The 213,318-nt window shown below is 36.9% G+C and overlaps 7 protein-coding genes and 1 long non-coding RNA gene across 29 annotated transcripts; 4 read left to right on the top strand and 4 right to left on the bottom strand.

The window, feature by feature from the left end:
- Nucleotides 1–10,840: 10,840 nt before the first annotated feature.
- Nucleotides 10,841–18,474, bottom strand: LOC148113541 (uncharacterized). The gene has a single exon (XM_087895412.1). It carries the CDS (start codon nucleotides 18,459–18,461, stop codon nucleotides 14,370–14,372), a length of 4,092 nt encoding a protein of 1,363 aa, XP_087751538.1. The 5' UTR covers nucleotides 18,462–18,474; the 3' UTR covers nucleotides 10,841–14,369.
- Nucleotides 18,475–21,078: 2,604 nt separating this feature from the next.
- Nucleotides 21,079–23,298, top strand: LOC117666474 (uncharacterized). The gene is made up of 2 exons (XR_004591808.2): nucleotides 21,079–21,227; nucleotides 23,109–23,298. It is a non-coding gene; the product is annotated as an uncharacterized LOC117666474 (long non-coding RNA).
- On the bottom strand, nucleotides 21,813–43,193 carry ADPRHL1 (ADP-ribosylhydrolase like 1). 2 transcript variants are annotated; one of them, XM_034419072.2, is made up of 8 exons: nucleotides 42,610–43,190; nucleotides 37,368–37,532; nucleotides 32,063–32,188; nucleotides 28,178–28,318; nucleotides 25,892–26,019; nucleotides 25,061–25,193; nucleotides 24,060–24,213; nucleotides 21,813–22,981 (listed from the first exon to the last, which is right to left on the bottom strand). In XM_034419072.2, exons 1-8 carry the CDS (start codon nucleotides 42,824–42,826, stop codon nucleotides 22,975–22,977), a joined length of 1,071 nt encoding a protein of 356 aa, XP_034274963.1. In that variant the 5' UTR covers nucleotides 42,827–43,190; the 3' UTR covers nucleotides 21,813–22,974. The 2 variants fall into 2 exon arrangements, with proteins under 2 accessions (XP_034274963.1, XP_034274966.1); XM_034419075.3 differs by lacking the exon at nucleotides 21,813–22,981 and having other exon boundaries at nucleotides 23,295–24,213; nucleotides 42,610–43,193.
- Nucleotides 43,194–47,080: 3,887 nt separating this feature from the next.
- Nucleotides 47,081–70,624, bottom strand: DCUN1D2 (defective in cullin neddylation 1 domain containing 2). 4 transcript variants are annotated; one of them, XM_034419112.3, is made up of 8 exons: nucleotides 70,491–70,624; nucleotides 68,254–68,470; nucleotides 61,558–61,726; nucleotides 56,328–56,458; nucleotides 52,707–52,778; nucleotides 49,510–49,592; nucleotides 48,941–49,037; nucleotides 47,081–47,603 (listed from the first exon to the last, which is right to left on the bottom strand). In XM_034419112.3, exons 1-8 carry the CDS (start codon nucleotides 70,491–70,493, stop codon nucleotides 47,524–47,526), a joined length of 852 nt encoding a protein of 283 aa, XP_034275003.1. In that variant the 5' UTR covers nucleotides 70,494–70,624; the 3' UTR covers nucleotides 47,081–47,523. The 4 variants fall into 4 exon arrangements, with proteins under 4 accessions (XP_034275003.1, XP_034275008.1, XP_034275017.1 ...); XM_034419117.3 differs by lacking the exon at nucleotides 70,491–70,624 and adding an exon at nucleotides 69,728–70,232; XM_034419126.3 differs by lacking the exon at nucleotides 52,707–52,778.
- Nucleotides 70,625–70,790: 166 nt separating this feature from the next.
- On the top strand, nucleotides 70,791–92,686 carry SLC9D1 (solute carrier family 9 member D1). Of its 5 annotated transcripts, XM_060686601.2 has the most exons (14): nucleotides 71,692–71,949; nucleotides 72,271–72,508; nucleotides 74,801–75,629; nucleotides 76,314–76,493; nucleotides 77,251–77,442; nucleotides 79,450–79,578; nucleotides 80,982–81,074; nucleotides 82,576–82,762; nucleotides 84,313–84,430; nucleotides 86,144–86,339; nucleotides 87,159–87,309; nucleotides 88,042–88,121; nucleotides 89,393–89,542; nucleotides 91,990–92,686. In XM_060686601.2, the coding sequence occupies exons 3-14, from the start codon at nucleotides 75,108–75,110 to the stop codon at nucleotides 92,101–92,103; spliced, it is 2,112 nt and encodes a 703-aa protein (XP_060542584.1). In that variant the 5' UTR covers nucleotides 71,692–71,949; nucleotides 72,271–72,508; nucleotides 74,801–75,107; the 3' UTR covers nucleotides 92,104–92,686. The 5 variants fall into 5 exon arrangements, with proteins under 5 accessions (XP_034275041.1, XP_034275034.1, XP_087751527.1 ...); XM_034419150.3 differs by lacking the exons at nucleotides 71,692–71,949; nucleotides 72,271–72,508 and adding an exon at nucleotides 70,791–71,641; XM_034419143.3 differs by lacking the exon at nucleotides 72,271–72,508 and having other exon boundaries at nucleotides 71,625–71,949.
- Nucleotides 92,687–94,606: 1,920 nt separating this feature from the next.
- TFDP1 (transcription factor Dp-1) lies at nucleotides 94,607–119,406 on the top strand. 14 transcript variants are annotated; one of them, XM_034419194.3, is made up of 12 exons: nucleotides 94,607–94,918; nucleotides 96,856–96,938; nucleotides 104,237–104,303; nucleotides 106,470–106,567; nucleotides 108,364–108,485; nucleotides 108,925–109,090; nucleotides 109,313–109,459; nucleotides 114,260–114,328; nucleotides 114,886–115,037; nucleotides 115,467–115,633; nucleotides 116,479–116,560; nucleotides 118,139–119,406. In XM_034419194.3, the coding sequence occupies exons 2-12, from the start codon at nucleotides 96,927–96,929 to the stop codon at nucleotides 118,287–118,289; spliced, it is 1,233 nt and encodes a 410-aa protein (XP_034275085.1). In that variant the 5' UTR covers nucleotides 94,607–94,918; nucleotides 96,856–96,926; the 3' UTR covers nucleotides 118,290–119,406. The 14 variants fall into 14 exon arrangements, with proteins under 14 accessions (XP_034275085.1, XP_087751532.1, XP_034275063.1 ...); XM_087895406.1 differs by having other exon boundaries at nucleotides 94,652–94,918; nucleotides 109,316–109,459; XM_034419172.2 differs by having other exon boundaries at nucleotides 94,917–95,057.
- A 2,314-nt stretch (nucleotides 119,407–121,720) lies between these two features.
- ATP4B (ATPase H+/K+ transporting subunit beta) lies at nucleotides 121,721–127,069 on the bottom strand. Its single transcript, XM_034419234.2, has 7 exons — nucleotides 126,958–127,069; nucleotides 125,577–125,705; nucleotides 124,726–124,839; nucleotides 122,944–123,143; nucleotides 122,503–122,559; nucleotides 121,974–122,060; nucleotides 121,721–121,882 (listed from the first exon to the last, which is right to left on the bottom strand). The coding sequence occupies exons 1-7, from the start codon at nucleotides 127,067–127,069 to the stop codon at nucleotides 121,721–121,723; spliced, it is 861 nt and encodes a 286-aa protein (XP_034275125.1).
- Nucleotides 127,070–159,553: 32,484 nt separating this feature from the next.
- On the top strand, nucleotides 159,554–208,804 carry TMEM255B (transmembrane protein 255B). The gene is made up of 9 exons (XM_034420457.3): nucleotides 159,554–159,950; nucleotides 169,683–169,825; nucleotides 173,107–173,169; nucleotides 176,973–177,062; nucleotides 194,041–194,121; nucleotides 197,836–197,921; nucleotides 203,861–204,020; nucleotides 206,342–206,485; nucleotides 207,407–208,804. The coding sequence occupies exons 1-9, from the start codon at nucleotides 159,662–159,664 to the stop codon at nucleotides 207,572–207,574; spliced, it is 1,224 nt and encodes a 407-aa protein (XP_034276348.2). The 5' UTR covers nucleotides 159,554–159,661; the 3' UTR covers nucleotides 207,575–208,804.
- The last annotated feature ends 4,514 nt before the right edge of the window (nucleotides 208,805–213,318 follow it).

The raw sequence follows: 213,318 nt of genomic DNA, 5'->3' as shown, positions 1-213,318 counted from the left end.
GCTGGCCTTCTTGGTTGCCATGCTATGCTCATTCTGTTCTTGATTATTGTTTTTCTCTTGCTTGGTGTTTTAAAATTTTCTTAGCTTCCCAGAGTCAAATATGTGAGATAGGCAGCCATATAAATTGATTTAAACAAATAACAGGGTTTATTTAGAATAACAGGATTTTTTTTTTGTTTGTTACTGAAATACAAAATGGATTTTTTAGAAAAAGTAAAGGTAAAGATTTCCCTTGTACGTATGTGCTAGTTGTTCCCAACTCTAGGGGGCGGTGCTCATCTCCGTTTCAAAGCCGAAGAGCCACTGCTGTCCTAAGACATCTCCATGGTCATGTGGCTGGCATGACTAAACCCCAAAGGCGCACGGAATGCTGTTACCTTCCCACCAAAGGTCCCTATTTTTCTACTTGCATTTTTTACGCGCTTTCAAACTGCTATGTTGGCAGAAGCTAAGACAAGTAACAGGAGCTCACCCTGTTACAATGGCACTAGGGATTCGAACCGCTGAACTGCCGAACTTTCGATTGACAAGCTTAGCGTCTTAGCCACTGAGCCATCGCATACCTTTTTTAGAAAAAGTACATGGGTATCATTTCCTTTGTCAAAGAATGTCAGTTACAAAAACTTGGCTGTTACAGATTTCTAATTTCTTTTCTTTCTTTTTTTTGTAAGAATCTCAGCTTGATGTAATTGTGAATGTAAATAAAAACTATCTTTCAAATCATGTGCTTTTAAAACTCCTTGCTTCTCAGAAGAAAATTTGATCTGGAACAAACCTTAATAAAGTTGGTAGAAGTTACTTTCAATAAATATGCACAGTATAGCATATTGGATAACTTTGAAAGAAAGTTTGAACACAGTCCTATGGGTTCAGAAATAAATTTATTTGTGAGTAAAATGCAGGCTTAAAAACTTCACAAAGATAGATACAAAAGAATAGACCAAAACCAGGAGGAGTCAAAAGCACAAATAAGAACATAGATTACAGTTGTGACAACTTTGATAAGATGTATATTGAATTTTTGTTTACCTGTTCTGTATGTTTTGTTGTTACTTATTCTGTTTTGTTTGTATTTTAAATAAATAAATTTTTTTTAAAAAACTTCACTGTGTAAGTAAGGTATTATTATATAGGTTTTCATCATTTAGCAACTGTCTCATTTAGTGATTCTTTGTAGTAATAATGGTGGTTAAAAAAAAAAGCAACTTTACAACCAGTCCTCACATTTACAACCTTTGCAGGTCTGTAAAGCAAAGGAAAGTTCTGAAATAAGATCATAAACACGATTGTGGTTTCACTTATTGTTTGCTTTGTTTAACAATCAAGTTTCTCCAGCATTCTGTTTGCCTAGACAAAATGAACATCTTGAGAAGGCAGGTAAAATATGTAAGTGGGCTGGAACAACTGCGATGGAAAAGGATTTGCCTCTTAGAAATTACTCTCCAACAAATAAATATAATACACACCATAACATTGAAAACAATTTAAAAATATATGATTTTAGAAATAGGATGATTTTCCTTTCTTTAACCTTATATGTGTTACTTATGCTGTTTTCTTATGCCTATAAAATAGTTGAGTACATTAAAAGCTGAGAAACACTTTGGTGTAGTTGTTAAAAGTATCAAGGAAGAAATCAAGGACTGTGAGTTTCAGTTCTGCCTTAAACACAAACCCAGCTTGATGACTTTGTCCCTGTCTCCCTAAGCCAGGGATTTTCAAACTTGGCAACTTTAATTCTGGGATTTCAATTCCCAGAATTCCCCAACTAGCCAGCACTGCTCTAAGCACTAAGAAGAAAACAGTAGCAAACCACTTCTGTTGCCAAAAACTTGAGGAACATGTCCAGACAGTCAGTAGCAGTGAAAAATTTGAAGACGCCTACGCATGCAACATAAAAGCATGAAAATATGAGGTAGGAGAGAAATACAGAGTTCGCAATGATAGTAAGAGATTCTTGTCAAATAACAATACACAATAAACTCCTGTGGATATAAGCCTTATACAAGTAATTTCTCGCTTACCAACTGCCTTGTTTAGTGACTGTTCAAAATTACAATAGTTGCAAGCCATCCTCACATTTATGGCCATTGCAGCATCCTGCTATCCTATAATCACTGTTCAGGTGATTCATAACCAATGCACATTTATGATCATTGCAGCATCTCGCAGTCGCATGGTTACCATTTGTGATCTTCACAACTGCTTTCCAACAAGCAGAGCTAATGGAGAATGTGGAAGAGAAATTGCATTGTGTTGCAGAGGAAGAAAGATGCTTTTGAGCAGGGGTGTTGCAACATGGCCCCCCAAGGTCAAACAACCCTGATGTGGCCCTCAATGAAATCCCTGCTTTTGAGAGTCCAGTGCTTGTATTTACATGTTTTAATCTATAAGTAGCACAGTTAATCACCAGCTATCTTTTAAATTAGTTAATTACCAGAATGTCTCTTCAGTGTTTAGTCATATCCTTTCTGTGATATTGTATATATGTACAGTAAGAATCTAGTTGCATTTAATTCCTGATGAGAAATTTTAGCTTTTACTCCTGCAATGCGACAAGTAACCCATGTATTATGGCACTAAGTCTCATCATTAAAAACGAAACCGGGCATAAAAATTCAAAGTAAACAAAACAAAGTCTACTTTGTGGCCTCCCTCAGCAGAATGGAGGTGGACAAAACTCTACTCATTTCGATTTTACTGGATCCTGAAAGTGATAGTATTATAGCTTTTATACCATATTATTCCCTAGCTTCCATATTGTTTTATGTGTATATGTTAGATGTAAAAGAGTTGTCTTGATTGCAGTAGGACAAAGTCTAACGAATATATATAAAATATATATTATGATGTTACATTATGCACTCATTGTATGATTTCAATAATTATCTGTCCATTTATTGATACTGTCTTTAAAAAAAAATACAAATAGTTCTCACTTAATAATAACAATTGGGACCTGAATTTCCATCACTAAGTGATGCAGTCATAAAGGGTAACATCACATGAATGTACCATTTGGCAACAGAAGTTCCAGCACTTCTGGTTGTTGACATTAAATGAATCACCATGGGTTCACTAAGCAAAGACATCATATGATCAACATTTGTAACTGCTTGCAGACTTCCCCATTGACTGCTTGTAGGAACTTGGGAAAGAAGATTGCAAATGGTGATTGTGTGATCACACGGGATAGCTGTAAGTGCAATGGTTGTTAAGCAAGAAACATCTTTATTTACCTGCTTTAAATACAAATTAGAAATTAGAAAACAAAGAAAAGAAAGTGCAATCAATAAAAAGTCCTCCAAAATCTTTCCCAGCTTAATACTGCAAAATGCTTGTTTACAATTTTTTAAATATACACTTAGCTTGGGAATTTTTAATTTATCAACTTTTTTTTTCATAACCTTTTCAGATGAGGTACCATATAGAAAATACAGAAGACAACAAATAAGAACATTCAAATGGCGTTTGACTAGGCTATACATACAAAGTGCAAATTGAGTGGAACTAGTGAGCATATATAGTGATTGCAGCTCAATAAATTATTTTTGTATTGCACTTTGGAGGCCATGAAGTTAGACCCTGCATTAGAACTGCATTGCTCTGTTGTTATTCATGATCTTTAGGCTCTTGCAACAGCAACTAACACACTGGTTAATCCAGTTGAGCAGCAGCAAACACTTGAGCTGCTTGAGGGAAGATTGCATCCTGGTTATCAGGATGTACAAAGGAGGTACAAGGTACACACAGGAACATCTAATTTGTAGGGAGTCAGCTTATAGAGATGCTTGAGCTGTTTATATTCCTTTACTTAATCTCTTGCTGTTTTGTATTCCTGCATACTTGCTGTGTGTGATGCACTTTTGTGATATTTATCACTTCCATGTATGTGCCTTGAAGCATTCCATTCAGGATTGTACTGTGAACTTTTGTTCTTCTTGTTTTCTTTGTTTTCTTTTAAGTTTAGAGTTGAACATTAAAAGTAACTCTGCTGAATCAGGCTAAAACATAACTCAGTCCCGTATTCCAGTTCTCACAGGGGCTAGTCAGGTCCGTCTGGGGTGCCTGCAAAGAAGTGGAGACATTTCCTGCCACTTACCTACCCCCACCACTGTTTCCCAGCAACTGGTATTTGGATCCCTGCTGCTGCCCTCAGTCTGAAGGTAAAATGGAGTCTTTGAGACAGACAAGCCTCGATAGACCACCCTCCAGGAATTTATCCAAGGTTAGATGTTTTTATCCACTCTACAGGTATATTACTGATGAAATCAATATTGCATGACCAATATCAAAGACAATAATAATGTAACTGAAATTAAAGAGTGGAAATGAATGGTCACAGATGGCAAACTTGGGGATTAAACAAAAATAAATAAATACAAGAGAATAAAAAGAATGTCATCCAGTATATCTAAAGAGTGCCAGGATAGAGTAGAATGGCATACATTTTAAAATTTATTTTTATGTATTAACTTATATTTAGAAACTGCCCATCTCCCTCATTGACTACATTGATCTTGTGTACCTTGGATCCAGAACAATTTCTTCCCTTTTATTGTTTGATTTTAAAGGGACAATCTCCTAATATTATGGGTCAGTGGTGCAGTAATGAGCCATTTTGATGTAACAGTTAAGGGTCTATGATCCAGGAGACGGTGAGTTCTAGTCCTCCCTTAGACACAAAAGCTAAATGGGTGACTTTGGGCCAGTCGCTCTCCCTCAGCCCAACCCACCTCACAGAGTTGTTGTTGGGAAAATAAGAGGAGGCAAATGTATTATGTATTTTTTTCTGCCTTGGGTAATTATAAAGTAATAAAGGCAGGATAAAAATCAAATGCATACATAAATGATTCTGATTTTATGGAGGGTTCAAATCAAGGAATACACATTTCTGAATTCTGCCATTCCACATCCTGTAGGATTACAGCTTGTATCTAATGTGCTGTGTAGTCATCATACCTTTCCCCACATTGCTCTTATCCAAGCATGGTAATTACTACTCTGATTGCCTGATCTCCAAGAAAATGTGGCTCCCGTTTGAGAACTAGAAGGCTGACTTTTTAATAACAAAAGAAAGGGAAGGTGTTTGTGCCATTGCCAATCGGTTGGAAAGAGAAGTTGTGTTGGGAAAACACAGCTATGTATAAATTGCAGCAATATGTGAAGCGTGGGAAAAACGTAAAACTTTATTCATCAAGTGGGGACGTCTGTGAACTCAATTGTGATGGGTCAGCACTAGACAAAAGGTTAGGTGAGCATGTCCTATATATTCCCCTAAGATAATTATGTGTACTACTTATTTCATTGGCATTGCTGTCCTGAATTATCCTTGGTCCAATGACTGACTTTTACCTTTACTCGTTCAACAGTTTCTTTTGTTGCAGCCAAAGCCAAGACATTGACCTTAGGACTCATGAGAATCTTGGGATCCTTCAAGAATAGATCTGAGTACAGATAGTCCTTGATTTATGACATAAATAAACCCAGATTTCCATCATAAGTTGAAAGAAGCACCCATCTGACTGAATTTACAATCATTTTTGTGACAATCGTTAAGTGAATGCTGCAATCATTAAGAGAGTTAATGAATTCATATGGTCATTTTTTGCAGGAAATTGGCCAAAAAGGCCAGATTCTGGCATAAAACGTGTTACGTGATTGTGAAGGCTCCAACTAGCTGTAAAGATAAACCACATGCCAAGCACCCAAAATGTGGTCTTGTGACCATGGGACGTTGCCACTGTTGGAACTCTGGTACTGGAACTCATGAGTACCTTTTGGGGATATGTCATAGTTTCAACCTTTCTTCATCATTCAATAATACCTTGCAAGAAATGCTTCTGTATGTTGGCCCAGTGGGTTGCCTAGTATTAATGTATAGATTATATATTGTTTATTTCTTTCGAGCCAATGAATTATGCTGCTTTTCAAAAAAATCTCTTTTCTATAAGAAGCTCAGGACAACATCTACCAGTATAGTACTTCTTCATTTGATCATTGTGGCAGCTTTTCAAAGTGTTAGATTAAATAAAAGCCATCAGGTCAGACTCAACAGCCTTCGGGGTGTGTGGGTATGTTATGATTCAGTACAGTATGGGTTGAAATTTAATATAGTATTCACTGTAATACACTATAATATTTATATATTTACAAAGATACACAGGTTCTCAGCCTCATTATGGTCACATTCATATGAGTAATTAGATGCACATGACTATGTTCCGTTCACTGTATGCCTCAGCAACATGAGATGCACAGACATAGCAGGACATCCTTTCTGCTTATACAAATCAATTCCATTTGACTTTTTGTTTGTTTCTCATCTAGAATTTCTCACTAAGATTGTTTTCCCCAAACACAACCAATTTGACTTTACATTCTTACAGGATATCTGATAGGAAGTAATAGGAGTACAGGTAGTCCTTGACTTACAGCCCAAAATTTCTGTTGCAAAGCAAGACAATTGTTAAGTGAGTTTTGCCCCATTTTACAATCTTTCCACAGTGAATCACTGTAGTTATTAAGTTAGTAACACAGTTGCTCAGTGAATCTTGCTTCTCCATTGACTTTGCTTGTCAGAAAGTTGCAAACGATGGCCCCATGATTCTGGGACACTGCAACCGTCATAAATACGAACCCAAGCATCTGAATTTTGATAACATGACCATGGGGATGCTGCAATCTTTGTAAAAACACTTTTACAGTGCCATTGTAGTTTTGAATGGTCACTAAACAAACTCTTGTAAGTCGAGGGTTACCTGTAGAGTAGATACTTGTAGATGAATTTTTTTGCAAAATGGAAAATGTGCCATCTAAAGGCATAAAGTGGCACTGCAAGGCCCTCTCAAGTCAAATAATACTACCAGTAGTAGAGCATTAATTCTTCTCATTGATTCTCAAATCGAACAAGTTTATTGAGGCATATAGATAAAGAAACATTCAGATGAATTGGTTTGGGTTTCAACTGGAGGCATCCATAATAGTTTCTGTGGAATAGAAATGTTACACCCGAATACTAAAAAAACCAGGGTGTTTTCAGTGCAGAAACTGTCATGGGATGAAACTGTATGTAGTACATGGACAACATTCTTAATAGAATATGGTAATTTGATAAAGAACAATTACCTAGAGTGATGATGAGTTTCCTCTTTGCTGGAATTTGCCAATCAATAAAGTGTATGTATGTATGTGCATATAGATATATGCATAATATGTAACCTTTATCAACCTTTGTATAATCTTTTGTGGGGGTTTTTTTACACTTTAGCTCACTTTCTGACAGTTCAAGGTAGTTAAGGAAAATCTTAAAAGGTAAAAATACAACCATAAATGAAAAGGCAAAGCAAGTATCAAGCAAAGCAAGTATAAAAACCACATTAAAAACCTGTTCATATTCTCTTCTATGGTACATATTCTTCCAAATCATAAAATGGATACCATGGGGAAATATAGGCAGTTTCAAATTGTTCATATTGGTGACTTCTGGAGCTTCTATTTATCTTTATCCAACACACATTTCTAGTCAAACATTGGGCTATAGCTGCTCACCATTTTTATTTGTTAAAAATAATTTTCTTAACAGCATTCATAAAGTAAGCCTTATGCTGGAGCCTGTGGTTTTCCTTTGCAGCATGCCATCTTTCAATTTCTTGTGTGTGTTTGAATGTATGTATGTATAGAGTAAAATATCCTTGAACTCGGTAAGCATCAAGAGAGGAATCTCAAACCAATGGACACACCCATGTATCTCTTCAGGATTTTAGTCACGCTTTGTATTTTGAGGATTGCAGTTTGGCAGTGAACTCCATTCTGATAGTTGATTGTCTAGGGAATACCTGCTGATAGATTAATTTTTTGTGTATAAGATATGTACGAGCTCTGGTGGCACAGTAGTTAGAATGCAGTATTGCAAGCTAACTCCGCCCACAGCCTGGAATTCAATCCTGATTTCAAGGTTGATTCAGCCTTCCGTCCTTCCGAGATCAGTAAAATGTGGACCAAGATTGTCGGGGGTAATATGCTGAAGTTGTAAACCACTTTGAGAGTGCTGTAAAAGGCACTATGGGGTGGTATATAAATCTAAGTGCTATTGCTGTATGTGCTGGGCTCAGTGGGAGATTCTTTTATACAAACATTACCTTCTAACTCTTGTCTCCAGAAAAAAGTGAAATGAACATCTTAAATGTCCTTGGGAGCAATATGCCCTGCCTCGTATTTTAGCTCTACCTAAGTAGTAATATATCTCATTGTTTTTCTAGTCTTTGATAAAGGGAGCATATAATCAAACTTCCATTCTTTAGATGCAATTGTAAAAAAATACATTATGCATCCTGGAAAAAACAGAATCAAGAATCTTGAAAGTTAATTGGGTTATATACTGTATACATTGGCCAAAATGAGTGTAACAATATAATTAATGTGATTCTACAGAACAATATTCTTAATTATCATGATAAACAGAAGTGAAATTAGTAATTTCACCTGTAATTTCAGTAGAGACTTTAGAGATATTTTAAGGGAGGACATTCATAATTTGATCAGTGGTTTTGACCTGTTCAGACATTTGTTAATTAAATATTTCCCTATGATATTTAGAACAAAACAAAAGAGGAAGAATAATGAATAGATAGTTACTAGTTAAGACCAGTTATGAAAGACCAGTTTTCACATAGTATTCAAGAAAATGTTTAGGTAAGAACTTGAGGAGGCTGCTTTGCACTTCGTGCATAGTTTAGTCTATTCTATTAGAGCTATGTTTTCAAATCTCAGCAACTTTAAGACTTGTGGACAAGATCATGTGAAGTACTCGAATGGTTATACAGCCTTACTAAGTCCACACCTGGAATACCACATCCAGTTTTGGTCAGTCCATTATATATAAAAGATGTTGAGTCTTTGGAAAGAGTGCAGATAAGAGCAACAAAGATGATTAGGGGCCTGGAGCAGTAATGGGTTTCAAATCCCTGTGTTACTGGTTCACTATCAGCAGCACACGGCGGGCACTCTTGCTTTGCTAGCGTGTAGCACTTCTGTGCATGCGCAGAGCGTTTTTGATGACATCTGGGCAGGTGACCTGGAGGCTAAAACATACGAAGAATGGTTGAACTAGGAGTGACATGACAGCAGTGTTACAATATTTGAGGCGCTGCCACAAGAAGAGCTGGTCAATCTATTTTCCAAAGCATCTGAAGGCAAGATAAGAAATAATGGATGGAAATTAGTCAAGGAGAGATCCAACCTATAACTAATGAGAAATTTCCTGACAGAACAATCAACCAGTGGAACTTCAGAAGTTGTGGGTGCTCCATCACTGGAGGCTTTTAAGAAGAGACTGGACAACTACTTGTCAGAAAAGGTATAGAGTCTTCTACTTGAACAGGGGGTTGGACTAGAAAACCTACAAGGTCCTTTCTAATTCTGTTATTCTATTATTGACTTCAAGTCACAGAATTCCCCATTCTTAGCAGAATACTCTAATCCATCATTTACTATTTGGTTTTATGAATGGACTGTCCAGAGCAGCTTCCTGCAGCCAGCATGGCCATCACCAAAAATTGTGTAAGCTGAAATATGTATATTTGAATGGTGCCCAAGTTGACAATCTTGGAATAGAGACAGAACTTCAGAATTTCCATGTGCAAAGCAAGTGGTAGGAATTGTAAAGTCTGTCCTGACTCATAGCTCCTTTCTATGCAAGGAAAGGCCTCGGCATTAAGATGGGGGTTATGCTGAGAGACATAAATGTTAAACAGAAGATGGCTCTATGTCTTTACATACAGATCATCCCTGATCTGAGAAGAAGTGAAAGCAAGCAGTTGTTTCCTTTCATCATTAATTCAAGAATTATGTGATAATATATTCTGTATTCTTCACCTCTGCCTCTTATATTACAGTAATAAAAGTGGATTTCTACTAGTCCTAATCCAATACTCAACTATTATACCAGACAGTCTCTTTTTACAATAATTTTAGCAAGTTAAATTTAAAAAAAACAATTTCTTGGAATAGGGGTACTCTGGTTTGTATATACTTTGCAGCTGGGAACTCAAGACTTTGGAACATTAATACCAAGGTGCTAATCAGGTTTTCTGCAGATGCTTCAGAAAAAAAAGCTGTTTGCTAAGCTTTCTCAGTGCAGCCATTCAGAAGAGAGAAAATTGCCTTGTAGAATTTTTAGTCTATGTAGGATTTGAACTCAGGAGGATTAATTGGAGGTTTCCTGCAAGATATTGATCAATTCATTCTTGGAAGTGCTGTTCTTTCCATTTTGTTTGGTTCTTGCCTGTTGATGACTGGTATTTTAATTTAAGCACCTAGTAGATGGTAGATAGTATCCAGCTCAATGAATCTCTTAATAGCCCATTTGCTTGAGTAGCAGACTTCTAGGAAATCTCGGGGGAGAGGGTTTTTTGTTTTATGGGGTCTATTTCAGTCTTCCAGTCAACTGTATGATTAGTTTTAACACTATGGTGGCTGTTAGATATTTACAATCCTGATTCTTTATTGCAGTTTTGTGTTTCATAATTCTTTGATGTGATGTATCTTATTTGTCTAATATAATACAGTTTGCAACTTTGCATATGATTTTGTTTCCATCTTGGTGGAGTGTGCAGACTTTAGGATTATACAACATCTTCCTATTGTATTTTTTTTTCATAGTGCACCCTAGAGCCCAAGAAGAACCCAATCACAAGGCATGAATTATGGGATTATAACATCACACAAAATGCAATATTGAAAACCAAGGAAGTATCACGATCAATTAATTTAACAGGATTGTGTTCTTAGTTATCTATCCATCTGTCTTACAGCAGTGTAAAATAATGATGATGAGAAGTAAATTCATACAGCATTTACTAAAATATTCCCCTTGAAAATTGCTTAGAACTGTCAAACCATTAACCATGAACAAAGTTTTCTATTAACTTGTTCAAAAACTTTGTGATATCAGCTGGAAAAAAATTTCAGTGGCTTCAATCAACCCTGCCCTTCTTAATTAGTAAGTCAGGACAAAGAATAAACCTATTGTTGTAGCAAATTCATAAAAACACCTAGAAGTAACAAATACATTTGTTTGCCTTAGTGGACTACAAAAAACACATAAAGACTGTATTATAACAGTAATAGTTAAGTGTCAGTTATCTAATAAATCACATGCTTGCTTTAGTTAGAACAAACATAGAAATATATTCAAATAAATGCAAAATAAATACCAAGAAGACAGCAGTACAGGATGGTACATAGGCTATGTTTTGCAGTTGTTCTCACTTCCTAGTATATAGGCTAAGATTAAACCTCTTAAATGTTTAGAAAAGAACGCAGGGACAGGCACAGTTGCAGGTTTTCCCAATTAGCATTATTACAACATAATTAAGAGCATAGGTTCAGAAGTGGGTTACAGTAGGGAACCTTTTCTTCCCTTGATGGAGAAAAACTGGAAGCTAATTATTTATCTGAAAATAATTATTGAAAACAATGTATTAAGATACACAAGTCCAAAGGAAAGCAGGCATTATGATAAATGCAAGTATTGTCCAAAGTAAATCTAAAAGCCATTATGATATGACACTTTGTCTTTGTCCCTTTTTAGGTCTGCAAAAATCTAGACAATTACTAAATGGCATTAAAGAGAAAGAGAACACTCTTGGTTGCCATGTCATAGTTCACTGAATCTTGGCAGCCATAGCCTCGGAAGGTTTTTCTGACAAAAGGTTGAGAATAATTCAGCCAAAGCGAAGGGCCTTTTAGTTCCATTGCTTTTAGTGGAGGAGTTACAAATACGTACAATTTTATGAAAATCTGTTTAGCCAAAAAAGTACTTACTATTTCTAGAGTAAGTTCAAAATTGTGAACAGCATAAACTGTATAGTTGTGTAAGATATAGACTATTGAAGCAGGTAAATAATTTATATGATATATGAGGGAAGGTGGCCTTTTATTATTAGCTATAATGAATTTTTAATTCATAAAAATTAACAGTGTTTTGTTTGCCTGTACATGTTTTATACACATACACACATGAATAGTTTATCCCATCATATTAACTGTTACTTACATGACATAAAATATATGTTTTCACCACAATTTGTTTCCTTCTTTTAAAATGCCAGAGGTTAAATATCAATTATGCCATCACTTTTTGAGAGGATCAAAGCAAACTGATTTTCTTTTCTTCAGACAGGGTCTATGAATGTTTTATTTAATTGTTCAGAGTCACATTCTTTTAAGACAATTTCCTTGGTCGCCTGCATGGTGGATTTCATTTCTGAAAAGAGAATTTGGTTGCTATACTCTTGACTTAAAGATGACACTTGGTTCCTGTATTTGGATTTGCATTTTTTATGTATTCACATTATAGACATGCTTGTGAGTAGCTGGGTCCATGGTGGTCCAAAGTTACTTCATTCTCTCTTTGCTCCATAATTAACTCCTGAGATCTGGTCACAATGTGCATTTAAAAATTCCACATATGCTATAGTAATTTTCTCAATTTCTGCAAATTTCTGCAAAGTATAACTCCACATCAAGCACATTTGATATTATTGGGCTTACCACATTCAGAAGTGTTGTGGATTAACTAGGATGATATATGAAATGACAAAGCTAAAACGCATATGAAAATATTAGATTCATAAAAGCCATCAAACACAATATCAGAACTTTCCCACCATAGTAAAATAACAAATCTTCAGTCCAGATTTTATTGTGCCATTCTATAAAATAAATTTATACTGTATTTTGTACAACAAGATTTTCATTATTTGTTCTTTTGAAATTAATATGGAAATCCTGCATAAGTTCTACAACATAATTTAATTTACAACTGTATGTTCATAATTTTACTACATAAAGTTCATAATTTACAACTGCACAAGTTCTACAATATAATATAATATAATATAATATAATGATGATTTTTCATTAAAAGTTTTGTTTTTTTATATCCGCATTATTGCTTCTACATTTTATTTAGTGTGACAGTTTCACAAGTTGTTTTTAAAAGCAATAAAAAAAAAAACATTGTCAAGATTTCTGGGTCTATATAGTTTGCTCCAAAGTCCCAAGTCATTTTTCCATTTTATTAGAAGATATAAAGTTCAAATTAGAAGGATCACTAATATTTAGCCAGGAGAGGCAGTTTAGTTTTGTTGCAGCAAAGTTAGATTTTGCTGAAATAGGGTTAAAAAGAAACTACCGGTACCTCTTCATGCCACAATCATCCCCAGGTTGTCCTTGTTTAGCAACCAACTCATTTAGTGACTATTTGCAGTTATAATAGTGTTGAAATAGTAAGTGCGACAGTTCTCGCATTTATGACCTTTGCAGGTCTATAAAGGAAAGGAAAGCTGAAATAAGATCATAAAAATAGTCATAGTTTTCACTTAGCGATCACTTTGCTATTGATCAAGTTTCCAGTCCAAATTGTGATCACTAAACAGGACCTTCCTGTCATCTTACATTCAGTTTCCAAAAATAAACATGCAGATGCCTGCAGAAAACTTATCAGGATAGCAAAGCGGCAATGACATTTTTTTTCAGGGTTGAGCAATTTAGAGAATCTGCTTTAGTACACAGAGACTCTATTTAGCAATTTTGGCCAAAGGTGGCTGATAATTTGTAATGCTCTTTTCCCCCCCCTCTCCCCCAGATTTTTGAAATCCTCAGAAATAGGTCTTTCTTTCTTTCCCACTTCCATCAATACCATTCATATATTTTTAATCCACATTTCTTAATTTCCAAGAATTAAAAAAACCATCAGTTTTGTGGGATCATGTAAATTGGCACTTTTATCACAGCATAAAGTTGGATTGTGGATAGAAAAATGAGTCAGGGAAGTTACTGATAACAGAGATTTTGAATGGGATATGATGTACTGTGAGGGATGAATGTTTTTATCAAAAGAAGGGGAAATGACTGTGTATAAGCGTGTGCTTCTGCTCAGTTCGTTATGTGGAAGTTACCCCTGAATATTCTAGGAGAAATCTAAAAGTAAATTGGATGCATTGAATCAGTAAGATTAAAAAGCGAATGGGGTAAAACAAGGAGAGGTAGGATCAAGAATCAAGAGGTGCTGAATGAGTGTGGAATAGAGTTATCAATACAAAAGAAGTATGTTGAGGTGATTTGGTCATACAGACAAAAGATACAATGATAGAATTCTAAAATAAATATATGAAGGGAAAACGAATGGGTCAGAAGGAAGGAGAAGAATGAGAAAGCAATGGTTGGATGGAGATAATGACATATTGAAGAAGAGAGAGGTGAAAAGTGTTTTTAATGAACTTTGGAACCTTATACGCCTTGAAGAGAAATGATGGCAGAAACTGGACAAGCTTCCATCAATGGAATATGAATTTGAAGTTATTTCAGTTGTCGAGCTTAATTGTATCAATTGCCCGAATAATCAGTGGCTTAAAAGATAATGGTATGGTTTCTTCACTGTAACTTTCTGCTGTGTATTTTTCTAATGTAGCTTCAGTCTCATCCATTGCTGCAGCCCCAGCTTCTTTAGATTCTCCATATTTCACCCCAGATAAGTAATCTGTAACTGGTATTTGGTATTTGTTAGAGGAATGCTGTGTATTCTTCTGTTTGGGTGGGTGGGTTTTGTTTGATGTGCCTACTTTAGGCTCTTCAGTATGCTCACAGCTTATTTTTTCCTTTGGCAAAGTTTTATCATGACTCAATGTTGGACGTCTGTATTTGTCAAAGTTCTTCAAGGAAACCTTTTTTCCACGATCATTCTGCTCATGTGTTTCTGGATTGGAGGGCAGGCATGATTTCTCCGATTGTTGATGTTTATACTTTTCAACTCCTATGTTAGATTTCGATTTGATATAATCTTTGGGGATTTGTATCTGCTGCAGTTCTTTCCCTCCTGCTACATTATCATCCTGCTGTTTATTCAGTGATGTCACATCTGATGAGAGTAGCTGATATTTCTTAGAATCTTGCTCATGCTTTTTGCCCTTAGCAATCAAGTGAGGGCTTCTAGGGTCATTTAAGGATGACTTCTGTGTAATTGCAGCTGCCGTATTTTTGGGGTCTGTGTTTAATTCTTTTGGTGACAATGATGTTTCATTTTTCTTAAAGGGATTCAGAATGGTCTCATCTGTTGCACTGTTCTTTTGGCTTTTTGAGCATTTGTGTTTGAAGGGTAATTGGTTTGGGTTTGAATTACTACTATTATCTCTCATCTTTTCTGGATTACTTCCAGGCTTCATTTTGTTACCAGATGATGATATTTTCTCATTCTGAAGATTGTCCTGAGCATTACTTCCCCTTGTATTATCAACTTTCATTGATTTCTTGAGTAAAGGGAGCTTGGGTGTTACAGAGCTTTTATTTTGTGTTGTAACACCTTCCACTTTTACTGTTTGCCTTGGTGGCATTTGACATTCTGAATGTTTGACCATAGTAGGCATAGAACTGTTGTCCTGTACTGTAATGCCTTCCTGTTTTGCTGGTTCCCTTGGTGGAATTTGGTATTTTGAGTGTTTGACTATCGAAGGTACAATAGTGTCATCTTGTGCTGTAACATCTTCAGGGTTCAGTGGTTCCCTTTGTGGTGTTGGGTGTTTTGAAGTGGGGAGTATGGAGAGTACTATTTCTATGTCACTAGGCTTAGATTTAGGTGGAGTTGACTGCTGAGTCTGAGAAACATTTGTTTCTGTTATGCCACCACCTTTCTTTGTAAACTCATTTTTTCTTAATTTCTGGGGAGTTTTGGAACTATATGCCATTTTTGGTACAGGATTTTTATCTTTTGTCTTATTCTTCTCTTCTTCCCTTTTGATGACTGATAAAGAACTCAGATGCAGTGCTGTTTCGAGTAAAACCTTGTTCTCTGCATCTTTGGTTCCTAGATTCGTTACTTCATTTTGGGAAGGGAAATAGCTCTTCTCAAACTTTTTCTCTGTCATTGTTTTCATCTTTTGTTGCTTTCTAATGTCATTTCCCAAGGACATCGGTTGTGTTTCTTCATTGTGCTTGAGATGTGCAGGGGTATTTTCAGGCCTCTTAAGCTTCCTTTTTGAAGACAGTTGATGCTTCCCACTCTGATGACCAATATCTTTGTCTTCTGCAACATTTTTTTCATTGTATATTAAATCATTGCTCAAATTGTGCATTATTGTATCATCTGGCTTGGGTGTGTTCTGGGACTTTAGAAAGTCACTAGGAAAAGGGCTGGGGCATTTCTTAGGATGAGAACAAGATGCAATATCATTTTCATTCTTCGGTAATGAGGATGAGGCTGGCATTGGAAGGTTCCCCATTTTGCATAAAGGACTGTTGACTTCAGCAATATTGAGTGCTGCTTTTGCTGAATCTTCTAATGAAGATAAATGATATTTTTCAGAAGCAGCCCCAGGACTATCCATTACATTGTGGCTTTCATGGCTAAGCAGTTCTTTTACGAGGCTTTGAGAGCTATGCCAGTCACTCAAGCTCACCCTTTCCTTGTTAGTGTTGTTTTCTGAACATGTATTTTCATCGACTGAGCAGGGTTTGGCTTTGCTATTTTCTATTGCTACGATAGATCTGGATTTCTTCATAGTATTGGACAAGGAAGAATAATGTTTTTCAAATTCATTGCAAATATCATTTCCTTTTACAGTATTATCTCTGTCCTTTGAAGTGAGGGCTTGATCTGAGTTATTTGAAAAGTTTAGCCTACTGTTATCCTGGTAATTTTGTTGGCTCGTAGGCTGCAGGGGCAAATTCTTACTTTCTAGCTGGCAGTCAGACAAGTTTTGATCTCCTTGTTGTGCTTTATGATCATTATTTGTCATACATTTTGGAAATAGTTCTTTATCAGGCAGTTTTTCTCCGTCCTGAATTCCATCAGAAAATCTGCTTCCAAAATCTTCTTTATTCTTCCAACCGAGAGACATTTTGTCTACAGCTGCAGGTTCAACACTTGATTGTTGGTTTTTGATTGACGGCTCGGTGTTACATGATGCCTGAGTTACAGGAGAGTGAAACGGTAGAGTATTTTCCAACACTTTCTGTTTAGAGAAACATTTTTGGCTGGCAAAGGGAGGAAGATCTTTTACAGATGCTGTTAATTCTATTTCTGTCTCTTTTGACCTACACAAGCCTTCTGGCATGGCAGAAATCTCATCTTCTTTAGTTTCCTGGTGGCCGAGTGCACCGACTTCTTTAGTAGGGTAGGTGATATTGGAGCAAAGAGTAGAAGAGTTTTCATTCTTAGAAGTTTGTGTTGCAACCTTTGTTTGCAGAGCTCGAGCTCTGCAACCTTTGTTTGCAGAGCTCGAGAACATGCTATCTTTAGGTGATGAGGGTTTCTGGTTTTGGTCTAAAGGTAAAGTAAGCCTACGGCCAACAAGGGATACCTCTCCCATCGAAAGTGGAATGTTGCCTGTGTTAGGAACTGGGCTTTCAGAAGCTTCAGCCATATCTATTTTGTTTGCAGCCATCATAGTCATTTCATTAACTTTCCTTTGCAATTGTCTTTTCTGTTCCTTGTGTTCCGATATCCCATTTTCACCAGATTGAATGCTATTTTCTGAATCTTTTATTTTTTCCCCTGGGACATTTTTGTCAGAAAGCTGAATGGTATATTTGGTATTTGTTGCCCAACTGCAAGGATGATTAATTTCAACAGCAACATGAAATTTAGGTATAGGAACAGTTGTACAAACCAAAAGTTGTGGCTTATTGCTGTTGATATTTGTTACTACTCTCAAATTATCCCTTAGTATTTTAATTTCTGCTTTGCAAATAGCTTTTTGCTGCAGAGGCTTTATGTCCTTTTTTGTCTTTTGTCTCCCCCTTGCGTGGGGGGCAGCTATTCTCACATCAATAGCTGAACAAACATTACTGGTTTGCTCAAACTTTTCTTTCATTTTGGAGAAGACTGAGTTTTTATTGATTATTTTGGGTAGGTTCTTTTTCAGATTCAGCTGCTTCTCCTTAGTTTCTTTTTCCTCAGCAGCTATAAATTTCTTCAGAACATTTTTTACAGTATTTTTCCCACATAAGCTAATCCATTTGGTTCTTTCTTGACTTATTATTGTCTTTGGATTTTCTTCACCAGTTATTGAATTCCTGTCAAACTTGCTTATGATGGAATTTAGCCCATTTTTAGGGGGAGAATACTTTTCTTTAATAATCAACTTGCCCACCTCTCTTGGCTTCTTTCGGAAGGGTTCACGATGGCTGTTCATGAACCTTGACTGCAGAAGTTGAAATTTTGTAGGGCGAATGCCATTGTTTGTGCTTTGGCGTTCAGGCTTTGAGCTCATTTTTTTTCCTAAGCTTTCTAACCAATTGACTTTTTTGTTTTCAACTGTAAGACTGTTAGATACGAGGTCTGTGAGGTAAACCAACAGGCTGCTGAGAACAGCAAAAGCACCTAATTTGCTTGACATCTTATTGAGTTTCTTCTTCAGTGCCATGGGATCAATCTGCACCTTATCGCTGCTCAGCTTCATACCTTTACTTTTGCTGCACAGAAGAAAATGAATGCTTTGGGAAGAGGAACCATAAACATGCATTGTACATTACATCGTATACTAAAATTGCTCTTAAAACTACAAACATTGTACATCTAATGTACACATTTATATAAAATACATCACCTTAGTCAAGACTTAGTCAACCTGTGATTATAGGTACCTATCTATGACTGGCCATTGTCAACTATTGTATTATCTGATATAAGCAGTAATATATTTCATTAACTTTGAAAAAACTTGCATACTTGTTTCCTTCAGCCAACAGCTAAATAAAAGATATCACAAAAAATATTACTAAGTAGTACTGAATATTGTACATTTTTAAGGAACTAAAAATATAATTCTGGCAAGTTTGTTCAATTTTTATAAAAAACTATTTCTGGAGTGTTCCATGTTCCACAAAGTATAAAATATAGGAGGCTACAGTTTTGATAAATTTAGGTCCAAAGCCCAGTTAGTTAAATTAAAACACAATTTCCAATTTTGTGGAAAATGTACTCTTAAAATATCTTTTCTGAAAGCATTACTTCCAGTTGGAAACCATTTCTGGACTTTGTGCTTGAGATGGAAAAAAAATGGAACTTTGATTTGAGGTTTTGCTGATTAGATAGGTTTGTTATTATAGAAATGGCTAGTACATAGTATCATGCAAAAGTAAAAAGTTGAAGCTATTACTATATTCTATTACACTAAAACAAGTTGGAAGACAATGCTTTTTAAATTTCCTTTTTACCCAACACTTTTTCCTTTTTCTTCCCCTACTTTCCCATTATTTTCATTTTTCTTTGTAATTTATATTTTGATTTTATATTGTATATTTTGATAAACTAAAAATTTAAAAACATTTCCCCTATAAAATTATAATGGCAAAGATAAAAGCTTTCTGTATGCAAAGCTATTTAGGACAAGATAAACTGGCCTCTGTATCATTTCAGTCATTAACATGGTTGTAAGAATACTTTTGTTTGAAGAATTAGAATACTGGCAGCTGCGGATTTAGGAAGTGCTTTAACCTGAGAGGATCTGTTACTATATAAAATAATGAACTCAGTGTGAAAGCCAGAGTGATATCAATGGCAGTAGACTATTGCTTGGAACAGGGTGGGTGGGAAAATACACAGTGGTTTCAGCTTTCTAGTACCATAAAAATATTAGTTAGTTAATTCATCAAATAGTAAAATAGTACGTGAATGAGATTCATCTAACAGAATAAAACAAGATTAAGTTTTTATACCTCTTCATATATAAGCAGAAGCAGGACAACAATTGTTTTGGGATGAAATCCTGATGAGGTCAAGGACAAAGGAAATGATTGATTCCAATAACACAGGATTTCATCCTTAATACCACATAACAAGAACATGGCCAGTTCATATAACACATGTCTGATTCCAAGAAGCAATATGAGCTGGTGCTCATATTAATTCTGCCATCCAGATTATTGTAAACTCAGGCAACTATTTATTCCTTGCTCAGTAATAGTCACATAATGACAAAAATACTTCTAGCATTTATGTCCTGCAAACAGGACCAGGGCCAGATTTGGGGGAGAAAGGCACAAACTGTTTTAACCACATTTGCTGTAATCTCAATTTCTCATAATCTGAAATTTAGATGGCTTCTAAAAAAATCACAACTTTATTCAGATGGCTATGCCTCCCCCCCCCCTAAATATTCTTCCTCTTTCTGAAAATTAAAATGGCAGAATCAAGTACACAGTGTTCACTTTGGACAACGCTGAACATACTGTAGGAACATTAGACTGAAACAATATTCTCATCATCACAGGGTCCTTTTATATAAACCTTCACTCCATTAAACAAAGACAACAGAGCAGAAAAAATATATGTTTGTTCATTGACCATCACTGAATGAAATAAGCAATTCAAAGCCAGTATTTGGTCAAATTATTAAATCTTCCCAAAGGGCAAGTTTTCCTCCTACTCCTTACCTCTCCCCCCACCACACACATGCACAACATTACACCTGTGACAACACTTTTATTATTAAAAGCAATGGTCTGGTTCCTCTCCATGATAGATACATGACAGAGGAAGGTATTGCTTTGAGGATTGTAACTCACATTTACTGAGTCTGATCTCAGCATCAGAAGCCTGTCCCTAGGTTCTTTCCATTATGGAAACATGAGGTCAAGATGATTAAACTTCTTGATGAACGTATCTTTTACTTTATGTACACTGAGAGCATATGCACCAAGACAAATTCCTTGTGTGACCAATCACACTTGGCCAATAAAAATTCTATTCTATTCTATTCCAAACATTTCAGATGCTTTTAAACTTTGCTGCTTAACAAATGGGAACCTGTTATGACAAAAACTGCCCTCATTTCAGTTGCATCTAGGATTGTGAAACATTTACAGTATATACATATCAGAGTTGAAATCTACTTACATTCCCTACTGATTTGGAAGTGCACGTGCACCATTGTCACATCTAATTTTTGACCCTCTGTGCATGTGCAAAGCCTTCTGCGCGTGCGCAGAAGGTCAAAAACAGGTTACTTCCTGGTTAAAACCAGGAAGTTAAAACCAGGAAGTAATGATGTCCAGGTGGGTGGGCGGAGCCTCGCACTGCTGCCATTACCGGTTCACTGTACCATGCACTGCCGGCACTACCGATTTGTGCGAGCCGGACAGAATCGGCAGGATTTCACCACTGATACATATCCCATCTCGACTATTCTATTAGCTAACCAAAATGTTATTCTCTGATACAGAAGGTAATTCTAAAAGCTTTGTAGTTGATGCTGGTTTCGCAACTGTACTTATTCAGACAATCTAAATATCCAGAGCAAAATCCATATTCTATATTATCTCTGTAATGTGAGAAAACGTTCTGTGGTATTATGGGTAAAGCAAAAATACTCCATTAATGTTAATTGTGTTGCTAATGCTTAAGAGCATAAAAAGCAGTTTAGTTTTATGAACCTGTTATGCAAGATAATTGCATTTTTATTATTTATTAATATTATATATTACCTTGGACAGTTGTATTTTTCCAGGTGATCTATATCAAGCAGGAAATTAATAATAATAAATATTATTTCGATTCCTAGGATAGAAATTTTTGGCAATAGGAATTATCCCACATAGGAAATTTTGGCAATAGTTCTTTCTCTGCAGCAACATCCTGGAACCCATGACTAGAAAGTGGGTTAAGCAGGCAGCATGGTGGGTTGTTCCTACAACATATTTATCTGCATGTTAAAGTATGGGATTTTTCCAAAACATAGGAAATGTAGTATATAGTAACAAACTGTAGGAACTATGCTTCATGACGATAGAAAGCAATATATGATGCAATCCATGGAGCCACTATAATTTATTTTTTAAATGTACAAATACAGTATTATTCTAATAGAATGACATATTCAATTATTTACTCTAACTCCTTTAATAAAGCAAGCTACTTCTAACAGGAACCTTAGAAGGATGTAGGATTAGGATAGGCAATCTCCTCCTTTCCAGATATTGTATATTTCAGTGTTTCTCAACCTTGGCGACTTTAAACTGTGTGGACTTCAACTCCCAGAATTCCCCAGCCAGCAAGATCAAAGTTGAGAAACACTGGACTATATTTCAATACCCTTCAGTCAACCAGCATCATCAGTAGGAAAGGGGTTGTGAGAACTAAACACTTAACATGTGTACAAAACACTTTGTAGGTACACATTTCCCTAATTCAGAGGTTGATTCACAAATACTTTCACCTTCTTCTTACAGTGGAGGTATCAAAGAATCATGAAATGTAGCATATCTAAGCTGAAACTTAAGTTTTTGTTACCATTAATGACATAGCAAATTAATATAATATTTTACCTAGCCAGTGCTAAATTAGTACCTGGTACAACATAAAAGTATAGTTTTATTTCAATGACTATTTCTTTCATATGAGCAGTTTTCAACCACTAAGAATAACTTGTAGATGCTATATCCCTGGATAGGCATTCTTTGAAAAGTACAGGAAACTATACTATAGGGCGGGAAATTAGGAATGGCTGTTTTAGGGCAGTATTAGTTATTTTAATTAGTCAATAAAGGATTGTGTAAACCAGTCCTAAATTAATTGATGAAAGAGCAGCAGTATCCATGGAATGGGAGGAGTCCAAATTTGCATAATGGGAATGAGATCATGATTAAGAATCCCACCCTTTTCTACATGTGACATTGATGCACATATCAAAGTGGTTGGGCTTCAATCATGCAGATTTTGACACAGATGCCAAGAGAAAAACCAGGCCCCATTGGTATCTCTACCTAACTCCTTTGCCTCCTTGACTTTTATCATCTTTCTCCATAATATGAACAGGAAGGAAGATGTTTAAAGGAGGGAAAAAAAAGAGTGAATAGAATTGGGAAAAGATGGAAAAAAGGAATGGGTGACTTTCCTTACTAGCCTCCAATCCATTGATACAGAATTGTTGAAGTAGAATTGATCATTCTTCCTTTACTCACACTTAGTCGTACTTAAGTCCTATGGAAATAAGTGAAAATTAAGTAAGCCTTTGATCTTAATTTTAGTGAGACTGAGGTGTTCTCCTCTTGTAATCCTGCATGTATCTACTTGGATGTAAATCATGGCAATTTCAATTTATTCCCAGGTAAATATGCATGGACCTGAATCCTGACCAAATATATAAGTGGAAGGAATCAAAACTCAGGAAATATCTGCCTACAAATAAATCACTTTAACCTTGACCTCTAGTGACAATTGCAAGCAAAAATTCCAGTGACAACATACGGGAACATGCAATAAGCAAAAGTGCAAAAATAAAGAACAATGCTTATGAAGAGGCATAACATTCATTTATTTACAAGAATTTTAGTCACCCAAATAATTACAAATTTTGTCTTTTAAAAAAACAGCATCAAAAAATCTGAAAGGAACCATTGTAGTTTTGGGTGGGTAGGTTACATTGATTTGATTGATTTGGGTAATTATTTTCTGCCTTTTCTTGGATCGTTTCCTGGTGTTAGCTCTCCTTCTTTAAAGGAATGGTGCTGCAAGTCTGACAAAAAAGTCACATTAAAAGGAAATGACAGGAGTGTGGATTAAGAATTTCAGGGAAAATGAGTGCTCTGAAAAAATAGCTATGCTCTTTTAGAAGGATGATGAAAGCAGTCTCCAGTGTGTAGATAGCATTAGATTTTTATATGCAATGATAGCATAAGTGAAAATGAGCACACAGATGACAGAGTGACATTATTAACAAGGTGAAGCAGAAATTCGTGTCATATAAAAAAAATTTTTAGAGCATTTTTTTAAATGGATGCCAAAATTCTACCTTTGAAGAAATTTTCTTCAACAATTTCTGGATAATTGTGGATAATTTTTAAAGGTATTCTAAAACACTGACTGCCAACAGTGCTTAAAAACTTATAGGCAACAATCCTAATATCCTGGGGGAAGATGAGCACATCGTTATTACTGAATAGTCTAATCTTAAAACAAAAGGGGGCATCTGGTTTTTTCCTTTTTTCTCTCCTGCACATTTGTTTTCAAAAGTGATTACCGGTTTATTATAACATAAAAAAATTAAAAGTATCTTTACTTTTCCTCTGAAGATCGTTGGAAAATAGTTTCCCCCAAGTATTCGAACCTCTCCCTTTGCTCAAGTTCCTGGTATAAGCCTTTAGGAACCTTGTTGAGGCCATAGAGTAACCCATACAAGCAGCCAGCAATTGATCCCGTAGCTGCACTCTCGCCTAGAAATCAAAAGCACAAATGAGAAGTTAGCTCCGTTCAGGAATTTTAACCATGGAATGAAAGATAGGCTATTGCCAAACAATGATCAAGAATGTATTTCTGACAGGTTTCTGGGCCTCTTTGCGAACTGAATTTCTAAAATTTCCTCAGCATCTCCATCCTCAATTTTCATCAGCATGAACTGTGAAAAAAATCAAAACCCAGCACATCGCAGAAGTTAAGATGACAACATTGTGCCCCACTGCTGTAATGTTACAAGTGAATTAATTCATTTATTAACCATCTTTGAATGATTTATAAATCATTATAAATCTCTCATCCAAAATTACAATTCTTTCTTTCTCTTCATATACAATCCCCTCAATTAGCTGCATAGAAAATCATTGGATAGTCTATGTTACTACCACAAACTATTCCACATTAATATCAGTTGACATTTCAACTGATAATGGTTTGATCATTACTGTACCAAAATAGCATGATGAGGAAAAGCATTATATCACTGTAAGCTATTAGGTAGGAGGTGGCCTAAAAGATGCACGTATACTTTTTAACTTTAAAAGAAGGAACTCCTTAAAGGGCTGTCACTGATACCCACTTTATCTAAAGTTATCCTGCTTTCTGCAATAGAAAGTGAGCCCTTGAAGTGAAAATGTGTGAACTGACAATGGTTGAGCAATTAAAACTTTCAATGACACACTGGCCACACTGGCAGGAGTTATGTGACTTGGAGACCAATGCCTCTCAAAAACTTTTGGTTGACGAAAGCTGCTGTGAACATGTTGCATTTTAATTTCTATAAGGATTGAATTATATAAGAAATACAAAAAGCAGTATTTTACTCACCTCCATGGAACATTGACCGGTTACAAAGTTCTGTCCAGTCACCACCACATCCTAAGAGAGCATCATATGCAATCATGGGAGCATCATGACCTCTCCTTCCACCACGACCTTCAGAACTCCATCTCCGGTAAGTCTAAATGGATAACTAATAACTTTGACTGTGTGAATTTGATGAAATGCAAACCAGAACATGCATTTATAAACCTCTCCGTTTGCATGTTTTAAAAACATAGATTGATTAAAAAAACATTAAACTATGGTTTATGCTTTCAAGTTCCTTGATTTATTTGCTTTTAATCCTTTGAGTAATATCTATCCATCTGTCACTGGTTCGCTATACATCAACAATCAATTTTTTTTTGTCAGCTATTATTGTTTCTATTACTATTTCTCTTATAAATGACTAACTTAAACTTTATTCTGTAAAATATTCTGTTTTTTGAGACACAACCTCTATTGTTTGGTTTTGTAATTACAGCATAGGATCCATTTTACCATCTGGCAGATGGTACAGGATAATAAAAACAAAGACAAATAGGCTGAAAAACAGCTTCTATCCCAGGGCAATAACCATATTGAATTCTATGGTATAGTGCAATATTGGGTTTTAAATTTAAATTATATAGAATGTAAAGGATGTATGTTTGTGTTTTTATTTTTATAGTTATGATGTACACTGAAGACGGCATTTAATTTCGTTGTACCATGTGCAATGACAATAAACTAATAACTAATAAAAACAAATTTTTAATAAGAAAAGTATCAGTTCATATCTATTCCTCCTCTCTCCAGACACACAGAGTTTAAACAGCTGTTTCTTGAAAAATTTACCTTTTCTCTTTCCTCAGCATCATAATTGTCAGGAAATTGGGGTTTATTCTGGTTTTCTTCATTGATCTCTCTCTCCTCCAAATAAAATTGCCATTTTGCTTCAAAGTAAAACCAGTGTTCCTGATATTCTGAATGGAAAATAAATACGTAATTATAACACATTTAATCTTGAAAAATTATTCCAGTCAAGCATAGTCAAATTAGGCTGTTATAATACTGTTTGTCATTAATAATAACTAATATGCTGTACAGTAGAGAATAGGTATGGAAGATTTTTATTTCCATAAAGATAAAGAATTAGAATCAGCTAACACAAAATAGAGACTCCATTTAGTGTGGTGGTTAAAGCATCAGGTTAGAAGCCAAGAGACAGTGAGTTCTAGACCTATTTAGCCACAGAGCCAGCTTGGGTTAGTCATTTTTTTTCAACCGTAGGAAGGATGAATGGCAAACCATTTCTGAAAACCCCTTTCCAAGAAAACTATAGGAGCTTGTCCAGAAAATCAGACATGATTGAACTGAAGAAAATAAACACAAAATATGAAATAAGCTGGATAGATCTGTCCTTCTGCACCATGAGTTTAGGTGTGAATTTAGACTTGAGCCTGGAAATCTTTTAAGATGTTTTCTTACTGCTTAACGCATTTATGGAAGCCAAGTTTGGTTAGCAATCTGGCTGCAATAGGATTTATATTAGTTCCATTTTTAGACCATTTTTAAAGGCTTTCTTTAATGCAATATGCTATAGTAACATAGCCAACTAAATAACTAAATCTGGTAACATAGTCAACAAAGATAACTAAAACTCAATCAGCTTTTGATACACAATCTGAACCCTGTAATATTTTTATTAATACAACTGAGTTTCACATTTAAGCTGTATACTCGAATATTATGCAGGTGTTGTATGAATCCATGTGAAAGATACAAACTTTATTTTAGGGTAATTCATCTTTTACTTTTTCCCCCCTCAAGAAATAATTTTTGAGGAGACAAAACTCACTATTATTCTTGAAATGTACCCTGCTATTCTATCATAAATGTACTTCCTGATACCCTGTTGGAAAGAACATTTCTAAACACATTTTATGGTAGAGCTTACTTTTCCCCCTGAAATCAAAGGCAATTTCCTACACAAGAAGCTCTTTCTGTGTAGGAAATTGCCTTTGATTTCAGGGGGAAAAGTAATTTGTGCAGTGTATCAGCAATCTAAATAGTATTTATTTTCTTCATTATATTTAGCTTAGTGCTACCATGTACAGCCATTTAGAGCTGTTGAGTAGGAAAGAAAGAAAGAAAGAAACTTTTAACATTGTTTCTCCAGCCAAATCTCTTGAAAAACAGGGTTCAGTTGTGTTTCAAGCAGGGATCTATTTTTTCAACCTCTCTCCCCGCTTTCTAAAATAGCACTGCTTTCCACAATGACGGGTTTACAAGCACATGCTTCAAAAGGCTTGCGTGTTTTGCTTAGAGATGACATTGCCCTGAGCAAATGCCAGCGTCCTCCTGTGAGAGACAGACTTATAAGTGTTAATCCTGCACCTGCTCTACTCTTAAGAAACAACAACAACAGTTTGGATAAAAGTGGAAGAACTTCCATTAAAAAAAAAATGGAGGGACTGTTAAAAGCACATTGCTTATGCATGTGTTTCACTGGTCTAATGTTATTTTTAAATTAGTATTTCATTACATTTCTCACCCAATGCCTTACAATACCATTTAAATTTAAATTCAAACTGAAAATGGCAAGTGAAATTAATTACAGTACTAAAAAGGGTTGCAATAGCACTTAGACTTATATACTGCTTAATAGTGCTTTACAGACCTTGTCTAAGCAGTTTACAGAGTCAGCATATTGCCCAGTGGTGGTATTCAGCCAGTTCTATCTGGTTTGGGCAAAACAGTAGCTGCAGTGGCGGGAAGCTCCGTCCACCCACCCAGACATCACCACATCCCATTTTTGATGCTCTGCGCATGTGCGATAAGTCCTGTGCATGCACGGAGGTGGTGCGTGAGCTTGCATTTGTGAACCGGTAGCAAAGGTAAGTGAATACCATCCCTGATATTTTGCCCCCAACAATCTGAGTCCTCATTTTACTGACCTCAGAATGATGGAAGGCTGAGTCAACCTTGAGCCGGTGAGGATCAAACCCCTGGCAGTCTTAGAATTAGCCTGCAATACTGATTGTAACCACTGTGCCACCACCGGTAACTAAACAAAGTTACTGAAAATTTTAAAAAGTTATATTGTTTTTACATTTTATGAATTTGAAATGCCCCATTTACCTGCCATGTGCCTGATGGTCTTTTTGCAAAACTCTTCGGCCATTGGAACAACTTTCATCATCTCTCTTCCCCATTGGACCAGTGGCTTTCCTTGGATTGCATACGAAGCAAACAGAGCTGCACAGAGGGATCCTAGGAAGCCTGAAATTAGCACATAAAGATGAATGTGTGTATGGTACAAAAAAGAGACAAATTTAATACTGACAATATTAAAAAAAGGGGGAGCTTATGGACAGAATCATATCTATGTGTGCATAAAGAAATAAAAGTTCTAGTGTGCTCCCATGAGGAATCATTTTGTGAGGCTGAAGTAGCTATTTACTTTAAAGTCAATTAAAATTACATCTGTTCAGATATACAACATAGAACATACAGCCTTTTGAAAAATTAAAGAAGCAACCGTGAGATAATTTATTTGACTCCAAATAATACTTCATTTACTTAGTATTTAGGAGTTGTTGCTTTAAAGTAGTCCTTGACCTACAACAACAGTTCATTTAGTGACTGATCAAAGTTACAATGGCATTGAAAAAAGTGACTTAACAACTGTTTTTCACACTTACGACTGTTGCAGCATCCCCATGGTCACATTATCAAAATTCAGATGCTTGGCAACTGATTCATACTTACGATGGTTGCAGTGTCCCGGGTCACACGATCCCCTTTTTCAACCATCTGACAAACAAAGTCAATAGGGAAGCCAGATTCACTTAACAACAGTGTTACGCTTAGAGAGGGCTGTAAAGCACTGTGAAGCGGTATATAAGTCTAAGTGCTATTGCTACTAATTTAACAACTGCAGTGATCCACTTAACAACTGTGGCAAGAAAGGTGGTAAAATGGGGCGAACATCACTTAACAAATGTTTCACTTAGCAACAGAAGTGCTCCCAGTTCGGACCGGATTGCCCGATCCAGTAGTGATGGAGGTGGGTGGTTCGGAGAACCGGTAGTAAAATGCCCAACTGAGCTGCGCAATCATCAGAGGCTTTTTTTTAAAAAAAGCATTTTTTCTACAACCTCTTTGGCTGAAAAAAATGATTTTAAAAGTAAAAAAAAAAAGCCTCTGATCATTGCGCAGCTCACCTGGGATCATCAGAGGCTTTTAAAAGCATTTTTTCTCTAACCTCTTCAGCCGAAGAGGTTATAGAAAAAATGTTTTTAAAAGGAAAAAAAGCCTGCAGACTTTTAAAAATCCACTATGAAATGGTAACAACCTCTGTTTTTTCATACAGATATTTCTTCTAACCAGCAACCCAATAATAGTTCTTTAAAGAACAAAATAAAAGATTATGCTATATCTAACAATGTTTAGTTTGACCATTTGGGGCTATTTAGAATTTTGAAATACTTTATGAACATCCCCACATGGCCAAAATATAATGCTAATGGTAGCATAATAAATACATGTGCTGTAAGGCTTAATTCATCGAACTTCAAGCTCTATATTAAACTGTTCCCCTTTCAAAGATGTTCATAATGTTTTTTGTACCACTGCCAACACATAATCATAACTATGGAACATTTCAGAGAATAGAGATGACCTGCTACTTATATCTGCCTTTAGGAGGTAGCTGGCTGGCATGTTTTCATGGTAACATTCCAGGATAATGACTTATTTTATTTCTCTATGTAGTTCTGACCTCAATGATTATGACAGGAGAATGGGATGCAGAAACTCAAAACAAACTTTTAATGATTCAAAGCACAACTAAAAAAAGAATTAATATCCTGTTGCATGTCACTGCTTGAAGAGAAGACTGATTTGATTTTTAGCTTACACATTATTCTCTTCATTGGGGGCAATAATTGATTAACCCATTTCATGATTTTGCATATTTTATGGCAATTGTTCTATACCAAATATGCATCTTGGTTTCTAGAAAATATGATAGGCCTATTTTAAGTTTGCATTTCTGACACACATCAGGGCTGATTCTCAACTGATATTTAGTAGGAAGTCAGAAACGAAGAAAGTTTGCCATTAATATGCATGCTGAAATCATAGTGTGTCACTGTCTAATGCAGGGGTCAGCAACCTTAAACACTCAAAGAGCCACAAAGTCCTAACAGGAAGCCCCCCATTCAATTCTGGAGCCGACCGGAAGTCTGGTTCTCCCACCATAGAATCTCCTCCTAGTCCTTTCTCTTCTACCTGTCCTAACTGAAAGCCCTATCAGTTGTAGAGCCGACCAGCGACAGGGAGCCGCAGCAGAGGGATGAAAGAGTCACATGCGGCTCCAGAGCCTTGGGTTGCTGACCCCTGGTCTAATGTATCTTTCCCTAACTAGGATTATTCCAGATTTGTTGAATTCCCCAGTAAGCATACTTGTAGATTTACTATTGGTTCCCTGCGGTGCTTCTTCTGTTGCCCATCCACCTTACTTACTTTAGTTCGTTTTGGGCAATTGCCCCATTGACTCTATACCTCTTTAGGTTATACCTATGATCCCCATTTTTTTCCCATAGCGCCTTCCTGCTCCCTGAACTACAGCTGGGAAAACATATGTTAATTCAGAATGTGAACCTGTCATACTGCAACCAAATCACACTTTGGAATCCTTGGCCCTAGGATTCCATTTGGAATAAAAAATATAGCTTCTAAATCAAGGCATTTGGAAGTGAGTCCTTACAACAGATGGAACTTCTTAATGACTAAATAAAATAGGGTTACTGGTAAACATTTCTGCACGCCTGCATTAACATATTTAATCTTTTATATTTGTTTTTAATATTACAACCTTACATTTTATTATCTCAGCTCTTCCAGAAAATATCAAGCATCTTTCTTGCAAATTCTTCTCATAATTCTTCTCTTCTCATATTTGTGTGTGTGTGTGTAAATATCTGTTGACTTGCAAGGTACTCTAGACAAGAGGAGAACTAAAGGTAAAGGTTCCCCTTGCACATATGTGCTAGTCTTTCCCGACTCTAGGGTGCGGTGCTCATCTCCGTTTCAAAGCCAAAGAGCCAGCGCTGTCCAAAGACGTCTCCGTGGTCCGTGGTCATGTGACTGGCATGACGAAACGCCAAAGGCACACGGAACACTGTTACCTTTCCACCAAAGATGGTCCCTATTTTTCTACTTGTATTTTTTACGTGCTTTTGAACTGCTAGGTTGGCAGAAGCTGGGACAAGTAATGGGAGCTCACCCCATTACGCGGCACTAAGGATTCGAACCGCTGAACTGTCGACCTTTCGATTGACAAGCTCAGCATCTTAGTCACTGAGCCACCATGTCCCACTCTATCTTTATTCTACCTTTATTCTAAGGTTACACGAATTTTGCAAGTGTGAAAGTAGCCTTCCCTTCCTTCACTTTACTCTTCTGAAAACTAGGGAGGGTTCCTTCTGAGATGCTTTTATTACACCTCCTCATTTGGATTCCAATTTAGTTTATTAAACCGTTGTCAAGATTGTGGCTCTTTCTCCTGTCTCCCAAGGTATTCCCACATACCATTACGGTATCCTCTAGGTCAGGAGTCTTCAACCTTGGCAACTTTAAGACTTGTGGACTTCAACTGGCTAAGGAATTCTGGAAGTTGAAGTCCACAAGTCTTAAAGTTGCCAAGGTTGGAGATCCCTGCTCTAGGTCTTTTCAGGGGAAGTTTAATGGGTGGGGACATATAAATGTTCCTTTTCACCCCCAATTTTTCCCCATACTTCAGTGTTTGTCTTCATATAATTATTGAAGTTCTAACCTTAAGAGAGCTAGTATATTAGAACATATATTCAGTGGACTAGAACATATGCCTTTAATTGTACAGATGTCAAATAAAACGTATGGTACCCCATCATCCAGGATATGTATTACTGTACTCAGTCATTTGCTAATGACAATGTTTTATATAGGACAACCAAGTGTGCTAATTTTCCTGGATATTACCTGTAGGATGGTTATGAGTCATTCGTCCAACTTCAATGCTCACTTCAATGAGAGTTTCCAGCCTTTCGGGCTTCCAGTATTTCATCCCTAAACACATGGCTTTTGTAGCTGCACCAAACCCTGAGCCTATATGACAAACAACAACATGTAAATTAATAAAGAAAGTTCTGCTGTTTTTAAAATGGTTGCATGAACAATTTAATTAAATATAAAGAAATCCATAGAGATAGTATAGTATAAATTCTATAGCACAGGGCTGTCAAACTCATAGCCTGCGGGCCGCATGCGTCATGTCCTGGCCACACCCACACCCGGCCTCGTGAAGGGGGAAAAAGTCACAATATGTCACATGACACCGCCGTTACAACGCAAGTTTGACACCCCTGCTATGGCATATAAATGTAATAAATAATAATAATTCACTATCAGTCAGTTGCCAAAGGTGGCTTTAGTTTGAACAGCATACATCTTGCATCAATGCAGGATGAGCCTTGGTAGTACAGTGGTCTAAAGCACCCTGTTATTAAGACCAGCTGCCTGCAATTACTGCAGGTTCGAATCTCGCCAGGCTCAAGGTTGACTCAGCCTTCCATCCTTTCTAAGGTAGGTAAATTGAGGACCCAGTTGTGGGGGCAATAAGCTGACTTTGTATAAATATACAAAAGGATGAAGGCTATTGCTTAGCACATTGTAAGCCGCCCTGAGTCTCCGGAGAAGGGCGGCATATAAATCAAATTTTTTAAAAAAATGCCTTTACATCATCAAACAACAAGATCTGCCTATTTCATGTCCTTGGAAAGGAATCTATAGGTGGATAAAAATGCCAAATCCAATTTAAACATCTGGCTGACTATGTGACCAACCATAATAAACAAACTTAAAAAAAAAACAAAATAAACCAGGAAAAAGTTTTTAAAGAAACGAATAACAATTTGGAATACACACAACATATACACAAGCAGTTTTGAAGAGAAATTTTGATATTTTCTTTGTTTATTGAATTTGATAAGACCACCCATTTCGAAAAAGGCTCTGAGCAGCTTACAATGTATTCAATGCTTAAGAACAACACAAAAAAAAACCACAGGAGACTCCCCATCATGCAAGAAAGAGTCATCAGAGGCTCCACAGACACACTAATCCCAGGCATAAGCTTTACACACCCTCCTCCCTCGCCACACAAACTGTCTACATAAAATTACATTTCAACAGATGAGGGCAATATATTAGAAAAATCACAATAAAGCTGGATTTGTCCCTCATGAAAAAGTTTTTTGACGTGTGTGTGTGTGTGTGTGTGTGTGTGTGTGATATGCCTGGGTTTAGTGTCTCTGTGGAACCTCTGATGACTTGGAGTATTATATTAATTTTTCACGCCAAGTAATTTCTTCTCACTTCTTAAATATTATTGATCGAACAAAGATGCATTTTAGTTCTGTAATGTTTAGTAACAACAAACTTTTGGCCATTAATTGGGTGTATTTATATACAGGTAGTCCTCGGCATACAACAGTTCAAAGTTACAACAGCACTGAAAAAGTGACTTAGGCTGTTTTTCACACTTACACCGTTCCAGCATCCTCATGGTTACGTGATCAAAATTCAGGAGCTTGGCAACTGACTCATATTTATGACGGTTGCAGTGATAACTTTTTGCAACCTTCTGACCAGCAAAGTCAATGTGGAGGAGAGACACTTAACCTTGTCACTAATTTAGCAAGTGCAGTGATTCACTTAACAACTGTGGCAAGCAAGGTTGTAAAATGGGGCAAAATTCACTTAACAAACATCTTGCTTAGCAACAGAAATTTTGGGTTCAATTGTGGATGTAAGTTGAGGAATACCTTTATCTCTTTCTTACATAAAAACACTGCTTTTATTATATATATGTTTAACTCAAGGTTTTGATTTCTGGGCCTCTTCCTTCCCCTTTTCATGTCATCAATGAATCAAGATTTGATTCTTTGCCTTGAGTATTTCTGGTGCCCATCGCTTGTTTACAAAATGTCTTTCTCTGTCACAGGAATCAAAACCTCCAGCTTCATCAGCTTCAAGTCCAGACACTTACTATCATAAATCACTGCCCTATGCTAAATAATATTAGGAAGATAGTAGATTCAGTCTTATTGTTGAATGACTAATTGGGAATTTTCCAAGTTACATAAAGTGGAAAAAATAGCGTGTTCCCATGAGTGGGTGTTACTTATTTTTTCACCCATGGTTTATAGTAATGGTATTACTGACACCTTCTCAAGTGTCCTCTCAGAATGATAGAGTAGTATGAGACAGTCAGATTCCTCTATGTCATGACAACTTGTTACCCTCCAGTTGGCTGAACCACAGAATGGATTAGATGGAGACCCAGAGCATTAGAGGGAAACTATAGCCCAAGACTGGCCTAGTTTTATTTTATTATTTCTTCTTCTGGAGAGTGAGGAGGGGCAGCTGTTTTGACATCAGTGGTATACTGCAGTTCTCAGGGACAAAAATAATTGCCACAGTATGTTGCAATGTTTATGCCATGATGCTGCCTTAGAGGATGATGCTCCAATTGAGTACCCTTATGTCCGAATGAAACAGTGTCATATTAACCTGGAATATGGATCTGGAATCTGCGTCATCCAGTGGAAGTTGGGCTTTTGCCCATGAAATATGGTTTCTTAAACTTGCCAGCATTCAGACTATAGAACAGGTTCTGCAGTTTGCATATGTGGGAGTTAGGTTTGTGCAATATACACCAGGAAGGAAGGAAAATGAAGTCACTGGAGAAATCAAACTGGCAATCAATGTTTTGTCTTTAGTCCTACACTCAGAGGCATCATGTGTATGCAGTTGGATTGTCCCAGTAGTCTGATTTCAATAATGAAACTAGTAAAATGCAGTGGTGGGTTTCAAAAATTTTTACTACCAGTTCTGTAGATGTGGCTTGATGGGTGTGGCATGACTTGGTGGGCATGGCTTGGTGGGCATGGCAGGGAAAGGATACTGTAAAATCTCCATTCCCACCCCACTCTAGGGGAAGGATACTGTAAAGTCTCTATTCCCTTCCCAATCCAGGGGAAGGTTACGGCAAAATCCCCATTTCCTCCCAAGTCCAGCTGGTACTTGGGAGGCAGAGAATAGATGGGGGCGGGGCCAGTCAGAATTTTTACTATCGGTTCTCCGAACTACTCAAAATGTCTGCTACCGGTTCTTCAGAACTGGTCAGAACCTGCTGAAACCCATCTCTGGTAAAATGTCTAATAAATGCACAGCTCCAGATGAAACATGAACAACTGTATTCCAGGAAATGAATATAAAATTCCAGGACAAAAACCTGGAATCAGAAAGCATCATGCCAAGAACAAAGACTCTAGAAATAGATATTGAGCTATTTGTAAGCCGAGATAATTTACAAAAGGACACTGAGCTGAGCCCTCCCCAAGGAATTCTTGGCAGCTGACTATGTTTCTCCAGGCACATATAGAATTGCTGCTCAGCTATACAGCAGATCACGATTCTTTCCCACATGTCAGAGGAGAGCATACTTGTTATTGTAAAAAGAGAAAAAAATATTGCATCTATCTTTACAGGATCAATCTATGAAACTTGTCATTTTTTTATGAAACACAAAAGAAACCTAAACTCTTTAAGTATACCCTACAATACATGAAAAACTGTGTAGTCTGCAATGATTTATCACTGGTTAATTGAGGTAGCAGTCAAGTGCTAAGTATTTAGGATTTTGAAATGCACACACCAAACAAGACCAATCCTGTTTATATTCACCTAAAGTTAGTTCAATATTGTATATGAATGTGTATGTCTCTGTGTGTAAATATCAATATCAATCAATGCAATTTACCAACAATTGAATACATGAAACTGCAGCCAAAATGTCAAAACACTGAAATAGTAATAGCAGTAACAAGAGGACTTAGACTAATATTCCTCTGCACAGTGCTTTATAGCACTCTCTAAGCGGTTTACAAATTTCAGCATATTGCCCCCAACAATCTGGGTCCTTATTTTACCGACCTCGAAGGGATAGAATGTTGAGTCAATCCTGAGCCAGTCAGGATCGAACTCCTGACTGCAATACTGTATTCTAACCACTGCGTCATCATGGCTCCTAAATATATTCAAAATGATTGTAACTGTACAGGGCTATTAGCCTAGTCCCCAAAACTTTAACCTTAGACTGTCTACTGTAGACCTCACCCCATTCCTAAGAGGTCTGTAAGGGGCGTGCATAAGCGCACCAGCGTGCCTACCATACCTGTCCTAATGTTTTCTTTTATTTGTATCCTTTTCATGTATTTATAATTATGTTTATACTTGTATCTGTCATAAAATGCATGCTTGACGAAAAAAAAATTGAAACAGGGCAGGAAATCCACAATCAAAGCAGAGGTGAAATGCTACTGATTTGCTCTGGTTTGGGCAAACCGGTAGTGATAAAAACTACAGGTTTGGGTGAACCGGTAGTAAAAAAAAAAGCTACCGGTTCAACTAAACTAAAAAAACTACGATCTGACGATCACCTGTGCCACGCGGTTTAGCTTTGCGAGAAAGCAGGATTTCCTGCTTTTTAGCGAAGCTAAACTGCGCACCACAGCTGATCCCCCCCTCGCTGTTCTACTTACCTTCCTAAACCTCCTTTTGGCGTGTGCTGTGTGTGCGCGCGCAGTATGCGCCAAAAGGAGGCTTGGGAAGGTAAGTAGAACAGCGAGGGGGAGACCAGCTGTGGTGCGCAGTTTAGCTTCCCTAGAAAGCAGGAAATCCTGCTTTCTAACAAAGCTAAGCCGTGCAGCACAGGCTTAGCTTTGTCGGATTGTAGCTTTTTTTAACTACCGGTTCAACTGAACCGGTAGCTTTTTAAACGTGCAGCGCACATTTGATACGCACTGCACATGCGTACACAGCACACATTTGGTGTGCATGCATGTGCACAGCGCACGCTTGGCACGTAGTGTGCATGCGCGGCCAGCGAACCGGTAGCAAACCGGTTCAGATTTCACCACTGATCCAAAAGCTCCAAACTTTATGCTGTCCTTGAGACCTTTAAGTACAGTTCCCAACTGTGGTTGTTAATAGGTCAGACAAAAGAAAAGTATTGAATAAACGGGCAGGCGTTTCTTTTAATTCAGATTAGTTTATAGTGAATTTAGATTCAACACAATAATTGTATATTTGGTTTTGTCCTAGACCTTTGAGGTGTCAAAAGAATATGGCCTTTGATCCAACAATGGTCTGCATCTTTTTTTCTGAAAGGACAAGAGTTAATACGGCTTTTGTTAAATTAGTGAAAAAAATGTTAGGCTACCTTTCTCGTTGAAGGGTGTATGCCAAGCAAGGAGGTAATTATCTGGCTTCAATTGGGAGCATCCTTCAATAGTAGCGGGATCTGACGTTCTCTCAGGAAGTTTTTCAACAGCCTCAACATAACGTTTAACAAGTTCGCGATACAGATCTTCTAAGCACCAATAATCTATGCAGGCAAAAAATAAAATATATTTGTATACAGCCGGAAATGTTAAAAAAGAAAGAAGAACATGAATGATGGCAATTATTTCTTGTCACAGTCATCTAACATGTTACATCATTACAGTCTTGGCATACATGAATGGCAATGATAAATAGAGCAGCTCTGCATGGCTATCAACAAGTTAGTCTCATTACATTCAGCCTGGCTTATTCCTATCTCTGATGAGTGAGTTTATGATACTATGGGATTATAATTTTGGCTGCAAACATTTGGATAAGCACTAAATGGTAGCAAAGTATAAATTCATGAGAAATGTAAATTATAGCACATCTACTTTGAGAGATAAAGTGAGACCCATAGATATTACTGAACTATAGTTCTCAATAGTCCCAACCAGCAAGGCTGACACATGAAGTTCAATTCTTAAGCGTCACAGATCCTCTATTTGTGAACGATTAGAAAGGTAGAAAGATGGCAGTGGACTTCTCTGTGTAACATGGAAAACATGAATATGATTGTTTGGAAGTGGGAGAAACTTCTAATGTAATTTACTGGATTCCCGGAATGGATTGCCCTTGCAACTATGTGGGACAGATAGATAGGAAGCTAGTAACCAGATTGCAGGAACACAAGTGAATGGTTACTCATTGGTAGCATCACATTGCGATGACTAATTCAATTTTGCAGCTACAATGATTGTTGGCTGAGCAGGGACAAAAATAGCCAGAGAAACATTGAAGCATAACTAACAACTTAATGTCCAGTTATCAACACCCTAATTAACAACTAAAAGCTACACACAACCAGATATATATGCACATATTCTAAAGACAGAGAAGTTTCCTGATGATGAGCTCCAGGGTGAGTCTAAAAGCATGAGAGAATAAATCTTTGTTCCCGATGACTGACTCAGATTGCATCCTGCAACATTATCTTGGGATGGGACATGTATATTTACCTTCATTCACATGAATATGAGTTCAATATTGAAATAAAAAATAAGGTGGAAAGTTCTTTATACATGCAGGAGTTCTTTTTGCTTTACCACAGAGTTAAGAACATTGTTTTATCTCCATCATACAATTTTATTAGAACCAAAAGACCTTGTATTCTGTAACATGATTTGGCCAAACAGATGTGTTTAGAAAGTTCACAAACAGAAGATCAATGTCTCCTACTGACGTGTAGCAAATAATCATTCAAAGTTTGTTGCCTATGATTCAGATGCAGCATCAGAAGTCACTGAAAGCACAACTCTTTAGAATATGCATATTTTTCCTTAAAAAATTCTAAATAGTAGGAAATGCTATTGTTAAGTCTGTGGAATGTAAACAATCTTTTGCTTTATTATTTGTAATTACTTCTTGATTTTTAAAGCATCAACAAATTTCTTTTGTATGTCCAATGAAACATCTTTTTGCATGTCATTCTTATAGCCTGTCATTAGTATATCCACTTTTAGTGTCAGTTCTGTCTCTGTCTTGTCAGATAAAACTTGTTCCTCTTCTACCATTTATTCCATAACATCTTTTGGATATAGTCTACCGATAGAAACAAACATCACTATTGACATTATTGATATTAACGTCTGATGCCATATTTCAAAATGGTCCTTCAATATTTCCAATATTATATTTCATATCATTCTGTAGCTGTTAATTACGGTTTTGTATTCTTCTTTAATTAAAATGTGCATCCGATTCTTATTCTGCTTATTTCCATTGTGTTTTAGAAAAAATTCAAAACAAATCCACTTTCCAACAACTTATTCATGTGATCAACTATCTCCAGTTAGCTCATCTCAGGAGAGCCAAGAGAGTGGTTTACTTCAGGTCCCTTACATGAAACAGTGCCTCCTGGCAGGATCTAGAAGGTGTGCCTTCTTTGTTACAGTGCCTGCCCTATAGAATAGAATTCTACCCAAGATTTGGATGGCTCCAACCTGCTGATCTTCCATAAACCTAGTTTATCCCCTGGGCATTGGGTCAGAGTATGGAATAAGATCATCCAGAATTGAAAAGATGGTATAGCTGTTGTTGGCCTCATATATTTTGTTTTGGATGTTTGTTGTGGTTTGGTTTCTGATTCTTTTGTTTATTGTCCTTCTAACCATTTATAAGCCACTCAGAGTCACTTTTGTAAGTTGGGCAGCTGTGCAAATCAAATAGAGATACATATTTAGGGTTTTTCTGCACACCTTGCCAATTGTAGAAGATGCAGCAATAGTACTTGGAGGACATAAATTATATCAATGTACTTCCAACACATCCCTGATCCATCACCATGTGTAATATAGGATGTGGTAGCAGATCCTAAGGTTGCCAGGACTTGATTGGATGGCAAGCCAAGAGTAGGTCTCCAGGATAAATATCTGCCACCTTCATCTGCCACAGCAAACCTGCTGTGTTTGCTGTGCTCACCCAGCCCTGGCACACCATCTGATCAGTGGGGCTGGATAGCTGCCATTTTTGACATGCATCCAGAAGTCTTACCACATGTGAGTGGCAATTGAAGAGTTGCTTACCCCCACTTGGAGTTTAAGTGGCTCCAGCCATCACTTCCATGTGATAATGCAGAAGTGAGTAGGGGAGGCTGATCTTGGTACATGGAAAACTGTCACAAAAAAGACATTCACTTTTCTCTTCCCTTTGCTTTTCTTCACATGGATGGTAGGAGAAACCAGGAGGAGACAAATGGCAATGATGGTATCTCTGGTTCCAGTTCTCCAAACACTGTTAAATTGGAAATCTGACATCAAGAGGCCTTTCACACCCTGTTTGTCTCCTCCCCTTGGTTCTTACATGGATAGCACTATATTCCATCTTTTTGTTGAGACAGAATCAGGGATGGAAGTGGTGCCAGGATGTTTTTCTATTGGCATACCCTATGCTGGCCTCTGGCCTCAAGAATAGCACTTCAATACTGCTATGCAACAGACCTCTCAGAATATGGCTTAGTTCATGATGAATGGCAGCACTACTGACCCATGAAGGAACAAGCCAATGTACCTATTCTTTCTGGCTGAGAACCATTGTATTTGACCAGTGGTTGTCATGTATTTATTCAGTGCCCTAGATAAGAGACCCTTACCCTTTTATAAAATAGGAATTATATTGGTATAATAAACAAAACTGCTGTAAAAGTGTCAATAGCTGCTTCTGGAATAATTAAATTGGGATTCTAATAAAATGAAATGGCCAGATGTACCTTTCTTCTTGTATTTTATTAAGTGCTTGAAAACAGAACTATTCAGAAAGGCACTTGAGGATGGATATCTGTTTATTGGTTGCCTATTTAATTATATATTAATTGCATGTGGCTTAATTTGAATTAATTGTTTGTTACAGAATTTAGTTTCATGGCTTTGGTTTTTGTACTGATCATTGTTATGTTTATGAGAATAATTGCACATCAGCACAAGTCATTCTTAGATATTGCAACTTAGAAAAAGAGAGAATAATAAATGTCAAAATGGATATTTTACTACTATGTCTGCAACATCCACTGCGCTTGTAACTAACATTTCTAACAAACATTTCACATTTCTAACAGGTATTTTTAATTGTGGCAAAGCAATTGAACTATCAAAATACAAAAGCAGAAAATGGATTTGTATCTATTTTCATCTTTCTAGAAAGGTAGCATGGTTAATTTTCAGATACCCTGGTTATTTCCAACTTATCCTTTGTCAAATGCCTTTTTTTCTGTCAACTGGTAGATTACAATAAACTATCAACATCTATATTCCCTGTTGTAAAATAGCTTTTATCCATATAAGTTCATTTTAAAGGTTATCAAGTAATGCTTTATATGATAGAAAGACAGCCTATTTCCCTATTTAGGTTAAAAACACAAAAACACTGAATAGCTGGTGTCTGTAAATACAGTTGATAAAATCAAGGTCAAGGTGTATCCTGACAAGTGGTGTCATGTTATATATTGAGAGAAATATGACCTTGCTAATTTGGACCTACTGTATCTAAAAATGGTTGCAGAGCTGGCTGATAAGGCTTGCAGATAGCCTTTATGCTCAGAGGTCAAGAAGCAAGGGACATGTGACGTGTATTTAATCATTGACTATATTCAGAAGTATGCTAGTCATCCTTTGCTTTGATAGGTTGACATCTTGCCATTATCTTTAGGGTGTTAGTTCTATCTCACTTCATTGGCTAACTAGTAGCTAGATAAGAAATACACAAGATTCTGGTCAACAGATCAGTGGCAGCTAATTTTAGAACAGCAGTCAGATAAAGGGATTTAAATGAATTTCATTGACGTTGACATATCTGAGTCTACAATACACACAAAAAATAAGAAAGCAATACAGTTTAGAAAATGCTTTTGTCTTTACCAAAGATACCTATATTATATCTGTCCCCCTGAATGTGCATGATAAACTGGGTACAAAATACAATTGTGTGAATCTTATGTCATTTTTTCTTGATGCAGGAGACTGATTTTTGCTACACCAAAGAGCTGCTTATCTATAGGGCAGAACTGGCATTTGAGATTAGTTTTTCTTTCCGTGCTTGTGAAAATTCATTCAGTGAATCATGCAATCTTAATGTATTCCTTTGAACCAAATTTATACAACCAAAATGAGCTAATGTATAACCTTGCTAACTGGAATTCAGCTTGATGCACAAATAAAATAGAGCTAATTTTGCATTTTAAATAATTATTTTTTTTTACGAGGAATAAATTATTTATTTCTAGTATTATTCATAAAATATGTTATGACAGACAAGTATGATATTTCAAATATTGCAGATAAATAGATAGACATGGTGCCTCCCTACAGGTGACTTTATGAGTTCATGGTTGAGGTGGCATTTGAGTCATAAACTTCCTTCCTTTTCTACACTCTTTTTCACCTTATTTAAGTTTAGGGCAAACACATGGTCTATTAAGTATCATTCACTAAAGGCAGCATTAGCTCACTGCTCAGCTAGTAAATATGATTATAACAGCTCTTCTCCTGTTCTCTTCCTACCCTCCAGTCTGCATCCAGATAACTGAGTCTCCGGAGAAAGGCGGCATATAAATTGAACTAATAAATAACAATGTTTTTTCCTCCTACCTGTGATGAGAGCTTCAGCTGTCGCCATGTGCATCAGAGTATTGTCGCTTACTGGCCATTTGTCAGAGGACAAGACCAGGTTCCCAAGTCCTCCTATTTCTTTCAATTCCTCTTGGATCTTTGCACCTAAAGCATTGTTTTCCTTAATAAAATTTCGATAGCCCAAAGCATCCCCTACCCCTGCTAGTAACAAAGCAGCCTTAAATTTCTCCATCATTAAGTGATTTGCTTTTTCAGTTCTCTTTGGTCTCAAACAGGCACTTGACGTTTCTTTGTTCGTTTGCCTTCTAGTGTAGATTAAGCAGCACTTTATATCGGAGCCATTGTGTCATTGGAAAGAACTGTCCGTATAAGGGAAGCCTGGCCTTTCCTGGCATGCATATATGCCACTGCTTCTCTGATAGCCAATGGTCAAGATAAAACTGTAAGTCCAAATATTTTCCAACTTATTTTTAAGCTGCAAGGTTAGAAAGTGTGCAGAACACAAATAAGTGTAGTTGTAAAACTCAGAAGCCCTAAGGACAAAGCCAGCCAAGAAATATTTGATCTCTCCAGTTTATGTAACTCTATCCCTTGAAAAACACATGTTGAATTAAGAGGCTTATTTTTATAGGTGTTCAAATTGGTACATTTCTCCCATTTTGGAATCACTGTCTTGTGTTTCCTTAAAGAACACAGAAACACATTGACTTTATGGACGTTACACTCAGAAGATTAAAACATTATTGATGAAGTAATTCAAAACTGTACTGAAACAAATCTCTTCAATCCCTACATTTAACTGAAGCAGCCGTAGATTTGTCTCCATAGTATCATCTTCAAATGCTGTCTTGTTACAAATACTATGATATACATAAAACAATTGGAACTGATTTTCCTGCTCAGCATTTGTGCATTAGAATCAGTTTGTTGTGCACATACATAAATTATTCTGCACTTCTCAGAAAAAAATTCATTGACTTTATTCCCATTATCTTATTTCCCACAAAACTATCTAAAAAGGCAGTATTACCATCATTTTCATCTTCCCTATTACCTATCTCATCTAATGATTATAATTTTGTTGCTTATCTTACAATTTATATTGTTTACTTAGTATCCTAGTGTGATTTATGTTCATTGCTTATTTAGTATCCATGACTACCACTAAGTGTTGTATCTAATGTTTTATGATGAATGTATTTTACAATGACTATGTTAATGATCTATCACTATTGTTGTATTTACATTGAGAGCTTATGCACCAGAAACAAATTTCTTGTGGGTATAATCACACTTGGTTATTCTATTCTATTCTATTCTATTCTATTCTATTCTATTCTATTCTATTCTATTCTATTCTATTCTATTCTATTCTATTCTATTCTATTCTTCTTTGTAGATGTGTGAGAATATTTACAAAGCAAGTTACAAAATAATAAAAATTATCATGTAGCCGTATTAGTAGTTTTAGCATTCTTGAATGATTTCCTATTATAATAATGCAAACATTATTTTAGAAACAAAATTATTTTATTATTAACCGTGACTGGGAAGATGCAGCTTACAAATACAAACTTACTATCATTTCAGTAAATGTTTCAATTTCTTTCAGTGATAAATGCTGGGAAAAAGATAAAGCATTTTAACTGTTGCAAAATAGTTCTAATCTTTATTCCAAGTCGTATCTCTTTAGTATAGAATTTAACAGGGTTAGGCAGTGCCTTCCAAAGGGGCACTTTTTACAAAAAGCTGTGCCTAAGGAAGTGAAGTAGCTGGGTGGTATATGTAGTATATGCCTGGAAACAACCATGAGAGCCCTGAAAAAGATATGGTTGCTTTAACAACTTCAAGAGATTGTGAAGGATCTCCTTCAGACTTGGAATTTAATTTTCCAAAGGCAAAATTTAACTGATGCTTACTATGGTCAGCCCCATCATCCTGTGCTGGCATTTCCATTGTTGTTACAATCCCTGCACTATGAAGCCACATAGTTATCATGAAATTACTGGATAAATCCTGTGTGCTACAGAAGAACCATGCTGGGTTTGTCCTAAAGGGCAAAAATCCAAATGACTTGTGTTACACTGCATTGGACTACAGTTTTACTCTTTCAACCTATATTAAACTGAAATTTTAATCTGTTTCATGGGATTTTGTGAAGAACACATTAAGACAACTTATTACATTTCATACTAGTGATCTTGAAGATACTGTCTTCCAATTTGAATTAACTTCGATTTAAAAACGTGAACTGATTGAAGAGTATAAAATCTTATAAAGGGTAAATGAACATATCCCACTAGTAATAAGTGAATGCACTTTGTTTCAGATAAACAGTTCCAACAAACCTCATATTTATGCTGCAACAAGGTAAGCAATTGAATTCACATCAGTTTTGTAAGCTGTGTATAAGTATCAGTAACCACCTTTGCTCAGTCTTGGTTTTTCATTTCCTACAAGCATAGAAACCTCTCAATGTATGAATGATAGATGGAAATATTTAGTTTATCTTCATTTTAGCTACTGTTATATTTTAGAATATCGCTCATTGTAGGAAAGTTTTAAGAGTTTCCATTTCTTAAAACTCCTGATATGAATAGTTTGATATTGTCATAACAGGACTGCAAGAGAAAATAAATTAACTCTAATAAAAAATGGTAATGTCTGGAATACGTGTTTGTTTCCCTAACTCTTGTGTTAAAAGAATAAACTGTAAATATGACTGTTAGAAAATATTAAGACTACATTTTAAACATGTTTAACATCACTTATGTTTAATGAGTTTCTAAGCCAAAGCTTTGCAAAGTTTTCCTTCTTTCTTTTAATTCATTTGAAGAAATTCAGTGAGGGATACTGTTGTATTTAAGGATGCAACAAAGTAGTACAGTAGTCTTTAGTATAGTTATATTTCTCCTGAGACAAGAAAATGAAAAAATAACAACTGACTTACTGGCATCTAGTGGTGGAATGAGAGACAACCCATTTCTCACATTTCTGTTGCTAATGTTCTCAACCCCAGAAATAAAAATTAAAGTGATTGCTTTTATGTTGCAGTTTACGCTGTTCCATGCTGAAGTTTTTTAATTCATGCAGAATTCCGCTTTGAATTTAGCATACATGTTTTCTGTGGCTGTTTTCACAATGACCAATTACACAATGAAGAGCAGAGTTAGTGTTAACAATCATGTGGAAGACAGAATTTAAGAAAGCATGCAGGATCCCAAAATATGTCTATTTTTCAAACCTATGCTATACAGGAGGCATAACAGCCGCTTTTTACATTTGCCATTTCTTTTATTATTTTATTTGAAGGCAGACAAAAAGAAAGCAACAATACTAGCACAGAAGCAACTCACTTTAGGTCAGGATCCAACCGAGAGTCAATAACCACTAGCAGGCAACACACTATTTCTTTCTGACTAGTCCTTTAGAAGTTGCTCACCACCTGAGAATATTTTAATACAAAACACAAGATACACTTTTGCACACTTATTTCTGCCAAGTACTTTTAAGTAGCTTCAATTTCGGTTGAAAATTAAGCAGACAGTGATAGTAGCAGAATTTATCTTGACCTAAAATGTGCCTGCAATTCACTCGGAATATTTAAAATAATCAAGGCTTATTATTAAATACTTGGCAAGGTTACTGATACTTAAAGCCACATTGCTACAGTCACCCTTTAAAGGAGCTGTAAATTTTGGATATAACAGTATTATAATATTATATAATATAATATATAATATTATAATTATAATATTATAATCCAGACAGCATCCCAAAATAACCTGTCTATTAGTTTCTGGGAAGGCTGTCTGAACAGTAGGACATGTTTTCTCAAGTTTCAGACATGAGTAAGAGGCATCCCTAAATCCCTCTTACAACTCTCTTACTTTCTGAGTAAGAGGAAAGGAATGAAAGTGCTGATTTGATAGGCAGCACTCTGGGGAACCGTAAGTAGTGAGTTAAGGGGAGCAAGTAAGATGGCCTGAGTAGGAAGTGGCTGAGAGAGGCAGGTAGCAGAAAGCCCATCATGTGGGTCACTGTGGTATGCAGTGGGACAGCAGATGGAAAAGCAGGAGACTCTGGCTTGCAGCCCCAACAATGCTTCCTTGCTGAGAGCAGTTAGAAAAGCAGGACTGATAAAACTTCCTTAAGTCTGGCAACAAAAATGGTGTTCCTTAGAGAATTTGTCATCAAAAGCTTGTTCCTTGAAAAAGTGTTTTTTCACTGTAATTGACCTCCAGGAAGGGAACAAAGACAGATAGAAGTGTGATGGAAATGGCTTTCCATAAACAAACCATTAAATTGTGTGAAGAAGAAGTACAAACTTCATTTGGCATTGGAATGAGGAAAACATTTTTTTAAAAATGGAGGTTGTAATAAAAAGATTTAGAAACACAGTACTGCATCAGGAAAATAAATCAATAAATATTGCACTGTATTCTCTCAATGTATTTTAGAGATGTAGAAAAATACCACATACCACATATTTTATTTAGAGATTTAATTTATATATCACAAATACTGCTTTTAATATAAGTACAATATAATACAGTTGTATTTATGTAACTGCTGGTGTTCACCCTGTATTATGAACTGAATGGCATGCTGTGCTGTCAAAATTTTACTAAAATGGCCTCTAGTTAAACTTTTCCAAAGTATAAAATCATGCAAAATCTACATCCTATATAATACAACCAGTACAGTAATTGAAGCCAGTATTCTACTGATAGCCTTGGCTATCTTTTGAATTTCTTCTTGCAGTGTCCATGAGTCAGCCATCATTTTCTTGCAGAAGTAGCGATTTCTGTTTTGTCAGTGGCATCCCACCTCAACTTTTGAAATCGGTGACAGTGTGCACAGTTATTGGCCAAAAGTCTTCATTACCCGATGCAGTTCAGACTGCAGAGTTAGTCCACTGAGAAGTCATGGTTAGGAAGCTTTACGTTTTCCTCCTGTGACTACTGGTCTTGCGTATTCCACAAAATCATCTATTAGGACTGGCCACGCTCCTGAAGAGGAATTAAACAATTCTGAATAAAGGCTCTGAATATTTACAGCAATCTGACCTTATAGTAATCTGTACCTCTTGGAGGACGTGGTGGTGATATGTCTTAACCTAAAGTTATTAGTCAATTACTTCCCCATTTCTATTCTTCCCAAAGCAGGTGAGTCCAGTCAACAGGAATAGGGGAAGAGAATGGCTGAAAGCTCAGTCCTCTTCCTCATATTATTTAGCAACTACATAAAAGTGCTAGAAGTCATTTGTTAGTTGTGGACACATACCATCAAAATCCTAGTGAACACAAATATACATCTCTCAGCTGGATTATATAAGAGATGCAATAGATGTCTTGTCTTGGTACTGGAGGCTGGTCAAAAAAGGATCAAGATGAATCCCAGTAAGGTGGAATCACTATTCAGAAATTATAAACCTTTTTAAAAGCTCCAACTTTGGCTCTGGATAAGGTGACTCTCCCCTTAAAAGAGCAGGCCTTGATCTAAAGGTTCTCTTAGGCTTGTGGTTGTATTCTGTCACAGTGTCTTCCCTTTGGCATACCAGACCCTTAAGATTAAATTGATCCCAACCCTGCTGATGTTCCAAAAAGCATGAGACTTTGACTCCCCATTTCTACGCATGTGGAATCAAGAAATTACCAGGAGCTCTTGAGATATTCTTATTTTATTAGATTTATTTTTAACTTAATGTTCATCGTGATTTTTTTTAGTTTGCATGGTATTTTTATTTATTGCTAGGTCCCTAGAATCACTATGGCAAGATGGGCAGCCCTATAAATCTAAATCTATAAAATTAAAGCATCTTGTTCATGGGAAAATATTAATAATAATCTGACAGAAAGACTTTTAACACCTAATATAAATACAGTGTACTTAGCTACATTTTAGAATCACAATTCTTTGCAGTACATACATATATCCATACATACAATAAACAAGAAAATATTGGTTAAGAAATTGAAATTTAACTTGTATTCACCAAGTCACTAAAATCAATGGAACCCATATTAATCCCGCTGATTATAATGTGAGGGTTAGCAACGGCAAGATGTGGCCTATCACCCATAATCATCTGGCCCACTGTCCCAAAAAGAAATATATTTACCTGACATGCAACAGAGGAGGGAGTGTTTGCCACCTCTTGAACAGCCATTTTGGTGACATCTTCACCAGCCACCTCAGCACAGGAGGAACAGTGAAAGTAGCAATGGAGAAGAAGGTTGCCAACCCCTTTGTTACATTCCAAACATTGCTAATAGTTAAAGGTAGAATATTTAAAGACAATATTTCAAAATAATTATATTTAAACTTGCATATATACATCACTTGCCTTCTTCATCATAGTTTGACATATCATCTGCAATCATATTTCCAAAGTCTAAAAGAAGGTTCCAAGTATCCTTAGGGATTGATCTTTTATGATGCTCCTATGTAAGAAAAAGAATCTAATATGAATTCAATTTATATTTTTATAGATTTAGTAAAATCTTTACTGAGAAGATACTGACTAAAATTATTAGAGTAGGAGACTGAAATAAATCAAGATGTAGTAATTGAACAAATTACAGTAAAAATTACTGTAAAACATCAACTTTATGTACCCCAATCAAAGGAATTTTGTGATCGACAAAATCTATTATCTATTTGATAGATAAAATCTATTTGAAATTTACCCATAATGGAAAAAATATGAAGTTTTCAAAGCAGCTTGCACAACTGATGCAAATAATCTTAATTATGTAATTACATAAATAACACATTGGTGAGTTGCCCCTAATTTGCTGTCAATAAGCTCCAACGCACAAACCTTCTTCCCATATGGTCTGTTAAACTGAATTTATTATACTCCTATTCGGAACTTGCACAAACACACATGGAATAATCCTGTAGGGTACTTACCAATAAAAATTTATTCCAAAGATCTAAAAATTTAAATCTTCCTGATAACACTAAATTCCAATATGCAATTGCCATTTCTAGATCTGAAAGACATAAATGTAATTTACAATCCACATTAGTTGTTATTACAGTTTTCCACATCCCCACCTATGAAAGAAAATATCTGGCTTTATGTTATATATGGCGCAAAAATTCAGTACAGGAAGTTCTTGACTTACGACCACCATTGAGCCCAAAATTTATGATGCTAAGCGAGACAGTTGTTAAGTGAATCACTGGAACTGTTAAGTTAGTAACACATGCACTGAATCTGGCTTCCCTATTGATTTTGCTTGTCAGGTCACAAAACATGATCACATGACCCCAGGATATTGCAATCATCATAAATACAAACTAGTTGCCATCCAAATTTTGATCACTTGACCATGGAGATGCTGTAACAGTTGTAAGTGTGAAAAATTGTCATAAGTCATATTTTTAGTGCTATGTAACTTTACCAAATCACCAAGCAAATGATTGTAAGTCAAGGTCTACCTGTAATTCTATAGATTTTAAGTTACATTTTTTAAAAACACAGTTTGTGCCTGTACAAATTCTAAGCCATTTTAAAGTTTAAAAATAAATACTTACGCATAAGGCCTGCAAATATGGAATGGGTCTAATGAGGTCTAAGGCCTCACTTGTCCAATCATGCTGTACATTAGATATGTGATATACAAAATGCCACTCTTCCTTGTTATTATGCTATGACATTTTAGCTTCAACAACATTTCACTTTATCCATGCAAATTATCAACACTTTTACTATAGCCAAAAGATAGCTCCCAAGTTGTAATGTTGAATGTGACAGAAAGAGAAATTATTAAATTCATGGAAAATAAACACATTCATTTCAACTATCACAGAATAGTTTTTCTCCTGTCTTACCTCATTTTCTATTCTACTATAAACATCCTTTTTTACACAATAGTCCAATATATGTTTACTCAGCAGAATGTAAGTAAAAGAGTACACAGAGTTCTAATATTATATTGAAATATGTCAGAATTACCATATTTTTCTCACTGTAAGACTCTCCGGACCATAAGACGCACCTAGTTTTTGGGTAGGAAAACAAGAAAAAAAAAATCTGCCTCTGCCTCCCAGCAATTTGCCTCCTTGCAGCAAATAGCCTGGTCAGCTTCAGCACTGCCTGATTTAGCACGAGCAGCTGATTGGCGATTAGATCAGCCTCCTGGAATACCGGCAATCAGCTGTTCCAGGCTGCGGGGATCGCCACCGCCCATTGCCGCCTCCACACGGCCCATTTTCGGCCTCTGTGCACCCCATTTTTGCCCCCTTTCAGGTGGCAGGGATGTGCAGAGTCTGAAAATGGGGCGTGCAGAGGCGGCAGCAGTGATGGGCGGTGGCGATCCCCGCAGCCTGGAACAGTTGATCAGCGGTATTCCAGGAGGCCAATCCAACCACCAATCAGCTGCTCGTGTTAAATCAGGCAGTGCTGAAGCTGATCAGGCTGTTTGCTGCAAGGAGACAAATTGTTGGGAGGTAGAGACCGAAGGGTGGGGGCTGGCAGGTGGGCAGAGCTTCAGCAACATTTGCTCTATAAGATGCAGACATTTCCACCCCCTTTTTTGGGGGGGGGGGAAGGGTGTCTTATAGATCAACTAATACAGTATTTGTCAGAGGATACCATTGATACAGATCATTTTTTATTATTCTCAAGATTAAAATAATTTTATGGAAATAGAATTTGGATCTGTCAATATGAATGAAACAAATATTTTCATATTTATGCTAATGTTTTCCATAAATGCATATATTGCAGTGAAGCTTACTTGAAAATACATTATTAATTTCTATTAATGATTTTAAATGCAATAGAAAAAACAATTACAAATTAAACTCACAAAAAGAAAAAGAATAAAATGTGAATAAAAGAAAGAAGTAAAATAATAATAATAAAAAGAAATATGTAAAGAAGTGACTTCCAATCTTCATTAGAAGGAAAAATAAATTTAATAACTCATCACCCTTTATAAATTTACAAATATGTATTTCTTCTTCCTATAATCCATCCCTTCTATATGCAAAACATAAAACATCAACTTTTTAGTTCTGGTGTCAGCAAAAAGTCCATTACAGTTTTACCAGAATTTTATAAAAATAAATCAGAGCTTTATTTTAACCTTGATCAAACAATTCAGCTTTATATTCCTCTCTTTTACTTCTAACAATCTTGATCTTTGATTCATTCAGATGTTGTATGTCTTTTTCCTATCAGAAAGACTTCTTTGAGGCTTTCACAGATCTGTTTGTAAATCCAGTGGAAAGTCATTATCCAGGGTCATTGTCTTGGTTTGTCTTTTGCATTTCCCTTTTGATTTTTCAAAGCCTTAACTAGCTTCTTTTGTAGATCTAATAAAAAGTCATTATCAGGGTTGTTCTCATAGTTTATCTCTATTTTATAATCCACACTTTTCCTGTCATTTGTATTTCCAATTTGCATCTCTTGTCTGTTTTGTATTCCACACTTTTTAAATCCATTATTTCTGATTCCACTATTACTTATCAATTTTTTTCACGTGTCATTACTTCATCAACATCTTTTAGACAAACTCAATCCTTAGAAGCAGACTTCATTAACTGCTATTGTCACTACTAATTTTTGGCCCCATATTTCAAATATCTCTTTTAATTATTATAGTATTTTGTATCATTTTGTAAATGACAATCTTAAAGGCAACTTTTTTCTTTCTTTTTTTCCTGAACTTTTATCCTGTCTGATATCTAATTTAAATCAAAAGGTCTATTATCTTTGTTATGACTGGAAGTAGTCGAAATAATTCTAGTTCTCTTGAAAATCCATTTATTTCAAATTGTTTAGATTCTCAACTTGAGTTAACTTTTCTTTTGTTTAGAAATAAACTCACCAGGTGACTTTTTAGACTGAAAATGTCTTAAAATATTTCAATAAGCAATTTCCAAATGTGATTAGAAGCAAGGTTAGCAAATTTAATGTCCTTAAGGGTGCCAGCTGTGCTCGTGAGCTTGATGATTAATTCCTTCGTTTCTTGGCAATCAAACCCATTAGAGACCACTATCTTGCAGTCTCCTCATAAGGACAAACCATCCAAATCACAAATGAGTGATCTCCAGTCTTCTTATCTGGACAGGTTCCAAAGAACTGGTCTACTCACCGGTTCTTTGGTCTTTGCTGTGGTTGTTATCTTCAGTCTCCACAGAGATGTGTTTAGCTTGCCATGCCTCCACTGGAAGTTGACAATATATAATCCTTCATTAAAAAAATAAATAAAACTACACCTATTGAGACAGCTTTTTGTCCCCAACTCTATCAGTGGAAAGTATGCACAAAACAGAATAGGCATTCAAGTATAAATATCTGTGTCTCTGAATAGAAATTATATTGACAATAAGCTCCTGAGTGAAAGAAGGAATATAAATTTAATTAATAAATAAATGACAGATAGCCCACACCAATAAAAACAAATCAGTGGAACATCTGAAAATCTTAAGAGTAAATACTTGCTTGAGTATGAACTTTTTTTTAAAAAAAATTAAACGCATTATCAAATAACATGCCAACCAAAGACAGGACAAATTTGAGGATTCTGTTTTAATAAATTATAGTGTACAGTGAATAAGCATGGAGCCTTGCACAGGTATGCCCATCTTTTCTCCATATTTTGATACTTTAAATATCTCAGACAAAAAATAAGTTCAATTTGCACATTTATTCCAAACGTAAATCATTAAACAGCTACATAAACCTTCAGCTTAAGGAAATAAAAAGTATCAAAATGCGCAGCCAAAGAAATATGACAACATTGACTTAAAACATGGCGTATTAAACCAGAAGTTTTAAATCTGAATCAAGTCTACAATAAAAAATACACATAACAGGAATAACTATTTCCTTTACATATACTGGACAGTATTTTTTTGTTTTGTTTATAAAAGTGGGAAAAATAGTTTTGGCAATCATCACTATGCAACTGTCTGCATAAATTTCCAAGGATCACTCAGTCCCTAAAATAGGCTGTAGATTTGTTCTAGTTATAAAATATATAATACTAATGTCCATGTCATTAGTATGGTCAAAGCTTAATGGCATCTATGGTAAAATATTAGATATGTATTGAGGTACCACACTAAGGAAATACCCTTATTGTATTATAACATTGTAACCATTTGTCTTGTAAATCTACAAATGATTACCCTCCTAGAAGATTCTCCATGCACAATGATGACTATTCTGTACTCACTTCACTTGATATATCATTTGTTCAGAAGGTAAACAATGGTATTATAATATTATATATAATGTTACATGCTTTCCTTTAATCAATGAATTCCAAAAACTCTAAGCAACTTCTAAATTCTAGAACTTTCCTGTAGGAATCTACAAAGTGATATGCTAAATAAATTTTAATTTTAACTTAAGTTTACTGTAAGTAATTTGTGGAATAAAACAATGAGAATGAATCTAAAAGCAATGGATGACAATTCTTCCTAATTTACCAAGTCAACTCCAAGCAGCTAAAAAAAACCCAAAATAAGATTACAAAAACAGATTTCAAAAATACCTACTTAGAGTCTTTCCTGTTATCACATTTTGTTGTGAAGCAATATGACAACAATACTGTAATTTGTTTTGTATATACACGCATGTTCAGTGTAAAATTGAAGTATTTTCTTCCCAAAATAGCATGTGGTATCTTTCTATACCTTTTGCATGGCATTCACAACCCATATATGTCTCTAAAAGATAAGGCTAGCATTCCTTTGGTGCATTAGATTATTTTAAAACAGGACCTGAGTTTTGAAAGTTAGCTCCAATTTCTGTCATAGCTACTGTTCCTAATGCAATGTTTGTACACATTAAATAAAAACAAAACCAGACTAGCTTTATCCTTGTCAGTCACAGTGGTTTTCAACTTTGCTTAATCTGTCTATGATATATTTCTTTTATCAAGTATAACCATTTACATATAATACTATGTAGAACATAGCTGCCTTAACACAGGACTGGACAGTTCGAGGACCTGAAAACGGAAACATTTAACACAGCCTCTGAACATTTAACATTTAAACACATTTAATTCATAAATGTGCGAAGAAAAGATAAAAATTAAACTATTCCGACCATATGGCATCACAGCATATAAAACTACTAAAACCCTCCAAAACATCCTAAGTAAACCAAAAAAACCAGCAGCTCCAGAAGAAAAAGGAGTAATTTACAACCCACAGTGCAAGGACTATGTAGGACAAATAGGCAGAAGACTACAGAGCTCATCCAGTAACAGCAACTAGCAATTAGAAGACATAATAAAAACTCCTTAATTTCACAATATATGATCAGATTTAATCAAAATTTCAATTGGAAAACCGCAAACATCTAGACCAGGGGTGTCAAACTCAAGGCCCGGGAGCCACCTAGGAAATAGCAAAGGACTGGCCTGCGGTGCCTCTGCCAGCAAAAATGAAGCTTAGGAGGGCTGTGTGCGGCTCTCCCGAGCTCCGTTTTTGCTGGCAGAGGGTTGCAGGAGGCAGTCGCAGCTAAAAATGCAACTTGAAAGCCTGTTTTCAATGGCAGAGCGCTCGGGCCACCACAGGCGCCCCTACACAAGTGACATCGAGCTGGCCATGCCCACTTCAGCCCCCGAGATCAAATAAAACCCTGCTACAGCCCTCAATGAAATTGAGTTTGACATCCCTGATCTAGACCAAATCAAGTCCAAAAATGCCAAAGAGTTCCTGAAGTTTGGTACACAGAAAATCAGCCATCAACAGGCACATAGAAATAAACAACATCTAAAAGGACATTCAAAAGAAACAATAAACAAAAAGGAAACAAAAAGACCTAAACACCTCATCAGCAATCAACACCAGATCACCAGATCAGCAGAAATTAACACCAAGATTAATACTAGACCAACGATCAAAAGCAAACAATATCCCAATCCAGAAATTACCAACTCAGACAAACAAGATAACAGTAAATAATAGCCTAATCAAGGAATCACCAAGACCACTCCCACTAACACTGACAGGGCAAGCTTTTATAAAATAAGAACAAACTCACTCTCTTCTAGCACCGATGATTGTTATCTAATTTGATAATGAAATATCTGCAAGAAAACAACCAAGTTCAGAGAGCACTAAGGACCCTATAGACGATAAAAAGCTATTCATCCTTGCCTCAGCCAAAGGGGCCAATGAAATAAAAACTGAAACAAATACTTTTATATTGGAAAAACTGTAGAAGAGACAAAGAAAAGTCATCAGAAACTGCTGGAATGGACAAACGTATCTTTGAGATGTAGCAACTTAGATTTATATACAACATGTATGCTAATTTAGTATGAGAGACCAGGAAGAGAAAGAATACTGTAAAAGAAACTCATTCTGGAACAAAACATCATAAAAGTTCACATTTTGATTGAACATCCTAAATTCTACTTTGCAGAATTGCCAAAAGAACTGAGATTTTAAAAACTATTGTAAAAATAATGGCTAACATATTGATTTCTACTTAAGAATAAACTGTAATGTACTATCCCATTATCAAGATATTTTGTCATATTTTTCAAATAATAATGTGACATCTGTTATTCAAAACATGCAAGCTAAACCATTCACTTAGCTATGGATTACAATAATCTTCCCTTCCCTGCCAACCTGAATATCTTGCTTAAAAAAAATCTACTAGTGAGTCTCACCTAAGCTTTCATTTTGTTAAAAGGCTATTATAAAATCTCTTATTATTGAAAACACAATAACTTTAAAAAACTCACCTAAACCTTTTTGCCCAGGGTTTTTAGCAAAGTTAAAAGTAAACTGATAAAAATCTTTAAACTTCATTGGATCCTTTAATTCTTGTTCCAGTCTTGGCAAAAGAGATTTTAGCTTGTCTGTGGTATCACACCTGGTAAAAAGATGCTACTTTTCAGTTTATCCAGTATCAATTGTATTGTTTTAGAATTTTGAAATATAAATATAAAACTTATATTTATTCAAAAAATGCAAAATGGTAATCTACAAGAAATAGTTCCATTTTAAGACTAATTCAATTGATGTTAATGTAACAAACATATTATTCCATAATATTTCATTCAGCTGGTGCTACAGAAATAAATATCTAAAGTACATATTCATTTTGTATTGCATATAGAGTGATTTTGCAAATAATAGGCAGCTATAACCAGTGCAGTAAAATAAAGGCCTTTTACCCTAACCAGGGTTAAAATATGGTGTAAGGGCATTTAGATGAGAACAATAAATATGATAAAGGTGTAGCACTCTCTTCTGCTAACGTATTTCTCTACAATCTCATTTCCTGTAATTTAACTTGAACTATTGTGTTATGCTATTTTTCTGTCAATAGTTACATAAAGTAGATTAATTATCTATGTAAAATGGAAAACAGTAATTCTTAACTAAGAAATCATCATCATACAAAAAAATCACCATAAGCAGCTGTTGATAAAATGTACTATCCATTCTCCACTTACTGTACTTCTGATAAAGTCCAATTTCAGTGAGCAGTAAACAAGACTTTCTAGTAAGCAATGTGGGCAAAAATCACATCCTTATGATCATCATTAATATTATTTAAATTTAATTACTAGTATATTTTATTGTAGGGGACATGGTGGCTCAGTGGCTAAGACGCTGACCTTGTCGATTGAAAGGTCGGCAGTTCAGTGGTTCGAATCCCTAGTGCTGCATAATGGGGTGAGCTCCCGTTACTTGTCCCAGCTTCTGCCAACCAGCAGTTCAAAAGCACGTAAAAAATGCAAGTAGAAAAATAGGGACCGTCTTTGGTGGGAAGGTAACAGTGTTCCGTGCGCCTTTGGCATTTAGTCATGCCGGCAACATGACCACGGAGACGTCTTTGGACAGCGCTGGCTCTTCAGCTTTGAAATGGAAATGAGCACCGCCCCCCCAGAGTTGGGAATGACTAGCACATATGAGGGAAACTTTTACCTTACCTATACTTTATTTTTAGGTGCACAAGCAAGTCATATTGGAGTTTTATAATATTTGTTCAGTATTGTCTTATACAGGTACTTCTCAACTTACAACCATTCCTCTAGTGACTGTTCAAGTTAAAGTTAAAACAGCCCTGAAAAATGGCTTACAACCCATCCTAGCATTTACAATCATTGCAGGATCCCATGGTCCCATGATAAAAATTCTGGCGCTTGGCAAGTATTTATGACAGTTGCAGTGTCCCAGGGCTGTAGGGTCACCATTTGTGACCTTCCCAATTGGCTTCTGATAAGCAAAGTCAACAGGGGAATCAGGATTCGCTTAACAATTGCATGAATCAATTAACAACCACTGTGATTCACTTAACAATTGTGGCTAAAATTGGGTATGACTCGCTTAACAACGGTCTTACTTAGCAACAGAAATTCTGGTTCTAATTGTGGTCATAAGTTGAAGATTAGATATTTGATCTGTATATGAACTGCTTGTCCTTCTAGGATTGTAAATGAATTGCAGCTTTTTGCACAGGTGTAAGATAACAATTAAGCATTTGCCGGCAAATTTAAATCAGCTCTAATTTTATTTAAACAACGGGTAAGTGGTTAGGTGACATCAACATAGGTACAATCCATGGTGATTATGGAAAAACACCTGCCATCACAATCTGAGAATCTATAGGTCTTTTAAGGCACTCCTAATTCTTCATGACATTTATTGTTCTTTTCTGCTACTTTGCTCAACCTTCTCAGGCACAGTTGTTTTTACTAGTTTATTGACATGACATTCTAAGTATGTAAGATTTTTTTTAGTGAGCATTGTTTAATGGAGACAGTCTTTGTTTAGTCCACTGGATGCCGTTTCCTTTGTCTTCTTCAAATTTAACATTTGCCATTTTTTTCACTTTTCTTAGTGAAAGTTCCCTAGAAACTGTTATCTTTCATCTAGTATTTTGCTATAGTACTGTAGTTTGGATGAATATATTTTTGTAAATCCATCTTTCCATCCTGAGTGGGCATGTGCAACTGTAGTGCTACACTTTTTGTGTTCAACTACTGTCTGGTAAATGTTCAATGACCCTTGCTCATTTTTATTTCAATTTAATGCCATTTTTATGACTAAAGTCAGAGCATTGCACCAATTAAACAGATACAGGATCAATATATTTCTATGTCATTTCTTCTTGTTTTTGGACAATTCTACTTCTCCAAATATTCCAAATTAAGATTTTTATTGTAGCTTCTTATTCTGTGAAAAAGGAACTGCGAAGATTCCTTGGAAGAATGATAGAATATTTTGACAGAGCTAATAACCTTAATATTGTGCACATTCTGCACAAAGGGCTCATTATATTCAATAAAACACAGGTAAAGCTTATAAATTTGCTTGCTCTCCCTATTTACACTGTATATGATCTTACATCCCTCGGCCTCTTTAGACACTAGAAAGGTGATTGGAATTATGAAGTTGGAGGAGCTGTTCCCTTGCCATGGTAGAACCACTTCCCATTGAAATTTAGAGTTACAGCAACTATTCCTTTCTCTGGGGAAACACTAGGATAGTCCTCCTTGGAATGAATAGATCCCAACTGATTCCAGAAAACTCTAGCACTTCTAGCTAATATGATGGATGCTCCCGACAAAGGTCTTGATTATTATGTAAAATGTAGATGTGACTTGAGCAGTTGACACAATAAGCAATTTGGAAGGCCGTTGTAATATAGATTACAACTGCCTTCCAAATAGTAAAAAAAAAATAACACAAAATCTGATTAAATACTACTAAGAGCTCATTATTAAAATCTACTATATGGCAGGGAGGGAAGTGAAGAACCTGAATTTCTCCGAGTGGTTTGGGTATTACTAAGAATAGCCTAGCATAAAGTTGCATAGAATCCTTAGTAATACATTGTGGTATGTTGGCTTTGAGGATAAAATCAATTATCTTATACTTAAGACTCAGCATTTCTGGCAGTTCAATTTATAAAAGTCTTTTTTATGATTTTCATTTGTTAAATTCTGATGACAAAATGATTGATAGAGATTGACCTCTCACTTGATTTTAGTTATTACAGCTTATTATATTTGGCAGGATGGGAGTGTTTGGGTGAAAGGTATAAGCTACTTAAGATACGTCAAATATTTTGTCATATTGTAGCGTATTTGCATTTTAGAAGTAACATTTGTCGGATACTTTTCACTCTGCATCTCCTTTTATGTTTTTGTCTTTTTTTAAAAAAAATAAAGTTGAATTTCACCAATGAAGGAGTGGGCCTTCATTCATAAAGACTATGATGAAAAAATTCAGATCCAGATCCGAATAAGTATAGCCTTCTCAATTCTTTTATCTTCCCTAAGGTTTAACATCTGCATTAATCTGTTCAGCAAGGTCATTCAGTAATTTAGAGTAAAATATTATGCTACTTACATACAACCCTCTTTTTTTTCATAAAATCCAGTGAAAAAACAAAATGTTGTGCTTCGCCAAAGTAAATGAATTAGATGACAATCAAGAAAGCTCAATCCAGACATAGAGATGCTACTGATAGGTGGTTTATTTGTCTAGGTGAGTTATGTACAGCCTATTCCAAGAGATTGCAAATCTTCCTAATTTGAAAGAAGTCTATATCAATCTTTGACATTAAAGACATAAATGTCATCTGTGAATGGAGTATCTTTTCTTGGATTAAGTTACTGGGTGAGTTATAGTGATATTTTGTCACAGACGGTTTAATTTATGCCCTGATCATTTTTATGTAAATTACTACAATGTGTTTTATACGAGGCTAATCTTCAAAATGGGCCAAAAACTACAGTTAGTATAGTTTAGTATTAAATAGTTCAGCAACAGTATAAATTGGAACTAGCACTACAGTATGAAAGTACACTTATCTTACATGGTTACTGGCAGCTCCAGTTTGCTCGTAATTCAAGGTATTAGTAAAAATTTGTATAACTTTTCATAGTTTGGCACCATAATGCCTGAAATAATAGTATTAATTATATGTTCCCATTCATCATCTGAGATCATCTTCAGGGATTCTGCTCTAGATGGGTCACTGCAAATGGCCATACAATTAAACCGGATGTCAAGTGCCCAAAATGTGATCCCATGACCACTTTGGAAGTGGGCATAATTTCAAAAATGTGTTGCAATTAGCTTTGGGAGCATCCATTGTAAACTGAGACTATCTGTACAGGTAGTCCTCGATTTAAGACACCTGAGCCCAAAATTTCTGTTGTTAAATGAGACATTTGTTAAGTGAACTTTGCCCCATTTTGTTACATTTCTTGCCACAGTTGTCTTTATTTCTTGCTTCGTCATTGACTTTGCTTGTCAGAAGGTTGCAAAAGGTCATCACATGACCTTGGGACACAGTAACGGTCATAAATATGAACGGCCAAGCATCTGAATTTTGATCACATGATCATGGGGACGCTGCAAAGCTTGTAACTGTGAAAAACTATCCTGTCATTTTTTTCAGTGGCATTGTAACTTTGAGTGGTCATTAAATGAACTGTTGTATTTCAAAGACTACCTGTACTTGGTTATCACTGAAATCAATTAAACTTATATTAATAGTGTATTCCACAATATTTGTCTTTTAATCTCATCAAATAGCAAGATTGCTGCTCTCAGAACTGCCTGCCTTCAACAAGACCACTTAAAAAAAATAACTTTCAGTTGAAAGAAATAGTGAGTTAATTACTTAAAAAGCGCTCCAATTGAATTCAAAATATGGTTTGTGGGCGGGAATAAATACATTCAGAACTGAGGAACTGAATTATTCTTTACCTATTTTAAGATGTTTATGCACTCTTAATAAACCATAGGCTTATGTCAAAACTTTTTACAGTCCTTGCATAATTAATTAGGCAAGTTACTGTTACATTTTAATGCCACAAGCATGCTTTAGATACCTGCATAATTCTTTGTATATTTCATATAATTGAATTTTTAACCAATTTGACAAAATCAGTTTTGATATAAACTATTTTGAAAAAATGGAATTCTGACAAAAACTGTTATACTCACCCCAGCTCTGTCATGCCATCTACAAATTCTTTTTTACTGAATTCACACTGAGTCGCTGCCCGGAATTTCCATGCTATGACCAAAACACTGATACTAGCAGGGTCCAGATTTAAATCGTCACAAAATTGCTGAATTCCATCAATGCCAATTTTATTGTCATCCTGTGGGTCTGTTATTTGAAACAAAACAGGGTGTTATATTTTACATTAAAGATGTGTAATTTTTTCCATAATCATACAATGTTATTCTGATTTTTAAAACTAAATCTTTATAGTTTCAACTCTTACTGCCTAAAAAATATAATCATATAAATCAGGTCAAAAAGGGAGTTAGTGGTGATCTGTATACATTGAAAGGTTCGTTTCATTTAAAATTGTAGTAATTATAGCAACAGTATTGATATTTAAAGCACAACTGTCCAATGTAAAAACCTATAGGATGTGGTTTTCTTCAAATATGAGCAAGTAAATTTAGATGAGAAATATATATTACATTTTGCTAAAATGAAAAGCCAAAAAATTGAGACTGATTAGGGTTTAGAATCACAGTTGTTGAAATTCTAACACCCTATTATTTCAATAAAAAGTTCCTGCTATTTTAAGCAACATAGGTCTCAAGGGGGTTGATAGGCAGACTTCTGTTCCTCCATGTCACATCATCATTCTTTAGACACCAGCAGCTAAAAAAAGGCACCTCTTTGCACATGCTACACTTCTAAAATATTTTTTGTTTATCCAAGTAGAGCCTTGTATTGAACGCTGCCACAGATTGTCAAATCAATTTCCCCACTAAAAATAAAAACAAAAATAAAAGTTCTATTCTCCCAGAGAAAATAGCTAAACTATTAGAAAGTGTTCCTACTTCAGTTCACATATTTTGCCTTCCACCTTTTATGTGGCAAATAGGTAAAAAAGGTGATGCTTTTTTTTTCAGCACACATCACTGCATGCTTAACCTAACTACAGGTAGTCCTCAACGTACAATGCTTTGTTTAGTGACCATGCTTTGTTTAGTTACGACACACTGAAAAAAGTGAATTATGAGAGTTTTTCACATTTACGACCACTTCAACAACCTCATACACGATCAAAATTTGGATGCTTGGCAACTGGTTCATCTGACGACTGAAGTGTCCCAGGGTCATGTGATCACTTTTTGTGAGCTTCTGACAAGCAAAGTCAATGGGGAAACTAGATTCATTTAACAACCATGTTACTAATTTAATAACTGCAGTGATTCACTTAACAACTGTGACAAGAAAGTTTATAAAATGGGTCAAAACTTAACAACTATCTCGCTTAGCACCAGAAATTTTGGGCTCAATTGTGGTTGTAAGCTGAGTGCTAGCTGTACTGCAGCTGAAATTAGCAAGAATTTTCAAGTTATATGGTAGCTATTCCAATATCAATTGTTGTAATTATTTTAACTATTTCATATAAGCATCTTTGGGGTAGCCATTTCCATCACCACTAATCACTTGCACTTCTCTCTCTGCACTTGAAGTGCTGATAATTATGTAAAGCTTCAAAATGTTACTTATTTGGGGCAAAGGAAATAAAGCATTCGCTTAAATGTTAGATATCCAGGTAAGGCAGAATGTGCCTGACTACCTTTTGTCTCAAAACAATCAGAGTAGCCATGTGCTTATACGAAAAGGTCTTAACAACATTTTCAAATATTCTACTCCCATGCTAATCAACAAGGAATGAAATTTCATGGCACTGAAATTTTAAAGAATAGCAAATTGCAAGATGTAATTGGCAGGAGATGGCTTAAAATGCAAAGAAAACCATTTGCAACGCTCTGAGAAAACAGTTTTGTTAAAATAATACACTAACAAATACACCAAAGCATTAGTTAAGGGTAAACATCTAGACATATTATTTCATTATGCTCAATGACCTGCAAGATAAAAGCAGACCAAGCGTAGCAAACGCAATGTGTCAATCATATGTGACCTAAAAAGTTATGATGGATTAAGTGGATTAAGTAAAAAAATAAATATAATGTAAAATTTGAGAATAAACTAAACTAAAATATATAATTTAGTAATGCCACTACTCCAAATTTAGGCCATTTTACGCCTTTTTACAAAAACTGCTGTAGGTAATTTAATAATTCTATTGATGATAGAAACATTCTGCTCTGAGAATAAGAAAGGAACAATCTCTCCCTCATAACAGATTTCATTTTTGTTAGGGTATGTTAAAGATGTACCAAATTACTGTAGAAATAGGAAAGGAAAATTCTATGACTTAGGGTCTCGGGTTCATTCAGACCACAAAGACAGTTTCTTTTGGTGAATGGAATCCTGCTGTACACTTCTAACCTGATACTATAGAGGGTAAAGTGTTGAAATGAGGCAAAGAAAAAACCATACATCTTATTGGTGAAGCAAGATTGAATAAATAGGTTGTGTTGGAACCAGCACTGAGAATTGGCTACAATTAATACCCAAATCCTCTTGCCATGCAATGTCAAAATTCCTTTACAGGATTGAAATTTAGCTCTAAATCTAGGAAAAGCAAAGAAAAGTGAGAAAGGCTGCAATAGCCTGGACCAACTACAATTTTTATTTTCTACCTTGATAAATGTTTTCAAACAGAATTAATAGAGCCAACGAATCAGCGCTAAACAAAAGTTTAAGCTAGTAGGAGAGTGAGCAAATGTGCCTCTAATGAGAACATAACAGTTTCTGGTGAGGAGTAAAGTACTTGAGACATAACAAGGGATGTTATAAAAACTTACATTGGACTATGTCAAAGGGCCTTGAATCATTAAAGGCGCATATCTGTGTAGCACATGATATTTAAGATAGAGTTTTAGTTTTAAAAGAAAATGTACATCTACCCATTTATTTATTTGACTTTTATCCTGCCTTTATTACCCTATAAATAACTCAATATGGTGGAATATACATAATACTCTTTAGTCTTCCTATTTTCTCCACAAAAGCCTGTGAAGTAGGTTGGGTCAAGAGGGAGCAACTAGCCCCAAATCACCCAGCTGGCTTTCGTGCCTAAGGTGAGACTACAACTCGCAGTCTCCTGATGTCTAAGCCAGTACCTTAACTATTACAACAAACTGGGAAAAACCGGATTGCTTTGACAGGATTGTTAGCTTTGGCAGACACCGAGTCTAATTTGTTTTCATTTTCTATTCACAGAATTCACCTATTAGCACAACTTTCCTACAGTCCATCAGTGTTCTTTCCAATCCTCTACCATCAAACACAGAAACACATATATATGAAGTGCCTTTATGAAGTTTGATATTAATGCTTTTTTAAAAAATATATCTTACTAAAGAACTAAATTTACTAATACTAGAGGAGTTGCGCGTTGAGGAGTTGAGTTAAAAAACGAGGACAACTCAAAATATTATGACGTATGGGGTATTTGGTATCACTGGTTGAACAATAAGACGAAAACATGACTATAGAATTTGACTTGGCACATGTATTATAGTTGTATTGTATAAAATAATGTATAGTTAAGGATGAAGTCTTTTTTTAACTTTTGTTTCACTATATTGTATAAACTCTGCACCTCCGAAAGGAAAGATAGATTGTATATTTTCTTTTTTTGTTTTAGAAAACTCAATAAAGTATTTAAAAAAAAAAAATTACTAATACTAATGAACACATTCTCATTACTTTTATCTTCTTATTGGAGTTTTAAGATTGTAATTTACCCACCGGTAGAAAGTAATATTCATCCCTTCCCACTTATTCCATCTCCAAATCAATTTCAGAGTAACAGGACTTTCCAGAGCAGATATAATACACATGGAAGGAAAGGCAGAGGAAGGAAAGCCAAAAGAAGCTTGTTTTTAGATATTTGATAAAAATTAAATAAAATACAGCCTTTATGATTTATTTTCTCAGAAATATGCTTGAAAATTCAATCTAATAGAAAAGAACTAGAATCACAAACAAGGATTATTACTAATTCAAAAAGATAACTGTAGGTGTGTAACATACAGTAGGGTTTTTCCCCCACTTTTTATATACAGGTAGTCCTCGATTTACAACAATTGAGGCCCAAATTTCTGTTGCTAAGACACATTTGTTAAGTGAGTTTTGTCCCATTTTATGACCCTTCTCACCACAGTTATTTATTTATTTATTGGTTCATTTATATGCCGCACTTATTAAATGAATCACTGCAGTTAAGTTAGTTACATAGTTGTTAAGTGAATCTGGCTTCCCCATCAACTTTGATTGTCAGAAGGTTGCAAAATATGATCACATGACCCTGGGATGCTGCAATCATCACAAATATAAGTCAGTTGCCAAGCATCTGAATTTTGATCATGTGACCTTAGGGATGCTGCAATGGTCTTAAGTATAAAAAATGGTCATGTCACTTTTTTTCAGTGCTACTGAACTTTAAATGGTCACTAAATGAACAGTTGTAAGTCAAGGACTACCTGTACCTCCTCCCCCATTTGAATATGAAAAATACTGATAGGACTAAACATAGAGAACTCATAATTGATGATTTATGCACAGCAGTCATACAAGGATTAAAAAAGAAACATAATAAAATTATTATTTGTCACAAAATGTATAGCTGTATAGCTCAATAACTGAGGGATATCCCAGAATGGAGTGAAATAATCATTAATTTAATAACCCCGCACCAACCTGAGGCTGCGGTGCAACTGAAAAATTAAGGCATTTTCTTGTTTACTGACTTGCTATACACCCCCCCCCTCCAAAAAAAATTAAAGGAAAGGAAATAAAGAACTCGCTATAAATATTCCATTATACAGGTACAGTTTTGATAATAGTAAATAAATCACACCTTCTCTGTTTTTTTTAACAAATACCCCTGTTGAATAAAGAAAATTTGTTTAACACAGAAATTGATCGAGCACAAGGGAAGAAATAAACAATATTTGGAAACGATCATATTTGTGGATTTGATTTTTTTTAATGCAGCAAGGAAACAAGGGATCTTAATTCAGGAATTAAGATACCGTAACAACAGTGACATCTGTTAGGTATGAAGCACCATGGGCAAAGTACAAACAAAAACTTCTTAATTAAAAAGACAGAATCTTTTTTTTTAGAAAGTTAGGTATTTGCATAGTTACCAAAAATATGCCTGTGCAATAATATACAACAGAGCTAAAAGAGTATTCAAAGTATTTCATTATTTATTCATCTTATTTATAATCTGCTTCTCTTCATGGAGCTTAGAATCCTATGTATGGTTACCTCTCATTTTATTGTCACAAACTTGTGAAATAGACAGGGCAGAGAAAAACTGCCCTATAATCACCCCATCAATACAATAATTTATTATAGTTCATGACCAGCACATATTAAAAAATACAAAAATTCCATTTATGATTTGTTCCTTGTAACCACTTTACTGTCTCTGAGATAAGTAGATTGTTTTCTAAAATGTTTGCAGCAATATGAATTCAAAAGCAGAATTAACAAAGGAGTTTCAATAAAGTTTTCAACCTCAGAGACATTTTTATAGTCAAACATAATTCCTTATTTCCATAAAAGAAATTATTCATCCATAAAAGAAATTATTCATTTTTTTTACCTGGACTAGATCTTTAAAAGAGAATACTTATTAACAAACAAATTTATCTTTACCTAAATTAAGAAAAATTATAAATAGATCCTTGCTGGATCCAGTCTGGTAGAATGCTGTACATTAACTCTTTCAGCAATGCTTTCAGTGGAACGTACTGCTCAATCTTAACAACAATGCACATATGGACATTATATCTTTGGGAATATTCAATAAAAACAGGATAACAAGTTTAAGCTGCATTCATATTTTCAGAATCCAATTTAAGCTTGCAGGTGGTCTAGAACAGGAGACGGAATACAATAATATAATTTAATTATACCAGTGTGATAATGCAGATCCTACATAGAATAGTTCACATCTACCCCATACATATGGTTAGTCTGCTCTCCTTAACGTATAGATAGTTCTTGATTCACAGCAGTTCAATTAGTAATTGTTTGAAGTTACAACAGCACTGAAAAAAGTGTCTCAGGATTGTTTTTCACATTTACAACTGTTGCAGCATCTATATTGTCACGTGATCAAAATTCAGAAGCTTGGCAACTGGCTCATATTTATAATGGTCACAATGTTTTGGGGTCATGTGATCACCTTATGTGACCTTCTGCCAAGCAAACTCAATGGTGAAGCCAGATTCACTAAATAATTGTGTGAGGAACTTAACAACTGCAGTGATTCACTTAACATCTATGGGAAGAAAGGTTGTATAATGGGGCAAAACCCACTTAGCAACAGAATTTTTTGTTTCAAACGTGGTTGTAAGTTGAGGACTACCTATATGAGTGCCCAGATGTTTATATATTTTAAATTAAAACTTCTTTACATGTGTTTTCTTTAAAAAGAGAAACAGCTTTGCATTTAATAAATTATACTGTCTAAACACACATACACACACTTACATATACAACAATAGAGTAGTATCACTCTACTCAGGTTTATAGTTTAATACTATTCATGCGTACCTAGAACTAAGTCCCACTATATTCAGTAGGGCTAACTTCTTAGTAAATAAGAAGTAGCTAATATACTATACCTAGTATATTAGTAAATATACTAGAACTGTAGTTCCTTTTCCCCTGAACGTCTAAACTGAAGTGGAAATCAAGCTCAAAGGAAAAAGTGAAGAAATAAACCTTACCTTTGTACCTGTTATACAAGTGCTCTAATTTCTTTCTGTCTATTGAAATTTTCATGGATTCTTTGTAGTACAAGTCTGGATTCTGGAAGTAGTTGTCTGTTGCCACTTCTAGTTTCCATTCATTCTGCATTAAGCAGTATATAGCAGTCCTTTCACCAGCCTGGGTAACTGCCATAAACTGGCGGACCTTGTCCTTCTGAGCCGATTTAAGTTTATGCTTTGGGATGCAAAAGAAGCAGGAAAGCCAATGAAGCTAATCCAGATGGGTTTTTTTTTCAGAATTTTACTAAAACTGCCTGTCTTTAAAAAAAAATGTATTCTTTTTTTTTGAATAACATTTCATTCCAGAAAAAAACAAATATATTTTATTTCATTATAGTAAAAGTATAATTTTCTTCTAAAAACTGAAAAAATAACTGAACACATATATTTTTAACACAAAAATTAAAAATCATTTCAGTCTTAACTTTATGTCTCTAGGTTTCAATGTAAAAAGACACAACTTTTTACACAGTGGCTTTCCATTAAATGCATAAAACATTAAGTGAAAGAATCTTTATCATGATAAACCTACAGTAAATAACCTAAAGTATCTCATTCTTAATATAATATGAATATGTGATTATACTGTGATAAATTCAGAAGTTTAAATCTGGAAATGTATACACAATTACTTGTGCCTTATTCTGAGGATTACACATTAGTTGCCATATAAGTGGTCCTGCCAGTAAAGAAAAAGCTATTTCAGGAGTAAGCCCTTCATAAATATTGCTTTACATTATTAAAAGTAACATTTTTAAAATATGCCCTATAAAAACACAGCCAAGATAAAATGTCAATGTATAATTTTATACAAAATTTCAATGTAGGTTTTGATGGCATTTCTGAGCAGTAGGGCCCTAAAATATCCCTCAGTAAGATTATTACACACTTTAAGAAGATCCTTTAGCAAAGAACGTCCCTCTACAAACAAATCACTTTAGAGTTAAGAAAATGAACAAGTTTCAAGCATAACTTGGCCTACATATATATGTATTCTTCAAATCAAACCTTTATTGTCAATGCACAACATGTGTAGAATGAAATTTAGAAGTGAATTTAGAAATGAATTTAGACTTCATTTCTGAGTCTAAATAAATTGCATAAAAGAAGTGATCTTGATACAGGTATGTTAAAAAAAGACATCCTAATAAAACGAAGGTCCTAGTTTCTGTATTTGCCATAAGATTTAAATCTTTTTAAGTTCTTTTTTCGCTTAGCTTTAAGAATGCACGTTTTCTTCTCCCTCTAGCTTTCCTAATTCTCTTTAAGAGTGAAAAGGGAGGGGGAAGAGTCAAAACGGCTCGCAAGACATCCGAATGTTAAGTTTAAAAGAGGAGGAGGAGGAGTTGCAATTCCAGGTGTTAAAATGAAGCTTTGCTCCCGAATAGGGACCTTCTTTTCAATTTTGTTCTCCATCAAAGAGGCCACTCACCTCAAGGGATGTCAGGGAAAGAAAAGTGGCAAGGGGGGGGGGCAAGGAGAAGGTTGGGGACTACAATAGCGAAGGTCCTATTTCACCGTGTGGAAAGGAAAAGGGAAAATGCAACGAAATAACCCCTTGAGAGAGAGAGATGGGGGGAGAGTGGGGGCTCCTTCCTCCCTTGAGGGGAGGGGGCTTTCCCTGGGCCTATATAAGCTTTCCTTTTAAGCCAGCTCCTGAGAGAACAGGTGAGGATCCCTGGGGCATCCACGGGGTAGGGGTGGAGAGGGAAGAAGCTCGGCCGGTCTATGAAGGGCGAAAGGAAAGACAAAAGTCTGGGCCAGGGGAACCGAGAGCAGGGTCGGTCGGCCGGCAGCCACCTGCCAGCGTCTCCCCTGCCCAAAAAAGGGAAAGGTACGTGGCGAGGGTGGCGGTGCCTTCCCTGCCTAGCTTGGGGCTCCTTCCCCACGCAGCCCTGCCGCCGCGTTGCGTCCCGCCGCGCAACTCCCACAGCCCTGCGCGCCCGTTGCCCCCTCCCTCCCTCCCTCCCTCCCTCCCTCGCGAGCTCCCCATGACGCGGGCGGGCGGGCGGGGGTCGTCCGGAGTGGAAGGGCGCCCGCCGCTCTGCCCTTTGCCGGCGGGCGGAGGCGACTCTGCTCATCCCGCGGGAGGAGCCTGCCTCGCCGCCGCCTCCTCCTCCTCCCTGAGCGCGCGCGCTGAGGTGGGTGGGGGGTCGTTCCAGGCGGGGAAATCCACCCGGTTCCCCCCCACCTACCATTTTTATCAGCAGGGCTTTCACCCAACTTCACTCGCCAGCGCGGCCGCTGCCGCCGCTGTTACCGCCGCCGCCGCCAGTACAGCTTCTTTCTGCGCACGCGCGGGTCTTCTTTCCCTTTAGCCTTCTCTTCCTCTCCTCCTCCTCCTCCTCCCCGAGTTCGCGGGCTTCAACTGCCGGGCATCGTCCGCCCGGCGTGGTTCAAGAAACCCCCTGCCGTCCCACCTCACCCCACCCCGTTCCTCTTTTTACTCTCGCTCCCGCTTCACAACTACTTCGACCTGGTGGATGCGAAGGAGAGTCACCCGGGCACAGCCAGAGCTAGAACTACGTTACCCATGAGGCCCTCTGGCCTAACCCTCTGGTCGCATAGATTTATGGATAGACTTGTGCGCAGCCTGCAGCTTCCGATTTAATTTTATACAATTGTAGGGCAGGAAACAACGTAAAACTCGGCAGTTTAATTCTTTTTTTTGTTTTAATTTGATTTATATGCCGCCCTTCTCCGGAGACTCAGGGCGGCTTACAATGCGTTAAGCAATAGCCTTCATACTTTTGTATATTTATACAAAGTCAGCTTATTGCCTCCACAAACTGGGTCCTCAATTTACCCACCTTAGAAAGGATGGAAGGCTGAGTCAACCTTGAGCCTGGTGAGATTCGAACTTACAGTAATTGCAGGCAGCTGGTATTAATCACAATGCTTTCAGTCTGCTGAGCCACCAGGCCCACAATTCAGTTGTGACTGGACAGAAATACATGCTTTCTTCACCCAACCATGTCTATTGGTTGTGGTGGCTCCCCCTCGCCGCCTCTGGATTCCGTTCAGCGCTAGAATTAGGCTGGCCGAGGATGTCTGGAAGGACTTATATGGAAACTGCATATAAGCTTGTCTCACCTTTTTTTGCTGCTACTTGGATGAAAGCAAAATTTACATTTTGGAATTTTCCCTCGTTTGTGAGGGCAACTTTCTCTTTTCCGTGCCTGAAAAGAAACCTGGGGGGGAAAAAAAATCTCCACTCTAACTTTCCTACTTCTATATTACCGGACTAATGGTGTCGCTTCCCACACTTTCCCCTTCACTACATTTCCCACAACGCACCGCAGCCAGAGGCCAGGAAACTACAACTCCCAGAAGGCGCAAAAGCCGGGTAAGCGAGGCAGACGGCGGGCTAGGGTGGGCCGGAGTTGTGCCCCCTCCCCCGCCCGCCTCGCGTGGCCCTCAGCAACTCGCAGGGCGGCTGAGCGTGGGCTCGGCTGTGAAGGGCGGCGCCGTTCAACCGCCGTCCGCACCGATGGGGGAGGGCTGAGGGAGCACCATTGGGCACCTGAGAGAGAGGCAGGAGCAGGGCGGGGAGCGATGGGGACGTGGCTTGGACTCTCCTGGCTGGATGGATGCCGCCCGTCCGTCGGCGGAGCCGGGGGAAGGAGGAGGAGGAGGAGAGGGGCGAATACAGCGGTAGGTCGGATTGGAGGGGTTGAAGAAAGGTGAGGGGGCGGTGGCACCGTCAGGGTGTTTCTAGGGCAGGGAGAGAGGTCGGAGTGGGTTTTTACTCTGGTTTTAATTGGGAGAGTGGAAACAGGCCCAGAAACCCTTAAACCAGGGGTCTCCAACCTTGGCCACTGTAAGCCTGAAGGACTTCAACTCCCAGAATTCCCCAGCCAGCTTTGCTGGCTGGGGAATTCTGGGAGTTGAAGTCCTCCAAGGCTTACAGTGGCCAAGGTTGGAGACCCCTGCCTTAAACGACCCTCTCTTTTCCTTCCTCTTATTTTTCGGTAGAAATTGGCAAAGAGCTGCCGTTTTTTTTCCTCCCCTTCAAATATGCCCTGGAAAGGAAAAGGAGGCTTTTCTAACCTGGTTTTTTGTTTGAACCTGAACCTACCACTACGCTGGTGATAAGCTAATAATACGATGGGGGTTTCATTGCAGCACCTTCGCTCCCATTCAGCGGGCTTGGGGGGGAGGTAGGAGGAAATGCCTCCTGAGCAGCCTTTTTCTCCCTGTGGTGTTTTTTCAGGTATGTGGGTCAAACAGTGATTATCCTCCTCAAACTCTGCTGGCTTTGGGGGGGGGGGTGATGGTGGTGGAAGCCCACTAAAAGGCACCAGGATGGGAGAGGCTGGTTTTAGGTCTTACCCATGCTTCTGTGCTATATTGTCCTTTGCATAAATTGTCTTTCTTATAGGCCATCAATATTAAAAAGACAAGTTGGTAACCTTAAATGATTCTTGAAATGAGCTATATAGAAATGTATGTACACCTACCAATTCCTCTCCGTTTGCTTTAACTCAGTGGTTTCCAACCTTTTTTTGGCCATGCCCCACCTAAGCATCTCTAAAATCCTGATTCCCCCCCCCTCTAATTCTTACTATTCAAAAAGTGAACTCCTACTCACGTGGAGGAAGCTTAAAAGGTCATTAACTTGGTTTAAACAAGGTTTCAATTGCCCCCATTAAAAATCAAATTGCCCCCCTGTGGGGCGTTGGGAACCACTGCTTTAACTGGTGTTCTAATTAACATTTCAAAAATGCCATTTGTAATATAATGGATTTATTGCTTCAACATCTATAGTAATACCTTAAGCTTAGATCTGGACTCTGTTAAACAAATAACAATGCAAGCAGCGATCAAAGTTAATTAACAGCAGCTGACAATCCATAATTTTGATAAGTCACAGCCCAGTTTACTTTTTTCCCCAGTGTTTGCAAGATTAGTAGTGAGGATGGTTAAGAATTGTGATCTTGCTTGAAGATGGTCTTTTCTGTCAATGTTGAAAATGCATTACAAGAGTATATATAATGTATAATTGGTTATGAACTAAAAAAAATATATCCTAGCTATGAACTAAAAGGCTAACAAATGTGTATTCTAGAAGTACCAAAAATGGCTGGAATATACATATTTACTGTCACTATGGGAACAGGATAGTAGATGGGCAGAAGGCAACATCAGCAATAGGAGAGGAATCAAATTTGGACTGCACATTGTAGCTGTGCTACTGAAGATTGTAGGATGAAAACAGGCTAAAAATGCTGTAGAACAAGAAGATCTTGAAGGCATTGTCTCTGGTTTGACAAATATAAAGAAGGAAACTTTTAAGCAGAAATGTGAACTGTTCTAGTAAAAAAACCCACCCAACTGATAAAGGAAGGCAAGAACAGGGTAAGAAAAAGAAATATGACAAGTTAATATGAAATAGTTGGATAGGATAAGAACATGATAGGGTAACGGCTATAGGGAATTTAAATGCAAGAACTATACAATTTAAATTAAAGTGTATATGTGTATTGATCTTAAATATTTTACATATGGGGATTGGGGTACTTTTGGAATTTTGAGAATATGCTGTGCATTCATAATGAGGAATTATGAGTCTTGCCTACTAACTTTATGGCTATAATAGTGAACATTTCCCATGATGAGATTGCTTCACACTGTATCCTCCCCGCCAGCCTAAAAATAGTCCTTATCATTCCATTTCACTTATGTTTTGCACACAGATCTGGCCAGGTGGGCACATTTCTGAACAAAGCAGAGTAATCCACCATTTTTGATTTTCCAAGTAAGCCTGCTGGGTTTAGAAGCATTTTAAATAACAAATACGATATTAAAGCCCGGTGATCCGCTTTGTAGTATGCCAACTTCTCATTTAATTTTATTTCAATAAAGGTTTTTTTAAAAAATACCAAGAGAAGTGAGGTAGTGCGGGGAGATGTATACAGGTATTATAGAGGGTTGCTTAGAGAGGGCTGTAAAAGCACTATGAAGCGGTATATAAGTCTAAGTGCTATTGCTAGTGCTATTATGTACTTATGGTACTCTAAAATAATGTGAGGGCAGAATAAGATTTGGAAAAAAAATCAGGAAGAGCTTATCCTAGAAGCCCAGGAATGGGGAAAATACTGTTTTTAGATATCAAGGGTTATGTTCCATTTGTGTAATCAGTTAATTGTGGGTAAGGCTAGAGCTAAAATTCATTGTGACTGGATCCAGAAGCGGCAACACCCTTTTTTGTTTGTTTTAGCTCTTATACTTAGTTTGCAAAAGAATATTTATAGTTGGAAAAGATATATTGGAAAGTGGAAGTGAAGGAAAAACAATATGAGAGAAACAGAAAAGGAGAAATGAGAACCCTGTGGGAATGGCAGAAAGAAGTGAGGAGGGAATCTTATATAAGAGGATAAATTTTTAGTAAGGAACATTAAGAATATGAGAATATGTAAAGGAATATTATCCCTTTTTAAAGAAAACTTTGAATTTTAATTATTGTAAAAAATAACCATTTTACTTTTATTGTTTTAAAATACAGCACTGGTACTGTCAGTTATCTACATAAGAAGAAGCAAGCATATCTAGGCGAAAAGAGATTAGGATATTCTTCAGTTCAGTTCAACCTTTCAGTTTTGAAAGATGTTAACAAGTGTTATGTTTTGGACCAAAACCAGGGAAAGAAAGAAGGTATTTCCAATGCAAATGAATTTAAATGTGAACAAAGAAGAACCTAACCTAATTTATCCTCACGTTTGCCAACATTTGAATTCATATTTAATTCAGAGATCCTACAGTGTGTTATAGAGAAACACTCATTAAGTGGTCTTACTGTATGCATATTTGAAATGCAAAAGACTTACGACAGAAAGTTTGACATATTTTCTAAGTGGCATTCCACAGCCTGTAATAATAACTGGACAATGAGTGTAACTGGATTTATTTCACTATGGGTACTGGCCTTACTGCTTTGCTGCCAACTAATAACCCATGCAGAACACGAGGACATAGTGAAACATGCAATAAAGCTGCATCGTGGAAGAGGAGTTGCTATTACTCAAAAGAAACAGTGGCTTATAGAAAACTGCAGAAAATTATCTGGACTTTTACATCAGAAGAACGTGGTTCTCAACAAACTGAAAAGCGCAATAAGAGCAGTGGAAAAGGATTCAGGATTGTCATTGGAAGAGAGGACTTTTCAGGTCCACACATTCGAAATTTTTCAAAAAGAACTAAATGAAAGCGAAAATTCAGTCTTTCAAGCAATCTATGGGCTCCAAAGAGCTCTGCAAGGTGATTATAAAGATGTTGTAAATATGAAGGAAAGTAGTCATCAGCGGCTGGAAGCTTTGAGAGAGGCCGCAATAAAGGTAAGCTCTTTGGAACCTTCAAACTCTAATGTTTTACAGAGATGAAGCATGAACAAATAGCTAAACTCAAAGCTGAAGATATTACTCTTGCATACCCAACATTCAACATTGCTTTCCTTTTACAAAGGATGTGTAGGGTCTAACGATTACAAAAGCCTTTTAGTTCTGCTTGATCTGAAAGAACTTCAGCTAGAATAACCCAATACACCCTTCATTTTGTCCTTTCTGCCTGGGCAGAGGAAGGAAGCATCTTCCTCTCACATTCATGTGCGTGCTTTTCTCACTTTAAACTACAGCATAATATGATGGTTTGCTAGGCTACTTGTCTTGTCTCCCACAACTTTATACAACACAATAAAAGTATGCAAGCCAAGCTGAGCTGCTTTATGGGGAAAACAGTACAATACAAATATAATACATACAGTTGTGACAGTAGAAATAATACATGTTTTTGTGTTTTTTTTCTGTTCTAAATTAGACAGCTCTTTCACATCTTCAAAACAATATTTTAGAAATGTAAAGTATCACCCAATTTTATTGAGTAGTTTGCTGCTACTAATAGCTGAAGGCACAGAAAAAGCTTTCCTTGGGTTTTTCAGAAGTCAAAATTTTTCATTAAAGTCAAAATTTGACAAATCATTTTGAGCTTTGAGTAACCATTCACCTTTTAATATATTTTGACAGGAGGAAACAGAATATGTTGAACTTTTAGCAGCAGAGAAGCATCAAGCTGAAGCCCTGAAAAACATGCAGCATCAAAATAAAAGTCTTTCTATTCTTGATGAGATTCTTGAAGATGTAAGAAAAGCAGCTGATAGACTAGAAGAGGAAATAGGAGAACATGCGTTTGATGACAACAAGTCAGTAAGTTTATTTAGAAACTGTCTTTCTAGCTGTAAATAGGATAATTTATGTTTTTTTTTCTCATATTTTTCCAAAAAACAAGTTTCTGAAAGAAAACAAAAAGCAATTGTTCTATTCCTTGTTGGAATGTAATTTTTAAAGACTATGAAGTGTGGAGGAATACAAAAAATCAAAATATATTTCAGCACTATGAGGAAATAGGCAAGTAGTAAAAAGTAGCATAGCTGCGCTATTCTGTGTAGCTGTAAAAAAATAGCACAGTTACGTATCCTGAGGTTGAAAATGTGAACAGTAAAATAATAGATATTTAAGGGTAATGTATGGAATTTTATATTGAATATATGATAAATATATGATAAAGCAATATAAACTGAAAATATAAATTCTGCAGTGACTGTGCTTACCGGTATATATACTTGAAAATTATTGCATCCAAAAGCAATAGATGTATAGTCTGCATACTTTAATAGTTTTCATTGTTTTTCCTTTTTTTAAAAAATCTCAAAGACAATGTGGTAAAGAGATTTTTTTTAAAAAAAAAACAATTTATTTTCCATATTCAGCAAAAGGCTTCTGATATTTTTTTCTTTCTCAGCAGGCTCTCTGAATCGGCAAAAATCTGCTCAGTCAGTTCTTTGTGGGAGGATGGAAGGGAGCAGAAAAGAATAAAACTATATTTGTAAATAGGAGTCTCAGTCTCAGGACACTGAGTTTTGCCTTAAATAAATGAAACATTAGAATTTTATTTCATTGGCAGGTGAGAGGAGTTAATTTTGAAGCCGTTTTAAGAGTGGAAGAGGATGAAGCAGATAGCAAAAGAAATACTTCAAAAAGGGAAGTGGAAGATGATTTGGGTTTAAGTATGCTTATTGATTCACAAAACAATCAGTACATTCTTACAAAGCCCAGAGACTCAACCATTCCACGTGCTGACCATCATTTTATAAAGGTAAGCTGCTATAAAGGGATGAAAAAAATATTAAAAATATATCATTGTCTATGCATTTCTCTTTAAATGATACAATACTAGAAGTTCCAACAGAAGAAAACTGATTCAACCATGGTAAAATTCTGTGGTGAATCGAGAATTTCAATTAAGATTACTGAATTCATCTTATTACTATCTTCATTGATGTGCATTGTTATTTTAAGAGAAACTTAAGTGAAATAAGCCATAAAAGATTGTCTAAGTTTTCGCTGGATATGATATAAAACAAGTATTCTGAACTTTGTCTGTTTCTTTGACAGTCCAGTAATAATATTTATGTAAGTTGCCATTATATAACTGCATTTATATGCAGTCGTAATTCTTCTGGACTCAGCTTGATCATTCACTTGGGAGGCATCATTCAGTAAGAAACCTGGATTTAGCTATCAAAATATATTTGCAGTAAGATGTGGATGTGACAAGCAGCTACACTTGATGCATTTGAATATCCACTTGAATAATTTGGATTATATATAATGTAAAGAAACATAACTTTACTGTTAAATGTATTATTGATCACTGGATAGGCAATTTGATATGTAGTATTAAACTACAAAAAAGAATTTAACATCTGATATTTTCTTTAATAAAGGCAGCACTTTGATTTTTAGTCTCAAAAATTATGTTTACTTTTAAGGTAGGAAAATGCACTTTAAGTTGCCTTTGATATACTGTAGATTGGTCAAGAGGTCCTAGTTTTCATAGAAATTTTTGTAGATAATAATCCTCATATGTATCTAAGAAAATAATCTGTGACATCCTTTGTTGATGATCTTCTCAATGCTCCTATTAAAATATGCACAAGATAAGAGCCACTTTGTTCAGTATTCACAGAAGAGGCCTAGGAAAAGCAGAAGCTACCAAATATTTCTTCAGAGGTCATGTCAGTCAGTCCTTGGCTGAGCCCCTTCCTAGGTGCACTTCTTTCTCATTTTGGAAAATCCATCTCTAAGTGAAGCAGATTTTTATGCAAAAAAATAAAAGGAGAATTTGTTTTCCATGTTGCCCTGTATGATGAATCCAATGGCATCAGGATGGTGCTTAAATTATTACATAATCCTTTCAGATAAACCTTGGCCCCTAATATCATCTGACCTCGGTGAAGTAGAGAACTAAGTTTATATTGTAATAAATCATTGAAGTATGACCCAAATCACTTCATTTCAAAATCATTCAGCTAATTTTACATATAGCAAGAAATGATATGCTGGAGTTTCTAGATACTTACTTTAGAACCATGTTCTTCAATCTTCATGTCTTCCAGATTCCCCAAATCCCCCAAATTCTCTTTAATTACCATTGCTGGCTGAAGAGGTCTATGCATTGAAATCCAGCTATCTGGAAAATGTCAAGTTTGGGAAAGTTTGCTTTAAAATAAATCCTATTAAGATGTTTCCTGCAGGAAAAGACATCCAAAATTCACTCTTGTATCTATTAAAACTGTCCAGTTTAATTGTTTGTAACCTTCAATTAGGTGAAATGGTGCATCATAGGCCAACATTTTAAAATCAACATAGAACAAATGAGCTAATTTATAGAATAAATCCAAAATCAGGACCAATGAGTCGTATGGATTAAAATTTGACAAAGTTTTGGCCACTTGAGTGCTGCTACATTGCTATGTTACTGCAGTCAGCTGCAGTCACATGATTGTCATTTGCAACACTCCCTGTCAGCTTCCTACAAGAAACGTCAATGGGGAAGCTGGCAGGAAATTGGAAGTCCCATTGCTTTTTAACCCATCCATGATTGTTCTGTTAGGTAAGGATATGTCTTCAAAATAATGACCCAACAGGTCACAGGTTGTCTACTTTCAATTAAAGTGTCAGGAAAGACATAACACTAGAACACGATCAATAATAGATGGCGAACAATGATGAATTGTTAGTGAATTACTTTGTTCCAGGATGGGTTGCGTTGATTGCCTGGATCTTTTCATCAGTGGTGTATTTTTATTTTATTCATTAGGATATTGTGACAATAGGAATGCTGTCTTTGCCTTGTGGCTGGCTATGCACAACAATAGGATTGCCAACAATGTTTGGCTATATTATCTGTGGAGTACTTTTGGGGCCATCAGGTTTAAACAGTATAAAGGTAAGAGTATATTGGGAGGTGGTATTGTTCTTAAGATAAGTATCAGAATGCATCTCGAAAAATATATTTGTAAGAAATAAGTTACTCAGAAATTTAAATGGGATATTCTGTGTGACAGCATTTGAAAATAAACTTTTTATGTTTCAAGGAATAAAAGTTGAATTAGATGAAATTGAATGTTCGATTATAGGTAGTCCTTGACTTAAACCATTTGCTTAGTGACCATTCAAAGTTACCACGGCACTGAAAAAAATAACTTATGACTATGTTTCAAACTTATGACCATTGCAGCATCACCATGGTCATAGGATCAAAATTTGGAAGCTTGCATATTTATGATGGTTGCAGTATCCCAGGGTCACGTAATAACCTTTTGTGACCTTCTGACAAGCCAAGTCAATGGGGAAGCCAGGTTCACTTCACAACTATGCTGCTAACTTAACAACAGCAATGATTCACTTAACTGGGGCAAGAAAGGTCATAAAATGAGACAGAATTCACTTAACAACTATCTTATTTAGCAACAGAAATTTTGGGCTCAATTGTGGTTGTAAATCGAGGACTACCTGCAATATGTATTTATTATTTGAATGTTAGGAGTTGGGCAATATTCATCCAAAATTGAAAAGGAAATTATTTTAAGCAATGAATTTTTTTTATTCCAAAAAAAGGATTTTTGTAAAATAAAAATTTAATCACTATAATTTCAGTAAGCATATAAAAGGTCTGAATTAAAATAGTGTTTTATTTAATGTAATTTCCTGTTTAATTCCAAGGTATATTATTCCATTTTAAAAAATATGTCCTGTTAATAATAAGCACTAGCAAATAAGCACTAGCAAATAAAGTAATATATTTGGCCATTATATAGATTTTTAAAAAATTATTACAGAATACAGGTAGTCTTTGACTTTCAACCATTTGTTTAGTGACTGTTTGAATTATAATAGCACTGAAAAAAGTGACTTATGACCAGTTTTCACATTTATGACTGTTGCAGCATCCCCATGATAAAAATTTGAGCACTGGCATATATTTATGACAGTTGCACTGTCCTGGAGTCATGTGATTACCATGTGACCTTCCCCGCTGACTTCCAACAAGCAAAGTCAATTTGGGGAAACCAGATTCCTTTAACGGCTGTATGATTCATTTAACAACTGTAGTCATTTGCTTAAAAACTGGCAAAAAAGGTTCTAAAATGGGGCACTTAAAAACTGCCTTGCTTAGCAATGGAAATATTAGGCTCAACTGTGGTTGTAAGTTGATGACTAACTGTATATTAGAGGCAAATAAATATGGTTATTGTGATTAGATATTTTTTTTTAGGAATTCAGTCCAGTTGAAAATTTTAAGCAACTGTTATAATAAGATTGTAGCATACTGAATAGAATGTTTTTCAGTCAATTGTGCAGGTAGAGACATTGGGAGAATTTGGTGTATTCTTCACACTGTTCCTGGTTGGTCTGGAATTTTCTCCTGAAAGGCTAAGAAAGGTATTGTTCCATCAAACTTATGTACATTAGTACTATAAATTGTTTTTAGATATGGAACCTAGCATATCTGGAAGAGCATTAGACTCATTTCCATTGATACCTGATTTTCAAAATGAAGGAATTGTTTTGCATTGTCATATGAAAGGCAATTTGGTGTAGTAGTTAAGGCCATCAGGCTAGAAACTTGGAGATCATGACTTGTAGTCCCGCATTAAGCACAAAGCCAGCTGGATGACCTTGGGCCAGTGACTTTCTTTCAATCTTGCCAAGAAAACTTCAGGGACTTGTCCAGGCATGTTCTAACAATTGGACATGTTTGAATGGAAGAAAAAAAGTGTCATATAAGCATGTATATAACTCAAAATCTGAAATCTATAGTAGCACAGCTAAACAGTCCTTGTCAAATTAGTAAGAATTTAGCAAAAGAGAAAGCTTAAGACAATTAAAACTGATAGTAAAAAGTAGGTTGGATCTAATTAGAAGAATCTGCAAACAGAAGGGTACTTTATATATACTGCAAGGATATGATTTTCCATATATGGAACTCCCTTTGTGCAGAAGTGAGAATTGATTTTTGAAGCACAATGAGAAGTGATGTTGGGAAGGTTTTTTTAGGGGAAAAAACGGCAGTTCTTTTCACTAATCTCACCTTCCTCAACTGTAAACCAATGAGATTTTTTAATGGAAATTTGGCAATGTATAAATAAATACATAAATGTTATGCCTTCTAAACATGTAGATCTTAGTTCCCAGATTTCCTCAGGTCATTGTCAAGAATTCTAGCAATTATGTCCACACATCTAGAAGACATCAAGGTTGCTCATGAGGTTTGGATTGGATTTCTAAAGTTTGGATTGTAGGTTGGCTATCATTTTGCAAGAAATATTACTGATTAACAAAATAACACGTGTTGTCATTTGTATTTTAAGTGCACCTACATGTGCCATATATTACAGCATTGCTATTATTCCAAAATTTCAGGATCCAAATGTTGGACCCAAATATAGTAGTATTTGAGACAGAGATATAATGATGATAGTAATAATTAGAAGGTTTGAGCCTCCCTAAGTCTTCGGAGGGGCGGCATATAAATTTAATTAATTAAATTAAATTAAGACAGATTATTACCAAAATGGGCTGCTATGTTTAAGGCTATGACTAGAAGAAAAACTTCCTTAACATTGTAGCCTTGTTTTCTTTTGGTAATAATAAATTTCTTTGAACCTTTCTATTAGCTTAAAATCTTTGAGTTTTCGCTGAAATACAGATACCCAAACTTTGAATCGGTGAAGAAAAAAAGGTGTTGGACTTTATGCTGTTTGGTATTTTGAATGTCTACAAACATTGGCAACAAAAATAATTTTGAAACTCAAAAGAACTTTTAGCTCAAACTCAAAAGAACTTAAATAGTTGCACACTTTTTTACCAGGCTTTCGTATTCCATTGAAAATAATATTGGAAAATGTTAAAATTCAATTCTATGTTACAATTATTCTTAAAGGTATGGAAAATATCTTTGCAAGGACCTTGCTACATGACGCTCTTGATGATTACATTTGGCTTACTCTGGGGGCATTTGCTACAAATCAGAGCAACTCAGAGTGTTTTCATTGCTACGTGTTTATCATTATCAAGCACACCGTTGGTATCTAGATTCCTTGCAGGGAGTGCTCGCGGAGATAAAGAAGGTAAGTCCAGTGCAACTTTTTCATTAGAATACAAACATAGGCACATATAAGAATTTTAAAAAGGGATGTAAATAGTATTTTTGATTATTATTTTTTTGCTGTATAAAAGTGCTTTTAATTGACAGTTAACTTTGAAATATTATGACAATTTTGAACACGAATGCTCTTAGTTATTCCAATCACATATATTTCTTTATTCAATCTATCAGTTGATCACATTTTATGTGAAGAACACTTTGTGTTAATGTTTGGTGACACCAAATCTATGTTGCTGTTAATGATTGAGATCAGTAACTCATGTTATGAGTTAATATATATTCCTTATATATGGCAAACATATTTCTTGATGTTGTCTTGTACTAAATATTGTCAGCACTTGTGGAATTGAAGCTTTGTATTTCAAATAGTACCAGGCTTGATAATTTTGCAAATATATGATGTAAATAATCTTCATAAACTCAAGTTAATATAACAATGCATATAATTTTATATTTAGTGAATCTTTGTTTTTTTCTCTGGCATTGGCAAAAGTTTAAAGTAGTAATGAAACTAAATTCTGGGTCATAGATATGACTGAAAAAGGATTTTTCACTTCTTCTGTAGTACAGAAAGCTGGAGTCATTCAATTAAGGTGACTAATGAAAAAGCTAATTCAGTCCAGTCCATATACTCACTTTCTTCAAATACATATGGTTGAACTTTATGTATTTTCCATGAAAAGAAACTGGAAATGGCTACATTGAAATAGTTCTATAGTCATCTTCTATGTCTCTCATATCTTGTCAAGAAGTCTCAGTTTACTTTTTGAAGACTTAAGATTCCTCTTATCTATTGAAGTCTCTATAGATGCAGAAAGAATTACACAATTTCATGTATTTTGTAAAATTGCACATGAAGCTTTTGGCTTGGCACAGAAACCTTACGAAAGAGTAGTTAGATAGCAGAGAGGAGGATACCTATTCTTTCTGAAGAGGCCAGCAAGCTACTTTTTTGCATGTTCATTTCTGCACTGCTACTATAGATGGTGGCATTAAAGTAAGAGAAGTTTTTCTTCCCCTTCTTTAGGAAAAAGGAATAGAAAACTGAAGTGTGACAAATAAATTACTCCTTATTTGTCATGTATGTTTATCTTTGCTCTCATTTTATTTATCAAATATCTTTGAGAAATCACAGAAAAATATACAGCATAGGATAGTTTTTGGAAACATCAATGGATTGCAGCATATAAAATGGAATAGAAATACGACTCGAAATCTGAGGAATGGAAGCAGGCACCTCCTTTTACTGTTTTTCTGCATCCTGAAAGGGGATGCAGAAACCCAGACCAGCATTTTAAATAAATGAAATAAAAGAGGTTTTTAAACATGTACAGAATATTAAAACTCCGCTTGCTTGAGGGCAAGAGAATAAAAGGTAATTGATTTTTGGATACTGAAAGTCACACATACTAAATACAGATATTTACATTATCAGTTAATTTTGAAAATAGACAATTTTTATTAAGTGAAATGTTAAGTTTCACATTACAGTGAGTGTTTCTTGCCTAACAGGTGAAATTGATTATAGCAGTGTTCTCCTTGCAATGTTGGTGATGCAGGATGTACAGCTTGGTTTATTCATAGCTGTCATGCCAACTTTTATTCAAGCCGGATTTGGCACACATTCCAGGTAATGAAGCTAAGCTGTTATGTTGTTCATTATATTTTTATCTTGACATTTTGCAAAAAAACTTGGGTAATATATATGGAGCATTTAATTTGTTATATCCATTACTTCACATTAAGTAATCAATTTGCTATAGATCTTCAGATCCCATGAGACCAACTCTTGGGGGAGCTTCTGATACTGTTATTCCTGCAAAAAGGTAAAAAAGGGGAGGAATGAAACTAAGAATAATCAATAGTAAAAGTGAAGAGGGTCATTGCAAGAATGACAGAAACTAATTTACCTAGGAGAAAGAATTCCCAAATCTAGAAAAAAATCAGTGTTGCTAAAAAAATTGGTTGATATTATGGAAACATTTATATAAACTGACATACCAGACATGTATGTCCTGAGTGGACTGTTGTAATACGCTGTACATGGGGCTGCCTTGAAGAATATCCAGAAGCTCAGCTGATGCCGAATTACACATCTGCCCTGTAAGCTCACTTGCCAGTTTGCTTCCAGGTCCAGTTCACGGTGCATGAGCCAGATTATTTGAGGTGCCACCTCTTCCCAATTATACTCTCCATCCTATTAGATCCAACAGAAGAGGTATGTTGTGGATCCCGTCTACTAAGAAGTTACATCTGACAAGACCCATGAGTTGGGTCTTTTCTATTGTGGCACTCACCCTTGTAATGTCATTTATCCCCCTCCCCCAAGTGAAATTGGCCCTTTCTCCTATCTTGGAAATCCCTCAAAACCTAACACTGTCATCAGCCCTGAGGATCTCAAGAGAATGGTGATCCTAAGGTGGATTCACTATTCATAGTATACAGTGTTCTTGCCTAGCCTTTTAAAATAATATCAATGTTTTTAATGATAGAGTGTTTTAATATTGTTACTTTATGATCGTATTGTATGCCACAAACAGCCATAGAAGACCATATAAATGTGATTGATGGATAGATTTATAGTTAAAAGTAATGATCTCTTGACTGATCAAGTTTATGCTCCTGTTAATTAATCCCAATTAGTATTTGCTTTTTAACCGCATCTCTACTGGCTCTAGTTTCTGTTCATAAGGAGACCTGGATCCTTTGTACATGTACTATTACCAAGGCAGGAATTCCCAATCCTGTCCCTGTACCTTACATATTTTTTCCACACAAATGCAGAATTGGCATTTCTCCCTGTTAAATTCTATCCTATTCATTTCAGTTCATTCCTCAAATATATCAAGATCTTTTTTGAAATCCTCTTTCTTTCATCGTATTAGGTACCCCTCTGAAATTTGTGTCATCTGAATTTTTTTGTAATTATCCCATCCAAGTATACTCAGTATTTCCTTTCAATCTGAAGTGGAGCTTTTAATGAGAATTTATTTGGGGTATGGTGAACTTTATTTGTCAAGATTAAGAGAAGTAGAAAGGGAAGGCAATATTTGGGCTAGATGCATGTCTCTGGAAAAGCTACAGGTTATTCCTGGAGACAGGAATAGTTGGTTGGTATGTATTTGTATTTACTATTATTTTTAAATGTCAAATCCAACTCAGAAACGTTTATTCTTTGATAAAAGTACAACATAAAACAGTTACATCTTAAACTCTTCTCTGAAATCAATGTTTTTCTTTTAGAGTAAAATTACAAAATATATATTTTGGATAATACATTTGTAATAAGAAATAAATTGAGCAATTTAGAAGCATGAGATTGATACTGGCTTTTTTCTCCTAGCATTATCAAAGAAATACTAAGGATATTGATGCTGATTGGACAAATCCTCTTCTCCCTGGCTGCTGTTCTGCTTATATGTCTTGTTTTAAAGACTTACCTGATAGGACCCTACTACCGCAAGTTGCATATAGAAAGCAAAGGAAACAAAGAAATTCTAGTTCTAGGGATATCTGCTTTTGTATTTCTTATGTTAATGGTAATTTTTACAAATATTTATATTTTTTGATGTGCTGTTTATATACCATAATTTATTATACTTGAAAACTTATAAATAATTGTAGATGAAAATATAGCTTTCAGTCATAGAAGTTAAATCTATAGGAGGTTGAAAACTGTTGATAAATGTTTGGCATCTAATAATTTCCAGTTTGATTATATTAATGCATCATATAAATGTGAATTCTTACAAATTGGATCTGATAAGCCCAAGTTGGTAATACCTTGCTGATCTTGAAAAGCTAAGCAGGGTTAACCTGGCTAGAAGTTAGATGGGAAATCAGCAGAAAATAAGCTGTAGGAGTTAATAGGAGTTGAACTGGGATAAGAGGACACCTGGATTTCTTCAAATCAAAAATAGGTAGTCCTCAATTTACAACGGTTCACTTAGTGACCATTCAAAGTTACAACGGCACTGAAAAAAGTGACTTATGACTGTTTTTCACAGCCAGAAAAGGATATTATATCTATATGCTCTTTGCAGGAATACCTATCTGATTTGTTACTTCAAAAAATGGATATTATACTCTTTTGAATTTAAAATAGGAGATTAGGTCTCTGAGTCCATAAGATTTTGCATAACTCATTGTCGTGTTGAAGTTAAAGTTCCTATAGATTTACAGTCACGTAATTGTGTGTAGAATGTAGTCATCTATTGGGTTATGTGCAACATTTTTATTGTAATCTTAATTATATAATCTGATATAATATTAATAAAAGTGTACATTAAATGTACGTTATCTCTGTGAAAATAAATTAACATTCAGATTAATCTTGTATATTTCCATCTTCCTAACAGCTCACAGAGCTATTGGATGTTTCAATGGAATTGGGATGTTTCCTGGCAGGAGCACTTATTTCTTCTCAGGGTCACATGGTTACTGAGGAGGTTATATCCTGTATTGAACCAATACGTGACTTTCTTGCTATCATATTCTTTGCATCTATAGGTAATTTATTACAGAATCATATAAATTAAATTTAACAAATATATTATTTATTAAGCATGAAGCATAATACAAGATTTCTAAATCTAGGAAAATTTCTAATGCTTTTCTGGAATTAGAAATGTCTCATGTAGAAGAAACAAGAGTAAGAGAAACTGATAAATAAAAGTATATGGACTGCTTATTGCAATATTAAATTTCCACCTTTTTTGGAAACAAGTTTTTTTTAATGTAAACAATGGATCTAGAGGATAAATGGTAGCAGCCACCACTACCTCTTGTTCTTTTCTACATTTTAGCCATTTATTGGAACCATGTTGACACCTTACCGATATTTTCTAAATTATATTTTAAACAATTATTAAACCTAAACACTATTAAAACCTTAGAAAATGACTTAAAACCAGGTATTCAAAAATGTGATTATTGATTAGCTAGGTCTAGGACAATTTTGCCAAAAAAAGCTGAAGCAAAAAAAAAATCAGTAATAAATTAGAGAGACAATAATCATGAACATACTCACTCCCCCAAGGATTACAGATCAGGGCATTTTCAGAAAATATTTCTTCCACAAGAGTGTTATACTTAAGACCAAATATTGATGATATATTGTCTTGCAAAGTTTTGGAAATGAAGATCACATATTTTTCCATTTCAGACTTGGAAAAAGCCTGATAATATTGTCAGGAAAAGTAATGAGAAGCATTCCTTTTATTATTATTTTTTCTTTTGCAGGTCTTCATGTATTTCCCACTTTTGTAATATATGAACTCACAGTCTTGCTGTTTCTTACACTTTCAGTGGTGATAATGAAGGTATTAATATTTTCTAATAGGACTTGGTGTTAAATGTAGATTTATACTCTGTATGATTTCCCCCCCCCCACCCATGCGTGCCACAGATGTTATATATAGCAGACAACTGGCAAAAATAACCAAACTTCCTAGTATACTGGTATACAATGGGTGTCTTTTCAGAAATCCTTGAAAAAATAGAGGACTGGCATATAATTTAATACTCTGTTTTCACTAATGCTATTTTAATAATTTGATGTTATTAAAAGTATCAGTTGTGGGCACTAAAGTACAGGATTGTGTTTTACCTCTGTTGGTAGGTGTTGAAAGTATGTGTCAGGTATATGTTAGAGATATTTATAGATTTATATATTATATAATTATATAGTATAATTATGTAATATATAATAAGACATTTATAATGAATGCATTGTTTTGTTCATTCTTTCTCTAGCACAGGGGTGTCAAACTTGCGGCCTGTGGGCCAGATGTATCACATGCTGGCTCCGCCCTTGCCCGGTTTAGCAAAGGGGGAAAAAGTCCTGATATGTCACGTGATGACACTGTGACGATGCGGGTTTACACAATCTGCTCTATACAATCAATACAATCAAAAGTATGAGTTAATTGAGAGCGAATTGGCTGTTGAGTATTTCACTATTTCTTGCCAGGTTTTTTTTTTTTTAGCTGTAAACCTACAGCTTAAATCCTATATCCTCTGAAGCTGATAATGAATGATTCCATTCAAACATTTTTGCAGATAGCACTCAAAACAACATGCCGTAACAGACTAAGATGTCAATAGGGAAACTTGATTTGTGCAAACTAAACTTCAGGAGGCTATGTCTGCTTTATTTTAATCCATATTTTACCTTCCTGTTCTATGTATTACAATCCAGAACTTAGTTCAAGGTTGTGCTTTCTCTCTTTTTCTTTATGGAGACATCTGGAGATAGAAGACTGCAGTACATACTGACTTGTATAAGAGATCACAAAATGCCATTTGTGACAATACTAGCTCTTTTAATATGTGTCAACACATTAAATATGTGTCAACACGTGTAAAAAAGAAGTGGGACTTGGAACATGCAGTTATGGACAACTTCTTTACTTTTTTTAACACTCCCAAATGGCTCTGGAATTACTTGAATTAGGTTCTATCATTGAACTCTTCATATCAATATAGTTCATTTATGACCTCTTCATTTTGGCTTTTTAAAATTTTTCATTGATTTTTTAAAAAGATAAGTTTGTTTGTTCCACTGTTTTTTCTAAAAACTCTCTCTCTTAAGTTTTTCCTGGCAGTACTTGTCCTTTCTATGATTCTTCCAAAGAACAGCCAGTATATCAAATGGATTGTATCAGCAGGCTTGGCTCAAGTCAGCGAGTTTTCCTTTGTCTTGGGAAGTAGAGCACGCAGAGCTGGTATAATTTCTCGAGAGGTGAGCTATGATTGACAGGGTTTTTTACAATTTGAAGGATGTAATAAAATGCTAAACTAGACAGTATGTAGTTTCTTCTGTCACTTTATTTTCAAGGAACAGCAACAAACAGACAAGTACAGTTGATTAATCTTTTTCTTGCAAACTACTGGTAGTTTTCCACTAAAAATATTCTCCATGAAAGACTGGATGCAAAAAAAAAAAAAAAGGTGGTGGTGGGTGGGTGGAATCTTTAAAAATGGGGGAAAATCTATCATAAAAGCTACTTGTGGGAAGGGAGTCTTAAATAAGCTTATAGTCACCTTGTTGCAGTTTGCAATTTCTCAGGACAGTGTTTAGTTTTACTACAAGTTTTAAATTTTCAGTCTTCATTAGTTTCCCTAGTCACATATATGACTTCTCAAAACTAGCACACATCAGCTTCCAAGTTCTGAACAGTGTATTGAGAAATAATAAAACTGTTAGCAAAGTATTAGAAGCAGACTTCAATTTCCATAAATAAAAAGTTTGTCATTTGGAAAAGTGGTGTGGAGGATTGCAGCTCCAGATGGGGAGACACTTAAGTGATTTTTATCTTCCCACTACATTCCTCTGGACTTCTACAGGTATTCCTCAACTTACAAGTTAGTTGTAACCGTTTACAACTAACCGTTCAAAGTTACAATGGCACTGAAAAAAGTGACCTATGACCGGTTTTCACACTTACAGCCATTGCAGCATCACCATGGTTATGTGGTGGTTAAATTCAGATGCTTGGCAACTGGTTCAGATTTATAATAGTTGCAGTGTCCTGGGATCATGTGATCCCTTTTTGTGACCTAACAAGCAAAGTCAAAGGGGAAGCTAGAATCACTTAACAACCCATATTACTAACTTAGCAACTGCAGTGATTCACTTAACTGTGGCAAGAAAGGTTGTAAAATAAGGCAAAACTCACTTAACAAATGTCTCACTTAGCAGCAGAAATTTTGGGCTCTATTGTGATCATACATTGAGGACTGCCCGTATTGACATTGTTCCAGAGGATTCAAGACATTCAGGGGGAATAAGTGAAAGCTGCCCCTACATTTTCCACTGGCATGAGTCAAGAAGGGCAAAAATCACGTATGGTTTCTTAATGTAGCTTAAGTTTTCATTGTCGTATTTTCTGCTCTGAGCAGGAACATCATCTTTAATATTCTTAAGTAGTGTGCCTGGTTATGTATCATAACAGGCTTTGGGCGTTACTCTGCCTAGAACAGATTAGTAGATTTGGGGTCGGAGATGGGGGGGCAGGGAGGCTGAATGCTGTTCCTTAGCTGTTCTCATGACACAGCATCAGCAGCTCTTTAAATTATCTGATATTTGAATCTTCTTAAAACTATGGTAAGATAGGATTGCTGACATTTTAATGATCTGAAGTCTATGAGAAGTGGAAAATTTAATGACATGAATACACTCTGAAGGCTAATACTGAAGTAATGGAGCAGTTCTGGAGTCTTTGAATAAAAATAAATAGGATTGGGCTAATAGATTAGGACTGTCTGAAAGAGTTTATAATCAAGCTGTCCAGAGTCATTGACTGATATGGGTGGCCATAGAAAAATGAATGAATGAATCAATCAATGAAATTATGAGGAAACTAGGAAAGGAATGGGACACAGATCGATCCATTCAACTTTTATATAATTTTTATTCAAATTTACAAATACAAAGATAAAAAATACACATTAAGAATTTTAAAAGAAAAATTAAATTAAAAAGTGAAGTGCAAGGAAAAAATACATAGAAAAAAGAAATGGTTTCCCACTTCATCAAGACAACTACAAACAATTTTAATAACTTATCACTTTCTCTGATACTACAATAAAAGATCTTATTCTTTCTTGTTCATTATCAACAAATTCTTAAAGCCCACTCATTCAATCCTAATCAAGAAAAGTCCATTAAATATTTTGTTCCATTTTGTATCAATGGCTCTCTTCTCTAATTATAATTGTTAGTGTCCATTTAAAGAATCTGAGCCATGATGTCTCTAAACAGTCTCCTCATGGGGAATATATATGGGTAATCCACAGTTCTCTTCCTTGTCCATTTGCTGGCTTTTCATTCTGCTCCAGTTGTTGGCTCCACTGTATGGAGCACTGTTTGCTATTGCTTCCCTAGAAGGCCATTCAAATAAAGAAATGTAACACAGAAAATAGTTTCTCATTATGTCCTTGTCCCATCAGCAAGACAAAATTGCATGCTGACATCTCCTGTCTTGGAGTGGTCATTGCCAGGACATATCAGAATACGAAATTTTAAGTATTCAAGCTGAACAGGTTGTCCAGGTGTAGCACAATTTCATTATTTTTAACAATGTCAGTTAAGTTTAATGTGCTCCTGACTTAATGTTAACTTTATAATGTGCTCGACTTAAAATGTAAATAAAAAATGTAAATAACATTTTATTTTCCAATTTCTAGGTCTACCTCCTTATACTGAGTGTGACTACTCTAAGTCAGTTGCTTGCACCAGCACTGTGGAAAGCTGCAATTATGAAATGCGTACCAAGATCTGAAAGACGATTATATTCCTGAAAATCTTTAGTTCACGTGCTTCAGAAAAGGAAATCTCTTCAGATAATACATTTCATATATGTTATTTAGCTTACTACAAGCCTTATACTGGTTTCAGTTCATGAAACAAAAATGTAACATTTTTCATAATACATTTTGATTTTTAGAATACTGAATATCTGTTAAATAGATTTTTCCAAAATTTGGTTTATTTTTTTAAAAATCTATGAATCCAATAATTAATGTGCCTTTTAAAGGATTATTTTACAGTCCATGCAGCAAATTAACAATTATAGTGCCTGTGGTACTGTTAAAGAAAACCACCCAATTAGTATCTAGTCAAACATTGGTCACAAAAGTTTTTTTCAAAGCAAATAAGTTTTCATTCAAATATAGGTTTTAAAACTGCTCTCAGAACTGTAAATTATATTCCTAAGAATATCTCGCTGCATTATTTTTAAAAACAATTGCCTGTAATAATGATTTATTATTATAATGATTTGTGGTCTGAAACATGGTTAATAGTGATCAGAAAAATTTCTAGTATGACTACCAACATCTTTTTGTACTGATAACTGTTAATTAAAAGTGTTCTTGGGGGATATTTAAGTTTGTAGTTCTATTCATTGGATATATAGCAGAATTAGAATTTGCTGTCATGAACTGGCCTTTCTGTATAAATAAATGATTAACTACTACACATTTTCTTAAAATGAAAAAAAATCCTTAAATTATATTGCTCCATAGTATACTGCAGTGTTACTTATTAGAAATAAATGCACTGGTTATTCACTGAACTCAGCTAAATTTTTAAAAACTGGCATCCTAATAATGAATTGATAATTCTGCACATTCTTCACTATAAGAGTTTATTTATTAAAACTGTTTTCAAAATATAGATTAAATATTACTTTCTAAAGTTACAGAAGGTATCTGTGAAAATTGCAAACTGAAATTTTGTTTCTGGATGTAACATTGGAAGTGAGAAACCTGGAGAATACAGGTAGTTCTTGTTTAGCAAACACAATTCGAACTGGCAACTCAGTCATTAAGCAAAGTGGTCACTAAGTGAAACTGCAACTGTCTTTAAGATTTTACTGAGCTTTCCAGACTAGTGAAGCTTGTAAATGCAAAGGTTGGTTTTTTCATCATCTTCATAACAGTGACTAAACTACCTGTACAGGTAATCCTCGACTTTTGACAATTGAGCCCAAAATTTTTGTTAAATGAGACATTTGTTAAGTGAATTTTGCCCATTTTATGACATGTCTTGCTATACTTAAGTGAATCACTAGTTGATAAATTAGTAATCTGGTTGTTAAGTGAATCTGGCTTTCCCATTGAGTTTTCTTCTGAGGTCGCAAAACATGATCTTGGGACACAACGGTAATAAATATGAACCAGTTGCTAAGCATCTGAATTTTGATCACATGACCATGGGGATGCTGCAAAGGTCCTAACTAAAAAAGTCATGTCATTTTTCAGTACCATTGTAACTTTGGTCACTAAATGAATTGTTTTAAGCCGAGGACCACCTGTATTACCTTTTCTCCAACTTAAAACTTGTACAGAACATTTGTGTTGTAATATTCCTATTCAAGAATTCAGTGGCTGACATGCATAGTGTATTATCCAGAGTCAAATACTCTTCTTCTATTTTAAATATTAATATTTTTGTATGCTTTTCTGATCTGGGGCAAAGAAGAAATATTGTTTTAAAAGTATGTAACTTTCTCAACATTCTCAGATTCAAATAGTGCAAGGAAACTGCCTTTACAATAATATGAATCGGTTGGGCAGGAACAAATGAAACTGTGACCTTGTTTATCAACCTTCCTTTGGTTGAACTACCTTTTGCTAAATCATGTCCTTCTTAAGAAACCTGCTCAAGCCCATTGTGCAAATATAGATAAGGACATTTTAAGAGGCAGTATGTTAATTCAAAAGCCCATTCCTCATCTCCGTTTAAAGATGAGCCAGTGTACAGTATACATATGGAATGAACAAATAATTACTGTAAATGATATATATGAGCAGAGGATATTTTAAATGTGCAGGGAAAACAAGTTGAATCCTTGGGCTTCCACCTCCGGTATCCATAGGGTCTCCCTCCTGAATTAGTACCATCTCTCTCCTCCCTAAATGGTTTGGTGCGTCTTCTTACTTTGGAATCGGCTCGTCCACAAAGATCATGAATGGTTGCTTCTGGAAAAGGACCGCTAATGCATCTCTAATAGGCCCACCTCTTCCATCTCGCTATAAACTCGATAGCATCACAACTATGCAATGCAATACGCACGTTCGACTGCACTTCGACAGCTACTTCTTGGCTCTGGCAACATTTGCGAGTTTCAGGAGGCCACCTTTGATAACCTACTTTTACCAATGAGCTGAAGCTGCTGCGCTCCCGCCTGCAGAGTAAAAGAGAGCAAGCTGGGGGGGAGGGAGAAACGTCACTGCAGCGGCCCTGATCAATCACGCCCCCTCCAGTGGGCGGGGCAGCCCTCCCCCCCCCCACAGAACCTTCCATTTCGCGAAGGCGGGGCTTTCCGCGGGGTGGGGGCCAGCTGACGGATTCCGAAGCCAACAGCAACCGCTCTAGCGCATTTGGTCTCCGGGAGGAAAAAGGCGTGTTGGAATCCCGAAGGCGCGAAAACCTGACGCATGCGCGCGGTTTTTTCTGCACCGCCCCGGTAGGCTTGGCTAAACAAACGTCTGGCGTGAAGAGGCGGGAGAGGGCGTAACGAGCTCCTCGCGTTTGTCTATGTGGGGCACGTTTTCCCTCCGTGACGTCAGCTCCAGCGCGCAGCGTCACGCCGGAGGGACGCACGAAAGTGTAAGTTTCAATTTTTTCTTCCCTTCTTCCTGCCAACCGCCAAGAAACTCATCCTTGCGGGAGAGGAAGCGGGGGAGGGGGGGGGCAGCGGCGCCCCTCGGTCGTCGTCGGCCGCCTCCTATGCAGGAAGCGCGAACAGGTGTGAGGGGCAGCTACGGGGCGTCAAGGACGGCAGCCCGCCGAGCTCGGCGGAGCCTCGGGGCCAGGAAGGAGAGCCGCGGCTTGGCAGGGCAGGGGGTGATAGCGTTTCTTCGGAGAGAGGCGACGGCCGGCTGTGCCGCCGCATTCTGTTCACGCGTCCCGGAAAGCAGCTCCCCCACCGCCTGGCAAGGCTCACTTCCTTGGAAGTCCGCATCGAATGGGGAACTCTGGATTCTAATTGGAGCCAAGCGGGATGGAAATAAGACCCGACTGGTTTTAACGGGGATTGGCTTCAGGTTTAGGCAGCCGGTCTCTTCCCTCGATCGATCCTTTTGCACGCGGAGTTGGCGTGCAACAGTCACCGGGGATCCTTGCTCCTTGCCAACGTGCAGAGGCTGCAAGACAGTTAAGGGGGACTTGCGACTGCGTGCTGAAGCCGCCCACCCTTCACCCCCACTCCACCCACCCACCCACCCGGGCCCTTGTCTAAGGAAGGTCTCCCGCCACCGCGCCCCCAAAGGAACCGAACCCGGGGAGTTGGACGGCAACGCTGCGAGGAACGGCGATTAAAAAAAAAAAACATAAAAACCCGCGTTGCCTTCCTCCCGCTTTGTCATGACTGCGGGATAGTTTGCGCTTCCACTTGGCGACTGGTGCAACGGCGGCGGTGGGTGGTGGGTGGTTTGAAGCGTCCCTCCAAACACGGCTCCTGCCGGCGAGGACGCCCGCTGGGTCTCCCGCCCCCCTCCGGGGGGGGATTTTTAGGAGGGCCGCGCATTGCACATGTGCAGTTGGCATCTCTGGCTCCTGTGAGAGCGCGGCGGTGGCGGCGGCGCTGTGGGTGGGGGAATTGCTCGGGAGTGCGTGGTGGGGGATGGAGTTGGCTCTCGGCTGCTCCTCGCCCGCGCTTCAGGTACTCGGGGGGGGGGGGCGCATCGCGAGGATAGGTAGCAGGCAAGGAGGAAGCGACAGCCGGGTATCGCCTCTGCTGCTGCTGCTGCTTCTGTGGCGGAGCATTTAGGCGGGATGGTTTAACATGAGGAAGAGACCCTCTTCTTCTCTCCCCTTCGCCCCCCCCTTCCCTCCTCAGGCCGGTGACCCAGGAACGAGGGGGAGAGTGGTGCCTGGGTGGCCCGCCGTCGCTCTCCCTCCGGGAAGGCAGTTGGTGTGGCGAGGCTAGACTTCCAGGGCTCTGGCCGGGCTTCTGAGGCCCTGGAGAGGGGCGGGTAGGTGCAGGAGGCGGGGGCTGGCGAGACTTGTTCTCTGAAGCACAGATGCTGCTGCTTGCTTGATTTCCACCGGGGGCTGAGGGCCCGCTCCCCCTCCTCCTCCTCGTGGAAACATTACATAAATTGCCTCGGCCTGCTTGGCTATTTGCACCGAGGAAGCGGCGTGCGTTTTGTTTGGGATTGGGAAAGAGTGCATTGGGGGTTGGGCCCCGAGGCCTAGCAATTGTAATGCAGGGAATGGGGCAGGCATTACTCGCTTAGGTTGTGCGTATCTTTGTTTATGAGGCATAATTATTCCCAGAAACTCGGTGCACGGTCGGATAAGACCTTATCTTGCTCACCCCACCCACCGTGTTTCTCGGTTTAGATTGTTTTTAATTTTTCCCATAAGAAAGAAACTTAAATTCCTTGAGGACTAAACTGCCCCATATGGGAGGGAGAACTTTTGCAAATCTTAATTTATTGTAAATCCAAGCTGGATGACTAACAATATCTGAGCACTATTGGTATTCAATATGAAATGTGTGAGAGTTTACATTTAACTATATTCTTCCCTTTCTTTTTCAGAATATAGTCCAACTGTTTCTACTCTTCCAGTGGTGATCAGAAATAAACATTTCGTTTTTGGACTTGGTAACATGGCAAAAGATGTAAGTATATTTGTAAATAATTCTAGAGATTTATTGCTAGGATTAATGAATAATAGAATTTACTACCTTTGATAAAATGGCCTCTTATAGGAGTTTAGGGAAGCAGATATATTATATTGAATAATAACTGTATCAGTGAAACTATTACTATATTCTACGAATATATAGTTGCACCCTCCCTCAGCATAACTAAACTACCTTTAGTATATCACAAACTCCATCATATACAAACAGCACAAATCATATCATACAGTAGCTTATTAGGCAGCTGCTGTGGTTTTAACAATGTCAAAATATGCCATATTTATCAAAATAAAATACCAGTGCAAACCTATTTATTTTAGTACTACCCACTATAAGTACATTTTTATTCTTTTTACTTTAGAAAAAAACAATTATCAACACTTGATTGATCTGAAGCAGTTTTATTTGGATCACCAGTAGTTCTGCCTATTTTTAGGGAAAGCATCATTATATTTTCCTACCTTTGTATTTTTCAAAAAATTGACTTCTTTAGAATGTTGTTTTGCTATCTCTCTGGATCATACAATAGGTTTCCTAATGATTTGTTTTCATCTGTTGATAGTTTTTAATATTATAAGAAGCTTTAAATTTGAAAACTTACAGATGGCTGACTTTGTTGCATGTTTATTTGTATCATAGATATAATATTTTGTAATTATTACCTAATGATCTATAGGTATATTTTTAAACTTCTTCTAATATAAACTTATTGTACCTGAATGTGTTTAAACAGTATTAGCTTTAATTACAATTACATTACTCAAATCATCAGAGAAATTTTGCTTGAAGTTTTAAATCAGTTTCTTAATTATAATTTTCTTCAGAGTTAGAAACAGTTAGTTCACTTTAATCCACACATATGTTCCTATATGAGCAGAAATTTAATTGATTGGATACCGTTTGATACATTATGTTTCTAAATCTTGTGATCCATCAAGCCTTCATTCCCTCCAAAAATCAGTTTCTGATCTACCCAGGCATTGATTGGTCAGTTGTTTGTTTGTTTGAATTGTTTGTTTACGAAGCTCAAGAAGTAGACTATATCATTTTCAGCAATCCACAACTTTATTTTTAACTCAAACTATTTAAACTTATATTTAAATCAAACCATTTTAAACTGTTCATTATTTTAAGTCACTTTTTATTTCAAACTATTTCTGAACAAACTTTCATAGGTATCAGTTACCATAACAGTTTGACTTGCAACCTGTTGCATATACTAAATATTAATCAAATCAATTGCATCCAACAGCCTATAGTTACTACTACATTATTACTGATTAGATACAAGAGAAAAAATTAACTTTCAATATATACATGGAAGGTTAGTTAGAAGCTTAAACAATAATTGTATATATATTCCATTAAACCCAGAACAAGGCAATGATATATACCACTTTCCTATTGTTGCGAGATGATGTCCATTAAGTTCATAAATGAAGTCTGACTTACAGAAGACTTTAATAATTATCTTTAAACAAAGCATGCAACTATGTTTGAACATGCTAAGGGTTGGATGTAAGCACACATAATTTGACTGCTACATAAAGAAGATGTATTTCTCCATAGGATGAGAAATAAATGTTCATATTGTTTGCTTGCTAAAATCATAAATAGAATGTTGAAGACTTCATGTAGTGGAAGATCTGAGTAGGAATATGAGCTTTGCATAAGCCTGAGATGATTTGTGTCCTGGGACCCTGAAAATTTTTCTATAATATCTTGACTATAATGGCTTAAACAATTAAATATCAAAAATCATATTACCTTTTTTATTAAATGTGTTTAATCTGTATTGTCCAATGACCTTGTGGTTCATTTTCAAGTTCAAACTGTCTAGATCAGCGTTTGAAACAATTGTTGTGACATTACCAAACGTATTCCAGTACTGTTTCAAACTTGGAACACTTCTGCAATAGGAATATTTCAGTAAACACTTTCAAACTCAACATGTTAACTTCATAATATCAGCAAAGCTTAGTCCAGAAAGTAACACCTTTCTCTGGCTATTACTTTATGCACATTCTTGCAGAGTGGGCTTGTTTTGCATATGGCAACCTAAAAGCTCAATAATATAACAGTGCTACCTATACAGGTAATCCTCGACTTACAACAGTTCATTTAATGTCCGACTGAAGTTACAACAGCACTGAAAAAAGTGACATGACCATTTTTCACACTTATGACCATTGTAATGAACATGTAAACACACATTTTGCATTTGGCAAATTGTCTGAAAAATAACTGACAACTCATGAGCTCTAACTTTCCAGTAATAGACATTTTTTTAAAAAACAGACATATAACAATATTTTATTATCCAGAATGTTCTTAATAAACATGTCCTTAACTAAGAATCTAAATTTCCCTATTCCTTCAAGTTAGTGGTTATTAGGATTATTCTTCAAAGTCAGCATGGTTTGGAGAATTTGTTTTTTAAGTCAATACTGTGATATTGGTCATACGAAACCCTGTGGAATGATCTGCCTGGTTTTGTCTTGAATTTGAGACAGAATTTAGGAGCTCTGTGTTCTGAGTTGGGAACACTTGAAACTTTTGGATGTTTTACACATAATAAAATAACTCTTGTTTATTTATTTTTTTCAATAATGTTTACCTTATTAGGAGCCTTTGGACATTACATACTCTTGGTAATCAGTTTCAAAATACATCATTCTCTGCTAAATAAAATATATCCTTCACATAAACTTTGATTTTAAAATCGACAGACCTAATTTGATAACATTAAATGATGATGATGATGTATTTTTTCCAGGAAAGGAATCAAAGATGTCTTAAGAAAGCACTATAAAATTGAAAAGGAATATCTATTACATATTAAGTGCTTGATGATAACATTTCCCTTTGCATTTAAGTGACTGTCTAGCATATGACCTTGTAAGAAAGGATTCTGTGTCTTCTGGGAAAGCATTGATTTCCATAGCATGTTGTCTGTTTCTTTCATACATCTACATTGTATGCAGCTAAAAGTAATCTAGGAAGTTCAAGCTCTCTTTAAATCATTTTTACTTTGTGTGTTTTGTAAAGGAAAACTAGAAAGATGAGTTAGTTGGAAATGATTTGGAACTTCATTTTGACTTGATTAGTTAGTCAAATTTATTTTGATTAAATCGGCAATAGAGATTATATTTGGTATTTTTCAAGTATAACTCTTCTGAACTATTCATTTTGATGAAACAGCTACGAACCTAAAAATTAAGTCCTTAAAAAATATGTGGACTATGGACTGCTTGCATACTGTACTCAGAAAGTAATCATGAAAACAAAAGAAAGATTTAGAGGCTAATTTAAAATAAAATAAAAATTATTTTGTACACAAGTAGTTTATCAGAAAATAATTTAAAGATTCCAAATCAAAATCACATCTTCAGGTTTGATGTTCCAAAATTATATGAATGGCTTGATTAAACCATCTCTGATGAGTTCTGATATGAACATAAACTGCAATTTATTTGTAGTTAAGGTGAAAGATAAGTCTCAGTATTATATTGGACTTTGGTGTAGTGGTCAGCAATAATTAATGTTCTGAGTTGAATTGTGATAGCAAATCCAATCAAGTAAACTACTTTTACAAATTCATGTTTATATTGATAAACCTTCAATTTCTTCGTTTTTAATTCTTACCTTAAAAAAATACTTAAATGAAGTTATTTATATAGTCCCTGTGATTCTACCCCTATCTGTGGAGTTTTAATTGTGAAATGGCCCAGTTGGATAGAGCATATCTCAAATTTTAGTCAAAAGGTATTAAATATTTACTTTCTCCAAGTCAGAATAAAGTTCCTTATTTATTATCTGGTGTACTATTTTCCAATGATTACAATAGTAAAATGTATGTGTTTAATTATAATAAAGAATTTCTAACCTCTAGTTCTTTTATCTTAAGTGAGTAGTCGCAGCGAACTTTGTTGTTAAGTGAGAAATGTTGTGGAAAAAACACTTCTGCTAATGAGAAATTGTACTCCGTCTTAAATAGATTAGTTTTCTTGACAGGTGAGAAAGTTTAAATTGTGCTTTATAATGCAAAATATAGAAAAAATGTTGACTTGCTTTCGTTGTTACTTTTTGGAGCAGAGTGGAGCTTTGGGAGCATTGTAGCTTCAGATTTCAAGATGAGGCAAGAAATTCAGGTCCAGGTTTCTTGAGACTGCTCAGGTTTTAAGTCCTAAAACATATGAAGCTTATTTTGAACTTGATTAACAAAATAAAGATCCCAATGAATCCTATTTTAAATGGATGCATTTTGGTTTACATAAGCTTTAGGAGTGAAGCAATGTGATCATTGTTGAAGATCTGTTCAACTAAAACTAGATTTTCTTTTGGTTTTGATGGGACTGCCTAATAACTTTTCTCCTCAACATTTTAATTATTTTATGGTTTTATTTATTTCTAAATAAATTACCATCATAAATAATATGGTAACTATAAATGATAGTTACCATCATTCTACCTGAAATTGTTTGGATATGTCATCCAAGGATGACCTTATTTATATTGTTACAGATACATAGCAGGCAGCAGTAATAATCTTGGTATCTTTCTGGACTACCTGGTGGGAAATGTATTTGATTTAAACATTGTTCTATGAGAAGAGAAGGCATATCTTATATAATATCAACACCATAGCTTTATATATTCTTGGAAAGTTATCCTAGAGAATCAAAAACTCTGCTACAACAATTCTAAATCTTTGTAATAATACAGTACCTCAAACTTTTAGGAATGCTGATTTAAACAAGGAAATGAAATATGTTTTAGTAGGGCATATAATTTTTCTTACTTTTAATCTATTTTAATATTGGGATATATGAGCTGACGTATGATGGCGTATTTCAACAGTATCTGCAGTGAGATTTGTTGAAGTTGGCATAATACTAGCTTATTTCAATATTTGATGTTTTTTGTAGTGAGTGCTGAATATCTATTTCACAAATATATTTTGGGAAAAAAAGGATCTTCAATGCTTTCTTTTTAAAAAGTATTCTCTGAAATTTCATTGCAAACTTTTTAAGGTTTTTTTCCCCGTTATATTTGAGGAGAAATGTGCCAAATGTGTTCATTACATGGACAGAGCAGTTGTTAGGCTGGTGAATCATAGTTGAAGGCATTTTAGGGCTCATCTAATCCATTTCCCTGCTTAGGGCAGGAATCTGTTCAATATAACAATCCTGATATTTTAAGACTGTTACTGAATTTAAACATACTGTTTGACATAAGACTTAGTTTCCAACTCTAATTATCTTAAACTCTAAAGCTGTTCCAATTTGTCATTATGCTTTTTGAATTGGCATTATTTGGATGAAGTCTCCAAATACATTCAGGTCAAGGCAGAGTGCAATGATTTTCTTATTAACAAATTTTGGAAATGTGATGAGATAGAAGGAACATTTTATCATATGCGGTAGAAAAAATACTCAAAAATATTGGATAGAAATTCATAGAACTATTCAAGGAATTTTAAAAATCAAATTTAAGATGAAACTGTTTTACTGGGCATAATTCCAAAACATATTACTAAAAAGTATCACAGCTTACATATCTATGGCAGAAAATATAAATTTAGGACAACATTATAAAAGAGATAAGTTACCAAAAAAAATCAGACTGGAAGTTTAAACATAACAAACATGGCAAAATTAACAAAATATATTAAGAATAGAAGTACAAGCAAATTTAAGCAAGATTCACATCCTTGCATATATAAAATGCAGCAAGGCAAATAAAATTATTCATAATTTTTAAGGGGGAAAAATAACTAAAATTGAAATTAAAGATAAGCACAAAAAATTAAAATTAAATGTCTGTAAATATTGCGCTTTAGTTGGAGTACAGAGGAAGTTAGAAAACCAATTTTATTGTGTTTTTAGTCTTTTTCTTTTCTCACTTTTGTATTCATATACAATATAATATACAAATAATGAAGATTTTAGCATTTAGTTCAGAGATTTAAACTTTCTTAAAACAATCTACTTAAATATAATTTAATTTTTATTATGGTTAATTTATAATCAAAGATATACTGAGCACTAACAGTATAATCTTGTTTATTTCTTTGTCCAGTTATAGATATATATATTTTCTCCTGCTTATTTCTTTCTTTTTTTTTTTTTTTATGAAAACTGTTAAATAAATTTCCTATGGCCTGCATTCTATGTTCCTACCAATGCATCCCAAAATAGCATTTTAGCCTTTTTAGCAGCTGTGTCATACTGCTGGTTCAAAACCTTTTCCATGTACTACTGCCAAGCCAGATCTTCCCCATGCTAAACTTGTGCCTTTTACTTTTCTCTCCTGGTATAAGAAATGTACATTTCTTTCTCTTAATTTCATAGTTCAACATGGTTCAAACCTGTCTAAATATTTTGAATTTTAAAGTGTTAGCTGTCACCCACCCTACCTTTATGACACTTGCAGACTTCAGACTCAGGACAGGACCTTGATGCAGTATACAGTCCATCTCTACAAGCTGAAGTGGAGCCATTAAAAATACTCATTAAAGTCAACAGTGAGGCCATCAAAAGTACTGGCTGGCCCAGAATTTTTTAAATGTTCTGCAGAATTCTTGATGGAGTGACGAAAGATTAAGCTCTCTGTCCTTCCTCCCAAAAATGCATTCAAACACAACTATTTTGTATCATCAGTGCTTTGTTCATTAGGGGTTGCAGGATTTTTTTTAACCAAGTAATTCTATGGTTTGAAAAAATTTGAGAACTACTGATCTGCCTGATAATTTGCATATTTGTAGCAAGCTTAGCCAAGTATTCATAAGCATGCTGTTAGATGTTTGCCCTGGTACAGATATCAAACAGACAAGTTTGCATTTTCCAGAGTTCTTCCTCTTTTTGAATATGGGAATAAATAACATTTACTCTCCCTTCTATCTTCTGGGAATGCTTAATAGTTTTCCACTTATCAAATATTACAAGAACAGTTCTGTAATCACCTCTCCTAGTTTTTCAGTGTAGTTTAATTTAGGATATTGATATTGTTGAACTAATTAACATCATATTATTCTTTCCAAAATGGTTCAGATAATATACGTAAGACAGTTTTTCGTATTTATTTTTTATGGCTGTGTGTAAATGGACAATATATTTCTGTCTTTAAAAAGATGTGTTAAACCAAAAGAGTAAAGATTTATTCAAGGCCATAAAATCAAGTGTCATGACACAAATGTTTTTTTCTACTATAAAAATTGATAGAATATAATTTGTTTATAGATTATTTTTCATGAGTTATTTTTTCTTTCATAGGCTGGTCTCATTGAAGCTAATGGAGAGTTAAAGGTTTTTATAGATCAAAATCTTAGTCCAGGAAAAGGTAACTTTTTTTTTTTTGTCATTTGTGTTTAAGAAATGACACTGTATAGATCTGAGGATTTCTGTTAAATGCAAAGGTTACTGGAGGAGAGGAGCAGAGCAGCCTTTTTTTTTTTTTTTTTAACATTCAGTAAAAAAATGCACAAAGCTGTTGTAGAAAAATGGAACTCTCCTTTCTTTCTCTACTACTCCCCAACACAGGTAGTCCTCGACTTAACAACATTTCGCTTAGTGACCGTTAGATACAACGGTCTGAAAAAAGTGATTTATGACCATTTTTCACACTTATGACCATTGCAGCATCCCCATGGTCACATGATTTACATTCGGATGCTTGACAACTGACTCACATTTATGACAATGACAGTGTCTCGGGTTCATGTGATCAACTTTTGTGATCTTCTGACAAGCAAAGTCAGTGGGGAAACTAGATTCATTTAACATTGGTGTTACTAATTTAACAACTGCAGTGATTCGCTTAACAAATGTGCCAAGAAAAGTCATAAAATGGGGCAAAACGCACTTAACAAATTGCACACTTAACAACATTAAATTTTGGACTCAATTGTGATTGTAAATTGAGGACTACCTGTAATCTAATGAATAATTCTTTTGAGGGAGTGGAGTTTGGAAGGGGGAGAATAATGCATTGAATTCATCTAGAATTGGAAAGTTAAAAAGTAAAGGACAAATCAAAAAATGTATAAGATTTTAATATTCAAATAGACGGGGATTTTCATGAATAAGGGAAGCATGCACTGTTTGATATGTTTGTTTCATTGTTTTTCACTGAAATTCAGCATTTCCTTAAAAAGTTACATTTATTCCCTAAATTGAATATGTGGATACCAGTTTGCATTTTGAGTTGTTGTTTGTCTGTTAAAATTTATGTTGACAGTGACATATGTACTTTTATAACTGAATTTTGAGTAAGTGCTAATAGGAAAAATACATGTTATAAAATTTATTCTGCTTAAAGGTGTGAATATTAAGTATAGGTTTTTTGCCTCACGTTTTTTAATCACTGTTTACAAATGTTTTAGTTAAATGTTATTAAACAATGGGGTCATAAATGTTAAATTAATTAAATGAGAGTTACTGTTAATGATGCAAAGTTAATGTCAGCATGTAACTTCCTAGAGATTAATAACTGGTAGATTTCATAGAGGAGATAATGTTTTTTCATATTATTTGATGTGGATTTTCATATTCTTTATCTTTGAATGTAACAGATTATAATTCAGGTTATGCCTACAATTACAATCTTTTTCATTCTCTATTCCTCAGTGCCCAAATTGGAGGTGTTTTATATTTTGCTAAGTGAATTTGTTATTTTTTTTAGGGATTTGATCAGATATATTATTTTTAAAAAGTTTTTGACCACAGGGTGGCAGTATTTGTGCATATACATTGGATGCTCAAAATTGAAACTTCCAAGTTAAATTGGAAAGTACAATAAAAGTGCAACTTTCTTTAGTAGGATTGGAAAGTTTTAACACTGAAGTGTTAGCAAAACAGAAAATTTGCTAAATTGTAAATATAGAGATTCTCATCCATTTTCATTTAATCTTAGTATGAAGTTGAAGCAAAGTTAGAGATTTGTGTTGGTCATTTAGAGAGATTGTTTTAAGTGTTAACTTTTCTGATTTCAAAGAGTGAAGTAATAGTCAGCTTGATCTTAAGTATTTGAGGTGAACTCTTAATTTTATATTTCCTGGGCAGAAGTTTTCAAAATTGTAGTGGCTGATGATCCCTTTTCCTAGGTGTTCAAAATCTACTATGGATAGTTCTCTAACTCCAGAATAGTTGAAAAACTTAAAAAGGTTGCAAGGACAAGATACGTAAGAGGGAAACCTTGTTATGTATATAATTATCCATTTACATAACATTGGATTCCATATCTTATCCTAGGCTTTTACATAATAAATAAATCCCTGCAAGCATCAAAAATATTAAACTGTTGAACTTGGAAGGATATATGGAAGTATATATTGGAACAAGATCTGAAACTGAGTCAATATTAAAAACAGATTAACACTGAATAAAATATATGTACAAACAGATAATTGTATCTGTATTGTACATATATTTTATTCAGTGTTAAAGTAGGAAGTTATATGCATTGTCAATTGTTAATTCTTTTTTAACTTTTTATATGGATGTTTAGGTGTTGTTTCATTAGTAGCTGTTCATCCCTCAACACTTGGCAAACAGCTTTTGCCGAAAACATTTGGCCCGTCGAATGTCAATATTGCACAACAAGTGGTAAGAGGCCTGTCAGAGAAATCTACAAATCAAATTGTAATGATAATTTTTAACACATACACAAGAATATGCACACACCTGCTTATAGGAAAAGTGTTAGGCATGTGAGACATAAGGATATTTATTTCAAAGTCGTTGAAAAAGCATTTGCATTGTCAAGGCAAAATGAATGCCCTTCCAGTTCTGGTTTATTTTATTTATGCCTGAACATACAGTTAAATTGGTATAATAAAATCCAATCTCCTGTTAATACTAGGATTATAGTACAGATAATATATACTATAGTATACTATAGATTGTAGTATAATCCTAGTTTTCTTCATAGTATGTTGTACTGTAGATACAAGACAGATTACTTAAAGTAATATCTGAAATTGTATTTAATAACCACCAGTGACCAGCAAAATAGCTATAGTGTTAAAAAGACAGCACATAAAAACAGGCTCAAATATAATAAAAGGAATAAAATCACCCTATGCATTTGTTGAAACAAAAGACAACCAAACAAGAGAAAACAAAAGAGATAAAATAAAATTAAGATAAAAGAACTTCCTGTCAACTTCATTCCAGGATTCAGACATCTTGAGTTTTTTTTTTATGGCAGTAGTTGCTAATAAAAACCTGGCTAGTCGTTTCCTAAAAGTAGGAAATATACCACCTTTTTCTCATTGATTTTTTTTAAAATTTATTTTTATAGCTTTAATAACAAAAACAAATAAAAAGGAACAAAACACAAAGTTACATGCTGTAAAACAATACAAAGTGAAAAAAAATAGGTTGCTACGGTATACAATTAGAATTCTATATGTATCTAGTGCAAACATTACACAAGTATATATTAATTCTAAAACACAGCTATCATGCTTTTTTAATGTACTGTATTTTGTACAAATGAATCCCATATTTCATTATACTTATTCATACAAAGTCTATGGCTATATCTCCTCATAGGTAGTAAGTGTATTCAGATCTTCAATCCATTAAGTAAATGGAGACATACAGTATATTTTATCTTTCCAATGCTGCAATGTCAGACTTTTAACCATAATAACATGTTTTAAAAAAACATTGTCCTTATTGAATCTCCAGCAAAATGCCTTTTTTGACAGTCCTTCCCTACATAAAATGTAATGGAACCCAATAAATTTTAAATATTTTAAATATTTTGTTCTATGTAATAATTTGAGATCTATTGACATTCTAGTATGGAAGTTAAGACACTCCCATTGTCTAGGCCAGGGGTGTCAAACTCATGTCGTCATGTGACATATCGGGACTTTTCCCCCCTTCGCTAAACCGGGTGGGGGCAGGAACAGCACATGACGTATCCGGGCCGCAAGTTTGACACCCCTGGTCTAGGCAATATAGAAATCTCTAATTATTCCACTCAGTTCACAGCATCTGCATATCAAACTGATTTACTGAAAATAAATATCAAAATTATAGTTTAATTTTAAAGGATTTAACAATTTTTTCTAGTATCTCGGGTAGCTCAGAATCTCTAATTGAAAACCTGATTTGTACCAAAGTAATGCAGGTATACTTAAAGTTAATATTTTGTATTGCAGAGGAGACCCAGTGGAGGAGTTGTTATTATTATTATTATTATCAATATGCATGAGTTACAATACTGATAAATATATTGAAAGAGAAGAACAATAAGCATATTTTAAGATTGTGTTCCTGTAGGTAGACATATTTAATTTGGCCAATTTTTTAAATTGCAATCGTTTTTTTAAGGAAGTTAATATCACAGTAGTGAATAATTATTTCTAATAGTTTTCTATTAATTGTAGGTTATTGGTACACCACAGAGACCATCAGCCCCAAATACTATTTTAGTAGGAAGTCCACATACTCCCAATACACACTTTGTATCACAGAATCAGACTGCAGATTCTTCACCTTGGTCTGCTGGGTAAGTAACATTCAGTTAAATTAGAACTAGAATTACAGTTTGTAGGAATACAAAAATATATGCATCAAAAATAGGCAGTTTAACTCTGACATCAAACTTTTGATCAATCTGGCATTTGCTAAATAATCTCTCAAATAGCAGTTATTCTTTTCCCTAGTATATTGTGGTACAGGATGTTGATAAATACTTCTTTAGTTCAGAATACAGACTTTTTTTCCCTATAAAAGCGTGTTATGTTTTGAGTCATAAAATAAATTTATTTTCTTTGATTCTTTTTTACCTGTAGATGTGTTTGGTCGTGATTGTGTAAATAAACTGATCACATACACTGAAACTAAATGAAGCGAGTGGTTCAGGACCTGTTTAAAAAGTAAAATATGTAACTCTTATGTAAATGGATTAGGGAGCTGTGTACCTATAACTAATTATATTTTTGTAGGAAACGAAACAAAAAGGGAGAGAAGAATGGCAAGGGTTTACGGCACTTCTCTATGAAGGTTTGTGAGAAGGTTCAGAGGAAAGGAACTACCTCATACAATGAGGTAGCAGATGAGTTAGTTGCAGAATTCAGTACTGCAGATGCTCACATCTCACCAAATGAATCGGTAAATATATTTGTATTCTAAATTAATTTTTTTAATGAATTATATAGACTTCCCATAAAAACTCCCTTTTTACTTAATAAGGATATCCATTTATTGCTCTCTTGGGTATCATTAGTTGGACTAACTGGTGATAGCAATGTCTGATTGTCTAATCTGCTAGATTATATTGCTAAGTAGTATAACTGCAAGTATTTTGATACTTTTAATTTATGATGTTTACAGCAGGCTTATGATCAGAAAAATATAAGGCGACGGGTCTATGATGCCTTAAATGTTCTTATGGCCATGAACATTATTTCCAAGGAAAAGAAAGAAATCAAATGGATTGGCCTACCTACTAATTCAGCTCAGGAATGCCAGAATTTAGAGGTAAAATTTGCTGAAAATACGCCATTTGTAATATTTTCTTAATGGATTTTCTCATTAAATCTAATGATTGCTTAGGTTCTTAAACTTCCATCTAAGTTATGGATTTTGCTTTAATTTCATATGGTTGATTTCTTGTTTGATATTCATGTTTGAAGTAGTATTTTGTGATTTCATTGCTTTCATAATTGTATTCTTGCAAATAAACTAAAGAAAAACAATTCAATTTGCTTAAAAACATAAAAATATGGAAAAAACTGTTAAAAGGACTCTCTTAATGTATTGGAAATTAACACAGGACAAGAACAAGTACTGATCTATAGGTTTGTGTTTTTTCCCCTCAGGATGTATTTGAAAAGTAGGGTAAAATACAGTGGAAATAGTTGATATATTCTAGTTAATACTATTACCTGGCGATGTTATGCAACGCCAGGTCCGTGGTAAATAAAGCCCCCCTCATTTGCGATCTTGTTCAGGAGGGGGGAGCGGACCTGGCGGGTATTACGGAGACCTGGTTGGGCCAGGAAGGGGGGGGTCCCCCTCGTTGAAATGTGCCCACCCGGTTTTCGCGCATTTCAACAGCCGAGGTCACGGGAGGGGTGGGGGTGGCGGTTGTCATTTAAGAAGGTCTTGGGCCGAGGGAGGCCACTGTTCCTCAGACGGACGGATGTGAGTCCCTCCTTGTGAAGTGGGGTCATGGGATCCAGATGGGCTTGCTGATCACGGACCTGGCTCCCTGCCATGTGGAGGTGGCCCTGCCCGAGCTGCTCAACGTTATAGCCACGGTGGCGGTTGATACCCCCAGGCTTATGGTCATGGGGGATTTCAATTTACCATCCGTCGGTGAGGCGTCTTGAGGCGGCTCGGGAGTTCATGGCTTCCATGATGGCTATGGACCTGACCCAGTTAGTTCATGGCCCTACTCACACAGGGGAACACGCTGGACCTGGTTTTTGTCTCTGGTCAGTGGTTGAGTGATCTTGAGATAGGGGATATAGCGATTGAGCCCTTGTCATGGTTGGACCACTCCCTTCTTCGCTTTGAGCTTCAAACCATCACATCCTGCCGCAGGGAGGCGGAACCGATGAGGTGGTTCTGCCCCAGGCGCCTGATGGAGCCTGATAGGTTCCAGACGGAGCTTGCGCCATTCCCTGAGGCTCTGGCTCACGCCTTGACTGAGGACCTAGTGGCCGCCTGGGATAGGGCGGCCGCTGGAGCCTTGGATCGGGTCGTGCCTTTTTTTTTTTTTTTTAATTTGATTTATATGCCGCCCTTCTCCGAAGACTCAGGGCGGCTTACAATGTGCTCAGCAATAGCCTTCATCCTTTTGTATATTTATACAAGGTCAGCTTATTGCCCCCACAAACTGGGTCCTCATTTCACCTACCTTAGAAAGGATGGAAGGCTGAGTCAACCTTGAGCCTTGGCGAGATTCGAACCCTGCAGTAATTGCAGGCAGCTGGTCTTAATAACCAGCTTAATAACAGGGTGCCTTAAACCCCTGTACTACCAAGGCTCTTTGTGGCCTTTGCGGCCTCTGACCCGGCGCCGGTCTCACCTGCTCCTTGGTTTACCAAAGAGCTGAGGGAGATGAAGCGCCGGAAAAGACACCTGGAGAATAGTTGGAGGGCCAGCCTTTCTGAATCCGACCTAACACTGGTAAGATCTCATATTAAGACTTACCTAGTGGTGATAAAAGCGGCAAAATGTAACTATTTTGCCGCTCTTATTGCGTCATCAGTTAATCGCCCAGCCGCCCTGTTTAGGGTGTCCCGCTCCCTGCTCCACCAGGGAGCGCGGGAGGACCCCTTGGAGGGTAGGGTCGAGGACTTTGTGCAGTATCTGTATGACAAAATCGCTCAGATTCGGGAAGATTTGGACTCTGACTGGGTAGATTCAGGAGGGATGGTGGAGGCAGGTCTTGAGAATGTTATATGGGAAGAGTTTGACCCTGTGACTCCCGAAGACGTGGACAGGATTCTGGGTAGACTGAACGCAGCCACGTGTTTATTGGACCCGTGTCCCTCCTGGTTGGTGCTGGCTCCTTGGAAGGTGACACGAGGCTGGCTCCAGGGGATTATAAATGCTTCACTGAGTGAATTTCCCGCCGCCTTGAAAGAGGTAGTGATGAGGCCTCTCCTCAAGAAGCCTTCCCTGGACCCGGCAGTGTTAGCAAACTATCGTCCAGTCTCCAACCTTCGCTTTGTGGCGAAGGTTGTTGAGAGTGTGGTTCCCCAGTACCTGGATGAAACGGTTTATCTAGATCCGTTCCAGTCGGGCTTCAGGCCTGGGTACAGCATGGAAACGGCATTGGTCGCGTTGGTTGATGATCTCTGGAGGGCTCGGGACAGGGGTTGCTCCTCTGTCCTGATCCTATTAGATCTCTCAGTGGCTTTTGATACCATGGACCATGGTATCATGCTGCACCAGTTGGAAGAGTTGGGGGTGGGGGGCACTGTGTTACAGTAGTTCTCCTCCTTTCTCTCCGACCGGTCGCAGTCTGTGTTGGCAGGGGGGCAGAGGTCGACCCCAAGGCGCCTTATATGTGGGGTGCCACAGGGGTCAGTCCTCTCGCCCCTTCTGTTCAATATTTATGTGAAGCCACTGGGTGAGATCATCCGTGGTTTCCGGGATGAAGTACCATCAGTACGCTGATGACACTCAGCTGTATATCTCAACCCCGGACCACCCCAATGATGCCCTTGAAGTGATGTCCCGGTGCCTGGAGGCTGTGCGGATCTGGATGGGGAGAAATGGACTCAGGCTCAACCCATCCAAGACCGAATGGCTGTGGTTTCCGGCGTCCCGATATAGTCAGCTGGTGCCATCACTGACTATTGGGGGCAAGTCGTTGGCCCCCACGGAGGGCGATCGCAACTTGGGTGTCCAAGTTGGGTCCAATTCACCAACTTGGGTGAATCCTGGATTCACGGCTGTCGTTAGAAGAGCATTTGACGGCTGTGGCTGGGAGGACTTTTTATCAGGTTTGCCTGATTCGCCAGTTGCATCCCTTTCTGGATTGGGACTCCTTACGCACGGTCACTCACGCCCTCTTCACTTCCCGCCTGGACTACTGTAATGCTCTCTACATGGGGCTCCCCTTGAGGAGCACCTGGAGGCTCCAACTGGTGCAGAATGCGGCCACGCGGGTGGTTATGGGAGCGACGTGGCGTTCTCATGTAACACCTGTCCTGCGCGAGCTGCACTGGCTCCCAGTGGTCTTCCAGGTGTGCTTCAAAGTTTTGGTTACCACCTTTAGAACGCTCCATGGCTTAGAACCCGGGTACTTACGGGACCGCCTGCTGCCACCAGTAGCCTCTCACTGGCCAGTACGCTCTCATAGAGAGGGCTCCTTAGGGTGCTGTCGGCCAAACAATGTCGACTGGCGGCCCCCAGGGGAAGAGCCTTCTCTGTGGGGGCACCTGTTATCTGGTATGAGCTCCCCACGGAGATACGGAGGATTCCGGATTTACGCACCTTCCACCGTGCCCTCAAGACCTTTTTATTCCAACAGGCCAGCCTGGCCTAACCTCCCTTTTTAATTGTAAATTTTAAATTTGTCTAAAACTTTAGGGGTGTTTTAATCTGTTCCGGGCCAAATTTATTTAAATAGGTTTTTATACTGTTTTTCAATTTTGTAATCTGTGTGTTTTATCTCTTGGCTGTTCACCGCTCTGAGTCCTTCGGGAGTAGGGCGCTATATAAATCAAATAAATAAATAAATAAATAATAAACAAATAAATAATAAATTCTGTGAATGGGCTAATTATATAATAGGTATTTTGCCTGATTCAGTTATATATAATGTAATTAATTTTAAATACTTTTTGGATTTCATTGATAGTAATATAATGCTGTATGTGCAAATGGTTCAGAATTTGAGATACAGTTAATCCTTGCTTAACAACCATTCAGTGACCTTCCAACCGCATTAAGTAGTAATTATGGCCCGTGCCCAAAGTTACTGCCATTGCAGCATCTCATAGTAACATGATCAAAATTTGAGTGGGTCACATGATCAAAATTCAGACGCCTGCCATCATTTATCATGACATTATGCACTTCAACTCACACCACCCATCGGTCTCCCTGCCTTTTTGCCCTGCCCTGCACTCTGCTACCCCTACCTGCACTAGTTGATGAGGCATACCTGGCCCAGGCAGCTTTGCAAGGCCCTCACAAGGCTGTGCAGACACCTCGCAATAGGAGGAGGAAGATAATGAAGGTCAACTGGGCAGGAATTAGTAGGCCACAGAGTGCAGAAATGGATGGGTAGACAGGTGGTGGGAGTTGAAGTAGAGATGAGCGCAGAAGGGCAGGGAAGTGTGATTGCATGTTCCTGGCCTAACAGCTAGAACTTCTGTCCCTAAGAAGTGCAGTTACATGATGTTTCGTCTAATAATTACATTGCTTAGCAACAGAAATTAGGGTCATTAAGTGAAGACTGTCTGCTTTTTGGGGGGGGGGGGATAACTGTTCCATGCCAAGAAAATTGCTGACTCTTAGTCTGAATGGATAACATTTTACGAAACTGTTTCATCATAATTAAAATATTGAATATTTTATTTCTGCACAGCTAGTTTGAAACTGCTCTTGGAAAAGTGTGCTTTTGGAGTTGTTTGATATTCTGATTCTATTATTTTAGAACAATTACAAATTTTATTACACATGCAAAACTAGTTTCATGCTGCTTTAGTTGCTCATTGGTGAGTAAAACCTTTAAAGTAGCTCCTAGTATATACTGCTGAGCATACATCTTTGATTAATTCAATATGGTATTACAGTATTTTTCTTTTTGTTAAGGTGGAGAGGCAGCGAAGACTTGAAAGAATAAAGCAAAAACAGTCACAACTACAAGAATTAATTCTCCAGGTATCATCGTAGAGCAGTAGCATACTTTTTCTTCCTGCTAGTCTAATGTTAGGTACAACCTTGAAAATTTGAATTCAGGTTTTCTCTTCTTTAAATCTGTTTACATTTAATGTCAAATCTGTCAAATTTAATGTCAAAATAATGTCAAATTCTCAAGTTTACATGGGTGCCTCATATTTTTTAAAAGAGGAATCTGATGAATGAGTGGTATACAAGTGACTATAATAAAAATGCCCATGTTGATTTCATCCCTGTGGTAACTTAAATTTGAGCTATTCTTTTGGCATTATTGCAGAAATGGTTTGCCATTGTTATCTTTCAGGATTCCTTATTTTTCAACTCCCCCATCTAAGCAACAAGCTTGAAATGTTCAGGTGTTCTCCCATCTAATACTGTCCAGGACCATACTTCCCTAACTTCTGAGATCACCAAGGTCAATTAGGTCTTGTCACCTGCTAAGTGAAATGAATGCAAATTGACATGAAGTGACATGAATAATGCAAATTGTTTCCCAAATCTTAAAAAAGCAAACTTTGTGTGCTTAAATCCTTTAACAGCAAATTGCCTTCAAAAATCTTGTTCAGCGAAATCGTCACGCACAGCAGCAAGCAAATAGATCACCAACTTCTAATTCTGTCATTCACTTGCCATTTATCATAGTGAACACCAGCAAGAAAACTGTAATTGATTGCAGTATTTCTAATGACAAGTAAGTTACTAATACCCAGAAAAATGGGTGCTGTGTTATAGATACTATTCAAGTGAAACTAAACAAAATGTTTAAAAGTTATGATATTTATGTAGTTATTTACCAAGCACATCTAAATTAAATAATTTACAAATATCATTACAATCCGCAAGGCATGTCACAACTTTTGAGCACCCCTGATGTTTGGAAATTGAAAGTTGAAAAATTTGACATGCCCTAATTATCAGTATAGGTTTATATTGCACTAAAAGATGCTAAAAGGCCATTAAAAAATAAATATTTTCTAAAATAAAAGCATTTAAGCAGCATAACACTATCTAAGCATGCTAAATTTTCAAATTTTACATTTTAATGGAAGAGAGCACTTTAGAAAAAAAATATTGAGACCTGTATATGACATATTGAGCAACTTTTGTTTGTTTCTTTTAGGTTTGAATATCTATTTAATTTTGATAATGCATTTGAAATACATGATGATATTGAAGTATTGAAGCGAATGGGAATGGCATTTGGACTAGAATCTGGAAGTTGCTCATTAGAAGATCTAAAAAACGCAAGGAGCTTGGTTCCTAAAGCTCTTGAACCATATGTGACAGGTAAAGTTAAATGAAATTAACATTTTAAACATTTTGAAATAAAACTTGGAAACAAAATAAGCTGTTATTGGAACTTAACACAACTGTGATAAACAATGCAATATAATGTAAACATCCGCTTTGCTGTTAACAAAATACCTTCAGCTGTAGCTGTGCCATATTAATAGTTGAGATGGTGTAACCTTTGACAGCCACAGGACACAATACAAATTTTATCTTCTGCTTTGCTAGCCATAATAATTCTGTAACGTAATGGTAATGTTTAGTTCAGAAAACATTAGAAAATATTGCAATATACTAAATAATCAATACATTTTATTTGCATTAGTATAACACCTTTTCATCTGGTGCTCACTGTACTTAAATAGTGTAAATTATTTTTTTATTAATTTATTTCTTTTTATCAACAAGAATAAAATACAAAACAGATAAACAGAAAAATGAACATCCAATACTAACAGTGAGGGGGGGAAATTCTTGTGTAGAGAAAAAAAAACCCCAAATGTCCAACATATCTAACATCGAACATAAAAAATTCATCCTGGCTGGATGCTGAAAAGTAAATTAAAGAACTGTATAGGTTATCATCCCCTTACATAATGGGTCTACAAATAGTTATAAGCTTTCCCATCTTTATTTCACAAAAATACTATGTTAAATAAAATCTCAAAAAGACTGGCTATTTGGTTCTACCAAGCTAGAACCCAGCAGTTGATGGGACATTTAATATGAAAGTTTGAAATGCTATACATGTAAATTATATTTAGTGGAGGTTTTATTGAATTGCAGATACATATGCTATAGAGTGACTGCTATCTAATTCCTGATGTTATTTTGTCTTATAGAAATGGCTCAGGGATCAATCAGCAATGTTTATGTCTCATCCTCATCAGGTTCAGCTTCAAATGGGACAAGATTTTCCAACAGGTTAGATAAGATTGAGTTGTATGTTTAAAAACTAGTTCATAGACCCAGTATCATCTAAATAGTAAAACTACATTATTTTATTTTAATTGTTAATCATTAAACTGAATTTTTATTTAATTAGAAAGTGATCTCAGCAGATATCTAGGAAACTTTTTAATATACCTGCTTATCAAAAGGCATCTTAAGAAATTTTCCTTTTCGGTTGCCAAAATTGACCATTTTGCCACTGAATTTCTACAGTACTATTTGGAAGCTCCAAAGGAGCTGGGAACCAGATGAGGGCCAGACTGCCTACTCCTGTCTTAAAGCTTCAGATAGGAAAACTATTAAAGAACTTCAAACATGTATATAAAATGAAGGTAGGATAATCTTATCAGGGTCCATTGAATGGATTATCCATCAGTAAGTGAAAATAGTTGTTGAGTGGCTGTGTATGGAGTAAATACAAGTTTTTCCTCTGACTATGGGGGCTAGCATGTTCTTGTCGATTCCCAGTGTGTTTCTTAAAAAATGGGTCTGAACTTGCTCAGGTGAATTCTATTATTTCTATAAAACCTACTTCACTTGAGCAAGTTCAGACCCACAGTTCCATGCCATTGGGACTATTTTTGCACTAAACACTTTCAGTTTAGGTGTCAAGGTACCTAGGTAATTGTAATTAGAACATAAAACTTAGAATAAGAGTTGGAAGGGATCTTGGAGGTCTTCTAGTCCAACTCCCTGCATGACCAGGAGAGTCCATACCATTTCAGACAAGTGGCTGTCCAGTCTCTTCTGGAAAACCTCCTGTGATGGGACATCAACAGCTTCTGAAGGCAAGACATTCCACTGGTTGATTGTTCTCACCGTTAGGAAATTTCTCCTTAGTTGTAGGATGCTTCTCTCTTTGATTAGTTTCCATTCATTGGCTCTTGTCTTGCCTTCTGCTGCTTTGGTAAATAGTTTGTTCCCCTCATCTTTGTGACAATCCTTCGAGTACTGGAACTCTGCTCTCATATCTCTCATAACCCTTCTTTTCACTAGACTAATCATACCCAATTCCTGCAATTGCTCTTTATGTGTCTCAGTCCCCAGCCCTCTAATCATCTTTGTTGCTCTTTTCCCCACTCGTTCCAGATTCTCAACCTCTTTTTTATATTGTGGCAACCAAAACTGGATGCAGTATTCAAAGTGTGGCTGTACGAAGACTTTGTAAAGCGGTACTAATACTTCACATGATCTTGATTGCTCTATTAATGCAGCCCAGGATTGCATTGGCTTTTTTGGCTGCTGTCGCACACTGTTGGCTCATATTTAAGTGATTGTCCACTAGGACTCCAAGATCCCTCTCCCAGTTGCTGGCATTAAGCCAGGTTTGACCTAGTCTACCTGTACTGTTGCCTAAGCTTACTTTTACCTACATTGAATTCCATTAATTTATAATTCATTTAATAATAGTTCATTGATTTATAATTGGTTTATATACAATATTTTTTGTATTTGGCCTTAGGAGTCTGCAGTTATCCCAGTCCTAGCTAAACGTATTAATTGGGATGGAAGGTAGAATTGAAAGATTAATGCAATTTGCTCATTTTGCAGTGACTACTCAAATGGAGGAGATGGAATGTTGGCTACAAGTTCCAATGGATCTCAATACAGCGGCTCCAGAGTAGAGACACCAGTGTCTTATGTTGGCGATGATGACGATGACGACGATGACGAATTTAATGAAAATGATGATGATGACTGATACTTTTTGCCTGTAGACTTTTTTATTTTTAAAATTCAGCAAGCGGCAGGAATAAATTCTAGGAAGAGATTGTCAAAAATTGTCCCATCAAGGAGATACTGGTAAGAGTCTGAATTTAGAAAATTGCACCTCCAATAAAGTAAAGATTGTTTGTTTTTTATGTAGATTTTTTTACATGTGATGAGGATGTGTGTGTTAATACCAGTGTGTTAATGCAGAATTTTTATTTACTTTTGCTTAGGATTTTTAACTTGAAGGAAAATGCATTTTGCCCCTAAATGTTGTCACAAAGTTTGAAATGTAGCCACATTTAATGGAAAATAAAATCTGTCCACCTGTCAAAATGCATACATGAATGGCATTTTATTTAGATTGCATTTAGGTGACATCGTACTGATGCATAGTAATCAAATGTTATACTATATTTTGCTGATCATGCCATGCCCAAAGAATCAAACAAAAAAGGATCTTTTAAATGTTAGTTTGCAGAAATTGTATGAATTAATTTCCCTTTTTAAAATTATACTGATCATTGTAAGCCCATCAAATTCTATATATTATGTTTGCTGAAGTTAGAAATATTATAGTTATAATTTGGGGGCAAATGTTTACTGCCAGGCTGGTATAGCTGTGTAAATGTTTTGAAAGTTTAGAATGAGTTTTGCTTATGATAAAAATTTGTCTGATTTCTTACAGGCAGATTTTGAAAACAATTTGTTACATAGTTGTTTACATACTTAGAAGTCTATGGTATAAAAGACATGTACTGAAACAAATGGTTTATATTTGTTTCATAAACATCTTCCAGTAATCTATTATAAAGTTGAAATTAAATATAGAGAATGTTTTATGTTTAACTCAAAACTTGTCAATCACTTTTAATACTTCATTTTTTATAAAAAAAAAATCAGGACAGGTGGTAGTCTTTTTAAATTTATTCACACAGAATTAACTGCACAAATACTGTCAGCTGCCTGTTCTAAGACAGTAGTCTTTTTACTGAAACACAAATAAACTTTCTGTAATATTTTATGGCATATAAGCAGTTTGTTTTACTTGTTTAATTGTGGCACTATTAGTTTTTATTAATAAAACACGCGTGGGCATTTTTAACAAATACTTTGTTTCTCTAATCAAGATTATTTTCACCTTCTGCTTTGTTGTGTTTGACTTATCATCTGGTTCTTCAGTATGGAAGAGTCTCAGAGCTCTTTTAAAGGGTAAGTAGGGAGTTATTTATACCTATATCTAGATGATGGGAGGCAACAGCATGCACTGATGATTGCTAAATTCTTGGGAGACTGCATTCACCCTACAAATATGTAAGTTTATTAAATCAGGATTCTCCTGGGAATATCTCATTATGTGACCAGTCATAAAAAATGCACTTTTATACAAATAAAACTGATAGGTTGTTCCAAAATGACTCTTTCAGTTTCCCAGTTCTCCATCTTAATTTACCTCTTGTCTTTTTTCCCCCTCTTATGTCACAGAAGAGGCACAAATACTCTGTTTCAAGAGTTCCTCTTTGTATATATTTTATTTCTTGAGAATAAATATTCATCTTGAGGCTGGTGCTTTGTGGCATGCTAGTTTGCCATTACATTTTTAAATTTAAAAAACTTCATTCTTTACTTGGAACTAAAATATAAAAGCAGATAATACTGAAGCCTGCTAGCTACCAAGGAAGGTGTCTGTGGGCATATTGATACAGTCAGTGTTGGGGATTAAGAATTGAATAAGAAAAATAATGTGGGACTTATATATTCTTATCAGTATAAAATACTTCATTTTATGTCTGAAATGTTAGCTATTATAAGTACTGTATGTCACATCAGATAAGACTTCACTTTCTTATTTTGGGATTTGTTCAAGAAGTAAATATTTACCCAATCCAATGATTTGAAATCCTTATGTACAGCAGGAATTGAGTCTCTAATGATACCAAGAACTACATCACAAACCTTTCTCCCCATTGTATCATTTTCTGTTATTCTTCCCACTATGAGCCTTAGAAAATTCTCAAGTTCATTATTAAGGTATGCAAAGAACTGATTCCCCTATATGCATCAACATGCTTTATATTTGCATATGAAATTTTACTGAGTGCCTCTCCAGTGTAGGAAACATTTTACTACGCTAGTAATTTAAAAGCAAATATCAATCTCTAAATCCCTTTTTATATTTTGCTGTTATACATTGATATAGTAGAGTGGTATTATCATCATGGTGTAAAAGCAAGAGGCAGATGCATCAACAAAATTTTGATGGACATCTTCATTACAGAATGTCACAGATGGTTGCAACGTCCTGGGCTTTCCCTTATGGCACCAATTCTGGTGTTACCCCATTCCTTCTTATCCTTAATTCATGTCAATAACTTCTTTTTAATACCCCATAAACACTGCTTCCACTTACCTATCTATCACCATCATGCAGGTAGTAAATTTGTTGAAGATTCATTATGAAGATGATCTGTCTCAATACATGTACTTTGTATATGCAGATGTATGTGTGTGTGTTTCAATTATTAAAATGTCTTCATATTAAAATAATCTAGATACTTGAAAGAAATTTATTCAACACGATTGCATAAATTCCATTTTAAAATATGCTAAGACATTCAATTTAAAATTAAGTTTCCACTGACGCCTCTGTAAAGCAAATCAGTAATTTCTAAAATAACACTAGTAATACAATAAAACAACAGTAAAAAAAATACATGATAGTTTTAGATCAGAGTATGCAACCTTTTCACATTTAAGGTCTGTGTTTTTATTTTGTTTGGGTTACTAAGTTGTTGCTGGCACTATGGCACTGAAGCATTGTAAATTTTCTTCCAATGTATCCTAATACTGTCAAGTGAATTAGTTAGTTTTGTTTTCCAATCAATAAGATCATCCTTCCCAGGTTCAGTTTACTGCCCAAATTTACTAACCTTGTTTTGGAGTTTCTAGAGTCACAAAGAGAGAGGCTCAGGAGCTATATTTGATTCACCAGCTTTTGTTTATATGTTTCTTTCATACAATAGTTCTTATTTTCCTCATGAAATATGTTGAAATGCAAAGCAGTGTTTTTCTTCCTGGCCACTTTATTATACAAATTATTCCAGAAGTAATTTATTATGTTTAATATTTTTCAATATATAAATAGTTGTGTATTATATAACTTTACACACATTCAGTGGAATCATATCCCATTGTCAAATATGTAGTAAACCAAGTATATATTTGGTATTCTCAGGTGTGGAAAAATCCAATTAACTTTTCTAATAAAGCATACTAGATAATGAAAAGAAACTTTATACAGTGGATTGTTAAAGTTGTGACTAATTTTGCTATAAACTGTACACTTACTCAAATTGAAATCATACAAATAATAATACAAAGCTACATAACATACATTCTCAATGCAATTTTTATAAACTTTGATTAATTTTGTATCCGAAGTTTGAATTCTACTTTTCCTTCATATGGATCATGTGGGTTATCTGAAGTAATTCCAACGCCAACAACTCTGCATTTTATGTGTAGTATTTTATTGTAAGTAAAGTTGAGAAGTTTCACTGCTACCAGTGGATTAGTGTAGCTAGGCTGAGATGGAAACATATATGACAAATGTTAATAAAGTTAAAATATATGCAACAAACCTATCAAAACAAAACAAGTTGAAGGGGAAACATACCTGTGCCTTGAGTCCATAGTAAGGGAAGTAGTGAAGACTAAAGGTTCCATTTGCGGGATAATATGCTACCTCAAATGAGCTGTCATCCTTCAGTTGATCATAAATAAGGTAAGTATTAGTGCTAGTATCAGATAACTGACATTCAATGTATATTATCACATAGTATGTAAAAATACCATATAGGAGTATAGTCATATTTTCCCTTAAATGTGTGAGTTTAATCGCTCTTATTTGGAAATTTAATTATTTAAAAGTGAATCTGTCTTAATAGTGTATCAGTGAAATGTCATCTGCATAATACATATCGTACAATTTCTGCAAACCTCAGGGGGCAAGATTCGTTTCACATACCAATTTAAGTATGTGATTATTAATTGAGTTTGCATTATTTTAATAATTTTGTGGAGGCGCATGAAAGGTTTCAAAATAACCATTGAAATGTCCTTGATGGGTGATAACTATGGAGCAAAGGCAGAAGATGAAAAATGTGGGCTGCCTAAAAGATTTGAACATTGCAATACATACTTACAGTAGTTGTGCAGTTCACTTTTGGGGCAGTCCCGTTGCCAGGAAGAAAATTTATAATCTGCAATATAATTTCCTTATTAAGAGTTTTGTAAGTTAATGTTGATAAACCAATGTAGGCATTAGGTGACTATAGAAATTAAATGTTTATGTCCACCAAAGAGAAGATTTTTGTAATCCATCCTTTTGTGACTGGTGAAACTGATCTCAGTACTTTGCTTTTTCTATGCATTTGACTCCAAAATTTATTTTCCTGTCTTGGGTAATTAATAATTAAAGTTGAGCATATTCAACCTTTCCTCATTTGCAGGTTCATGTTCTAACAATATTTTTGTAATCCTTTGTAGAACACAGTGCAGAAAATAATAAAGTATCTGTCAGCAAAATTTTCTTTCCTATTAAATTGGTATTAAACTATGGTTTTCACATCTGGTATTATACTTACTCTGTTCATCTTTATTATTAAGCATGGCCTTCCTTCAGGAAAACCAAAAGTGGAATCCGTCAAACCAGAGCAGTTTTCAAGCATATCTTTTGTAAATTTGCAAGAGTATTTTTCATTATTTGGAGCATCAAATGTATTTTGGTAGTAATAACTTTCCTGACTACAGTTTTTGTTGCCTTCTTGCATAGTTTCATTGTATGCTAAAGTGAGAAAGCAGAAGAAAAATAAACATTTTCTATTGTAGGTAGAAAGAAATAATAAATAGTTTCTACTAAATTCAAAAAGTACTTGTTCCTTTTAATGTTTTCTAAGCTTCTGTAACTTTTAATACATTTCAGTTATTTTATGCAACATTACGTCTTGCCTGACGGGAAAGGTAAATCAGATTGGAAACAGCTGCCAAGTATTTCTTGTGTCCCAACTAAATCGGAATGGCCAGGCTCAAGTATAATGCTGAGCAAGCCATAATAATCTGGTTTGTATGTTGCTAAGTCATAATTGCTTCTCATATCACTCTTAGCCAAATGAAATGTCTCTTAAATAAGCTCAAGGGCACTGTATATTGGAGAGGTGAACTCTTGTCTTGAGATATGGATCCTCCTTGCAGTAAATTTAATATGGTGAGCCACTTTTGTGAAGGGAAACTTTTGTGAAAATGTTGGTTAAAGATAATGCCCAAAGACCATTATACTCCACTGCAGCTTTCCAAACTCTGCTCTCCAGATGTCTGAGATTACAGCTTGGTATTCCTTGCCTAGCATAGTAATCTTAATTACAATATTTTCAGATAATAGAATGTTACACTAATATGCTGCTATTTATTTATTTTATGCAATTTATATGCCGCCCTATCTCCGAGGACTCAGGGCGGCTCACAACGGTAAAATGCATAGTTCCTTATTAAAACGATATAAAATTAAAATCCAATTTAAAACAGTTTAAAATTCATTAAAAAACCCCCATCAGTCCAGGCTACGGAACAACCAGGTCTTCAACTCGCGGCGGAACGAGCGAAGGTCAGGGGCCATCCGGAGCTCCAAAGGAAGTTGGTTCCAGAGGGTGGGTGGAAGTTTTATTATTTTTGAATTGTACATTTTTATTCTACTGGTAGCTTTGTACTTTGTGAACTATTGTGGAATTTTCAGAATATGAGTCCAAGACAAATACAAAACATTTGTTTAGGACAAATAAAAGGAAGATAAATGGGAATTTTTCAATGTACTCAGAACCAACTGTAAAAAAAAATAAATGTGTTTTTCCTCTACCATGTACTTTGATAAAGAAATCTGCGTAGGCAGAAGACATCAATATTTAAAATTGTATGAGCACTCATGCTTGTATGACACGTGTTTTCCTGCTGAAATGACCCAATGTGCATAGAATTTATAATGAAGTTATAACGCAAAGTTGACATTTCACTTGCAGATAATATATGATAATAAACTACAGTAAAATGTAAGCTGAAAATTGATTTTCTGGTTTATGAAAGAACTTTTATCTTCAGTAATTCTTTAAATTGCAGTTGTTTACCCTTTTTTGTAGTCAAATTGTTTTCTCTACCAAAGTGCCACTATGTCAAAAGATGAAGACCTAACATTCTGTTCCTTTGTTTTAATAGAAATCTTTGATAAAAGTTTTAACATCGAATACTTTGTTAATTGGAATTCAACTTAACCTGTATTTCATTTTCAAGTTTGTTTTCCTTTTCTTTGTAACCTTCAATTTTTCAATATAACTTCTTCACTTTCCTAAATTATTTGCCTACCACTGTTCCACCTTTACCTGAAAGAAATGTCTGAAGTCTCACAACATAACGATTCCAGGAGGAGTTCTGAGAAATGTTATAATAAATTTCCATTCCTTTTTCTCCATATACATCTGGTCGTAATGTCACTCCTTTTAATGATAAATCAAAAATAGAAGAACAAAAATTAATTTATGAAGTATTTTTCACAAAATCTAGCATAAAGTAAAATTTAAATGCAAAATATATTTTAGCAGTGTAGTCTTTAGATGTCAAGAAATCTATATTCTCAAATTACATGTATTTAGCTGTAAACCACCTGTTTTTTCCTTTGAGCAAAGTAGTTAAAGGAATATAAGGCTTAAAGTTTAATTAATAAAAATAGCCATTTTTATTTAATTATACTTTATCCACCATTACATATGATAGCATTAACTTTCATTTATATAAAATTCAGTATTTGCAACTTTTTTAATGCCAAACAACTCATACATTGGTCAAAGTGGTAGAAATGCAGCTTTTTGCTTGCTGTTTTTTCCCCTGTATTTAAACTTGGTTTTATTATTCTATAGTGTGGTCTATTTATTCCTGTTATAGCCATTCTAGAATCAAGAGTAGACTAAATACTTTTTATAAACAATACTTATACAAGATATTTGATGGAACTATTTCTCTTACATACATTTCTGCTCAGAAGCAAGATCAAGTTGGATCTACAGTACATAGATCCATCAAATTTTAACCATCAATTGACAATGCTTTGAAGAGCAATTTTGAAATTACCTCTTTCATAGTGTTCTCTCCCATAAATTTGGATAAATTTATAAAATAATTTTGGATTATATGGGTTTAATAACAAAATGAGAAGAAATGTAAAAAAAAAAAATACCTGGTGATTTTAATCGATCTTGATAGTCTGGTGTATAAGGATTAATTGTCTTCATTAAAGAATAGATAGAAAGTGTGAATAGTCCAGTCAATACCACATAGAATGCAACATAATAAAGACTAATCCATACTGTAAGAAAGAAAAATAGATTTTAAAAATAAAAACGTCCCATTAAACTGGCACAATTTAATTCAAACAAATTACTGCATGTCATCAGATGTTGAAATTGTACTGTTCAAAATCCTCTCAGCACTGGAATTCCTGCCGCTAAATTTGGGAAGGATGTGAATGCTGGAACATCAGGGCTACTTCACTTTCGGGTCTTGGGATGACCAAACGGGGTGATCAGAACCATGCTGTATAATTGGAAGTGTGGAGTTCAGTTCCTTTTCAACACTAAATTTCAAGCTATAGTTTGATCATGTTTATTAGTTAATCCTTATTCTGGAAATTAATACATTTTAAAATGTGACAGCTGTTGAATTCTAAAGGGAAAGAAATTCTACAAGTAACAGGTGCATAACAGTTTATACATATTGGTACATTATCAAATAGTGCTCAATAACCTGCTGAGGCTTCTCAAACCAATTAAATGTCTCCTTCAGGAATAATATATTGGTGAATAAAGTGTAAAAAAAATTGGACTAATTGGAAGTCAAAAGGACAGGTCTAAGCAACTAGAAGCAAGCACAAAAATATTTTAATACTATGCAAACTATTTGAGATTAGATCAGCCATTCTAACTTTGACGCAGTCTTAGCTAGCTTTTCCCTACATATGCACACACACACACACACACAAACACATACCTTCCAGTACATATTTCCAAATCGACCAAAAAGAAAAAATGTTTCTTTCTACTCAGCCCTTTTAGAATATTTCATTCTACTCTGGTTTTACAAAGCCAGTTGTCTAGTCTCCAAGAAAGCAGCTGTGTAGTTTCTGTGGATATTTGGGGCCATAAAATGTATTAAGAGTATTTAATCAGATTGGGAATTTCTGACATGACTGAAAGAGGGCAAGTTGGAAACCCAGAAGGACAGAGCTGAAGATACAGTGAGTCCTCACCTTGGCCTTTGCAACATAATTTCAAAGTATGTATAATGTAAATTAGATTTAAAAGCCAGTCTGATTGAGGAGACATCTGGAATCATCCCAATTCTATTGCTCTTTATAAGCAATTTATAAATCAATTGGAATGCTAGCATGGACTCAGAATTATTCTTTAATAATAATTACCATTAATAATACTAATATGTAATATTTGGTTAAAGGACTTCAATGTTCTGTAAGGAAGCTTTCAGGACTAATTTTTGGTCTTAGAACAAGTCCCAAAAGTTCTAAAATCAGACTTTAAAAAAAAAAGTTTGTTGCCACATACCCCAGTTAATCAAAGTTCTTCCCATCAACTGTCCTGTGTCTGGATTCCATACAAAACGTCGGAAATTTTCCATTCTTTGGCTGCAGGTCTTTTTTTCATTTAAAGTTGCCATTTTCCACCTTGAGATTTAGGAGCTGAAAAACCAAACTCTTCCACTGGTGCACAAGGATTTGGCAACACTTTTGGTTTTATACCTTTTCCCTCTGAAGGTCATACAGATTACATCCATCAACAGCAAAAGTTGATAACGGCACATACCTGCCCACAATCACTTTTTTTTTAAAAAATTTGATAAGCATTTTATTGGTTAATTGAAAGCTAATAGCCATCAAATGTTCTTTTCTCTTGATGTTACTCATGTTTCAGAACTTGTGATATTTTCAACACAATAGGTGTTATCAAAACAGATACAATATTAACAGCTTCCCTTGATAAGCTGCATACATTGTATGTACGTAGTTTTAAGTGTTCCTGTCAACACACATTCAAGTGGAGACTTCTCTGGAACGTTCCAATTACAATTCATAACTCCTCAGCAGCAGACATGTTAAAGCCTTAAACATGAACATACATTTATTTATTTATTTATTTATTTATTTATTTATTTATTTATTTATTTAAATTTCTATACCGCCCTTCTCCTTTCGGACATGTCTGAAGAACTGAAAAGTTATACTGTATAGCAAACCAAAACAAGTAAAACCCTAGTATTAAAACCTTATTTTTGCTATACTCAATAGCACTTAATTTTGATCAGCCATACATAGTATTATGCTTAAGATCTTATTTAAATGTATCTGATGAGCAATTGAGTATACATGATTAGCAGACATTAAAGATAAAATGGTTTTAAATTTATGTGTTCAAATTCACTGCAAGCCAGCATGGCATAGGGAGTAAAGTGCTGGGCTATGTGACAAAATCCAGGTTCTACGTCTTCTGAGGCACAGAGCTGGGTGACCTTGGACCAGGCACTTCCCTCCATCTCCAAAACAACCTTGTGGCAAGCCAACTGTAGAAGAAATCCCTTGTACATCATGCATATAGATATCTTTGTGATGGGAACCAGGTCCAGTACAGTACAAACAAGGACAACTTGCAACTGAGTGGACAGAGTTAGGAAAAAATAATTATTCGAATTATTTTTGCGGGGTGATCAAGTATAACTGCAATTCATATGTTTGAAGGAGAGGATCTTCAGGTATGTAGAGCAGACTAGGACTTGGGGATGGGCTGGGGAACATCCTGGAAGAAATCTGTGAGAGATTACTTCCATCTTTTCAGAAAGAAAGCAACCTGGACGTGACGATCTAATCTAGCTCAACTTGATGGCAATTTACATTTTCTGATAGACGGGACTCATGCCTAGTGGGTAAATGCTAAGTATTGTTCCAGTTTTAACTAGTCAAAAAGAGTTGATTGGTGGGATGGGCTGCATTGAAGTTTAATAATAAATACATGAATAACATTCCTCCTCTTAGAATACATGCTGTGATTTTTTTTAAAAAATATCATTGTCTTATTCCACTCTATTTCAAAGGCTATGTAAGGTGAGAGTGCCCATTTTTATGACAAAGAAACGCTGGAAAGTGAATAGAGGCCTTTCACAGATGAGTTTTCTGAAGGGAATTGGGAATGTATTTTTATAACTACCATTTCCCACTTCAAATGGGCTGAAACTCTGCAGTCAGTTTTTTGTCATCATAGTCAAAGAGAGCACTGGGGTTTTCTATAGTGTTTTGTAATCTTGGGATGGCAAATTGGCCGTCCCTGACTTAAGTAGAATGAAAGACAAACATCTCCAGCACCATTTTATCAGAATGGAAATGAATTCATCATAGCCATTTTTAAAATTTCACTATTATTCTGTATTATGTTTAGAAATAGTCCAATATTCTGGGTATTTTATTATGAACCATAATTCACAAAAAACATCTTGACAACCATAATAAAACCTGGGATTCCTGGATAAGTGTGTTTCATTCACTATTTTTATTGAAATTTAATTTTCAGAAGTCTAGGCTTTTCACTTCTGTGTGTAATGAGGTATATTGTATGCTATATACTCGTGATGGCGAACCTATGGCATGCTTGCCACAGGTGGCACACACAGCCCTCGTACGCATGCTTTGGGCACTCGACACCAAAAAGGTTAATCATCACTACTATATACCGTACTTTAATCCTGTAATTTTGATTGCTTCTTGAGATGGTGAAATCATGAAAAATATTTGTGGAATATACTTACATTGGTCCACAAGAAATATTTGCATATAAGTTGGTTCATGTTTTTCCATAATAAAAATAATTTGAAATATGTACATTTATTGTATTTCTTTTACTTGACCTTGGTATTTTCAAATATTAGCCTATATTCAAGATAATTAGTATTACTAATTCAGTATTGTACGTTCAACTTAAATAAACTTAAAACCCTAATTTTCTTTTTTTTTTTGTCTCTTATGTAAGAGTATTATATCAGCTGCTTACTTAAGAAATATCTAGCTCTGCATGTACAAGGAAATTTTCAATGGCCCTTGGGAAATGTTTTCCATGTAATATTTCTTTGTTGTACTTTGCCCTGTATCTGAACGTACTGATTACATTTCATTTGTTGCCCTTGAGTTCACTGGTGACACAAAGAACAGCCAAACGTTCATGTGAAGGTTACAGGAGAAATTATATGAGAAAGTTTTTAAAAATAGGTAAAATAACTAATTCCAAATAGCTTGTTCAATATTTGCTTCATTTAATGCTACATAATTTTAAAAATGGATCCAGCTAAGGGCATTATTATACAGTGTGCTTAGAAGTTTCAGGATTTTGCCTTACTGTATTGTTAATTTGATTAGATATACCCTTTGTAACAGAAGTGGTTCATACAAATTAAAAGCTGTGGCTTATAAAATAAATAATAAATGTCTAGGTTCATGCATTACATTAAGCCACAAGCCGTGATTAACAAATTGCAGTGGCTAGGTTTTTACAATATTCTAAACCAAAGCAAATAGTGTGTCTTATGAAGTTTCCATTCCAAATCTTATTGAAATATACCACGCTTTTTAAAAACTAATTCTCATATAATTTTGCTAAAATATTTTATTTTATTTATTTATTATACAATTTATATGCCGCCCTATCTCCAAGGACTCAGGGCGGCTCACAACGGTAAAAATGCAGAGTTCCTCATTAAAAAACACTATAAAATTAAAATTCCAATTTAAAATAATTTAAAATTCATTAAGAAACCCCCCCCCATCAGTCCAGGCTGCGGAACAACTAGGTCTTCAAATCGTGGCGGAACGAGTGAAAATATAGCGATTAAAAATATGGAAAAAATGAGAAAACTCTCATAAGGCTTAGGCAATGATTTGGGAAGATTTGGGAAAAGGCCCTTGACTCCATGCAGCCTTATTCAGGCTGACAGATTAGTCTGATTGTGTTGCTCATGGGAAGCCTGACTTCAATCCAGAGAAAAAATGACTGGACCTCCAGTGGCATTTATAGTTCAAATTTGTTGCCTTGCCTTCCAGGTTCTGGATGGCCAACATTCAGGAGACTGAGAATATGTTTTGAGCCTAAGATCCATTACTCACCTTTAATAAAGCCTTCTTATCTAGCACCTCACCACTTAACTTTCATTTTCAAAAACTAGGACCATCATGGTGACGTAAAAGCAAACCAACCAAAAAATTGTGTGAAGATTTCTTTGGTATATGGGTTCTTTGATGTTGAAGTGGTATGATCAGCTGAGAGAAAAGCTGTAGTGTCTATTTGCAGAAGATTTTCTACAGGGAGATTTTGCTACTGGAATTGAGACACCAAATATAGACATTTCTATTTTCCATTGCTGTTCACCTTCAATAAAACTACATATATGTGCACATGCACAAACACACATGCACATGAGAGAATATATCTATTATGACTGATTTCAATAACAATTTTCATACTGTTTTAATTGTACTGTTAGCATCTTAAGGAAGTTTGGGAGTTTGTGAGTAAGGGATAAATGCTTTAAATATATCTGCAGTTTTGAATCCCACATTTTTTATTTATAGATATTCTTGTGACGCATGGATGTGGTGAATTCCAAACTGCTGGTTCCACTTTTGAAGAGCCATTTGGGGACTTTGCTGCTTCTAAATCAAGGGGCTAAAAACATTCTGCAGCTCTATTTTTGCTAAACAATATACAGCCAAGAAAACAAATTGATGGATCATTGAACAACTCAACCCAGAGTTCTTAGTCAAGACACAAATAACCAGTCTCATGTTATCCTGCTTGAGATACATGATGCTAAAACCCATCTCTCTGGAAAAGGCTATGATGCTGGGAAAAGTGGAAGGAAAGAAGGGGATGACCAGCAACAAGGTGAATAGACTCAGTTATAGTGGTGGAATTTTTGTCAATAAATGAAGGGATCATTGGCTGAAACGTGATCACACCATTTAGCAACAGCCGTTCCTGGAGTTCTATTGTGGTCGTTACAACTTACACTTCTGCCACCATGCCACACTTTCCTCCACTTCAGCTTCCCCCACCCACTTATCTCCCACTCCATCTCTGCCCCTTAAGCTACCCTGAATTCTGGAGCCATCTTCACCTGTCACCTTCCCCCTCACTGCTCTCAGCTGACTGCAGTCTTCTTCCACTGTCCTGACTGTAATGGAACATTTAGGCACCGACGGTTGGCTACGCCTACTTTGCCACCCATCTCAGACGATTCAAAGCCAGCTTTCCTCCTCTGCTTGCCCTTCCCCAGCCATTGTGCCAATGGTTCCCTGGCCCTCCGCCTCCCGCTCTTCGTCCCTGCCCATTCACCCAGGCACTGTTTGTCCCGGGCATTTTGCTGCATGGGACAAATAGCCCCCATCTAATCAGGTGGTGGGCAGAAACAATGGTTCTGCAGGGGGAGCGTGCGAATGGCAGTGGGAGGGATGATCACAGGGTCTGTGGGGGGGCAGCATGCAATACAAATTTGTTAAACAGAGTGGTCAATGCCTGGAATGCACTACCTGACTTTGTGGTTTCATCCCCAAACCAGGGGTGAAATGCTACCGGTTCAGGACAGTTCGCCTGAACCGGTAGTAAAAAATGTAAAAAAAAATGTTCCGATGATCAGCTGAGCGACGTGCGATCATCAGAACTTTTTTTAAAAACTTTTTTGGCATTTTTTTTACTACCTATTCGCCCTAGCTGGTAGTAAAAAATGCTTTTAAAAGGTTAAAAAAAAGGTTCCGATGATCGTGCGGCACAGCTGTGATCGTCGGAGCCTTTTTTTTACCTTTTAAAAGCATTTTTTTACTACTGGTTCTGGCGAATAAGTAGTAAACAAATGCTTTAAAAAAGTTTTTAAAAAGGTTACAACGATTGCACGGCACAGCTGTGGTCTTCAGAGCCTTTTTTTTACTTTTTTAAAGCATTTGTTTACTACCTATTCGCCCGAGTAAAAATGCTTTTAAAAAGTTTTTTAAAAGGTTCCCACGCGTGCCACAGCTGATCACTCCCCATGCTGTTCTACTTACCTTTCCAATCCTCCTTTTGGTGCGCACTGTGTATGCACGCACGCAGTGTGTGTTTGGTGCACACTGTGTATGCGCATGGCGCGTTTGGCGCATGGCACACATGCACGGCCAACGAACCGGTAGTAAACCAGTTCAGATTTCACCACTGCCCAAAACTCCCACAACTTTAACCTTAGACTGTCTACTGTTGACCTCAACCCGTTTCTAAGAGGTCTGTAAGGGCCGTGCATAAGCGCACCAATGTGCCTACTGTCCCTGTCCTACTGTCCCCATTTATTCGTATCAATTTCCTGTATTCATAATCATGTTTATACTTATATCTGTTATCTTATACATGCTTAACAACATAAATAAATAAATAAAATAAATCCCTGAGGCTGCTTCCCAAGTTTTGTTTTAAAGGGGCTGCACTTTCAGACCAATTGGATGGCTCCAGAGCTGTGGTTCTGACAGGTCATGCAGAGGGGGGACCAGCCGAAGTTATAAAAAGAAGGTGTCGGAAAACGCAAAGCTGCAGCACGAAAGCAACCCCCTGCTCCTGGCTGCAAGGATCTGTGGGAGAAGAAAGTGTGTTCTGGAGAAAGAGAAGAATGGAATGGAAATTGTGCATGTGGGATATGCCCTGATTGGGTACTGACCTTGCTTGCTGCCATGAAGAACATGAATTTCCTTGTCCCCTTCCATACCAAAGGGAAAGAAAATAGATTGCTAGTGCAACCTTAATCTATCATTTCAGCACATGTTAGGTATATTAGGCTAGTTGTTTGCAAAAAATTTTGCATAATAATAATAAACCAAATTTTATTATTACACTCACTGATCAATTTTACAAGTATTAATAGTAACGGATCTAGAAGTACATGGGTACAAAAAGTAAAGTAACATAAAATAGGGAACAAATAACCATGGAGTCAGATACAGAGAATTTGGCCACATAGATATACATAGGAAAGAGAGACAATCACCCCCAAATCTTAGTCAGATATTAGTTGCTAGTGAATTCTGCTTGCTCTTACAAAAAAATTGGCTGTAGAAATTTACCAGTGACTTGGCTAAAGAAAAGATGAAGGATGTAATATCTTTTTTGATTGAATAAGTAAACCATTGCTGAGGCATTGTTATTACAGGTATTTATGTTCTATAGAAAGTCCCCCTCAACTGTATATAATAAAACAGCAAAGTTGCTGTTCCAACATCACAAAGGCCTAATATTTTCTGCATACCAAGGATGAAATCTGCCCTCAGGAACTGCTGAGGGTATTGTATTTGAAAGGGAAAGCATGAAAACTTCAGTCTTTAAGTAAAGTAAGTTGATTAACTAGCTGGTTGTAAACTATTCAGTGTGTTTGGGTATTATTCCTCATTCTATTTGCAATTTATTTTGGAATCTTTTGTATGAACATGGCCCTAGGCCAGTGGTTGGATTCAATTTTTTTTACTACTGGTTCTGTGGGCGTGGCTTGGTGGGCATGGCAGGGGAAGGATATTGCAAAATCCCCATTTCCTCCCCACTGCTGGAAGAAGGATATTGCAAAATGTCCATTCCCACCCCACTTTGGGACCAGCCAGAGGTGGTATTTGTCGGTTCTCCAAACTACTCAAAATTTCCGCTACCGGTTCCCCAGGACCTGTCAGAACCTGCTGAATAGCACCCCTGCACTAGGCTAAATGAAGCTCAAGGTCAATGGCACTTTAGAGGAGCAATTTATCCTTAATTGCCCATGTCTATGGTTATATCAAGGGTTAGTGGCTTACTCTTGTATAGGAAATAATAGTGTTAACCCAGAATTGAAATAAGACGGACCCTAGCCTCAACCATGTTTAAAAGCACTTTGACACAGAGACCTGATTAGGTACCCAATGACTCACCTGCCTGGTTTCCTCAGACATGCATGTGGAATGCCTTGTACTTGGTATAACTGAGGGCCAGGCTTAACTAAATTCCAATAAGAAGTATGGTGGCATCAAATTGTTTTATTGTGATTAGTGATTTAATGTTCCACTACAGAACTGATCCAGAAATTGATTCTTGTCATGAAGAGTAAAAGCCTCTCCATAAAATGAAATGTGAAGATTTTTGGCAGTTTGATGGACATGAGGTATCTACTGCCTCCTTGTGCTAAACTCTGGGATAACTGCAGGCCGGAAATCTAAGCATAGAGAAGTACAGGTAATTTTTATGTTGGTCAATGCTCAAATAAATAAAAAAAGTACAGAAAGAGACAAATAGAAATATTAAGATTACATAAAACAAAAGCAAAATGAAACCAAAACCATTACATGTTAGTTCCTAACACTAATAGAATCTTAGCAGTATAATATTAATCTATGGTAACTTCAGCATTATTCATCTGCAAGAGTTTTTTTTTTTTAAATCACTCCTGGACCAATTTTTTCCTTCTTTCCATTGTGGCAACTAAAAACTACTGAGCAGATGATGGAAGGTTTCAATTCTTTTAAAAGAAACTTATTTTAAAGGTGCTTGTCTGATTTTCCAGCATGTTTGCATAAAATAGGTAAATAGGATTAGCTGGAATGATCCTGTAAAATGTATAATTTAGTAAAAACATGGGTGATTGTTTTTATCTCATTAATGCCACATGAACATATATGCTCAGTTAATGAAATTTTAGCATACCTGTCCTGCAGCATTGCAAAGGGAATGATACTACTCTAGTTTTAAAGAATGTTTTCTTTAGCTTAGAAAAAATATGCTGGTTTCCATTTGATAACCCAGGTTCTGTTATTCTGGGACAGCCTGTTTCCTTAATTTCATGTTCCATATCATTCATTCTTTGGATGATCATTTTTTTAGTCTGGTTGTGACTAAATGACATTAAAAATGATGCTGAGGTTTCTTGTTTAGCACACATAAATCGCCTCCCGATTATAAAGGTAAAATATTATTTCATGAAGCTGAGACCACTGTTTCTAATTTTGACTTAATATCATAAAGGTTGCTTATTATATTTCTTTTTTGTTCTGAAAAGGATGAAAAGGATCTATAACAAGTCACTTTTTTCTCCTTGAAAGTCTTAGAGGTTATTCATTCTTGACTTATTACATGGGGCAGCCTTAGCAAGTGGGGGCATTATTTCACACTCCTGCTCCATCTGGCATTCTTCCCAAGGTTTAGCAAAGGGCAAATCCAGTTATCTTAACAGAGTTTGTTTGTCATGACAAGAAAGATCTGAAAATCAGATAAGAGCTGTCTGAGTCTTAAGAGCATTTGAGGCACAGCCCCAATTGTTGAAAAGAGAGTATTAGTCTCTTAAAGCCATGGAGCCATGGAGAATAGGGAGCTCTATTATCACAGTTGTTTCACTTGCATTTATTTATTCATAACAAAGAGATGTAATACCATTGTCAATATAACTGTATTTTATCTTATATGCCACACTAGTTGTCTTGCCGTCCTTTTCAGAGGTAGATTTTTTTTTCCGTTAAGGTTTTTAATTCCTCTGGCTTTCTTTTGGTATCTTACAGCCATGCAAAAATAGTTATTTCTGTGTGGGCAGCAAGCAAGTTTTTTTGTTTCAATTTGCAACCAAGGACAAATCTGTACAGCATTCTGACCAGCTACTGGCTGCTTCATCTTTTCCATTCTCTATTTCTATTCCAATTTCTTTCCTTCACTTCCCTTGATGATAGAAAGTTGTCAGTGTCCCAGGTTAGTAACTAATACTATTTATTAACTATAAATATAACAGGCAATAGAAACAAACTTTTCCCTTGGTATTCAAGGAGTGTTGCATTTTTGGATGCTTATCAATTTTCTTTGGTTTGGCATTCATTTGGTAGTGTTTCTTAAATATCTTCCAGGAACAGTCTTTCTCATGTTGTGAGTCTTAAGCACAATAATTTTAACAATAATTTTATGGCTGATTGTGCTTCCCATTCGTTCTGCAATTTTCAGAAATTCCTGCACTCACGCTGCTCCTTAATTAAAATTTGGGGAGCTTGGATTGAAGTTTAGATTTCACAATAAATATCTCCCACAGGACAGCATTCTTAACAAATTAGAAGAAAGTGAGAACAGAGTAGGAAAAGCAACAAATACAACTGGGCGGTTATTTTAGCTAGATGCGGGTTCTTGAGCAACTTGACTGAAAAGCTGCCTCTCCTTCTCATTCTTCACCCTTCCAAAAAAGGCAAACACCCTTAGTTATCCAATAAAACATGATGTTGTGCTTTTACAAGAAGCTTAATTGCTGAACGACATAATATGAAATAATTAACAGTCAATTTCCATGCAGAAACTTTGAGCTAAGGAAGGTCATTTCTTATCTTCAACCAATTTCATATATTCACTCACAATTTAAGGCAATGTACACAACTTTCCTTTCTCCTATGTGTGCCATAAGAGCAACCCTGTAAGGTAGGGCTGGATTGGTTGAGTTTAGGACCAGGACTGAGGATGGACTAGTTCCATTCAAGAGGTTTGCACTGACAGTGCATTGACAATGTAAACATTGCTATCTTTTGCTGATAAATGTTTATCTCTCCCTGCCAATCAGCATTAATAGGTTTTGCCAAGAATTTACCTGCATATGTCTGTAATTTTAAGTGGGGATTTTCATGCTTGAGAAAGACTAACAGATATAATTCTTTGTCTACAATTCAAGATTGGGAAGACTTATTTTTTTCCGGAGGATTAGCATGGACTACAATTGTGTGCCATTGGTATTTCTTGTCTTATGTATTGAAACGGCTATGTTTGATTCAAATTTGACATGAATTGGTATTGAACATCACTTTATTATAATTTTATATAGAAGATGTGGCAGCATACTAAATGAACCAACAAATATTCAAGTAGTTTCCTTCAGATAACAGTGAAATTACTTCCTTGGTAGTCCAGCAGTCCCAAAATACAAAAAAATAACTATGCAGGAACAGTGATGGGATTCAAATAATTTAACAACAAGTTCTCTGCCCTAATGATCTGCTGGGTGGGCGTGGCCAGGTGGGTGTGGCCAGAGGGCGGGACAGCACTCAGCCTCCTGCAGCATTCTGCCAGTCAAAACAGGGTGCGATGCGCTGTGCGACACCCTCCTGCGCCCTATTTTGGGCCTGGAAGGCCTCCTACACCACCCTGGAAGCCAAAACAGGCTGTGGGGGGACTCCTGAGAGGGGCAGGGTGGGCGGGGTGGGACCAGCCAGAGGTGGGATTAGCCGGTTCACTGAATAAAAAGTTAAAAACTGGTTCACTCAAACTGGTGCGAACTGGCTGAAGCCCACCTTTGTTGGTGGATCTCTTTGGTGCAATAGTTTACAATCAAGAAGTTTGTATTTTAAATGGTGCAGTTAGTATGGCTTCATTTGGGGCAGTTACACATCAGATAAGGACTAATCTGAGTGCTGCAAACTGACATAGGATATCTTGTTTCTTATTGAACTCAGTGCTCAGGAACTATTTTTCAGAAATTACTTCTGTAGCTTCTAGTTTGATCAAACTTAAAAGCCAGAATCAATCCTCATTAATATGCCCTTGCGAGTATAACTTTCATTTCCATGGATTAAAATTCTGGTTCGACCACTGGTAGGAAAGGAAAGGAAAGGAAAGGAAGGGAAGGGAAGGGAAGGGAAGGGAAGGGAAGGGAAGGGAAGGGAAGGGAAGGGAAGGGAAGGGAAGGGAAATTTGGGGGAATTCCAGAACACTCCAAGCAGATATGGTTTGGTAGTTTTCCAAAATGTATCTTTTGCTACAAAAAGTGGTTTTTGATATTGTGAAAGCTGAACCATTCCCAGAATGGTTACATCAACATGTTCTGGTGGAAGAACATTCCTAAAAAATAATATTTTGCACAAGCCACTTGGTAGCAAATGATGACCAGTCCGCTCCCACAGAGAGGGACTCCTCAGGGTACCGTCGGCCAAGTTATGTCGGCTAGCGATACCCAGGAGGAGAGCCTTCTCTGTCGGAGCTCCTGCCCTTTAGAATGAATTGCCCCTGGATATTCATAACATCTCTGACCTCCGGGTCTTTCGCTGTGCCCTCAAGACCCTACTGTTCCGACGAGGCTGTCTAACTGAATGATTTTAAATTGGGTTTTAATATTGGGTTTTAAAATTTGGCCAAAACTATTTAATGATTTTAATTAATTTTAACTATGATATTGTATATTTATGTTTTTAATCTTGGCTGTACACCGCCCCGAGTCCTTCGGGAGAAGGGCGGTATATAAATAAAATTGTTGTTGTTGTTGTTGTTGTTGTTGTTGTTACCACAGTGTGAGAAAGCAATGCTGCAGTTTTCTGGAGACTAATTTCAGTGCAGCTGAATTCTGAGATATTTTGAGCAGGTCTCAGCTCTATCTCTCGAATCAGCCGAAAGCAACAAGAAAACACAGCAGGCATGTAGGCAAGAAGCAATGTTGTTAATGCTGACCATGACATTGAAAAGACGCTGAGTCCAAGCGTTTCAAAATTGGCACTACGAGTGTTCGCCTTGTAGCGCCTTTTATTACCTCTCCCTTCTGTAGTTTGGTGTAATTGGGCAAACACCCCTCAGCTGGAGAGCTTCCGCTCTGGCCCCTCCTCTCTGGGCCGTCGGCTTCCCAGCAGTTTGCTCTGGCAGCGGCAGTGAGTCCTGGTTTCGTTTGCGTGCCCCCATTCCGTCCGGATTCTTCCCAGCAGCAACCTTGTTCCCTGTCCTACTCCTGGCGTTCGGCAGCCCCGGGATGGACCGCCTACCTATAGTACCACCACCACCCATCGTTTGCGTATCTATATCTCCTAATGTGTTTCTCCCCACTCCTCCACCCCAGCCCTGTATTGTCGAGCAGGTTTCAGGCTCGACAGCAGGGTGCCTTATTTCACCATCTTGAGAAGATAACTTCCATAATGTCAAAGAAATGTACACATGGTGTCCTTATCTCAGTGGTCTACTGTCTTCATTATAAGGTCATCCTAAGGTAGTGATGGTGAATGTAAGACATATGTCAAAGATGATGTATCACAACATTTTGGGTGACATAGCACAGTTCATCAACATTGGACAATTATTCTCAAAAGCATACTCCATTCTCATGCTACTTTCAGAGGCTGCAGAGGCCATGCAAGAACACCACATCCTCTCACAGGGTCTCTGGAAATTATGCAAGAGGGCTGTGCTTTCACACAGCCTCTGAAGCCTCTGAAAATTGTGCAAGAATAGGGTGTAATTTTGCAGATTTTCAGAGGTCATGGAAGAGCATTCTCTGAAGCATTCCAAGAATGAAGTCCTCATTGGACTCAGAGGAGCTTCTGTTAGGCCACAGGGGCCTATCAACAGAAAGAGAACACCACCTGATTGCAAGTGGTATGCAGCAGATCCTGGGGAACACACACATAATTTGACTATATATTTTAAAATAAATTTATATGAAAATTTGTTCTCCTACTCACCCACCCCCAGCTGCAGAATCAAGTTAGGCATTTTAAAAATTTTTGATACACCAAGCCCAAAAGGTTTGCCATCATTGTCCAAAGACCTCAGCCAGCTAATAGCAATAGCACTTGAACTTATAACTTATATACTTTATAGTGCTTTACAGCCCTCTCTAAGCAGTTTTACAGAGTCAGCATATGGTCCTCAACAATCTGGGTTCTCATTTTACCCACCTCGGAAGAATGGAAGGCTGAGTCAACCTTGAGCCTGGTGGGATTTGAAGTGCCAAATTGCAGGCAGCCGGTAGTCAGCAGAAGTGGCCTGCAGTACTGTACTCTAACCACTGTGCCACCAAGGCACCCAAAGCTAAGGGATGAAAAGACATTTGTGTAGGACAGGGGTCAGCAACCTGCAGCTCTGGAGCCACATGTGGCTCTTTCACCACTCTTCTGCGGCTCCCCATCAATCAAAATATGTGTCACAACCGCCAATGTGCGACACCCACAGGCATGCGATTTATTGAGCTTTTCAACCTCTGGTGGGCCAACCATGAATAAATCCAAGAAAAGAAAATTTTCAGACTACATATGCTAGTTTTGTGGCCGCTCAAGAAATAATCAGGCATGGGAAAGGTTTTGTGGCTCCCGGTGTTTTCTTTTCTGTGGGAAATGGGTCCAAATGGCTCTTTGAGGGTTTAAGGTTGCAGACCCCTGGTCGAGGAGTCATTGAGTTCACTTAAGAATAAACTGGACTGGTGAGGTCCAATATCAGATTCAACTTACGTTTACAGGTCTACTTGCATTCTTAAAACTGGGATTTGGCACATTATAATCCTTACCTTTAAGGAGAAGAAAGATCATAAATCAGTCTCTTAAACAGAAGTAGCGAGTATCTGTATTGGAAATAGCAGGATGGTTGGATTTAGAAAGCATCCTGGCAAATAATCAGAATGGTTTGAGGGCTGAATGATCAACAATGTTTAGTATTACATTAGTTTGTGGAAAAATACACCCATAAATCAAAGTCAATCCCATTTCTATTGTTTGTAGATTTCAAATGAGCTTTTGAATTAGTCTCCAGGAAGACTCTGACATAAGCTTAAGATCTCTTTGATAAAACATTGTCTACACAAATATACATGTACCACAAATGCAGGACAATTGAACTCTGTGAGTAAGATCCAGAAGAATACTTGTTGGTAGTGATATTGACTAAAGCATGGAAGTATTCTTGTTCAGCAACTATTTATAAGCGACTCCCAGGAACTGTTACTGAGTTACTGTGAGAAGTGCCTTATTTCAGAAATGTTGGCATGCTGTCCTTTCAGCTTCACATATGCAGTGACTTTGAAATAGTCTTTGGAGAAGAATATTTCCATGCTTTACCTCATATTCCATACTACGGTTAGTAACTCTAACCATGTTGATTTTTTTCCTCTGGTGGTGGGGAAGTGCAGTGTAATCGGGATTAACTTGTGCCCTGTTGACTGTATACAGATTTTTAAGCTCTTCTAGAGAAGCATGGATAAAAGTGATGTAAGCTCTGTGTTATCCCCCTCCCCCTTCCTTTTTATAGCTGGGGACCAGCTGCCTGCAACATCAGGCTGCATTTTCCCTAAAATAAGAGGATAAAGTGTCATCTTGTGGGAGATAGGATTTAAAAAAACAGAACATGTCATTGTAGTATTTATATTTATTTCTGTGCTGCCAGAATCCAAAGACTTCTGGCATTGAGCACATTAAACTTGCATGTCAACCAGTGAAGAAATAAGTAATTGAGATATACTAGCTTAGATGACATGTTCCATAATTTGATTGTTAGTTATTACTAATGCAGGTAAAGAGTGATGATCACACCCTTTGATTTGAAATCAAGTGTGCAGTATATAATTACAGTCCGCCGTGATCTGCATACCGACACTCCAACATCGCCCTACCCAGTACTTTAATTAAATTTACATTAAACAAGCAAACAGATATGAACATTGACAGGGTTGAATTTCTATTCTGCAATATTAAGAGGAGACTTTTTGGTCTGGTATTTTCACAGTGGGTATATTTTCAGCATGCTACAATAATAATTTGGCAGATGACAATTCAAAACATTTGCATCTAGTTTTGTTGAGAGCCCTGGTTTCTGATTAATGATCATAAAATGGTAGAACAATTTCAGGCATTTGTTTTTCATCTGAGGGTACTGAATCTGGGCCCTGGACTTAGAAACTTGTCCGTGTAGCACCACAAAGTTTTATCTTAAATGAGTTGTCATGCAAAGTTACATACCCTATGTAATCTTTCCTGCCCCATAGGTTTTGAGTTGACCAAGCAAGTTTTATATGTAGGCTGCATATGAAATTGGTTTCATTCATACCCATATCTTGAGATCTTGATCTGGTGCCCCCTACATAGAAAAATGTTATCGTTATCTACAGGATTGTCTTCCTTCACAAGTAAAGATAGTCTTTTGACTTACAATCAGTTGTTTAGTGACTGTTTGAAGTTACAACAGCACTGAAAAAAGTGACTTATGACCAGTGCTCCACACTTACAACCATCACATTATCCCCATAGTTTTGTGATTAAAATTCAGGTGTTTGGCAACTAGCATGTATTTATAATGTTTGCAGCATTGCAACATCATTTCTGAGGCTGTGGTGATTGCCATTTGTGATCTTCCCAGCCAACATCTGACAAGCAAGGTCACAGAGGTGTATTTGCCCAACAGCTGCAGGATTCACTTAACAACTGCAGTGATTCATTTAACAACCATGGCAAAAAGGTTGTAAAATCATGCATGACTCACTTAACAATGGTCTTGTTTAGCAACAGAAATTTGATCCAATTGTGGCTGTAACTTGAGGACTACTTGTAATGTAAATCTGCTCAATATTTGCTTTTGCTTATGTACTGTTACTTTTCTCCTAATCTTGCTGACCCTGAGAACAAGGGATTTCACCATGATGGCAAAATAAGGCTTCGTCTATTGTAAACATTTGCAGGAGGCTAAATTCAGAGTTAAGTATTATTCAGACCATTGCCTTTATAGCAAGATGAATTTGTTTCCAATGGCTGCTTCTAGGACATTCTGATTTGGCAGGAGACTCAGAGACACCAACTTCTGCATTTGATTTACAAGTCATAAAAGAGAAGGTTGAACTTTTCTAATGTGATCATGTTTGCCTGACCTATCCCGTGAAAGGGTATTGGCTTCCCAGTGAATTATGGTTTTATTATATTCAGCTACAAAAAGCCACCCAGTGACATAGTTTATTTGTGTTCCTCTAGGCTGCAGTATCATAATTAAGTAACTGATGGGCTGTCAGAATTCAGTGAGCTTCACAAACTCCCATCTCCCGCACAGGAGCTCCTCTCTTCTAAGATTATATTTGCTTGCCATTAGAAGCATGAATCGGACTAATCTGTCTATGTTTACTTCATATTGACCAAACCACCTTATTCTGACATGAATTAGGCAGACTGCGATTAATTGCCCACAGATTATTTCAATTTATTATGCCTTTGAAGATGTATCAGAAATGCTAGTTAGAACAAAAGACAGCCATGGGATGAGTTTGGCAAATATGAACCCAAGTGGTCAGTATTTTGTCAGCTGCCCAGAATGGGAGCCATTCAGTTTGGAAGGGCTGCTTATTAGTAGCTTGGGTCAGAATCTGCAAAAGAAATGTTTCCCAGATGGACCTGCTGGTCCCATTTGGTTATCCATGAAAGCCCTCTCCTAAACGAAATTCAGTAATAGCTTACTAAGAAAACAGCCTTCTGCAGAGATGAATTTTAGTTGTCAAACTAATGTTTTGTTTTTCCTGATCGATTCCATTTTTCACTAAAATTTTTGCAGTTAGTTCTGAGTTTTAAATCTCTGCAGTCTAATAATCCTTTAAATACACTGTATGTTTTACTTTAATGTTTATCCCATGGAATGTTTTAATATACTTTAGTGTTCCAGAAAAGTTGGACTGTCTTCCCCAAGCTGGTGCCCTCAGAGGTATTGAATTTGGCTTTATTTCTCTTCATCCACATTTTTTTTTTAAATTTTGATTTATATGCCGCCCTTCTCCGGAGACTCAGGGCGGCTTACAATGCGCTAAGCAATAGCCTTCATTCTTTTGTATATTTATACAAAGTCAGCTTATCGCCCCCACAACTGGGTCCTCAGTTTACCTACCTTAGAAAGGATGGAAGGCTGAGTCAACCTTGAGCCTTGGTGAGATTCGAACCTGCAGTAATTGCAGGCAGCTGGTCTTAATAACCAGCTTAATAACAGGGTGCCTTAGACCACTGTACTACCAAGGCTCTTTTTGGTTGACATGGTCAACTAATATACGGTAGTCTTTTTGCTGGAATCTGAAACTCATCCAACTTGAGTTTTAAAAAATATATAAGGGAAGAAAGATTAGGAAAACATGTAAAGAACTACAGTGTCGGTTCTGGTAGATTTTACTTCTCTTTTTTCCCCTCCCTGCCTTGACTCCAACCCAAAGACAAGGTACTGTAAGTATCAGCAACTATGAGGAACTTCTTAGTATAGGAGTCCCTGTCCTCTTTTAGCTAGTTAATCTGTCCCTTTACTCCCCTCCATTTAGCTTTCTCCCAAGATTCAAATACTATAAAATAAAGATACAGGAAGAGCATTAATATCCTAGGTAGGTGGGAAACAGATCCTGCCATTATTGTGCAACTACCTATTATAGAACTTCTAGCAGCACAGAATTGAAACTGACTAGCTGCTGGCAAGTAGCTCTTTGAGGTTGTCTGTATGAGTGAAACTAAAAAAAATACAGAGAAATTATAAATAAGCATAGGCATTTCCTTTCCCCTTCCAATATGAAATAGTGGAATTTTGCTCTTTTCTGCTGTTCTCTGCCTTGTTAGGGACATTAATAGAAGTTATTGTGGAGAATACAGTGGGGAGAAGTAACAGGTCTGGCAAGAACATTGGAAATAAAATGCAAAGTCTGGGAATGAAAAGCGCAAAATGAATAAGAGCAGAGGTGGTATGTCTGGCCTTCCTACAGTCCCCAAATCTTTATCACACATTCAGCAGGTCATCTGATTTTGTCTCCCAGGTAATGAGTGGCAAAGCATAACAAATTGCACACACCTTGAGGTTGTCCTTGGATGATGTCAGAATAAAGGGAGAACGTTAGCTTTATATTATTGTAGTTAATGACGATTTAAACATGTCCCATTTGCCTTATCAAAGTGAGAGTGTGTTATGATTAAATGCAAGAGACAAAAGCCCTATATTTCTTATATACTTATGCTTTCATAGCTGCAATAATGCATAAAGTTTCAGGTCAAAAGATAACTATGTAGTTTCTGGAGAGCACATGGCAATTTAGATTTGATTATAAGATATATAATTTTCAGTTCTCTGAATTTTAAGAGATACCTAATTTGTGTGAAGCCATAGAATGAGTCCTCAATACCCAGATGGAATTTCATTTGACTGATTTCAGAAGCTAATTGGAAAAATAATTAAAATAATCTTGCTTGCTTGTAGGATTTTTGCTTATATTCAGTACTAATGAAGAAGCAGAAGTGCTAAAGCAGTACTAGTGATGATTTTCCTGAATGCTGTGCATTCAAAACTCATTTTCTGAGTATCAAGAGTACAGTTTACATGCATATGGATTGTTCTTTCAACTGAATAAAAATAGCTGTTATTTCTTAGGATAAGTTCTCCTCTCTCAACACATGTCTCTAGGTGAATTGGAGATCAGACTTCATTGTGCCTATCTTACTAAACCAGCCAGAAGCATCTATGGAAAATTAGAGCCATAGGAAAGGTCAAGCCACAGAACTATGAGGCTGAAATTCTTCTGTTGCCTTCCAAATATACTGCACAATGCCTCTTCATGATTGCGGAGATTAGAGAAATAGCAATAACGTATATATATATATTGGTTTTTATTTGTACTCTTTTGTTTGCTTGCTTGTTTCTATCTTGCCTTTATTATTTTTATAAATAACTCAAGGTAGCAAATAGTCACAACACTCCTTGATATTGTAGATACTACCATATCACTAGATTGCATAGATTTTTGTACAGGTAGTCTTCAATTTATAACAGTTCATTTAGTGACTGTTTGAAGTTACAACAGCTCTGAAAAAAGTGATTTATGACCATTTTTCACACTTATGACCATTGCAACATTTCCATGGTCATGTGATCAAAACTTGGCCACTTGACAACTGACTCATATATATGACAGTTGTAGTATCCTGGAGTCATATCAGTGGTGGGTTCCTCCCTGTTCCGCCTAGCCAGTAGCGGTGATGATATGACATCACCAAACCGGTTCTGCCCCCCTGCCCTCCACCCCCCCGCGTTATTCTTACCTTTTATTTGGCCCCACCCCCAATCTATTGCTGCCTCCTGAGTCCCAGCTGATGGGCTATAAAGAAAAACTGTTTAAACTCTTGCCACGGGGCTTCAAAGGACTGCTCTATAGCTGATCAGTGGTAAAAGGCAGTTTGGTGGTAGACCGGTGCCTCCTAAAACAAATGAGTAGACCGGTGCCTGCAAAAATAAATGAGTAGACCCTTACAGCTCTGCAAGCAGTTAAAAGCCTGGTAGACCAGTACCTCTGCTAAATCCTAAAGAATTGTCACATGACCATCAAGCCATGCCCACAAAATAAGCCACGCCCACAGAACCGGTAGTAAAAAAATTTAGAACCCACCCCTGGGTCATATGTTCACCTTTTGAGATCTTCTGACAAGCAAAGTCAATGGGGAATCCAGGTTTATTTAACAATCATGTTACTAAATTAATAACTGCAGTGATTCCCTTGACAACTGTGACAAGAAAAGTTGTAAACTGGAGCAAAATTCATTGAAGAAATGTTTCATTTAGCAACAGAAATTTATGGTCATAAGTTGAGGCTACCTGTACTACTTTATGATCATGATTATTTGCCATCAACTCAATATCTGTTCCTAGCAACCATATAAATAGACTTTCTCTAGGTTGATGTCCTCAAACTGGTCTTTCAATTTATTTTAATGATGCACTACTTTAGTTCCATCCTACCCACAGCCAGTAATCATCTTTCCTTCCATCTTTCTAGCATCATAGACTTCTCAATGGTGCTCGGTCTTTATGTGTCTGAAGTAGGATAATTTGAATTTTGTCATTTGTGCTTCAAGTGAGAACTCTGAGTTGATTTGTTCAATGATCCATCGATTCATTTTTTAGCTATTTTTGCATTCTCAGATGTCTTCTCCAATATTCAAAGGTGTTTCAATCCTATTCTCAAATTGACTAGTGTTGTAAAGAGAGGGTGATCCTGGCAACCAGTGACCACATTCAACAGCATCTGGATGAATCCCAAGATATCTGCAAAAATAACTGGAGTAGCAAAATAGGGTCTCTCCAGATAATAAAAACAATAGGAAGCAAGCCCACATTTTTGTTCCTTTTTTTGTTGACAGAAGCAGCAGAAAACCTGTAATGCATTATTTGAGACACACAATCAGCTATACATCTTTTCCCCAGTAAAAGTGGCCAACAGTCCTTCTTTTACAAACAGGTCTACCAAATTTCAAAGATCTTTGCACACATGATTATTCAGTGGGCTAGTGATCTTCCAGAAGCAGTAGAGTGTAGCAGTGTATTTAAGGAGTCTTATACTGCCTGAGTGGCATTTTGGCACTGTGGGCAGATGCTTCTGTAGCCACTAGGTTGTGGTCTCTTCTGCAACTCAAGCCAAAATTGCCATTGAGGGCAGCGTCAAGTGATAGAAGAAGGAGGTGTGCCTGAAACAGATTCAGCCTACCAACAGATGTTTAACAGATGCTAGACTGTGGCATCATCAAAATTGTGAATGAACCAAATATACCAAGACTTGTATCTAAGAAAGAGAAAATATTGGAAATACTGTACAGAACTGGAAAAGCTAAAAATACAAATTTCTTTCTTTCTTTGTATATGGCCATACTGCATAATATGCTTCTTATGGTGATGTATAATAGAAACCAGAATAAACATAAAAGAAAAACAGAATAATAAAGAATTTAGGCTGCTTCCACAGTGAGTAGAGGATGAGATAAAGCAGACACTATGAAGATGTGTTTTATAGTGGGGAGTTTTGTGATATCATCAGTGGGATATGAGAATGAACCCATAATATACCATTGAAGAATAGCCAGTCTTCTTTAAGAGATGTTGCATCTAGATATCTATCAAAATTCAGCTGCTCAAATTCTTTTCTGAGACTTTCCCCTGCTATCTTAAAGCTGTAACATGTTTTCTAAACTCCTGCAATTTGAGTTTTGCTTATCAAGTTGTAACAGAAAACAGAGCACAGTAAAATAAAATAAATTCTATTGAAACTAATTTAGAAAGGAAACAAGACATTTTTCATCATTTGATCAATAACTTGGTTATCACAGTAAGCTTTTATAATACGATGAAGACATTTTCTTCTTGGAAAAATATTTCTTATTACTTTATGTTTTACAATGTAAGTAAAATGATAAACTCTTATTTTGAAAATCTGTTCCAGAAGATGCATACTGTAGTGCAAGCTTACATAGCATTATATAATGTTATTCCAAAGAAAATCACCTGTTACATTCAGTGGAATTTACACGTGCTACTGAAAACTTCATTGAAACTCAATGGTAACACATGCTGCCCGTTTCAATCAGTGAAAGAAAACGTTAAGGATTCACCAGTATTCCAAGTTTGGGCAGCACTGAAAGAAAGCCTCTGGAGATTTGTGTTGTATTTGCTTTTAATTACAAATATTCTGGTAACTATTGCTAGAAGTACAGCTGAAACATTCTACCCAAATTCTCTGCCTTGTGTAAGATCTTTAGAGAAAATCAGCTCTTTACTCTATGGGTTGGAATGAATTTCAGATATACATACATTTTAATTTAAATGAACAGATAGTTTAGTGAAGGCATTACTCTGTTCTCTTGGTGCTGCTAAAATGTATGATCTGATGTTGTATATACAAAGATGAGAACTTCCATGTTTATGCAGAACAGGGAAATTGCCTGCCTCCCAGCTCCAAAGAAATGTTCTTATATTGTAAATTATCACCTTACAAGTTTCTTCTCATGGAAGACTAACCCGAGGTTCCTTCCAACAATTATGAATAAAAATTGAAGTATATTAAAATGGGCAAGAGATGATGGATAGAAAGGAAGTATTATTACTTTTCTTTTTCTTTTTTCTAATATAATGATGGCCTGATTAAAAACTAGAATAGAGATAGAAATAAGAATACACACCTTTATATAAAGCAATAGTTAGAGGAAAGATTGGAGGTTGAAAGATGTATTATTAGGTATGTTTAAATAATAGGATGACTAGTACTTGAATGGCATATTGTGACTTTGAACAACCAAATAATGAAGAACTATGTCTTAATATAAACAAGTGTATTAACACTAGGATTAGTAATGGTTATGTAATAATAATTAGTAATGGTGGATTAGTAATTAGTAGTCTAGAAATTAGACTAGAGGTAGAAATAAGAAATAAGGGGAATATTAGCAGATATAATTTTTATATAATAGAATATAAGTAATAAGTAATTAATTAGATGGAAAGATTAGAGATTGAAAGATGATATTACTACCATGTTTCCCCAAAAATAAGACCCTGTCTTATATTTTTTGAACCCCAAAATAAGCGCTTGGCCTTATTTTCAGGGAGATCTTATTATTTTGGGGTGCATGGAACAAGACGGGGCTCCTCTTGCCGTCTTACCTGTCACTGCGTTATTTTATTTACCAGCTGAGCTCATTATTTCTGGACTGTCAGACTCTCCGTAGCTTTGCCAACTTCTTATCAGTAAGCTACGTGTTTCCGTATCCACCCACATTCCTTCACTTGCTCTTCTCTCACTCCTTCCTTTGTTCTCTTGCCAGAAGTCCGGCTCAGATAGCCGGCAAGAATTATTTTCAAAAATGTAACAATTAACTTTTCTTAGTTAGTGAGGTGTTTTATTTTCTTTATAACAAATAAATGAGTTTTATTAGAAACCTTCCTTCGCGTTTCTTTTCAGATTATTGAAATAAGGATAAGCCACGATCCATCTCCTCCAAACCAGGGTAATTAGTCCCAGAGCCAAACATGGGATTAATAAATGCCCTGACATTCTGATAGCACGAGGATGGTTTGATTTATGGCTTTTTCCTTGTTTTTGTTACTTCTGATAAGAGCGCATAGGCAATTAGTTTTTAGCTACTGAGGTACGCTAATTATATTGCTGAGATGCCAAAACAGAAGAAAAAAGGCAAAGTGAAACCAAGACCACTCTTCGTAAATGATTTGATTGATCTTTCCAACGAAGAGGTGGCAGACAGGAGGTTTCCAGATTTCCAGCCCCTTACTACAGCCACACGCCTGGAACAAGAAAAAGCCGTGGGAACAGAAATGGATGGAGATAAGACAGAAGCTGTTTTTGAAGATGATGATTTACGACTGAGGTCAGTAACATTTTCTTCTGGTCTTCCAAGCTCTGAAAAAGTCTCCCCAGAACCTTCTGAATTTGTAACGCTCGGTGCAAACACTGCTGAGCAAAATTACTCCCACGCAGAGAGAGAAACAATTCATTATTCTCCTCAAAGCCCTGAGCTCACCCAGCGTGAGATGGCCATGAAAACCTATCGTGACCGTATAAAACTCTATGAACAGCAGCTATCCCAGGCAAAAATGGCTATATCTATGCTTGAGCAAGATATGGGAGATAACTTAAAATTTTCAAAAGAGGCCATCTTGTCTTCTTCCTCAGAGCCAAAGACACTCCCCCTGGTGGATTCTGTGTCAGGCCAATTAAGACAAAGAGCACTGCATACGTCACATGAAAGTCTCCCTGATCAAGTTACACATGTCTTACATAACCACTCCTACTCAAAAGCATACAATGCCCCGTATGCAAAGCTGCCCAAAGGTGCAGCACCATCTGCTGGCAAAAGTAATTTACTACAGGAAGCTGAAATGCCACAAGTGTTTCCACAGGCCCAAACTCAAACACCCCCTGGCGGTGTTGGTGTCCTTTTAGATGAAACACAGCAAAGGCAAATGGCTGCATCTCCAGCAGGTCACTTTTCCACCAAATACAACAGCCCGACAAATTTGGGCTGAATTGGAAAATTGCTACAGGCCTATCTCAATTGAATCTTCATGTTTACTCATGTCTGAACTCCACAGTTCGAGATTGAAACCCGGTGAACAAATTGGAGGACATTTGACCAAACTGAAAGGTCTGAGAACAGAATTGAGAGAAAGAGGCCATAACATTGAAGATATTCAAATGATCAGCATCATTATTAACTCTTTGAATTATGAATGGAAAGATGCTGTTACAAAAATTAACCAAGTCCCAATTGCTCAACGCACAGTGGACAATGTCTGTAGACTTTTAATTGAAGAAGAGGCATTCATGCTAGCCACACCACACTTGAGAGGACCACCCGCATCAAGAGCTCCAGCTAGGCGCCCCTTCCGAGGAAGGACCTACGCTCCAAGGATGCCAAGATGCAACACCTGCAATCGTGTGGGACATGCCACCCGGGATTGTCCCCAACGAGTTCCAGCTCCCGTCACGTACCAGCCCAGAGGAACAGATTCCAGAGGCAGAGGCAGAGGCGGTAGACAAGGTCGTCATGGTCCCCGGCGTGATCCACAAACTCCACTCGCCACATTGGTTTTAACCAATGATCCACAACCTCAACCAGAGTACGACAGACGACTCCTGTGGACTTTGGACAGTGGTGCAGCATTGCATGTTACCTACAGAAAGGAACTTTTCACAGAAATGCATGAGCCTGAACCTGAACTACGTGAACTTTATTCTTTCTCCAATCATCCTTGTCAGGTCAAAGGAAAAGGAACTGTTTATGTTGAAGAGCTTGATGCATTCATTCCTGATGTTTATTACATACCAACAGCAACCAGTAATTTGCTTAGTCAGTTTCACTTGTCTAGAATGTTAAAGTTCCAAGTTCACCACCTTGAAAAAGCAAGTTACATAGTTAAAGATGGAGATATTGTTGCTGAAACCATATTAATTGGTGGTGTTTATTACTTAAAGCCAAAGCCTAAAACACAAACACAGGCAAGTATGCAAACTCCAAAAGGGCAGAGCACAGGCCCAGAGAGAGATGCTCCAGAGAGAGATCCTGTTGCTACCCCTAAGGCTCCTAAAGCCAACAAAAATAGAGTTGGTAAACAGGTTGCTCAGAGCAAGCCTGAGGTTCCGCATAAAAATGTTAATGTTGAGAATTCACTAACAGGTAAACCTTTGCATTCCAGGTGTATCCACAAATGGCATAGAAGATTGGGGCATGCCAGTTTCCGTGTTCTTAGGAAGATGCCGGAGTTCGCAAAAGGTTTGGATCTAAAGGGGTGTAAGGTGTTTTTGGATTGTGCTGTATGCAAGAAGGCCAAATCCAAAGCAGCAGCCATTCCCAAACGCGCTACACGCCTGTCAACACGCATTTTTGATTTGGTTCACATTGACATAGTTGGTCCATTCCCGCCATCATTTGGTGGTAGAAAATATTTTCTAACAATTGTTGATAATTACTCTAGATATGGATATGTATATCCTATGAAAGAAAAATCAGAGACTTTTCAGATCTTTAAAGACTTTGCAACCCTTGTTTCTACCCAACACCAAGTTCGCATCGCCAGAATCCAGAGTGATCGTGGTGCCGAGTTCATGTCTCAGCGTTTCCAGGACTGGATGCGTAAGAATGGAATTATTCATCAGACGTCGGCGCCTTACACACCGGCTCATAATGGAGTCGTAGAACGAAGACAAGGGGTACTGCAAACCATGATGCGTTGTCTCCTAGAAGACGCCAACCTTGGTAAGATATACTGGGGTGAAGCTATCAAGTATGCAAATTACATTGTCAACCGTACTTGGAGCAGTGTAACAAATCAGACTCCTTTCTTCATGTTGTATGGCTACAAGCCTGATCTTAAAAACATTCATATTTTTGGTTCATATGCTATGGTGAACATTCCCTTAGCTCAAAGAAGAAAAGGAGGTCCAGCAGCAAAGAGACTGAGATTTATGGGTATTGATGATAACTCAAAGTGGAGCAAATTTATTGACTCTAAACATGTAATTGTGATTTCCCAATCTGCTAATTTTGAAGAAGATATTGACTGGTCCAGGATTCATTCCAATGATCCTGGAGTTTATTTTCCCAGAGATGATACTGCTGATGCCACGCAGATTGATGATCAAGATTCCACTGATTCTTCTCAACCCGATGTTCCGTCTTCGCAAGCCGCGGATGCTGACGCTAGCGACGAAAGTGAGGACGAGGACGAAGCAGAAGAAGATTGGACAGTTGTTCCAAGACGTTCCAAGAGGGCCACAAAAGGAATCCCTCCACAACGATATTCTTGGCAACTGACAAAAGCACCCATGCCTTTGATTTGCAATGTCACACTTCCACCTGATAATTTCACACAAATCAAGCAGCTCCCTGATTCAGAGCAGGACAAATGGTATGATGCAATGCAGGTTGAAATGGACAGTCTAAAGAAACTCAAAGTATTTACACCTGCAAAACCTCCAGCAAACAAAAAGGTCATTGGCACTCGATGGGTCTACAGAATCAAAAAGAAACCAAATGGTGAGTCATTGTACAAAGCCAGACTTGTAGCTCAGGGTTTCGCTCAACGTTATCCTGAGGACTACACAAATACCTACTCACCGACAGTCAGAACTGAGAGTGTAAAAATTGCTTTAGCAACTGCAACTATCCTTGGTTTAGAAGTTTTCCAATTTGATGTTGACACGGCTTATCTACATGCAGACCTAGATGAAGAGATCTATGTGAGAAGTCCTCCAGGATTCCGACAGCAAGAAGGGGATACCTGGTTCCTAAACAAAAGTCTCTATGGTCTGAAACAATCTGGTTTAATGTGGTACTTATGTCTTACTGACAAACTAAATTCAATGGGCTTTATTAAGTCCGAAACTGATGAGTGCGTGTTCACAAAAAGATCTAACAATGCATATGAAATAGTTCTTGTTTATGTTGATGATATTGTTTATATTGGTCCAAATAAGCAAATGAGTGAAATTTTTGCCAAAGCTTTGCAGAGATACTTCACATTGAAATCATTAGGTCACATTAGCACTTATTTAGGTGTTCAGATTGAAAAGACACAGAAGGGGTTTAGTCTTTCACAAGAAGATAAAATTGAACAAATTTTGCATCATTGCAACATGAAAGATGCTAACACAACAAAGACACCCATGCAAACAGATTTTCACAACTTGACACAAGAAGAAAGTCCTGAGTTCGAGGATCAAACACTTTATCGTTCAGTCATAGGGTCACTATTGTACATTAGTAGTTGGACCAGACCCGACATTGCACTTAGTGTTAATCTCTTATCACGACACGTAGGTAAGGCAAAACAGTTTCATTGGACATGCATTAAGAAATTATTGAGATACCTAAAATACACCAAACACATGAAGTTATTGTTAGAACCAACACACACTGATTATGCAGAATTATGTTGTTATGCAGATTCTGATTGGGCAAGTGATAAGAAATCACGTAAAAGTACTTCAGGTTATATGATGTTCTTAAATGGATGTCCTGTTTATTGGCAAGTACGTAAACAGAATTTTGTTTCTTGTTCATCTACTGAAGCTGAATATGCTTGTGTTTCAGATGCATGTAATTCCCTAACTTGGTTTGATGCTTTAGTCACAGATATCTGGACACACCCGATCCGACCGATCACAGTGATGGAAGACAATGAATCGGTGGTTTATATTTCTGAATCTCATTTTACAGGTTCTAGGTCCAGACACATTGACATTCGTTACCAAAACATAAAGCATTTAGTGAAAAAAGGTTTTGTCAAAATGCAGTATGTATCTACACATGATCAAATTGCTGATATGCTCAACAAACCACTTCCAGCAGCTCAACACGAGTATCTGCGTGAGAAGATGTGCCTTATTTGATGATGAACTGATATTCGCTCAACTGGCAAAAGAAGGGGAATGTCACTGCGTTATTTTATTTACCAGCTGAGCTCATTATTTCTGGACTGTCAGACTCTCCGTAGCTTTGCCAACTTCTTATCAGTAAGCTACGTGTTTCCGTATCCACCCACATTCCTTCACTTGCTCTTCTCTCACTCCTTCCTTTGTTCTCTTGCCAGAAGTCCGGCTCAGATAGCCGGCAAGAATTATTTTCAAAAATGTAACAATTAACTTTTCTTAGTTAGTGAGGTGTTTTATTTTCTTTATAACAAATAAATGAGTTTTATTAGAAACCTTCCTTCGCGTTTCTTTTCAGATTATTGAAACAAGGATAAGCCACGATCCATCTCCTCCAAACCAGGGTAATTAGTCCCAGAGCCAAACATGGGATTAATAAATGCCCTGACATTCCCTGATTTCCAGCTCTGTCTCCTTAACCCTAACCAGACAGGCTGCGCATGCATTTAAATATTTTCGGGGAGGGCTTATTTTCGGGGAAACATGGTATGTATGCTTAATAATATCATTGACATTAAAATGGAACATTGAAATATTGAATAACTACTCTAAAACAATCATGTATAGCAATACTAGGATTATATAAGTCTGATTAATGTAACTATTATTATTATTATTATTATCACTGTTTGTATCAAAATGAGTTATACCCAGAGGCCACACTGTTCATGTATTGATATTGATGTATATTTAAAAATAAAAATCCAATAAAACTTTTTTAAAAATTGTAAAGAGTTACAACACAGTTTACTAGGTGGTTGCATGAGAGTTTCCCCCCCAAACAAAATTGGCCTGTTGAAGATTTTAACAGAGTATAACAAATATCCCCAAAAGAAGAATTGAAGGTGGCAAGAATACTTGCTCTATCTTACATGGAGATGTTTCAGGAAGAAACTAGGACAAAACAACCTCCTTTCCTCTTCTCTAGAGTCATGAGATGCTCACAGTGTGGGGAGCAGCCAGTTCTAATATTAGTTAGTATGGGAAAGTGATTGGCAAGTGCTGGATAGAAAAAAAAAAACCTTTTGTTTTCCCTTTTCCAATTTGGCCCTTTCTGCCTCATCTCCTTGAGCAGACTGACCTGATTATGACTAGGCCACCTTCAGTCGTTGGTTACAGGCTTCACTTGTATATTCCTCTCTAGATTTAGATCTCAGAAATGCCTTGGGAGATAAAATTGCGACTGAACAAATTGTACAGAAAAGGCAAGCTTTTTAACAGTAAGATTAAGATACATGCTACTAAAATACCAAGGAGAAATGAAAGGGCAGGAGTAATTCAATTTTTAAGTCATTGGCAGACAACCATGGCAGAATGTCTTTATTTAACCTGCAAAAGAAAAAAAGAAAAGAAAGGCCTTATAAATCCCCATTATATGAGTGATAAATGTAATGGCTCTAATTCTTTATAAAGTTGTCTATTACTCTATTCAGTTCAATTTTAAGTAGGGATGCTAAGAAAGATGGCAAGAGTCACCTTTGTAATTTTAGTGGTATTCGAAGTCTGCTTTGGCCTCTGTCTATGTATGTCATGCCATATGCCTTCTCAAATGTATATCGAAGTCCAGCAATTTGCCTGACTCTCAGAGTCAGACCAATTATTGATTCTGACTGGCTGGAATTCTCTATTTTTGAAACCTGACGAACAAACTAGAACATGTCAGTGGGCAAGCATAACACCTGTGTGAAACACCTCAGAATAGCTGTATCCCATGTGCTCTGAAAGATCTTTTGGGGATTGAATCCGGGGGACTGCATAACCTCAATGTTAAGTAGGTTGTCACAGGAAGTAGTGAACTCTCCTTCGCTGGAGGTATTTAAAGATGGGTGGATGGCCATCTATTGTTGAATTAAATCCATTTCCATTATTAAAGTAAATGAAATACTATGGCTCTCTATGCCAGTTCAACCTGATCTTTTTACCTGGTTTGCCTTCTTCAAAAGCTTCCATTCTAGCCATTTTCACCGGGTCCAGAACATGGAATAAATTTCTTAAGGAAGTTTCAGCTTTCTTTTTGCATCAAGCATGCCCAATTGGCTTTGCAGAGTGAAACAGATCAAAAGTCAGAGTGGCTCATATTTTCAGAATAGAGACATTTGCCTAGAATAGACAGGGGAATATGCTTCCTGAGGATGATTTGGGTCTTATCAATACCTCCAATCACTGACTTAAAGCCAGTTTGTGTCAGGGGTCCAAGTAATAGATTCATAGCAAGCAAAGCTCTGAGGTATTCCTCAAAGAATAGCTTTATTGGAAATATCATATTGGCACATATCTAGTGAAAACCAACTCTGAAGGGTCCCTTGGTTTTCACCTAGCCAGGTGTGAGAACATCCTTGGTTCCCAAGAGAAAGTATTTTATTTTATTTTTTTTAAGTAGTTTTTATTGAATATAAATATTAAAAAAGACATACGTAACATATACACAACAAACATTTATACAACATATACACAAAAAGAGTGTAATTTCTTCTTAAGCATTTTTTCAGAGTGACGTTCTACAATTCTACTTATGATATATTCCTTCACCTCTCCTTAATCTAATAATATTTTTTATTATATATATATATATATATATATATATATATTTAAATCGGTAATATTTCCCCTATATTTTTTGTATATTTCTGATTTTTAACCAATTGTACCAATTATTCCATATTTTATAATAGTCTGATTCTTCTCTTTCTTGTAATTCTTTGGTTAACCTATCCATTTCAGCGTATTCTAGAATTTTCCCTATTACTTCTGTTTCACTTGGTATTTTTTCTTGCTTCCAATTTCTTGCGTAGGTTATTCTTGCAGCAGTTAATATGTGAATTGTGAGATATTTGATATCCTTAGGGTATGATTTGTTAAAGATTCCTAATAAAAATGTTTCTGGTTCTTTTTCAATCTGTGTTTTTGTTATTTGTTCCAACCATTTTTTGATGTTAGACCAAAATTTCTTTTCTGCCAGGCACGTCCACCATAAATGATAGAAAGTCCCCTGTGCCTTTTTGCACTTCCAACAAATCGGGCTATTTTTAGGTTGTATTTTTGCCAATCTGGTTGGAGACATATGCCACCGATAAAACATTTTCAGTTGGTTTCCCTTGTACGCCGTTGCTTTCGTTAAATTTAGGTTTGCCTGCCAGAACTTTTCCCATTTTTCCAAAGGTATTGTGTGTTTAATATTTTGGGCCCACTTAATCATCGTTTCTTTGACTGTCTCTTCTTCCAATTTATAGCGTAGAAGAAATTTATAAATTCTACTAATTAATTTATTTTCTGAATCTAATATAATTTTATCTATTTCTTGTTTTTGATTATAAATTTCATATGTTTTTATATGTTCTCTGTATTTGGATTGTATTTGAGTATAAATCCACCAGTCTATTTCTCTGTGTAAATCTGTCTCCAATTGTTGTTTTGTCTTTAATTTGCCTTGATAGTCAATTATATCTTTATATCTAATTATTTTTGTCTTATCTGTTAAATTTGGGTGCCTAATTGATTCTGCCGGTGCTAGCCAATTTGGTATCTTCATATAATGTTGTTTTTTAATTTTAAGCCAAATTTGTAATAATGAGTTCCTTATTGTGTGTCTTTTAAAATATGAATGTGTTTTGTATTTCTCATCCCACATAAAGGAGTGCCAGCCAGTTTGGAGTTCGTGTCCCTCAATTGTTAAAATTCTAGAGTCCTTTAATTCTATCCAATCTTTGACCCACGATAGTACTGCTGCTTGGTAGTATACCTCCCAGTCAGGGAGTGCAGCTCCTCCTCCAAGAGAAAGTATTTTATTTTGACTATACAAGCCCAGCTATCTCTAATCCCCCCTTCCTATCCCTCAGCTCCAGTGTGGCAGCACTGAAGCTTTAAGATAGCTTCCGCCAGGCCAGCTTCAGGGTTGACAGTTTGGTGCAATGGTTAAGGTACCAGACTAGAAACCAAGAGATCATGAATTCCAGTCCTGCCTTAAGCATGAAGTCAACTGTATGACCTTGGGCCATTTCCCCTTCCTATAGGAATCCTAGGAAGAAGGCAAGGGCAAACTGCTTCAGAAATGTTTGCCAAGAATATTGCAAGGATTTGTCCAGTCACCTGCCGAGAGTCCACCCTGATTCCAACAATGCACAGAGAGAAAGAGAGACAAATCACTCACTGGCTGAGAAGTTGGCAAATATAAACTTTTGCCCAAAGGGTTAGTAGAAAGTTTCTACCAATGAGGTTTTTGGTAGAGTCACCCCTATGCCAAAACATGCTGTGTTACACATACAATACTGTTGTATACACATACAACATACTGTGTATACACATACAATGACAATAAAGTTTGTTTGTTTGTTTGTTTGTTTGTTTGTTTGTTTATGTATGTATGTATGTATGTATGTATGTATGTATGTATGTATGTATGTATGTATGTATATATGATGGGGACAGGCTTCAGAGAAGTTTGGGTGTTGAAGTGAAGATGCTCTGTTGGTAAAGGTATTTCCTGCTGCCCAGATCAAAGATTCTCATGGGTTTGCTGGTCTGTTTTGGCTTCTTTCAGCTGGCTTTTAAGTGTTTTGGAGGATTTGATAAAAGTGCGATAATGAAAGGATTAGCCCCCTAAATTTCCCGTTCCCCCCCCCAAACCTTTTCTCTGCGTCTGCCATTAATTGTAGCTTGCAGCCCCTTCCCGCTTTTCTGCTGTCTCGCCACACACACCCAACCCCTCAAACGCTCCGTCTCTATTCTTGCACCTGTGGGAAGGAAGAAGGGGCTGCCTTCGGTTGAGGGCGAGGGCAGATGCTCCTCTTTCTGCTGGCCGACGCTGGAACGGAGCCTTTGCTCCGAAGAGGCCCTGGGTCGCCCTCGGTCACCTCGAAAGGCCACCTTCGCTCCTCCCTCGGGCTCCGGCGGCGCCTCCTCTGTCCTGCCTCCTGTGACTCCCGCCTTATCTTCACAGGACCGGTCGGTCAATGCCCGGGGAACGGGCTCTCTGCATCCTGCCGGCCGGGTCCCACCGTCGCTGGGCGGATGCAGCCTTCCGTTGCCCCTGCCTCTACCGAGCCTTTAGCCATGCTGGACCCCGCAGGTAAGTGCAGAGCCCGGAGGGCCATTTCCTCGCGGGTTTGAGGTTTCGGGGCGCCCCCCCCCGAAACCTTCCTCAGATGGAGGGGTTCAAAAACCCCGTTGCTTTTGACGGGGAAACAGTTTTAAGGGGCGAGGGCGTTAGTATGCGGAGTTGTTTCCTTCTGGGGTCGCTTATGTGAGTTCTTACACACCGTGGACCCTTCCCTCCTCCTCGCCTCCCCCTGAGCCAGCGACAGTCCAGAAAGTATTCAAAGACGCTCTCGGGTTCTCCCCCCACCCACCCACTCCCGAAGCGAATTCACACGACCACGAGATACGTGTTCAGAAGGTGAGCGACAAGTTGGACCCTAATTTACTTTAACTTGCAAGTATTTGCAGGCAGCCTATTACCAATAGTAAGGCTGCACTTTTTAAGTTCCGTTTCATTTTAAGGAGGTCTCATAAATCCCCCCATTAATATCATACACCCCCCTCCCCCAAAGATGGTTTTGTTATTGCCTCCATCTCAATTATTTCAGTATCCAGTGGTTTCTTAACTTTTGGAGTTGTTTCATTGATCAGAGTTTGAGAAGTCTTGCTTATCAGCTGCCCTGCCAAAGATATGTCTCTTTCCTTCTACTCAAAGATCATGACACCAGACTGTGAGCTCTGTCATGAAAAGCCAGGTACATAAACCTCATCTCAAAATATGTATATAAAGAAAAATATATCTTCAGAGATCATTCTTTGTGGTCCTCCTGCAGTTTTGGATGTCAGCTGCTTAGATGGTTAAAGAAATACAAGTATTTTAAAAAAGTGTCTAGACTTTGTGAAGAAACCTTGTTGGTTATCATGAGCAATCAGTATGATAAATTTGGGAAAGCTAGATATTAGCTTTCCCATATTAGAACAGCTTTCAAGCTAAGGTCTTCAATGCTTAAGGATTTTGCTTCTTTGCTATTCATTAGTCTTTCATTGAATATTGTGAAATGGTTAAATGCCTGATTATTCTGATCAAGTTTGAAAAACTTTCAGATTTCAGGCATCTTTTACAGTAAAAAGATAGTTCATACTTTTTACTCATGATGATTATCTGTCTATATCATCTATGTCTGTCTGTCTGTCTGTATACCATCTATCTCTATCTATCTATCTATCTATCTATCTATCTATCTATCTATCTATCATCCATCTAACATTTATATATCTGTCTGTCAATCTATCTTTTTGTCTATTTATTTCATCTCTTAGTTACAGAGGAGTTCATGGGTTACCGCTAAGACTGGCCATTCATTACCAGAAAAAGAATTCATTGGAAGAACAATGAATTCATCTCTATCCAGCTGCAGCTCCCTATATAGCAAATGGTGTCCACTTTTCTAAACTTAGATGAAGCCGCAGATATATATTTAACAGAAGTGCATAGCATTCAGACAAAAAGCATGGGAATAGCCTTCTAAGTCATGTGTCAGCTATCTATGGATAGAGGTACAATGGCTAAGTGGCTTCATGACTAACATTGTGTGGAGGGATGAGCTTCCATCATTCAGCATCTGTCCACTTAACAGTTCAATAGCATGTTTTATGCAAGTAGATAAATAGGTACCACTTCAGTGGGGAGACAACTTGGTGCACCATGCAGACAGTCATATTTATCCAGGCTCTGAACCTTCCCAATTGTGGCACCCATTTGCAAGATGGCTTCGGGGAGGGGGGCCCTTGAATGATGCTGCAGAAAGAGCTGCTCACCTTTCTTTCTGGTACGAAACCATCTTGCCCTTCTATGACTCACCTTAGAAAGTGTGGAAGCTGGTAACTTAACAGCCAAAGTACTACTCTGCAACAGAATTGTGCTCTCCTGGCTAATGTAACAATGCCATACAATATACAGACATCTGGCCCACAACATGCTTGACATCACTATTGTGGAAAAGAAAAAAGTCTGGTGCATTGATAATTGCAATACCAGGTGATGCACGAATTGAGGAGAAACAGCTAGAAAAAAATAACAAAATATCTTTGCTATTTGTTTAGTATTATCTCACACTATGTAGAAAGTGTATTTCTAGCAGAAAAGGCATCAGTAGGCAGTTCATAATTATTTATTTTTTTAGAAAGAAAAACATAACCCAGCTATAGTTAACAACTTTAAAATTCATTTATAAGGAGTAAAGCTCCTTCTTTTTTTTTCAATTGGAATTTCAAATAGATACAAGTGGTTTTCAAATGACAACCGTAATGAAGCCTCCCCATTACTGTCATACATTGTGACACAAAGCAACATGACCAACCTGATTTTACAACCTTTTGTGTGGTGGGCTTTAAACAAACCCACTGTCCAATATGGGCTAGTTTTGCTGAACTAGTTTTCAGCAAAAACGTTGACCATGGACACTGCAAACAACTGTAAATGTTGGCTGCTTGCCAACAGCCCAAAACATGACTCTGGGGGGACAGCAGCCATTGGAATTTTAGAACCAGGTCATAAATATCCTGGGGATATTTTCTGTTCGTCGTAACTTCGAACGTTAATCAACCTGTCATAAATTCAGGACTATCCTGCTGTATCTCTTGTAGAATAAAATAATCATCCTAAAAGATCATGTGACATATTTATTAGTTTATTTACTTAAATTGCTTCATGTTTAGTGGAATCTTACTTTCTTATTACCGTGTTAGATGGCAATAAAGTAATATGACCCACAATGTCTAACATTATGAGAATCTAAAAGAGAAAAGAACAGACATAAAGTATTCTTTTTTGGAATATAAAGATTCTCTTTGGAAAACCTCCAGTTAAATTCAGTCTTCAGTCAGATAATCTTTGTATAATTATAATTGTACTGATAATAATGGAATTTCCTCCCAAATTACCTTAATTTTGAAATTAGGCATTTGGAAATAAATACCAGTCGTTTTCAGAGAACTTATTTCTAATGAAGTATGCTTTAAAATGGAGCATTATTCTGCTTGCCAGAGGGAGAAATGTGAGAAGAATTAGAAAGCAGTTACTGCAGAATTGCACTATATGTAAAATTATGATTTTTTTGCTTCATAATATGTTAGATTTATATGTTTATAGGTGGAAGCATATGGTCAACTTAGGTTAACACCTAACCAATGTCAGATGTGGTTGGTACTTAGATGGGAAATTACCCAGAAATATCAGGCTAGGAAATTAAAAAAAAAATATTAGGAGAAAGCAACGGCAAACCATTTTGGACTCTTGTCAAATGGCTACATTGACATATCTGTGAAGTCACCAGGAGTCAAGGAGAATTTATTTTTAATATTCTCTTACAATACAGGCAGTCCTTGATTTATGACCACAACTGAGCCCAAAATTTCTGTTGCTAAGTGAGACAGTTAAGTGAATTTTGCCCCCTTTCTTGCCATAGTTGTTAAGTGAATCACTGCAGTTGTTAAGTTAATAACACGTTTGTTAAGTGAATCTGGCTTCTCCATTGACTTTGCTTGACTGAAGGTTGCAAAAAGTGATCGCATGATCCCAGTATACTGCAACCGTCATAAATATGAGTCAGTTGCCAAACATCTGAATTTTGATCATGTGATCATGGGGGCTGCTGCAATGGTGTGTGAAAAATGGTCATAAGTCACTTTTTTCAGTGCTGTTGTAATTTCAAATGGTCACTAAATGAGCTGTTGTAATTAAAGACTACCTGAATAACCTCACACTACCATTTGGATAATGTGGTTGATATTTTTTCCCTCAATGATAATGCTATTGCTTTTTAGAAATAATAAGATTAGTAAAAATGAATAGAAAACGTACTTCGAATTAAACTTTTTAATTCAATTTTACTTATTCATGTCTGATTCTTGCATAATTTACAATCTCCCTGTCTTAACCACCTCACCAGACTTGCTCTTTAAGTGATTTTCCAAATAAATACTCATTGAAGCTAATATAATGTACCTTTGCAAAGTAGTGTCTCAATTACTTTATTGTGGAGTGGTTACTGAATTAACACTACGTCTATTACAAAAGGGGAATTTTTTTTAACATAAAATACTCTTTCTGTGAAAGTCATTTGTCTTTAGTCATTAAAAATATTGATGTTATTTGAACCTTGTTATTTTAAACCATTATTCAACCGTTTATTAGTCCAACAATGGACCCCAAAGCAATATAATCATAGCAACAAAATCAAATTAGTGTTTTTTAATCTTAAAATTCAAGAAGCAAAGAGGCATCATATACAAGAGACAATTCTATTACGTACATTGTTAATAAACCAAGAACTCACGTTTATAGAGATTATTGAATTGAGGTTTGAAGCAAACCTGGTTATTAGTTTCTGCCCTTTGGGTAAGTTAAGCACTTAATTAGAGGTAGCAATTTTTACCACTTCATTTACCTCTGTGATTTGTTAAAATAAAAGCAGCTTTAAACAATCTACAGACAATAAAGAAGCAAAATGATGGTAATCATTAATAATTTGCTCTTAGAAAATTCAGATTACATGATTTATTTTACTACCATACATTTGTTATTTAATGTGTAATATTGGTAAAAACAAAATTATTTTAAAAACTTTACTGCCTAGTTGTACCATTAGCGATTAAACACCACTATTTTCAATGGAATTGAGTTTGATATGCCCCGCTAGGATAGCTTTTTATAACACATGACCTCAGGGGTGAAATCCATTTACCTTCGCTACCGGTTTGCAAATGTGAGCGCATGCACAGAGGGTCAAAAACAGGACGTGATGATGTCCGGGCGGGTGGGCGGAACCTCCCGCCACCAGTGCTACCGGTTCTCCTGAGCAGGATAGAACTGGCTGACTTTCACTACTGCATGTCCTACTGTCTGTATTTCATAAAATGTATTTTCTGTATTTTCTGTTTTTTGCACATCTTGTGCATGTTTACTCAAAAGAGATGATTTGCCATGGAAATATTTACATGACCCACAACATTCTTTTCTTTGTTAATTTGTTTTGACTATGAGTTTGAAAATTAGGATTTGAATCTGATATGAAAATACATGCCTGAACAGACATGTCAAACTTTGCTGCTGGTCTATCTCTATAGCAGTCTTTGGGACTGCAGCACTTAAAATGTAAGCACAGAATAACAAAGAAAAATAGAAGAAGCTGAATTTCGTGGTACTTTAAGCTTCGCTCAAGCTCACTTTGGAAAAGTTGGGGTCTTGACCAAAGAATGTTTGGATTGTTTTGTTGCAATCTTTAGCACTGAGTTTCAATGTGTTTTAATTACTTTTTAATTGTGCTTTAATTTGGTGTGGGCGTCTGAATTTGGTTGGTTTCTGCCTCATTGAGTGCTTTCTGTTGGTTCAAAGACAAGATATAAAGGGCAGCGTTCAGAGGTCTAAATTCAATAGGAGCCCTTGTTTGAAGATGTGTTCCTAGCAGAATGCAGAAAGAATGATGCGTTATTAAAAAGCACAACATCCCATTAATATAGGAGTTCAAAATATAGTTGTCTTGGATGCGTAATATGAGCTTAGCTCCACTGTTGGTGAATGTTAGCAGACATTCATTGCGCTTAAAGTATAAACTAGATAGATGAAGAAATATATGAGGATAGAAAATTCTCACTCTGTCTAAGCTACATCTTGAGTAGGAGGAAAAAAGAAGATAGAAAGTTTCTTTATCTCTTATATGTTGGGACTCATTGAAATAACAATTAGCTAGGTAAGGTAAGCCTTCACCTTATCCAGGGCTGTCACAGAGAAGGACCCCCGAAAAGTCAAGATAGCAGCCACAGCCATGTAATTGAAACCCCATCCATTAAAAAATGGCAATGTCTTTTATTGCATACTGTGGCTGCCATTTTGAGTTTTTTCAGCCTCACTGTGCATTCACCTTTGCTCTCAACCTCTCTCTCTCCATTTCCATCAGCTCAGAGGTGCAAAAAGAGGAACAGGTCATCAACAAGAACATCAACAAAAAGAAAGGGGAGTTCTGGTCAATCTTTTCTTTAAATTATTTCCTCCCCTTTGTTGTTTTTTCTTCCCTTGTGCCCAATTTGCAAACGCAGGGAATTTGAAGCCAGTAAATTGTCCAGAAAGAAAAGATTAGGCACATCCTGCTCATACTTGTCTCCAGTGGCTTTGAAGCATGACACTTAGCTGGGTGTACTGTACACTTTTACCTTAATTTATGACATTTCCTATCCTTTCCTATGAAGCATAGAAGTGTACTGGTTACCTAAACCTCTGTCTATTTCTTGCATTTGTAGGATAGCTGTGATGTGGGCTTCTGCATAAAAGTTCCTCTTGTGTGAGATAACCCTGAGCATCAGGAATATTACATTTCAGTTTCAAGTTTTTTTTATACACACATGAATACAAATCAGGCATGACATCATCTGAATTTGCATGGACATCTGTTGGGAAGAGGGTGTCAGATTGTCAAAAGTAACATTATTTTATGTTGTGATGAAAGCTTTGTCTCTTTGCTACGGACGGGCATTGCAATTTTGCATAACCCCAAAGGAGGAAACTTGCAGATGGACCTGGCATCACTACTATGCATTGCAGATTGTGTTGGCCTTGCTTTTCTCTTCTTTGAGATTTGTAAATCTCTGGTCTAGAGATTTAGATCTTATCCCACTTTTGAGTGGGGGAAAAAAATCTCAAAAAAGACCTGCAATCAAAGCAATTCAGAAATGATAAGAAGAGGAACATACATTTGGGCTCATACTGTACAAGAAGAAAGCTACACACAGGTGTTGGATTTACTTTAGTGATACATTAATCCATAGTAAGCGGTCAGGTGCCCCTATCTGTGGGAAATCAATAGTGAGGTATCAATGCAACTATATAATAAAACCTGAACTACCTGCATTCCAAGAAATTCATTGTGCATTTATTGCAAAAGTCGATTGGGAATAAACAGGCCATTGATTATTTAACTCATCACCATAGAATGAATCATCTTTTCTTTCCATGTCTTTCAAAATCAGCAACAATTAACAACAATTCATCACAACCTCTGATAGTAGATATTTTGCTCATTTTTGAGAACTTGCAAACATACTTGTTTTATAATTATATAAAGCCAGACTTGCGAACTATAATGGACTAAGAATCTTCATGGATGTAACCAGAATATGAATGTGGTAATTTGCAGGGAAAAGTATTGATCTAGGAAAAGGAAAGATCAGAGAGGAAAAGGAAAGGTCAGCTTTTGTTTTCAACATAGTTATTTTATCTTTAATGTGTGAAGGATTTCACCTGAAATCTGAACGAATTTTTGTTGCTTCGGAATTTAGTTTCAGTTTTCTCAGACTTTTGAAGAAAATGCCAACTTTTGGTAACAGCATTAATTGAAAATCTTGTATAAGAGGAAGCATGTTAAAAGTTTCTAAGGAGAATATATCACAATGTTTGTTTATCACCAGAATTCCTGCTTTTCCTTATGTGAAATTCTACTTTTGTAAGAGCCAAACTAAATATCCCATGTAAATGTAAGCAGTAATTTTCTAGTAATATTTACATAGAGAGGAAAAACAGCTTAGAAAAGGATATTATAATAGGAAAGCAGCAGTGGGTAGGCCGTTAACCTTTCTTAAATTCTTTTCAGTCTCTCAAATAACCTAAACTAACCTGATAATGGTTTTATTATTTATACATCTGTGGATTTCTAACATTTTACATATTTAAAATGACAAACATAGAGGGTTTAAAGAGCTCCCTGGCTATAATTTTGTTTAATCTGCCACCCCAACTGTTTCCCCCTCACCCCAGTTTTAAAGAAAGAATGAAGACAAATTTAATCTGTACACCCGGATGTAATGCTTAAATGGCTTCCTTTCACACTCTAAATGCTAATACTCTGATAATAAGTATTTGCAACACAATCTTTTCTGTTTGTTGAGAAGTAAGTCCTAGTGACACAGTGGGTCCTTTTTTCCAAAGAAAGTTTGCATAAGGTTGCAAGTTTAAAATGTCAAATATTGTTATTTTTAAAAACGTATTCCTTTCTAATGCTTCTTAACAAAAACTATGTTTGCCTCAAGGGTCTGAAAATTAGCTCACTTATATAAAACCTGTGAATTATGCTTTCCTCTCCATCCAACTATCTTGGGTTTTCTGGGCATCATCATATTTTAATTACTTCCAAACTAAAAGAATTTTGGAAAAATATGTGAAGAATATCTGTCCATCAATACTCTGTCTATTTATCTAGCAGTGGAATAATTCTCAACAAATTGGACAAGATGAGACTAAATTTCCTGGAGAGGAAGGAGTCAGCAATAGAAAACAGACTTTGAAAATGAGTAGGATTAGGACTTGGCAAGGAAATCCATTTGCCTAATACATCCATATGGAAACCATAGATGGGTAGTCGGTGCTAGTGGGTACCTACTTATGACACACACACACACACACACACCAGAAATTGCATACAACTCTGCTCTGGAGTGCCAATGGCAACACACATGCACACACACAGAGACAAAGTCACAGAACCACATTTTGGGTGGTTGGCAACTAGCTCGCCTTTATGGCTGGTTGTAGCATTCTGCGTTCACATGATGCAATTTCAACTGCTTTCTGGCAAAAAATACTTCACTTGACTCACTTTATGACCATGGCATTCATTTGAGCAGAAAGGTCATAAAATCAGGTCAATCATGTAGGTGCCTCAACTTACGACTTACAATGGAAATTCCAGGCTCCATTATGGTTGTAAGTCGAACATCTGTACACACAGATGCAACACAATTACTTCACTACAGAGAAGAAAACAGACACCTTTTATGGCCACTGCTGATAATCGGGCTGGAAAGAACCCCAGAAACTTTGCTATGCATGCTTTCTTTCTCTTGTTTTTAATGAAATACTGTTTTAAAAATTAAAAATCTGCCCTTGATTCACTATACCTAGAGCCATTGGTTTATGATCACTGGTAGAAAACCCTGTTTGTGATGTGAAACGTCCTTAGATGTTTCTCTTTTTCAGATAAAAAGCAGATTTAGAGGAATCATGTATCTTAGGAAACAAGGAAAGTATTAGCTCACCTCTGGCATTATGACACTCTTCCAGTTTACATTCTGTATGATTTCAGCACAAAAAATAAGGGGGAGGAAATGAAATCACAGATATCTTGTATTACATAATGTGTCCTGGAATAGAACTGTCCAAGGTCTGATTCTCAATCTAATTTCAGAAGTCATTTAGGTTGGTTCAGGCTTAGGGCAAAATCATCTTTCTGTTTTCCAGCAGCTTCTTGCTTGAGAAAGAAGAGATCCAAGAAAGAAAGACAGAGAAGGTGGAGGAGGGAGGGAGAAATGAAAGGGATGGCAGAAAAAGAATGATTTCACCCTGCTTAGCAGTGTCAAGTAGACAGCAAAATCAAGACAGCCACTAGTAGAGGATTGGAGTGTTTCATATTTCCTTTGCATCATCTAGTGTAGTGTTTCCCAATTTTGGGAACTTTAAAATATATGGACTTCAACTCCCAGAATTCCCCAAGTGGGCTATTGGACAGCTCAGTACAGTAACTGACTCAACTATCAAGGGAAGTCAGCCTTCAGCAGAAAAAGGCCTCCTAATCTAATCTAATTTCCTTTCATGTAGGAACCTAATTTCAGAGATAAGATATTTCTAATTAGAACTTGCTGTTTCTAAGCTAAGACTATCTAAGAAGTTTGACATAAGGTTTCTTGTTAAGAGGGTTGCGTATGAATGAAGCTAATTTCCTCTCCTTTGAGATTAGTATATTTTTAATATGCATTTACAATGTGTGTTTTTTCACAGGGCACTTCACAAAAAGAAAGAAAACATCTCTTTGGTTCACAGTTGCCCTTTTGGTAGTGTCTGTTTTCATACTGACCATAGGCCTTGCAGCAACCACAAGAACTGAAAATGTAACTGTGGGAGGCTATTATCCAGGAATAATAGTAAGTCTACCAACCCCCTGCATTTTAGTTTTTCCAGTATTCACAGTGCATCAAATAAGGGACCAAAAATGTAAAAATGGTCAGAAAAATTGGGTCTGGCTTCACTTATGATGGAAATTCTAGTTCCAATTGTGGTCATATGTTGAAACTAGGGGTGAAATGCTCCCAGTTCAGACCGGATTACCTGATCAGGTAGTGATGGCGGTGAATGGTTCAGAGGACCAGTAGCAAAAATCCCTGCCCACCCCAATGCCCAACTGAGCTGCTCAATCATCAGAGGCTGTTTTTTTTATTTTTAAAAGCATTTTTTCTACAACCTCTTTGGCCGAAAAATGCTTTTAAAAGTAAAAAAAAAACAACCTCTAATGATCGCGTGGCTCAGCTGGGATCGCCAGAGGCTTTTAAAAGCATTTTTTTCTACAACCTCTTCAGCCAAAGAGGTTGTAGAAAAAATGCTTTTAAAAGCCTCTGACGATCCCAGCTGAGTTGCCTGATCATCAGAGCCTTTTAAAAGCATTTTTTTACAACCTCTTCGGCCGAAGAGGTTGTAGAAAAAATGGTTTTAAAAGTTTTTTTTTTAAAAAAAGTTGGCCACGCTCCCCCCAAGTCAGTCACATTCCCCCCCACAAGCCATGCCCACAGAACCGGTAGTAACAAATTTTACATTTCACCACTGGTTGAAACTTATCTATATATCTGCCCTATGCAGGTTTTGTGCAATTTAACGATAAACCTAGTTCAACCAAGTTTAACTTAATAGAAAGTGTGGATGTAGGTATGAAAGAGCCAAGTCTCTTTGGCTTGAGTTGAGTTATTGTTGAGTTGAGTTATGGCACTGGACCAGTAGAAAAATCTGAGTTCTAGTCCTGCCTCAGTCATGGAAGTCAGCTGGGTAACTTTAGTCATCTTCTCTTAGTCCTAGGAAAAAGAACTACAAACCATTTCCAAACACGTTGCCTAGAAGATTGCATATGGTTATCAGTATGACTCAAAAGAAGGAAAAAAGCATGAAATAATGGGAAAATTCATTCCTTATATTGAAAACACTAGTTTGGGGCAAGATACAGTATATAGGACTTGATGGGAAACATGATTGGGAATGCTTCTATCCAGTTTTGGCGGCCTGACCAAATTCATCAATATTTTGACCCAAGTACTCTTTTGGGTGCCTGCTCAACTATTTTTTTTAGGCCAGGTAAACCCTCCTTGTGAATCTGGGAACGAGAATAATCCATGAAGGGATTCCTTTAAAAATACTTTCTTCCATGGCAGCATTCTGGTGATCATTTTCCTGTCCTGGGAATGTGCACTGGGCTCCATGTTTTGTGTGTATGTGTGTGTGTGTGCCTGTGTGCATCAGGGGTGGGTTCTAAATTTTTTTACTACTGGTTCTGTGGGTGTGGCTTATTTTGTGGGTGTGGTTTGGGGGTAATGTGACTGGGTAGGCATGGCCAACTTTTTTTTTTTTTACTTTTAAAAGCATTATTTCTACAACCTTAAGAGGTTGCAGAAAAAATGCTTTTAGAAGCCTCTGACGATCAGGCAAGTCATCTGGGATTGCCAGAGGCTTTTAAAGGGATTTTTTTCCCTACAACCTTCTCAGCTGGAGAGGTCGCAGGAAAACATGCTTTTAGAAGCTTCCGATGATCAGGCAAATCTGCTGGGATCGCCAGAGACTTTTAAAGGGATTTTTTTTCCTACAACCTCCTCGGCCAAAGAGGATGCAGAAAAAATGTTTTCAGAAGCCTCTGAAGATTCCAGCTGAGCCACGCGATCATCAGAGGCTTTTAAAAAAACTTTTAAAAGCATTTTTTCAGCCGAAGAGATTGTAGAAAAAATGCTTTTAAAAGTTAAAAAAAAAAGCCTCTGATGAGGTGGGTGGGGTAAGCAAGTGGCCAGCCAATGTTATTACAGGTTCTGCGAACTACTAAAATTTTTTACTACCTGTTCATGCGAACCGGGAGCAACCCACCATTGGTGTACATGAGTGTTTTAGAGAGAAAATAAAAATGTGCTTCTTGACCCAACTATCTGATCTTGGTACTTTACCATTTGATTACATCTACCAATTTCATGTTTTCTTTTGTCAGGTTAGGGTTAGAACTTCTGTGCAATGTCCTTGTGTTTGCCCACTCTGCTTAAGAGGATTTAACTGGGTCACTCAGGATGCAAGGCTCCATGTCATTTCCTCCTGGCAGTGGGTTGTCTTCAGAGCAGCCAATTTTACTAGTGATGGAGGGAGCTTCTATGTTCATGCTATGTGGCTCAGAATGGCTTCTCTGCTAGCCATGGCTCTTCTGTGATGTTGGAGGAAGGACTTCTCAATACCACTGTTAGATTCTAGTGCTACGTCTTGCAGCATTCAGTTGTGCTGATGAATGCCACCACTATCTGTTGACTGCTATTCTGATTATCCTGAGTGAGTTTCAGGCCGCACTAATATTCTTCTAGCAGAATCATCAAAACTCTACACAGAATGGTACAGCTAACATGAGCCATGAAGCCCAAAATAGAACAAGTCCTTCCATTGCCACCCAAGCAATGTATTCCAAAGAAGGTTCTATGAAATGTATTCCAGGTTCTATGAAAGAACCATATTGAGTCATGAGATCTGCTGCAACTAAGCAAGGAAATAAACAAGGAAACATCAATTCATACCATGGACCATTATAGAGAAGAAGTGCTCAAAATGACCATAGACCCCAGCATTTAAATCCCCAATTGCCATAGAAAATTTGGTTATTTTTAATTATGTTATCCATAGCTTTATGCTATAAATAGACAAGGCCTATCCACTGAATGAATAAAAATAACCTATTTTATTCATGGGCCAGTTTTTTCTTTTCAATTCTATTTCTCAAAGAAATGCTATTTCTTCTTCTCCTTTCTTTTCCTAAATTACATTTATTTGTCACCATACTTATTATATATAGTTGAATGGATGGATGGATGGATAGATAAAGAGATAGAGAGATAGAGAGATAAATAGACAGACAGACAGATAAACATTTACTGAACCCATTTTAAGTTATTATAAATGATGTCTCCTAAGCTAATCCATTTTGTGTGTTTCCTGGAAGCTTGTTAGACTCTTGATAAACTTTTTAATTGCAACCTCTTTTATGAAAAGTCTTATAGATAATACTATATATGTGAAGCAGGTTTTCAACTTACCTGGAATGGCACTTTTCATTCTTCTTTTCTTTTTATTTAAAATTAATGACATCTTATAAATGTAGCTAACTTGTCCTGTTTTTTTGTGGATTTGCTTTTTGCCATAGCTTGGCTTTGGATCCTTCCTAGGGATTATTGGGCTCCATCTGGTTGAAAATCGAAAGCAAATGGTAAGCAAATAATAAACAGTGTGATTTAAAAATCAGAACATTGATCTGGTACTCTGTTTTTCATTCTGTTTCTTTCAACATATTTCTGTAATTTTATAAGCATTCAATCCATAGTCAATTTGTGTAATACATGCTGTGGTAACAGTATGACTAGTAAAGTACAAAATGGATAATGAAAGAAAGACTAAATGAAACACTCAAGATAAGCACTACTCATTAAAATCTTCTTTAGAGCTTAATGTTATTATTGTCTATTTTGTTCATGTTTCTTTTGTGAGGCATAAGCCTATAGTTCAACCAGATACAGCATATTCTGATTTACAATTTAACTGTCTTGCCTAGGTGTTTAGTTATCTTCATTATGAGGCATGATTTCATATGTCTGATTTCTTTTTAAAACTCAGTTTAAGCCTCACTTTATTTTGTGGTAGTGAAATCCTTTTTTTTAAAGTTTTTTTTTTTACTGCGCAGAGACAAGATTTATTTTTCTATTATTATTATTTTTTGTATATTTTTTAAATTTGAGTTTTAAGGTACATTTTATTTACAGTTTTCATTTATTTATAATATAAAATACAAAAATACAAAAGCAAACAGTAGGGAAAATAAAGGAGGGAAAGAGGAAAGGAGAAGTGTGGAACAGAAGGGAAAAAAGAAAAAAGGCATTGACTTCCGACTCCCTCTGGTGCAGTAGAATAAAACAGTAACATCAAACCTCAACTTTTTACTTTTACATAATAGTATAAACTTCACCATTTCTATAACAACAAATCTATCTAATCAGTAAAACCAAAAATCAAAGTTTCATTTTTTTCCCACCTCAAGCACAAAGTCCAGAAGTGGTTTCCAAGTACTGTAGGTGAAATCCATTTGTTAACACCCAGAGTCATTGAGAATCGGGTACTATGCACATTTAATAAATACAATAATTCTAATGCTGTTTCTTTCTTCTAGCTTCTTCTCACTAGATTCCATTTGTATAATAACCTGGGGTTCTACAACTATGAGGAAGAATTAGGGTTATAGTTAGGATTCTACTACCTTTGTTGCCTAAATTTAATTGTTACTGAAATAAGAGATTGGCGCTTTGGACACATCATATTATATAATTGTATGTATGTGTTTTATTGTTTGGCTGTGCACCGCCCTGAGTCCTTCGGGAGTAGGGTGGTATAGAAATCAAATCAAATCAAATCAAATCAAATCAAATCAAATCAAATAAATAAATAATTCCTAGAATGCTTGTATGCTCTGAACATGCAGAGCATCTTTCAAAGTCAATGTTGTGATGGTTAAATCAATATGTGATGGGGAAGGGAGGAATATGGTCTTTTTTATAAGTAGCAACATGTTAAACAGACCAGCTCTTGGGACAGTCCTAGTTCAGCTTGAGAACAGAACCTGATAGACTGATACTCCAATTAGACTAGGAAAGTGGTTGTCATAATAGCATATGCTACTTGCTGTAAGATTAAGTGTAAATTTCATAGTTAATAATAGACATTTTTTTCCTTCCAAAATCTTTCCCTTCCCTTCTTTTTGCTTTAATTTTGCCTGATGTGTACCAATGATTGAAAAACTTGCAGACCATTCCTTGATGGGATATAGCTGCATTTGATAAAGTGCTATCTGTTGAAAAGGTTGCTTTGATACAAGTGAGAATGGAAAATTTAAGAAGAAATAGCAGCATTATCCTGGAGTATTGATGCTTTTCATAAATGGAAGATTGGAGGACTTGTACTTCCTATCTTTGCTGTTGTTAAACGATGGCCATGCAATTACACAGCTTTCATTATACCATTTTTAAGGTGCACATGCAATTTTATTCTATCAGATGTAATATTTGGTAGGTGAATCTCATTAGTTTCCTAACCTAAAACATATTGATGGGTAATATGGTATTTGGAAATTGCTAAAGTTGAATATGATGATTCAAGACCATTGCAGATAATTTAATGCTTGTTATCTTTAAGTCTCTTCTAAGTGAAAGACTTAACTTTGAGGACCACAATAACTGTTTACAGAAATCACACTTTTTATTGTGGTCTTTCTCAGCTCAACAAGAGCCAGTGCAATGAAAGATTGGGAAGATCTTCAAGGTTTTCTTTCAGCTGTGAATCTACTGGAGAATGACCCACTGTAGAAAGTAGAGAAGATTATCTTGATGAAGATATATAAATTCAAGGGGATAAAGCACTTTCTATGTCTAGACTCTTCTGAATCTCTCTGAATACCAAAATCAGAGTTGTTTAATTATGCTAAATGAGTAGATTTGACTTTTCTTTGATCCTTCTTTCAACAACCATTTAAGGATATTCTCTTTCAATGCCATTTTTAGATATATTCAGGCTAGTTAATTTTGCTGAAATATTTTCAAGATATTTATTAGAATTCACTTGAATAATAACTTTTTCCATAATTTTGGTTACTCTGGATGAAAAGGATGCTTTGAGGCTTTGCAGGAAAAAATAATTAAAAATATCCTCCATAAGAGGTGAATTGCAGCTAGGTAATTGCAAAGCCTTTTCTCATTAGAAATCCATTGTAATCATTGTAAGTGCTGCAGCTCAAATAGATATAAATGAATAATGAACATCCAGTACCTGTGATATAATCCTATCCTGTAATGAGACATTTCTTGAGTGAAGTCTCAATTACACCCATGCTCTTTTTGTGGCACCAACCTTTGGAGAGAATAGGGCATAAATTGTATGTCTAGGTGCCTATTGCAATGATAACCTACCTTAATAGCTGCAGAGAGGCAACCAGGCAAGACACAATGTATTTGATTTTTGCTGTATATGTGGGGGTGGCATTTCAGTGCTCTTCGTTCCCTAAAAGATAGGGCAAAATATTACAGTACATTAAATGATTATTATGAATCTACCTGCCACTTGTAAACAGTCTGATAATGGTACCAGCTCAAGCAGAAGGCAGGGAACTCCAGTTTACAAATACCCTTCAGTGTTTGGTTATTGTTTATTTGTTTGTTTTTTTGCTTCTCAACCCAGGGGACTCTTTGAGAACTATACTGTTTCCCTTCATAAAATCTAGTTATGCAAACATTGAGAGGCTTTGTACAAATGAATGGAGGCGTTATCTGGGTAGACTAACCCGAGATTGAAGGTTATGATAGAAAACCTTTTATAAGCAAAAGGCATTCAATATTATTAAATGAAGCATCTTTAGGAAAGTCTTTTTTCTTTAGGAAGATTTTTTTAGGAATCTTTAGGAAAAAAAATAAAGCATATCACTTCACAACCAAGATATTTCGTGAAGAATAAAATAGGCTGCATTAATTCAGATAACATGCATTTTAATTAAACAAATCACACACCCTTCAGACAATCTGTTCCAGTTACTGTCCTCAGTACAGTATTCTCCATGCAGCCACATTTCTACAGAGGGAAGCATTAAAAATTATGGTCTCCTGTCTGTAGGATGGAGTGGTAGATACCAGATAATCATATCTAAACTACTTTGTTTTGATTCTTTGCCATGTGTCTAAACTCTATGGAGATTCTCAGTCATCCAGGTCATGGTTGTCCCAAAGGTGCTGTTTTTAAGATGCAACTGTTTTATCACATAAAGGGACATTTTTACATGTGTTGCACAGCACAACATATGTGTTCAACATTTATAGCATGTGCAAGCAATTCTACTTCATAATTTCCCTGATTTTTCCATATACATTGAATGGTCAAACATATTTTTAAAAGTACAGTTGCGTTTTCTAATTCTTCATAATTGACTTCCAATGCAAGCATGAAGCACTTAATTTAAATCAACATTTCTCTTTGTAGCTGATAGCATCTATCGTGTTCATCAGCTTTGGAGTGGTAGCAGCTTTTTGTTGTGCAATCGTTGATGGTGTGTTTGCAGCACGTCATATAGTAAGTATGTGTATTCTTGGCTTTTGTGTATTCTTCCTTCTTGATAACATTAAACTCCTTATGCAACCTGTGTAACCAATAACTTCCTTCATGCAGTAATGCAGATCTAGACATTTAGCTAATTAGACCTTCATAGAGGCTATTTATAAGAAATCTGCAGTTTTATCTTTCCTATTTAGGTTTACTTAAAAATAGTCACATTAAGCTGATTGGCGCTTACTCCCAAGCAGTGGCATCTAATTGATAGGACACTTGACTGCATTGCTACATTGACATATAAATATAAAGCAGGTTTTTTTTCACGTGGACAAGTCGCAAGAATGTTAGTTTCCGGTTTTTCCTGTTTAGTTAGTTTGCCTGTTTTTCAAGTGGGTTGGATATATAAAAAATAGAGCTTTGATCACTCCCACCCCGCTGCCAAATTGACTTATTTATTTATTTTGCCATATTCTGTGGATACCTCCACGCCTAAAGCAAACAGTGAGGATCAGAACCTCAGTTCAAAAATAACCAATGGGACAGGTATGGGGAAATGAAAAGCAACTGATGAAAATCTTCTAAATGCCATTTAAGAACACCTTCAAAGCAGGGGTGAAATCCAGCAGGTTCTGACAGGTTCTGGAGAACCGGTAGCGGAAATTTTGAATAGTTTGGAGAACCAGCAAATACCACCTCTGGCTGGTCCCAGAGTGGGGTGGGAATGGAGATTTTGCAGTATCCTTCCCCTGCCACACCCACCAAGCCATACCCACAGAACCGGTAATAAAAAAAATTGGATTTCACCACTGCTTCAGAGTGAGTAATTTGGTGGCTTTGCATGAGGAGAAACAATGTGAGGAGTTTCTTAATGATTCATTAAAAGAGAGCCGATGTCCACTGAGACTGAAGGGTAACTGGCCCAGTAAGGCAGAAATAGATTTTTGATTCTGAATACTTAGGGCTGTGATGGCAAACCTATGGCACGTGTGCCACAGGTGGCACACGTAGCCATAGCAGTGGGCATGCCAGCTTAGCTCTGGCACATATGCATGCGCCGGCCAGCTAATTTTCGGGCCTTCTGGGCCCACCAGAAGTAAGGCAACAGGCTGTTTCCTGCCTCTGGAGGGCCTGAGGGGGGGTGGGGAAGGCTGTTTGAGCCCTACCCAGATGCATAGAGAGGATCTGGAGCCAGGTGAGAAAGAAAAACGGGCCTACCGGGCCATTGTGTGCCAGGAGCAGGGGGAGGTTATGCGTGCATGCGCAGGGTGGGACGCATAGAATTATGGGTGTGGGAACGTGTGCGTGCAAACCTTCCCCGTGCCCCCCCAATCCTGGCATGCGATGGCAAGAAGGTTAGCCATCACTGACTTAGGGTATCTCTTTAACTATTAATGGTGATTTTCAAATATTAAAGGCATCTGAAACATATTTCCTTTGCTGATCCAACACAACAAACATGGTTCCTTGCTTTTGATTGTTTGCCATTCAGCCGCCACCCAATTCAATACTGTCCAGATAAATCACACCCATCTGCAACCATAGTTGTCTTGCTGGAATGCATTGCACCAGATGTTTCTCTTGGCAATCCTTGCTTGAATTTGTATAAGCTACCTGGCCTCCACGTGTAGCCTTGATAAGAGTTTAGGATTTATTTGCTTGACCAATGATATAAACCAGATTATACAATCAGTGGGAGCAAATGGAATCACCTCATTTGGAGTTGCTCTTCATACCATTAAAAAAAAAATCTCCATTAGGATCATGAATACCTTAGTGTGTCACTTTCCATGTTTGTCTTGAATTGTAATAGAAATGGATGCTTGAGATTCCAGAGAAACTCTGCTTAGATATTGTGCAGTTTAGAGATAAACAAAACAGAGCTATATACACTGCTCAAAAAAATAAAGGGAACACAAGTAAAAGACATCCGAGATCTGAATGAATGAAATAGCCTTATTAAATACTTTGTTCGTTACATACAGTAGTTTTGTGTTCCCTTTAGTTGTTTGAGCTATGTATAAACTACTGTATGTAAAGAACAAAGTATTTAATAAGGCTATTTCATTCATTCAGATCTCGTATGTCCTCTGCTTGTGTTCCCTTTATTTTTTTGAGCAGTATATTTTCTGCCCCTATAGTTCCACTTGTATACCTTTATCAAAAGGAAACCTCATCACACATACCATGAAATGAATAGTTGGAGCTGGAAGGAAAAAGAGCTGCTTATACCATGGCAGAACACTGATTTTCTTACAGTAGATCTCCAGTTCCTTTGTTTAACACTAGAAAGAGGCATATGTGAGGCAAAAATATGTATATAATTTTGAAGGGGAGACATGGCTTTATATATATTTATAACTTCAGTAGAGAAGATTGGAAGTTGTTTTTTTAACTTTTTTCTGTTTTCTGTTTCCTTTTTTTTCCTTTTTATTGCTTTAACACTTTCTTTTCCTTTTTTCTGTATGTTGGCTTGTATTTATCTTTTTAACTTTGTAAAAAAAATATTCAACAAAAAAATATTTTTAAAAATTCCCCTCAGAATGTCTGACCAAGAGGGATGGGCTTTTGAATGGAAGCTGACATTCTGCTGTGCCTCAGTGTTTAAGAAAAAAAATTCTGTGCAAAGAACTAAAGGAGAAAAATTATCCGTTCCTTAAAGAGAATTATTTTGTTTTTTTGTTTTTCATCTTAGTCACTTATAGACAGTTTTTCTTTAATCCTTTATAGAATTTTTTTCTCCTCTTGTGGAGACTTTTCCATTAAGGACTAAGGGAGAAAAACCCTTCATCATTTTCAGAGAGTTTCCCCCCCCCTCTTTTAGTCCATTCAAATCTTCACTAAACCCTAGGGGTCCACAGAACCCAATTTTTTAAAAAAGGTATATAATGGATTGCTAATGTCAAATGAACCATGAACGCCTTTAACCTTGGGGCCAGACATAACTTGGCACTTTACTGTGATTTCTTTAGCAAGAGCTGGAATGAAAAATGCCAGCACTGTCCACTTTTGCCAGTATATCCCTATTTTAAACACAGAAAAATATATTTTCCTTGATTTTTTAAAAGAACATCAGGAATAATATAAGTTTAGTATCTTTTCATCTCAGTGATAGGTGCTTTTGTTTTGTTTTGTTTTTTAAAGATGATGAATTAGAAGGAAATCCTTTTTACGGTCAAAGACGGCATAACTTGATAAATAAATAGCAGAAAGGAAATATCTGCATGTATCTTTGCCTATATCTATGTCTATACAATGATTTGTCCAGTTCAGAAGAAAAACACTCCACTTAAGAAAAGCACTTAAAAAATTAGAAACGGATGTAAAGGTGGCTTGGTTTAATGTATTCCTGTTTTATTTCAGAATTATAGTACTTGTAATTTGTTTTTATTCCCATCAAGCATCTGTGTATTTGAACCCACCATTCACCTTTAAAAACAACTGAAATGCCTGAATCGGATGAAACAAATACAGCTGAAAGTAGCATGTAATGATGTTAGTGCAGATAAAAAGGAAAATTACAGGAACCTATTATACATGAATTATGTTGTTTTCACATATATTGTTACATAGCAGCGACACTGGGCCTTACATGCTGCAAACAGATACCCTTGCAGAACAAACAAAACAAAACAATTTCTCTTCTGCACCCAGCATTGCCCTCCTTAAAAGAAAAGAGATAAAACTTTCAAGTGATACTTCTTCAATAATTGATAAATGTATAATTAGGTAGCCAATGAAATGGAGAACAGCTCACACAGAACTATACTGTGCATTTCTTATGCTGTTGGAAACATATATGGAAAACTTCACTGCTGCTGCAAGAGAGGCAGAATAGAAGGTAAAGGTAATATGAACTTCCAAAGAAATTAAAGAGGGTAAACTAAGCCAGGAGGGAAGGCATTTAATAGCTTGAATGAATGAGAATTTGAGTAGAGAATGATTGTATTGCAATATTTAAACAGTCAGTTATTTTATAAATGAATGAATAGCACAGAAGTGTTTCATTGTAAATTTTATACTAGAACAAATATGCATAAATAGGCTTCAGCTGGTGCAAAATGCAGCCGCGCGGGTTGTGATGGGAGAATCCCGATACTCCCATGTTACACCCCTCCTGCGCAGCTTGCATTGGTTACCGGTTGCCGTCCGGGTGAGATTCAAGGTACTGGTGACGACCTATAAAGCCCTACATGGCTTAGGCCCAGGATATTTGGCGGATCACCTACAGCCAGCAACGATATCCCATCGCCCGGTTCGCGCCCATAGAGAGGACCTGCTCAGGGTGCCGTCGGCTAGACAGTGCTGGCCAGTGGCCCCCAAGGGTAGAGCCTTCTCGGTGGGTGCGCCCACTCTCTGGAATCAACTTCCCTTGGAGCTCCGATTAGCGTCTGACCTTCGCACCTTCCGTCGTGAATTAAAAACTTGGCTTTTTAAATCGCTTGACCTGGTCTGATGGCGGGTTTTAAGAGTTAAATTGTAAATTTTTTAGATTTTAGATTTTATTTTGTATTGTGGCTTGTGTTTTTATTATTGTGAACCGCCCTGAGTCCATTGGGAGATAGGGCGGCATATAAATCGAATAAAATAAAAAATAAAATAAATAAATATTTAATAAATAATAAAGGCAAGGAGTAAACCAGGTGGGATGCTGGTTTAATTTCTTCATTATAGGTTTTTACTCAAACAGGGTCAAGGAATAAGAGATATAAGGATATAATTCTTTCCAAAACCTAAAAGCTTATGTGCGCTGGCTGATCCCTCCATTACCAAAACAGACCAATAACCACTTCTGGAAAGCATAAAGGGACATTGCTTCCTTTAATCCCCAACCCATCATCAGAGTTACCTCAGGGTATACATTTCTGCTCCACTTCCCAAATACGCCTTTCCACGTCATATTCCTGTCCATTTGTTGCAAGTGAACCCCAGCAGTTGGCTACTTTACAAGCACAGAAATACACCTTCAAACTGATTCAATGCTTCGTATAGTCCGTTATACCTTTCAGAGCTACCCTTCCCACGGAATAGCACAAAGATTGTAACTCTTATTTTGTAAATGAAAGGTTGCTCATTTGGAGGAACCTGGTAAGAGAAAAAAAAAGCACTGGGAAAAATAGGAAGCTCAGGAAAAGGAAAAAAAAAGTTTCTGACATATCTTGAACCAGAAACCTTCTGTATACACGATAAATATCATAGCTGAGTTATTATAGATTTCACAATAAGAAGTGATATTTAAAAAGACTGCATGTATACGTATGTTGATGCTTTAATTTTATTTGTATAAATTCAGTTTCACTTTGTGTATAAAGATATGCATGAGTATATTCCAGAGGTGATATTCAGCAGGTTCTGAAGAACCAGTAGCGGAAATTTTGTGTAGTTTGGAGAACCAGTAAATACCACCTCTGACTGGCTCTGCCCCCATCTATTCTCTGCCTTCCGAGTCCCAGCTGATTGGGAGGAAATGGGAATTTTGCAGTAACCTTCCCCTGGAGTGGGGAGGGAATGGAGATTTTACAGTATCCTTCCCCTGCCATGCCCACCAAGCCATGTCCACCAAGCCATGTCCATCAAGCCATACCACGCCCACCAAGCCACGCCCACAGAACCAGTAGTAAAAAAATTTGAATCCCACCACTGGTATATTCATATACACATGCATATTGTATATCTGGTAAGATTCCTCCACAACTGTCACCCAACAGGAAGTAAGGTGGCTACTTTATAAAACAGAAAAATGGGAAAACCCAGCAGTCCCAAAGTGAGTTCATGATGGTCTGTAGTTGAACTGAATAGTTTGCAAGCCATTGCCACAATGTTTCAGTCTGAACAGGATTTTCTTAAACTGGTTTAATAATAGGTTGGCATAAGCATAACACGGGAGCAGTTTCAAGTGCTGACATGTCCTAGGGCTGCCAAGGCCTGTTTGTTGAAGAAGGCCCCATTGAGTCTGTAACAATTTAGTTTTGCTTTTATGTAAAAAATATGAATGGGTGGGTGGAAATCAAAAGGAAGACTGAAAAAGTTGTGATTGGGCAAGACATGAGAAGTAAAAAGCAAAATCAGCTCCAATGTAAAACAGGCCAGGAAAGAAACTCCAGCGAAGTGTAAAACTACTGTGGTCCTCAGTTAACAGTGGTAACAGTGGTAACAGGGGCCAAGAATTCCATTGCTTAGCAACAGTCATAAAGTACAATGTCACGTCATTGTGCTTGTGAGCAGTTCTGGCACTTCTAATTGCAATTGTTAGGCTGTCGTTGGGTGCAGAGCAGTGGTGGGTTTCAATTTTTTTTTACTGTAGTTACTACTACAGTTCTCTGGGTGTGGCTTGGTGGGGGTGGCAGGGGAAGGATACTGTAAAATCTCCATTCCCACCCCAATCCAGGGGAAGGTTACTGCAAAATCCCTATTTCATCCCGATCAGCTGGGATTTAGGAGGCAGAGAATAGAAATGGCGGAGCCAGTCAGAGGTAGTATTTACTGGTTCTCCAGAACTGGTCAGAACCTGCTGAAATCCACCTCTGATACAGAGTCACATGATCACCAGTTACAACCTCCTACTGGCTTCCCCATTAAAACAGTTTGTCAGAAGTCAGCAGCAGAGATCACAAATGGCAATCACATGACTGCAAGAGGCTGCAATGTAATTGTGGACTGCTTGCTTGAATTGCAGTCATGTGACTGCAAGGATGCGGAGGCAACCCCCAACTTCAAAGATCAGCAGTATGGATTCTTGCTTGGCACTGTCAAACAGTCTTTAAAGAAATGGTTGTTAACTGAAGACTACTTGTACTTTTATTGGGATGGATTATTGAAACAGAATTTTGCAACAGAATCTTTACTCCTCCTATCTTACACTCCTGTGAAATGAAGGAAGCTTCTATCTGAAGTATTTTCTCCTCCCCTCAGATTGTGTTGGGCTTGACTCTTTGCCTCCTCACTCTGGAAATGAATTTGGCTTAGTTCCCTCAAGGTCATCTTCTTTACTTCCTACGGGTATTGGTATAAATTAAATTTGGTTAGATCTTTTGCAGTTATCCCTGCCTTCTGTTTCTTCTGCCTTCTACTTCATATTCCTTTTGTGTAAAGATGTGTATCCCCAAAAGAATCAATAGGTAGGTATGCAGTTATAGGCCTCCACCATTCATTAATGATCTCAAATAAGGATGTACAACCTCTCTATTTCTGCTACTGCAGAAAAAACAATGTGATCTGCTGAATCAGGGGTTAGTAGCCAAGGTTATCATATTTCAACATAAAAAAAAAATCATTGGAGAGGTGTCCGTTTAGGTAAGGCACCGCAATCCACCGCAAGTTTACTTACTGTTGCTTGCCCACTGCAGTGGACTTGGGAAGGGTTCATTAGTTGTTGTAGTTGCTTCTCCCAGGCCTGAATCAGTATTCTGCATCCAAGGATTTGGCCCCTGACAAACCATGGTTTGTGGGACAGCAACACTGTTTTTGCAAGTTGGGCAGGCATTTGCAGAATGAAATCTCTGCTAGGAAACCACTGTTTTGCATTCTTATTGATCAGTCTGTAAGACTTAAATTAATTTTTACAGTATGAAATTTACATTTCTACAAGCAAAATCACTGTTTGTACTCTGATACTATTTTTGGCATTAACCAGTGACAACAGTACTGATCTCTCAATCTTTTTCTCTCTCTTAATAGAACACACCATACACACACACACACACACACACATAACGCCCCAAATTAAGAAAAAGCAGTACTTAAACACCCAAACCTCAGATTATACTGCATTTTCAGGGCCTTATGTGAAGCTGTACCCCACTTTCAATGTTTGCTTTCATTCACACATTATCAGGGCAATATATTTTTATAGAAACTATGGAGGGCAATGACCACCACCATTTTTTTTTGAATAATATATGCTTTTATTTCATCCCCAAATATCTGCAATGAGGTCTCTAAATCTAGGCATCTGGGCATGATATTTCTTTCACATTGTACAGCTGAGACAAAAAGATTAATCTGACCCTATTTATAATTTCACATACAACATTCATCAGCTATTAGGGCTGGTCATCTGTCTCAACTACCTCTTGCTTGTTACTTGGGTACAAGATAAAACTGACAGACAGTTTGGTTAGAAAAGAAGGAAAGCCTGAGCCTTGGTAGTACAGTGGTTTAATGCACCCTGTTATTAACACAGCTGCCTGCAATTACTGCAGGTTCGAATCTCTCCAAGGCTCAAGGTTGACTCAGCCTTCCATCCTTTCTAAGGTAGGTTAAATGAGGACCCAGTTTGTGGGGGCAATAAGCTGACTTTGTACAAATATACAAAAGTATGAAGGCTATTGCTTAACGCACTGTAAGCCGCCCTGAGTCTCCGGAGAAGGGCGGCATATAAATCAAATTAAAAAAAAAAAAAAACCATACCGACAAATTTTTTTAAAAATAAAATAAAATGCATAGTCTGGTACACAGAATAACAGAGTTGGAAGGGACCTTGGAGGTCTTCTAGTCCAACCCCCTGCTCAGGCAGAAAACGCTAAACCAGGGGTCTCAAACTTGCGGCATTGTCATCACATGACATATCGCGACTTGCTTTTCCCAGCAAGAGCTTCTATCCCTTTCCCTTCCTGAGCAGGTGCTGAGAGATGAGCGGGTCTCTCATCACTCACTAACATGGACCATGAAGCTACAGTGTGAACTGTTCTGAACCAATGCAGCACCGTTTAATGCAGATCCCATTAATTACTGATTGCAACCAACGGACCAAAGAAATTGTAGTGTGGCTATCTTAGAGAAGGAATAGTGGCTAGGACTCTTGATACTGTTCTGTTGAATCAGCAAGCAGGAATGATGAGATGCACACTTTATACAGGTAGTCCTTGACTTACAGAAGTTCGTTTAGTGGCCATTCGAAGTTACAACAGCACTGAAAATAGCGACATGACCATTTTTCATACTTACAACCATTGCAGCGTCCCCATGGTCACATGATTTACATTTGGATGCTTGACAGTTGACTCATATTTATGACAGTTGCAGGGTTCCAGAGTCATGTGAGCATCTTTTGTGACCTTCTGACAAGCAAAGTCAATGTGGAGGCCAGTTTCACTTACCAACGGTGTTACTAATTTAACTACTGCAGTGATTCACTTAACAAATATGGCAAGAAAAGTTGTAAAACCGGCAAAACTCAGTGAGCAGATTTCTCACTTAGCAACATCAATTTTGGGTTCAATTGTGGTTGTAAGTTGAGGACTACTTGTATTGCAGTTTTATTGATTCCAAGAATCTTCATATTGCCTGCCACTTGGAAGTATCTTGTGCATCCTTGCTTCTTTCAGGCCTAAAAAGATCTAAATGGCTTAATTCGCTACACTAGAATATGGCATTTCCCCATTCAAACAATAATCTTGTGATTGTGGGGTCATAGGTGCTCTCTGTGCTTGGTGCTTTTTTTGCAGACATTTCATTACCAAACTAGATAACATTATCAGTGCTAGAAAGGAGTGCAATCTACCACTAATGATATTTATTACCTTTTTTGATAATGAAGCCACAAAGGATCCCACAGTACAACCCTGAGCTGCAAGTATTCTCTTCTATCAATAATCTTCCGATTACATGAGTTTGTCAAAATATAAGTGAGTCTGGTTATTGAAACTTTGTAGCCCCTTTTTATAATAAAATAAAACGTATTCGTTTGCTGCAAAACTACAGATTTGCACATGAAAACTAGTAAAGCCTATTAGAGTTCTTTCTTCAACCAATAGTAATCAGAATGAGTTACTTTTTAACTGTCCAGAATTTTAATGTGCTGCAATCAGTACAAAATCCTTCTTAAAAGTTTGTTCTTTATAAGAATGAGAGAATATTATGTTGCCATCTGGTGGATTTATTTTGCAATAATAGCAAGTGTCCATAAATAACTCCCACCCACCCTTTTCTACAACATCTCTTGTAAGGGTTCCCAAAATTTCTTAGTTCACATTGCTGTCAGTTGTCTCAGTGATTTTTTCACAGCACCCCAAAAGGTTCCCAAACGGTTGACTGGGGAATTTTGGGAGTTGAAGTTCACAGATCTTAAAATGACCAAGTATAGACATCCCTGATCTGCAGCATAAAACAAAATGGAAATTTGAGTCAGTGAAGTGCAGGCATCATGCTAATTGGTGATTTTGTTTTAGGAAAAAATGTTTTTAAAAATCAGGTTTTATCTAGCTTGTTCATCCCATGCCCATTCTTTCTTTAACCTATTTAATATATTTTAGAAAAGCCAATGGCTTCAGCAAAAAAAAAAAGTGTTATCATCTTTGTCTAAAGGTACAATTTCCTTCATAAATAATAAGGTAGTAGGAAGATTAATTTAAATAATATATAATCCGTATCAATTGAATTAGCAAATTGCTTTAAAGGAAAATGTTCCGTGTATTTTCTCTTTTTTACTGGTGCTGATAATACAAAATCCTTGTAAATTATTTTTAATATTTCTTTTCTTAGTGAGTCATTAATCTGAGTCACGGTAGCTTTTAAAAACATTAACTGAGTTAATTTACCAGTAACAGTATTTCAAACTGCAAATGTAATTTTTCTTTAAAATATTTAGTCTGCTTTGTTCATTCTATTTTATTGGGGATAGATTCAGTTTTAAAGCAGAATGTTCTCTAGTTTAAATGTAAAAACTGTGTGGGATGTTGACTGTTCTTTTGCTTTGATTCATAACCTATCTTGAAGTAGGCGGTACTTTTTACTAGCTTCCTTTCACCTAAATGAAAGCAGCTATTAAGTGCGAAGCCCAGCATTCCAATTAAAAATAGGCAATCATTAACAAGCAAGAACGTTGGCCTTTGCTTAGACAATGGACAAGTTAATACAAACAGACTGTAAATTGCAATTTATAACTGGAAGACAAAGGGGATCAGAATGTTTAAAATCTGAAAGTTCTACCTTCCTAATGACGTCCTGGTGATGCTAATCAAAGTCAGTGCAGCTGTTGCAGTATTTCTTCTTCCTTAAGAAATGGAAACAGAAGCTATGGAGAGCACAGGAAAACTACCAGTAGAAGATAATGTCACTTGGACTGTGTGTAAAATTCCATGCATGATGCAGGTGATGTCCACTAAAGTATTTTCTAGAACCATCATCATCTAGGCAGAAATTGGGGAGCTTCTTTCTTTCAAGTGCAACATTCCTTCCTTCAGCCAAAATGTGGATACTCTTAAAATTAACACAAAATGGGGGATACCATTATCTCAGGGATAAAGTCATTTTTTTCTTCACTCTGAAATGAAGATGTTGCCTTTCATTTTCCTCAAACAGCAAGCAATGGAAGAGGAACCTACTCTTCCCAGAAACCTGAACTGAAGGTTTGAAATTAAGCCCAGGTGACATGCAATTTTAGAGCTATGATTCTTCACCCTTGATCTTGTTGAAAGAAATATCCATCTGGTTCAGTTCCAAGTGGGGAGAAAGACACTGGAAACATGGAGGCTGATTGGAAAGATGATTTATTGAGGGGCAGGACCACATGGGTTTGAAGTCCTGGGCAGCTGACCACATGGAGTGGAGACTGAGAGTTATTTATACCCTCTCTTGGGCCTTGCCCTTGAGCTTCCTGTTTCTGTGGCAAGAGCATATATTATATTGATTGCTGTAGTCAGACTTCCATGTGACCATGTGGGGTCAGTTTGTCTGAATCAACTTTGAAGCCTGCTGGGTGATGCAATTCATTCATTCATTCATTTATTAGATTTCTATACCGCCCTACTCCCGAAGGACTCAGGGCGGTGCACAGCCAAACAATAAAAACACATACAATACAAAATTTTAAAAATAGAATAAAATCAAATTAAATAATTTTGGCCCCGACAAATTTAAAACCCCAGACTTTTAAAACCAATTTAAAATTGAATATATAAATACTAAAAGATGTTTAAAATTTTAAAAATCTTTTATAAAAGAGGGGGAAAATTAGGCCAGGCCGGCCTGGTGAAATAGTAAGGTCTTTAAGGCGCGGCGGAAGGTGCGCAGATCCGGGATCCTCCGTATCTCTGGGGAGAGCTCGTTCCAGATAGTAGGTGCCCCCACAGAGAAGGCTCTCCCCCTGGGGGCCGCCAGTCGGCATTGTTTGGCTGACGGCACCCGGAGGAGCCCCTCTCTATGGGAGCGTACCGGCCGGTGGGAGGCTATTGGTGGTAGTAGGCGGTCCCGCAAGTACCCGGGTCCTAAGCCATGGAGCGCTTTAAAGGTGGTAACCAAAACCTTGAAGCGCACCCAGAAGACCACCGGGAGCCAGTGCAGCTCGTGCAGGAGAGGTGTTACATGGGAACGCCATGTCGCTCCCATTACCACCCGCGCAGCCGCACTCTGCGCCAGTTGGAGCCTCCGGGTGCTCCTCAAGGGGAGCCCCATGTAGAGAGCGTTGCAATAGTCCAGGCGGGAGGTGACAAGGGCATGAGTGACCGTGCGTAAAGAGTCCCGATCCAGAAAGGGACACAACTGGCGAATCAGGCGAACCTGATGAAAAATCCTCCCGGTCACGGCCGTCAAGTGGTCTTCTAAAGACAGCCGTGAATCCAGGAGGACGCCCAAGTTGCGAGCCCTCTCCGTGGGGGCCAATGATTCGCCCCCAATAGTCAGTGATGGCGTCAACTGACTATATCGGGACGTCGGAAACCAAAGCCACTCAGTCTTGGATGGGTTGAGCCTGAGCCTGTTCCTCCCCATCCAGATCCGTACGGCCTCCAGGCACCGGGACATCACTTCAAGGGCATCATTGATGCAATGAAGAGGCTTGTGTTCTGAAAGGGTGTTGGGCCATTCCTATTGTGTCTTAATGGCTTTCCTGGTTTGGATCTTGAGTGAGGGCGGATCCTACCATTCTGCCTTGTTCAAAATATCCTGTCTTGAATGGATTACCAAATCTGCAATTTTAAAAGCTGGCCTCATCTTACTATCTGCTTGGGAGCAGGGAACTGTGGCTCTGAGTTTCTGTCTCCTTAAGATTTCTCTTTCTCTTTTAGGGGAAATATAATATTCTGCCTTTTTAATATTTCCTAAAATATTTCATTCTTCTAGGATAGGGGTAGGTGCTAACTGTCTACAATCTGAAAAAGAATGGAGCTTTATATAGTTCTGTATGAAAAGTACTAGATTATTTTTGGTGCATAATATATTACCATATTTAATGCTAAAATATACAGATAAAGCATTGCAAATTGTATATATATTCACTGTTTACGAGATATGAAAAATTAAACCTTGCATCAATTAAACCAAAGTATCTAAATTACTAGACTCTTTCATCTCAATTTCAGTATTATTCTTTGATTTAATCCTGACCTGGTTTTTATATTTTATAACCAGCAAAATAACACTGAAATGATGTTTACAGATGTAGATGTTTCACTTTCTATCAAATGTATTTTAATTAACAGACTGTAGCTATTGCGCATTATTGTTACTTGATAGATTGAAGTATAATTTCATGTTGATTTTCTCACACACCTAGGCTAAAAGAGTCTGTGCCTGGAATATGTACCCCAAAAGCATATTCATACTTAAGAAGTCAAATTAAAATGTATAGGGTCAAAACTAAATGAGAAAATCTCTCAGCATTTTAAGGGTCTCTGCCCAAGGTATATGTGTTAAAATGATGGCATCTAAAAAATTGATAAAATAGCAGGATGGTCTTTGCCACAAGGTAGCAAGGGCTAAAGTCTGCAAGAATAAAAGTGTGTAGAGCAGCTAGTCAATTTGCGTTTTCTGATCTCTTCCTTGGTTTTTTGCCCAGCAGGTCCTGTTACTTCCTCTAGAGGGCACACATGCTCTAATATGCAACATAGTTTTAAAATGTTATGTCCTGTTCAGACTGAAATTAAATAGGTTAAAAACTTGAGTTTTATGTATATAAAAAGAATTAAATTGGCTAATTTTGGAGCTGATGTGGCAATAATAGCAACTTGACCATGCAGCAGCCTTTGTAGCTGAAGTCTTCAGGTTAGCAGGTGCTATTAGTAGTAGAATGGTTGCTTATCTGGGAGCTAAACACCCACTGTAATGTCCCATATTGTGCCAGCAGATCTACCAATCTATTTTTTGCACACATAGCCTAAAAAGGGACAGACACTAGGAAGTCCAGAGATTAACTAGAATATCTGGAAGGAATTATCAAAGTTGTGATAATATTGACACACATAAAGCCTTTCTTTTGTCAGCAATAGTAGTTGTTGATTAAAGTACTTTAAGAATCCTCGGCCCAATTACTCAATCTTTGGAAGGGTGTGAATTTACTGAGTAAAAGGGACAAACAAGAGCCGAAGTGGGTAGTAAGGAGTAATTTCATCCATTTGGCTTCTGGAACACTAATATTTGTGGCTGACCACACCTGTCATGTGAGAATAACTGTCACATGTCTCAAACGTGCAATGTAGTTTGAGAAGTTGAACAGAATATGCTTTATGAACAGTGAAAGTCTTAATTCTCGATGGAGTAAATCAACTTTAGTTCCATCATCCATTGTGGCTCTGGTAGAGCATGTCTGTTTTTATCTTTAAACTTGAATTTAACTCTATGATCTTCCATCATGCTTTTTGCATAACTATACACAACATGGTTAATGCCACGTTGCATTCATTTCCATATAATTTAGTCAATGATTGTATCCTGTTTCTTTATTTCTCTCAATTTCTTTGATGGTTTTGAACATCCAAATCTTGCTCTCCGATATTTTACAAAGGAAATGCCCAATATCATATTCATGGAAGTTGTCTACCAAACTGCATGGAAATTACAGTGTTCCTGTTAAAAACCTGTCCGTGTTTTTAATATCACACAACAAATATGAAATACGAAAGAATCACTTTCTAAATAAAAGGCACTGAGGACTTACACACCAGAGGTGGGTTTCATCAGGTTCTGACCAGTTCTGGAAAACCGGTAGTGGAAATTTTGAGTAGTTTGGAAAACCAGTGGTAAAAATTCTGACTGGCTCCGCCCCCATCTATTCTCTGCCTCCCAAGTCCCAGCTGATCGGGAGGAAATGAGGATTTTGCAGTATCCTTCCCCTGCCACGCCCACCAAGCCATGCCATGCCCACCAAGCCACACCCACAGAACTGGTAGTAAAAATTTTTGAAACCCATCACTGTTACACACCCATGTATATTTTTTCATAATTAGAAATGTTCATGGAAACTACACAGTGATTCTTCCAAGGAATCTGAGGTGAAACTTGTTTGTCACTCAAAGACTGAACTGAACCATCTACTCTTTGAGCCATTAAAACAATGGCCATGTCAGGTTTTGTTTCTTAGCCAAGACTAATTCCATTCAAGGACATAGAGATATTTATGGTTACTTAATATAGTATTATAACTTCATTTTCAATGCGAAGAGATTTCATTTTTATAATTCAAAAAGTAAGAATCTATTAAACCAAAATTAAATATAATAACTAATAATAGACATTGATAATCGAGCACTTTAAAGTTTGGCTTTCGTATATGATGCGGTTAGGTTTATTTCTATTTTATCTCACTTCTTTTATAATTGCTGTAGTTTTATATTTTTGCTTTGTAAACATTAAAATATCTCAGTCAACACTCCAAGGCATAATAGTGGTATAACAAAAACAGCTACGATGCAATTACATCTGGTATTGTTAACTGTTTTCTTTAATTGGCATCTGTTATGTTGACTATAGATTTAAGTTTCAGTAATCATAGATTTCTAACATATTTGATTAGTCTTCTACAATTTCCCAAAGCCAAAAAAGGGGTCAGTGTTAGTTCTGATTCATAAGATCAGGTCTTCCAAAATAACTTGGTAATAGGGAAATTTATATAATTGTACTCTAGATTTTACCAGACTGCTACCTTAAGAATGTGTTGTACACCCTCATCATGTTTTGTGAGTTGAAAAGCACTGTGATAGAGAAGATTGGCATGCTCAGAAACAAATAACGAGAATGTAAAAATTCAACATTGAGAGCTTGCTATCTTTCTGTTGTGGGCCAAAAGCAGAAACTAACCTTTTGGGGTTTTTTTATCTGCTTTGGCAGGTAATGGTTTCTATATAATTTAAAGTTCCCTTGATGTCATAGCATAAGAGATGTTATCTTACATAGATTAAAACACTACTAATTCCCAAAGGGCTTAAGGGAAGATTTCAAACCACCAAACATTTCAGAAAAATAACTTGAGGGCAGATTCCATGGTATTTTTCTCTTCTCAGATGCTACTCTGTCAATGAGAAGAATTCTTAATTCCTGCCCCTCCTGTGTCAAACCACCCTCAGAACTGCTCCAGAGATTTGGAAGAATTTGAGAAGGGAGAAGGGTAATGAACCAATTCATTATGCCATTAAGTAGTAGTGGCATAGAACAGTCATCTTAAAACTATTCCTTTCTTTTCTAGATTCAGAAATCTGATCTAAATATGTATTCCAAACATTAATGCATGTTCCGTTTTATGACTTACTTCTGTTTTAGACATGCACACACTTATTTTCCAAAAATAGAATTTCCTGACCAAACTGGAGGCTTTTAAGAAGAGATTGGACAGTCATTTGTCCAGAATGGTATAAGGTCTCTTGCTTGACCAGGGGGTTGGACTAGAAGACCTCCAAGGCCCCTTCCAACTCTTGTTATTCTGTTCTGTTAAATTGAGTCAATGCTCAATGCTAATTAATATCCAAGCAAATCAGTGTATGCTGAAGAGGAAATAGTTGACAAAGTTCAAAATTATCTGGATTGTATCTGGATGTCACTTAAAACCTCCCAGAGCTTAGCTGCATAGGAGAAGTAAAGATAGATCTGTATTGTAACCAGTGGTGGGATTCAGCCAGTTCGCATCACTTCGGGAGAACCGGTTGTTAACTTTCTGAGCAGTTTGGCAAACTGGTTTTTGGGAGAAATCATTAGGGCAGAGAACCGGTTGTTAAATTACTTGAATCCCATCACTGATTGTAACTTAAAGCACATTTTTAATTCTTCTTTATTTTTCTTCTTTTCCTTCTTCTAGGAACCCAGGCCTTTGTATACTAAAAGGTGCCAGTATTATACAAGTGGAATTGGATACTTATTTGATGCCTACCAGACAGAGGTAAGCTATTATTGTTAGATTAAGATCTAGCTTTGTACAGTACATGGAAAGGTGACTTACAAGGTGACTGTTTTTTAATCTCAGCGCTCGCTGGAGGTTTATTTTCTGTATTTTGGCAGCAAAGAAATGCTATTGTATGTGTGGCAAGAATATTTGCTTTGGAACAGAAGTTCATTCCATTCTTGTTACATAAATGATTTGTTGGAAAATGCCATTGCTCTTTTCCTGCGGATGTTTGTGCGGAATGACATTCGGTCAGATGTACCCAAGTTACCTTAATTGCTGATGATTTATATTGGCCTCCAAACTTCAACTTTTAATTGTAATAACCTGACAAAATTCAAGAATGTCTGCAGATTCTATCTGGAGTTCTTCTGGTCTTCAGCCAAAGACAGGCGCACTCAGACATAATCCTGGGGCTGAAGTAACATTTTGGTTCCTGTTACTCTCAGGAGTTTTTTGTTGTTTTGTTTTGGCAGCATATACTTCCAGCCTATTGAATAAAAAGAGCATCCGCGTAAACAAAACAAAAATAGGATGTGTGTCTGTGTGTGGGGATACAACCCCAAGAGGCAATCTAAACTTAACCTATTCAATGAACTGCTGTTTTCTGAGAAATAAAATTAAGGCCTCTTTAACATGTTTACGGGGGACGCTGAGCTTGTCAATCAGAAAAGTCGGCAGTTCAGTGGTTCGAATCCCTAGCACTGCGTAACGGTGTGAGCTCCCGTTACTTGTCCCAGCTTCTTTGGATGTTAAGTGAATTTCATTGTATTGGTATACTGTGTATACAGGTACAATGACAATAAAGTAGTAGTAGTAGTAGTAGTAGTAGTAGTAGTAGTAGTAGTTGTTGTTGTTGTTGTTGTTATTATTATTATTATTATTATTATTATTATTATTATTATTATTCTGCCAACCTAGCAGTTTGAAAGCATGTAAAAAATGCAAGTAGAAAAATAGCAACCACCTTTGGTGGGAAGGTAACAGCGTTCCGTGCGCCTTCGGCGTTTAGTCAGGTGAGCCACATGACCATGGAGACATCTTCAGACAGCGCTGGCTCTTCGGCTTTGAAACGGAAATGAGCACTGCCCCCTAGAGTCAGGAATGACTAGCATATATGTGCGAGGGGAACGTTTACCTTTAACATGTTTGCATATTTTTCAGCTACTTTGAACAACACATTCTGCTTCTGCTACTATTGGCAAAAGCAAGGGAATTCTATATATATATATATTGATGTTTAATGCTCTGGCTGCACCCTGCTTCTGAAGTTTGTTTGCTTGTATCTTGCCTTTATTCTTTTTACAAATACCTTAAGGTTCACCATTTGCCTCTCCTCTACAAGATGCTTCACTGGCCCCTGTTCAATGCAACTTTGATCTCTAGCAGTTTTAGGATTTTTACTTATTCAGGCAGTTTTTTGTTCTATGCTTAATTACCCAGCAAATATGGAAACCAGTGCAATGAGTATCTGCCATCCTGAAAATTGACAATTTTCCTTACGTTCCTACCCATTTTGGCTGGACAGCCAAGTGGCTTTTGTCTCAGGAGCCCTGAACTCTGACATCAATTCTCAGGACATATTTGAAGGTTCACCATCATTGCTCTTAATTTTCTCACACTCTAAAACATGCAGGATTGGCAAAAAAAAAAAAAAAAAAAATCAAGATGGTGGCTGCAACAATCTGATGAATGCAGTATCAGTTTTTCTGTGCCTTGTCTGGACATCACAACTACCATCTTGCCTTTTTTTTTTTTTTTTTAACTATAGTTTGCAGACAGCCCTGGCATCTTTGAAAAGCAATTACATAGATTCATTCTAATTTGCTCATCTCTGTGCAATTCATTTATGTTATTAATTTTTCATGTGGAATTTGAGGTTTTGCACATCTGTCTTAGTCTATTAGCCTCACAGAATTGTCACACAGAATTGATTTTGCAGCGTCTGTGAAATGTGCTGTTTTCAAAGCTAGTGTTGCAAAATGGGGACTGTAGAAGGAGATAATAGAAAGCAAATAAAGCAGAACTGAAAATGCAAATAATGCATATTGCAAAGCTCCAGATATGCACCATTGCATGTTCTTTTTGTTTCTCGGGATTTACAGGAATCATAATACTTAATAATAGCAAAACTTTAGACCTTACAAGGGTAACCTCAGTAGGAGCCCAGCTGAATTTCTATCAAATGAAGAAGGAACCTAATCCAAATCTGAAACAACAATGAAAAATGAAATGAAATCTTATTGCTCTGAAAACAATTGCTGCTTCCCAATCATGTTTCAGAAAACAGAGATCAATTCTAGGAAAAAATGAGGAGGGGGGAGGATTCCATTCCTGGAAAAATGATTATCTTTCCCTTTACTGATGAGGCTAGGTTTTCCAGAGTTGAAAACTAATGTAAAAACAATGGATCAAAGAAAATAGGCATCTCAGAGCAGCTCAGAGCTAGCCTACATTTATTCCTTCCCACTGATTGAAATCAGGTGACTTAAAAACAACAACCAGAAGCTGTAAATTCTCCTCCTTCCTCATTTCTTTCCTATTGTTTCTCCCACCAACAAGGTTCTTAGCTTCATCCTTGCTCCATCTATGAAACATCTCTGGGGTTTAGGATTGTCTGGCCAGCATTGCTGATTATTATATCTGAGTTGTGAAATAAAATATTATAGTTTTCATTCTTCCTATCATTTTTTTCCTTCCTAAAAAACAAGGGTACATGATAATAAATTACTTAATGGCATCGGCTCTTCGAATTGAATGGGCCAAGCCCTGTCAAGGCAAGATCCAGCTGAAAGCATCCCTAAAAGATGGCAGTTTAGCATTCAATAGTTCAATAATTGGGAGCCCAACCTTTTCCTAGATAGCTTATTATCACACAGATTTCAGTGGATCAAAGTCCCCTTATCCTCAGTATATCATACAGATATATAAAATATCTTGGAACACCTTTATTCATCGACAGCCAGTTCGGTGTAGTCTTAAGACAGTATTTCTCAACCTTAGCAACCAAGAATTCTGGGAGTTGAAAACCAGTCATTTTAGAATTGCTAAGAATGACAAATGCTGAGTTAAGGCATCAGGCTAGAAACAGGGGGCTGTGAGTTCTAGTCTTGTCTCTCATTCCTAAGAAGGAGGTAATAGCAAACCACTTCTGCAATCTTGCCAAGGAAACTGCAGAGACTAGCCCAGGCAGTCACCAAGATACAGGAATAACTCAAAAACACACTCACCTATTAACAGCCTCTTCTACATGTTCTCGGCATTGCCATGCTGTTGGTAAATATTATAAATTATGTCCTCAGGGACAGTAGCAGCCATCCATGCAAACATGTTGGGGAGTTACAGTTCAACCAGAGAGAAACAGGAAAATCATCTAAGAATCCAGATTGTCCTCAACCCTGCCTTTTCATCGGTTATATGTGATACATTAGTGAGGCCCTGGTGACTAGCCTAGCTAGATTTGCTCATCTTGGAAGGATATTACCTGGTGGGACGAGGAAGGAATTTCTTTGGGGCAATTTCTTTGGAATTTCAGTGAAGGCCTTTCTGTTCTGGTGAAATACAACCCTATTCAAGCAGCCTGAAAGCAAATTTGGCATACTTTTTTTCTAATCTTCCGGTGGCTCCTGGTTGCCCACCCATATAAGAGGTTCAGCAATAATCTGGCACAATGGGTGGCACTAATAATTATCAGTTGCCTTCTCTTTACAGGTGACCTGTTATGCCTTAAATAACAAATGCCAGCTGAAAGTGAAAAGTAACACCTGTTACTGCTGTGATTTATATAACTGTGAAAAGTAAGTATCTCTTAGACCAGGGTTAGAGATCCCAACCCCTGGTCCATGGACGGTAGCAGTTCATGGCCCATTGGGAACTGGACCACTCAAGTGGCGGGCTTCATTTGCACATGCACAATGAAGCTTCATTTGCACATGCATAGGAGCTAGGTCCATGGAGCCAGAAAGGTTGAGGACCATTGCCTTAGATCAACCCTATCACAGGGTAGCTGTGGAGGGGGAGAAGGGAACTTTGTTGTATGTTGCCCAGAGTAACTTTTTGTGAAATGTATGGCCATATAAACTTGCTAGCGAGCAAGCGAGTGAGAGAGATGATAGATAGATAGATAGATAGATAGATAGATAGATAGATAGATAGATAGATAGATAGATAGATAGATGATAGATAGATAGATAGATAGATTGATTGATAGATACCGAGGTGGTATACAGCCAGTTCAGACTGGTTCAAGGGAACCAGTTGTTAAATTTTTGCACAGTTCGGAGAACCGGCTAATCACGCCACTGGCTGGCCCTGCCCCGTCCACCCCTCCCTTCCCAGTCACTCTTTATGTCACTTGCCTGCCTTGGCCACAACATAGCAGCTGCTGTTCTCTGGCTCCCTCGCTCGCTAGCTCGCTTACCTTGACCACGTGGCCCCCACAGCCCAGCCCACCTGCCTGCCTTCACACCAGCCTTCCACACAGCCCAGCTCCCTTCCGAGCCTTCCTTCACCATTCTCTGCTGCCTCCCATGTGGCCCAGCTACCTGCCTGCCTGGTGAGCCTTCCTTCGCCTCTTTGCCGGTGTGAACGGCCTGTTACAGGGCCTTCCTAGGGCTCCCCCGGCCTGTTAAGGGCCAAAATGGAGGGTCCCTGGGCCTGATCCAGCCATCCCAGGCCCCATTTGAGCTTCCCTAGGCCTCCCCCAGCTTGTTACAGGTTGAATGGAGGGTCCCTGGGGCCGATCCAGCCCTCCCCACCCCATTTGCCATGGCTTTACTGTACTTACTTTTTGAAGAGCTGCAGAAGAGACTGACCCACATGGCAGAGAAACCAAAGTCTTTTATTCAGAAGCCAGTAAAGCTGTAAGAACATGAAATGTAAGGAAAGCAACTTTTCACAACTGAATAAAAGACTTCGGCTTCTCTGCCAAGTTTGGGCCCAGTCTGCTTGCTGCTGACTGGCTAGTTCAAATGAACAGCTTCAAGGATTGGGGCATGGCAGCCAATCAACAAGGGCCTTGCAGTACAGCCCAATGAGACAAAGGATAAGGATAAGGATAATTTTATTTCTATACCGCCCCTCTCCCGAGGGACTCGGGGCGGTGTACAGCCAGGTAAAACACAATACAAATATCACAATTTAAATTTAAAAATTCTTAAAAGTATTACATTTAAGGCCAAAATTAGCTAAAAAACCCAAAAAATTTAAGAACTCTGAATTTAAAAATCAATTATGAAGCTAGCCCTGCCTGTCGGAAGAGCAGGGTCTTAAGAGCACAGCGGAAAACTCGGAGATCAGAGATCTTCCGTATGTCCGGGGGCAGTTCATTCCAAACGGTAGGGGCTCCCACAGAGGAGGCTCTCCCCCTGGGTGTCGCCAGTTGACATAATTTGGCCGACGGCACCCTGAGGAGTCCCTCTCTGTGGAAGCGAACTGGTCGGTGGGAGGCTATCGGTGGCAGAAGGCGGTCTCGTAAGTACCCAGGTCCTGAGCCATGGAGCAGTTTAAAAGTGGTAACCAACACCTTGAATCACACCCAGAAGACCACTGGGAGCCAGTGCAGCTCGCGCAGGAGAGGTGTTACATGGGCGCAATGAGTTGTACCCATAATTACCCGCGTGGCCGTATTCTGGACCAGTTGGAGCCTCCGAGTGCTCTTCAAGGGGAGCCCCAAAGGAAGCAAGCTGCTCGTTGGTTGGCTGCTGTTGCTACCTCAATCCCTGAAGTTGGCTCCAAGCGAAAGTCTTTTACTCAGAAGTTGGTGAAAATGTTTTCGTTAGATTTCACATTCTTACAGCTTTACCATCATCTGAATAAAACACTTTGGCTTCTCTGCCAGTGGGTCAGCCTCTTCTGGACCTCGAGATTTTCAAAAAGTAAGTAATCCATGGGAAATGGGGTGGGGAGCAGTAAGTGGAATCTGAGATGCTAGCAAAGCAGTCTGTGGAGACCCAGCAGGGCAGGATGGGGTGGGGGAAGCAATTGTGGGGACCCCAGGTATCTCAGTGGATTGGGGGATGCCTTGGATGGTCTGCTCCAGCATTAGGCCCCACATGCTGTTCCTTAGCCTGAGATATCTCATGTGCATTTAAAGACCTGCGCATTTGATTAACAAATGCATTGGGGAAAACAGGGAGTGGTCATGTTCATTTAATGTGATTGATTCAATCAAATGAACCCCCAGGTTACAAATGTAATTGGCAGGCTCTATTATATTTGTAACTGGAGGATTACCTGTATAATGAGGATGAGGGAGGGTCTCAGGGAAGTCCTGCCTTAGCACCACATGAGTCCTGTGTCACGCCCACCCTGGCCATGACCACCTAGTCACATGACCACCCAGCCATGCCTACCAAGCTGGTCATTAGGGCAGAGAACCAGTTGTTAAATTATTTGAATCCCACCAATGGATGGATGGATAGATAGATAGATAGATAGGTAGATAGATAGATAGATAGATAGATAGATAGATAGATAGATAGATAGATAGATAGATAGATAGATAGATAGATAGATACATAGATAGATACATAGATAGATACATAGATAGATAGATTCCTAATTCCTAAGTCTCAACTCAGATATTTGACAGTAGTAAGTGCTCATGAGAAAAAGAGAAGCCACTGCCACTGCCTACTTAATCCTAACCTAACCCTGGATTTATAAGGTTTTTGATAGACTCCAAGGAGAAATAAAATTTGGCCCAAGGACATCAACTGAATGGATGAGCCCCATTCAGGTTCTTTGTTAAGATTTATCCTCTCTTTTTGCTCTGTAATCATAGTCCTTTTCAAACAAATGCCTTGTTTAATAGTATCATTCATTTATTTTTGCACTTATAGTCAGATACTTATTAATAGGTAGGTAACAACTAAAAGCATAGATACACCATGTTTAAACCCTCCTATCCCCTGAACCTTATTTATGAGGCATGTCTTAAAACATTAATCTCAAGGATGAACTTAAAATTGTTCATGAAATATAGAGATAATGATTTCAGATTTTAAAAATAATGGATTACTTTTCACAAAATCCCTTATAAGATTTTTAACAAGTCATCAGGATATGGTATTACACCTTAATTGCCATTTATTAATTGTATTAATTGCATTAATTAATTGCATTAATTTCAGGAGTTTTCTAGATTGGGTGAAAATAAAATTAAGTTGATGCATTTCACCATATCTGGTTTTTAGAGTTGTTCATTCCCATCTTTCATAAGGCACCAGGCTAGAGAGCAGGAGACTATGAATTAAAGTTCCTTCTTAGCCACCAAAATCAATTGAGTGCTTTTGGGCCCAATCCACTTCTCAGGGTTGCTGGGAAAATAGAAAGAAGAAAGTGTGTTGGATATATTTGTCACTTTGAGTTATTTGTAAAAATAATAAAGACATGAACAAATAATATAAATAAATAAGTACCGTATTTTTCAGACTATAAGACACACTCCCCCCCCCAAAAAAGTGGGTGGAAATGTCTGTGCATCTTATAGAGTGAATGTTGCCAAAGCCCTGCCCACCCGCCAGCCACCACCCTTCGGCCTCTGCCTCCCAGCAATTTGCCCCTTTGCAGCAAACAGCAAACAGCCTGGTCAGCTTCAGCACGCCTGATTTAGCATGAGCAGCTGATTGGCAATTGGATCTACCTCCCAGAATACCACCGATCAGCTGTTCCAGGTTGCGGAGATTGTCGCCACCCATCGCCGCCTCCGCACATGCCATTTTCTCCCTCCACGTGCCCCATTTTCTGTCTCCACGCTTCCCATTTTTGGTCTGTTCCAGGTGGTGGGGATAGGTGGCAGCGGCAGTGATTGCCTGGAACAGGATGAAAATGGGACGCGCAGAGGCCAAAAATGGGACACGCGGAGGGCAAAATGGGACGTGTGGAGGCGGGAATAGGTGGCAGCGGTGATGGGTGGTGACCGTGCTGATGGGTGCAGCCATCCCCACAGCCTGGAACAGCTGATTTGTGGTATTCTGGCAGATCCAACCGCCAATCAGCTACCCGTGCTAAATCAGGCTGTGCTGAAGCTGACCAGGCTGTTCCTGTTTGCTGCAAGGAGGCAAATTGATGGAAGGCAGAGGCAGAGGCAGATTTTTTTTTCTTGTTTTCCTCCCCAAAAGCTAGATGCGTCTTATAATCCAGAGTGTTTTATAGCCCGAAAAATACGGTAAGTAAGTAAGTAAGTAAGTAAGTAAGTAAGTAAGTAAGTAAGTAAGTGTAAGTAAGAATTCCCTTGTATTGTAACATTTTTGTTACAATAATAGTTTATACATTTATTTACTTATCCAATATACATGGCCACTAAATTACTCAGGGGAGCGAACAAAGTTAGAATAAAACAAAAACAATTATAAACCTTACAAAAGGTAAAATACACAGTGTTTGAGCAACACAAACTAAAATCACGAGCATAACCAATACGCTGATCCCTGCACCCTGTAAACCCCAGGCATCGAAACACGTCTTCAGAGCATTCGGAGAGGCCAGCAGGGCTGGGGCCATCCTCATCTCCTGGGTGCAACCCCAGAAAAGATGTGTCTTCTAGGCTCACCAACTAACATCCTCTATTCAATGAGAGCTGAAGCAGGTCCATCCTGCCTGACTGGATCAGATGAATAGAAACAATTTGGGAGAGATGGTTCCTCAAGCAACCCAGTCCCAATCCACAAAGAGCTTTAAAAGTGACAACCAGTAACTTGAATAACACCTGGAAGCACATTGGCAACCACTGTAGTTCACAGAGTATTGGGGTCCATGTACTGAATAACTGGCAGCATTTACTACTCGCACTCCTGCATTCTGAACCAGCTGAAACTTCCAAATGCTCTTCAAAGGCAGCCCTGGGTAAAGTGCATTCCCGTCATCCAGAAAAGAGGCCAGAAGAACATAATGGTAACAAGGATTTAACTATACAATGTTTCCCAGTGTAAAATATGGACTTTTTTTTAAAAAAATGTACCCTGTTCTAAAATGTACCCTGTTCAGTCTACCCTGAAAATAAGTCCTAGCTTGATTTTTACACATGTGCCCAATATAAGCCCTACCCCCAAAAACTAAGCCCTAATTAAGATCCCACCCACTCGAGAATGCTCGGGTAAAAATTAAGCTAGGGTGGGGATGGGGGAGTAGAGCTGCCCTACTACTTACCTTTGGACAGTTGTAGCCAGGCCTACACACCCTGACACCTGCCTCGCCAGCCCATTTCTTCTGCAGCCGGCAAGGCTAGCAAGACTTTTCTGAAGGCCTCTGTAGCTGATACAAAGCTCCGGATTGATTCAGAGCTCTGTTATTGACTGCAGAGGCCTTCAGGAAAGCCTTGCTGGCCACAGAAGAAGTTCCTGAAGACCTCTGACGGAGAAAAGGAGGCCGGGGTTGACGCACGCAAGTGAGGTTAGTCAGTGGATGACATCCTCCGAAAATAAGAACTGGTGCCTTTTTTGCTGACAAAAAAAATATAAGACAGGGTCTTATATTTTCGGGGAAACATGGTATTCCTCCTTAAAACTACAAATGTTTTCACATTCTTAATACCAGCACCTTGCTAGAGTTTTTAATCTTGCCAATTTACCCAGACAGTTATTGTTAAGGGGAAGAGGGCAGGAAAAGAAGGAGTTAATACATTCTGACAGATGTGATTTCAAAGGAAGAAATACTATAAGAGAGAAGGGACAAAGTTGGAATGGTACCATATAGCTTTCCATCAGGTGTTAAAGCTCTGATATCCTGTTTCCAGCTCAGAACACTCTACCAGCTATTATGAATTCCTTGGAGTGAGCAGCTGCCAGGATGTGGTTCACCTCTATCGATTGCTTTGGTCATCCACCGTCTTAAACATCATTGGTTTGTTCCTTGGCATAATCACAGCAGCCATACTTGGAGCCTTTAAAGATGTGGTAAGTCTTGCCTGCTATTAATGGACATTAATCCATACTAGCATGTTTATGTTGTCCTGGCAAAATAAAATACAAATATGCAGTACTTTGGACTTGAACCCAGAGTATAAATGGATGTCCTAAATTTATACTTATACGTCCCTCCTTAGAGGCCTGTTTTCCTGGGACAGCTGAAGTGACCAAGGAAAAATATGTGTTTGAATTAAATAGTTGCTGATGGTGTGTTCTCACAGCTCAGAATTATCTTATAGTGTCCTGGAGGGACTCTAAATATAAAGCCACTTTAAAATTAACTCTAATCCTGGTGACCATGGATAGACTGTGTTCCAGGGGTGGGTTCTACTTACCTTTACTACCAGTTCACAACGGGGCTGCACATGCACAGAAGCTTCCTGATGATGTCCGGGTCGAAATTAGTTCAGGAACTGTAAAATGAAAAAAAATTCAAAATGAAAAACAAATGTCAACTTCCTTGCTTGATTAAAATAACCTAGCTTGCTGCAGTATGTTTACAATTCCTAGGTTTTTCTGTTTACAATAATTTTCACCTAATCATCTTAGTTAAATCTCACAAAGCTGCTTATCTAGATTTCATGCAATTGAGAAAGCATTCCTCTGTTTTACCTTGAATAGGACTATCATATCTGAGTTGCCAAAATCTTAATGCATTCTACATAGTGGAAAATTAGAGTTTTCTCTATTGGTTTGCTGCCTTTTATGGATGTCTAGATTTTTTTGCAGCTCGGATAGACTAAATCTATTTTTATTTAATATACTAGTGACTTATCAATTGAATCTGCACTAAATATTCTTCACTTTAGTTTCTTTGGAAAACTCCAACATTTTTAGTGCTTTGGGGCATTGCCTTTTTTAAAGAAATAATTCTAAGGAATTGTAACAAGCACATGCCATTGTCTAATAGGGCTGTGCAGCATTTGGAATTTGAAATCTACTACAGACTTCTATCCAGCTGTCATCTTTGTATACATATGCTATAATTTATAATGTGTTCTTTGCTGGTCATATTTTTTAAAAATAGCTTTTATTAAAAGACTTTTATTTAAAAAAAATTACATGCACAATAAGAAATACATTCAAACATATAGTGAAGTAAATGTGAAAAAGAAAAGACCAATAAAAATGGGCATAGAAAAATGAAAAGAATGGAAAAGAGCAGAAAAGATTAATATATACTTGTATATATTAATATATATTAAGTTTTATTAATATATAAAACTTCTGATCTTCCTCTTGGCAGTTTTACATGCAATTCTAATCAAATTTAAGATTGCATCATAATTCTCTGCTGGTCATAAAGTTTTATCCTCCATGGAATATGCCTGGGTTGCTATTTTTTAGAATGGACTGTGCCAACAATGTAATTAACATGGATGGTGGGATGTAGTTAGGATAATAGAAATATCTTGGAACTTTTGGTTGGCATTGCATACTGAGTGATCAGGCTTCACTTTTATTTAAAAGTTTGACAGTGTTATACTAACTGTTCATGTTAATTAATGTGGACAATTTTATTTTATTAAGTATTTATATTTGCAAACGGGGGCCGGGAAATAAATGATTGTTTAGGAGACACAAATCAAGATTTGCTAGGCAACTGAAAGAAAGGCAACTTAAAGCAGTCATGCAGTGCTGAGTTGGACTTTTTATATAAAAATCCACTCTTGGCAGAAAGCAACTGCCAAATCCCCCCACCCCATGTAATATCCAAGTCTGACGGCTACTATAGTTAACCTGGAATACTGCAGTTGCAATTCCCTAACCTAAGCTTGAAGCATTGTCTTAAAAGAATGTTTCTTCTTGCCCGAATGAATAGAATACAAAAAACTGGATTATACTAGAAACAAACGTTCAAAAGACAACTGAAGGAAACAGAATTTTTCTGCTAGATGTTGGCCTATAGAACCCTCTAGCTCATTGTTCCTCAACCTTGGCAGCCTTACGATGGTGGACTTCAGAATTCCCCTCCCAATCTTAAAGCTATCTAGTTTTGCTCTAACACTTTGCTGCCCTGTAGTGTTGTGTGGATTCTTCCAGCCTTAGAAAAGAGAACTTGCCAGCCCCATTACTAGCTTGTTTTACAAGCTCCAATAAAAGCAGGCTTGTTGCCAAAACAGTGGACTTTTAAACGAGGTAAAAAAAAGATTGATTTCTCTTTTTAAAAAGCTTTCATTTGCCCATCTATACAAATGGAATGGCATATTATTTGGGGAGGGGTGATTAATGTATCAAGGGAAAAAGTATTCAGCATTGAAATCAGACTTGGAGAGGAAGTAAAATTGATTCATCTCTTGCCATTGCAGGTGCCTGTTTCCCAAATTGCCTTCAGCTCTGCTCCGCCACCACAGATCCTTTACAATCCTGCTCAGCAGATCTTGACATATGCTGGATTTTGTCCTTCAGCAGCTTCTGTTCCTCATTATCCTTCCTATCATCTGCCCCTTCAGGTAGAGTACACGAGGTGTGCCAATACATCTGGCATTCACAGTGCCATCCTGGATTGCTTTTATAATGGGGAATTTTGTGTGTGAATCTATGGGTGCATATTGACTACTCTAATCCAAGCCTGTGCGATGAATACCAAGTGGACAAAAGAGCATATTTTCGTGTGTGTGTTAGGAGGAATATCTATTGCTACCACAGCTTAACATTTATGTTAGCATTTCTCAAGCTTAACAATTTGAATAGACTGGCTGGTAATTCTAGGAACTGAAGTCCTCACATCTTAAAAGTTGCCACTTTTGATAAACACTGATTTATAAGGTCAACAGAAATGGGTTTGTGCAGACAAAGAATCAAAACAAAGCAGATAAATCAGAGTTTTGTTGATATTGAAAGCTAACACAGACAATGTTTACAGATCGTGTTAAGCCAAGAGTTACTTTACCAATGGTCCTTGGACAAGGCAAGAACAAGCAGAGTCAATCCTACAGATAAGCACAAGCTTGTTTGTTTGCTTTATTGCTTCTGGCAACAGACAAAGAATTGGGCCAAGGACTAAACTAACCAGAAGCTTGGGATTCTGGATTTAAATATCACAACAAGATATAATTAAAACAACCAAAGAGTTACCCACTTAAAAAGTATTTTCAAACTGTGGTTCGTTATATATAAATGTGTCTCAATTCTTCCTTTTGTTTGGCTGGATTCTTATATCATCACTACACCAAAATAAATTAAAAAAACAAAACATTATGGTTTAGGCTTGAGAATGATGTAGGTTGAAGTAGGTCAAGTGCATGTGTGCGTGTAAAACTTTGCAGTGGCAAATCCAGAATTTGGGGCTTAGAAATTATGAAGTTTATCAGCATACATTTACTGTTTTACACTTCAGCTTCATTGCAAGCTTTTTCTTTGTCTTGGTGCAGCCTACCGGCAATTTCCCAACATCTTCGTCTACTGATGTATCTTTAGCTGATGACCCCCAGCCACCTTCTCAGGCCAGCTGTAACCATGGGGTGCCTCCTAATGCTCCTCCATTATACACACCAGCCTATTACTTGTCAGGTGAAAAGCCTCCACCGTACGTACCATAGCCAATAGATTATTATCCACCTGTTTTTGAAAAGTAAAATAGCTTTGGCAGTGAGAACAATGTGTGCTGACTAGGTTAGCTTTCATTCATTAATGTCATTTTGTGTGGCATTGTATTTCACCATTTTAAATCTCAGTGTCAGAATGGAAAATGGGCAGCATAAATGTAAGCAAATAATTCATGAAATCAATGTCAATTGGCTACAATTAGCAATATCAAGTGATTTCTTTTTCACCCCAACAAAGATATCTTCTCTGGCAGAGTCACAATTAATTGCATTTGAGATTTATGTCTGGTTAAATTTAAGATAATGTTTTAAAAATAGTATGACCTAACTCTTATTTACTAAGGAAAACCCTTAAACTGCTCTACATCTCATATAACTTCTATTAAACACTCATAATTAATCAAATCTGCCAGAAAAATGGCATTTATTTTCATATGGATCTTTCAGTAACTGTCATTTGTGTTTTCCCTATATATTTGTATGCAATTTGTGACCTGAGATTTGTATTACAATATCCTGAGAAGAGCAGAATCCCAAAATTATAATGCAATCTGAGATATGCATTGTTACTTTTCCTTTAAAATGTGGACCAAACCAAACTGCCCAATTTTCCTGAGGCAGAACTATATTGAATTGTATTCAGGATCAGGTATAATAATAAATAAGGTTAGTCAAAACTAAAATAATATCCCTACAGTCACCCACATAGGTTAGCAATTCAGATACACATTTGATTCATATGTGCTTTAACTCTCAAACAACCCCCATCCATCTTTTCTATAGGAATGCAAGGTTTATTGATCTTTTCATTTTATTATGCAAAATCAACAATTTGGTGATTTATTTTATCTCCAGTGAAAATTTACCTAACTATTTCTGAGCATATATATATATAGCCAACTGTCTTAGGGTCATCAGAGATAGAGGTGTATCTCTGTTTTTCTGCTTATTCAGTATCTTCTTTTGGGTAAAGATGTCTTCCAAAAGATTGTGGTAGTTATTTTACAATAAAATATTATGTACATATTTTTCATATTTTCAGAGTATGCATTTTATCAAATGGAGGGATAAATAATCTAATCTAGTATGATCTAGATTCTTCCCCTTCCCATCCCACGGTACTATATTGAAATATGGACTATATTTTAAATATTTGGATTTGTTCTCCTTGTCTGAATAGTTTGTGCTGTCTAGGACTTAAATAAAGTTATTGCTTTCTGCAAACTGCAGGTTCAGCCAATTAATAATTGGGCAGAAGAAAGGGCATTGTAAAAGGAATCTGTTGGGAAAGAGGAGGATTTGGGGTTCACCAATTGTTCCAAAAAGGCTGGACAGAGTTCTTTCTCTCCATTGCCTGTTCCTAGCTTAAAAACACTCATGTTGTCAAAGTCTCAGAAGGCCATGGGAGATACAGCAATAGTAGGGTTTTGTTGTCTTCCAGTCAATTATGTCCGATTCTCAGAAACTTCCTGGACAAGTTCCTGCAGTTTTCTGGGAAAGGTTTTTTTTTCAGAAGTGGTTTGCCATTTCCTAGGGCTGAGAAAAACCAACTGGCTCTTGATGACCGAGCAGGCTTCGTGCCTGAGCCAGACTAGAATTCACAGTCTCCCAGTTTCCAGCCGGTACAACTCTCCTAGAAGATTATTAGGGCTTGCAAAATCCTCTTTTATTCCATTATCCACAACAAACAGAGAAAATAAATGCACAATCTGAAATAAAAAGGATTGGTCTTGGGGAAAAAATTACTTAAAATCAGAACAAATAAATGTATTATATTCCCCAAATATCCTATAGTCAGTATTACCAGCCATTCTTCCTATATTATTATATATTTATAATCTAATAACATTTCTCTGAACAGGCTAAATGAGGAGAGATATATGCTTGTCACTTTTTTTAAAAAAAATTTGCATAACAACACTTTGCACCATAATTTAAACGCATATTTTAAAGCTTAAAAAACACTTAATTATCTGACAGTGTTTCTCAACCTTATGAACTTTATGATGTATGGACATCAACTTCCAGAATTCCGCTGCCACTTGGCTAAGGAATTCTGGGAGTTAAAGTCCACACATCTGAAAGTTTACAAAGTTGAGAAAAACTGATCTATGATATCGTCAATTCTGAACCTTATATAATTCATTACAGCCAAGAACATTTATAAACAAGAAAATGTTGTTTTTCTTGATTGCTAGAAAACAACCAAGCTCAGAGAGAAGTAAGGACTGCTCATTTCAACCCTGAACTACAAATATTCTATTAGTTCTAAATATGCTTGATCTGGTATAATGAGGATTCTGAGATTTGTTTTTTAAAGCAGGGGTCACCAACCTTTTGGACTTCAGGGACCACTAAATTCGTAATTTTAAATCCTGTGGACCACTAATATGATCTGCCTAATGATCGGCTGGGTGGGCGTGACTAGGTGGCCATGTGACTTGGTGGGCATGGCCAACTTGATGTCACTTGCATCAAGGGGTGCCTCACTGGCCTCTACTTGCCCCTCCCCTCCCAGCCACTCCTCACCTGCCCCCCTGGGCTCCTTAGGGCCCCAACAGGAAGCAGTTGTTGGAGCTAAGCAGCCATCACAAGAAAGAGTTGTCAAAACAGCTGGCTCAGTTCAAATTGGATCTGGCCGAGAAGAAGGTTCAGCAGAAGCACCTCACTGAGGACTACGAGCATAGGCTTTCCAAGCAGAGGGAAGACCTGCGGGAGTGCAAGGCGAGGTACTAGCGCCTGGACACTCAGTGGGCTGAGATGGTCAGCCAGTTCCAGGCCATGAGGCAGTCCCACTGGAACAAGGCCCTCTGGCTCTTTGCCACTAGCAGCACTTCCCTCCAGCCTTCATCCAAAGCCCCGCACCAGACCCCAAGTCGGAATTTCTGCCCTCTCCGACCCACACAAAAAGACCCCAAACTCTCTGCAGCAACACAAAAGTTCAGTGCACGTATCCGGCCCAGGAGCCATAGTTTGAGGACCCCTGATTTAATGCAATATAAAAAATGAAATAATTTTTCTGCGGACCACCAAAATTTTCTCGTGGATGACCATTGGTCCACGGACTACCAGTTGGTGACCACTGCTTTAAAGTATCTGCTTTAAATTAATTTTTAACCGAGTAACAATTCCGTTGCATGAAAGGGCAGTGGAAATATTTTTAGAATGAAGTAATTTGGGACAATTAAAACTATTTTATAAATAAATAATTTAGTGCTTTAAGATATTTCTGACCACACTGAACAAACAAATATAAAGGGAAACTTCCATTCCTAGACAGGGTGTAGTCCTGGGAAAAGAAATTTCAGTAGTGTAGCTCCTAAAGTAAGATGATTAATAAAAGTCTTGGAATCTGCTTGGAACTAGACAGGAACCCATATAATGTGTGGGGTATTTTGTGTGATACTTGCTTCAATGTAACAAGCCTAAAAAACCAAAAAAACTAGATTTGGGGCAAAATGTCTGTAAGAAGAAAAACTCAACCATAACAACTTGTTAGCACTTTGGTGACAGTACTTAGCTTCCTATCTATTACAGAGTACAGAGTGATAGTCTTCAAACATACATGAAATACTATAGGCAGTGTTAAGAGATGGCTAAAATCAACACAACCAGCTGAAGGATAGCTCAGTGTGTGTGACATTGTGTATTATATTTGCAGATAATGAAAAAAATAGAAATATTCGTTATCTTGTACACCTAACAGCTTAAATAATAACTGAAATTTGAGCCAGGTCATTCTTTCAAAAGATTGAATTTCCTAGTTTCACATCTCTGTTCCAGATCTACATCATCCATCTGAGAGCAAATTAGGAGACAGAAATTCTAGAACACCAGCGAAGTAGAAAAGTGGCAGATTTAGTAGAATTAGAATTAGTAATTCCTATTCTCTAAATGATGAAATTTCAAGCTCAATTGGAGCTTAGCTACAGGGTTTATGGTCTCAATCACGGTAGCTTTTCCAATCATGTTGAAAATATTATTACATAGTTATGCTCTTTATATTTTCAATGAGAAAGGAGGAAAAAATATAGTGATATATATTTGTGGGCATGTCTGTGTACGTGCATGAAGGGAGAATACATGAACAGATGAATGAATGCAGGATAAATGCCATGTGTTTAAATAAAAATCCTTTAAAAACATTTTTGTGGGCCTCTTCTTATATATATGGAAAAATAGCATCACAAAATGACGATATAAATAGGATAACCAATATTTTTAGCACTTCAGAAAGCATCCAAAATCAGGTGATAAATCAGAGGGCTACACATATATTACTATAAATATACATGTAAGGTAAAGGTAAAGATTTCCCTTGCACATATGTGCTAGTCGTTCCCGACTCTAGGGGGCGGTGCTCATCTCCGTTTCAAAGCTGAAGAACCAGTGCTGTCCAAACACGTCTCCGTGCTCATGTGGCCGGCATTACTAAACACCAAAGACGCACGGAACACAGTTACCTTCCCACCAAAGGTGGTCCCTATTTTTCTACTTGCATTTTTACATGCTTTCGAACTGCTAGGTTGGCAGAAGCTGGAACAAGTAACGGGAGCTTACCCCGTTACGCGGCACTAGGGATTCGAATCGCTGAACTGTCAACTTTTCAATTGACAAGCTCAGTGTCTTAGCCACTGAGCCACCGCATCCCTAAAATATACATGTATGTTTTGACAAAAGCTAAAACGTCACCTCTTTCCTCCGCAGTGCAACACTATTCTATAAGTTTGTCAAGCAATCCAATTAGTAAGCTTCTGATAATATTATAGTGACATAATGTAACTATACTACTTTGTAACTACCCCCCTAAAGAAAAACATATATTATTGCTTTACTCCTATATTTTTTCAGCTTTTGATGGGCTAAATTTGAAAAAATGCTGTTATATTGGGTTTGTAAGGCAAATGTCCCGGGGCAAATAGCTTTCCCAATCAGAGAAAGGCAAACATATTCTGAAATAACACACAAATAATCTGAATAAACAACAGCAAGCAGATGCAATAATTTAGGAACAGCAGGATAGACATGGGCTATATAAAAATTCAAGAAGAGCCCAAGCTTGTTACTTTTCCCAAATTAATTTCTTAATGGGGTAGTTATCTGTAGCATATTAAGATTTTATATGGCCAATCTGTTTTACTAACTTTTATTGGATTCCAGGTTAGTCTAGAAAACCACTGTGTACATGGGGAAGAAAAAAGGAAGACTGAAAAGAAATACTGTAGAGGCTGAAATTGAATTTAAATGCTGGGTCCTCCTTCCTTTAAACACTGAACTTATCTAGTTTCAGGAAATGGTTCCTAAACTGCTTCTGCTGGAACAGGCACTTTTTTTTCTATTTCGTGATTTAATTTAATTTAATTTAATAATTTAATTTAATTTAATTTAATTTAATTTATCGCATTTCTATGCCGCCCAACTCCCAAGGGATCCTCCCACTCTTATGGAGATCCCAATCCTACTGGATAAAGTCACATTTACTTTTGTTTATTGTGAGAAAGAGAGCTGATGGAACTGGTTATCCAAAGATAATCAGGACAACAGGTTTAAAATCCATACCACCCTTTGAATAAACCAAAGGAAAAAAGGAGAGCACTCCATCCTATGCTTTTGCATCCCCTATGTTTGTACTGTATCCAAAGTGAGAATAGCATTAGTATGAGGATTTTATCTTACAAGCCTTGATTTTCCATTACAGATTTTACTTCCGACAAATGTAAAAGGAACCAAGAAAGGAG

The sequence above is a fragment of the Pantherophis guttatus genome, chromosome 5 (assembly GCF_059756535.1).
Source record: "Pantherophis guttatus breed Tessera chromosome 5, ASM5975653v1, whole genome shotgun sequence".
Taxonomy (NCBI): Eukaryota; Metazoa; Chordata; class Lepidosauria; order Squamata; family Colubridae; genus Pantherophis; species Pantherophis guttatus.
This window is presented reverse-complemented; position numbering and strand designations above follow the sequence as displayed.

Coding starts and splice junctions, on each gene's coding strand:
- LOC148113541 (XM_087895412.1), bottom strand. CDS start 18,461: ATGAAGCTGAGCAGCGATAAGGTGCAGATTGATCCCATGGCACTGAAG.
- TFDP1 (XM_034419172.2), top strand. Junction 96,939..104,236: donor TTGGTAACATGGCAAAAGAT/GTAAGTATATTT, acceptor TTTCTTTCATAG/GCTGGTCTCATTGAAGCTAA. Junction 106,568..108,363: donor TCAATATTGCACAACAAGTG/GTAAGAGGCCTG, acceptor TATTAATTGTAG/GTTATTGGTACACCACAGAG.
- ADPRHL1 (XM_034419072.2), bottom strand. CDS start 42,826: ATGATGGAGAAATTTAAGGCTGCTTTGTTACTAGCAGGGGTAGGGGAT. Junction 28,319..32,062: donor GACTCATAACCATCCTACAG/GTAATATCCAGG, acceptor TGCTAATTTCAG/GCTTCCTAGGATCCCTCTGT. Junction 24,214..25,060: donor CCGGTCAATGTTCCATGGAG/GTGAGTAAAATA, acceptor TTTGATTTCTAG/GCGAGAGTGCAGCTACGGGA.
- DCUN1D2 (XM_034419112.3), bottom strand. Junction 52,779..56,327: donor CCCTGGGCAAAAAGGTTTAG/GTGAGTTTTTTA, acceptor GTCAACTTCCAG/TGGAGGCATGGCAAGCTAAA. Junction 47,604..48,940: donor GTCAAACTATGATGAAGAAG/GCAAGTGATGTA, acceptor ATTCCTCTTCAG/GAGCGTGGCCAGTCCTAATA.
- ATP4B (XM_034419234.2), bottom strand. CDS start 127,069: ATGGCAACTTTAAATGAAAAAAAGACCTGCAGCCAAAGAATGGAAAAT. Junction 123,144..124,725: donor ACTTCAGACATTTCTTTCAG/GTAAAGGTGGAA, acceptor TTCTCACTTTAG/CATACAATGAAACTATGCAA. Junction 121,883..121,973: donor ACTATGGACTCAAGGCACAG/GTATGTTTCCCC, acceptor TTTCCATCTCAG/CCTAGCTACACTAATCCACT.
- SLC9D1 (XM_034419150.3), top strand. CDS start 75,108: ATGCAAAAGACTTACGACAGAAAGTTTGACATATTTTCTAAGTGGCAT. Junction 77,443..79,449: donor CTGACCATCATTTTATAAAG/GTAAGCTGCTAT, acceptor TTTATTCATTAG/GATATTGTGACAATAGGAAT. Junction 81,075..82,575: donor CTCCTGAAAGGCTAAGAAAG/GTATTGTTCCAT, acceptor TTATTCTTAAAG/GTATGGAAAATATCTTTGCA.
- TMEM255B (XM_034420457.3), top strand. CDS start 159,662: ATGCTCCTCTTTCTGCTGGCCGACGCTGGAACGGAGCCTTTGCTCCGA. Junction 173,170..176,972: donor TTGAAAATCGAAAGCAAATG/GTAAGCAAATAA, acceptor TTCTCTTTGTAG/CTGATAGCATCTATCGTGTT. Junction 194,122..197,835: donor TTGATGCCTACCAGACAGAG/GTAAGCTATTAT, acceptor TTCTCTTTACAG/GTGACCTGTTATGCCTTAAA.